At 47.0% G+C, this 232,495-nt stretch overlaps 4 protein-coding genes and 1 pseudogene across 9 annotated transcripts; 2 read left to right on the plus strand and 3 right to left on the minus strand.

Moving 5' to 3' along the window:
- Positions 1 to 8,245: 8,245 nt before the first annotated feature.
- KLF17 (KLF transcription factor 17) lies at positions 8,246 to 9,682 on the plus strand. The gene is made up of 2 exons (XM_060083006.1): positions 8,246 to 9,110; positions 9,438 to 9,682. The coding sequence occupies exons 1-2, from the start codon at positions 8,264 to 8,266 to the stop codon at positions 9,680 to 9,682; spliced, it is 1,092 nt and encodes a 363-aa protein (XP_059938989.1). The 5' UTR covers positions 8,246 to 8,263.
- A 28,090-nt stretch (positions 9,683 to 37,772) lies between these two features.
- Positions 37,773 to 50,085, minus strand: KLF18 (KLF transcription factor 18). Its single transcript, XM_060119043.1, is given in 6 exon segments — positions 37,773 to 37,948; positions 38,563 to 39,220; positions 39,367 to 39,579; positions 43,842 to 43,932; positions 43,967 to 44,268; positions 50,071 to 50,085. Coding segments are annotated over 6 exon segments (1,455 nt in total).
- A 31,865-nt stretch (positions 50,086 to 81,950) lies between these two features.
- LOC132479396 (transcription initiation factor TFIID subunit 9-like) lies at positions 81,951 to 82,951 on the minus strand (annotated as a pseudogene).
- Positions 82,952 to 91,420: 8,469 nt separating this feature from the next.
- Positions 91,421 to 100,000, plus strand: DMAP1 (DNA methyltransferase 1 associated protein 1). Its single transcript, XM_060083007.1, has 10 exons — positions 91,421 to 91,809; positions 92,356 to 92,447; positions 92,700 to 92,895; positions 97,737 to 97,895; positions 98,023 to 98,190; positions 98,481 to 98,666; positions 98,796 to 98,867; positions 99,150 to 99,222; positions 99,360 to 99,655; positions 99,894 to 100,000. Exons 1-10 carry the CDS (start codon positions 91,705 to 91,707, stop codon positions 99,951 to 99,953), a joined length of 1,407 nt encoding a protein of 468 aa, XP_059938990.1. The 5' UTR covers positions 91,421 to 91,704; the 3' UTR covers positions 99,954 to 100,000.
- Positions 100,001 to 100,418: 418 nt separating this feature from the next.
- ERI3 (ERI1 exoribonuclease family member 3) lies at positions 100,419 to 229,832 on the minus strand. 6 transcript variants are annotated; one of them, XM_060083011.1, is made up of 9 exons: positions 229,812 to 229,832; positions 226,954 to 227,029; positions 214,501 to 214,778; positions 196,252 to 196,368; positions 189,777 to 189,836; positions 185,402 to 185,493; positions 161,714 to 161,786; positions 125,810 to 125,909; positions 100,419 to 100,944 (listed from the first exon to the last, which is right to left on the minus strand). In XM_060083011.1, the coding sequence occupies exons 3-9, from the start codon at positions 214,753 to 214,755 to the stop codon at positions 100,862 to 100,864; spliced, it is 780 nt and encodes a 259-aa protein (XP_059938994.1). In that variant the 5' UTR covers positions 214,756 to 214,778; positions 226,954 to 227,029; positions 229,812 to 229,832; the 3' UTR covers positions 100,419 to 100,861. The 6 variants fall into 6 exon arrangements, with proteins under 6 accessions (XP_059938994.1, XP_059938996.1, XP_059938992.1 ...); XM_060083013.1 differs by lacking the exon at positions 229,812 to 229,832 and adding an exon at positions 229,444 to 229,764; XM_060083009.1 differs by lacking the exon at positions 229,812 to 229,832 and adding an exon at positions 229,444 to 229,668 and having other exon boundaries at positions 214,501 to 214,772.
- Between the last annotated feature and the right edge of the window lie 2,663 nt (positions 229,833 to 232,495).

The following is a 232,495-nucleotide window of genomic DNA, read 5'->3' on the forward strand; positions in this document are numbered from 1 at the left end:
GTCTTTGGAGAAAAGTCTATTTAAGTCCTTTGCCCATTTTTGAATTGGGTTTTTATGGTAAATTTTAGGAGTTCTCTATATAGTTTAGATATTAATCCCTTACCAGATATGCAATTTGCAAATGTTTTCTCCCATTCTGTGGGTTGCCTTTACACTCTGTTGGTAGTGTCTTTTGATGCACAAAAGTTTTAAATGTTGATGAACTCAATTCTGTCTATTTTTTCTTTTGTTACCTGTGCCTTATAGTAAGTTGAATCAGGAAGTGTGTATTTTCCAATTTTGTTCTTCCTTTTCAGGACTGCTTTTGACTATTTGGGATTCCATATGAATTTCAGGGTGGATTTTTCTAGTTTTGCAAAAAATGAATTTTGATAGGGATTGCATTGAAACTGGATATTGCTTTGGGCAGATTATTTCTTCCCATTTTTAAAAATGTCTTTAATTTCCTTCAGCAGTGTTTTATGGTTTTCAGTGATATAGTTTCAGTTAAACTCTGTTTATTTCTGAGTGATTATTTTTGATGCTATTGTAAATTGAATTGTTTTCCTAATTTCCTTTTTAGATTGTTCATTGCAGTGTATAGAAACACAATGGATTTTTGTGTCTTGAATTTGTATCCTGCTACTTTGCTTAGTTTGTTTATTAGTTTTAACAGGTCTGTGGGTCTGTGTATGTAATCTTTAGGATTTTCTACATGTGAGTGTATCATCTGGGAACAGAGACAGTTTTACTTCTTTTCCAATTTGGATGCCTTGTACTTGTTTTTCTTGCCTAGTTGCTCTGGCTAGAACTTCCAATGCAATGTGAATAGAAGTTGTGGAGGCAGGCATTCCTGTCTTTTTTCTGATCTTAGAGGAAAAGCATTCAGTCTTTCACCATTGAGTGTTATGTTAGCAGTGGGTTTTTCATAAATGTCCTTTATCATGTTGGAAATTTCTTTCCATTCCTGTGTTTTTTAGTGGTTTGTTTTAATCATGAAAAGGTATTGGATATTTCAAATGCTTTTTTCTGCATCAATTGAGATGATGTGTTTTTTCACCTTTATTTTTCTTATGTAGTATGTTACATTGATTGATTTTTGTATGTTGAATCAGCCTTGCATTCCTGGGATAAATCCTACTTGGTCATGTTGTATAATCTGCTTAATATGCTGGTGGATCTAGTTTGCTACTTTTTTTTTAAAGGATTTTTGTATCTATATTCATAAAAGATGTTGGTCTATAGTTTTCTTTACTTGTGATGTCCTTGTCTGGCTTTGGTATCAGGGCAATGCCCAGCTCATGGAATGGAATAGGGAGTGTTCCCTTCCCTTCGATTTTTTGTTAGAATTCAAGAAGTATTGACATTCTTCTTTTAAGAGTTTAGTAGGATTCAACATGAAGCCATTAAGTAAAGAAACTTTCTCTGTCCTGGAAGCTTTTGATTACTGATTCAGTCTCCTTACTAATTGTGGGTCTATTCAGATTTTCTATTTTTTCATGATTCAGTGTTGGTAGATATTGTTTTTCAGTGATTTTATCCATGTCATTTAGGTTACCCAATTTGTTGGCATGCAACTGTTCATAGTACTCTCTTATAATTCTTTTCATTTCTATAGAATTGGTAGTAATGTCTTCACTTGCATTTCTGCTATTAGTAATTTGAGTTCTCTTTTTCTTGGTCAGTCTAGCTAAAGGTTTGGCAATTTAGTTAATCTTTCCAAAGAATCAACTTTTGGTTTCATTAATATTTCTCTAATATTTCCTTCTGCTAACTTTGGGTTAGTTAGTTTGTTTTTTTTCCTAGTTCTTTAAGGTGTAAAGCTAGGTTGTTGGTTTGAGATCTTTTTAAATTATAAGCATTTACAGTTATAAATTCCCTCTAAACCCTGCTTTTGCTGTACCTGGTAAGTTTTTTAATGTTGTTTTCATTTTCATTTGTCTCAAGTATTTTCTAATTTCCCTTGTGATTTCTTTTTTGACCTACTGGTTGTTTTATTATTATTATTTTTTACCTATTGGTTGTTTAAGAGTATGTTGTTTAATTCCACAGATTTGGAGATTTTCCAGCTTTCCTGCCATTATTGCTTTTTAACTATCTTTCAAAATCTCTTAAGCCTTAATTTGTGACCTAACATATGATCTATTCTGGAGAAGAATGTACCATGTGCACTTGAGAAGAATGTGTATCCTGTTGTTGTTGAGTAGAGTGTTCTGTATGTTTGTTATATCTAGTTGGTTTATGTGTTATTCAAGTTCTCTGTTTCCCTACTTATCTTCTGTGTGGTTGTTCTAGTCTTTATTTAAAGTGGGGTATTGACATCTCCAACTCTTACTTAGAACTGTTTATTTGTCCCTTCAATTCTGTCAGTTTTGGCTTCAGATATTTTGATGGTCTATTATTATGTGTAAATGTTCATAATTGTTTATCTTTTTTGCTATATTGAAACTTTTTTTTTTTTTTTTTTGCGGTATGCAGGCCTCTCACTGCTGTGGCCTCTCCTGTTGCGGAGCACAGTCTCCGGATGCGCAGGCTCAACGGCCATGGCTCACAGGCCCAGCTGCTCCGTGGCATGTGGGATCTTCCCGGGCCGGGGCATGAGCCCATGTCCCCTGCATCGGCAGGCGGACTCTCAACCACTGCGCCACCAGGGAAGCCCTCTTGCAACTTTTTTGATTTAAAGTCTATTATGTTTGATAGCCACTACTATAACCACGCCCACTCTTTTGTTTACTATTTCCATGGAATATCTTTTCACTTTCAGCCTATTTTTGTCTCTGGATCTAAAGTAATCTCTTGTAAACAACATATAATTAGATAATGTTTCTTTTACTCCATTCTTCCAATCTCTGTCTTGATTGGAGAGTTTAAACCATTTATATTTAAAGTAATTAATGATAAAGAGAGACTTCTGTCATTTTGCTCTTTGTTTTCAATATGGCTTTTAGCTTTTCTTGTCCCTTGTTTCCTGTATTATATCTTTTGTGTTTAGTTGATTTTTTTTTTGTAGTGAAACTTTATTGCCCTTCCCATTTCCTTTTGTATATATTCTATAACTATTTTCTTCGTGTTTACTATGGGAATTACATTTAACATTGCCAAATTATAATATTCTAATTTGAATTTATGCCACTTTAATAGGATAAAAAAATTCCCCATCCAGTTCTGTCCCCACTCCATTTCAGTTATTAATGTCACAAAGTTACATCTTTATGCATTGAGTGTCCAAAAATATAGACTAATAATAGTTTTTTAAAATGCTTTAGTGTCTAAGAAAACTGTTTTCCTTCATTCTCACACTCACACACTTAGGACATCATATATGTGGGTTTTCTGCACCAAGAAACTGACACTAACTGCTTGGAATTAGTGCCCAATCCCACGGGTTAAGGGCTTAATCCCACAGACTGCCCCTTACCCCATGCCTCAGACGCCAATCATAAGTCCAGGTTGTCACCTGGGCTTCTGACCAACTGGCTGTAAATCGGGGCCAGTTTCTATGACTTCCTCCTCAGATTTGATAATTTTCTAGAGCAGCTCACAGAACCCAGGAAAAGTTTACTTACTATTGCTGATTTATTACAAATGATATTTTAAAGAATACAATTGAACAGCCTGATAAAGAGATACATAGGGGGTGAGGTATGGGAAAGGGGCACAGAGCCTCCATTCTTTCTCTGGGCACAGCACCCTCCTAGCACCTCCATGTGTTCAACAACCCAGAAGCTCTCTGAACTCTGTCCTTAGGGGATTTTTATGGGGGCTTTATCATGTAGACATGATCAATTATTAACTCATTTTCTAGCCCCTCTCCCCTCTCTGGAGAATGAGGGATAGGGCCAAAAATTCCAAGCTTCTAATCATGGCTTGCTCTTTCTGGTGACCATCCCCTATCCAGGAACTCACCAAGAGTCACCTCATTAGAACAAAAGATGCTCTTTTCATCCAGGAAATTCCAAGGGATTTAGGAGCTCTGTGTCAGGAACTGAGGCAAAGACCAATATACTGATTTCTTATTCCACCATTAGTCTCTCACATCATGTAGAAAACAAAAAGTGAAGTTACAAATCTAGTACAATAAGACCAGTTTTTATAGTTGTCCATATATTTCCCCTTACTAGAAATCTTTATTTCTTCAGATAGTTTTGAGTTAATGTCTAGTGTTCTTTCAGTTTGACCTGAAGGACCCCATTACCATTTCTTGCAGGGCAGTTCATGTCTAATGACATTAAACTCCTCCAGCGTTTGTTTATCTGGGAATGACTTAATTTCTCCTTCATATTTGAAGGACAGCTTTGCCAGATATAAGATTCTTGGTTAGACATTTTCTTTCAGCATTTTGAATATATCAGCCCACTGCCTTTTGGCATCTAAGGTTTCTGATGAGAAATCTGCTGATAATCTTATTTGGGATCCCATATATGTGATGAGTTACTTATTTCTTGCTGCTCTAAGATTCTTTTTGTTTTTGGACAGTTTTGAGTATAATGTGTCTCAGTGTGGATTTCTTTGATTTTATCCTATTTGAAGCTCATTGAGCTCCTTGGAGGTCTATATTCATGTCCTTCATCACATTTGAGATGTTTTCACCCACTATTTTTTCAAGCAATCTCTGACCCTTTCTCTCTCTCTTCTAGGACTCCCACAATGCATATGTTGGTCTGCTTGAAGTTGTCCCACAGGTCATTTAGGCACTCTGTTCAGTTTTCTTCAATCTTTTTTCTTCTTGTTCCTTAGCTTGACAAGTTGAATTGTCCTGTCTTCAAATTAGCTGATTCTTCTGTCTACTCAAATTGGCTTTTGAATCCCTCTAGTCAGTTTTTCATTTTAGTTATTATATTTTTCAGCTCCAGAATTTTTTTAAAATTAATTTATTAATTTATTTATTTTTGGCTGCATTGGGTCTTCATTGCTGCACATGGGCTTTCTCTAGTTGTGGCGAGCGGGGGGCTACTCTTCGTTGTGGTGTGCTGGCTTCTCATTGTGGTGGCTTCTCTTGCTGTGGAGCACAGGCTCTAGGTGTGCAGCCTTCAGTAGTTGTGGCACATGGGCTCAGTAGTTGTGGCTTGTGGGCTCTAGAGTGCAGGCTCAGCAGTTGTGGCGCATGGGTTTAGCTGCTCCGCGGCATGTGGGATCTTCCCAGACCAGGACTCGAACCCATGTCCCCTGCATTGGCAGGTGGATTCTTAACTACTGTGCCACCAGGGTGCACAGAATTTCTATTTAGTTTCTTTTTAGGTTTTCTATCTCTTTACCAAAATTTCCATTTGTTCATACATCATTTTTGTGACTTTGTCCACATCTTCTTTTAGCTGTTTGAGCATCTTTAAGACAGACAGTTGTTTTAAATTCTTTGTGAAGTAAGTTCATCATTTGGTCTTTCTTAGACATTTCTGTTTATTTTTTTTCCCTTGAATGGGCCATACATTCCTGTCTTTTTGTGACTTGCGATTTTTTTGTTGTTGTTGAAAACTGGACACTTGAATCTTAGAAACTCTGGAAATCCAATTCTTCCTCTTCCTCAGGGTTTGCTGTTTTTGTTTTTTTGTTTGTTTATAACTTATTTAAATTGATGTATGTTGTCTCTGTGCCAGCATCAGCCTGAGAGGTAAACTTAAGGTTTTCTTAGATCTTTTATGAGCCTGCATCTTTTCTTGGGTATGTGTGGTGACTTTCCACATTTTCTAGTATATGTGGTTACTTTTGAATACACTAGTTCTTGAATGTCTGGTTCCCAAAAGGTGAAAAAGGAAAAATGAAGGGGGAAAGAAACAGGCGCCAGGGAATTCCGTGGCAGTCCGGTGGTTAAGACTCCGCGCTTCCACTTCAGGGGGCATGGGTTCCATCCCTACTCAGGGGACTAAGATCCCACATGCCATGCAGCACAGCCAAAAAAAGAGAGAGAGAGAGAGAGAGAGAAACAGGTGCTAGTCCTTTTAAATACCCTGGAAGTCCTGTCATTTGGAGTAGGAGAGGTTTGTGACAATGGTAGTCGGAGTTGTGACAATGGTAGTCGGAGTTGTGACAATGGCTTCCCACCTCTGTCTGCTCGTCATGATCAGAAGCAGCAATTAGTGATAACACAGATTACTCAATATTTGGAGCACAAGGTTTTCATTGCCCACTCTGGCTCCCACAGGTCCAGAAATGTGTGCACAGCTTCCTGGTATGGGACCCGGGGTGTTTGGGGATAGCCACTACCTACCTAAGAGCTGAAACTGACTGAAGTTAACTGCAGTTTACCTTCCAAGCCTTCCCTTGGAAGTCACAAGCATTTAGTTGACTCCATTGTTCCAAAGTAATTACAAAAGGCAAATTCTGCAGGTGTAATTGTTATCTTGGTGGGGACATGGATTCCTGGTGCTTCCTACTCTATCATATTCCCCAGTGTCACTTCCTGTGTCCTTTTGACACAGTTCTAATAATCTTGGGAAGTTCCCTTATTTTCTGGCACAATAAGATGCACCAGGCTCACTTATTCATTCCTTCTTCCAGACTTGGAGTCAGGAAATACTCCAAGGATGATTCTTCCTTTTAGTAAGGAATGGAATTAAAGGCTAAAATCTGAGCATGAGGGGTTTGTGTTTGTATAAAATATTTCCTATTTAAATATAACATTTTTTAATAAGCATTATTTTTATTTCTGATTTTTATAATTTCAATTATGCTGAAAGTCCTGATTTCTCACAGTATTGTTTTAAAACCATTTTATTATGAAAAATAGCCCTCAAACAGGAAACTGAATATAAGTACACAGCTTAATGGGTTATTAGAAAATAAAGATCTTTGAAGCATTGCTAGCACTGCAGAAGCCCCTACAGTTTCCCTTATTGCCCCCTTCCCTCCCCTCTAATATTACTCATAGCCTATTTTCTGGACATAACTTCTTTGAATTCCTCTATTTCTGCCCTTTGGTGTTCCTGTAATTGGCAAAAGCCGCAACTGTTTTCTTAAGTTTTGCTTTCTTTTCTTTTTTTTTTTAAATTTGTGTTTGAACGTTGTTAAATTTTTCCTTGATCTTTTTAAAAAATAAATTTATTTATTTATTTATCCATTTATTTATTTTTGGCTGCGTAGGGTGTTTGTTGCTGTGCTGTCTCTAGTTGCGGTGAGCAGGGGCTACTCTTCGTTGCAGTGCACAGGCTTCTCATTGCTGTGGCTTCTCTTGTTGTGGAGCACAGGCTCTAGGCTCACGGGCTTCAGTAGTTGTGGCACGCAGGCTCAGTAGTTGTGGCTTCTGGGCTTTAGAGTGCAGGCTCAGTAGTTGTGGTGCACGGGCTTAGTTGCTCCGTGGCGTGTGGGATCTTTGATGTTTTAGTATCTTGTATGGATACTGTATTTTACTCATGTTTTGGTTTTCATATTTAAATGGATTGGTCTTTTCTGGATCCTCTCAGATGGGAAATTATAGGGTAGTGTTCCCAATTTCTCAGCTCAAGAGCTCTCTCTCTACTGCTACAGTAATTGACAACTTTAAAAAATATGATTCTTGGATCCTGTACTGTTTCAAGAAGTTCTACCACCAATCTCTTCTTTTTTCCCTTGACTTCCAAGACAATCCCCCACCCTTTTTAAAAGTGTTTTTAAAAGTCTGCCTCTTTTCTTTACCTCCTCCATTGCTTGATCTCACACCTACCCACAGCATTCCCACTCAGGTGAGAGCCTCTTCATAGGTAAATATTTGTGAATGGTTTCTAAGTTTTGCCAAAGCCAAGACTAACTGAACCCTCCATTCTTCTTACCTTTATGGCTTTCTGAACCTGTTCTGCTGGTTTGGGATGATCCCTCACACTTAAACATAACCTGGAATTTGAGGGTTTTCTCAGTTTTGCTGAAAGTACAGGTTGTAGAATATTTTATTTGCTCTTTGTGCTTTTTTTTGAAATAAAACCTAAAACATGCCCAGCAAGAAAAGTGGCATGAGTCACATCTAGATTTCCACCATGCTTCTATCAGCCAGACTTGCATTTTGTTTGTTTGTTTGTTTATTGGCTGCACTGCATGGCACATGGGATCTTAGTTTCCCAACCAGGGATGGAACCTGCCCCCCCTGCAGTGGAAGCACAGAGTCTTAACCACTGGACAGCCAGGGAAATCCCCCAGGCTTGCATTTTAGAAAGCCCAAACTGGAGAATGGCCTGGAGGTGGGATAATTTAGGCAAGAGATGATAGAGGCCTGGATTAAGGTGGGGTCTGGAAATGGGGAGAAGGGACATATGGAACTGGAATTTGAGCTATGGTGAATTTCACCTGACTTTCTTTTTCTAAGGATACTGAGAAGCCAATGTCCGTCTTGGATGTGTCTTCATCTCCCAGAAGCAGTGGAGTGCACACCTCTTGGAACCATGGCCCATCAGGCATTCAATGCGTCCCTCAGTACATAGAGCTGGAGACGACCTCCTTGGTCTCTGCTGAGGCACCCAGGCAGAATGCCAGTGAAATGGGGTCACACTGCAGTATGTTGCTGCCTGACCACGGTGTGAGCTACTGCCCCCAAGTGACTTTCACTCCTTCCCAGATGATTTACACTGAGGGAGTGTCTCCTTCCCAGACAGAAATGATGATTTTCAAGGGGCCCCAGGCGATGCCCTTAGGAGAGCCCAGTATTCCAGGGGTGGCCACAACCTTTGGTGGGAATCTAAGGATGTCCTCCAATGGGCCGCCAGTCTCACCTGCCAGTGGAATCCCAGTGATGTCCCACATCAGAATGCGAGCAATGCCTTATTCTGGCCTCCCAACAGTAACTTCTAATGGAGGCCCTTTAACACCTAAAACATTATTGGATCCAACCATGCCTTCCACTGAGGCCCTGGCAATGCTCCGTTCTTTGGATCAGATGTTGCCCCCTAGAAACCCCCACAACTATGGGATGCCCCCAGCTGGATCGCCATTATTGCTGGCTTTGGAATCCCAGGGCTCTTTTGTGAGCCAGCCAGTCTCCCAGGAAGACCCCTTCCTACCTAAGCAACTCTTACCTGCTCCATGGAGAGCAGAGCAGTACTCTGGGGCCCAGGAAAGGGCTCCCAGGAGGAGATCCCCAGTTTCAAGGCCTTACCGCTGCGACTATGAGAACTGTGAAAAAGCTTACACTAAGCGCTCCCACCTCGTGAGTCACCAACGCAAACACACAGGTAAATGAGGTGTCAGATGGGGGGGTGGATGGAGAGATCTCTGGGCTTTAGATTTGTGGGGGACCCCTGGTTTGTAATGGTTTGGGATTAGCCCATCATCCTTCAAGTTTGGGATCAAGCTCTTTTGGCCCCACCAGCTTGCTTTCCCACAGTCCAGGATGACTGTGCCAAGATGGAGACTGCTGATGGTGCTGTCCTCACTGCTGTCCTGAGTGTTTCCTTTTGATTCCTCAACGTTGACTGCTCTGCTTCATAAAGTCAGACCCCTTCCTTCCTACCTGCTGGCCTATTCCTCAAAATTTCTTCTCTCCCTTGTCATCCCCCCAGGTGAAAGGCCCTATAAATGCATGTGGGAAGCCTGTACTTGGTCCTTCTTCCGTTCTGATGAACTTAGAAGACATACTCGGATACACACCAGATACCGACCACATAAATGTAACCAGTGCGGCCGACAGTTCATGAGATCCGACCATCTCAGGCAACACCAAAGGACTCATATGCGGGTGCCAACATCCCCAGACCCACCGGCTGACAGTGGACATATGGCTGGCCCTCCTGCTCCTGGTCTTTAGGTCAATCTGCTCTTCCCCTCATTTTGGCTTCTCTGCCCAAATCCTGCCTGCCTCTGACCAGCTAGTCTCTTTGGTAGGTGTAGGTTTTGATGGAGATAGAAATATTATGAGGCAGTGTGGAAGCCCATATGAGCTCTGAACCTAGTCGGGGCTCCTCAAAAACTGTCTTGGGTGTCCTCACATCTCTGGGGCCACCTACTTTTGTTCCAAGTTCAGCCACATGGCAAGATGGAGCAAAGTAGCGATTGGGAGCTTTATAAAAAGCTCTTAATCTTATGTCACTCCCAGCTTGAAACCCTTTAGCGACTCTCCTTTGCCTGCTACATAAAATCTAAGTTCCTTATCTTGGTCTTTGACAGCTTCCAGAGACAGACTATGTTCAAATCCTGAATTTACCACTTACTAGCCATGTGACTTTGGGAAGGGTCTTTGATCATTGTGCCAGATTCCCTCTTCCGGTAAAAGAAAAACAGTATTGGACTGTTGTGAACACATCTTATGTACAAAATCAGATTCTGTCTGGCACTCACCAGCCTCCTGCCCAGAGTTTGTCTCCTCCCATCATTTCCAGACTTGGATGGAATGCCCCCACAAGACATGGGATCTGGCACCTCAAGTAGCCACTAGCAACCCAGGAATGTGGAAGAGTTAGTGCTCCTGGGGTAACATTTGACTAATGGGAGATGGGAGAAATCCAGGCCGATAAATTCCCTCTTCTTCCCTCCCTTCCCTGAACTGGTCTGGTGCAAGACACCATTTCTCCCAATGGGGAGACCTCCCAAGTAGCCAGTGGACACACCTTCTGTGCCTTTTCCAGTCTTGTCATGAAGCAGACTCAACCTGCTATCACCTGGCATTGCCTCCCATTCTCTTGCGTCGAGTCCCTTTTCTCACTCTCAATGCCCTGTATTTGCATCACCCAAATAAAACATCGGTACTTAGTTCTTGTTCTAGGCTCTGTTTTCTAGGTAACTTGGAGTTGGAAGACATTAGACTGGGGCAGAGAAGGATGAACCGCACTGTAACCTTCCCTCTTCCCCCCACCAGGCCAAGGTACCTGGACTACTAAATATCAGCTATTAAAAGGCCTGTTCTGCCCTGCCCCTCTCCTAGCATTGAGGGCATAATGACTCCTCTGGAAACTCAGCCACAGGTAGTTCAGAACCTCATTCCTGGATTTCTCAGCCAGCTGTTTTACTGACCAACAAACTAATAGAAAGGAACTTGCCTAAGTTCTCAAGTGGCAGAGCTGGGATCCTAACCAGGATCTGTCCACTTCAGAGGTAGATCTCTTATCTTAGAGATGATGTCTTCTACAGGTGTCTCCTGGGCCCAGTCTGGTGCCCAGCCACTATCAGGTGATGGCCACAGTGAAATGAATCACATCTGGTTCCTGTGGCCCAGGGACCATCTTGGTCTAGGGGCTGAGAGGTCCACCTTGGTGCAGTGGCCATGGAGAGGAGGATCACCTGAAGGGGAAGGTCAGAATTTCTGGAGGAGGTGACCCTTGAGCTCAGTAAGTGAGGGTATGTAACATCTAGTAATCCCTTAATGTTGAAATAAACTGAGCAGATGAATGAAGAGAAAAGAGAATTCCAGGCAGAGAGAAGCTGGTTCTGGCAATTGCTCCCAGGAGAGTCAGCCTGCAAACTTCCATTCATTCGACAAATGTTCTTCAACCCACAATACAGAGAGCACCATGGCTGTCGGGACAACTCATGGTGAGGGGCACGGAGACAACGAAAATATGTGTCAGGGAAGAAAGACTTCTCAAGGAGGTGCCTAAGTCAGACCTAACAGCTTTATGGGGGTTAGCTGGACCTCCTATTTCCTGGACATCTACCTTTAGTTATGCCTTGTGCTGGACACTAAGCACTCAGAGAGCATGACAGTGCCTTGCTGCAGGGAAGAAAGATCACAACAAAAATTCTGAAAGTGCTCAGTGCTGCCAAGGAGAAGAACCAAACCTCTGTGGACTCAAACTTATTTTGGGTGTCTGGGGGAGTCTCATGGCCTTGGTTGTGCCTGCCCCTCCCACCTCCACCCTGACCCTGTCCTGCAGGGCCACCTTGGTCCATTTCCTTAGTGGCCCCAGCATACCTGGGCCTGGCATCCCGGTGGCTTCCACCCAAATTGTGAGCCAGGGGAGTGGATATGATTAAAAAATGGGGTCAGGGGGCTCTCTTTTGTGACCCAATTACTGGCCCCAGGGACAGCAGTCTGAAGTATCTAAAGTCTCTTTCGTTCCCATCTGAGCACTAGGTCCCTTCTATGGAGCAGGGCATCTTAGGCTCAATGGGCCAGGGCTGGTCTCTGTCCGCCACCCATCTTGCTCACACGCAGCCCTGCTGGTAGGGTCAGCAGGCCAGGTTGCTTGTTGGGATGCAAGAGGGGTCTGTTGGTGACCCATCACTTTCACTGAGGAATGGAAGTGGGTAGGAACCAGAGTGGGCAAGGGTGCGCCATGTATGCTGCAGTGACAAGGCAAAACAGGCCCCCACCCCTTGGAGGTCACAAACTAGTGGAGGAGGGACATAGGAAATGTACCGCATCCTGTGAGGACAAATATATCTATCTGGAGTTTACTATAGTAGGCCAAAGCAGTTAGGAAGGCATTTCTTAGGAAGAGTAATTTGAGCTCAGAGTTAAGGATTAACTAGGAGTTAGGCAGATAAAGGAGGTGAGGAAAGTCAATCTATCCTTTATCCAGTGATTACCCTATGGCAGGCATGGCTAAACATTTCCCGTGTTATCTTTGTTTCAACACAAGGCAGGATAATGGGTGGGTAAGACACTGTGGGCTCTCAAGTAAGACTAGAAGATTTTAATTCTGCCTTTGCCATATGTGACTGTGTGGCCTTGGGCAAATTAGTTATCTCTGCTTCAGATAGCAGTGGGGCCAGATTAGTAGATTCAAGCTCAAGAGAGATAGGATTGGTCCCATTCAAAAATGGTTTCTTTGACTTGTTTAAGGGAGAAGGAGGTGTTTTGGTACTCCAGGTGGGAGTGGAAGGTGGCTTGGACCAGGTTGTGGAAGTAGAGGTGGAGGGTAGTAGATTTAGGAGAGACAATTAACCCTAATCCAATGAATTAATCCAGTTAATTCATTGGATTAGGTCTGTGAGGTAATAGGATGACACCCAGGTTTCTGGCTTGTGTGATAAATAAGGGGAACCAGATGAAATTCATTAACTTATTTATTTTTATTGTGATATCTAATGTGTGCAAAAAATATTTTGTATATGTACAACTTAATAATAAAAACACTTATTTGCCTTTTATGACACTTGAGAAGAACTTTGAGTTCCCCTCTCTTTTCATATTCCTTGTCCTCAGCAGAGGTAACCACTATCTCGAATTTTTAATCTTGTCTTTGCTTTTCTTTGTTGTTTTTTACCATATATGTATCTATTCTTAAGCATATAATGATTGGTTTTATGTGGTTTTGAATTTTGTGTTTATTCTATTTGGGGATTGTTGAACTCCTTCAATCTGAAGTTTTATAGTCTTAAAATTTGGAAAAATTTTGGCTATGTTTTGTCAATTTTTTGTCCCCACCCCTTCTCCTTCTGACACACAATCTGCACATATAAACAGAGCTCTTGATATTGTCCCATAGATCATTAAAACTCAATATTTTTCTATCATTTTTTCCCCTGCTTCATTTTATTTTATTTTATTTTTAATTGCCATTTATTTTTTATTTTTTTTATTTTTTTAATTAGTTTCTGCTTTATAACAAAGTGAATCAGTCATACATATACATCTGTTCCCACATCCCTTCCCTCATGCATCTCCCTCCCTCCCACCCTCCCCATCCCACCCCTCCAGGCGGTCACAAAGCACCGAGCTGATCTCCCTGTGCTCTGCGGCTGCTTCCCACTATCTATCTACCTTACGTTTGGTAGTGTATATATGTCCATGCCTCTATTTCGCTTTGTCACAACTTACTCTTCCCCCTCCCCATATCCTCAAGTCCATTCTCAAGTAGGTCGGTGTTTTTATTCCCGTTTTACCCCTAGGTTCTTCATGACATTTTTTTAAATTCCATATATATGTGTCAGCATATGGTATTTGTCTTTCTCTTTCTGACTTCACTCTGTATGACAGACTCTAGGTCTATCCACCTCATTACAAATAGCTCAGTTTCATTCCTTTTTATGGCTGAGTAATATTCCATTGTATATATGTGCCACATCTTTATCCATTCATCCGATGATGGACACTTAGGTTGTTTCCATCTCCGGGCTATTGTGAATAGAGCTGCAATGAACATTTTGGTACATGCCTCTTTTTGAATTATGGTTTTCTCAGGGTATATGCCTAGTAGTGGGATTGCTGGGTCATATGGTAGTTCTATTTGTAGTTTTTTAAGGAACCTCCATACTGTTCTCCATAGCGGCTGTACCAATTCACATTCCCACCAACAGTGCAAGAGTGTTCCCTTTTCTCCACACCCTCTCCAGCATTTATTGTTTCTAGATTTCTTGATGATGGCCATTCTGACTGGGGTGAGATGATATCTCATTATAGTTTTGATTTGCATTTCTCTAATGATTAATGATGTTGAGCATTCTTTCATGTGTTTGTTGGCAGTCTGTATATCTTCTTTGGAGAAATGCCTATTTAAGTCTTCTGCCCATTTTTGGATTGGGTTGTTTGTTTTTTTGCTATTGAGCTGCATGAGCTGCTTATAAATTTTGGAGATTAATCCTTTGTCAGTTGCTTCATTTGAAAATATTTTCTCCCATTCTGAGGGTTGTCTTTTGGTCTTGTTTATGGTTTCCTTTTCTGTGCAAAAGCTTTGAAGTTTCATTAAGTCCCATTTGTTTATCTTTGTTTTTATTTCCATTTCTCTAGGAGGTGGGTCCAAAAGGATCTTGCTGTGATTTATGTCATAGACTGTTTTGCCTATGTTTTCCTCTAGGAGTTTGATAGTTTCTGGCCTTACATTTAGGTCTTTAATCCATTTTGAGCTTATTTTTGTGTATGGTGTTAGGGAGTGATCTAATCTCATACTTTTACATGTCCCTGTCCAGTTTTCCCAGCACCACTTATTGAAGAGGCTGTCTTTTCTCCACTGTACATTCCTGCCTCCTTTATCAAAGATAAGTTGACCATATGTGCGTGGATTTATCTCTGGGCTTTCTATCCTGTTCCATTGATCTATCTTTCTGTTTTTGTGCCAGTACCACACTGTCTTGATTACTGTAGCTTTGTAGTATAGTGTGAAGTCAGGGAGCCTGATTCCTCCAGCTCCGTTTTTCATTCTCAAGATTGCTTTGGCTATTCAGAGTCTTTTGTTTTTCCAAACAAATTTTGAAATTTTTTGCTCTAGTTCTGTGAAAAATGCCAGTGGTAGTTTGATAGGGATTGTATTGAATCTGTAGATTGCTTTGGGTAGTAGAGTCATTTTCACAATATTGATTCTTCCAATCCAGGAGCATGGTATATCTCTCCATCTATTTGTATCATCTTTAATTTCTTTCATCAGTGTCTTATAATTTTCTGCATACAGGTCTTTTGTCTCCTTAGGTAGGTTTATTCCTAGATATTTTATTCTTTTTGTTGCAATGGTAAATGGGAGTGTTTTCTTGATTTCATTTTCAGATTTTTCATCATTAGTGTACAGGAATGCCAGAGATTTCTGTGCATTAATTTTGTATCCTGCTACTTTACCAAATTCATTGATTAGCTCTAGTAGTTTTCTGGTAGCATCTTTAGGATTCTCTATGTATAGTATCATGTCATCTGCAAACAGTGACAGCTTTACTTCTTCTTTTCCAATTTGGATTCCTTTTATTTCCTTTTCTTCTCTGATTGTCATGGCTAAAACTTCCAAAACTAGGTTGAATAAGAGTGGTGAGAGTGGGCAGCCTTGTCTTGTTCCTGATCTTAGTGGAAATGCTTTCAGTTTTTCACCATTGAGGACAATGTTGGCTGTGGGTTTGTCATATATGGCCTTCATTATGTTAAGGAAAGTTCCCTCTATGCCTACTTTCTGCAAGGTTTTTATCATAAATGGGTGTTGAATTTTGTTGAAAGCTTTCTCTGCATCTATTGAGATGATCATATGGTTTTTCACCTTCAATTTGTTAATATGGTGTATCACATTGATTGATTTGCGTATATTGAAGAATCCTTGCATTCCTGGAATAAACCCCACTTGATCATGGTGTATGATCCTTTTAATGTGCTGTTGGATTCTGTTTGCTAGTATTTTGTTGAGGATTTTTGCATCTATGTTCATCAGTGATATTGGCCTGTAGTTTTCTTTCTTTGTGACATCCTTGCCTGGTTTTGGTATCACGGTGATGGTGGCCTCGTAGAATGAATTTGGGAGTGTTCCTTCCTCTGAAATTGTTTGGAAGAGTTTGAGAAGGATGGGTGTTAGCTCTTCTCTAAATGTTTGATAGAATTCGCCTGTGAAGCCATCTGGTCCTGGGCTTTTGTTTGTTGGAAGATTTTTAATCACAGTTTCAATTTCAGTGCTTGTGATTGGTCTATTCATATTTTCTATTTCTTCCTGATTCAGTCTTGGCAGGTTGTGCATTTCTAAGAATTTGTCCATTTCTTCCAGGTTGTCCATTTTATTGGCATAGAGTTGCTTATAGTAATCTCTCATGATCTTTTGTATTTCTGCAGTGTCAGTTGTTACTTCTCCTTTTTCATTTCTAATTCTATTGATTTGAGTCTTCTCCCTTTTTTTCTTGATAAGTCTGGCTAATGGTTTATCAATTTTGTTTATCTTCTCAAAGAACCAGCTTTTAGTTTTATTGGTCTTTGCTATCGTTTCCTTCATTTCTTTTTCATTTATTTCTGATCTGATCTTTATGATTTCTTTCCTTCTGCTAACTTTGGGGGTTTTTTGTTCTTCTTTCTCTAATTGCTTTAGGTGCAGGGTCAGGTTGTTTACTCGAGATGTTTCCTGTTTCTTAAGGTGGGATTGTATTGCTATAAACTTCCCCCTTAGAACTGCTTTTGCTGCGTCCCATAGGTTTTGGGTCGTTGTGTCTCCACTGTCATTTGTTTCTAGGTATTTTTTAATTTCCTCTTTGATTTCTTCAGTGATCACTTCGTTATTGAGTAGTGTATTGTTTAGCCTCCATGTGTTTGTATTTTTTACAGATCTTTTCCTGTAATTGATGTCTAGTCTCATAGCATTGTGGTCGGAAAAGATACTTGATACAATTTCAATTTTCTTAAATTTACCAAGGCTTGATTTCTGACCCAAGATATGATCTATCCTGGAGAATGTTTCATGAGCACTTGAGAAAAATGTGTATTCTGTTGTTTTTGGATGGAATGTCCTATAAATATCAATTAAGTCCATCTTTTTTAATGTATCATTTAAAGCTTGTGTTTCCTTATTTATTTTCATTTTGGATGATCTGTCCATTGGTGAAAGTGGGGTGTTGAAGTCCCCTACTATGAGTGTGTTACTGTCGATTTCCCCTTTTATGGCTGTTAGTATTTGCCTTATGTATTGAGGTGCTCCTATGTGGGATGCATACATATTTACAATTGTTATATCTTCTTCTTGGATCGATCCCTTGATCATTATGTAGGGTCCTTCTTTGTCTCTTCTAATAGTCTTTATTTTAAAGTCTATTTTGTCTGATATAAGAATTGCTACTCCAGCTTTCTTTTGATTTCCATTTGCATGGAATATCTTTTTCCATCCCCTTACTTTCAATCTGTATGTGTCTCTAGGTCTGAAGTGGGTCTCTTGTAGATAGCATATATATGGGTCTTGTTTTTGTATCCATTCAGCCAATCTGTGTCTTTTGGTGGGAGCATTTAGTCCATTTACATTTAAGGTAATTATTGATATGTATGTTCCTATTCCCATTTCCTTAATTGCTTTGGGTTCGTTATTGTAGGTATATTCCTTCTGTTGTGTTTCTTGCCTAGAGAAGTTCCTTTAGCATTTGTTGTAAAGCTGGTTTGGTGGTGCTGAACTCTCTCTTGTCTGTAAAGGTTTTAATTTCTCCATCAAATCTGAATGAGATCCTTGCTGGGTAGAGTAATCTTGGTTGCAGGTTTTTCTCCTTCATCACTTTAATTATGTCCTGCCACTCCCTTCTGGCTTGCAGAGTTTCTGCTGAGAGATCAGCTGTTAACCTGATGGGGATTCCCTTATGTGTTATTTGTTGTTTTTCCCTTGCTGCTTTTAATATGATTTCTTTGTGTTTAATTTTTGACAGTTTTTTTTTTTTACCAGTCACTCTACTCATGTGTACTTTAATTCACAACAGAAACTATTTTAAAAGTCAAGTGATACATTCTGAGCGTTCATAAAACAAGAGGGCAGCAGACTACCCAGCCACGCCCTCCAGCCTGACGCAGCTTCACCCGGGCAAAGGGCCGGCTGCTATTTGGCAACAGTGCACTGTTATTGGAAGACAGGTCATATCTTCACTGAGATAACTGAGGGAGAAGAAGCGGGGTGCAGGAGGAGTTAAATGACACTAGAAACCACAGTGAAAGTTGGTCGTTCTCAGAGTGGTAATCCTTAGATGTCGCTGAAGTTACTTTGTAGCAAAGCTGAATAAGGAGCCGGCGTGTCTGGAATGAAAATGAGACGCACGCAGTTTTAGGGTTTTAGGGTGCCGCTTCCTATCCCTCTCAGTCTACGACCCTAACTACCAGCACGAATTGGCCAAAATTCAGCATTTCCAGACTTTCCTTCAGAGAAGGGGCCGCAGAAGTACGGGGCCGGCTCCCGAGTACATGGTGGTGCCGCCGAGGGGCTCCGGGGCCGAGGGGCGGCCGCGCGCGCGCCACGGGCCCGGACGCCGCGAGCCGCGAGGGAGCCGCCGGCCGCACGATCCGCCCCGGCGCGGCTGCCAAACAGGTTTTCTAATTTTTGACAGTTTGATTAACATGTGTCTTGGCGTATTTCCCCTTGGATTTATTCTGTATGGGACTCTCTGTGCCTCCTGGACTTGATTAACTATTTCCTTTCCCATATTAGGGAAGTTTTCAACTATAATCTCTTCAAATATTTTCTCAGTCCCTTTCTTTTTCTCTTCTTCTGGAACCCATATAATTCGAATGTTGGTGCATGTAATGTTGTCCCAGAGGTCTCTGAGACTGTCCTCTGTTCTTTTCATTCTTTTTTCTTTATTTTGCTCTGCATCAGTTATTTCCACTATTTTATCTTCCACGTCACTTATCCGTTCTTCTGCCTCAGTTATTCTGCTATTGATCCCATCTAGAGTATTTTTCATTTCATTTATTGTGTTTTTAATCGATGCTTGATTCATCTTTAGTTCTTCTAGGTCCTTGTTAACTGTTTCTTGCATTTTGTCTATTCTGTTTCCAAGATTTTGGATCTTGGAAATAGAATCTTGGATCATCTTTACTATCATTATTCTGAATTCTTTTTCAGGTAGACTGCCTATTACCTCTTCATTTGTTAGGTCTGGTAGGTTTTTATCTTGCTCCTTCACCTGCTGTGTGTTTTTCTGTCTTCTCATTTTGCTTATCTTCCTGTGTTTGGGGTCTCCTTTTTGCAGGCTGCAGATTCATAGTTCCCGTTGTTTTTGGTGTCTGTCCCCAGTGGCTAATGTTGTTTCAGTAGGTTGTGTAGGCTTCCTGGGGGGGGGGGGGACTAGTGCCTGTGTTCTGGTGGTTGAGGCTCGATCTTGTCTTTCTGGTGGACAGGTCCACATCTGGTGGTGTGTTTTGGGGTGCCTGTGGCCTTATTATGTTTTTAGGCAGCCTCTCTGCTAACGGGTGGGGTTGTGTTCCTGCCTTGCTAGTTGCTTGGCATAGGTTGACCAGCACTGTAGCTTGCTGGTCGTTGACTGACGCTGTGTGCTGGTGTTGAGATGGAGATCTCTGGGAGATTTTCACTGCTTGATATTATGTGGAGCTGGGAGGTCTCTTGTGGACCCGTGTCCTGAAGTTGGCTCTCCCACTTCAGAGGCACAGCACTGACTCCTGGCTGCAGCACCAAGAGCCTTTCATCTACCTGGCTCAGAATAAAGGGGAGAAAAAGTAGAAAGAAAGAGTTAGTAGAAGAAAGAAAGAGAGAAAGAAAGGAAGAAGGAAAGAAAGGAAGGAAGGAAGAAAGAAAGGAGGGAGGGAGGGAGGAAGGAAAGAAAAAGAAAGAGTGAATGGAAGAAGGAAGGCAGGGAGGGAGGAAGGAAAGAAAAAGAAAGAGTGAAAGGGAGAAGGGAGGGAGGGAGGAAAGAAAGGGAAAGAAGGAAAGGAGGGGCAGAGGGAGGGAGGAAGGGAAGGTAGGAAAAAAAGATAGAGCAGGTAAAGTAAAATAGAATAAAGTATAAAATATAGTAGCGTTATTAAAATTAAAAAGTAATTATTGAAAAAAAAACGGACAGATAGAACCCTGGGACATATGGTGGAAGCAAAGCTATACAGAGAAAATCTCACACGGAAGCATACACATACACATTCACAAAAAGAGAGCAGGGGGAAAAATCGAAAATCTTGCTCTCAAAGTCCACCTCCTCAATTTGGGATAATTCGTTGTAAAAAGAGGAAAAGGGGGAAAAGTCTGAAATCTTGCTCTCAAAGTCCACCTCCTTAAATTGGGATAATTCGTTGTAAAAAGAGGAAAAGGGGGAAAAGCCTTAAATCTTGTCCTCAAAGTCCACCTCCTCAATTTGGGATGATTCGCTGTCCATTCATGCACTCCATAGACGCAGGGCACATCAAGTGGACCGTGGAGCTTTAATCCGCTGCCTCTGAGGCTGCACAGAGAGATTTCCCTGTCTCTTCTCTGCTCTCACAGCTCCTGGGTCTCAGCCTTGGACCTGGCCCCGCCTCTGCGCGTAGGTCGCCGGAGGGCGTCCGTTCTTCGCTCAGACAGGACGGGTTTAAAGGGGCCGCTGATTCGGGGGCTCTGGCTCACTCAGGCAGAGGGGAGGGAGGGGCGCGCAGTGTGGGGCGGGCCTGCGGCGGCAGAGGCCAGCGTGACATTGCACCAGTCTGAGGCGCTCCGTGCGCTTTCCCGGGAAAGCCGTCCCTGGGTCCTGGGACCCCGGCAGTGGCGGGCTGCACAGGCTCCCTTGAACGGGGGGTGGACAGTGACCTGCGCTCGCACACAGGCCTTGTGGCGGTGGCAGCAGCAGCCCCAGCGTCCCACGCCCGTCTCCGGGGTCCGCGCCTTCAGCCGTGGCTCGCGCCCGTCTCTGGTGCTTCTTTAAGCAGCGCTCTTAATGCCCTCTCCTCGCGCACCAGGAAACAAAAGGGAAGAAAAAGTCTCTTGCCTCTTCGGCAGCTCCAGACATTTTCCCCGGACTCCCTCTGGGCTAGCCGCGGCGCACCAACCCCTTCAGGCTCTCTTCCTGCCGCCAGCCCCAGTCCTCTCCCTGCGCTCCGACCGAAACCCGATACCCGAGCCTCAGCTCCCAGCCCCGCCCGCCCCGGCGGCCGAGCAGACAAGCCTCTCGGGCTGGTGTGTGCCTGAGGGCACCGATCCTCTGTGCCAGAATCTCTCCGCTTTGCCCTCCACACCCCTGTTGCTGTGCTCTCCTCGGCTACTCCGAAGCTTTCCCCCTCCGCCACCTGCAGTCTCCGCCCGCGAAGGGGCTTCTAGTGTGTGGAAACCTTTCCTCCTTCACGGCTCCCTCCCACTGGTGCAGGTCCCTTCCCTATCCTTTTGTCTCTGTTTATTCTTTTTTTCTTTTGTCCTACCCAAGTATGTGGGGAGTTTCTTGCCTTTTGGGGGGTCTGAGGTCTTCTGTCAGCGTTCAGTAGGTGTTCTGTAGGAGTTGTTCCACGTGTAGATGAATTTCTGATGTATCTGTGGGGAGGAAGGTGATCTCCATGTCTTACTCTTCCGCCATCTTCCTCCGGGGGGCCCCCTGCTTCATTTTAGATGTCTTCAAGCTAACTGATCTTTTCTTCTGCGGATTAGAATCTGCTATCAGTTCCATCCAGTATGTTTTTCACATACTTTTTTTTTTCTTCTTCTTCTTTTGGCTGCACTGCACAGCTTGCAGGATCTTACTTCCCCCACCAGGGATTGAACCCACACCCTTGGCAGTGAAAGTACCGAGTCCTAACCACCGGACCTCTAGGGAATTCCCTCAAATACTGTATTTTTCATTTCTAGAAATTCGATCTGGATCTTTTAAAATATCTTCCATTTCTCTTCTTAACATTCTCGTGTTTGCCTCTACTTTTTTTTTTTTTTTTAAGATGTTGGGGGTAGGAGTTTATTAATTAATTAATTTATTTTTGCTGTGTTGGGTCTTCATTTCTGTGCGAGGGCTTTCTCTTGTGGCAACCGGGGGCCACTCTTCATCGCAGTGCGCAGGCCTCTCACTATCGCGGCCTCTCTTGTTGCGGAGCACAGGCTCCAGACGCACAGGCTCAGTAGCTGTGGCTCATGGGCCTAGTTGCTCCGCAGCATGTGGGATCCTCCCAGACCAGGGCTCGAACCCGTGTACCCTGCATTAGCAGGCAGATTCTCAACCACTGCGCCACCAGGGAAGCCCTGCCTCTACTTTCTTGAACATATGAAACATCGATATAGTAGCTGTTTTAATGCCTTCAGATGCTAATTTCCATTGTGTCTGTCATTTCCGAGTCTGTATCAGTAGATTGATGTTTTTCTGGTGACTGTCCTTATTTTTCTTCTTCTTTGAATGGCTGATAATTTTTTACTGGGTGCCAGACAATTGTGAATTTACATTGTTGGTTGCTGGATTTTGTTTTATTCCTTTAAGTGGCGTTGGCTTTTATTTCTGGCATGCATTCTACTTGGAATTAGTTGGATCTCTTTGAGGCTTACTTCCCCCCGCCCCCAACTTAGGGAATTTTTATTTGTATGAGGCCTACTGTTAAGCATTTCTAGGACAGGTCCCAGAGCTGCCTTTTTTTTCTAATTTGCCCCACTGCTAAGGCAATATCCCAAGGATTCTACCTTATCTGTATGTTATGTCTTTGCATTCTTACTAGTGGAAACAAACTATTTCCAGCCCTTTGTGGGCTACAGGAATTGTTCTGCCTACTTTTTTTTCAATGATCTTTTTCTTAGTCTTGGGTAATTTCTTCTCATGATTGATCAGTACTCAAAGACTCAAGGATACACCTTTCCAGATCTCAAGCACTCTGCAAAACTCTTATCCTTTCAGGTACTCTGCCTGACAAACTCTAGATATCTTGGCCTTCCTAAACTTTTGTTTCTGTCTCCTCAGCTCAGACTTCCACGCTCTGTTTCAGTTTCCCTCCCTTATCTCACGGGTCACAGTCCTGTGCTGTCTATTGTCCTTGGAGAAAACCACTGCTTCATATTTGGTCTGATCCTCTAGACAAAATCCAGTGTCTGTCACTCCATCTTTAAAATGCATTCAAGTGGAGTCATATTTTAATGAAGTCTGAATTTATTTTTTTCTCACATTTATGCTTTTGAGATTTATCTATGACCTGCATGCAGATGGAGTTTATTTTCACTGTTGTGCAGAATTCTATTATCTGAATATATAATCTGTTTATTCTACTGGGTCATTTCCAGTTTTTTTTTAATTTATTTATTTTTGGCTGTGTTGTGTCTTCATTTCTGTGCGAGGGTTTTCTCCAGTTGCGGCGAGCAGGGGCCACTCTTCATCGCGGTGCGCAGGCCTCTCACTGTCGCGGCATCTCGTTGCAGAGCACGGCTCCAGACACGCAGGCTCGGTAGTTGTGGCTCATGGGCCCAGTTGCTCCGTGGCATGTGGGATCCTCCCAGACCAGGGCTCGAACCCATGTCCCCTGCATCGGCAGGCAGACTCTCAACCACTGTGCCACCGGGGAAGCCCTGTTGTTGTTGTTTTTGTTGTTATTAAGAACAGTGCTGCCCTGAATATTCCTGCCTAAATGCTTGCATTTATGATAAATCTCTCTTTGAGGCATTTCCAAAGGGTGGTTGTTAACTCATTAGTGGGTTGTGAATGGACTAGAGAAACATAGTATGATTAAAGGGCAAGGTTGGCAAGGGCTGAGCTTGGTGACAGTTTATTGAAGAGTCAGTCTATCCTGTTATGGAACTTTCTCCTGTGGCATCGGTTGCTTGCATAGTTGAGAAGAGAAGGAGTTGGTTAGAGTCAGCAGCAGTTGGAGCTTTGTTCATTGAGTGCCACAGCAAGACAAAGGGACAAAGGAGTTTGGGAAAATGACAACAGAATCAAGGGGCCCTGGAAGCTAAGACAGGGTTGGGTAGGGGGAATGTCAAGTCTAGAGGAGTCTGAGGAACAGACACAGTAGAGCTACGAACAGGTTCTAATGAAGTCAGATAACTAGTAGACTAGCAATCGTTGAGTGAGGCTGGAAAGAGAAATTAGGATGGAGATTAGGATGTTGAATAGGTATTTTTGCTGTTAGAATGATGATGAGATCCAGGATGTGGCCAAAGAAGTGGATGGCTGAGGTGGACTAGAGGTTAAGGTTTTTGGAAATGTAGAGAATTCAGGGGGTTATCTGGGTCATCCTTGGATGGTGCCAAAGACTATAGCTAAACCTTGGGTAATGAAGGAGTACTCAAGGCAGGTGACAAATTCTAGGAGTGAGTGAAAGTGACCAGGGGGGTGAGTGGAAAATAGTGACCAGGAAAAGGATAAGGTATCCAAGGAAACAGGGTTTTGTTAGGGAAGTAGAATAATGATTTTTAAGTAGCACTGTGGTGAGAGATTCAAAGGTAGGTAGGATGGAGAGAATGAGAGGTCTCCATAAGACAGAGATGTAGCAGGATGTGAAGGCAAGCAGAAGAGGGAGCTTCTTGGCAGAGGTGGAGGAGGTAGTTGAGTTCTGGATTCTGGAGTAGGAGTTCCAGCATGTACAAGAGGTACACTACTACAGTGGGGTAGTTTGGGAGCGAGCTTGGAAGAAGGATGGAAAATAAGAGCTAGAAATGGGGAAGGCTTTCCAAAGATCTTTTGGACATTAACCCTGCACAGTGTTGGAACCCTCATTTTATTCATTCTCATTCATCATCAGAAATGTACTGGGTGTCTACTGGGTGCCCAGGGGTCTTACTGCTTTGGGATACAGTGGCCAATAGGTCAACTGGATCTTAGCTCCTCCTGGAGATCTAAGTGGAGGAAAGGCTGACCCAGAGAGAGATGATTACAATTGCATTTGGGAAGCCCATCTTGGTTGCCTTGTATGGAGGACGGATGGAAGATTCTGGGCTGAAGAGTAGACAACTACTTATGGGTAAGGCAGCAGACAGTGGTCTGCACAGTCAAGTAGATTGTTAGTAGCAGTATTTGGGATGAAGTAGTTGAGCTGAGAATTTCTCGTGTCTTCATTCTATAGGTCCCCTCCCAGCCCCCAGCCATAATCCCTGCTGGTGGGCTGTGCTGGCAACATGCCCAGTGCTCTGTGCATATGATGATGATTGTGTTTTTTCAAGAAAGTGCTGGAGGCGGCTGCCTGGCTTGGGGTTCTGGGGCTGCAGTAATGCCCTCTTGAAGGCACCTCCCCTGGCCCAGCTGGGGTCCAGAGGAGGACACCCCCTCCTATGTCTGGGCCAGTGTAGAATTCAGCCACCCTCTACAGACTGGAGAAACAGTTCTTAAAGAGAATCTTACATTCTGGAGAAACAGAGGCATGGAAGCTGCCTTTATTATTTTTAAAATTTTATTTATTTATTTATTTGGCTGCATTGGGTCTTCATTGCTGCATGTGGGCTTTCTCTAGTTGCGGCAAGTGGGGGCTACTCTTTGTTGCAGTGCACAGGCTTCTCATTATGGTGGCTTCTCTTGTTGTAGAGCACAGGCTCTAGGTGCACAGGCTTCAGTAGTTGTGGCACACGGGCTCAGTAGTTGTGGCTCGTGGGCTCTAGAGCGCAGGCTCAGTAGTTGTGGTGCACAGGCTTAGTTGCTCTGCGGCATGTGGGATCTTCCCGGACCAGGGATTGAACCTGTGCCCCCTGCATTGGCAGGTGGATTCTTAAACACTGCACCTCCAGGGAAGTCCCTGGAAGCTGCCTTTAGAATGAAGCCTTGGATGGTTGCAGAAAAGATGGGATGGGGAGGGATAGGAGGGATGGCATGTCAAAAGGCTCTTAGAAAATAAATACTGGTGCATCTATTCCACTCCTACATATAATATAGTAAGGAAATAATGTGCTTTTTCAATGTCTCTCCTCTGGCTTTCAGGTGTTCATTCGTTCATTCATTCATTCAGTTCTCACTTGGTGAGAACCTCAGGCTATGAATCTTACTTGTACTTGTGTTGAGTGTTGAGATAAAAGATAAGCCCTTTAACTTTCAGTTATTCTCTTCTCCCTTTCCTTTCCTTCCTCCTTTTCCTTTGCCTCCTTCATTAAAAGCATCTTAAATAGATAATATGTACATATAACACACAATCCAAAAGGTAGAACATATTGTTCAGTGACAAGTCCTCCTGCCACTCTTGAACTTCTCTCCTTGGAAGTGATGTTACTCTTTGTTATGTGCTTCCAGAACTATCTCTAATACGTAAATAGCACGGTATTCACACCATTGGGTCTCTTGCTGCTTTCACTTATCAGTACATCTTGAAGGCTGTTTTATGTCAGCAAATATAGAGCTACCAGAATCTTTTAAATTGATGCATATAACTCCGTCATATGGATGTACTGTATTTATTTCATCAACCTTCTATTGAAGGCCATTCAGTTCATTTGCTATTATCAAAGTTATAATCTTGAGAAAGTTGTTTTTCTTTTAATAGATGAGTTTATTTCCATTGCAGTTATAAATATTTAATCTTATTGATTTATTTTATTGCCTTTTGGAGGGCAGTTAAATAACTTTATTTTAGAGAAGTTTTGGAAAAATTAGGTTGATAGTACAGAGAGTTCTCATGTACTCCATACCCAATTCCCTTTATTATTAACATCTTACATTAGGATAATGTATTTGTTACAATTAATAAACCAATATTGATACATTTTTATTAACTTAAGTCTATATTTAGATTTCCTTAGTTTTTACCTAATGTCCTCTTTCTGTTCCAGGATTCCAACCAGGATAGTACCTTATATTTAGTAATCATGTTTTCTTACTGTCTTTAGAATGAAGGCTCCTCTTGGCTGTGATAATTTCTCACTTTCCTTTTTTTTTTTTTTTTTTTTGATGACTTTCACAGTTTTGAGGAGTACTGGTCAGATATTTTGTAGAAAGTCTCTCAGTGGATTTGTATGACATTTTTCTCATGATTTGGTTGGAGATATTTCCAGCAAATCATACCATAGATACTACATACTATTCACATGACTTATCATTGTTGATGTTAAGCTTGATTGCTTGGCTGTGGTTGTGTTTTTTAAGTTTCTCCACTGTAAAGTTGCTCCCCCCTCCCACCTTCTGTTTTTTTTTAATTTTAAAATTTATTTTATTTTTGGCTGTGTTGGGTCTTCATTGCGGTGCGTGAGCTTCTCATTGCGGTGGCTTCCCTTGTTACGGAGCACAGGCTCTAGGCATGCAGGCTTCAGTAGTTGTGGCACACAGGCTCAGTAGTTGTGGCTTGTGGGTTCTAGAACGCAGGCTCAGTAGTTGTGGTGCACAGGCTTAGTTGCTCCGTGGCATGTGGGATCTTCCCAGACCAGGGCTCATACCCGTGTCCCCTGCATTGACAGGCGGGTTCTTAACCACTGGGCCACCAGGGAAGGCCCCTCTCACCTTCTATACTGTACTCTTTGGAAGGAAGTCACTATGTGCAGCCCACAGTTAAGGAGTAGGGACTTGTGTTCCGCCTCCCTGAAGGTGCAGTTTCTATGTAAATTATTTGGAATTCTTCTGCTTGAGAGATTTGTCTATTATTCCCCCCTATTCATTTATTCATTGAATAATTAATTTGTATCTGAATAATATAATAATAATTCACATAACAAAATTCATCTTTTTAAAGCGTATATTCAGCATTTAAAAAATATATTCATGGGGCTTCCCTGGTGGCGCAGTGGTTGAGAGTCTGCCTGCCGATGCAGGGGACACAGGTTCGTGCCCCGGTCCGGGAAGATCCCACATGCCGCGGAGCGGCTGAGCCCGTGAGCCATGGCCGCTGAGCCTGCACGTCTGGAGCCTGTGCTCCACAACAGGAGAGACCACAACAGTGAGAGGCCCGCGTATCGCAAAAATAAACAAACAAACAAATAAATATATACATTCATGAAGTTGTGCAATCATTACCACTAATTCCATGACGTTTTCATCACCCCAGAAAGAAATCCCATACGCATTAATAGTCACCTCCACATTCCCCCCCTTTCTCTACCCCTGGGCAGCCACTCATCTACTCTTATGTCCTGGATTTGCCTATTCTGGGCCTTCCATGTTAATGAAATCATACTATTTGTTGTCTTTTGTGACTGCCTTCTTTCACTTAGCTAAATGTTTTCAAGTTTCATCCATGTTGTAGCATGAATTAGGACTTCATTCCTTTTATGGATGAAGAATATTCCATTGTATGGATATGGCACACTTTGTTTATCTATTCATCAGTTGATGGACACTTGGGTTCTTTCCACTTTTTATTATTATTAATAATGCTGCTGTGGACATTCATATACAGGTTTTTGTGTGGACATATGTTTTCAATTCTCTTAGTGTGAAAATGCTGAGTCACATGGTAACTAGTTTAACGTTTTGAGGAACTGCCAAACTATTTCTAAAGTGACCGTACCATTTTACACTCCCACTGGCAATGCATGAGGGTTCCAATTTCTCCATTTCATTAACACTTGTTATTTTCCATCTTTTTGATTATAGTCATCCTAGTGGGTGTGAAATCATATCTCACGGTGGTTTTAATTTGCCTTTCCCTAATGACTAATGAAGTTGAATGTCTTTTCATGCACTTATTGTCCATTTGTATATCTCTCTCGTATTTTTCTTACAAGTATAGCTAATTGGCCATTTGTATTCTCTCTTTGGAGAAATGTCTTTTCAAATTGCTTGTTCATTTTTAAATTGGGTTATTTGTCTTTTTATTGGTGAATTGTAAGAGTTTTTATGTTCTGGATACTAGACCCTTATCAGATATATGATTTGCAAATACTTTCTCCCACTGTGTGGGTGGAATTTTCATATTCTTGATGGGGTCCTTTGAAGTACAAAAGTTTTAAATTTTGATGAAGTTCAGTTCATTTATTTTTAATTTGGTTGCTTGTGCTTTTGGTGTCATATTTAAGAAACGACTGCCTAATTCATGGTCATAAATTTATACCCTTATGTTTTCTTCTAGAAGTTTTCTAGTTTTAGCTCTTATATTTAGGTCTTTGATCGTTTTGAGTTAATTTTTGTCTATGCTGTGACTTCTTCCTTTTGCATGTGGATATCCCACTGTTTTTGTATTATATTCTCCATTTGCTGAGACATCATTTTCATACTCTTTAAAGTTCTTTGGACATATTTAAATTAGCTGATTTGAATTTTTGTTCAGTAAATCCAATGTCTGGGGTTCCTTAAGGACAGTTTCTACTATTTTTTTCCCTGTGTATGGGCCATACTTTTTTGTTTCTTTGCATGTCTCATCATTTTTTGTGTTGTTGAAAACTTGACATTTTAAAAATAATGTGGCAGGGCTTCCCTGGTGGCGCAGTGGTTGAGAGTCCACCTGCCGATGCAGGGGATGTGAGTTCGTGCCCCAGTCCGGGAAGATCCCACATGCCACGGAGCGGCTGGGCCTGTGAGCCATGGCCGCTGAGCCTGCGCGTCCGGAGCCTGTGCTCCGCAATGGGAGAGGCCCCAACAGTGAGAGGCCCGCGTACCGCAAAAAAAAAAAAAAAAAAAAAAAAAGTGGCAACTCTAGAAATCCAATTCTCCCCCTCCCCAGGGTTGGTTGTTGTATTTGTGGTTGTTATCTGCTTAGTGACTTTCCTGAAATAATTCTACAGAGGTTGGATTTTTTGTTGTGTGTGACCAAAGTTTCTGCTTAGCTACTTTAATGGTCAGCTAATGATTGGACAGATATTTCTTTAGATGCCTGGAACCAATAAGTTTTACAGTCTTTGCCAAGTGGCTCTGTGTGCACACTGGGGTAGCACATCTTCAATATTCAGCCAGGCAATTGACAACTCCATATTAGCTTTCACTTCCCGCTTGCACAAAACCTCAAAGTTAACCAGAGATGAGAAACTAAGACCATCTCTTTCCTGAGCATGCATAGAGGCCTGGGCATGAGCCCAGCCCTATGTATGTGTGTGACCTTCTAGAATCCCAGTTATATGTTGGAGCTTTCCAGAGTCTCCTATGGATATCTTATTCCCCAGCTTTTCCATTTAACCTTTTTGGTTTGTTTGCTCCCATCTACTGCCTCAGGCAAGTGTGGTGTTCAACAATTACCTATGGTCATTTTGATAAACATACCTGGAGAAAAGGCTGTTTGCACTGGCAAGCTCTGAGGTTGGCCAAATATAGTCAGCCTTGCAAGTGGGTTATTTCAGGGAACCACCAGACAGGTCAAATAATGACATTTTTCTGGAAACAGTGCTTTACAGTAACTCCAGCCTTGTTCTGCCTCTGCAGTGGCTGCCAGGCTGCTAGTTTTCACCATGACTGCAGGCTGTTAGTTTTCAAGGCTACCATGGAGCTGAGGTGGATGGAAATAGGACAAGTTGAAATGCCACAGAGTTCGCTGTTCTTACTGGTATCCGCCATTTTTCTTGAATAAATTCTCCCCAGATAGCTGCAAGCCTTTAACTAATCTCCTGAATTATAAAATTGTTGAATTCTAACCATTTTTTCCAGGGTTCTCATTGCTTTTATGGAGGAGAGAATTTTTGGAGGTCTTTACTGCACCATTTTCACTGACTTCACTCTTTCATTGTAGTTTTATAATTTTTTAGAAAAATTTATTTATTTTAGGCTGCATTGCGTCTTCATTGTTGCGCACGGGGGCTTCTCATTGCAGTAGCTTCTCTTGCTGCAGAGCACAGGCCTCAGTAGTTGTAGCTCGAGGGCTCTAGAGCGCAGGCTCAGTAGTTGTGGCTCGCGGGCTTAGTTGCTCCGCAGCATGTGGGATCTTCCCAGACCAGGGCTCGAACCCGTGTCCCCTGCACTGGCAGGCGGATTCTTAACCACTGCACCACCAGGGAAGCCCCATTGTAGTTTTAATTTCTGCCTTTCAAATAATGAATGACAACTAGATTTCTTTTCATATATTTATGGGCAATTGAAGTATTTTTTAGTGTGAATTATCTGTTTATGATTTTGTCCATTTTTTCCTGTCAGTTTTGGTGTATTTTCCCCTCATTTTTAGAGTTTGCCAGTTGTCTTTTGATTTTATCTATCTATCTATCTATCATCTACCTATCTATCTATCATCTATCAATAATCTATCTTTCTATATTTTGCCATGTGAAAGATTTTTATTTTCATGCAATCAATTTTACGAACTCTCTTCTTTTATTGCATCTGGATTTGAGTCATACTTAGAGCCCTATGTCTAAATTCTGTTTATAGAGGAATTCACCTATTTCTTTTTCTAGTAGTTGTATGGTTGCATATTTTATTTTTAGATTCCTGATCTATTTGAGTTTACTTTTACCTATGGAATGAGCTATAGATCTAATTTCAACTTTTGCTAGTAGGTTAAGCAGCTATCCCGGCACAATTTCTTAAAGATCATCTTTCTTCCAGTGATTTGTCACTTTTATACTTATTTCCCATATGTCCTTCTGTCTATTTATGAGCTTTCTATTTTATCCCACTGATCTATCTGTGTCTTCATTCACCGCCTCCACATTATTATTTGTTGACCTTGCAGCCAGAGCACAGCCTGGTGATCATCCTCCCGCAGCCCTGTCAATGAAGACACTGCACACTGCAGGCCTCCCACCCACACCAGTGACCTCAGTCCCTCTGCTAACTCTCAAGGTTGTCTCCTCTAACCCTCCCAGCACCACAGCCCTCCCACCATGGGCACTGTGTGTTCTGTGCCTCGGGCCCACACTAGCACCTCCGTTCCCACTCATGCATCCAGCCCCCCTCTACAGCTCACCTGCACCCTGGAGGTTTCCTTCCTGCTTGAGCAGTGACTGTGGTCCAGCTCTGCTTCTGCAATGACTACAAACCTGCAAACTTCTCTGCCATCCACCTTCTGCAACTATACCTTCTTCAACGAGATCAGAACCCCAGCCTCAGAGAGAGGGCTCATCTTCCATGCTTGTCCTTACTCCTGAGCCTGTCTTCTTTCAGCCCTAGGGTCTCATATAATGTTCCCTTACATCTGAGAGTTACTCTTTTATCACAGTTTATTCATTCTGTTTAATGAATGTTTAAATCACTGTGTTTTCTGTCTCCTGATTTGACTCTGAATGATGCAATCACAGAGCATGTTTGCTGTGGTGCAAAAGGAGAATGTAATTAGTATCCCATACTGTACAGTATCATTGCCTACTGCACACTGCCGTGTTTACTAGTGAGTTTATTACATTATAACTAAATATGGAATTGAGGGTTTTAATTCTTTATATAATGTGAAATGCTTGGTGGATTAATATATGAGTGTTTTAGTGAAATTTGAGGAAATTGGCTAAGATTTTCGATGGGGTGGGAATGTGTTACTATTTTGCATATTTAAGTCAATGTCTAAAAATTCACTGTCCACCAGATTAAATTTGGATAATAAGGGACGGCTGTATTATCTTTTCTCTTTTGGTTGGTTGCACTTGACATAAGACCCAAGTGCACTCTCATATCTCTTTGGTCTCCTTCCCACCCCAGTGTGTTGTTAAGGCATTGAAATTTTCTTTGGCAGTTAAGGATTTCTTTTCCTTTCTTTCTTTTTTTTTTTTTTTTTGGTCCAAGCAATAACACAAATGAATCTTAGAAATATCATTTTGAGTTGAGAATAAATCAGGTTCAGAAGACCATGAGGAGCGTAATGTCATTTACATGAAGCACAAGATAAGAAAAACTGTACATTTTTTGAATACATACATTTGTGATAAATTGCTACAAGGAAAACCAAGGGACTTTATATATACAAAATTCAGAGTAGTTGTTAATTCTAGAGGCTAGACAGATGGTTGGATGGGGGAGAACACAAGTAGGTACAAAAGTATCAATAATATTCTAACTTTGAAATTGGGTGAGGACTCAGGTTCCAGGCTAAATCCTGTGTATGATTTTTCAGGTCTGACTATAAGGCTTTGCCTGACTGGTCTCCTGGGGGAAGCTGCCCTCTCCACACCAGGCAGCCAGGTGCAGCCAGGCCATTGCAGTTTCCTGAAGGGAGCTGCAAGGATCCCAGGGCCACTTGGACAAGATAAACTGATGCATATTTGTGTTTCTTGCCTGGTCACCTCCATCCAGAGGCCTCCTTACCAGGGGCGTTGGTGAGGAATTTTTCTTCACTATGACTCAGTACTTTTCCAGTCTTAGCCCTTCCTTCTCTTCCTCCCCCAGATCCCCCAAGTGCATGAAAAGACAGGAAGTGTTTGTTTGAGGATCCTTGGCAGTGAGATCATTCCTGTCTGCCTGCATTATCTGACCCTTGCCTTGTGCTGTTCCAAGCGGGTGTCAACCCAAACGATCAATAAACAATCTAAAATAAGAAATAGAAGAGAGTGTTATTCTAGCCATACTGAGGACTAGCCTTGGAGTGCAGTGTCCGCCAAGGAAGAAAGTGCTGCGGATGCATGACTTTCAGCACAGTTTCGTATCTTCTCAGGACAAGAACATACATCAAACATGACAAGGGTACATTCCTTCAAGTTTTCAGAAGAAACAGATTAGAGTGCATCAATACATGGCGAGTCAGTAGGAATCTTCCAAGGAGTACTAACATTGGTGTCATAGGAAGGGAAGCATTGATTCTTATCCTCAAAGTAGACATTCTTTTTACTTCTAGATAATGCATTCTTCTATAGTTAAAGCAGATGTACAATGGATGTTTGACAGGCCAAAAGCCAAGATGTTCTAGTTCACATAAAGTTTAGGCCAAACTTTGTATAAGCCAGAATGATTTCCCCATACCCCAACGTGTGAAAATCTTTTCTATTGTGGAAAACGGAGCATTAAGGAGCCAGCACCTCTTCATTTCACCTCTTGCTTGCAGTGACACCGTAAGTGAGGTTGGACTTTTACCTGCAATTTGGCTTGTTGTCTTAATTAACCATCTTGGCACCTGGCAACTCAACAAATTGATGCAGCCCGCAGGGTGGCCACTTGAGCCCTAAGCCTTTCTGGAAGAAGAAAAAGCCTGAGGGTCTCCTGGGCACTTCCACAGCCATGCAAATGGGCCTTGGGAGTGCTAGTGAATTATTTATGGAAACTTATAGTTCTGAGAGGAACCATTGGTCTTCAACTCCCTGGCTGAGTTTCCTCATGGGTCAAATTAGAAACCCAACAGAGGGACTCCAGGAAAGCTAGGGTAGCAGTTCCCTGGCCACTGCTCATGCTCCTGCAGCAACGGGACCAACAGCTGTCAGAGACACTGCGTTGCAAACAGTAACTCTTGTTGGATCCAAGCAGGTTCCTGGTGCCAACAGAGGCCCTGCAACCCAGTGCGTTACTGAGATTCATACTGTCTGCGAAAGAATATGGAGTCCTTCAGGATTGTTTTCTCCAGTAGCTCAAAGAGACCTGGAGACTTGGTTAGTTTGCCTCCACCATAACAAAGATCATCTTGTTAAACTTCATGATGGAGAGTCTGTTTGTGGGGTGCATTGTTACAGACCCTCTCTTTCAAAGTGCCCTGATGGTGTCCATTTTGGTTGGGGAGGAAGAGGAAGAGGGAAGGGAGAGGGCCCAACCATCTGAGACCTCCTTCCTCTACTGGGCACTCCCTCAGGTTTGGCTCACCCGTGACAGGTCCCTTGTTTAGACCACACCTGCAGAGGATATAACCTCCCTGCAAGCCATCCTTGTGGCCCCATGGGGACCTACAATGAGGGATTGAGGACAGTAGATGGTAAGACTTAGCCAGACTCAAATTTCCAGGTTTGTAGATGCTACTTGAGTTGGCCCTGGTCATTAGGCCATTACACCCTGTTGTGAAGTCAGGTCAATTGGTCCATGAAACAGTTCAAGTCTTAACTGATGAGTTTCTAGATATGGAAAACGTGGCCACTGGCAAAATACCAAAGACTGAGCGAGAGAGATAACGGATGTTAGAGTAATGACCTGGCGCCCTCTCCTGGGCAAACTGGGCTAAGGCCTTCCTAGAAAGTTCTCTGAACTTGATTCTTGGCTGGCAGTCTCAAAGGAGACTGATAGGCCAAGGAAATCAGGACCAAATTCTGGGCCATGGGACACCTGATGGGGCTCCTGGGGAGCCTGGAAATGAATAGCACTGCCACTTTTACCTGGACCTCTTGGCATTCAAAAATAAATAAGACTAAAATAGTTAACAAAACTACGGGCTGTACTAAGGTCCCTCTGTCCCCACAGGGGACTGGAGGCCCTAAGCCAAGGTCAAGTTTCAACAGGGATGTGAGGGAGAATTGCACTTCTTGGCCTTTTTTTAAAAACTGAAGTATAGTTGATTTACAATGTTGTGTTCGTTTCGGGTGAACAGCAAAGTTATTCAGATATCTATATGTGTATCTGTATCATCTATATTCTTTTTCAGATTCCTTTCTATTATAGGTTATTACAAGGTATTGAATATAGTTCCCTATGCTATACAGTAGGTCCTTGGTGTTTATTTGTTTTATATATAATAGTGAATATCTGCTAATCCCAAACTCCTAATTTATCCCTCCCCAACACTTTCCCCTTTGGTAACCATAGCTCTATGTCTGTGAGTCTGTCTCTGTTTTGTAAATAAGATCATTTGTATCATTTTTTAGATGCCACATATAAGTAATATCGTACAATATTTGTCTTTCTCTTTCTGACTTACTTCACTTAGTATGATAATCTCTAGTTCCATCCATGTAGCTGCAAATGGCATTATTTCATTCCTTTTTATGGCTGAGTAATATTCCGTTGTATACATATACCACATCTTCCTTATCCATTCATCTGTTAATGCACACTTAGATTACTTCCATGTCTTGGATATTGTAAATATGCACTTCTTGGCCTTTGACTGCTGGTACACAAGTGACTGTGATCCCTGAAATCCTTGCTCCAGGATGAGGGGGAACAGATAAAGCTCTCCAGTTTGGGGTTTGAGGTTTCTATCACTGGGAGTCTTGCCGAAACTGAGCTATGGGTAATTCCTTGTGGGTCCTTATAAACCTCCTTTGCCATGGCTCAGTACTGAACATATTATTGGTATAGATGGATTGTCTGTGTGTACTCCTACCTGCCTTTGCCCCAAATCCCTGATAAGAACTGCAGCATTTTAGTGGGCAGATGACTCATGAACCTACCCAATTTCCTCCCAGTGCTGAGTAGCATGGTTTATCCAAAGTAATATGGGCTGATTGGCCAAAAAAAGGAATAGCCACCCACGTTGCCAATCTCACGGAAGCCAAAGTTCTCCATGAGAGAACTCTTCATTCAGTAGCCCCACCTGGACTGTGCTCAAGGCCTTGGGTATCTGGAGACTCACCATTTCTTATAGAAGGCTCAATGCCATAGCTCCAGAGAGGTACCTGATATTGTGTCACAGAAGTTATTGCCCAAGCTGAGGGAACTTGGTATACTGCAATTGTTACTGAACATGCTTTTTTAAGCATCCCCTCTCTACCCAGATGATAAAAATCAATTTGCCTTCATAAGGAAAGGGTTGCAGTATACCTTTAATGTCTTACTTCCAGGCTACCTAATTCTCCAGCTATCGGTGATGAATGTGATTTGGAAAAAGTCCTGCTCCTGGAGGGAGCACTGGCCTTTGTTATATTGATGACATTCTCCTGGTGGACCTAGACAAGGGCACCACCTAACAAGAACTGGATCCCCAGTTGACTCACATGCAGCTACATAGCTAGGCCACTGACACAAGCAAGGCACAAAGACCTAGTATCCAGTGAAATTCCTCAGCATTATCTGGGAATGGGCATGATATCTCATTCCAGACATGATTGCCCTGACAAACATAGAAGAGGTCCAGTGACTGGTTGGAGTCCTTAGCTACTGATGCCCTCATAGAATCCATGTGGGGATCTTGAGGGATCTAACATCTGGGACCTGTGTGAGGTGAGAGTAGGTTGGTTAAGTAGATCTTCAAATGTTGCAGGGCAAACTGAAGTCCTGGGATTTGTAGTCTGCTTCTTTTTAAAGTCTTGGTCTGGAAAGTGCTTTTCAGAGGACCCACCTTGGAAATGAGCAGTGGGACAAATCACATTCTGAGTTTTACCCAGATACTTTTCCAGGGGGAATATTATACAAGCTGGCATTTGGATGGGAGCCCAAGCCACACCTAAGAGGACAAGGCCTGCAAGAGCTAGGAGAAGGACCTAGCAGCAGGCGAAGATGGCTAAACTCCTCAGGAGCAGGTGTCCAGCCATGCCCAGGCCAAGAGAAACAGACCCCAGGTCACTGCAGCTGCAGACATGTCAGCAGAAACCATGACGGAAAGACACTGAGGCCCCATGGAAAGGGAATACCCTTCCCCTGGCAGCCAGCACTTGACTTCTCCTCCTCCAATACCACCACCTCCTGTGTCCTGACGGCATATAGAGAAGGCAGAGGGGAAAGAGACACTTTGTCTGAGAGAAAAACAGCCAAGACAAAAGGTTCAACTTTTTAATAGATTAAGTTCATCCAAATGAGTTTCATTTAATCTGAGGCCACTTGACACTGGAAGTGACCAAGTGTCCCTCTCAACTCCATTGAAATGAACCTCCAAAGAAACATGAGCTCAGATATGAAATGCTACATTCTTTATACATCTGAACTATGCTATGCTTACATTGCAATCATCTACATATAAGCATCTTTACATGTACACATAGAAGTAAATACACAAGCAGCAATCTACAAGGATTCATACATAGCACACTGAAAACATTCACCACGTACAGGAAAGTGAATGAAGAGTAGTGCTGATTCTATTGAAATGCATACATGCATTCTTTATATGTTTCAGAAAAAAATAAATGAAAACCTTAAAAGTTTACAACTAATATTAAGCATCTACTATGTGCTGGCACACTGCTAGGTACTGAGCAATGAGCAAAGTTTTGCAGGGAGAATCTTTCAGCTCAACTCATTTTCTCAAAGGCTGATAGGTTTGTCATCACGGAAGAAATTTATCTGTGGACTCTTTGATGATGCTTTAAGTGATCGGATCGTGCAAAGTTCCTGTTGCATTTAGTACACAGGTAGGGCCGCTCCCTGGTGTGCTTCCTCATGTGTCTGTTGAGCTCATCTGAACGGGAGAATGCCCATGTGCATCCCTTCACGTTGCATTTGTAGGGCTTCTCTCCTGGACCCGAGAAAGAAAGGAAGACTTGTCATGCTTCAGGATAGCATGAGACATGGAAGTTGGAAATGAATGGAGAAGAAAAAGGAGTTGGACATGTTGCAGTGGGATAGGAAGAGACAGACAGAAGACTGGAGGGGGTGCATGGGAAAGGAAGAGAAGGAGGGCAGGATGGGCTAGAAGGCTGAGAAGAAAACTGTGAAGGAGGGAGAGGAAAAGAAAAAGAAAAACAGGAGGGGAAGACGAAGGTCAGTGGTGGGTAAAGAAGGTTGAGGGAGAGGGGTTATCTGTTGGACCTATAGGAGTCCATGAAGAGAAGTCCCAGGAGAGGTAAAGTCAAGACCATCCTAAGAGGTCAAACAAATCCCTCCACTTCTTGCATCATCCCAGACATTCAATACCACAAAAGGCTGCAGCCAGGTTTCTTCTGGCCCAGAACTAGAGTCTGTTCTTAGGACTGCTTTATATACCCTTTCAGATTTGCCAGCATTTTCTAGGGTCTTCGGGGTCCTAGACTTAGAGGGAGGTGGCAACAATCTCAAATGACCCCAAAGTCTTATAAAGGCAGAGATCTTTAGTCATTTTCCTGACACCCTTATACTTCAGTCTTCACTCACCAGTGTGTAGGCGCTCATGGATTCGCAGGTGGGAAGATTTTGAATATGATTTCCCACAGTCCTGGTATGTACAGATGTAGGGTTTCAAAATGTTAGAATTCTTCTGCAACGGACATCTCTGAATCTTGAGATTCCACTTCTGCTTTTCTAGGGGTTGTCCTTGGATCAAATGGGAACTAGAAATGTACAGAAATCCAGGATATAGCAATGATGATGAGGAATGTGGCACTATATGGACTTCATGGGGAGTGTTCTCATCATTGAGTATCTTCATCGGACACCTATAGAGGGTTTGATCCCCACTGAAGCTCATCTGGCCTCCATTGTGGGTCTGGTATACATGGATGGTTTTCATGTGACTTCCAGAGACAGCCTGGTCCCCAGGGAAGGTCATCTGGGCTCCACTGAGAATCTGGCTTTCACTGGGGCTCTTCATCTGACCCACATAGAGGGTCTGGTCCCCAGCGAAGGTCATCTGGTCTCCACTGAGGCTCTGGTCTTCATCGAGGATCTTCATCTGGCTACCCTTATTGGGGATTGACATCTTGTTTGCATTAAAGGTTGTCACTTTACAATCAGTGATGAACGCCTTTGTGGTGTCAGTGACATCCATCAACTGGGATGCTGCTGCAGGGTTTCTCTCATCAAAGGAGGTCACCTTGGGGTCAAAAAGAAAGGCACTTGAGGTTCCCAGGGGGCAAATCAAGGGATTTAACATGGGTTGTTGTTAGATATGGACAAGAACTGTCCCAGGGATGTTAGAACATGCATAATCATCCTTGTGGGCATCAAAGGATTCATCACCTGGTTCTGCATTGACTCCTTTTGGCCGTCCTCATCATGGGCGGTCAGAGGTACATAGAGCTCTGACTCTGGTGCAGCTGGGGTTCCTGCCTCATGTATCTCATTGATGTCCTGGAGAAACTCATCAATGTCCTCAAGTGTCAGAAAGAAAGAAGTCATGGAAGCCTCTTTGCTGTTGCCTGATAACTGAACTAGATCTTCAGCTGTGGGATTCTGCAAAAAAAGTTAGAAGTCAGATGTCTTACCCAGCTCAAATCCTAACTCCACACACCCTTCCTCTCCATCCCTGCTGACCCAGTCCTAGTCTAGCCCACCATCATTGCTTGCATAAAAGCCTGCAATTTCCTCTTAATTGACCTCTGTGAATCTGGAGTTGACTCCATCCGGTGTGCCCTCCATAAACAGTAATATTTCTAAAATGAAAAGTCTTCCTATGCTACTCCTACCTATCAGTGGAGGTGGGATTCTAGATGAATGGAAACACCACACTATCCCCTGCAGTGAGCTTGCCCCATAGACTTTTTAAAAATTGATGAACACTTGATGTACACAATTATATGTTATAGGTGTACTATATAGTGATTCACAATAGTTAAATGTTATACTCAATTTTTAGTTATTATAAAATATTGGCTATATTCCTTGTTTTGTTCAATATATCCTTGTAGCTTGTTGTATACATAAGAGTTTGTACCTCTTAATCCCTTGTCTCTATATTGCCCCCCCCAACAGAGACTTTTCCACAGATGCCCCATCTTCCAGAAATCCTACCAGAGATTTGGTTAATTTAATGAACTTCCAAACATATTATCTCATTTTATTCCAACCATGACCCCAGAAACAGGAGCCATGATAAAACCCTGTTAAATAAGCATTCACAGACGTCCAAAGAGGTGAAGTGACATGGCCCAAGTAGAAGATTCTTAACTTGACTTGGACCTGTCTTGCTTTTGGTGCTTACAGGCCTGATCCTCTGTGGATATTTCCCCCAGAGACCTCCTGGAGTTCCCCCTGGCATTCTAGCTTCCTGAGAACCATCCTGGAAAGCATCAGCCCCCAGGAACCATTCCAAGAAGCTTCATTACAGGCAGAGGCTAATGTGCACATGGCCAAAGTCTATACTTCTATTCTCATTGGCCATCCTTATGCTTCTAGGTTTCCTATACATCTGGTAGAAAGCTTCCAGTTAACTCCCCAAAGCCATCATGTCTGTAGCCTCACATCTTTTTCACCCTGTGTGCCTCCTTGCAGCTCTTATCCTACTCTAGCCAGACCAGTCTGCTCACTTTTGTCATATCCCTGTCCTGTCCCTTGCTCATAGCCTGTCTTATTAAATATGACATCCATTCTTATCCCTGCCACCAAAAACTGGTCTCTCCCACCCTGTCCTGACTCTCAGAGCAGAGAGACATCTAGGATAGTTCACCCAGGCTATGTTCGAAATGTGTGACTGTACAGCCATTGACTATGGTAGACTGAGGGCACTCCGAAGTCTTCTTCTTCTACAAAAAAATCCATAGAAGTGATAGATGCCCTTAAATTTAATTGTTATCTACATTCACGCTTGGAAATAAGTGGAATTTTCCAAGCCACAGTGTAGCAGAAGCCACTGTCACTTGGAGGTGTGGAAAAGGGTACCTCCATGAGGTCACTGTGGAGGCAATCCTCCAAGAAGGGCCATCAAAACCTAGGGATTCTCTGAGATGAAGCCTCACTGGAAGTCAACCTCTGATAACATCATACTAGGGCACTTCTTTTAGTATCATTCCCACTCTTGAAATAGTGTCATGCCTGTCTTCTCCCCTTCCCCTGCCACTGGACTGAAAACTCCTCAAGACTAGAGAACTCTACTTCCACCTTATCAGGGTCTGACAGATACAGTTGGGCAGACCTCAGAGAAAAGGGACCCAAAGAAAGACTTTTGATTTCTACTCCTCCAGCTCTAGGTCTGCATCCAGCCTCTAAAATCTCAGGATGTGTTTGGGGTGTCAGTGACATCTGTCAACTGGGATGTTACTTGGGTTTACTCTCATCAAAAGAGGTCACCTTGGGGTCAAAAAATGTCTCACTTAAGGTTTCCAGGGGGGCAAATCAAGGGCTTTAACATGGGGTGATCTTAGTTCTGGATAAGAACTGTCCCAGGGATGTTAGAACATGCAGAAATCACCACTGTGAGCCTCAAAAAATTCATCACCTGGTTCTGGATTGACTCCTTTTGGCTGTCCTCATTATGGGCAGTCAGAGGCACATAGAGCTCTGGCTCTGGTGCAGCTGGGCATCTTGCCTCATGTATCTCATTGATGTCCTGGAGAAATGCCTCAATTTCTTCAATTGTCTGAAGGTAAGAGTCCCTCGACACCCCTTTGCTGTTGCCTGATAACTGAATTAGATCTTCAGTTGGGGGATTCTGCAAAAAAAAGAAGTTCATGTGTCATAACCAGCTCAAATCCCAATTTTACACACCCTTCCTCACCATCCCTGCTGACCCAATCCTAGTCTAGCCCATCATCATTTCTTGCCCAAAGTTTGCAATTTCCTCTTAAGTGGCCTCTGTGAATCTGGAGTTGACTCCATATAGGGTAACCTCCAAAGACCGTCAGAGTAATATTTCTAAAAAGAAAAGTCGTCTTATGCAACTCCTATCTATAAGTGAAGGTGGGAATCTCAATGAATGAATTAAAGCCCCACCATCTCTTGTAGAGATCTTGCCCCACAGACCTTTTTTAAATTGATGTGTACTTTATAGTATTATATGTTACAGGTATACAATATAGTGAATCATAATAAAGGTTATACACAAATTTTAGTTATTATAAATAATTTTTATATTCCTTGTTTTATACAATATATACTTGTAGCTTGTTGTATACATAAAAGTTTGTACCTCTTAATCCCCTATCTCTGTATTGCCCGCCCCTTCCCAGAGACTTTTCCAAAGATGTCCCATCTCCCAGACATCCTACTGGAGATTTGGTTAAATTAATGAACTTCTAAACATATTATCTCATTTTATTCCCACCATGCCCCAGAAACAGGAGCCATGCTTAATCCCTATTAAAGAAGAGTAAATAGGGGTCCAAACAGGTGAAGTGACATGGCCTAAGTAGAAGACTCTTAACTTGAATTGGACCTATCTCACTCTGGGTGGTCACAGACCTGAACCACTGTGGATATTTCCCCCAGAAATGTACGGGGCTGTCCCTGGCATTCTAGCTTCCTGAGAACCATCCTGGAAAGCATCAGCCTCCAGGAACCATTCCAAGAAGAAGCCTCATTACAAGCAGCGGCCTAATGTGCACATGGCCAAAGTCCATACTTCTATTCGAAGTAGCTATCCCTATACTTCTAGGTTTCCTATACATCTGGTAGAAAGCTTCCAGTTAACTCCCCAAAGCCATCATGTCAGTAGCCTCACATCTTTTCACCCTGTGTGCCTCCTTGCAGCTCTTGTCCTGCTTTAGCCAGACCAGTCTGCTCAGTTTTGCCATATCCCTGTCCTGTCCTTTGCTCAGCCTGTCTCTCTCAGTAAAGTGTCTTAGTGACTATAGGCTGTCTTATCAAATATGACATCCATTCTTATCCCTGCCACCAAAGACTGGTCTCTCTGTCCTGTCCTGAATCTCAGAGCAGAGAGACAGCTAGGATAATTCCCCCAGGTTATATTAAAAGTTTATGACCGTACAGCCATTGACTATGGTAGACTGAGGGCACTCCGAAGTCATCTTCTTGTACAAAAAAATCCATAGAAGTGATAGATGCCCTTAAATTTAATTGTTATCTATAATCACACTTGGAAATAAGTGGAATTTTCCAAGCCACAGTGTAGCAGAAGCCACAGTCACTTGGAGGTGTGGAAATGGGTACCCTCATGAGGCCAATGTCACTGTGGAGACACTCCAACAAAAAAGACCATCAAAACCTAGGGATTCTTGGGACTTCCCTGATGGGGCAGTGGTTAAGACTCCTCACTCTCAATGCAGGGGGCCCAGGTTTGATCCCTGGTCAGGGAGCTAGATCCCACATGCATACAGCAACTAAGAGTTCACATGCCACAGCTAAGGAGCCTGTGAGCCACAACTAAGGAGTCTGCTGGCTGCAACTAAGACCCAGCACAAGCAAATAAATAAATAAATAAATATTAAAAAATAAAAAAGCGCCACTTCAAAAAAAAAAAAAAAAACAACCTAGGGATTCTCTAAGATGAAGCCTCATTGGAAGTCAACCTCTAATAACATCATATTAGGGCACTTCCTTTCCTCTCATTTCCACTCTTGAAATACTGTTATGCCTGTCTACTCCCCTTCCCTCACCACTGGACTGAAAGCTCCTCAAGACTAGAGAGCTCTACTTCATCCTTAGCAGGGTATGACAGATCCAGTTGGGAAGACCTCATAGAAAAAGGACCCAGTAAAGGACTTCTGATTTCCACTCCCCCAGTTCTAGGTCTGCAACCAGCCTTTAAAATCTCAGGATGTGTTTGGGGTGTCAGTAACATCTGTCATCTGGGATGTTACTGTGGGTTTGCTCTCATCAAAAGAGGTCACCTTGGGGTCAAAAAGGGTCTTACTTAGGTTTCCAAGGGCAAATCAAGGGCTCTAACATGGGGTGATCTTAGTTCTGGATAAGAACTGTCCCAGGGATGTTAGAACATGCAGAAATCATCATTGTGGGCTTCAAAGGATACATCACCTGGTTCTGGATTGACTCCTTTTGGCTGTTCTCATCATGGTTAGTCAGAGGTACATAGACCTCTGGCTCTGGTGCAGCTGGAGTTCCTGCCTTATATTTCTCATTGAGGTATTGATAAAATGCCTCAATTTCTTCAATTGCTTGAAGGTAAGAGTCCCCTGAAGCCTCTTTGCCACTGCCTGATAACTGAACTTGGTCTTCATTTGTGAGATCCTGCAAAAAAAATTAGAATTTCATGTGCCTTACCTAGCTCAAATCCCAATTCCACACACCATGCTTCTCCATACTTATTGACCCAGTCCTAGTCTAGCCCACCATCATTGCTTGCCTAAAAGCCTGCAACTGCCTCTTAATTGGCCTCTGTGAATCTGGGGTTGACTCCTTGTGTACCCTCCAAAGACAAGGTAATATTTCTAAAATATGAACTTTCCCTATGGTATTCTCATCCGTCAGTGGAGGTGGTACCTTGATAAATGCATGAATACCACACCATCCCCTGCAGAGATCTTGCCTCACAGACTTTTAAAAATTGTAATATAGTTGATATTTAAGGTTTCGGGACACATGTAGGATGAAAGTGAAAAGATGACAAAATACATTCCATGTAAATGGAAACCAAAAGAGAGCAGGGTAGCTATACTATATCAGAAAAGTTGATTAATCAAAAGCTGTTACATGAGAAAAAGAAGGTCATTATATAAGAAAAGGGAACAATTAATCAAAAGGATATAACAATTGTAAATTAATGGACTCAACGTAAGAACACATAAATATGTTAAACAAATACTAACAGTTCTGAAGCCAGAAATAGACAGCAGCACAACAGTAGTTGGGGGCTTCATTCCCCACTTTCAACAATAGATAGATCATCCAGACAGAAGATCAATATAGAAATATTGGACTTGAACTGCACCTTAGATCAAATGAACCTAACAGACATATATACTACATTCCATCCAACAGCACAAGAATATACATTCTTCTCAGGTACACATAGAACATCCTCCAGGATAAATCATGATCATATGTTACATCACAAAAACAGTTTTAAAAATTTAATAAGATTAAGGTCATATCCAGTATCTTTTCTTACCAAAATGGTGTGAACATAGAAATCAAAAAAGAGAAAGGTTGGAAAATTCACAAATATGTGGAAATTAAACAGCACACTGCTGAGCAATCAATTGGTCAAAGAAGAAATCAAAAGAAAAGAAAATATTTTGAGACAAATGAAAATGGAAACACAACATACCAAAACATATGAGAGGGAGCAATAGCAGTTCTAGAAAAGAAGTTTATAACAATTCTGTGCCCACATTAAGAAACAAGGAAGATCTCAAATAAGCAATCAAAGTTCACATCTCAGGGAACTAGAAAAGAGCAAATTACACCCAATGTTAGTGGAAGAAAAGAAGAAATGACAGAGACCATAGCAGAAATAAAAGAAATAGAGACTAGAAAAATAATAGAAAAGGTCAATGACACTAAGAGCTGGATTTTGAAAAGGCAAGCAAAATTGACAAAGCTTTAGCTAGACTATAGATGAAAGAAAGGGAACAGTCTAACAAATAAAATCAAATATGAAAGAGGAAGGAGTATAACAGAGACTGCAGAAATATAAAGATCATAAGAGATTACTATTAACAATTATATACCAAAAAATTGGATAGCCTAAAAGTAATGGGTTAATTCCTAGAAACATACAACCTACCAAGACTGAACCATAAGGAAATAGAAATCTGAATAGATGTATATCAGTCATCAAAAATCTTTCCAACAAGATTCCAACAGTGAAAGTAACTTCACTGATCAAGTCTACCAAACCTTTAAAGAATTAATGTCCATCTTTCTCACATTCTTCCCAATAATTGAAGAGGAAGGATTAGTTCCAAATTCATTATGAGGCCAGCGTTATCCTGCCACCAAAACTTATAAGGACACTACAAGAAAATAAAATTATAGGCCAGGGACTTCCTTGGTGGCACAGTGGTTAAGAACCCGCCTGTCAATGCAGGGGACATGAGTTTGAGCCCTGGTCTGGGAAGATCTCACTTGCCGTGGAGCAACTAAGCCTGTGTGCCACAACTACTGAGCCTGCACTCTAGAGCCCACGAGCCACAACTAATGAAGCCTGCACAGCTAGAGCCCATTCTCTGCAACAAGAGAAGCCACCGCAATGAGAAGCCTGTGCACCACAACGAAGAGTAGCCCCCGCTCACCGCAACTAGAGATAGCCAACGCACAGCAATGAAGACCCAACCAAAAAGAAGTATAAATAAATAAACAAACAAATAAATAAATAATAAAATAAAATTATAGGTCAGTATTCCTGATGAATATAGATGTAAAAATTTTCAACAATACTCTAGCAAACCAAATTCAGAGCACATTAAATGGATTATACACCATCCTTAAATGGGGTTTATCCCTGGGTTACAGGGATGTTCAATTCACACAAATCAATAAATGTGTCTAATGAATTAATAAATGAAGGATGAAACTTATATGGTTATTTTAGTAGCTGCAGACAAAACACTTGACCAAATTCAACACTTTTTCATGACAAAATCTACAAATTAGGTGTTGAAAAGCTGAAGATTTTTCTCTAAGTTCCAGAACAAGACAAAGGTGCCAGCTGTCACTTTTATTCAACATAATACTGGAATTCCTAGCCTGAGAAATTAATTAAGAAAAGGAAATAAAAGGCATCCTAATCAGAAAGGGAGAAGCAAAAATGTCTGTTTGCAGATGTCATGATCTTACATACAGAAAACTCTAAAGGCTCCACAAAAACATGCCTAGAATAAGTGAATTTAGCAAAGTTGCAGGATACAAGAATCAGTAGTGTTTCTATACATAAACAACTCTCAGTAAGAGAAATTAAAAAAACAATCCCACTTGCAATAGCATCAAAACAATAAGGTACTTAGGAACAAATTTAACCATAGAGGTGAAACACCTGAACAGTGAAAATTATATTGATGAAATTGAAGAAGATACAAACAGATGGAAAGATATCCCCTATTCTTAGATTGAAAGAATTAATATTGTTAAAATGAGCAATTACCCAAATTGATCTAAAGATTCAAAGGAATTCTTATCAAAATTCCAATGGCATTTTTCACAAAAATAGAAAAAACAATTCTAAAGTTCAACTCAGTCCACCAAAGACCCAAATTACAAAAGCAATCTGAGAAAGAAAAGAAAAAAGCTGGAGGCATAACACTTCCTGATTTCAAACTATATTATAAAGCTATAGTAATCAAAATAGTATGGTACTGGCTGAAAAACAGACACATAGACTAATGGAACAGAATAGAGAGCCAGAAATAAATCTATGCATCTTTGACCAGGGTGCCAAGAACACACAATGTAGAAAAGATAGCCGCTGCAATAAAGAGTGTTGGCAAAACTAGATACACACAGGTTTAAGAATGAAAGTGGATCCCCATCTTATAGAACTCACAAAAATTAACTTGAAATATACTAAAGAATTAAATATAAAACTTGAAATCATGAAGATTCTGGAAGAAAACATAGGGGAAAAATCTCCTTGACACTGGTCTTGGCATTGATTACTTTGTATTTGACACCAAAAGCATGTGCAACAAAAGCCAAAATAAACAAGTAGGACTCCATCAAACTGAAAGCTTCTGCACAGCAAAGGAAACAAGCAACAAAGTCAAAAAGCAACCTGTGGATGGGAGAAAATCTCTTCAAACCATCTATCTGATAAGGGGTTCATATCTAAATATATATGGAAGTCATACCACTCCATAGCAAAAAACAATCTGACTTAGAAATGGGCAAAGGACCTTCACAGACATTTTTGCAAAGACATACAGATGGCCAATAGGTACACAAAAAGGTGCTGATCATCACTAATCATCAGGGAAATGCAAACAGAAACCACAGTAAAATAGCACCTCATAACTGTTAGAATAGCTATTATCAAAAAGACAAGATATAAAATTGGGGGAGGATTTGGAGAAAAGGGAACCCTCATGCACTGCTGTTGGGAATGTAAATTGGTACAGCTGTTATGGAAAACAGTATGGAAGCTCCTGAAAAATTAAATACTAGAACTACCATATGATCCAGTTATTCCACTTCTGGGTGTTCAAAGGAAATGAAATCTGTATCTCGAAAAGAGATCCACACTCAGAGGTTCAATGTAGCCCTAGTCGCCATAGCCAAGATATGGAAACAACCCAAATGTCTGTCCATGGGATGAATGATAAAGAAAATGTGCTATTCAGGTATCCAGAGCTTTTTGGAAAGTTTGCATTATGCCAGTTTGCTTTTATGGAAGACCTACATTAATACCTGTTTTCAATAACCAAAAACAAAAACAAACAAAAAACCCAGAAGAGGGGCTTCCCTGGTGGCGCAGTAGTTGAGAGTCTGCCTGCTGATGCGGGGGACACGGGTTCATGCCCCGGTCCAGGAGGGTCCCACATGCCGCGGAGCGGCTGGGCCCGTGGGACATGGCCGCTGAGCCTGCGCGTCCGGAGCCTGTGCTCCGCAGTGGGAGAGGCCACAGCAGTGAGAGGCCCGCGTACCTCAAAAAAAAAAAAAAAAAACCAGAAGAGGATTTTCACTTTTACAAAAACAGGTGAAAGTGAAAATAGTGCTAATCATTTTTTTTTTTTTTTTTTTGGCCATGTCATGCAGCATGTAGAATCTTAGTTAACCGACCAGGGATCAAATCCGCACCCTCTGCACTGGAAACGAAGACTCTTAACCCCTGGACCACCAGGGAAGTCCCTCAATATTTGTTTTGCAGTGAATTTGAACAGAGGCAACGCACACCGAGAACAGGGAGAGTGGCAGCTCCTCCCTGGGGGACTACACTCAGCACCTCCTCAGCAAGCCGCCATACCCTTGAATTCTGTCTGTGAGCACCTGGGCTTTATCTCCATTTGTTTTGCCCATACTTTAGCAAGAGGCGTCCTGAGGTAATTGCCTCATTGCTTTATGCCATTTCAGCTTACAAAAAGTTTCATAGGAATGCTCTACTTTCTGAGAACAGAGAACATTATTCGGCCTTCAAAAAGAAGGAAATCCTGACATTTGTGACTACATGGATGAACCTAGAGGGCATGGCATTATTCTATGTGAAATAAGCCAGAAAAAAACAAACTTTATGTTATTATTTTTATGTAGAATGAGGAAAAACAGTTGAACTCATAGAATCAGAGAGAAGAGTGGAAGTTGCTAGGGGATGGGGGGTGGGGAAGTGGGAGCTCTTGGTCAAAGAGTACACAAGTCATAAGAGGAATAAGTTCTAAGGATCTAATGTACAGCATGATGATGATAGTTAATAACACTGTATTGGATACTAGAAATTTGCTAAGAGAGTAGATCTTAAGCATCGTCACCCAAAACAGAAACGTAACCACATCAGGTGATGATTGAGTTAACCACTTTGAGTGTGGTAATCATTTCACAACATAAACATACATCAAATCAACATGTACACTTTAAATTTATGCGAGTTTGCCAATTATACCTCAATAAAGCTGAGTAAATAAAAATAAAACGTTTTCAAGGAAGGGAGAAATCGGTGCCCCCTGCCACGGGCTATATAACTCATTCTCTTGATTGTCTAATCTCTACCAGAATCCACCCAGGCCCCTCCACACATGGCCACCCATTTTGCACATCCTTCCATCCTTTCCACACAGGTTGCAGCTGCCCAGTACCAGGTAGTGATCTGGGGACTGGGGGGGTGTACCATCTAGGCAGCAGCCTTGCCCTCAAGGGGCCTTCAGGGACAGCAGCCAACTGGACAGGTCCCAACACTGTCTCTTCTTCAGGCACTCGACTGTCTTCACAAGGGCACCCCCTGGACAGTGCAGACACGCAAGGGTGCTCAGTAAAGAAGGCTTCAAAGAAATTAATGTTTTGAATGTTTGGGTTCCTCTTCCACAAGAGTGTACCCCCTGCTAGGACTCACGACCTTTCACCTCAGTACCCAGACTTTGGCTGCTCTGTTTGAAGGTGCAGACTCACCATAGGTGGATCCATCGTGTGGCCAGGGACCTCAGCGTCGTGGGCCAAGAGTTGCCAAGACTGTGCTGCAGGCTGAAGTAGCTGACCTCTTATATTGTCTCAGGGGCCGGATGTACTGGGGTCCCAGACCGGCATTCTTTGGTTGGCCACACCCTCTGGGCGGATCCCAGCGCACCCAAATCAGACACTTGGGAATTCTCGACCTTTCAGGTTACCTACCTGATTGGGTTACCCACAAGGCACCTCGGGACATTTTTACAGCCATTTCCCAGGTGTTCAAACTGTGGCGGGGAGGTGGGGGAGGTGTGGGGGGGTGTGGGACGATTTACACAATTAGCCCATTTCATCCTCACCACAGTAGTATGAGGTGGAATTTATAACTGTCAGCGTAAGGTGCAGAAAATGAGGCTCAGAGAGCTTAAGCAATTTGTTGGAGATCACACAGAGAGTCAGTCATAGGTTCTAGATTTGAACTCAAAGGGCTTAGCATTCGTAATCTGGGTCCTTGAACACATCAGAGGTGTCAGCCCAGGATCCAATCACCACTGAGTTCTGCAGATTCCACCTCTTGGCTGTAAACATAATCAGTACTTCCAGGGTGAAATCCTGGATTTGATGAGATCACCTAGAAATGATTTCCACCTCCCCTCTCCCACCCCCAAGTCCCACGGAGACTGTTTCATCCCAGCAGAGTGATACTGGGGTCGCATGAGTGACTTCTGACCCGCTTCCAACTCTGCTCCAGGTTCGTGTCTGGTCCCCACGGCCTATGGCTCATCCATGACCAACAAGCCTCGGGGCTTTAACCATTTGTAGACCCGCCCGAGGGGAGCCCCGACAGCCTCCGGTCTCTAAAAATTTTAAAGCAAGGTGCTCACGCCCTTTCACCTGGGCCCCAACCTGGGTTGAGGGGTGAGGTGAGCGGGGCAGAAGGAGCCTGACGGGGTCCTTGGACAGACTACCAGATCCTGGCTTCTGCTCTTGGCCACTGGAAGGCCTGTCCTCATCGGCATCTCCAGTCATCTTGCCCTCTGCTCTCTCAGAGGCAGCTGCTCTCATTTATAATCCAGACCCTTTTCTCAATCAAACCCCTTCATCCCCAGGCAACCACTGTTGTGTTTTCTCTCACTATTCCACATATGTAAATGACAACGTATAGTGTTTCTATGTGCTTTTAGACTCATATACCTGGCATTACTCAGCACTTATTCTTTTTTTTAAAAATAAATTTATTTCTTTTATTTATTTTTGGTTGCATTGGGTCTTCATTGCTGTGGGCAGGCTTTCCTCTAGTTGCGGTGAGTGGGTGCTATTCTTCATTGCGGTGCGCGGGCTTCTCATTGCAGTGGCTTCTCTTGTTGCGGAGCATGGGCTCTAGGCACATGGGTCTCAGTAGTCGTGGCACACGGGCTTAGTAATTGTGGCTCACAGGCTCTAGGGCTCAGTAGTTGTGGCACATGGGCCCAGCCTCTCCGCGGCATGCGGGATCTTCGCGGACCAGGAATCAAACCCATGTCCCCTGCATTGGCAGGCGGGTTCCCAACCACTGGGCCACCAGGGAGGTCCAGCACTTATTCTTAAATTTGCCTTTTCTCACTGGACCTTATGTCTTCATATCTATTCCTGTGGATAGACAGTATAGTCTTTTTTTTTTTTTTTTGCGGTACTGGGGCCTCTCACTGTTTGGCCTCTCCCGTTGCGGAGCACAGGCTCCGGACGCGCAGGCTCAGCGGCCATGGCTCACGGGCCCAGCCGCTCCGTGGCATGTGGGATCCTCCCAGACCGGGGCACGAACCCATGTCCCCTGCATCGGCAGGCGGACTCTCAACCACTGCGCCACCAGGGAAGCCCCCAGTGTAGTCTTTTTAGAGCAGCTTTTTTTCCTTTGTGTGAGTAGAGGAATGAGACGCCATCCCAGAAAATTCGGGATCCTCAGGAGGGACTAGCTTTTCTGATTCTGAAGCAAGGCATGTGCAGGAAGCGCCTGGTGTGAGCACACCCCTAGGGCAAAGGAAAGCTGTTTCCTTTCCAGGTTACCTTTGGATAAGTTGGGAAATTCCCTTTGATTAAGGACTGAAGGCCTGTCCACTTTCATAGATAAAACAGAGGGCGAAACCCTCTCAAATCTACTTTTGCATTAAGACTTTTCACTGAGATTTAGAAGGTAAACTAAATCCAGGAAATTAAAATTTCACCAAAGTAATTTTATATACCTAATCATGGCATAATCTTTGATGAATTAAATTTTGGAGGGAGTCTGGGGCTTCAAAGATGGCTATATGCAAGAGGGAAGAGATATGGGAACATATGTATATGTATAACTGATTCACTTCGTTATAAAGCAGAAACTAACACACCATTGTAAAGCAATTATACTCCAATAAAGATGTTAAAAAAATTATGAGGATTTCCCCAACTTATTAAAATGTGTACAAAGCAAAAAAAAAAAAAAAGATGGCTATATGACTTCTTGATTTTACCACTGTGAGAAATAAACATGCAAATAGGTCATTTTAATTTATGTAGGATTTGGATTTGGTTTAAATAAATAAGCTAAATTAAAAGACTCACCTAAATTCTTAAATTGCCTATAAGCTGTATAGTTTATTATTATTTACACAAATATTTAAGGATTCTAAGTGTAAACATGGTTGTCCAATTAAATTGAATCATAATTTAAATAACTAACATCTTTATAAATTTTGTCTTTATAAATCTCAGGCAAAAATGAAAATTATGTGAGCCTATGGAATTAGGCTAACTAAACTAACTGGGAAATGTTTTCAGGGGTCTTGTTTCTCTGTCAGATTCTTATTATTAACAGAGATGGTATTATTCTTCAATGATAATTTAATTATGCCATGTGAAATTGCTAACTGACTTTAGGATCTTGGACTAATCCAATATTAAGATAATAGTAGTCATTGTTTACCTGGAAGCCTCCAAAGAAGTTAAAATTCAGAGAGGGAGAGAAAATAAAATTCTTATTTGCCATACGATCTTCAAATGAATTTTTAACCTATGTATTCTTGACCATATATGTCTTCTTCATAATGCTCAAACTAAGATGGAAAGTCACTCCACGTCTTTTAATCCTTCTTCCAAAATAGTGCGTCTTTTCATTAGATTTAGGGTTTATATTTAGGGTTTATACGAATCATCTGGGAAAGACCACAAATTACAAATGCTGGTGAGGATGTGGAGAAAAGGGAACCCTTGTACATTTTTTGTGGGGATATAAATTGGTATAGCCACTGTGGAAAACAGTATGGAGGTTCCTCAAAAACTAAAAATAGAACCACCATATGACCCAGCAATTCCACTTCTGGGTATATATCTGAAGAACATGAAAACTATAGTTTGAAAAGATACGGGCACCCCAATGTTCATAGCAGTATTATTTACAATAGCCTTGACTGTCTTGATATGGAAGGAACCCAAGTGTCCATCAACAGATGAAGAGGTAGAATATGTGGTATATAAATGTCTATATATCTATCTATATCTATATATCTCTCTATATATATATAATACACAATGGAACACTACTCAGCCATAAAAAAATGAAATTTTGCCTTTTGCAACAACATGATGGACTTAGAGGGTATTATGCTTAGTGAAAGAAGTCAGACAGAAAAAGTGAAATATTGTATGATATCACTTATTGTGGAATCTAAAAATGAAAACAAACTAGTGAATATAACAAAAAGAAACAGACTCATAGATATAGAGAACAAACTAGTGGTTACCAGTGGAGAGAGGGAAGGGGAAAGGGGCAAGAGAGGGATAGGGGTTAAGAGGTGCAAACTACTATGTGTAAAATAGCTACAAGGATATATACACAGAATAGAGCCAGTATCTTATAATAACTATAAATGGATATAACTTTTAAAAATTGTGAATCACTATGTTGTACATCTGAGCTTACATAGTATTGTAAATCAACTCTACCTCAATAAAAACAAAAACAACCAAGAAGAGTCACTTGCCGAGCTTGTTAAAATACAGATTTCTGGGCCCCACCTTTGGAGGTTCTGATTCATTCAGTCTGGAATAGGACTGGAGAATTGGAACTTAACAATCTCTGAGGTGATGCTGCTTCTGCAGGTCAATGGACTATTTCGTGGAACTCTGCCCCAGAACTAGAGTGATTAGATTAATTTTTTTTAAAGTAGAGTTTAAAGCTTTGAATAACACCATCAATTAAACATATTATATTGTTGGATGTAACTATATAAACACATGTAGATGTACATACTTAACTATCAATGTATCTATAATAAAGTTAGCAAAATGAGAAGCGTATAAAAGAGAGACACTGGTAGCTCAGAGAAAATGGAATTGGGCTTTGGGTACATGATCTGTGCTTAAAACTAGGTAGTTTTCTCTTATCTCTTCTGCCAAGGTGGTCCTACTCAAGCATGTATCTATCCTCCAGAGTCTGTTAGTCTTTGGACTGACTTGCATTGCATTTTTAGATAGTTCAACTGGAGACATTTGTGAAACAATATGGCTTCTCACACTTGAAGGAGTAGAAATTTCCAGTGATCCTTATGTTACTTTCTGTCAGGATGTAATAAAATATTGTCACTGATTAGTGATATAGGCAAGGATGTAGCCGTTTCTCATTCTCAGTCACCTTTGCTCTTATCATTGTGAACTGACCTGTTTTATTTCTGGCACATTTTTCTTATCTTGCATTTCTGTAGGATCCAGTTTTCTTTTGCACCTGGATTATTTTTGCCTGTGCACCTGGCCAGTGAGACACTGAATATCACCAAAGGTTTGCTCCTCATCTGCTTGGGCATCCTAAGGCAATGCAGCCTCCTCGGGGTTTTAGAAAAAAATTACTAGGCTCCTAATTCTTCCAGAGTGGTTCAACAGTTCAGTAAAAACTGTTTTTGTTTGTCATCCCCACAATGTGAAAAAAACTGTCAAGACAAAGAGAAAAACTTCAGGGCTGCCATTAGATTATTTCTATCCAGAAGTAGTAAGTCATGTTCATGTCATGTACCCTAATGGGACATTTCACTTCTGTGGTATTCTTCCCCAAAGTGCATAACTCCAATCTAATCATGAGAAAACTTCAGAAGAACCTTAAAACTTCAGAAGTTCCTTAATTGAGGAACATTCTATAAAATACCTGACAAGTACTCTTCAAAAATGTCCAGATGGGGAAACACAAGGAAATAGAGAAACTACCAGAGATTGGAGGAGATCAAAGAAACATGTGAATTAATGCAATGTGGGATCCTGGACTGGATTCTAAACAGACAAACAAAACAGGACAGTAGTGGAAAAACGGTCAAAATTCAAATATAGTTTTCTTAGTCAATATTGCTAAAAGTTTGTCCATTTTGTTAAACTTTTAGAAGAACCAACTTTTGGTTTCATTGCTGTCCTGTATTCTTTTCCTATTTTCTATTTCATTTATCTCTGCTCTAATCTTTATTATTTCTTCCTCCTGTTAGCTTTGGGTTTAGTTTGCTCTTCTTTTCTAATTTCTTAAGGTGTAAATTTAAGTGGTTTTTTTTTTGGCGGTACGTGGGCCTCTCACTGTTGTGGCCTCTCCCGTTGCGGAGCACAGGCTCCGGATGTGCAGGCCCATCGGCCATGGCTCACGGGCCTAGCTGCTCCGCTGCATGTGGGATCTTCCCGGACCGGGGCACAAACCCGTGTCCCCCCTGCATCGGCAGGCGGATTCTCGACCGCTGCGCCACCAGGGAAGCCCAATTTAGGTTGTTGATTTGAGATTTTTCTTCTTCTTTTAGGTGAGTGTTTAAATTTCCCCCTTAGCATTGTTTTCACTGCACTCCTCAAGTTTCATATTTTCATTATTATGCAAATGAAAGCAGTGTTTTTTCATTCCCATTTATTTCTAAATATTTTCTTATTTCTATTATGATGTCTTATTTGACCCATTGGTTCATTAAAAGTGTATTGTTTGGGCTTTCCTGGTGGCGCAGTGGTTGAGAGTCCGCCTGCCGATGCAGGGGACACGGGTTCGTGCCCTGGTCTGGGAGGATCCCACATGCCACGGAGCGGCTGGGCCCGTGAGCCATGGCCGCTGAGCCTGCGCGTCTGGAGCCTGTGCTCCGCAACGGGAGAGGTCAAACAGTGAGAGGTCCGCATACCGAAAAAAAAATGTATTTTTTAATTCACACAATTTTGTGAATTTTCCAGTTTTCCTTTTGTTATTGATTTTAGCTTCATTTTATTGTAATCAGAGAAAATACTTGTTATTCTTATATATCTTTTAAAAAGTCTATTGAGAATTGAATTGTGGTATAATATATCATCTGTATTAGAGAATGTCTCATTTGCAGGTGAGAAGAATGTCTATTCTGTTGTTGGGTAGAACGTTCTCTTGTTAAAACCAGTTGGTTTTTTGTGTTGTTCAAGTTCTCTTACTTATCTTCTATCTGGTTCTATCCATTATGGAGAGTGGGGTGTTGACATCTCCAAGTATTATTGTAGGACTGTTTCTTCCTTCACTTTCTTCAGTTTTTGCTTTATATACTTTGGTGGCTTGTTATTATGTCTGTAAACGTTTGTAATTGTATTATCTTCTTGCTGTATTGAACCTTTTATTAATATATAATATCGTTCTTTGTCTCTTGTAACCTGTTTTGATTTAAAGTCTATTTTATCTGTTACAGCTTAGCAACTCCTACTCTCTTTTGGCTACTATCTGCATGGACTATCTTTTCCATTTTTTCACTTTCAACCTATTTGTGTCCTTGGATCTAAACTGAGTCTTTTATAGACAGCATCTAGTTAGATCATGTTTTTTACTTCACTGTACTAATCTCTGTCTTTGGAGAGTTTAATCCCTGGCAAGGAGGGATTCACCTCTATTGTTTTGCTGTTTTCTTCTATATGCCTCATAGCTTTATTTGTCCCTCACTTCCTATATTACTATCTTCTTTTGCATTTAGTTGCTTTTTGCATGTTTTCATTTCTTTTTTGTTTCTTTTTGCATATATTGTATAGCCATTTACTTGTGCCTACCATGGGGACTATGTCTAACATCTTAAAGTTTTAACACCCTAATTTGAAATTATACCAGCTTAACTTCAAAAACATACAAAAACTTTGCTCCTCTGAATCTCTATCCCCACCCCCTTTCAGGAAAGGGTAATGGGAATGATATTCCCTGTATTCTGGCATGTTTAAAATTGCTTTCCTGCTGCCTCGATATTGCAGGTAAACTGTTCCACAATTTCTTTCCCTGTGTAGTTGCTATATTACTGTTTTCTTGTATTGAATGTTTATGTCACAAACATAATGCCAAACTGATTTTTCCTTTGTGAAATAACTTGGTCTTTCTGTTTGCAGTCCCTAAAATTTTTTTTATTTTTAAAGTCTAATAATTCTATGAGGATATGTCTCAGAGTTGATTGTACTGAGTCAATTTCTCTAGGTAAATGTGGTACCTTTTAAATATATACAGATGGATCCTATTTAACGTCAAAATATTTTCTTGAATTAGAATTTTAAAAATTAGTTGCTTTCCCCTGTTCGGATTTTCTTTCTCAGAGACTACAATTATACATTGGTTGACTCTTCCTTGTCTGTTTTCTGTATCTATCACTTTCTTCCTGATTTTTAAAAAATCTCTTTCTTTATTTTTGAAACACTTTCTTGGTTCTTTTCATTTATTTTCTCTATATCCTTTATTGTCTTTTCAGTTTATTTATTTTCTCTTGGACACCCTGTAATTTAGTCTTCCTGTCTGAGATCATTTTTTCTTTTTCAATCTCTTTCCTGAGTTAATAAGTAAGCTACAGTTTACATGATCCTCTGGTTTGGTCCATTTCTGTATTTTTGCATCTTTGTTTCTTGTGATCCCCTCCTCCCCATATTTACAATTGTTTAAGTATTTGAAATTCTGGTTGGATTCTTGTTTTGTAATTTTCCTCTGCTAAATGACAGGAAGTTTTCAGTGTGTTTTCATGTGATAAAAATAGCTGATTCTCACTTTTTTTTTTTTTGAGGTGCCTGTTTATTTATTTATTTATTTAAATTTTATTTATTTATTTATTTGGCTGCATTTGGTCTTCGTTGCTGCATGTGGACTTTCTCTAGTTGCGGCGAGTGGGGGCTACTCTTTGTTGCGGTGCGCGGGTTTCTCATTGCGGTGGCTTCTCTTGTTGCAGAGCAGGGCTCTAGGCACACCGGTTTCAGTAGCTGTGGCACAGGGGCTCAGTAGCTGTGGTTCGTGGGCTCTAGAGTGTAGGCTCGGTAGTTGTGGCACACAGGCTTAGTTGCTCAGCAGCATGTGGGATCTTCTTGGACCAGGGCTCGAACCCATGTCTCCTGCATTGGCAGGCAGATTCTTAACCACTGTGCCACCAGGGAAGTCCCTGATTCTTATTCTTAACAATCATTTTATCTTTGCATGTATGCTTTATTTTAATTTTTCTTGTTCATGTTTAGAATGTATTGGGTTTTTCTGGACCATATATTTGAAGAAGGAATTTCTGGAGGGCAAGGAGTGAAGGTGTAGACATTTTTACCAATTTTCGGTTCAAGGGCTCCCTTTCTGTTGCCAAAATGTAGAGCTGTTTCTTTAATACATAGTACCTTTATTTCTGGTGACGTTTTCTCTGATCCTTAGATCTTATCTATTTAAGTAGAATCTTTATTATAAGCTACTTCTTTCCTTCTCTTCACATCTACTGAGGCCTCTTCTAGACACTGCTGTCTTCTAGGGTGACTCTCTTTTTCTCCCTTAGAATTGGTACCTTTCAAACACTTTACAATTTTGGTCACAGGCACTTTTGAGCCACTTCCTTTTGAATCTTCTATTGTTAGTGCTTTGACACATCAGTCTCCGACCTGCTGTCAGTAGTTCCCTTCAGGACGGGTTCCTCTCTGTCTGAGGATGAACCCTTGTTCTGCCACTGCTAGGACCCATCCACAGTCTCACTCTTGCATGCAACTCCTTCTGCCCTCCCACACCTATGTGGGCTCAAGTACAAATTCTGCTAGTCCCTGGTGTTTCTCTCCCTCACTTTCTATTAAATTGGAATGTGTAGTCTCTTCTGTCTCGGAGTTACACTAGGACGATAAGTTCTGGGTATTTTTATTTATTCTCAATTCTCTGCTTGATTTTTAGGAGGAGGTGTGGGAGGTATCAGATCTAGGCAACATCCACTACCATACTATAAGATTCTACAGGTTATGGGCTTCAGAGTTTTCTTCCCTTGTGAGAACTGAAATTAAGCTGCCATGTCAGAGGGCTTTTCCAGACTTCAGACAAACCACCATGGACCTTTGATCTATGTTAGAGGGAAACCTGTTGGCAAGAAATACATTGCTTTTCCTCATCAATAGGAAACTACCTATTCTGGAGGAGAATCACATGTACAATATATCAGTTTTTTAAAAGTTCAGGATGGGATATATGATTATATTTCTATTCTGAATGTATCTTTTAAAATTGTGGGTGAACTGGGTCTGATTATTTGAAGCTTGTTCCAAATGTTTGAATCTCTCTTTTCTTCATTTTCTTTAGAAGAAATGTGGAAATCTATAAAAATATCAAATGATTTATATTAGTCAGCTATTATTTTAATAATAGCTCATTATAAACAACCCCCAAAATCTCAGTGGCTCACAACAACATACAGGCTTACCTTTGTTTCATTATTGTACTTCACAGATATTGTGCTTTTTACAAATTGAAGGTTTGTGGCAACCCTGTGTTGAGCAAATCTATCAGTGCCATTTTCCCAACAGTATTTGTTCACTTTGTGTCTCTGTGTCACATTTTGGTAATCCTTGCAATATTTCAAACAGTTTCATTATTATTATATTAGTTATGATGATCTGTGATCAGTGATTGATTGATTGATTGATTGATTTGCGGTACGCGGGCCTCTCACTGTTGTGGCCTCTCCTGTTGTGGAGCACAGGCTCTGGACGCGCAGGCTCAGTGGCCATGGCTCACGGGCCCAGCTGCTCCATGGCATGTGGGATCTTCCCAGACCAGGACACGAACCCGTGTCCCCTGCATTGGCAGGCGGACTCTCAACCACTGCGCCACCAGGGAAGCCCCATGATCAGTGATTTTTGATGTTACTGTTATGAAAAGATTACTTCTCATGGATGGCTCAGATGATGGTTAGCATTTTATAGCCATAAAATATTTTTTAATTAAACAAAGTACATTGCTTTTTTAGACATAATGCTATTGCACACTTAATAGACTCCAGTATAGTGTAAATATAACTTTTATATGCACTTGGAAACCAAAAAAATTTGTGTGACTTTCTTTATTACAATACTCGCTTTATTGTGGTGGTCTGGAATCGAGCCCAAAATATCTCTGAGGTATGCCTGTACATTTCTTTTTCTTGTTTATAAATCTGTAGGTCAGCTGGGGCATCTGCTTCACTTTGGATTGGCTGGGCTTGTCTGTAGGCCATGACCTTGGCTCAGGTCTACTCCTCATGTTTTCTTTCTGGGGCCCACCTTGAAGAGGCAGTGGCTACCTGGACGTTCTCTTCTTAGGTTGGATCATAGGAGTGTAAGAGTGGAGAGTGGGAAAACATGCACTGTTTCTCTGGGAGATTGGGATTGACATATATACACTAATACGTATAAAATAGATAACTAGTGAGAACCTGCTGTATAGCACAGGGAACTCCACTTTGCTGTACAGTAGGAACTAATACAACATTATAAAACAACTATACCCCAATTTTTAAAAATGCACTGTTTCTCAAATTCTCAGCTAAAAACTTCAGTTACTTTTGCTCATATGTCACTGGCCAAAGCAAACCACGTGGCCAGGCCCAACATCAGTGCGGAAGACAGTTATGGCTCTGCCTCCTTTAGTGGGAGGTACTGCAAAATACATGACAAACCTCATGCATGTATAACTTTTGTACAGGAAGAGAGTGAAGAACTGGAAGCATTGATCCAATCTATTACAGAAGCCAAATAAGGAAGTGGACAAAAACTTACGTGACAGAAAAAAGGCATTTTATCCGTGTATATTAGATACTGTGCTAAGCTTAAGCTAATCTCTCAACCCAGTTGGACAATGGAAGCAGCATATGTAATAAAATAGGAAGAAATATTCTCCAATAATAAAATCCTCACATGGGAGCTTCCTGGCTTAAAAACTCTATACCTTGACTGGGATACTCACCAGAGGTTGGCTCTGGGGAAAGGGGGCCTGTTGTCTTAGAGGAAGGTCTTCTTAAACTCTCTAGACTGCTTGAGAATTTAATGAAATCTTCAACTCCTTGAGTGCATGAGATCTTTTCTTTTCTTCCTGGAAGAAAGTATGAATTGGTTGAGAGATGGAGAGTGGAGATTTTAGGAGGATTCTGGAAACCCAAAACTGAATATCACTTTTTGAAAAAAAAAAGTTTTATTTTGAAATAATTTCAAACTTACAGAAAAGTTGCAGGAATAGTACAAAGGACTCATATATCCATCCAGATTCCCCAGTTGTTGATATTTTGCCACATCTGCCTTATAATCCTTATTGTTATTCTCTCTCTCTCTCTGTATGTATAGATATAGATATATTGATATTTGTTTTTTCCTGAACCATTTAAAAGTAAGTTGCACACAATGCTTCATTAATACATCCACACCACCCCTTAATACTTCAATGTTGATCTCCTCAGTGCAAGGGTACTCGCTTACATAACCACGCTATAACCAACCAACAGATCAGAAAATAAACATTGGAGCAATTTGACTGTGTAATCTATTTGCTCCACTCACATTTTGCCTATTACCCTGATGTCTTTTATAGGTCCAAGATCCAATCCAGAATCATGCATTTAGTTGTTACATCTCTTTATTCTCTTTCAGTATGCAACAGCTCTTTGGTCTTTTTTGCTTTTCATCATCTTGGCATCTGTTAAAGAGTGCAGACCTCGATTTGGGTTTGTATGATGTTTTAAATGATTAGATTCAGATCATATACTTTGGGCAGGAATACCTGAGAAGTGGTGCTTTGTTCTTCTCATATCAGGAGGCAAGTGATGTTGATTTGTCCCATTATTGTTGATGTAAACTTTTAATCACTTGGTTAAGATGATGTCTTCCAGATTTGTCCACTGTAAAAGTAATTAACAGGTATGTTTTCCTTATTAATTTAACTGACAAGTATCTTGTACTTATACATTTAATAAGTAATTAATAAATATTTTGTGAGGACACGATTTGAGATTATGTAAATACCTGTTTTCCCATCAAACTTTCTGCTATTAGTTTTATCATTCATTAATGATTTTTGCATAAATCAATTATTGTTTTGATGATGGATAAATGATAATTTTCTACTTCTACCCTTCCTTCTACATTTATTAGTTGACATTCTACTGTAAGAAAGAGCTTTCAATTCTCCCTCATTTATTTATTTATATGAGTATGGGCTCATGGATCTCTCTTTTTTTTTTTTTTTTTTTTTGTGGTACGCGGGCCTCTCACTGTTGTGGCCTCTCCCATTGCGGAGCACAGGCTCCGGACGTACAGGCCCAGTGGCCATGGCTCACGGGCCCAGCCGCTCTGTGGCACATGGGATCCTCCCGGACTGGGGCACGAACCCATGTTCCCTGCATCGGCAGGTGAACTCTCAACCACTGCGCCATCAGGGAAGCCCTGGATCTCTATTTTATTTGATGAGTTAAAATCCATTATTACTATTATATACTCTGATGCTCAAATTGTCCCTAATTTGACCAGTGGTAGTACCTGTATTCTTTGATCAAGTTCCTTTTGACATATTCCCATAGTTCTTTGACCATCTCCTTATTTTCTGACACTATAAGATATTCTAGGCTCTTATTTTTTTTTCCTTATCCAGTTCTGGAATCAGCCATTTCTGTAAGAAGCCCTGTTTCCTTTTATGGAAAAATAGTATTTAGATTTGGATGCTAGGTATCCTCGTTGCCATGGGATACCATTGCTACTAGACCTTCTCAATGGGCAGAGCTAGGACATATACATACACACTCACAAATACATCTATATTTGCTTTTTGTATCTATCTACTAAAAATCATGAGTTCTCACTGATACCTCCAATTCCAATACAATCCTACAGAATTATTCTAAATTATCCTCTTTCCATATTTGTAACTCTCTCAATACTGAGAAACCTGGTTCCCAATATTCTCAGTGTATTTACTTACTTGCCTATATGTAAGAAATCTTCTGGCCACACTGGTAGCCTGCTCAGCCCTGATTCCACTGACCTCTGGCTACTCTGGCTGAACCAGCCAATTCCTTGGTCCTGGTCCTGACAACCATGCATACTGCATTGCCTTACTCCTTGGCTTCAACCCCACAGACGATGCCAGCTGCACCAATCAGATCTTCAGCTCCTGCCTTGCTAACTGTGTTAGCCATACTGCCAAACATGTGACCTGCCCGCCAGATCTTGGGCTTGTTTTATACGGAGGGACAGAGCTAGCAGTAGCCTTTATTACTGCTTACTGCCAATGGTTGAATATAGATTCAAGTCAATCTCTTCTGTTAGTGCTCTGACAGTAGCAGAAAGCTGCCCATAGTTTTTAGAGCAAAAGAATAGAACCATAGCTTTACAAATTGAAAAAAACTGAAATGCTGGAAGGGGACAGAGGGATTACAAAGGAAAGGGGAGGAAGAGCTTTTAACAAAGATCCTGAGTGGGAAAGTTTTCATTTCTGCAGGCAAAGAGATCTCTGGAAAAAATAAGTACCTATACTGACTTCCGAACGGAAGTAATTCCTTGGGCCCACCTCCTCAGTGGGCTCAGAATCAAGTTGCATCCCCGAATCTGTACTCCTCTTTTGGGAGCCTAAGAATTAGAAGGTCATTTCCACTTGGTAGAACCCCTAGGTCACACGGAACTTTGTGTCTTCCACACACTAGGTGTCACCCAATTCAAGGGCTTGTCCCCACGTTCAGTTAGGATAAGTTGTGGCATATTCCTCTCTCTTCAAAAATGTTTAATGCTGTGGGGATTTCTAATCAAAGTGTGACTTCTTCTACCTCTCTCCCTGCAAATGTTACCTTAGGGCCATTCTGCCTTTTTAATTAAATCCTTCCTTTCCTGTCAGCCTGATGTAGACCCGATGGAGAGTTTCTGGAGGACACCCCACTCCCCCAGAAAAGGAGCAGGGAGTCAGGTGGACTTGTAAGACTCCCAGGCACTTCCAGCCCTCTGTATGGTGAGGCCAAGTTATAGGGTCCAATGCCCAAGGGCAATTCATGCTTTGCTGCAAGTGTAAGCTTTGAGCAGCAAAGCATGCAGAAGCTTGGGGAAGGGTGCACAGAGCAGATAAAGGGGAACTGAGAGCATCTGGGTAGGGCCCTGCAGTGATCACTTCTTGTACATAAATCTATTCTCAAAGTGAAATGGAGCAGGACCCTATGGTCTATGCCTCCCATGTCCTCTGCCTGTTTTTGTCTGTGGAAAAACTTTAGCCAAAGAATAAGTTTAATCAGAGAAGTGAGAAAATGCAGAAACAAAGGAAAAGAGTCAAAGGAGACCAAATAATAACACCTAGTCATTAAGCAAAGTCAAGGACCTTTAGTTCCTCCCCAAGGGCTATAGATAATCTTCTGAGCTGTATCCTGTGAGCTGTGTTATAGATACTGAAACCCACACCAGGTAGAAGAAGTTAACTACATGAAGACCAGACTGTAGCCATGACATAAGCTGCCACAATTCTGAGAACTGGCCTCAGGGAAATGGGAACAAACCGACCCTAGAACTGAAGACTAACTGTACTTAATCAAGATGACGCTGATCAGACCATTGGTCTTGATGACCAATTTCAAGATGACTGTCAGAGTTGCCTGTGCTGTTTCTGCAAGTAGCCCCCTCCCTCAGCCTATAAGAGCTCTTGTCCCCGATTGTCAGTGGGGGGAGTCGGCCTTTGGGCAGGCGTCTGCCCTCCCCACCGGTTGCCGGCATCCAAAATAAAGCAAGTTTTCCTTTCCACCAACCTTGCCTCTTCATTGGCTTTTCAGCAGCGAGCAGCCAGACCCCACTTTCGGTTATAGAAGTACCTGCTATGAGCTGAATTGTGTCCCCTTTAATTAATATATTGAATTCCTAATCCCCAGTTACTTCAGAATGTGACTGTGTTTGGAGATAGGATCTTTAAAGAGGTAAGTAAGTTAAAAAGGGGTGATTAGGGTGGGTCCTAATCTGGGTATTAGTTACTAATATGAGTGGTATCTTTATAAGAAGAGGAAATTTGGACACAGACCTGCAGAGGGAAGACACAAGGAGTAGACAGCCATCTATAGGCCAAGGAGAGCAGTCTCAGAAGAAACTAACCCTGCCAACATCTTGATCGCGGACTTCTAGCCTCCAGAACTGTGAGAAAATAAATTTCTGCTTTATAACCCACTCAGTCTGTAGTATTTTGTTACATCAGCCCAAGCAAACTAGTATAGTATCTTCTGCATCTGGAAGCAGGTCTCCTTTCTGTAATTATATCACTTTTAAAACAAACTATTTTTCAAACAAGAGTTTTTCTGTACCTGGATACCTGTAGGGAGGCCACAAAATTAGTAAAAATACCTATCTTTTAATTCAAGATCTCCGCTCCATTAATGAAGCATACTGCCTTTGTTTCCAATTGCCCCTAATCCAGCCACAACACTGTCTGCTAAATATTTCACACTCACAGCCTTGGGTTCTACCTTTTTCTCTGGTCCAGTCTACAAAGAAAACATTCCAAGGCCTATCCATTCTTCTAAATGATTTAGAAGGGTTTAAATAATATTATGTTTCCTGGGACTTCCCTGGCAGTCCAGTGGTTGGGACTCTTTGCTTCCACAGCGGGGGGCCCGGGCTTGATCCCTGGTCTGGGAACTAAAACCCCGCAAGCCACGCAGCACAGACAGAAAAAGAAAAAAAATATTATGTTTTCTGGTTGTTTAGTCTCATTTGACATAGTGATGATCGATTGCTATTCTGTCCTTCAGTAGATGCCTGCAAACAGAACAAGCATCTGTCCTGTGTGGCCTAAAAAAGCCACTATACTTTTGTGAAAAATGTTACAATTATGGTACTCTGGGTCCACTACCTAGAACATAATATCTCTGCAGGGGAACAGCATCTTTCCAACAACTGAGAAAAAGCTATTTTCAAGGACTCCAGACATACTGCAGTTTCACAGATGTATTCTTTATTGGGCATGATTGGAAGTTTTCTCTTTTCCTTTCATGCATAAGAATAAGATAAACCTAGGCTAATGGGATTCCATATTCAAAATGTGTCAGGTGTCTTTTTTTTGCATTTAAATGAACATGATTCCTACCTTTGAGATACCATAACAGCATAAGGCACTTAACAAGCCTTGGGCAGTAGTGCAGCTAGAGATGTGGTGATCAGGGGAAACAAATCCAAATCAGAATAAGTGTCTATTCCAATGGGGGTCAAATCACTACTATGTTGTGATGTAATCAATCTGCCTCCAGGTGCTTGACTGCCCCCAAGTTCAGGGGGCTAAGGGTTAGTGACTCTTGCTGGTAAATTGGGCCTCAGTAATGGCAATAAACATGTCAAAGTAAGGGGAAGTCCATGTCATTGAACCCATTTAATTTATGAATCCATCGAGCAAGTAGGGAGTGACTAGCGAGGGAGACTGACTGACACCCACAGAACAGGTCATCTTGTTTACCAGGTTATGGGGAGTCTCCTCCATTCTGAAGATGAATAAATACTCTCATAGTCTAGACACATTTTAAGAGGGTCTTAAATCCATCTACATACCTCTTCTCCAATCTTCCTTGTCATCAATTTTCTTATTTTGCTCCTTCCAAGTCCCTGACCATACAGTTAACAACTTGCCACTTTTTTATGTGTCCCTGTGAGGCCTTACCTCAGAACATCTTCCCTAACAAGGAAAGTGGACAAGAAGACGTGCTACTTAAGTTCTACCCACTAGAAGGATTCCCTTCTCTGCAGTCCATCAGGGACACTCCGAATGTAATACAGGACACAGTAGTATACTTCTGGCCACTGCAAGTGTCCTGTGCTGAGTATTCTGTAAAAAGGCTAAACGTTTTTTCTCTTGGCTCATTGATCATAGGAAATGCTCTGTGAGGTCATTGGCATTGGCTGAGGGATGGATGGCAGGTGATGAGAGTAGACATACTAGGAATGTAAGCAGTCAGCTCATGCAACTTATGTGTATATTCAGACTTAGGCCTGGTCTTATAAGACCACTTCCACTTGATGGATGACATGCCCTCTGTTTTATGGTTTGGGATCCGTTGGGGTTGTATAGTCACCAGGTATTTCATGGCTAAGTGTTTTTATATTCTCCTGGAGTCCAGGAGCAAGCCAGGTGCTAGTTCCCAAAAGAGCCATTTGCTGAAGATAACATGCTTTCTAAATGTGCTCTATTTATTAGGGTAAAGTTAGCTTCACCTGGTGATTTCAAATGATAGTCCTTTTAGACTTAATGTACTTTTGTTTCTATCACATCAGAGTATCTCAAACCAAAGGCCACCAGCCCCCATCTTTACTTTGCTCTAACTAGTCAAATAGGAGATTAATTCATGCCTCCATTTTCCCCCCATCTGCCCCTGCTGATTAAAAAAATAAAAAAACAAGAAGAAGAAATGGAAAGATGGAGTGTTAGAGAGTCCTTTGGGAAAATTTTCTATATTGGATCCTGGATCCCATAAAACTGCCATATAACTATTTATCCTTCTCATGGGAAGCATATGGGATTAACAGACTGTGACAATGGTCTTTTATTCTTCCATAATATTTTAACTTCTATCTGTTAAAAGGTTTTCAAGACCAAAGAAAGCAACTTAAAGAAAGTAATTTATGTTGTGAAACTTTATTTGATCTAACACTTGATCTTGCTCTTTTGAGTTCAATGGCTTCACCTGGGGAGACATATATGAGTGAGAGAATTCATACCTTTTTATTATGGAAAATTTCAAACATACATAAAGTAGAAAGAATGGTATAAGAAGCCTCCGAGCACCTATCATCCAGCTTCAACAATTATCAATATTCTATTCCTGTTATTTATACTCTATCCTACCCACCACTACTTTTTTTTTCTTTTGCTGGAGTATTTTAAAACAATCCAAGACATATCATTTCACTTTGTAAATTCTTCAGTAAAAATCTCTAACATAAACAGACTAATTTTATAACCATAACATAACCACAATTTCATTATCACACCCAACAAAATTAACTATTAATTCCTAATATCATCTAATAATCAGTCCATGTTCAGTTTTCCCCAGTTGTCTCAAAATGCCTTTTTATAGTTGCTTATTTAAATCAGGATCTAAACAAGAGCTACATATTGCATTTGGTTGGTAGGTCTTGTCTCTCTCTCTCTCTCTCTCTCTCTGTCTTTTTAAGTTAAATACAGTCTTTTCTATTGAAGCAATTTATGTTTTTTCTAGTTCCCAAAATAGACATCAGGTTTCTAAACAGAAGGAAAAAGCCTTAGCCAAAGAGCCACATATTAGATATTCAGACTGGTCTAAGAAAACTAAGAAATTGAGTAAATGAACTTGAATACATTAAGAGTGCACATTCAGAACAGAATTGTACCTTTTGGTCAGAAATATATGAACCAAAGGCAAAAATTTGCTAAGATTAAGGTCATTTAAAAAAAATATATATATATATAGGGCTTCCCTGGTGGTGCAGTGGTTGAGAATCTGCCTGCCAATGCAGGGGACACGGGTTCGAGCCCTAGCCCGGGAAGATCCCACATGCCGCGGAGCAACTGGGCCCGTGAGCCACAACTACTGAGCCTGCGCATCTGGAGCCTGTGCTCTGCAACAAGAGAGTCCATGGTAGTGAGAAGCCCGCGCACCGCGATGAAGAGTGGCCCCCGCTTGCCACAACTAGAGAAAGCCCTCGCACAGAAACGAAGACCCAACACAGCCAAAAATAAATATACATTAAAAAAAACTGTAAAAAAAAAATATATATATATATAAATAAGGTATTTTTTCCTTCATTTTGCATTCATCTTGATATCATATAAAGTGCATTGCCAAGCTAAAATATGAGCTTCCTAATTTTAAAAAAATGGCATAGAAATTTCCCTTTGTTTTAGGGTCTTCCTTATACCTATTAATGGCATTTTGTTTTTGCCCTCACATTCTTAGTGTAAGAGATTACTGCAAAAATCATAGGACCCTAAGGCAAAAGCTTGGGTACAAAGCATGACAACTGTGAGGGTGATGGTTGTAGTGAGGAATTGTTGCTTTTTTCTTTTGTAGTTAAGTTTGTTTTTTAACTGTGTGTATATTTTATGATATCAAAACTATAAAACAAGGTACATTGAGAGAGATACCTCCCTATCCTTTTCCTTATAGGTAATCATTTTTATTTATTAGGTTTTCGTTTATGCACTTTAAATTTTTGAAAATAGAAATATATATATATATATATACTTTTTTTCCATTCTTACACAGAAAGTATAATACTATACATACTCTTCTGCATGTTGCTTTTTTCACTTTTATCCTGGAGATCACTCTTTTTTTTTTTTTTTCTTTTTGCAGTATGTGGGCCTCTCACTGTTGTGGCCTCTCCCGTTGCGAAGCACAGGCTCCGGATGCGCAGGCCCAGCGGCCATGGCTCACGGGCCCAGCCGCTCCGCGGCATATGGGATCCTCCCAGACCGGGGCACGAACCCGTATCCCCTGCATCGGCAGGCGGACTCTTAACCACTGCGCCACCAGGGAGGCCCCTGGAGATCACTCTTTAGCAATATATAGAGATATTCTTCTTTTTACATTTGACTAATATTCCAGTGCCTGTATGTGCCATTGTTTATTCACCTGTCCTGTACAGATAGACATGTGGGCTGTTTATGGTCTTTTATTATTACAAAATGTGCTGCAATAAATAGCCTTGAGTATTCATCATTTCAAGTTTTTACCATTTAATCTTAGCTACATATACCTAGAAGGTAGGTTGCTTGGGCAAAGAATAAATGCACAAATAGTTTTGCTAGCTCTTGTCAAATCCCCCTCCACGGTTGTACCATTTTTCACCCCCATCAGCAGTACATGAAAGTACCTGTCTCTCCATAGTCTCACCAACTCAGTGTGTTGTCAAGTTTGAGATTTTTGCAAATCTGATAAATAAGTAATGGTATCTCATTTTAGTTTTAATATATTTTTCTTATTATACAAGTAGTATATCAAAGTTAAGCATCTTTTCATGTACTTAAGAGCTATTTGCATTTATTTTTCTATAACTTTCTCATTTACTACTGGGTTGTTAGACTAGGATTTGAATTTCTTTTCAATATTTAGAAAAATTTTATATATTAGGGATATTGACCTTTTGTGATATTAGTTACAATTTTGTCTTGGTTTTTATTTAACTTTTACATTGCTCATGGTATTTCAGGCATGCAGTTTTTAAATTTTTTAAAATTTTAGGTAGATAAATTTACCCATCTTTCCTTTATTAAATCCAGATATGGTATCATAGTTAGGAAAGTCCTCTTCATTCCCAAGTTGTAAAAAAAGTGTTTTCTTCTAGTATTTGTATGACTTTATATTTTTACATTAGATATGTGATCCACTTGGAATTTATCCAAGTGCAAAGTGTGAGGAATGGATCCGATTTTATCCTTTTTTTTTTTTTTTTGGTTGTGCCAGGTCTTAGTTGTGGCAGGTGGGCTCCTTAGTTACGGCGGGTGGGCTCCTTAGAAGTGGCATGTGAAATCATAGTTGTAGTATGCATGTAGGACCAATTTCCCTGACCAGGGATTGAACCCATGCCCCCCTGCATTGAGAGTGCAGAGTCTTAACCACTGCACCACCAGGGAAGTCCCAGGATTCAATTTTCTCTTTATCCACTTGGCTATCAGTTGTTCCAACACCATTTGTTTATCAAACACTAAATTTCCATATGCCTTTGGAGTCTATCTTTGAATTTTATATCCTGTTCAATTAGCCACATGTCTGTTTATGCACTAATACCATAATGTTTTAATAAGAGAGTTTTTTTAAATTGAAGTATAGTTGATTTACAATGTTGTGTTAGTTTCTGGTGTACAGCAAAGTGATTCAGATATATCTGAATGGTTTATTATGGTTTATTACAGGATATTGAATATAGTTTCCTGTGCTATACAGTGGGACCTTGTTGTTTACCTACTTTATATACAGTAGTTTGTATCTGCTAATCCCAAACTCCTAATTTAACCCTCCCCCACCTCCTTTCCCCTTTGGTCACCCTAAGTTTGTTTCCTATGTCTGTGAGTCTGTTTCTGTTTCATAAATAAGTTCATTTGTGTCATATTTTAGATTCCACATGTAAGTGATATCATACAGTATTTGTCTTTCTCTTTCTGACTTACTTCACTTAGTATGATAATCTCTAGATCCATCCAGGTTGCTGCAAATGGCATTATTTCATTCAATAGGAGAGTTTTTATAAATGTTTCAATGTGAGGTAGGGCTAGTCCACCATTTCTCTACTTTTTTAGGAGATTTCTGGCTAGTCTTGTATTTATTTTCCAAAATAACCTTATAATCAACTTGTCTGGCTCCAGAAAAAAAAAATAAATAACCTGAGGATATTTTTACTGGGATCACATAAAGTTTACAAACTTTAACTTGGCAAGTATTGATATCTTTCTGATATTGATTCTTCTGATCAACAACATGGTATGTTTTCCCATTTGTTCAAACCTACTTTTTGTCCTGTAAGAATGTTTTATAGTTTTCCTCATGTAAGTTTTACACAATTCTAAATTTGTGCCTGCATTTTGTTTTGGTTTGCTTTTGCTATTGTAAATGGAATCAGGGCTCTCCTCTTCCTTTATTTCTTCCAAGTGGTTATGATACCATGCACCTAAGATTGGGAATCGAACCCATGTGCTAGGACTCGAACCCGGCCAAAACCCTGATTGGGACTTGAACCCACGCAGCTGGGACTCGAACCCAGCCAAAACCCATGGTCTTCCAACTGAGATCACACACCTTGTTTCAGGACTTAATGAAGCTCAGGTTCTTGATGTCTCATTGCAGAAAGAATTCAGTGAGAGACAAAGTGATAGGTAAGAACTTATCTTACCTATTTATTAGGACTTATTTGGAGAGAACACACTCCACAGACAGAGTGTGGGCCATCTCAGAAGGCGAGAGCAGCCCCAGGGTATGGGTGGTCAGTTTTTATAGTGGTGGGTAATTTCATATGCTAATCATGGGAGGAGTATTCCAGCTATTTCAGGAAGGGACAGTGATTTCCAGGAATTGGGCCACTGCCCACTTCTTGATCCTTATAGTCGGCCTTGGAACTGTCATGGCGCCTGTGGGTGTATCATTTAGCTTGCTGATGTGTTACAATGATGTGTTACAATGATGTGTTATACTGAGGCTCAAGGTCTAGTGGAAGTCAACTTGTCTGCCATCTTGGACCCATTTGGTTCTAATCAGTTTATGTCATGTCCTCGGGCTACGTCATTCTTTCAGAGGTTCTGCCCTGCCCCCTTCCCTCCTGTTTCAGTTACAAAGCTCTTTATTTCTTTATGTTAATTTTATATCCTGCTACTTGACAAAATACATTTACTCTTCATAGGAGGTTTTCCATTTATTATGTTTCCTAGAACTATATTATTTGCACATGGATGTAACTTTATGTCTTCTTTCTCAATTCTTATGACTAATTGTTTTCTCTTGTATTAAAAAAGTGGACATCTTTGTCTTCTTTCTGATTTTTGCAATGAGTTCCAACACTAATTGTCTGATACCAGCTGTGTGTCCTACAATTCAATTCAATTCTGACACCAACTACCTGCAGTTAGTAAAGATCCCACAGGTTAAGGTTTTCAGTCCCACAAGGCTGCCTCCACATCAGGTCCTGGGTGTCCCCAAGCCACCCACACTTCTGCCTGGCTGGATACAAATTTGGGGCTTCCCACAACATCCTCAGGTGGAAAATTCACTAGAACCACCCACAGAACTCAGGAAAGCACTATATTTACAATTACCATTTTATTACAAAGGATACTAATGAACAGCCAGATGAAGAGATACTATCCCCTAAGCCTATTAAGGTGTTCACCAGCTGGGGAAGCTCCCTTAGCCTCCTGGCCAAGGGTTTTTAAACCATTGCCTTGGTGACTGAACTCAATCTCCAGTCCCTATCCCCTTCCCCGAGGTTGAGGGTGGGGCTGAGTCCCAGTGCTCTAATCACTGGTTTGGTTCCTCTGGCCCCAGCCCCCTTCCTGAAACTACCAAACCCCTCCCCCCATGAATCATCACCATGAAACTCCTTATTAGCCTAAACTTGAATTTATAAAGTATTAAATATATCAACTCAAGAGCTGAGTTTATAAACTCAAGTATCAAGGGTCTTGTTATAACAAGAGACTTTTATCACTCAGGAAATTCCAAGGGTTTTTGCAGGTCTGTGCCAGGAATCTGGGAGAAAAAAAAAATTTTTTTTTTTTTTACATTACATCACCGGGTTTCCCTGGTGGTGCAGTGGTTGAGAGTCCACCTACCGATGCAGGGGACACGGTTTCGTGCCCTGGTCCGGGAAGATCCGACATGCCGCAGAGTGGCTAGGCCCGTGAGCCATGGCCGCTGAGCCTGCACGTCCGGAGCCTGTGCTCCGCAACGGGAGAGGCCACAACATTGAGAGGCCCGCGTACCGCAAACAAACAAACAAACAAACAAACAAACAAACAAATAAATAATATCACCAGCAGGAAAGCCTCAGTGTTTGCCCACTAATTAATTAAGTTGCTGAATTTGGGGTCAAGCTATGTAAGGGAAGTATCCCTCAATTTATTTTTATTGAGTCTTTAATATGAATGGGCTTTGAATTATGTCAAATGCCTTTTCAGCATCTATGGAGATTATCAGATCATTTTCTCCTTAGGTGTATAAATTTGATACATTATGTGAACAGATATCCTAGTGTTAAATGATCTTTATATTCCTGAAATAAACCCCACTTGGTTATATATATTTATTTAATGTTCTATTGAGGTATGCTTACTAATATTTTACCTTTCTTATTCATTTACTCGTTATACTTACTCCACAAAAAATAAATTAGAAGTGTTTCTTCATCTTCTATGCTCTAGAATTGTTTAAGTAACATTCAGCTTTTTTCTTTAAAGATTTAGTGTAAATCACCCTTGAAGCCGTTTGGGCCTGATGCATTTTTTGTTGGGTTTCTATTTTACAAATTTGTATTTCTACAGAATTCTGTCTGTTTAGATTTTATATCTCTATGAGGGTCAATTTTGATAAATTATAATTTTCTAGAAAATTATTTATTTCATCAAGATTATCATATTTATTTGCATAAAACTGTACAAATTAATAAGCTCTGTTTTGATGGCCATGTTTGGCTTGTCATTTAGTTTGTATGTTTATACTTTATTTAAAAAATTAAGTTATTTAGTAGTTTGTGCATATTGTTAGTGTTTTCAAATAAGCCTTTTGATTTCTGTATTACTTTTACTGTCTCTATTTTTTTAATTCATTAATTTTTCACTCTTATCAATTCCTTCCTTATGCTTTCCTTTCGTTTTCTTTGATCTTTTTCTCTTTGTGACATCAATGTTTCATTTATTTACTTTCATATTCATTGATATAAGTATTTAGTGTATGAATTTTCCTCTGATAACTTTTGTTACTGTAGATCATTTATTCAGATGTAATATTTTTACTATTAGCAAGAGTTCTGAATTTTTTATTTTTCCTTCATTGCAGGAATCATTTAAAAGTATGTGCATTAAAATTTTTTCCAAGTGGCAGAAACTTTATTATTATCACTAATTTCTAGCATTGTAATCAGAGAGTGCTGTCTATTATTTGCATTTAAAAATTTTTTACATTATTTTATTTTATTATTTTTTAATTGAAGTATAGTTGATTTACAATTTTATATTAGTTTCAGGTGTATGGCATATTTATTCAGTATATTTACAGATTATACTCCATTAAAATTTATTACAAAATAATGGCTATAATTTCCTGTACTGTATAATATATCCTTGTTGCTTATCTATTTTATACATAGTAGTTTGTATCTCTTAATCTCATACCCCTATCTTGCCCCTCCTCCTTCCCTTCCCCACAGTGATAGCCACTGGTAGTTTGTTTTCTATATCCATGAGTCTGTTTCTGTTGCTATATACATTCATTTGTTTTATTTTTTTTTTAGATTCCACATATCATACAGTATTTATCTTTCTCTGTCTGACTTATTCCATTAAGCATAATATTCTCTAGGTCCATCCATGTTGCTGCAGATGGCAGAATTTCATTCTTTTTTATGGCTGAGTAGTAGTCCATTGTAAATATATACCACATCTTCTTTATCCATTTGTCTGTTGATGGGTACTGGGTTGCTTCCATATCTTCGCTATTGTAAATAGTGCTGCTATGAACATTGGGGTGCATGTATATTTTCGAATTAGTGTTTTTGTTTTTTCCAGATATATACCCAAGAGTGGAATTGCTGAATCATACAGTAGCTCTATTTTTAGTTTTTTGAGGAACCTCCATACTGTTTTCCATAGTGGCTGCACCAATTTACATTCCCACTAACAGTACACAAGTGTTCTTTTTTCTCCACATCCTCTCTGATATTTATTATTTGTAGACTTTTTGATGACAGGTATGAGGTGATATCTCACAGTTGTTTTGATTTTCATTTCTCTAATAATGATTGATGCTTATTGCCAGTTTTCTTTGTGCCCTAAGATATCCATGTGCACTTTGAAGTGAACATTCCATGTGCACTTCAAAAGGAAGTGTATTCTCTAATATTGATATTCAGAGTTTGACATATATTTGTAAGAGTTACCATACCGATTATGTTCTTTAGGTCAGTGCTACTCAAAGTAGCCAGTCTACTATATCACTAAGCACAAAATAGTTCAGCTGATTTTTTTTTTTTTTTGTAGCAAGACTTTCCAGATGACGGAAGAGGTTCATCGATTTATATTCTGGAGCAAGTTTCTTATCTCACTGCATCTGGTAACCACAGTTCATGAACTTGCACCAGTCTGTAACCACATTTTCAGTAGCACTGGATTAGGTTTCCTAAATCTTTATTCATATTTCATCCACTTGCTTTGTCTTGGAATGAAAGTAATGTATCAAACTTCTCTCTTGTTAATGTGTTTCTATTTTTTCTGCATCTACTGTATTTTTTACTTTGTGGAAGCTGACTGCTGTGTTATTGAGTATATATCTCCATTGTTAAAACCATTAACTTTTTTTGTGTGTGCGTGCGGGCCTCTCACTGTTGTGGCCTCTCCCGTTGCCGGAGCACAGGCTCCGGACCTGCAGGCTCAGTGGCCATGGCTCACGGGCCCAGCCGCTCCACGGCATGTGGGATCTTTCTGGACCCGGTCACGAAACTGTGTCTCCTGCATCGGCAGGCGGACTCTCAACCACTGTGCCACCAGGGAAGCTCTAAAATCATTAACATTTTTTAAAGTCCTCCTTTTTCTTTTTAAAGCTTTTTGGTCAGAATTCTACCTTGACAGACACCAACATCATGACCCTTGCTGTTTTTGTGTTTTACATCTTGCTTGGTATATATTTATCCATTCTTTTTTTTTTTAGATTAAAAAAATAAATTTATTTACTTTATTTATTTATTTTTGGCTGCGTTGGGTCTTCGATACTGCACACGGGCTTTCTCTAGTTGCAATGAGCGGGGGCTACTCTTCGTTGCTGTGCATGGGCTACTCATTGCGGTGGCTTCTCTTGGTTGAGAGCACAGGCTCTAGGCATATGGGCCTCAGTAGTTGTGGCATGTGGGTTTCAGTAGTTGTGGCTTGTGGGCTCTAGAATGCAGGCTCAGTAGCTGTGGTGCACGGGCTTAATTGCTCCGCAGCATGTGGGATTCTCCCAGACCAGGGATCGAAACCATGTCCCCTGCATAGGCAGGCGGATTCTTAACCACTGTGCCACCAGGGAAGCCCCCATTCTTTTATTTTTATGCTTTCTAATCTCTTTCTTTTAGTTGTGTTTATAGGTAACATAGGATTAGACTTTGCTTTGTCTGACAATTTGAAAATCTTTTCATTTAATATGTGAGTAAGCCTCATTTATATTATTGATAAAAACCTTTTTTTTTTTTTTTTTTTTTTTTTTTGCTGTACGCGGGCCTCTCACTGTTGTGGCCTCTCCCGTTGCAGAGCACAGGCTCCAGATGCGCAGGCTCAGCAGCCATGGCTCACGGGCCCAGCCGCTCTGCGGCATGTGGGATCTTCCCGGACCGGGGCACGAACCCATGTCCCCTGCATCGGCAGGCGGACTCTCAACCACTGCGCCACCAGGGAAGCCCTAAAAACCTTTTTTAAAATTATAAAATATTTCACCATATGGTCATCTCTCTTTCTCTCTCTTTCTCTGTCTCACTGTTTCTCTTTCTCTGTCTCTCTATCTCTCCTCTTTTAAAAAATATTTCTCTTGATTTGGAGAGGAGACAAGATGGCAAAGTAGAAGGACCCTGAGCTCACCTCCTCTCACAAGCACACCAAAATCACAACTAACTGCAGAACAACCATTGATTAAAGACTGGAACCTACCAAAAAGAAGACATTATACATTCAAAGACATAAAGAAGAAGCCCAACAAGATGGTAGAAGGGATGCACTCACTATATAATCAAATCCCCTACCTCCTGGGTGGGCAGCCCGCAAACTGGAGAATAATTATACTGCAGAAGTTCTCCCACAGGAGTGAGAGTTCTGAGCCCCATATCAGGCTCCCCAGCCTGGGGGTCTGACACTGGGAGGAGGACCCTCCCCCAGAGCATTTGTCTTTGAAGGTCAGTGGGGCTTGAGTACAGGAGCTCCACAGGACTGGGGGAAACAGAGACTCCACTTTTGGAGGCGCACACAAGATGTTGTACACACCGAGACCCAGGGCAAAAGCAGTGACTTCTGACCTGGAGGCAGAGGATGGCTATTGCTCTCTCTGGGGTCACAAAAGCTGGTGGCGGAAATATCAGGGAGTGTTCATATACTTGAACTCTTGTTGGAGTCAGACATTTTGCTTGGGTCATTAGCACCAAGACCTGGCCCCACCCAACAGCCTGTAGGCTCCAGTGCCTCAGACCAAACAACCAACAGGGTGGGAACACAACCAGACAGGCTGCCGAAAGACTTCCTGAGCCCACAGCCACCTCTAGACACATCCTTTGGTGTGGCCCTGCCAACCAGAGGGCCAAGACCCAGCTCCACCCACCAGTGGGCAGACACTGGCCTGTCCCACAAGGAAGCCTTCACAAGTCTCTAGACTGCCTCACCCACCAGGGGGCAGACACCAGAAGCAAGAAAACTATGATCCTGCAGCCTGTGCAACTCAGTCTGCAAATGCAGGTCAGAACCTACCCTGGGGCCAGCTGGTCCCTAGCCTTTGGGTGACAAGAAGAGACACATAGGACATCCCCTACAGAGGGCCACTTCTCCAAGGTTGAGAAACATAACTAACCTTCCACATACATAAAAATACAAATAGAAAATGAGACAAAATGAGATGGCAGAGAAATATGTTCCAGACAAAGGAACAAGATAAAACCCCAGAACAGCTAAGTGACATGGAAATAAGAAATCTACTCAAGAAAGAGTTCAGGGGTAGTGATTGTAAAAATAATCAAAGGACTTGGGAAAAGAGTAGAGGCACAGAGTGAGAAGTTACAAGAAGTTTTTAACAAAGAGTTAGAAAATGTAAAGAACAACCAAACAGAGTTGAAGAATACAGTAACTGAAATGAAAAATACACTAGAAGGAATCAATACAGAATAAATGAAGCAGAAGAACAGATAAGTGGGCTGGAAGACAGGGTGGTGGAAATCACTGCCATGGAACAGAACAAAAAACAAACAAACAAAAAGAATGAAAAGAAATGAGGACAGGGCTTCCCTGGTGGTGCAGTGGTTAAGAATCCACCTGCCAATGTAGGGGACATGGGTTTGAGCCCTGGTCCGGGAAGATCCCACATGCCATGGAGCAAATAAGTCCATGTGCCACAACTACTGAGCCTGTGCTCTAGAGCTCATGAGCCACAACTACTGAAGCCCACACACCACAACTACTGAAGCCCACGCACCTAGAGCCCATGATCTGCAACAAGAGAAGCCACCACAACGAGAAACCCATGCACCACAATGAAGAGTAGCCCCCGCTTGCCGCAACTAGAGAAAACCCACACGCAGAAATGAAGACCAAACACAGCCAAAAATAAAATAAATAAATTTATTTTAAAAAAAAGAAAAAGAAAAGAAGTGAGGACAGGGACTTCCCCAGCAGTCCAGTTGTGAAGACTCCTCCTTCCAATGCAGGGAGTGAGTGTTCGATCCCTTGTCAGGGAACTAAGATCCCACATGCTATGTACTATGGCCAAACATTTAAAAAGGAAAAAAAAAAAAGAAATGAGGACAGTTTAAGACTTCTGGGACAACGTCAAACTCACCAACATTCGCATTATATCAGTCCCAGAAGGAGAAGAGAGAGAGAAAGTGCCTGAGAAAATATTTGAAGAGACGATAGCTGAAAACGTCCTTAACATGGGAAAGGAAACAGTCACTCAAGTCCAGGAAGTGCAGAGAGTGCCATACAGGATTAATCCAAGGAGGAACACACTGAGACACATAGTAATCAAACTGACCAAAATTAAAGATAAAGAGAAAATATTAAAAGCAACAAGGGAAAAGCAACAAATAACATACAAGGGACTCCCCATAAGGTTATCAGCAGAAACTCTGCAGGCCAGAAGGGAGTGGCATGATATGTTTAAAGTGACAAAAGGCAAAAACCTACAACCAAGAATACTCTACCCATCAAAGCTTTCAGTTTTTTAATTAATTAATTAATTTGGTTGCGCCAGGTCTTAGTTGTGGCTCACAGGCTTCTTAGTTGTGGCACATGGGCTCCTTAGTTGTGATGTGAACTCTTAGTTGTGGCATGCGAACTCTTAGTTGTGGCATGTGAGATCTAGTTACCTGACCAGGGATCAAACCCAGGCCCCCTGCATTGGGAGAACAGAGTCTTAACCACTGTGCCACCAGAGAAGTCCCTCATTCAGATTTTGACAGGTCTTAGGACTGTTTGGACAATTTAAAAATCTTTCCTTCAAGCAGAGGGCAGGAACAGTATGAGTAATATCTGGATAGTACTTGGTAATGGCTTTGATAGGGAAAGAAGAAAATAACCTCTTTTGATCAGTTTCTGTCTTTGTGTAAGATTTCAATTTCCATTCTACTGTGTAATATAAAATCAAAGCATGTCCTCTTGTTTATGGCAGGGGGCATTCTCAGACTCTGGAATGGGGTCTGCTGTATGAAGTCATTACTCCCTTTTTCTAATCCTCTCTTTCATTTTTACATAAAACAATTTTGAGTGGTAGCAATGGTCCCTCCCTTGTTCCTGACTTTAATGGCAGTGCATTTAATGTTTAGCCATTTAATATGATGTTTGCTCTTTGTTTCTCAGAAAAAGAAAATAAACAACTCTTTATCATAGTTAGGAAATATCTTTTGTCTCTTGTTTTACTTAGTGTGTTTTACCAGAAACTGTTCTTGAATATTCTTAGCTGCTGTATAATTGTACAGTTTTCAACTTGATTTTATCAATGTGATTAATTAGGTTGATGGATTTCCTAATTTTGAACTATCTGTAAGGGCATGAGATAAATTCTATTTTTAGGTTTACTCTTAGGTGGTTAATAGTTTTTCTTGCTGTTGTGAATGGAATCTTATTTTCTATTACATTTTCTAATTGGTTATTGCTGGTATATAGGAAAGCTATTGATTTTTTTTAGGTTGCTCTTGTATATGGTCACCTTGCTGAATTCTCTTATTAATTCTAATAGCTTATCAATTGATTTTCTTAGGTTTTTATATGTAAACAATAGTGTCATTTGCAAATAATCACAATTTGCCTCTCCTTTTCTAATGTTTATACCTCTTAGTGTTTTCCATCTCATTTTGAATTAGAGAAAATAAGTGATACCATTTTAATAGTAGTGGTGATAAAGGTCATTCTTGTCTTGTTTCTGACTTCAATTGGAATGTGTCTATTGCTTCACCATTAAGTATGGCATTTGCTGTAGGTTTTTATCATTGTTTTATTAGAAACAAACAATGTGGGACTTCCCTGGTGGCACAGTGGTTAAGAATCCGCCTGCCAATGCAGGGGATGCGGGTTTGAGCCCTGGTCCGGGAAGATCCCACATGCCGTGGAGCAACAAAGCCCGTGCGCCACAACTACTGAGCCAGTGCTCTAGAGCCCGTGAGGCACAACTACTGAGCCCGTGTGCCACAACTACTGAGCCAGCGCACCTAGTGTTCCACAACAAGAGAAGCCACCGCAATGAAAAGCCCGTGCACCACAACGAAGAGTAGCCCTCGCTCGCCACAGCTAGTGAAAGCCCGCGCAACAATGAAGACCCAATGCAGCCATAAATAAATAAATAAATAAATAAATAAATTTAAAAAACAAAAAAAACAAACAATGTATCAAATTAAGGCTGTTCTTTTCCTAGATGCTAGGACATTTTTTTCTTTTATATCATTAATGGGTGTTGACTTTATCAAGACATTCATTTAAAATGTTTTTATTTATTAATATAATAGGTTAAATTGATATATAATCTAATGCTGAACCATTCTTCTTTCTTTCCTTCTTTCTTGCTTTCATGAATGACAACTTATTTTTTACACTGAAAGGCTGCTGAAAAACAATTACTAGTCCTATTAAAGAAAATCCAACATCTTAATTGAAAAGTATGGTGACTGTATTTACTCATTAACTACTACTGAAGTTTTCTAAAACAACTTGAAAACATCCTGTGTGTGTTTAATTTCAGTACAATGGATTCAAGATCGAGTATACCTGTTACATGTATTAAGGCTGATTACAAATGTTCATCGTCATCACCATCATCATCGTCATCACCTTCACATTTTCTTTTAATGTGTTTGATGATTCATGGGCAGTATTTTGTGATGGCACCGTGTTAGTGTTAGTAAGAATGTTTTGGGACCCTATTAATGATGGATTAATCCGACATTCTGAACTGCTGCTGTTGCAGGAACTGATACTTTTACAACTAGGACTATGAAGTGAGCATCTGTACTATAAACCTTTGCTCTGTGAGGGACATTGGAGTCCCTACCTTAGTTGAAACGGACATGATTTTGGGGGTTGGTGTGCCTGGAGTGGGGATTCTTGGTCTGCTACTAACTGAACCCACACTTAACTGTGGAACCATTACTCTTCCAGCAGAGCAGATGCCTTTTTTTGGTAAAGATTTAAGTTTATAGTTGGGACTGTCAAGCATTATCTATCAAGTGGCAATTTAGGTGCTGAATATGGCTTGACCAATGGCAAAAGAGTTTGATTTCTTTGCCTTCAATGTCTAATAAAAAATCTCGGGCTTCCCTGGTGGCGCAGTGGTTGAGAATCCGCCTGCCGATGCAAGGGATGTGGGTTCGTGCCCCGGTCCGGGAAGATCCCACATGCCGCAGAGCGGCTGGGCCCGTGAGCCATGGCCGCTGAGCCTGCGCGTCCGGAGCCTGTGCTCCGCAACGGGAGAGGTCACAGCAGTGAGAGGCCCACGTACCGCAAAAAAAAAAAAAAAAAAAAAAAAAAAAAAATCTCTTGGGGAGGAGAGGTAAAAGATTGGTTAGGGCAACACTGGATTGCCAATCGCACATCATCTGCATCAACAGTAGCTTTCTTAGCGTGGCTTGAATAAATTTTCACATCATCTAAAATTGTGGTCACAAATTGAAAGGCGACCTCCAACGTCTGATTTATAACTCTTGCTTCATAGTCTGTAATCTCCATGTCCTTCAGGATTTGTGCCATCATCTGTGCATCTTTCGGCATGCTCTTGGGAGAAGGCATCTTGCCAGAATCTGTGATATCTAGTGATCAGACTCCTCGAGCTATATCACCCACATGAATGTAGTTCAGTCCTGGTTTTGATGCAAGTCCTTTGTCTAGTGTGGTTTTTCCAATCCCTGGTTTACCTTGCCTGCTCCGCCCTCCAGCTCCACCCTGCCATACACCCTGACTGGTGAACAGCATGTTGGGCCTTTTCTTATTTTCTTAAATAGATCATATAAGGTGAAAATTATGTATCCTTCAAATGTGTTTCTCTCTTTGTTAGGCTCTGATATTGTGCTACTTTCATGAGCTGAGAAAAATTTCAACTTCTTATATGCTCTGAAGTCAACTTATTTAAATGAGGAATAATCTGTCCCTTGAAGTTCGACTAGAACCACCTATTTATAACTCTCAGCCTGTTACTTTTTAACAGTGTAGCTCAATGACAATATTTTTATTTTTGCTATGGTTATTGCTCCATTTGGTTTTCTAATTCTTTTTGGAACAATTTTGGCTACTTTTTTTTTTAACTGGAAAACATAACTCAGAACTATGAGCTTTAACTGATAAAGAAATTGGTATCAGAACAGGCATGAATTTGGTATTTATTTTGGGGCAGTGAAAATCCAGCTAATATCAAAAGTAGCCTTTGGGGCTTCCCTGGTGGCACAGTGGTTGAGAGTCCGCCTGCCGATGCAGGGGACGCGGGTTCGTGCCCCGGTCCGGGAAGATCCCACATGCCGTGGAGTGGTTGGGCCCGTGAGCCATGGCCGCTGAGCCTGCGCGTCCAGAGCCTGTGCTCCGCAACAGGAGAGGCCACAGCAGTGAGAGGCCAGCGTACCGCAAAAAAAAAAAAAAAAAAAAAAAGTAGCCTTTGGCCTGCTGCCAATAAGTTATCATCTGCAATCAATCATCACCTGAATGAAAGATGCATTGAAGGCAAAGCGTTGGGGAACCAAGTGGTCTCTGACACAGAACAGTATGGAGAGCAGATGGGATCTGGGAACTGCTATAAAGAGGGGTTTCCTTCTGGACAGAATGAAGAAAAAGAATATGAAGCTTAATACTCTAAAAGTTTGGCTCAAGACAAGTCCCCAAACCATTGGCTTTCTATGTCTATGATAAAAATAATTTATCTTTTGCAGTCGCGGGGCTGATAGTAACTGAAAATCAAATCCAAAGTGTTATATTGAGAATTACTGTAGTACAATATCAGTAAAATTCACAGCCTTGGGACTTCCCTGGTAGTCCAGTGGTTAAGACTCAGCGCTCCCAATGCAGGGGGCCTGGGTTCGATCCCTGGTCGGGGAAGTAGATCCTGCATGCCACAACTAAAGATCCTGAATGCTGCAATGAAGATCCCGCATGTGGGAATGAAGATCCAGCGTGCCACAGCTGAGACCCGGCAGCCAAATAAATAAATAAATATTAAAACAAAACAAAAAACTCATAGCCTTTTGCCAGGTCTCGTATTTGAAAGTCAGAGCGTTGGCCAGAAAAGAAAGCAGTCAGATGACTCAGAACATCCAAAATCCTACCCCCTTGAGCCTCCCTGGCCAGCAGAAGTGGCTCCTTAAGGCTAATGGGTGACTTCTGACAATCCTTGTCAGAGCAGGAAATAGTGACATAGTTCTGTGACAGCCTTCTGTTGATCCCTTCTGGTAAATCAAGGTAAATAAGGTAAACTCCATGAAAATACATGTGAGTGATATTTTTGGAGAGCCAGTGTTCTAGGGAGCATCACAATGTCCCTTCCTAAGTACAAGTTGCTTTGCCTTACAACCTCCTACCATATGAAAGAGACAGAATACCATATTTTACTGATTCACATTTAAGAAAATAATTTATTAAGGTAAAATTCACATAACATAAAATTAATCATTTTAAAATGAACAATTCAGTGGCATTTAGTACATTCACAATTCCAACATTCTAACATCTCTGAAATGGAATTCATCTTACAATCAATGGTATGCTATGGTTTAATTGACAGTGTTTTATAAAATTCTTCATAGTGGAATATAAATAAAGGTGCACCTTTCAGTTGATGGTGTCTTAGAGTAGTTGAATTTGGGTACTTGGTGGTTTTCTTGGATTTTTGAGGGAGCATACATCATATTTGGGTGTCTTGCAACCCATTCATTTACTGAGTGACCTGAAAGACTGTCAGCTTTGAGAGGAATCCAGAGCAAAGGAAATTGTCCAGGTGGTCTAGGCTGCAATGTAAGTAGATAGGCCACTTGGTCTCCATGACCCACCAGATCCCAATCATGTTTCGGTCATCTTGCTGAGGGAGTCTATAACAAGCTCAGGAGCAGCAGTGCAGAAGAAAGCCATGCCCTGTCTGATAAGTAACTGATCTCCTTTGAGAAACAGCTTTATCTTACTACTGGTTCCTGACAGAAACTGAATGCTTGTCCATGGGACAACCAGGACAAGTGACCTTGCAAACTGAACTGCCCAATATAACCTGCAAACTATTTGATCCACTCTAAAGTCTTTAGTGTCCAAAAGCATTCATCATCAGGTAGAAAGGATACAAATGAGACCAGGCTTAAGCATGTTTTCCTTTACCACCCATCGCTCAATGAATACTTATGGTCTCATCAGGCAGAGACTGTTTGAATGGATAAAGAAAAGCAAAACCCAAATATCTGCTGTATATAAGAGATGTACTCTAAAAGATGAAAGAAAATGGAAGGAAAAAGATATACCATGCAAAAAGTAAGCTTGTGAAGGCTGGAGTGGCTACAATATCAGATAAAGTATACTTCAAGACCAAGACTATTACTAGAGATAAAGATAGATATTTCATAATAATAAAATGATCAATTCACCAGGAAGAAATAATAATTAAAAATGTGTAATAACAGAGCTTATGACCTAATAACAGAGCTTCAAAATATGTGGAGCAAAAATTGACAGAATTAAAAGAAGAAATACACAATTCCACAATCATAGCTGGAGATGAAAAAAAATCCTTGGCAATAGACTAAGAGACATAAAAAATCAATAAAGACATAGATTATGTGAACAATACCATCAATCATCTTGCCCTAACTGAAATTTATAAAACTCTGTACCAGGACTGCAGGATAAACATTCTTTTCAAATACACACGATATGTTCACCAATGGACCACAGGCTGGGCCATAAAACAAACCTCAATAAATTTGAAAGGATTGACTAGAAAAATGGTACAGAAGAACCAGTTTGCAAGGCAGAAATAGAGACACAGATGTAGAGAACAAACATATGGACACCAAGGGGGGAAAGTGGGGGTGGGGAGTGGTGGTGGGATGAATTGGGAGATTGGGATTGACATATATACACTAATATGTATAAAATAAATAACTAATAAGAACCTGCTGTATAAAAAAATAAATTAAAAAAAAGAATTTGAAAGGATTGAAATCATACAGAATATGTTCTATGACCACAATAAAATTAAATTCGATATCAATAATCATAAGATACCTAGAAAACTCCCAAATACTTGGAAATTAAGCAACATAGTTCTAAACAATCCCTAGATCAAAGAAGCAATCGCAAGGGAAGTTAGAATGATAATGAAAACGTAAAATGATTAGTAGGATGCAGCTAAAGCAGTCATTAGGGTGAAAATTATAGCTCTAAGTATTTGTCATTGAAAATAAGAAAGGTCTAAATACCCCTTACATTTTATCGTGGAATGTTGACTTGCATCCCCAACTTTATGGTCCAGCGGATTAGATAATTCTCAGTTCGCATTGGGCGGTTTCATGGCCTCTCGTGGACAAATGTTCAGTTTCTACCAGGGTCGCTGTAAGCCAAAGACTGCTTTTCAAGTAGTGGCCAGTGGTTTGTGGGTGGGATCAGAGCCTTACTTCAGAATCCTAGGTGCCCATGCTGTAATTCTCCAACTGGGGTTGCCAGAAGGTATATGTAAGTTTTTTGTCACAAAATACTTCCAAAACCATTAGGTCTGTTGGATACTCAGGCCCGACTGGTAACACAGCTTGCATTGCAACCTGGCCCTACCTTTTGGAGAACCCCCTTTGGAGCCAGGTTCCTCTCTAAACCTATAGGTTACTGGTAAGTGAGACAGAGCAGCACGCCCCAAAATAGCACACATCGCCTGCAAACCCAAAGAGGGCCACCAAGCTTTGAACTCTTTCTCTGAGGTGAGTGGTATAAGCTGTGGCAGCTTGTTTCTTACTTTAATTTTTATTTATTTAGTTAGTTTAGGAAAGCAAAAGAACTGACTGGCAAAGAAGTCTGTAAGATCCTCCAAGACTTTGGGAGGACTGGCTCAAAGAAAAATACAACATGTATATAAAAGAAAAAAAAAGTTGTCTTAGTTTGAGCTGCTCTAACAAATACTATATAGCCTGAGTGACTTAAACAGTAGAAACTTATTTCTCAGAGTTCTGGCTGTTGGAAAGACTGAACTAAAAAAAAAAAAAAAAAAAAAAAAAAAAAGCCAAAGGGCATAAATAGACCACAGGTGAGAGCGAGCGTGAGGGAAGGGGCCAGGAGTCCACTCAGGAAAGCTGGTAATTGTCGATGTGGAACTGGCAGGGGAAGGAGAAGGGAGATGCCTGCAAGAACACGAATTCCAAAAAAGCTGAAATGGTGTGGGGAGAGGACTCCCACAAACCCTGGAATACATGGGCGGTGAGTTTGACAACGGCAATCTTTTCCTTTGCGGAGGATGGAGGTGGAGTCTCCACTCAGCCGCAAACTCTGGAGACTCAGCGCTGGGGCTGGGGATGGGGGCGGGGCTCCCGAGAGCACCAAGGGAGGCGCTCCCCTCCGGAAGGCACCTGGCACTGTCCCAGGACTGCTCCCTGTTGGTGCCACACGTGTCTTCCAGCCATTCCCAGAGGAGGTCTTCATCTTTCTTTGGCCCCCAGAACTGGCCGGGGACCACACAGGCCTTGTCGATGCCACTGTCCTCCAGCTCCTTGCCCTCGACTTTGCCAATCTCGCGCGCCCCACTGGCTTTCCCCCCAGGGGCGCAGGATGCTTTGGAGAGGTTGTCATCTTGATCAGGCCTCATTGGCAGCTCCAGTTCCCATCTACCTGTTTCTTTTTTTTTTCTTTTTCTTTTTTTTTTTTTTTTTTTTTTTTTTTTTTTGCGGTATGTGGGCCTCTCACTGTTGTGGCCTCTCCCGTTGCAGAGCACAGGCTCCGGACGCATAGGCCCAGCGGCCATGGCTCACGGGCCCAGCCGCTCCGCGGCATGTGGGATCCTCCCAGACCGGGGCACGAACCCGTTTCCCCTGCATTGGCAGGCGGACTCTCAACCACTGCGCCACCAGGGAAGCCCTACCTGTTTCTTTTTAATGAGGTACAACTTTCACACGATCAATTGCACAGTTCTTAATGTACCAGCTGAAGGCAGTGATCACTTTTCCTTCTGGACTGCTGAGGTCTCTATGGCACAGGGCCTGGCATGTAGTGGCATATCTAAGTGGCTTACAGTAAGTACTAAACAATTATTTGTTGAATGAACTAATGAACAAAATCAAATCAATGTACATTCCCACCAACAGTAGACTGGTGCCTATGTCATCCATATCCTTGTCAAAAATAGGTATCACAGTTATGTTCAAGTTTTACCTATCTGATAGGCATAGAATGATTTCTCATTATAGCTTTCAGTTTTTCAGCTCTTTCAATCCCAGTGAGGTGGAATGCTTATCTGTATGGTTACTGGCTGTTGCACTTCTTCTGTGACTTTCCTAATCATGTTCTTTGTGCATTTCAAAAAGTGGGAAATTTGTCTTATTAGTTGGAAAATGTCCTTCATAATTAACCTAAGCAAGACCAGATCAGACTGAGCGGTTCTGGATCTTGATCACACCACACACAGACCACCTTCCCTTTCCCACAGTTTCTAAGGAACCCCTGCAAATAGGGCACATGCTGGGAGAGACCAGAGGATGAGGAGACCCAGTGCCACGCTTAAGGAGCGCATAGTCTTGGTAGGAGAGGGGAGGAGGGGAGAGGGGAAGGGCAGAGGGGGAAAGGAAGGAGAGATCCAGGCCAGGCACTCAGGAGCTAGAGTGCACTCTTTCTGGGCACAGCTGTGAACAGTGATGCTGAGGAGGGAGGGGCTTCTGCGACTCTTTTTTATTCTGCATCCTACTGCCACGGCCAACCAGCCTCCAGTTCCAGCTGATTCTACCACTGCCTCTCACCAGGTTCTCCTGCCTCCAGCTTCATCCTCCCTGCTGGCAAGCCACCAGTCATCTTTCTAAAAGGTGAATCTGACTCTTTTCAGCCTTCTTCCTAACTCTCCTCCCCATGCCACCGCCACACACCCTTCAATGGCTTCACATTGCTCTCAGGATTGAATAAAAACTCTGTTAAAGTCAACTTTGCATCCCCAGAGCACCCCAGCCTGAAGTCCCTCTCCCAGGCCCCTCAATAGGACACTGCAATGCAAGAGTCTCTTCAGAAGTGATGCTGGGTTCCTGAAGAGGGTCAGCTGGGTGGGTACCACAGGATAAGCTCTTCTCGGGGCTGGCAGGGAGACCCGTTGTCACCTGCAGTCTGGTAAAGGAAGTGTAGCAGTGGCTCCCCAGAAGGGTCAAGAGAGAGGCATCCCTCTCTCGTCCTCTTTTCCCCAACCCCTGGACTCAGTTTCCCGAAGGAATGAGCAGCTCTGGCCCCGTCATTCTGGGGGATTTCTTAATGGCAGCAGCTAAGGTGGCACTCCAGGATGGGGACAGAACCAGGCCATGGCCAAGACAGAATTACAAATGATTAACCTTAGGGTAAACCCCTTATCATGGCCCTCAATGCCTACCTCTGATCTTAAGTCTCCCTATTCTCCCCTTCCTCACCCAACAGCCACCACACTGGCCTTTATTCTTTATGTCCTTTCAACCCATAGTTCCTTCCATTTTAGAGACTTTGCACGTGTTATTCCTCATGTCTGAAACTCTCCTTCCCCAGGTATTCTGTGGCTATTTCCATCATTTAAACCTCAGCTCTGATTTCAGCTCCCCGGAGAAAAGTTCCCTGGGATTCCATATAGTCCCCCATCCTACTACCCTATTTTATTTCACAGCACTTGTCACCATCAAACTTACACTATCTATTTTATAGTTCATATGCTAGTTACAAGCCCCATTGGGAAATATTTGTATCTCATTCATCCACTGCATCCCCAGAGCCTAGAATAATGCCTTACACATACACACATTTATGTACCATGATCCTTGCCCTCACAGAAATGATTCTATCAAGAGAGACATATCTTAAACAAATAATTATGCAACACAATAACTACAAGCAGAGTCAAGGGTTTTGAGGCAGAGGTGCAGGACCCTCTCCCACTTCTCGCTCCAAGGACCATTCTCTTACCCTGTGGGCAATTTCTGCTGCAAGACCCTGGCTTCCCCTGGAAACTGTTTAGAGCTCAGAGGATTCACCCAGGAATCAGGCCTCAGGAACAGGGCAAGGTTTGTACCTCTAGGCCCAGTTCTTCCAACTTTTGGGGTCTAGCTAGGCTTGTGGGCTGCAGCAACTATGTCCCCATATGCCCCCAAGCCAGAATAAGTTACAACATTGATAGCTCACTTGTGTGGGCTGTCTGCTCCTCCAGGCCCCGCTTGAATTTTTGACAGACCCCTGGCTTGGGGCCTGGTCTCCTTAATACCTTACAAGCTCCACTCCATCCCCCATGCTCAATGCCCAGTGTCCTCCATGTCTACAGGCTAGTTTGCCGAGGCTGAAGTTGGGAGCTGCTTCTCCTGTCCCTTCTGTGCTTCCTCAGGACCGCCTGTTCTAGAAGTCTCTCTCTCTCCAGGGAGATCAGCAAGTTTCTTCCTTTGAGGGATACTTCTTCCAGGTGCTACCTGTTTGGGGTTGTGTTCTTGGACTTCTTTGGAACTCACACTAGTGCAGTTAGCTCCCAGACTAGTGAAGTTCCAGGAAGCTGGGCTCCAGGAAAGCCCCATGAGGCCCCGACCCACACCGCCCCCATCAGAGGAGGTGTAAGTGAGGCTCCAGACCTCACTCCATCTTGGCAGCCACCCTGGGAAGCTCTGCCTTGTCCAGTTGATCTCTTCATCTCGAACGCGTAGCACAGTATCTCGTACGTACTTAGCACTGAATGAACAGGGGCAATTAATACCACTAATTTATGTAATGAAAAAAGGCACCGTGCAAATGTTTTACATGGATTATTGGCACTTCACTTACGCAGGTACCATGACAATTTCCACTTTAAAGTGAAGAAACGAGTTCAGAGAAATTAAGCGACTTCCAAGGTCACAAAGCTGTGCACTCTCTCTTCATTGCGCGACGGAGCAACGCAGAGGGAAAATGCCAGAAAGCAGGCAGCCCAGGAAACGGGCGGGCTCCTGGGAGCCAAAGAGTGCAGCAGTTCCTGCGCGGTCAGTAGTTTTCACACTGGGTTACCAGCCGGCTCGGTTTCCGCTAAGCACAGACCGGAAGTGTTCCTGACGGCCACATTTCTAACGCGCACGACCGGAAGTTTCTGTTTGCGGCTTTGCGAGGATAGGGGAGTCGCTGGGCCGCAGCCCGGAGGTCTAGGTGCGGAGGCGCTTGGGCTTAGGAGACAGCTGGGGCCGTTAGGGAGACCCAGGCGGCGGGACACTGGCGGGGCCCCGATCTGACCCTGAGCCACTCTCGTCCTCGCGGCCCGCCTCTTCACCCCGCCCCCACTTGGGGCTGAAGTGGCTCCGCCCCCCGATCTGAGCCTGGTAGTTCCTCAGGCACTGACTATTGACCTCGGGGCGCTCCCCCATCTCTCGGGCGCGATGGCTACGGGCGCGGATGTGCGGGACATTCTAGAACTCGGGGGTCCAGAGGGGGATGCAGCCTCCGGGACCATCAGCAAGAAGGACATTATCAATCCGGACAAGGTAGCAGTGGTGCCTGAGAGCGCTGGGTAGCGGTAGTGAAGTGGTGGGTAGGAGTGACAACGGAAGACGGCTCGGGGAGAGATGAGGTGCCACACTTCTTGTGAGATGGGCGGTAAAAGATGTGAACTAACGGGATAGAGAATATGTGTCACCTTGGTGAGATGGGATGGAGGAGGCGGGACCCCGTGGAAAATGGTGGGGACCAAGAGGGTGTGACATTTGTAAGACAGGAACTAGAGAGTGTGACACTTGTGGGATATTGGGGGACATCAACTCGGTGTGACATGCTGAGAGATGCTGGAAAAGTATCTTCTGCTCCGACAGGTAGGGCTCTGAGGTACGGGTGTGGAGGGGAATGACCCGCTCAGACCCAGGTGCCCCTTGAGTGGGTTTCTGTGCCTTCATAGTGTGTCATTATGTGTCACAGTGTGTATGTGTGTCATTGTACCTGTAGATGCTGGTTTGTTCAGGGATTGAGCTGGGCTAAAGAATTTTCAGGGAAGGGAGTCTAGCCTGTGGTTCCTCTCCTGTGGTTTCCCTCCCCAGAAAAAGTCCAAGAAGTCCTCTGAGACACTGACCTTCAAGAGGCCCGAGGGCATGCACCGGGAGGTCTATGCACTGCTCTACTCTGACAAGAAGCAAGTATTAGAATCCCAGATCCCCCAGGCTTTGGTCCCTGACCAACCTGCATGTCCCTAACTCCTAATTTTCCCAGCCAGTTTTCTCCCCACCTCCCCTCTCCACACAGGGCTTGCTTAGGATGTTGGAGCTCGGATGTCTCACTCCAGGACGTGACTTCCTTGCTCTATGGTAGATCAGCAGCCTGGGTCCAAAGGCTCTCTACACACCTTCTGACTGTAATCTCTCACCTCCTTAAACCCTGCTGCCAGGGATGCACCCCCACTGCTACCCAGTGACACTGGTCAAGGCTACCGCACAGTGAAGGCCAAGTTGGGCTCCAAGAAGGTGCGGCCGTGGAAGTGGATGCCATTCACCAACCCAGCCCGCAAGGATGGAGCCATGTTCTTCCACTGGCGACGGGCAGCAGAGGAGGGCAAGGACTACCCCTTCGCCAGGTTCAATAAGGTGAGCCACCACCATTGGGACGTAGGCCAAAGTTGCCCACCTACTCTGAGCCACTTGCCTGAGCACTCCAGTCTCCTAGTTGGCTCCAGAGGCCCCCTCAGGCCAGGTCATTAACAGTGGTCACCCACTCAGTTATTGGTGCAAGTACCTCTGTGGGTCTTCACTGCCCGAGGGATCCTGTCCTTTCCTGGACCTGCTCTGGTTTTCGGTGTGTTGCCTTAGCCTTTCGTTTCTCACTCTTCTTCGGAGCTGTGTCCTAGGCGCTCTACTCTTTGCACTCTCTACTTTCTCCCTAGGGTGTCTCATTTACCCTGTGACCTCCGTTACCCTCCGTATGCCATTAACCCCATTCAGTATCTCACGTCCAGAGCAGCAGTCCACATATATCCAGTCATTTGCTTACCTCTCTCCCTGAAGGCCCCACGGGTACTTCAGATCAAGTGGATACCCTTGAGCAGAACTCATAATCTTCCCTCTGTTCCCCACCCCCAAACCTGTTCCTCACATAAGTGAATGACGCCACTATCCACCCAATTGCCCAAACCAGAAATTTGGGAATCATCCTTGACTTAGCTCTCATATTATTTCAATCAACAACGGGACAAAGAAGGTAGGGGAAGACAGATAACAAACATGTAAGCAAATAAATTGGATTCTTTCAGATAAGAGCCATCAATAACATAAAACCAGGATATGAAATGAGATAAAGAGTGAACTTGTAGGTGTAGGGGAGGCCTAATAGATAGGGTGGTCAGGGAGGGCCTCTCTGAGAAGCTGGCATTTGAGTTAGACTTCAGTGATACATCTAGTCATTGAGTCCTGCTGACTCTGTTTCTATAATAAATCACATCTGCCTGTGTTCTTCATTCTCTGTACCCTAATCCAAGCTGAATTATCTCTGGTCTGGATTACTGAGGCTCAGATGGAGCCGGGCCTTTTACAGACTCACCCAGCCAGTGAGAAGCAGAGCTGGGCTGGGCTAGGATTCCCTAGGCTGTTGTTTAAGCCACTCACGATACGGCCCCACAGTCCCTGCAGCTTGGAGCAGCCTAGACTTCGAGTCTGCAAGCACTGGGGTCTTGAACCCAGGACTCCCAAGTCCTGACTTCTTTCCCCTCAGCCGGTATACCCACCTGCACCTGGACACCTCCCCATGGGTGGCTCACAGGCCTCTCAGACTCAGTACGTCCAGGTGCGACCCATCATTCTCCCCCATGCCCCCAAACTGATTTTCCTCCTTAGGCCCCTCACCACCATCCTTAGGCCCCTCAGGTCCAGTGGAGGGAGAGGCTGGAGATGTAAGACTGAGAAGGGATAACCAAGAGGTAAGAGATTTGAGGTGGGGGTGGGAAGGTTGGATGAGACAATTTGAGATGAAGACAAAAGAGTGTTCATTTTGTATTTAGTAAATACTACTCCATGCCAAGTCAAGCCCAAGGCAGTGGGGACACAAACATGAATCAGACACAGTATCTGCCCTCTAGAAACTCTGCATGTTGTTGGGGAGCTGGGGGGAGGCACAGGCAAATACAGATCGGTGGGATACATGCCATATTGGGAGGAACTGAAGGTCATGGAAACTTCCTGGAGAAGTTAGAGCTTGAGTTGAGTTTTTTTTTTAATTGAAGTATAGTTGATTTATAATGTTGTGTTACTGGTGTACAGCAAAGTGATTTAGTTATACCTGTGTGTGTGTGTGTGTGTGTGTGTGTGTATGTGTATTCTTTTTCTTACTCTTTTCCATTATAGTTAATACAAGATATTGAATATAGTTCCCTGTGCTATACAGTAGGACCTTGTTTATCTGTTTTATATATTGTAGTTTGTATCTGCTAATCCCAAACTCCTAATTTATCCCTCTCCCCCTCCCCCTTTGGTAACCGTAAGTTTGTTTTCTATGTCTGTGAGTCTGTTTCTGTTTTGTAAATAAGTTCATTTGTATTATATTTTAGATTCCTCATATAAGTGATATCGTATGATATTTGTCTTCTCTGTCTGACTTACTTCACTTAGTATGATAATCTCTAGGTCCATGTTGCTGCAAATGGCATTATTTCATTATTTTTTTATGGCTGAGTAATATTCCATTGTATATATGTACCACATCTTCTTTATCCATTCATCTGTCAATGGGCATTTAGGTTGCTTCCGTGTCTTGGCTACTGTGAATAGTGCCGCTATAAACATAGGGGTGCATGTATTTTTGCAAATTAGAGTTTTCTCCGGATATATGCCCAGGAGTGGGATTGCTGGGTCATACGGTATTGATCTGAGTCTCGAAGGATGTTACCAGGTGATAGCAGAAAAGGAGTGCAGTGACTTGTTCAGGCAGAGGGGACATCACGAGCAAAGGCATAAGTGAAAAATCAGCCACGTGTGGGATGCTGTGGGCATTTCCCTGTTGATGGAGCCTAAGGTCCAAGGTAGGATATGGTGGGAGACGAGACCTGAGAGGGCAGCAGGGCCGCGTCAGGCAGGGCTTGGCAGCCAGGCTCAGGAATTTGGGCTTTGCTCTGATGTCTTTAGGGAGCCACTGACAAATTTTAAGTAGAGAGGTGTCGGGATCAGATTTGAGTTTTAGAAAGATCGTGGTGACTGGGTGGAGAATGAAGTCGAAGTAAAGGGAACTAACATCTTCCCTCCAATACTGCTCTCTCCTGGGGTCCCGCTTTTAGTCTGTGGCTCCCCAGCCGCTTTCCTGCTCAAGCCAGAAACATAGGAGTTACCTATGACAGCATCTTCTCTCACCCCTCACAGCCACTTGTCACATCCTATGATGTTTAATCTAAAGCCTCTCAAGTCCATGCCCTTTTCTCTGCCTTCCACTGGTGCTGCTTTATTTCAGGCCTCTTCACTTCCCATCTGGATTATTTCTTAAACCCGCCAGCTGGTCTCCCAGGCTCATGTTTCACCCCATCTTCACTGTTGCCAGGGTGGTCTTTGTAAAAGAGAATCATGACCATCTCACTCCTCTCTTTAAAACTAACCTTACTGACTCCCGTCACCCACAGGATGAATTCCAGACTCCTTAGCAGTCACACAAGGCTTGCAGCAGCTTGCCTCTGTCAACTCTCCAGGCTCTCTTCAGGCCTCTCCCTGTCTCACCCTTTTCTTGTTTCCCTTAGTGTCCCTGACTGCCAAGCCCGCACACATCAGGCCATTTCTCTCTCATCGCTGTTTATGTGGCCCCCCTGCTTAGGAGTCTCTCCAGCGCCTTCCCTCACTGGTTCAGTTCTACTTAACCTTAAGACTGAACCAGGCTCCATTTACCTCTTCCCTGACAACCCTTGTCCCAGGCTGCATCAGGTGTCACTCATTACACCCTAGGCATACCTTTGTCATCAAATTCGCTGCACTTTACTAAATTTTCAGCTGGACTGTGAGCTCTGAGAAGGCAAGGCCTCTGTCTGTCTAATTCAGCATTGTGTCCCCAGCATAGGGCTAGCAGGCCTGTGATAAATATTTGCTGAATGAGACCATCTCCCTTGCTTGACGGTGAGCTTCTTTTTAAGTAGCAGTGTTCAGAGAGGTTACATCTTGGCTGCAGATGGAGAATTGTTTAGAAGAGGATTAAATGGAGGCAGAGAGGCCAGTGGGGAGGCTGTTTCTCTGTCCAGGCAAAGGGGTAGAGGTCACATCTTGGCTGCAGATGGAGAATTGTTTAGAAGAGGATTAAATGGAGGCAGAGAGGCCAGTGGGGAGGCTGTTTCTCTGTCCAGGCAAAGGGGTAGTGGTGGTCTGGACAGGGTTGTGGCAGAGGAGATACAGAATTGGGAGGTAAAATCCACAGATGCAGGAAAGGGGAGGGGTCAAGGGTAAAGGTAGGATTTAAAGATGCCTGCTAGGTTTCCGCTTGGGTGATGGTGACATTGACTGAGATCCAGACTGGGGGAGATAGGAGTTTGAGGGAGGGCGATGAGCTCAGTACTGAACATATTAGGATTTGTTTTTTTTTAATTGAGGTATAGTTATTATATATCATACATATATTAGCTTCAGGTTACAACATAATGATCCAGTATTGGTATATGTTGTGAAATGACCACCCCAGCAAGCCTAGTTAACACGTATCACCTGAACATATTCAGTTTGAGATGTATATAGGATCTCCAGTAGGAGATGTCCAAGAGGCAGCTGGACATAAGGGTTTTGAGAGCAGGTTCAGAGCCAATGTGGTCTTTGATGGAGAAACTTCCCTGGTCCAGCCTAGCATTGTCTCTTTCCTGGGGTCTCTGACTGATAGACGCAGCTGGTGGTGGTGCTGTTTGTCCCTGAGGGAGGTCTGGGGGACGGGACATGGGTGTTGGGGTGGGGGGTGTATGTTGCGAGTAGGATTCAGGTGCCTTTTCCTTAGAGATGTGACCTTGGCCAGCTCTGGGGGAGCTGCAAGTCTCACTGTCACCACTGGGTGGCAGGAGTACTTCAATCAAGTGTGCCATGACTAGGGCTCCTGGGCCTTTCTCCAGAATTTAGCCATCTGCCTTACTCCAAAGTTGACCTTTGGACTCCACAGAAGCACTCACACGTGGTCCCCTCACCTTAACCATCGGGTCAGGAGCATGTGTCCTGTTACCGAGGCTCTGGAGCCAAAGGCATGATGAAGTTGGTCCTGGAGTGGATTCAGAGGCAGGCAACAGTTCTAGAGCCTGCCAGGGCCTTTGGTCAAGCAGAGAGTTTCTTTTCTTGCTCTGGAAACATAATCTCCAGGTGCCCTGTGCAGGGTCCCAGGCAGAGGATTTGCTTTTGTCCAGCCCAGGGATTGACAATAAACAGGAGGGGCTGCTGGAGCCTGCGGGATGTGCTGTGACGTGGGTGTGCCCCCTGTCCCTCCATGCCTGTAGATGGTGCAGGTGCCCGTGTATTCAGAGCAGGAGTACCAGCTCTATCTTCATGACGACGCTTGGACAAAGGCAGAAACCGACCACCTCTTTGACCTTAGCCGCCGCTTTGACCTACGTTTTGTTGTTATCCACGACCGGTATGACCACCAGCAGTTCAAGGTGAGCTGGTATCCTGCATTTGCATGTGGGCCCAACCCCCGGGCGTGGCAGGCCCACTACCTTCATGATCTCCCCTCCACATGCCTCTGAGTTTTCATCCTCCCTCTCTCTGTATCTTTATCCTCAGAAGCGTTCTGTGGAGGACTTGAAGGAGCGCTACTACCACATCTGTGCTAAGCTTGCCAACGTGCGGGCCGTGCCAGGCACAGACCTCAAGATACCAGTGTTTGATGCTGGGCACGAGCGACGGCGGAAGGAACAGCTGGAGCGTCTCTATAACCGGACCCCAGAGCAGGTCAGACCGAGGCCCACAGACTCTGCTCCGTGCCGTGAAACCCCTTGACCGTTGCCTCCCTCCTGCACACCCTCAACTCCCTCACCCCAGCTCCCCTTCTTCCCCCTCTTCCCGCCCCCATCCAGCCCTGCCTCTCGCCGGCCATCCTCCCTGCTCTCTGTAGCCCTCACCTCCCTCACGATCCCCTGCTGCTCAGGTTCCCTCACAGACAGCCCGGCACCCCTCCGTCTCCCCGTCTCCTCTCACCGCCCCATGACCCTCACGGGCGTCTCAGCGTCTCTCTTTCCCAGGTGGCGGAGGAGGAGTACCTGCTGCAGGAGCTGCGCAAGATCGAGGCCCGGAAGAAGGAGCGGGAGAAGCGCAGCCAGGACCTGCAGAAGCTGATAACGGCGGCGGACACCACTGCAGAGCAGCGGCGCACGGAACGCAAGGCCCCCAAGAAGAAGCTCCCCCAGAAAAAGGAGGCTGAGAAGCCGGTGTGGAGACCAAGTCAGCCCAGCTCAGGGTGGAGGGCTCTGAGAGCACGCGGAGCCGGCAGGGGGCTGGGACTAACACTGGGCCCTCTCCCCATGACAGCCTGGTCTCCGTAACTCCTTCTCCCCCAGGCCGTTCCTGAGACTGCAGGCATCAAGTTCCCAGACTTCAAGTCCGCAGGCGTCACGCTGCGGAGCCAGCGGGTACGTGAGTCACCTCCTTCACTGTGTCTGGGCCCTGGGCTCTGCGGCCTGGATGCTGCAGGCCATGGGGCCGGAGCAGGTGGAGGCGGACGTACTGGGATCTCAGGGGGACGCCAGGCTGAGCTCACAGCTTTCACTATTCCGCTTACTGGCTGTTTTCTTCTGTGACCCAGAGCTGCCTCTAGGGGGTAACTTCTCTTCCACTCCCCCCACTGCCTTTAGTCTCCTTCATTCTAAACTGCTTGTGGTGGGGAGAGGGCTTAGCTGCCTGGGTCATTGCAGATGAAGCTGCCAAGCTCTGTGGGACAGAAGAAGATCAAGGCCTTGGAACAGATGCTGCTGGAGCTGGGTGTGGGTGAGTGCGGGGGCCAGCCCCTCAGGACGTCCCCACCGAGGCTGCGGATGAAGGCTGGGTGTGGGGGGCAGTTCTGGCTGCCGGCCTCCCACTGCACCCCAGCTCTGTCCCTGTGCCTTCCACCCACCTGCCCACAGAACTGAGCCCGACGCCCACGGAGGAGCTGGTGCACATGTTCAACGAGCTGCGGAGTGACCTGGTGCTGCTCTACGAGCTCAAGCAGGCATGTGCCAACTGCGAGTACGAGCTGCAGATGCTGCGGCACCGGCACGAGGCGCTGGCCCGGGCCGGTGTGCTGGGGGGCCCCGCCACACCGGCATCGGGCCCGGCCCCGGCCCCGGCGGAGCCGGCGGTGCCTGAACCCGGTCTCGGCCCGGACCCCAGCAAGGACGCCATCATTGATGTGGTGGGCGCACCCCTCACACCCAATTCGGTAAGAGGCCGGGGGAGCGCAAACTGGCCCTGCTAGTGAGCACATGCACGTGCGTACGCAGGCCCCACCCCCTCTAGTGCCTGCAACAGGAGTCGTCACTCTGAGGGGTTCTGAGAATGAGGGAATGGGTGGTCGGTCAGTAGGCATCACCTTCCTGACTCAGAGAGTGAAACACGTGCACCCAGCCTGAATCTGGCCCTGGGGGCCACTGACCTCAGCACCTTCTGTGTCTCCTCAGAGGAAGCGACGGGAATCGGCCTCCAGCTCCTCTTCTGTGAAGAAAGCCAAGAAGCCCTGAGGGGCCACACGGGGTGCGGGATGGTGCTGTGTAAATAGAGCTGCTGAGTTGGACTGGGCTGCTTCCTTTTCCTTCCCACCACTTCTCATGCCCCTGGCTGGGAGGGTGGGCAGGAGGGGGGGTCACCATACCCACTCCATGGGGATGGCGCTGGGGCTTGCCTGCACTGAGGCCCTTAGCAGCCCTTTAACCACTGACCAGCTTTGCCCAAACACCTGTATCCAGGAACACCCGCGGTTCTACACTCAGGTTGGTTCACACACAGCAATGACCATAGATACCGGCTGCTTTGAACACAGCCTTGTGCTCAGACAGTCCAGGGCCCTGTGCATATTCGGTGTGGGTCCCCTAGGTGCTTCAGAGACTGCCAGCTCTACTGGTGGCCTTGAGCACAGGGCAGCCTGGCATATGCTCTAACCCCTGCACATCCAGACAGTGTTAGGCTGGCACACACACACCCAGGGCCTCGTTTCCCCGACTTTATTCAGTGGCACGTTCACAGCGGGGATGGGGGTAGACACAAGGTGGGGCCTGATCTGTCCTGGAGCCCTGGGGGCACCACACACCATGCACTACAGATTGGAGGGGGCACAGGGGGGCTTGGTGGCCCCAGCAAGAAGCCTGTACTGGGAGGAGACAGTGAGGATGAGGTCCCCCAGCCCAGGCCCACAATGGGAGGGCCTGATACTGGGCTGAGGTTGAGGGGAGGGGGTAGGGGGCACAAAGTGTCTGTTCCAGAGGGGCCAAGTGGCCAAGCCTTACCCAGGACACAAGCCCACAGGGCGGGCTGGGGGACACTCTGGACGTAGAGCTGTGCCACTCTCCCTTTGCCCCTCTGGTGAGGGAGAGGAGGGTTTTGGGCTGGGCCAAGCAGCTACCCTGTCCTGCCCCATCCCATCCTCGGCCAGTCAGAACGGCTTTGATGTCTGCTTGAAGATGAAGCCTCGGTATGCGAGTGTCTTCATGATGTTGGCGATGTTCTTGCAGTCATCTAAAAAGAGGAAGAGAAGACATTTAGATGGGCCCCAGAGCCTTCCCCTGTGGGCCCAGAGGTACACGGGTGGGGGTGGGAGGCAGGTTCAGATTCAGGAGCCATAGGCTCTAAACCAGTGGGTCCTATCCCCAGGTGGCAGTAACTCCAGCTTCAGGTTGGGCCAGGTGATGCTGGGCCTGCAAGAAGCCTGGTCTCAATGCTTCTGAGTCCCATAATTCATGCTGGAAATTGGCCGGCGTGTCCCTCCCTGGCCCCAGCGGTGATGTATGGGCACCGTCGCAGTAAGAAAAAGGCAGAGTAAATGTGTAATTTCTCCCTTGACGGCCCCCGGCCGCTGGGCGATCCTTCTTGTTGCCGCCGCGTGGGGACGGCCCGTCCGCCACACTCCGTCTTCCCGCCACCCGTCTTGATGTCTCCATTTCATTACTGTGCGGCCATTCATCACGCCCACGGCCAGGGTGACTTTGCCGGCACTTGCATGTGTGTGGGAGACGTGGCCCAGGCCATAATCACTGGTGACAAGGCACAAGCCTCGGCACTTCTGGGCCGGGGTCCCAGGCTCACGTGCTCCAGCAGCTACTGCCTGGGCGCCTGCTCCTGTGCAGCCCAGGCCAGTGGAGAGGGGCCGGGTCTGTGGTCCTCTTAACACCCTGGCCAGCAGCCTTCTACCAGACACGCCTGTGTAGCTCAGCCCAAGCCCCGCCTCTCCCACCCTGGCAGGCTTCAGCCCTGTCTCTGGCCATATCTCAGATTAAAGACATCCGTGCCTGCCAGACCCTGTCACAGCAGTTTCCTCAGTATTGACTGCCGTAAGAAACTCCACGGTGAAAACTGTCCTACACAGGAACAGGTACTCCTGGAGCCTCAGTATCATGGTCATGGCCCCGACGCCCTCACCTGCTTCCTCTTCCATCCCCCTCCCCCTCCCACAGGTGCTCTGCTCCTGTGCCGTAACCAGGACCTCAGCTGCCACCACCCTCGTGGGGTCGATGTCATGGTGGCAGAAGTATCGTACGTCGGTGTCATAATCAGGTGTGGGGGTGGTAAGGTCAAGGTGGGGTCAGGAGGCCCCTGCGTCTGTCAAGGACCAACCCCTTGCACTGAGCTCCCAGCCTGCCCTTGCCAGGACCTTAGACCAGGAAAGGGGACCCACCAGAGCTAGAAAAAGACTGTGGGAGTGGGAGGAGTCTGGTCAGGCCAGGCCCTGTATCATCCGCCAGACACTAGCTCTGCAGACCCGGCGCACAGCAGGCGAGCTCTCTGGGTCAGGCCAGACAAGTCACACGGGGTCCTGTCTCTCAGAGCTCAATATGAATGTAGCTACAGTGGATGTGGGCATGGACAGGTGACCCAGGCACAGGGACACCTTGTTCCTCTAGGCGCTCGGGAAGCCATGAAGGCTGATCTGAGGCAGAACAGTGAGAAGACAGATGGGTGGGTAGTGGCGGCCATGGCAACTCCAGACGTGACCCATCCGCATGGTTTATGGGCCGGACACGCGCCCGCTCAGCTGAGGCCCCGTCATTTGTCTCCCTTAGTGTGCACGCCTGTGCGGTGGGGGCAGAGGGTGGAGGGAGGGGGCTGTGACAGGAGGAGCTAGGCAGTGGACAGCAAGGGGAATGGGGCAGGAATGGCTGTGCAGGAGGGGCGGGCCCCAGGAGTGGGGAGGGTTTATGACAGGGACCAGGGGCTGTCGCGGCACCGTTGAAAGGGCTACGATAGGTGATTTTCTTCCCAAATAAATCTGGCCTTGTCAGGGCCCCTCCGATCCTTGCTGTCTCCGGCACTCTGGGGACCATGGCCGCTGTGCATATTAAGAATAAGTCCCCTCGTTATCTGCAATTACCCAGCGGCCACACACCTCATTTCTTCCAGCAGAAAAGAAAATTAGTTTTCTATTGACTTCATCTGGCTCCTCCCTCATTGCTGGACAAATTGCTCAATCTACCTCCCCTGGCCCAAGTGAATGTGCCCAGCTCCTCCCCCCAGGCCACCAGCCATCCAGTGGGGGAGCACTGACTTCCCACCTGTGCCTCGTCTGGAGCTGGGCAAAGGTCCATGTGCCCCAGTCTCACCCCTGACCTCTCCCCACTCTACACACCAGATGGCTTCATCCGCCTCCTGAACTTCTGAAAATTGCTGTCTCCAGTCTGGGCCTCTCTCCTGAGCTCCAGACCACAGATCCAAATGCCTCTGGAACATCTCTTCCTAGGTATCTATACAAACTCAAAACGTCCAGCAGTGAACTAATTTTCTCCCCCAAGCTCCTTCTCTCCCCTGTGTTCTCCATCCCAGTGAATGGCACTCCCAAATGTCCCAGAAGAAACCTGATTCAAGCTTGACATCCTGCCTGCCCCCCAAATCCAATCAAGCGTGAACTGCAGGCTTTATCTTCTTCTCTGTCTCATCATCTACTTCCCCTCATTCTGGCACCACTTCCCAGTCCAGACCCCATCATCTCCTGCTCTTACAACAGCAGCTGGTCCTCTTTCTTTTCCCTTTAATCCATTCTCTTACAGCCAAAGTGATCTTTCTCACACAAATCTGATCACATTCTTTTCTCTTAAGTCCCTTCAGTGGCTCCCCTGCCCTCACTTTCAAGTCTACACACTCCTTATTATGACTTCAAGTTAAAGGCCCTGAAAAAACAGATCCCTGCTATCTCTGGTCTCACCCCCGTCACTCTCTACCCCCAATGCCCGGATTCCAACCTCAAGGAAGCACTTATGTTTTCTGAAAATGACAAAGTGGGTTTTGGAGTCAGACCTGTTTGTAGTCTTAACTTCGCCCACTGGCTGTGTGCCCTGCGGCAAGTGCCGAGTTTCTCCAAACTTCAGGTTCACTAGGGGTGACAACAGATACCACCTCAGTGTTACTGGGAGGACTGAACGGGTGATACACCCACATGTCTGCACATGCTGTGTTTGGAATACCTCCTCTCTTCTTGAAGGGAAGGCAAGGATGCTAGTTTTCTGGGTGACCCAATGGTGAGAAGGTGTATACTGTACAATCTGTGGCATAGATGACACAGGGGCCAGCACACTTGGGGAAACCACTTGTCACTCGCGCCACAAACTCTGACTGCTGACCCTGTCCACTGGGGATTCTGGAGTCTTCACTTGTTGCAACTGGTCCACCACAATGAAGAGAGACCCAGACTGGGGAAGACAGCCCTGAAAGCCGACCTAAGAGTCAGTGCAACCCACTGATCAGCACAGAGACAAATCTGGGCTTTTAACAGACCATAAGTTCAGAGAGAGCACCGGGTAAGCCTCCCAGAAAGTCCTCTGCTCGAAGCTCTGGGGCCACCTGGGTCAGCAGCCCCACCTTGTGGCACGTCATTGAGCTACTGAGGCCAGCCTGAGGCTGTTCTGGGGTCGGGGGCAGGGAGCCTTGTGCCCACAATGGAGGCCTCCAGGAGTAGGTCTTCCTCACCTCCAAATTCTAGAAGACTAACCTGTTTTTATGTTCCTGCAGGAACATCAACTTGTGACAAGACTGCCCTCTTCTTTGCGGGGGCATTAATATTTTTAATGTTGGAATTAATTCTTAATGTTTTTATATTGCCAAGGCTGTAATGGGGGGGGGGTCGGCTGCATAAACCCCTCAGAGAGGTAAGTGGGGCCAGCACCTAACAAAGGATGAGCTTGCTGGCTGGCTCCAAGGGTAGTCAAATATCTGCTTGGCAAAATAGCTGCTAGTGGAAGGGTGGCTCAGATCGCTTAGGACAGCCGGTGAGAACACACACAGGGCAACCACCTGAGGCTGACATGCTCCAGTTGGCTGCACTTGTCTGGGAATTGAATGGTAGAGGACAGGATGCAGAGCCTGGGCCAGGGCCACCCTCAGGAGGGAAGGGACCCAAGGAAGCTCTTGGAAGGCCATCTATTTCATGCACTCATTCATTCAGCAAATACACACTGACACCTTCTGTGTGCCGGCTGCGCAGGGCCCTGCTGGGCCACAGGGCTGCAGACTCTGCAGCTCCCTGTCCTCGAGGAGCTCAGAGACTGCATCTATAAGTGGTGCAGTGTGAACAGTGCTATGAGAGAAGGAGGCACAAAAAAGGGCACTTTGTTCAGTCCAAGGATCAGGAAAGGGTTCCTGGGAGGACGAAGTTAAACATGCAGAGAGGGCCGGCCAGCAAGTTGGGGTTGAGGTGGGGAGGTGTTCTCAGCATATGGAACAGCACAGGCACATTTCTGGAGGGGAAATGTGGAGTGTCCCCCACAAATTTAAGTTGAGCAGGTGGGGGATGATGAAGAGTAAGAGGCAGAGGAGTGGCGAGATGAAGGCGGCGAGGTCAGCAGTGGCCATCTAGAAGGAACCCTGCAGAGGCCCGAATGCCAGACTAAGGAGCTTATAATTTCACTCTTCTGGGAATGATGGGGAGACTCACATGTTTGAGGAGGTGCATGACAGGACCCGATTTGTGTTTCAGAATTATCTTTCAAGGATTAGAGGTGCTAACGCGGAAGGCCGAGACAGCAACTAGCAGACTCTACAATGTATTTCTGGTCCAGGCCAGAAATGGTAGCCCAGAACTAGGCCAGTGGTGGTGGAAATGGAGGTGGAGATATACTGGTGTTGTGGAGAAGCAGATGGAGGCAAGAGATTTTTAGGAAATAGAATGAGCAAGACTTAATGAGGGGACTGGGAGGGCTGGAGGGATGCGTCTAGGATCTGAGTGCCACTCACTGAGATGAGGCAAACCAGAGAAGGTGCAGGTTTGGGGCAGTGATGAACGTACCTTCGGATGTATTAAGTCTTGAGATTTCTACGAGACAGCTAAACTTATCAGGCATTTCTTTTATGGCTTCTGGGCTTTATATCTTGCTTAAACAGGCCTTCTCTATCCCAGTGTTATTAGAAAACTATCATGTACTTTCTTTGAATACTTTTTGTATTTAATTTTTTAATCTGTCTGGAATTTACTTTTGTATGTGGTGAGAAGTAGAAGATCTAACTATTTTTACCCTAGTGGATAGCCAGTTGTCCTGTCACCAATTGATCAAACTGTCCACACCTGCCCCGTGCTTTTGAAACAATGCCTCCATCTTACAGACCATCCCCACACATGGATCTGTGGGAGCCAGGAAAGAGAATGAACGTGAAATGATCAAAGAGGCAAACCAGATTGAGAGGACACCTGGAGCAGCAGGGTGACAAGCCACTGACCTTACAGGGCTGTGAGGCAGTGTGCCCTAAAGGAAGACTTAGACACAACCTGAGGCCTCCTGCCTAAAAAGCTCAGCCAGGCAACACATTTTATGAGTGATCTCCAGGTGCTGGTGAGGAACGGGGCCGGAGCCCACGGAGCAAAGATGGGTGGAGAGAACAGCACAAGGAGCAGGAACCATGACAAGGAAAAGAGAGCAAGAACCTGGCGCGTGTCGACATTCTAGAACCTCATCTTGTTTCCACCTCTTTCTGTCTGTCTGTTAGGACACCTTGGCAGCAGCGTGCCTGAGCGCAAAGTGTCAGTGGGACTGCCGGATCAAATATGCTCCCAGCCCCACGTGGAACACACTTATACTAAAAAACTTATTTGCTGTTTATCTGTTTAAATTCTAATTTAACTGATGTTCCTATATTTTTATTGCTAAATTGGCAACTTGGTGCTGGGGGCCAGCATCTCAAGCCATGGTTGGGTGCAATTCAGAGCACAACAGCAAATAGGAACTCAGGAGAAAGGAAGCCAAGGCAGGGAATTTAGGACTAAACCAGCAGAGGGCCCCTGTATATCCTTAGATTCTGGGTTCGAATCCAACCTCCATCACTTAGTAACTGTGTGAACTTGAGCAAATTACTGTACTTTATTTAACCTCTGTTTTTGGATTCTTCTCCTCTAAAATGGGAATAATAATGATAATTATAGCAACTACTTCCCTCACAGGGTTGTTAAAAAGATGAAATGAGTTTTTATTTGTGAAGTGCTTAAAACAGTGGCTGGGTTAGTTATTATTAGTAGTATTGGTGTCGTTATTCCAATAATATCCAATAATAATATTGTTATTCCAACAGAAATACACTGATATCCCCCAACCCCTGTTCCTTGTCCCAGATGTGGCCCACAGAGTCCCCTGGGCCCCCAGACAGGGTGACCTTGGCCCACCCAACACGCCCTCCAGACATAGATTCCCTTCTCCCCACTGACACGGCTCCCACGGCTCCCTCCCGCTTCCCCCCAGACTGGCCGTTATAGCCTCAACTCCAAAGTGACCCTTTCTTCCAGCCCTCCCCGCATCCCCCCTCCACCCCACCGAGGTGCCTGGAGGTGCCACAGGGCTGATGGTGAAGGATGACGGTGGTTCCACAATAAGGGGAAAAGGCAATTTCATCTTGATTAGCAGGCGATTTCTCTCTCCGTAATAAGCGCGCTCCAAATAATTAGCGTGTTTTACGTAATAATGAAATTACAGAAATGCAGTCCACTTATTCAAACAACTCACCATTACCATATTTTTAAATATTAGACTTAATTAGAGTTTATCACTTCGGAGAAGTATGCGGACCGAAGATGTTTTTTAAAAAATCCTCATAAAGTGTTTATTAAGCGCTGGTAAAGCTGGGATAATGATGTGTTTGGAAATTAAGGCAATCAAACACTTACCGCCGCTTCTGGAGGCCGGGCATGAAAATGAGGCCATTACACGCCCATTACCCGCCAGCTCACAGCCACTTGGGGGGCGGGGAGTGGATGCGCCTGGCCGAGAGGGCACAGTGCCCAGAAACGCCTGTGCCAACAGCCCACAACAGCCTGACCAGTAAGCACAGCATCACTTACAGGACATCTGGCCACCAGGAGCCCAACTCAAACCTGGCCAGGCAAATGACTGGACAGGTCCCAAATGCCAAAGAAGACACCCAAGACTAACCCAGGTCCAGACTCCCAGGCCTGGCAGGACATATCAACTTCATTTAAACCCCAGTGCAGAGTGGGGACAGGAGCCAGATTGGGCAGTCAGAGAGGTCAATGAGAAGAGGCGGAGGCTGAGGAAGCTACAGACCCGAGTGTCCACTCCCAATTCTGGGCCACACAGGAAGGGGCAGCTAGAGTGGTGGAGAAGGGTCTAAGAGGAAGCTGGGGAACTGAGCTGGGAGCCAAAGACGCAGAGGAGCCAGGGGCCAGGCTCAGCAACACACCTGGGGACAGACTCAGACTGGGGAAAGTAGGCAAGAAGGGTGGTGGGAGAGGGGCTGGTGGCTCCAGGCCCCATTTATCCCGGTGAATAACTAATTCCAGAATTTATAGTGCTGGGTTTTTGTTCTGTGGCCATTTATATCTGCGAGGGGAGGAAATGAAGAGGCAGCGCGGATGCCACATCTTTCTGTGTTATTGCTTGTCTGCCATTTGCAAATCATTATTAATTGTGGGCCCTGGTGGCGGGCTGGGCGGGGGCCGGGCTGGGTACATCCACATAGCTCTTCATCAAGGACCCCAGCCGCTGCCCCAGAGAGCCAATTACCCCGCCCTGATTGGGATCAGATAAAGAGGGAATTTTTACAAATTAGGGAATAAATAGAATTTCCACACAGGGCGCGGGCAGGACCTGAGAGGCTGTAATGAAAAACCATCCGTCACCATCAGCGCGGGCTGGGCACATAGCCCCGGCACTCCCTCCCTTTGTGGGCCCACCCTCATGCTCAGGGGCCTGGACGTACAGGTCTAAGGACACCCCAACCCCTCCAAGTCCGGAAGCAGGGAGAGGAGTTCCCAGTGGGGCGCGTGTATGCCCTCTGGGCCCCAGCTCTGACACTGTCCCTAGTGCTTCTCCCTCAGGGTCTTGACGAGGAGGAGACTGAGGCAGTCCTGAGAACGACCAGAGCTGGGGACCACGGGGCAAAGACCACATCCACGCCCCTCCAGCTATGGCAGCCCTAGGGCAGAGCCCCGGCCCGTGGACCACTCACTCTGGGTTCCCATTAGCGCTCCTCCCCTTGGATCATTAAATATGTATATCTTATTACACGCCTTGTTAGAGTATCGAGCTCTATTGACTGATGATAAATCCTGAGCCTCGTCCTGGCCATAAATTTATCTGGAGATGATGAAGACTCAATAATCTAGTCAGGCAGATAATATCATCGGGCCTTAAAAAAGATCATTACATTATATGTCAGAATTAAAAGTGAAATACGCCGTAGTAACAGGGCGGCTGCTCTGGCCATTACAACGGGTGCCCGCCTCCCCTCACTCATCCCCAGCCAAGGCCCCATCCAGGTAGAGGGGCCAAGAAGCCTCGCCCTCCTCTTGGCTCTGGATGCCACAGATAAAAGTGCCTGATAACCTAAGGCAAAGTGAAGGGGACCTGGCCTGGGAGGGGACAGGGGAAGAGGTGGCTACTGAGAACAGCTGAGCACCTCTGCCATACTTGGCAGCCACTTCTGCCCCAACCGAGCTCCCAGCTGACCCTGTCCCTAGGGGTTTCCTGTGGGACTGTCTTCTGGGGGTCCTTGAGTGGCTCCAACAGGAAGGAAGGTGACAGGGCTTCACACCCTTCCAGAGTGGCCTGACCAATCAGGGCAGATTCTTTCCAAAATGGAGACACGGGGATAGGGAGAGGTTAGGCTACTTGTGTGTATGCCCTAGGCACCTGTGACCTGGCCCCAGACCCATGTGCCAGCAGCACATCTGAGGCCTCTCCTGTGAGCATGTGCTATCAATCCAGACCACGGCCACCTCCTTCCCGAGAGCCCTGCCTGTCACAGCCTCTACATCCTGTCCTTTGAGAAACTTGCCGCCAGCCTCTTGTTCTTTGAACTCAGCACTAACAACCATCTCCATTATATCTTATTTTCACCCATTTCCACAGTCACACCCTCCACCTTGTTAACATCCTCCACTGTGCTACCTTTTTTTTTTTTTGCGGTACGCGGGCCTCTCACTGTTGTGGCCTCTCCCGTTGCGAAGCACAGGCTCTGGACGCGCAGGCTCAGCGGCCATGGCTCACGGGCCCAGCCGCTCCACAGCATGTGGGATCCTCCCGGACCGGGGCATGAACCCGTGTCCCCTGCATCGGCAGGCAGACTCTCAACTGCTGCGCTACCAGGGAAGCCCCACTGTGCTACCTTTGAAATGTTAAATTCAAATATTCCCAGTTACTGACGATAATATGCTTTTCATTTCATCTCACTGGAACCTCGAAACTGTTTATATCCCTAATATCTCCAGATACATTCCCCTCCTGTGTTCACCTTTTTCCCCGTCCACTTTTGACTGCTTACCCAACAGCCACTCCCCTTCGGCGAAGCTGGCAGAGCCCACTCCTCCCTCCCTGACCAAGGGAAACCTCTGTGGTCTGAGCCATTTGTGGGGATCCTACCCCCTTGCCAGCCATGGGTTTAGGAGTGGCCAAGTGTTCTGGCTACTGGGATATGATGGTAAGCTTGCTGAAAGACCTTCAAGGAAAATTGCTTCACTCTTACGAAGAGAACCATGAGGGGAAAATAGTCCAGTATATTCTGCTGGATGTTTTCATGTCTGCACATAATGTCTGGGACTGCAGAAGCCATATTCCAACCTCGAGGGGACTTAGCCTGTGAAGAACATGCTGAAGATAAAAGAACAGAACCATGGAAAAAAATCTGGGTCCTTGATGACATTGCTGAGATGCTGAATTAACCAACCCTAGGATCACCTTACCTCTTTTGTGAGGGAATAAACCCTCTTATTATTTAAGATTTAAATTGGGTTTTCTTTTTCTGTAGCCAAAAGCTTATTAACACACAGAATGTAAAGGCAGGAAAGAGAATGACAAAACAAATGAAGGGAGGCAAAGGGCAATGAGGACACTATTTCAGGCTAGGAAGCTGGTAACCCTTGTTATGCTCTCTTAAAACATTTGCTCAGGGCTTCCCTGGTGACACAGTGGTTAAGAATCCACCTGCTAATGCAGGGGACATGCTTTCGAGCCCTGGTCCAGGAAGATCCCACATGTCGCGGAGCAACTAAGCCCATGCACCACAACTACTGAGCCCGCATGCCACAACTACTGAAGCCTGCGCGCCTAGAGCCCGTGCTCCACAACAAGAGAAGCCACCGCAATGAGAAGCCTGTGCACCGCAACGAGGAGTAGCCCCCGCTCACCACAACTAGAGAAAGCCTGCACGCAGCAACAAAGACTCAACGCAGCCAAAAATAAACAAATTTATAAAACAAACAAACAAACAAAAATTTGCTCAAATTGTCTCCTGCTGTATCTCAGGACACAGGCCATGTTACCATAAAGGCTAAAAGAGTCAAGTTTAGGTGGGAACCCAGGTGAAAACAGAGGGAAGAAAATACAACTTTACAGAGAAACGATTTTTACGTCTCTGACTTGCAATTTAAGTTGACTTTTTCAAAGTCCCACGGCAACACAAAATCATGAGACTCAAGGCTTCTTTCTCCCCTGCCCTTCTTAGCATGTCGTTTCCAATTTCCAGGTTATCTTATGGCCCAAAATGGCTGCTGAAGCTCCAATCATCACGTCCACATTTTAGGAAAGAGGAAGAAGGAAAAAGCAAGAATAATGTACTTTCCAGCTAAGTCATTTCCCTTTCAGTATTGTTCCTGGAGGACCCACACACTTTTCCTTTTCTCTCACTAGCCAGAACTCAGAGACATAACCATATCCAGCTGTATGAGAAACTAAAAAAAAAAAAAGTAGTCTTTTAACTGGGTACACCCTGCTGCCCCTAATTATCCAGGGGCTCTATTTAGTGAGGAAGAAGGTCAATGGCTATTGGGTACATACCAAGCAGTTTCTGTCCTAGCAACATAACTGGTACACCTCGCTTTGGAGCTTGGATTCTATGGTCCATCATCTTAGTCCTTTCTTGCCAATCGTCTCAACTCTCTTGCTCCCCTATTCTCCCATCACCCTTGCCTGGAAAAACCCAAACACTGCCTTCTCTATGCTTACCTCTGGGCTGAGTGTGACTAGAGAAAACTGAAACCTTACAGATTCATGCAAGTCATAAAATCATAGTCATCAACCTCAACTGGGTGTATAAAACCGCCCCATTTCCTATGTGCCTGATCAGTGTGCATGCTCTCTCTCCCTTTCTCGCTAGTTCAATTTCCAACTTTCTCTACTTTCCACAACTCTCAAACTCCCTACCCCCAACATCACCCTGACCCTCTCACCCACACAACCTCATCTCCGACTTCACAGGAAACACAGAAGCCACACCCCTGCACCTGTGCCAGTCCTCTCCTTTCACCCTGATACAAGAGAGGAACTGTCCTGATGTCACTTCTGAAGCCCATCCCCCCACTCCACCTGGTTTCTGGAGTCCAACCCAATTGCCTTTTCAGGGGTCTTACTTTGTGAGTAACCCCCTTTCTCTCTGATGTAGCTTCAGTTGCTTCTTCTGCACTGGTTCCTTCATGTAAACATGTAAATATATTAAATCTCTCCCATCTTTAAAAACAAGCTCCCTTTAATTCCTTTTCCCTTTTCCCATGTGGCTAAGACCCAATCTTTCCTCCCTTTCGTAGCCAAAGGTCTCATTTCCTCCTCTCCCACCCTGTGATCTGATTTACCCCAGCAGCACCTTACCAAACTGCTTTCTCTAACAATCCTTATGGCCTCATGGGGCTGAAGTCCAATGGAAGCTTTTCAGGTTTAGATCAACTCAGTGGACTGACTCATGCCTTGAAACTCTTCCCTCGGTTTCAGTGACACCACGTTTTCTCCACTACCCTCCTCCAGCTCCCCTGTCTGCGCCTGCCTTTTCTCTTGACTCCCCCTAAGAGGTGGGTGTTGCTCAGAGTGGTCGTTGGCCTTCTTCCCTTTTTACTGTCTGCACTCTCCGTGGGCAAACTTATCCACCCCTAAGCTTTATTTATCATATATTTTCCCATAGTTTCTAAACCTGTATGCCTACTACCACCATCCTGGTCCAGGGCACCACCCTCCCTCCCAGCCAATCTCCTCTATAGCGTCCTTCTAAGCCACAAATCTGGTCATTTCACTGCCTGGCTTAAACCCCTTCAGTGATCCTGGAACTGAAAAAGGACATCGGTAGAAATGCTGGTGAAACTGAAGTAAGGCCTTTCGGTTAGTTAACAGTAAAGTCATACCAATGTTAATGGCCTGGTGCTGATAGTTGTACTATGATTGGGTAAGATGTTAACACTAGGTAAAGATGGGTAAGAAAGGTTTCTGCAAATGTAAAATGAGTTCCAAGTAAAAAGTTTAAGAGTTAATAATTAAAACAACAACCATCACCACCACTTCCAACGGTGCCTCACTGCTCGCAGGAGAGCATCCAAACTTCTACATTAAGTTCTGGAGATCTGCCCAGGTGTCCCCCTCGGGCCTCATCTTTCCCACTCTCCTGTTGGACCGTGGAGTTCTGGCTCTTCTCCCTCATGTGTTTTTTCACGTGCTCTTCCTTCTGCCTGGGAAGCTCCTCCCCCACTTCTCAGCTGGAGTGCCCCCTCGTCTATCCTGAAGGATGGAGGCTTGCTGTGGTTTCCTGAGGTGACTTACCTGCGCCCCCATGTAGGCGTTAGGAACCTCTTCTGTGTGTTCCCACAGCACCCATGTTCCTCCATGTGACTGCCTCTGTCACTCCCTGCTGGACCACAAACCCTTTGGGGGCACTAAGGTTACCTCAACAGACACCCTCGGTAAATATGTATTAAGTGTAGGGAAGGAAGGACTGGAGGAAAAGAAAGAGGGAAGGGTGGAGGGACAAGATCACAGGTGAGCCTACTCCAGCCCTGACATCTGCCACCTGAAGCCCAGACAGGCCCAGGCCCTGAAAATCAGTCACAGTCCTTCCTCAGATTCCAACGTGCCGGTGGCTTCGGCCCCTTCCCCACCTCCACTCCTTCCTAGTACCTTCATTTCCTCAGGACCTGCTGTGCCAGGAGACTGGCTGGGACCTGAGCTCTCAATTGACCTGGCCAGCCTGTCCTGAACCAAGACATCTGGGGGCAGAAGCTGTGGTGCTGGGCCTCCGTACTCCCCGCCAATGATGCCCTGGAAAAGGGCCCGGCGATGCCTAGGGACTCTGGGAGGGGGGCTGCCCTCCCTAAGCCCAGTCCCACCTGGTAAATATTTCATCCTCAAGCTGCTCAGCTAATCCCTATTAATTTCAATACCGCTGCCTTGCCTGGCTCAGCTCCCAATGCATTATTTATCCCCTTTGTTTGTTTGTCACTAACAGGTGGGCCCCAGCGGAGGCGCTGACTGGGGACAAGCCCACTCCATCACAGTGTGGCTGTGAATTAATCATGAGGACTAATGGGAACCACCTCAGCTCCAGGCACTTCCCTAGCCCCCTCCCCCTGCCCTGGCACCCAGGGGTGGGCCGGGCCACCTCAGCTCAATTTAACTCAATTCAAAATGACACATCTTACTCACTATCTACCCACAAGAGTCAGACACTATGTTATGCTTTGGGGATACAAGCTGAACAAAACAGACACAGATTCCTGCCCTCAAGGAACTTACAATCTAGTGGGGGAGAGAGGCAGTAAACAACTTCTTAATGAGGACTGTGACGGGATGCTCCAAAGGGGGAGTGCACAGAGGAGGGGCGCTGACCAAGGCTACGAGTCAGGGAAGCTTCCTTGAAAAGCAAACTGAGCTGTGCTCTGCAGGAGGAGCGGGACTTGATTAGGCCAAGCGTGGGAATGGGGGCTCCCAAGGAAAATAAAGCCACGTGGGAAGGCCCTGAGGTGAGCGAAGGCATGGCAGGTTCCAGAAAATGAGGGAGGGCATTGTGCATGGGGCACGAGGAGAGAGGCTTGAGAAGGGAGCACTCTTCTCCCTGAATGACCAGCATCTGTCCCGGCGGATTAGCACAGAGTCCTCCTGAACACCCGGACACACACTCACACCGCCTCTGCCGACTTGAACAACATACGATTGCTTGACCTTGCGCCTGCGACACCGGAGAGGCGGTCAAGATTATGAACCTTCAACTGCACAGATCAGGAAACTCAGGCGAGCATCTGGCCTAGAGGCTTCTGAGGGGGCCAGCGTGGGCCTTAGCACCCTGGGGCTTAGGTGTGCCCGTGGCAGGCCAGGGCTGGGGACACCGACCGGCCTCGGCCACAGTGCTCACATCACCCCCCAGGAAGGAACCTGCCTCACCTCTGTAAACCCAGCACTGGACGGGGCACCCACAAGACGCCAGCAAACACCTGCTGAGTGAATGACCCCACAAGAGTGAATCTCTCTCTGGGGAAATCCTTCCCCAGAGGATCTAAATAGACGGAATGAGCTAACCTGTACGCAGGGTGTTACAGTACTTTCATAGTAAGCCTCACAGTAAGCCTGAGAGGTAGGAGCCATCATCAGCCCCATTTTAAAGAGGAAGAAACAGAGGCCCTGGATGGTGAATGACTTACCCAGGACCACACAACCTGAAGTGATGGGCCGTAACCAGGATGAGGTCAGCCTGGCTCCAGGCTCCTGGCTCCCGCATATCCATAGATCTAACCCCTCTGTGGGGGCTTTTCCTCAGGGATCTCCCTTGGTGACTCCAGGTACCCTAGTTCTTGAGGACAATCCTAAAAGGCACCTTGTTTATGCACCAAGTGTAGCTCTGCCAGGGCAGAGACCTCATTGTGCACACGATCAGGGGTGTGTAATTCTATCCAAAGTGGCCACTTTGAAAATCCATGTGTCTCCAGGCTCTCCGTCCATCATGGTGTCAAGTCCTGGAGCAGAGGCATCCGTCAGCGCCTCCCAACGCCATGGTCTGTGTGCCCGCATGCCTGATCCCGCCCATGCACCTGTCCTTGGCTCGGGGGCTCCTCTGGCAGCACTGCCCCGCCCTGTGAGAAGGCTCAGGCTAGCCTGCCTGCTTGTCCCAGCCTTACCCCTGCCTTCAGGCTAGCCTGACTGCCGGGCCCCACCCCTGCCCCAAATGCCTCCTCTGCCCTACCGGGTCTCTGTTCTCTTGGAGCTAGGCAGCCAGCGTGGAGGCAGCCTCGATAACTCGCTAACGTGCTGCCCATGCTGTTCTTAAAAATTTATGACTGTGCAACATGAAAAATCCGGCTGAGGAGCCGTCATTAGCGGCGCTGCCTCCCTCCCCCACCAGGGCCGCCCTCGTAAATTGAGATTTATGGCTGCAGCAGGCGGGGCGGGGGCGAGTGCAGACGGCGAGGATGCTGTGGCGGAGACAGGCAGAGGCCGATGAGGCCGCGATGGGGCCGGGGGCTCCCCCCTGCGGCAGCTCCGGTTCATCGCAGTCTGCGGAGATACCTACCGAGAGTAACGTCTGGCCTGGGGTGCCGGCCTAGCGCGGATGCTGATTACGTTTAGCAGTCGGACTGCAGAAGGAGGAGCCAGTCCTGTGCCAATCACTGGCTCCTTGAGGTGTAAGGCCAGATCCTGAAGTCCAGGGGCAAGCAAGCAAGGGCCTCTTAGTAGGATGACTTGGGGAGGGGGAAGGTTGGACCTAGGGAGGAAGGATCATCCTTGCTGGGGTCACAGGGCCTGGGCCCCCCAGAGTCAGCTTCTCCAACCAGAAGCATCTAGTTTGGGCTGTGACTGTGATATCCCAACCAGAGAATTGAAGGGGAGGGAGGGAGGAAGGAGGATGCCAGGACCCTTCCCTTCCCTCTCCTTTCTCTGGTAAGAAGGGCCAGTGGAGAGGATGTTAAAGGCAGGAGGGCAAGGACTGGACCAGTCACAGAGCCTCCCCTGACAGAGGCCAGGCTGGGTCTGAAGAGGAGAGGAGGTGAGCCCATGAGCCTGCTGCCCACTCCCCCGCAGGCCCTCCCGATTACCTCCCCTCTGCCTCCCCCCCTGCTCACTTAGCCCTGTCAGCCAGGCCATTATGAAATTGGGGTTTCATTTACAGACTAATTAAACATTACAGCTTGTTCACAATTACAACGCGGGGATGAGGGAGTAACTAATTACGGAAGAAATGAGCTAACATTTATCTCTGCTCCCACCCTGCCTCTACCCACTTCCCCCAACCCCCGCCCCAATCTGGCTTCCTCCCACTCTCTGGTCAGTACCAGCTCTCAAGGCTTATTACCTAGGATGGGGGACTGGAAGGGTACCCACCCAGACACCAGGTTGGGCTGCGGTTCCCAGCTACCCCAGGGGAGGGGCTTAGCTCCCAGAGCCCTGCCACCAGAGATAGTCAGGGTTTTTGTGCAAGACCCCGTGGATGTAAGGACCCTGTGATGGTACGTGTGGCCCTCATATGGGGGGTGGGGACCTGCTCTGGTGTACAACTGTGACAGCACTGTGGAGCCATGTGGCCCTATGTATCTTTATCTTGTGGGGCAAGGTTTTGCTGTGACTGCTGCAGACAAAGATTTGTGTGACAGGCTATGAGCCCCCAAACCCCCAGGGCAGAATACAAAAGAACCAGGCAGCTGCAGGTGATGGTCTAAGCGGGCCTGGGATGTGGCCCCGGCAGCTCCAGGACCAAATCCCCACCGGGCAACCTTATTCACTCCCTCAGAAGCAAGAGAGGCAAGCAGGGTTACCCTGCCCTAGGGCTCATCTCGTCCCTGTCCTCGGGCTGGCCTTGGCTTCTGGCCAGATGCCCTCCTGGGGCCCAAGGAGCCTCCTGGGGGCCTGGGGTGCCCCCTGTGGGCAGGAGTCCTGGGGTCTGGCTGGCCTGCTGCAGAGTTTAATAATAGTAACAGTGAGAGTAAGCGTTTCCATCCCTCCTGCCTTTGGGCAGAAGAAGAAAGGAAAGAGGAGGGAGAGGAGGGAGTGGAGGGAGCGGGCTGAAGGGAGGCTTTGAGGCCTCAGAACTCACATCAAACGGCCGGATCTGGGCCTAATTGTCTGACCCCTGCCCCTGCCTTCAATCAGCTCCGCGGCTCCCCGCCCGCCCCTCGCCTAACTAGCAGCCATGTTCTCCTCATTAGGACAAGCTCCCCTTGCACACATGTCCCCGGACATGTCCCCAGCACTCGCAGCTCCCAACCCTGCCTGGTGGGAGGGTACAGCGGGGACCCAGTTTTGGCGGGGCTCCTGGGACAGCTCTTCCCTCAGCCACAGCTGGCTGGCCTGAGCGGCTCAGCACCTCTCCCTGAGCTGCAGGGTCCTGGATGCCACGTGCTGTGACATATCCCTGGGCTGGCTCAGCCGCTGGGTGCGTTCTGTCCTCTGTGTGTCCTTCGTGCTACAGCCCAACTGTCTCAGACACACAGCTCCTGAGGGCAAGATACATATGAATCCTGCCCCCTTCGGGCTGGTTCAGCTGTTTCAGCCCGGCTGGGGGTCTGGTCTGGGTCAGGGTCTGTGTTCAGAGGCTAGGAGCTGAAGGAACTTGTCTGCCTACTGTGCAAGGGTGGTTCCCTTAAACAGATCCAGGCGTGGCGATGTGTGAGTGTCTGCGGCTGGTGGCATGGCAGTGAGGCAGGAGAGCTTGGTGGTTAAGAGCTCTGACCCTAGAGAGATGTGTGTTTAAATTCTAGCTCTCCCGCTTCCTGGCCCTGCTGCTTTGGCTGCATGACAACCTTCTTGAGCCTCAGTTTCCTTATATACAGTAGAGGTGACAGCCCCAATCTCACAGGGTTTGGGAATTCAATGAGATTACAGACATAAAGTCCTCTGTACTACATCCGGCACTCAGCAAGTCTTGTGGAAGGATACAGGTGTGGATGGCGGATTCAGACCAGACCAAACAAATTCCCTTCTCCACAGGCCACAGGCCTCGCTTCGTCCAGCTGGGTCAATAGTGTCAGGGACAGAAGGAGCTGTGAAGAAGGGTCCAGAGCCCTGCAGAAAAAAAGAGCAGCTCCCAGGGGACCCAGCTGATACCAGGGGCAGAAGCACCAATGCTGGAACCAAAGCTTGGGGGCAGGAATGTCACACAGCAGTTTCAGGTGGGAGGGGCAGGGGCCCAGCTTAAGGACTGTCAGGTGGCTTGAGGTCAGATAAGGTAGGTTAGTAGGGCTGGTCCATGAGGTATGGATCGTCCCTTGAGTACTGTGGGCTTGGAAGGAGGGGATGCTGTGAACACCACTGGAGTGAAGGCTGACTGGACTGCTCTAGGTATTAATTCTCAGGGTACCAGACCTGTACAGGATTGGGGGAAGGGCTGGCCTGGTCTGGGCCCTGACATTGTCTCTCACCTTAAACCAGTGGTAATGACTTGCAAATATTGATGAAAACACAAACTACAGAGACTGTGTTTTTCGGGGAGTGAAGGTGGGGAGAGGGGATAAGGAGGAAAATAAACTGAAATGAAGTCCGGTTATCTCCCATCTGCGGCTGCTCCTAATCCCCCAGCCCAAAGGAATCCAATGCAGCCCCTTATCTGCCCTGTCAATCACTCCATCACCGCCCACTGCTTGGTGGGCACCACACGCCCTCGCACACACTCAAGCGCATGCTCACACATGCACACACACGCACACACTCACTCCAACTCTTGCTCCAACACTCCTGCCCACCCCCCAGCCCATTACTCCTCTGAGTAGGAGCGGCCAGCACGCAGGTCCTGCCAGATGGATGCAATTTGCATAATATCAGCAGCAGAGGCTGCAAGATCACCAGGGGTCAGGGCGCTGACATCCCCGCTCAGTCTATCTGCAAGTGCTAATTTGGCCAGCATTGATCTGTCTTTCTGATTTCTTTGTCATTTACGTCTGCGATGGTTTGACAGGAGATACAGAGAGAGACAAGGGGAGGCCAAGCCAGGCCTGGGGCTAGGAAGGTAGGGAAACAAAGATTGCACTTCCCAGTGCATCTCACACACACAGAACACACAGAGACATACACCAGAACCTCCTCCATCTATCTGTCACTACACTCATCCATCCGTCCATCCATTTTTCCATCTGTAGTTGCTCCTGAAGACTAGAGCCTGGTATCTGGCAAGGACCAGTTCCTCAGATGTCCCTGGACTCCAAGGGTGCCAGCTCAGCGGGGAAGGCGTGAGCAGCCCTGAGCACTAATGCAGGCAGGCCAGTGGAGGCCCTGTCAATGCCTGGAGACTTATCCCTCCTCGTGGCTGGCCATCCCCTGGCTCCTCACTTTCTCTGGGACACACTAGAAAGAACCGGACGGGGCAGAGAGGAAGGAGGTGGTGTAGGGGAGTGGTAGTGCTGGGGAAACAAGCACACTCCAGCTGTCTCTGAGCCTCCTCATAAGGCAGCTGTGCTGACTCCTCCCCTCCCAGCCCTGAAGATGGCCAAAGCAGGGGGGAGGGGGCGAGGCACCCCTCTGCCTCTCTGGGACAGGGCTATCATGTCTGCAGAAGCCTCATATCAACTCTTCACCACCCTCAGGTCATCCAAAGCCCAGACTGGGCTCTGGCTGATTCTGAAGCCCCCTAGCTCAGCCAGGAAGCCCAAGATCAGATCGGGTCTACATCCTACCTGCTGGACCCTTGGCCAGAGTCCCCACATTCTCCCCTTGGTAGGAAGGTTCACCACAGGGATGGGAACGCTGCCTGGGCAGGAGATGTCATGGGGAAGGGGAGGGGAGGAGAAGATGGGAATTCTGGGAAGGAAGAGCCCACTGCAGAGAGGTGGGCATGGTCACTCTGTCAAGGGAGGCAGAGGGGCTTGAGCCTTCCAAGGGTGCCCCCCAGTGGCTCTGTCTTCACCCCACCTCTTTCCCTCGCCCACGGCAGCAGGAGCAGGTGATCAGAAGGAACTCCCTGCTGGGCAAGAGGGGGGCTGGCGTTTGGTGTGTGCTAATCCCGGGCGGAGGTCTTCAGAGGGACCGGGGAACTTCAAGGAGGGAAAGGCAGAGCTGTACTGCAGACGAGCTCATTAGCCAGCACCCCACCCCCCCACGAGGAGGAGGGCGGGCAGCCCAGGGAGCGCGGCAGCGGAGGCGGCAGAGAAAAGGCTGTCACTGTCCTTTCTTCCTTTTGGTACAAGCATCTCCCTGAACCGACGATTCTCCTGCAGTGACACCTCTCACGGGCGCTAATGAGATCCGTGTCACAGAGCTAATGTGCTCTGACTGGACTCTGATAGACACCCCACTCCTTCAGGGGAGCCCACAGGCCAGCACTGCCCCCCAGGGCCAGGCCCCACCTGCCGGCCTGCTCTCTTGCCAAACTGTGCTGGGCAGCAAACTCCTGAGAGAGCCCACCTGGTGTCGGGCCATCCCGTCTCACCTGGAGCCTTTGGGACCCCCAGTCCCTGAGCAGAGAGGGTAAGCAGCCAGGGCAGGACCACCCAGCTGGGCACCAGGGAAGGTTCCGACTGTTCTCCCCGCCTGTGACACCAGCAGTCTGTGGGGCCTCTGTGTCCCAACAACGGGGGAAATCTGACATTTCCCGGGCAGACTTCCAAAAAGAAAGAAGGGAAGGAGGCCCAGGCCCCGCCCTTAGAGAGGTCAAGTACGTAGGGCCTGATCATTACCTATAACTGGGGTCCAGGGATGTATTCTGCGTGCTCACAGTGGGAGGGTCAGGCAAGATCCCCAGAGGAGGGGGCCCCTGGAATATGGGCAGGATTTTCCTGGGCCACGAGGTGGAGAGCAAACAGAAATCACAGTGCAGAACTAACTGTCGGGGTCAGGAGGAGGCCGGGAGCCAAGTGTTAGGGCCCCGGCTCCAAGGGCGACTGTAGCAGGGTTAAGGGTGGAGATGCCCCCGCCCCTTTCTTCCTCAGCTGCTGCTACCGAAGATTGTCAAGACCTGTGTGTGTTACACGACACTGAGGGAAAGGCAGAACGTGAGCTTGTTTTCTTCCTCACCATCTCTGTTGGCAGCACAAAGCCCAAGACCAAAAAGGTGCTCCTACGTTCAGCACGGCGGTGAGAACACAGGCTTTGTGCTCAGGTGGACCTGGGTTTGAATCCTGGCTCCTCAGTTCAACTGCCTCTGTGACCTCAAGCAAGTCACTTAACTAAGCCTGAGCCTCCCAATCTGTAAAATGGGAACGATAATGCCTGCCTTCATGAGAGTGTGAAAATTAAATTAGCGCCCCCAGATAATGTGAGTGCCGTGCTGACCACTTGCTGAAATGAAAGAAGGCCCACTCAGCAGTCCCCTCTGGAGGCCACCCTGCCTCGGAAGCCGCCCGAGCCAAGAGTGCTGACGGAGCCCGCTGACCCAGCCAGTCAGCAGTCCTACAAATGTGCAGTCCCCTCACCTACAACCTGCTCCATGCCACCCTGCTCACCAGGCTCCCAAGGGCAAATCCACCCCCCAGGAGGAGGCGTCCCTCCCCGACCACGAGCCCACTTGGACAGCCCCCGAGCCCCCTCTCTGCCCGGAGCTCCATCCTGGAACCCTACCTCTTCCTCAGTCCCCAGGGCCAGGCCCTCACCCCATCCTGGCGACTGTACCTGTGAGCTGGGTGGGGGCAGTGTCCTGTGGCTGTCATCTCCCAACGCACGTTCAGCACCTACCACAGCTCCTGACACACAGTAGGTGCAAGGCAGACATCCACCACCTCCCTCCCCATGGCCACTGCCGGCCCTGAACTAACCACCACCTCCCGCATGACTTATTACACACACACCCCGACGCCCGTGGCCTCCCCTTCTGCGATTTCTCCTCACTAGTCCTCTCTATACAAAGTCAGATGGCGCTGACTGGAACCCAACTCTGACCAGGTCACTCCTCTACCCAAACACCCTATGGCTCCCCCTCAAACAGCTCAGCCGGGCGCACCGATCCCAGTGGGCCCCTCCCTTCCACAGCCTAGGCCCCTGCCCTGCCCGGCAGCCCAAGCCTCCAGCACGCCTGCCCCCTTACTCTGTCAGCACCTCCTCCACCCCAGTGCTCAGCAGGAGTCCCTGCCAGGTAGGCCCCACAGGCTCCCCCTGCCACACATACCTTAGAAGGAGACTCAGAAGATCCCTCCAGGGCCCAGGGTCATCGGTGATCTGCCCACCCCGCCACTGCCCTCCACGGCATGTGGGAGAAGCCAGCAGCTCCCGGAGGGGCCAGGCTGTGGGATCTGCAGGGCCCTTACCCAGCGTCACTGGTGCTGCCTCACCTCCCGGCAAGATACACACCACACTCCCCACTTCGGGCTGGCAGCTCCTCACACAGTTAATTAGCACCATGTCACTGAGGACCAGCCTGAGTGGCCAGTGACAGGAGCTGACCCCTGACCCCAGGGCTGGGAAACAGTCCACATCAAACTCTTACAGCGCGACCCTTTTAGCACGCACAGTAACTCGGGGCACCGCTAGCTGAAGCTCATTAAAGCTGTCTCTTTGGCGCGAGGGCCATTAACCTCACCGCTCAACACCCGCACCTCCCCTCCCCGCCTCTCCCAGCCCAATTAATGCCCTGCATCCTCCCCCGCTTCCAAGCACCCTCACCCACACCTCAGAGCCAGCCAGGAGCTGGCAGGGCAGCCCTCTTCATTCACAGATACAAGGACCAAGTGCCAGGAGCCCCCAGTGCCCTGGGGAGACCGTGGCATGGGCAGAGCGACAGAGGAGGCAGCTCCTTGAGCGGCCACTGTGTGCTCAGACCGCACAGGCCCTTCACACACGGGACCTCGCTGAGCTTTCCCAACAGCCCCGAGAGGCAGGTGGCATCGGCCCTTGTCTAAGGTCACAGGGCCTGAACTGCTTCTGGCTCCAAAGCCCTGACTTCATTGCCACCCACAGCCTTGGGCTGTCCCCTGGGGCCCACCCAGATGGAAAAACCTTCTTCTCTGAAGAAAGAGGGAATACTTCAGGGGTCCCAACCCAGAGTCAACATGGGAGAACCAACAAGAACGACATCACTGAGTCCCAGGAGGCAGCAGAAAGTGGGAACAAGGAACCCCTTCCTCTCATGAACACCCCCAGGACAGATACACAGAAGCAGGGCACCCAACTCAAGGCTGCGTGGGGTACATTAACCCAGTCCTGCCAGCCCCTCCCACCAGGCAGACTCAGTTTCTGGTAGCTCCTCCTTCCCTGGGCCAATGCAAGTATTCTCAGTGGCCTTGGTTCTCTGGTCCCTCCCTTTCCCGTCACGCTTGCACTGATTCATCCACTCACTCACTCACTAACTGTCCATTCATCTACCATAGCATTTGTTGAGCACCTACTTAGAACTAGTGTGTACGGCACCAACTGCCTCACTGATTCTGGATCAGAGCTCTGATTCTGTCCTCATCTCACTCACGAACTTCCTGTCTCCTCAAAACCTCACAAAAAGCCATACCCTCTAACCTGGCATTCAAGGCTGGCTTGTTCCCTGTTTAATTTCTAGCCGTTTCCTAACCCAAATGTCCCACTCCAGTCACGGCAAACTACTTGCAGACGTCCAAAATTATCCTCTCAGCATGTCAGCCTTCCTCCTGCCCTTGGGCTTTTGTACACACAGTTTCCCCAAAGTGGAAAACCCTTCCCCCATCTGCCTGCCTAGCAAACTCCTATTCGTCCTTCAGGCATCCCCTGACTCAAGTCTCATCTTCTCTAGGAAACTTCCTGCTGACCTCCAAGGCCTATCAGCTTGCTAGGTTTGGGGTCTCCTCTAGGCTGTACGAAATAACTCCTGTGGGAGGGAACAGCAGTGGTTGTGGGGTACTCCCAATTCCCCAGGCCCGTTGACCACTTTCTCTTTCCCCCTGGACCCCAGGAGAGCCTTGGGGGCCAATAAGAATGATATGGGGTGTCCCTGAAGTCAGTGAAATGTAAATGAAGAAGTAGAAGCCACCTGGCAACTGAGGACAGGGGAAACCTCCCTTGGGGCAGCCCAGGTATTTCTATCACGACCCTGAGTACCCTGGGTGGCAACTGCCCTGAGTACCCTGGGTGGCAACTGCCCTGTCTCCTCCCAGGATGTGAGCTCCCCGAGGACAGGAACATCCACTCAGCATGCCCAGCCCCACTAGGCACCTGTGATGTCTGTGGACAGAATTAGGGGCCAGTCTGTAGCAGGTGACTGGACCCTTTCGGTGTTATCTTGCCAGGCCCCTCCCCCTCATACCTCCCCAAAGGTACACAGGTTATGATGATGTCGTAGCACCACCCAGGGTCACCCCTGCTCCTTCCCACTTGGAACAAAGCCTATGCCTGTCAAGTACCCTGCTTGAAAGCATTTGTATGCACATGTGTGCAGATGCACACACAAAATAAGATACACAGAAATGAACAAACACACTTTCTGATGGATACACATACAGGCTGATGGTTGCTTCCATACATAGACCGGTGCCCCCAGGAAAATGTATATAGATACACTGTTACACATACACGCATCCCTCAAAAAGATACACATACATGGACACATATAAACCCCTAGACAAACACACAGAGACATGCAGCTGAAGGTGCCATTCACACACACATACACTCACAGACACATAGCCACAATGATATATAAGAAGCTAGCAGAGCCTCCAATGCCTAGAACCAGCCCCCTCCCATGCAGGAATCCCCCCTGAGGGTGCACCCCCATCTGGTACCCCAAGTGGCTCCTCCCAACCCAGGCACCGCTCAATGGAGGCTGCTGCTCCTACGGGGGAGTTCAATACCCTGTGGACAGAGCCATCGGTCAGAAGGACCCTGACTAATTAAAAGCTGGTGAGGTTTAAATAATTCATCTCCTTAACTCCCATTGATCGCCCAGTTTAGTGGCCACAGACTTGAAACAATATTAAACAGCCTTCTCTAGCTCCACGGGGGGTGGGTAAGCTGACATGTGCCCACCCCCCTGAGGACATCACCCACCAGAGATGCAGCCAAGGGCAGGATCCCTTGGCCTGAATCCAAGGCCACCTGTGACCCACCCAAAGCCCAGACCCCAGCCTCCTCTTGAATGTCGTTTTGAGAGATCCTTTCCAATGGTCAGATTCCACTCTCCCCTCACTCCACCCCCCTTCCCTGCTCCCCCCAGCTACGGAGAGCACCCTGCTGGAGCACTGAATGAGCCACGGAACCCCTCTGTGTGCCAGGGGACTGGGGCATGTGGGCAGGGGATGGACCGAGTTGCCAGGGGGATATATGGAGGGACTGACCGATGCCGCTGTGGGGCCGGCCTATGTGCTGCAGGCTGAGGCCCTTGTTCATGTCTAGAAGTCCATTCTTGGGCCAGCAGCCCATGGCGAAGCTGTAAGCCTGGAAGACAGGAGGCAAGAGTGGTTACCAGAGGCCCTGACCCCTGACCCAATCCCATCACTCACCAACACCCCCAGCCCCCCATATCTTCCCAGCAAGGGCTTACTCTCATCATGCCACTTCATGGGAGTCCCCTTGCTGGGCCCCCTTTCCACCAGGGCCCCCTCCAGAAAACCCCTTCCTTCTCCACAGCTCCCTTTCTCCTGGGCATCTCCCCATCAGAGGCCCCCAGCTCCCACAGGGTGCCCCTCACCAGGCTCCTTCCTGGAGCTCCCATTTACTAAGATTCTCCTGATCAGGACCCCTCCTCTCACAGGGCATCCGCTTCAACCCATGCCCCCCCTTTCCAGAGTCCCTGGCCCTCTGCTGGGGCCCCTCCCCACAGCATTACTGGTCACAAAGACTGCTGTCGGAAGGGACTTGGAGACCAATATATCCAGACTTCACTCCACAGACAGGAAAACTGAAGCCAGAGACGAGGGGGCCAACTACCTGCCTGTGGTCAAGTTGCTTTTGACCTGGAGGCAGGCCAGACTGCAGAGCTAGTGCCACATGGGGGCTCAGCTGAGGAGGGGTAAGGTCACCTGGCCGACTCAGGCAGCTGTGAGGGGAGCACGTGAAGAGAGTGTGTGTGTGTGTGTGTGTGTGTGTGTGTGTGTGTGGTGGGGAGCAGATCTTGCTGAAGGTCAAGTGCTCACTTATGCATATTCAAAGCAGCCACCCATCGATCTGTACTTAATTGTTTTCCTGGGGTTGGGGAAGGAAGTGCTGGGGGTATCGATCTGCTCAGGCCCCCAGCACTCCATTGTCCCGCTCTGTCCCCTGGCCGCCACCCACCTCCATGGTCGGGGGGCAGGGCACACGTCAGGCCAGGGACAGCACCTTCTCTTATATCCCTTACAGGCTCGATGACTAGATGTCACAGATGAGGAAACTGAGGCCAAGAAGAGACTTATAAGGGTTAGAATGCTATTAAGTGGCCCAACAGGGATTTAATTCCTGTTCAGCCTGCTAGCAAGTCCCAGGCTTCTACCAGTGGGCTTGCGAGGCTAGCTGACTCTTCAAACATTGCCCATCTCCTCACCTTAGAAGTCCCCAAACACCAGGCTGTCCTCCCAGTGGCAGGAAGGTGACAGCGTGTGGGACAGTGGTCAGTGGGAATGAAGCTTGGGTGAGTTTCCAGAAGTTGGATGGTGAGTCCACTGGTGGAACAAAGGTGACTGCTAGCCATGGTCAGGCAGGCACTGCAGAGCCCCCGCCCACCACTGGGCCCAGGAGGTCTCCATCCCACTGTAGACTGCCTCCCAGTGGAAGAGTGCCCAGCACGGGGTCAAAAACGGAGGACGGGAGGCTGGACACACAGGCTGTGCCAGGACCAAGGGGCTGGGCAGAGGTCTAGTACCCTTCCTTCCCAGCTGCAGGAACCAAGCCTCAGCCCCTTGGGCACTGGGAGGCTAGGAGCCAGTGTACTTCAACCTCAGCCCCCTCCAAAGCCACTTTCCTTGACCACAGAGGTACCAGCCACAGCCCAACTTCCCAGCCAACCCTCCCACCCTTCCCCAGGCCACAGCTGTACCCAGAAATCGGGGGCTGAGCATGAGGCTCAAGGACAGGGGAGAGGACGCTGGCTTGGAGCCAGGGCAGAGCTGGGACACAGGCAGCAAGGAGAACAGCCAGTGGGCGGTGCACAGCTGGAGGAGCTGCTGAGCGTGGTCAGGGCCGCGGCTGGAGCGCAGTGGGCCAGAGAGCAGTGGCGGGCTGGCTTTCAAGTACTTTAAAATCACTTACAAAGGGCGGATTAAACGATCAAAAATTCCATTTAATAGGACAAATAAAGAAATAACAATCTACTCTATCAGCCTGGAGAAGGCGAGCTGGATGGGTTTTTTTCCCCTCTAAAAAGGAAAAAGGGAAGGAAGGGGGAAAAAAAGAAGGATAATGTGTGTTTACTCAAGCAAAGAAAAAAATATTTAAGTGATGTCGGGGAGAAGATTGCAGTAACTAGTGAAGAATAACATCGTCTACTTTGCTGTCAAATCACACCCGAATTTCAGTAATAGATTCTCGGCTGACACTCAATTCAATTCGAAGGTGATCCTGCTTTATCCCAGCCCATCAAATATTAAACACTTGCATTAGCAGGTGCTGCCGCTTCCCGGCTTAAAGCGGCGGGCGGGCGGCAGGGCTGCGGAGGCCCCTCTGCTCCGCTTGCGGCTCGGGGACAGGGCAGCTCAGCGTTATCTGCACGTCATCCTGAGTCTTATCGCAGCTAAGCGGGAAGACCACTTCAGATAACATTAGGCGCCTGCCCCGACGCGTCACCATGATTAGATTATTATTATAATTATGACCCCCCAAGATCTTCTGCAGATGGGGATGTGCAGAAGCGGGGTGGAGGGCAGCAGAGCCCAGGAGGGCCAGACTGGGCCTGGCTGGTCCAGGGCAAGCCGGGACCCACGGGGGGAAAACAGGGGTACCAGGCAAGGCGGTAGCCCGGTCCCGCCTGACGAATGCCTTTCAGGAAGGGCAGTCTAGCTTGTCAGAGCCGGGGCGAGATGAATTGGCGTCTCCACCGTGGCCACACAGTTTCGTATTCCCAGATAAGGCGTGATAACCAATTGCTGCCGTGACATGGCCTCATCCAGCACTTCCTCAGGGGGGCATGGGCGGGGGGAGGGGAAGGCACGTGCACATGGGTCTGCCAAGCTCCTAATAAGACGGATTTAATTTTTACAAATGCTGCTTCCAGCGGGGCCTTCACATACCAGCCAAAGTCCAAAATGATATTAAAAACGGTTAATTAAAACTGCTCTCCTTCAGCCTGGGCTCCCCCGGCTGCTGCCCCTGCTGAGAACCCTGGCATATCTCCTCCAGGTGCTGCCATGCACCTCTGCAGAGCGGAACCTTCAGAAGTGACCACCTGTCTCGTGGAAACCCCCCCTAGGCACAGTACCAGGGCACAGCCCCACAAGCTCCCCTCAACTCCTGCTATCCTAGGTACCCCTCAGGCACAGCCAGCAGAGAGCCACCCAGAGAACACAGGGTCCTTTCACAATCTGTGCTCCTATCAATGTGTGGTCTGGATCTTGCACCTGCTGCCCCTGTGAGCCTGTACCCACATGCCCACCACCCCCAGCACTCACTTCTAAAGTCCTTCCCCACCACCCCAGATATATACACCATCAAGCACGAGTACACACACCCACCAAACTCTCCCTCAGGTGACTCAGCCCATCCTTCCATTCCCTACTCCCTTCAGGCATCCTCCCTAAGAGATTATATCCATCTGTGAATCTTAGCAGAGCCTTCCCAGGAGTCCAGCTCAGGGCAAGGTGATGTGGGCTATATCTCAGAGATTCTGGCTGAGAAGTCAAGGCTGGGACCAGAGAGCCATCAGAGCAGGAGGACTGGGGAGGCTATCCCTTGTGGGTTGCCCACAAGCACAATGGAGAAAGACAGGCCCATGCGGGGTTGGAGATGGCTAGGAGAGCTTCCTGGAGGAGGTGGTACTGGAGGCACCAGGAAGAAGACACAACAAGGACAAAGGAGAATGACAGGAGCAAGCTTGATGAGAACAGGCAAAGGCTGGGGTATGGCTAGGGCAGCCAACATGGGTGGAAGGAGAAAATATTTTGAGGGCTGCCTCCCAGCTCTGTGCAACACTGGCCACTGTCATCAGTCAAGGGGCCCTAATATTGTCTACCCCCTTTCTCCCACCTACTTCCTATCCCCATTCCCTCCCTCTCTTCTGCCAGCCTTTGGGGTGTGGGGTAAGGCACCCAAAAGCTTTTTGACCCTGATCAGTGCTGGGCAGAAATTTAAGAGCCAAAGCCTGTGCCTGGGCCCCTTTCCCATGATGGTTCCAAATTCTCTGGGTGTCACTTCTCTAGCTGCACCTTTCCCAGCTACCAGGGCCCAACCTGCCCATCTGTGGCTTCCCGGCCAGAGGGTGGGGCAGGTGGAAGGATGACGGAGAAGTCCTATCCAGGGCAGGTAGAGTCAGGGTGAAAGATGCTGGGCCTCCCAAACCACCCACCCCAGCCCTGTGCCAGGCAGGCACGCACACTTTCCTTCCCCTGGGCTGCTGTAATTTCCATGCGCAGGGAAGCAGGTGCCGAGCTGTTCCCGGCTGGCTCTCCCCTCTCGCGGCTCTGCCCGCCTTGGCTGCTGCCCCATTAGCTTAGTGGCCAGCCATCTGCGACGGGCCTGCCGCGCAGCCCTGCTGTAGGCGCGGCGGGTGGCCCCCTGTGTAACAGGGAGCTTTGCCATTAGCGCCTTTAATATTCTGACACCTCAGCACAGCCTGCTATTACATGCAAACGCTGATCGCCCTGTGAAATTACATTGCTGGGCCCGCGAAATGGAATCGTGTATAATCAGCCTCCTCCATGCACTGTCAGTCCCATCACAAACACTGCGCCCGGCGGCTTACGGGGGCTTAGCAGCTGCGACAAGTGTATTGGGTTTAATAGATGAAGTAGCCCTCATCGGCAGCAGCATCAGATCCTTCAAAGAGGAAAGAAGAGGCATCGACAGCTGCTAGGGTGTCTCTGCCCACCCATTTGCTACCTTACCAGGGCCCTGAGAGTCGGGTGGACACAGAGTGGGCAGGGCAGTGGCTGGGTCTAGAACCCAGCTCAGACCGCAAAGAGAAGCACAAACTGCTCTGCAACTTCCAGAAAACCCACAGCCTACAAGCTGGCAGCAGCACATCTGACCCATCCATCCTCCCCACGAGGTCACCCTGTGGGCCTAAGGCTGAAGGGTCATTTCCCAAGAGGAGGAACCAAATCAAATCACCTGCCTTTCCCATAAACACCCAACGGGCAAAGATATAGAGGTGATACTCTGGAGGATGGGGGGAGAGAGAGTCTGACAGACATAACTACTACCTAACCTTTTCTTTAACTGGCCAACACATCTACAGTTGGTGAACCAAGTACCAAGGCAACAAATATACATGAGGATGGCATTCCCAGCAGCCCAGGCCTCATGGAAAGGCAGTGTGTTCAGGCTCAGGCGTTGGTTCCCAATTCTGCCAATTATTAGCACCATAACTTTGGATGAGTTATTAAACCTCTCTGAGCCTCAACTTCCTGTACTGTAAGATGGGATGATAGTTCTTTCTCCCCGGTATACCTGAGGTCACTCAGGAACACCCACTCCCACTGCCACCTCCAAATATTCTTGGTGCCATCACCCAAAATGCAGATTGCCTTTGAGAATGCTGGCCCCTCTCCCTTTTCCAGGTTCAGTTTAACACCGATCATGGCAGACTGTATTTTCCAGTGACTGTCATAACATTATCTTCCATCTCACATATGCTCTTCTTGCAATATGACTCTGATAGACCTGCCATCAAGAGGGGGAGTCTAGGGCTTCCTTAGTGGCGCAGTGGTTAAGAATCCGCCTGCCAATGCAGGGGACATGGGTTCGAGCCCTGGTCTGGGAAGATCCCACATGCCGTGGAGCAATTAAGCCCGTGTGCCACAACTACTGAGCCTGCGCTCTAGAGCCAACAAGCCACAACTACTGAGTCCATGTGCCACAACTACTGAAGCCTGCGCACCTAGAGCCTGTGCTCCACAACAAGAGAAGCCACCGCAATGAGAAGCCCGTGCACCACAACGAAGAGTAGCTCCCGCTCGCCGCAACTAGAGAAAGCCCGCGCACAGCAACAAAGACCCAATGCAACCAAAATTAATTAATTAATTAATTAATTAATTTTTAAAAAATCATAAAAAGAAAGGGGGGAGTCTATACCTCTCCCTTTGAAACGGGGTGGGCTTTTTTTTTTTAAAAAAAAACTATTTCAACTAAATAGTAACGCAGAAGTAATGCTATGTGATTTCAAGGCTATTTCAGAAATGCTGAGGAAGCTTCCTCCTCGCTCGCTGGGACATTTTCCCTGGAGCCCTGAGCTGCTTGTAAGTGGTAAGACTGCTCCAAGGCAGCCATGCTGTGAGGAAGCCCAAACTAGCCCACAAGCAGAGACCACATGGAGAAGCCATGAGACTAGGTGAAGAAAGAGAGATGCCCAGCCAGCCCCCAGCTGCTCCACCCACACACTGTGCCAGCTCCAGTCAGTGACCACAAATACATGAGAGAACCTGGGCCAGAACAACCTAACTGAGACTTTCCTGAATTCCCGACTCATAGAAACCATGAGAGATAATAAAACAGCTGTCGTTGTTTTAAGTCACTAAGTTTTGGTGATAAGTTATGCAGCAGTTCTGGAAAACTAATGCCTACTCACTTCTGGATAAACTGTGTCAATACTTTCAACTTCCTCTTTCTGGCTGCTTCTAGACAATTCTTCCTCTCCTTCTGGGACCTCATTCTAAATCATCATCACTCTGGGTAACTTCAGTATCTACGGGATAAACTCACGTTTGAATCTAGCCTCTTGATTTCTCAGCTCCCTGTGCTCTAATGACCTTCTCCTCTACCAATTTCATCCACCTCTCCCTGGGGCCACACCCGGGGCCTTATTACCCAGCATTGCTCTCCTTCTGGAATCATACAATGACAGATTCCACTCTGATCACAGCCTCTGTCCTTCCAGCTTTTGAACCCTCTCTCCCTCTACTCTTGCTTTTTTTCCTCATCTGTCAATCCCCTTCTAGCCCTTTTCTACCAAACCTGGACCTCTTGAATCTATGACTTCAACCAGCCCAATCTTGAACTTCCCTAAGAAACCCCAACATGACTCTGTTTCACCACACTTGCACTTGAGCTCAGTGATGCTGGAAAGAAGTCACTGTTCTGTATAGAAAGTGGCCACTATAGATCCAAGATCACTATCTTAGCAACCCTCAATGGTATCCAACCACCCTACTCCCCTCCTACTTTCACAAAGAAAATAAAAGCTGCTAGGCAGAACTCTTCCAACTGCATGCCCTTCATATACAAATGCATCTGTATCCTTCCCCACCTGCTCGTGCACCAATGCTGTTCTAATGGAAGAGACACCTCACTTCCAGTCTAAGGGCAAGCCCACGCTTGTGCTGTACATCTCACTCTTTTTCCACCTCCTCAGGCCCTGTTTCATCTAGTATCCCCTTTCTAAATTCTGAACCTCCCCATTTCTGCTGGCTCCTTTCCATTAGCATTCAAGCATATGCTTGAATCTCTATCATCTTTACATAACTTTTTGTGTCTTCGTTTCCTTTTTGTAAAATGGGGGTAAAAACAGTTCCTATCCCATAGAGTTGATGTGAATGAGTTATTGCATGCACGGTGCTTAAAACAATGCCTGGCTCTTTGAAAGTTATATAAGTATTAGATAATTATTTTTAAAGTCTTCCATTTATTCCACATCCTGATCCAGCTACTGCCTGTTCTCCTGTTAACAACCAAACTTCTCAAGGCTGTCTCCACTCACCTCCCCAACACCCCTTAACCCCTGCAGTCTGGTTGCCAGCCTTATCATGTCACTTAGCTCCGGCGAAGGTCAACAGTCCTCACCATGCTGCCCACGTCTATGGACAGTTTCAGGCTCTTGCTGCCTTTGCCACCCTGCAGCCTGCTTCACATCTTTGAAATCCTTCTCCTTTGATTTTTCTCAACACCCTACTCTTTGAGTTTTCCCCTCTCTCTGACGTCCTCCTCACAGTCTCCTGTAGAGTCTCATTCATCTGGTCATGTGTGGGCTTATGCATGTTCCCTTCCTGTTTCTGTCTGTGCTCTACCACCCTCCCTGGGTGATTTCTTCAACTCCCTGGTCTTCGACCTCTCCAACTTGCAAATTGATATTTTTTGCCACTACTTGAGTGTCAAACATATATATTCTATTGCCTACCTGGCATTTCCACCCAGGCACTTCATTCTCAGTAGGTTTAAAACCAATTTCAACATCTCCTCTCCAAAGTGCTCCTTCTCCTGGGCTCCCAAATCCCAGTGAAAACCCTTACCATCTACCTGCTCTACCAGAAATGTGGGGGCCAGCCTTGCTTCCTTCTTCTTCCTTACCTCTCACCAAGGCCTGAGATTGCTGTTTCATGCCCCCAAGACTCTACTCGAGCAATTCCTTCAGCCTACCCAGGATGCCCTCTGCATTCTCCCACTTTTTTCCCTTAATGAACACATACTCTTCTTTCAACACTCAATTCAAAAGTATCTTCCATCACCAGGCCTTTCCTGACTTGTCCCTTCCCTAAACCCACCCAGACTCTGACTAGCATCTGTATTATTAGATCTGTTTACAAATCGGTTGCCCCATGATGCTGGGAGACTCTCGGGGTGGGGCTGTATCTGCTCTCTCTGAACGGCCTCCTTTGAGGGAAGGGCGAGAAAGCACCTCTCTGGATATAATCCCACCAGGCAGAAAGGCCTGGTTTTCAGAGTTGCTGCTCCTGCCAGTCCTATTCAGTCTCCTTCAGGAACCACTGTTGATCCTGTCCAGCGGAACAACAATCCCACCCGACCCCCAGCCATCCTTGGAACTGGGGGCTCAGCTGCCTGGGTTAGGAAAGAAGGGGAGACTGTCCCTGTCTCCCTTCTCCTTTTCTGAACTCTTCGGTCTTATGGGTGGTCTTGACTCCATTCCTCGGGCCAGCAGAGACCTGGCCAGCACGGGTATAGCAGCAAAAGGACGGACACTCCCATCAGGTGACACAAACACATCCTTTCTACCTCCAGCTGGTCGTGCTCCATGTTCACAGTGTTCCCTGGCTTCCAACATACTTCAGGGGCACCAGAGCTGCTGCCGCCTCTGTCCATCAACAGCACTTGAGTGGAATCATTATTTTCTCTGTGTAGCTAACCTTCCTGCTCACTGCCCACAACAGGACAGCTGCCTCTAGTGCGTGGGACCATCACCACAGCAAAGGCGGGGGCTGTGCCACAGGTCCAGGACCCTCAACACTTGGAAGACAGCTGCCAGCGCAGTTTGATCCCTGGGGTCCTGAGTCTATGTTTGGATAGAGCCATCTTCCTCATGTTCCCAGAGCCCTTGCTTCACTGCTGAGTCACAGTGGACTTGGGGACACTGAGGTTTCTGGGGAGAAAACCAGATAAGGAGCAGGATCCTGAGCCGTGCCGCCTGAGCCTCCACAGAGGAGGCTGGCCTGGCTGGGGCTCCACATGCACCGCCACAGAGTCGAGGCAGCTGCCCAGAGTGAGGGCTACATTGGGGGTTTTCTTTGTTTTCGTTACAGTTTCTTCTCCCATTGCTTCTTTTGAGCCAGCCCTTTCCTCCCCGGGGTGCTGGGGATTGAATGAAACACCACCCCCGGCTCCAATAAGTGTATTTCAATTACATCTGTCACTGCATAACGATATAATGATATATCATGTGATATTAAATCCATGGTAATCATATCAGGGATTTTTTTTAATCGTGCACTAATCGCATTATTACATCTCTATAATTAACAACAGGAGGTATGGAAATTCAGTTAAGGCCGAAGGCTCAAGGTACTCCCCCCACCCCACCCCCGCCCTAGCTCCCCCAGATTAGGGCCCGATTAGGAGATGGGAACTGCAGGACACGAGCAAAACGGGCCAAAGCTCCCACCTCCCAGTACCTCAGCCATGGGCACAGCCTTCAGCATCCGGGGCTGGCAGACATAGGCCAGACTGAGACCAGGGTGCTTGCTGTCTGTCTTGTGGCTGCTCAGGAAAGAGCCTGGGGCAGAGGCCACACAGAGAGGGCCAGCAACAAGGCAGCTGGGCCTGCCAGACCTCCTGTCATTGCAGCGCCAAATCTTCTCCATGGGGAGGGGTGTTTGTTACCTTTCCTTCAAACCAGCCAGGCCCTCAAAGGTGCTTGTAGGGCACAAGGCAAGTTCCTGCCTCATGGCCTCCTAGACCAGAATTCCTCCTACTGCTGCTACACATACTCCCTCCCTTGACCTAGCCCTTTGTGTTGGCAGCTCTTAACATCACCAAGTCCAGCAGCTGTGATGTCTCTGCCTCTCAATCCTATCATCCCTGAGCTGAACAGACCCAATTCTTCTTGGGGCCATTCCTCCCCAGTTCTCCCTCTGAAGTTTGGCCCTGACTACTGCATGACAAGTAGATTTCTGATAACCACTGGAGCTGTTCTCCCATCCCCCCAGATGGTCCAAGTTCTTATGTCCTCCCACCCAGGCCTATATGGAGAAGGGAGGGGCTTGGGACTGCAGCCTGAACTATGTCAAATGACCCTGTCTCTCCCACCCCCTTCCTGATACTGAGCTGTCAGGACTAATCCCCTCAGGGGTGTCAGAAACCAGTCTGCAAAGCAGAATTTTGTGTTTCAAGTCCAAAGCTTTGAACTTAGCATGTAACTAGTCCTCAGTGAGGGGCAGGCATTTTGCTAAGTTTGACTCTCAGAAGTTGGACAGGCCTGAAGATGAAAGAGAAAAATCATGTCCTTTTTCCTAATAAAAAGGAGACACTAATAGCAGTCAGCACCTAGGCAAAGCACTTTAAGTTTCTAAAGTCCTTTTTCCAAATTAAAACATAAGCCTTTACCGAGCACGTGACACCACCACCACGGCCACCCAGCCCTCACAAACGAAGGCAGGTACGTGCAGGCACCCAGCACACACACCTTCACTTCTTTCTCCCTAGGAAAATGGAAAGGGTGCTCAAACCTTCATCCCAGACCTCCCTCCCTCTTTGTTGGCTTGCTCATGTAACACACACGTAATGAGCAAATCCATGTGCCAAGCTCTGTGCCCGGTGCTGGGGATAAAGCACACTAGGCCGCTCGCTGCCTTCCAAGCTAGGGACGTCCCTGGCGGTCCAGTGCTGAAGCCTTCGCCTTCCAATGCAGGAGGTGCTGGTCCGATCCCTGGCTGGGGAGCTAAGATCCCACATGCCACGCAGCCAAAACACCAAAACAAAACAGAAGCAATATTGTAACAAATTCAATAAAGACTTAAAAAAAAAAGAAAAAAGGAGCTTCCAAACTAGAAGGAGAGACATGTCAACTCACACATGGTGGGGGACTGAGATCCTACAAGAGCCCCAAGGGAGAAACCAGCCTTAGAAGGGGAATAACTGAGAAGGACCAACATGGCTTTCAATGGAACATCCAAGGTGGGGTGGCTGTGAAAGGTGGATATGCAGGCCAGGAGCTCAGTTCCAGGGGTCTGAGCTGAGACAAGAAAGTCCTAGGAAAGCACATGGGTGGCGCAGGACACTGCAGGAGTGGATAAGCTCACCCAGGAAGAGAATAAGCCTTTAGGGTCAACGAGGCCCTTCTCTTCTCTGATGTTTGGACGGAAACAAGGAAGGCTGAGAGACGGGACGGCTGAACACTAGAGCCTCCAGAGCTAAGGCCCAAAGAGACTTCTCCCTGGGCACACCCAACATCCTGGCCTCTGTCCCTCCCATTGTCATCTCCACCTTCACTTTACCCGGATGTGACAGGATGAAACAGTGTGGACTTCAGGCTCACACTGACTTAGTCACAACAAACATTACTATGAGAGCCTATTATATGCGAGGCCATGTGTGTACTTGTAGCAATACAGACACAGTACTGTCCTCAGAGAGCTTCCAGTCTATTAGAAAAAGCCCATGTTAAATAAATAGCAACATAAATAATCATTAAGTTATCATAAGGGCTCAAAGAAGAAAGGTGGGCTGTTTATAGGATGGAAGAGGGGAATCTGACCTAGCTGGGGAACTCTGAGGACAGGTCAGCAGAAACTGACTGACAGAAAGGCAACAGGGGAATGACATGTGCTAAGGCCTTTAGGCAAACAGCACTTGGAAGGAATCAAGTCAATGCTAGTGTCCCTGGAGCACAGAAAGCCAGCAAGAGATGAGGCTAATGAGGAAGTCAGGAAAATCCAGGGCCTCATAGGACACGATGAGGGTTTTGTACTGTTTCCTAAGGCAATGGGAAGCCATCCAAGTACCTACCACTGCCATGCTATGCAATCTTGGGTGCTCCACCAGCATCAAAAGTTAGTTCCTTTGCACACCTACCCATCCCTATTCCCAAGGGTAGACAGGCCTGGGAACCGGGGACCATTTTTTTTTTTTTTTTTTTTATCTAGAAGGAGAGAAAGAAACTGCAAGAGAGCAACTGACCTCATTGGTTCATTGTAAGATCCACACATTTACTGAAGGCCTGCCCGACCCTGGAAACTCAACTGAATCACACGTAGACCCTGTCCTCATGGAACTCACAGTCCTTTGCAAGGAAAGAGATGTCAGTAAGTGCCTGATCACTGCGATAGAGAGTGATTAGAGAGGACTGCAGTAGAGACAGAAAGGAGGACAGTGCTCAGGCCCGAGGCATCTGGAGCCCAGCATGGGGAGTGCTGCCCCTAGTCCTCTCCTCAGCGCACAATCCGCAGCAGGCTGGGACAGACAGCACTGCCCACATAGACTGCAGATTGGGCGGGGGGCAGGAGTGTGAGGAGGACCCTGAGCAGCAGTGAACCTAAGCCAGGATCTTCCGGTTGCAAAGATGAAGGTTGAAAGGCTGTGACTAAAGCCACTAAGGAGAGAAGAGGGAGAGGTTCACTGTATCGTCCAAGGATAAGGGATGGGGCACCTTTAGAACACGGAACAGGACTGGAATAGAAAATTATTTCAGGAAATGGCAACTCCAGTCTCCAGGCCTGTTTCCTCTTTGGAAGACACGGGATTGGGGGGTGGGGGAGAGGGATAAATTAGGAGTTTGGGATTAACAGATACACACTACTATATATAAAATAGATAAACAACAAGGACCTACTGTTTAGCACAGGGAACTATATTCACTATCTTGTAATAACCTAAAAAGGAAAAGAATCTGAAAAAGAATACATATATATATATATATATATATATATATATATATATATATATATATATATATATAAAACTGAATCACCTTGCTGAATACCTGAAACAAACACAACACTGTAAATAAACTATACTTTAAAAACTTAAAGGGGGGGTTGCTTAAGTACTTGATTTCTTAGGTCCCTGCCTGGTCTGAAATTCACCAGTTCTGAGGCTCCTCAGCCTCCCATAAGAGTCAGGCTTATTGCTGTCCCCCAGTCTTTGCTTATGCTATTTTCCCACCTGGAACACTAGCCTTCCTCTACCCTCTCCAAATCCTGTCTGCCAGGACACCACCTTCAGGAAGTCCTTCCTGATTTTTCTTCCTCCCTCCTCCACGTCCCACCCTGACCTCCACAGTTAATACCACAGTTCTCCCAACAGCACTTTGCTTAATAACCTATTACATACGGTCTGGTACTCTTACTTGACTAGTCTAGATACTGTCTCATCACTTCCAACCTCTGACATCCATTTCAGGGGCAGGAGAGAAGTTCCACCCGTACAGGTCCTAGAAGCAGACAGAAGTCTGGGTCCCCACTCCCTCTGCCCACAGTCCTTTGAGAACTCAACAGGCCTCCACTTGAAAAGGGTGCTGAAAGCAATGATGTCTCCAAGTGCGATGGGAGATATTTGTGTCTGCTTTACCCTTGGCTTTTTGCTCTGGTTCAGGTAGGAGCGGGGTGGGCTGGCTGGCAGATCTGAGAGCGCGGCACGCCCCAGCGGGCAGGGCGCACAGCGCGGAGGAAGGCGCGAGTCAGTCTGGAGTGCTCCCCATTTATCAAGCTCACGCAGGCCGCCAGCCGAGCGAGTCTTTCTATCATTACACCTCTCAAAATCCGATTCATACCACTAATCCTGCCTTCATTCTCCCAGATTAATAACATCTCTTTCAACCTTCACAGTGTGATAAATAGACAAAGAGAGAACAAAAGGAGAGACAGAAGAGAGAGAAAGAGCTGGAGCAAGTCCCCATAATAGAGAGAGCCGAGAAAGAGGAGAGGGAAAAAAGGAGAGCGAGCGAGAGCAGGCAGCGGCCAGAGACTGCAGCGGTCTCAGAGAGCCACGAGGAGAGCGGCGGCTGCGCCCCGCTAGGCACTGTGCTCCGTCCCCAAGAGAAAGAAAGGCTCGTTAACAGCTCCTTCCTGCCTGCACTTTTGTTCAAATTCTTTTCTTCCCTTCCAATCCTGCTTTAGGTCAAATTCCAGTGAAAATGAGTCTCTTGGCTTCCCGGTCTCCTCCCAGCCTCCCTGCCAGGCCCAGGGAACCAATCGGGCCCCTGGCGGCAGGGCTGGGTCTGGGCACGAGACAGGGCTGAGCAGGGGCTTAGAAAGGGGCGGAGCGAGCTGGCCTAAAGCTTTGCCAGAACTGTTCCCTTAGCACAAACCCCTGCCCCTTCCCTGCTCTTCAGGCAGAAGAGGAGAGGGAACAGAGCAGAGAGGGGGCTTGAGGCCTGTCCCCGAAGGCTCTGTCCTGCACATCTTTCCAACCTAAGGCTCTAGCTAGTCCAATCCAAGGCCCCCAGCTGCTAGCAGCTCAGCTAGATGGTGAAAGTAGGCACCTCTCAAGCTTGCTAAAACCAAGGTGTGGGCCATACCTCCAAATTCTGATGGAGAAGTGTGCCAGGGACAATAAACCCCACTGGGCCCCAGCCCTAGCCCTAACACAACTGACCTGTGATGCTTCTTGTTCTCCCTGCCCACATGCTTGCCCAGACTTGTCTCCACAGCATACTTCCCCTCCTCCTCTCAGACTCAGTTCAAGGGGCCCCCTCTGGATGCCCGGCTGAGCTCTTCCAGGAGGATTCAGGCACTCCCTCTTCGGGGCTCTGAAAGGCAACAGCATTCACATTACCCTGTAGCGACTATCTGTCTCCCTCACTCCACTGGGAGTCTGTCTTCTGAGTTCTCTAGTCCCAGGTCCAAGCTGCCCATGGCGCTTCCATTCTTTCTCGACTTTGCCCGAACTAGCGCTGGCAGAAGACTAAGCCAAACAAGACTCGACCCTCCCTCTGGACTGCAAAGTAGTCCTAGGCAACTGGCAAGCCTAGCTCAGAGGCAGAGGCAGAAGCACTCTGCATGGGGAAGCTCCCTCGGCCCTGTGCACCCACTCCCTTCACAGTCCATCAGAGTGGAGGGAGGCGGGGCTGCACCAAGCTCCCTGGACCACTCTCTTCTTCAGCAGACCCTCATGGCGGGAGGTGGGGTGCACGTATGCAGAAGGAACGCCTGCCCTGCCCAATCCAGCCTAGTAGGAAGGGCCTTCCAAGAAAGTCAAGGCTTCTCCAAGGACAGAGTCTGGTAGTGGGCAGGAAAGACCCAAAGCAGACCCTCAGTAGAAAGCTGGTGGCCTTGTGATCTGTTGAGAGGCAGATCCCTCCTAGGGAATATCTTGCAGACACCTGCCAGATACTTTCCTCCAAAAAGCCTCCCTCTACCCTCTGCCCCAAAACACAGCCCTCCTTTTGGATCAAAATGGCTGCTACCTACTCCCACCACTCACTCCTGGGGGCCCCATCACCTCCAGCCCCAACTCTCAGGTTTGCCCAGTTTTACCTCTGCCTGGGGAAAGTCCAGAGAAAAGGAGGCTTCATAGGGCCAAGTCAAAGAGCAAAGTAGGGATCATATCTCATCCACCCAAAATCCAGAAGTTCTGTTAACCTTCCCTCAGCCCCATATCAGAAGAACTGTCCACACTATCACCTGCTCTACCAGGGCTCCAGGATCAGACACTTACAATAGGGAAGGCTGAAATAGTGACAGTGACTGACATTTGTCCACGGGTCCAAGTGACCCAAGGAGGTGGGGGGCTGAAGAGGGAGGGCAAGAAGGAGAGAGAACGATACAGTCTCACTGAAGGAGAATGGTCCTCCCTACAACCAACCTAGCCCACCGGTACCCTGGGCTCTAGGACAGGCTAGGTCCAGCTGGCACACAGGCCCACACTGCCTCCGAGGCCAAGGCCACAGCAGAGCTCCAGAAGCATGGAGCCCAGAGGCCCTTCCTTCCCTAAGAGCCCACACTGCTGGCAGATCAGAGAGCCTCAGCCAGTCAAGCCTGCAGCCTTCTAGACACAGGCAGCCAGCAGGCCCAGACACCCCTAAACTTGCTCTTAATCAGCTTCCCCAGGGGCTCAGAAAGATGCCCTACCCCTGACAGTGGGACAGTCCCAGGCCCTAGGAAGAGAAGTCATGGTGGCCCCTCTATCCTCTGCCTTTACCCAATACACAGTCTCAGGGCCTCCCCCAAGGTATGCCTCCACCAGGCCATCCAACTCAGGGGTGAACCTCATCCCCTCAGGAGGCTTGGCCCCTGCCGCAGGGAGTCAACCTAGACCTCAGTAAGGGACCTGTCGGAGGTCACATAGAAGAAAGTCAGCCAGACACAACAGGATCTCTGGCAGGTCGAGAAGCCAGACCCGAGTGATGCTCTCCCCCCAAACCAGACTTTAAAAGCTCACTCTCTGAGTGCCTGGTTCTAGAGCCCACTCTTCGAGGCAGCCGGTGGCACAGAGCAGGGAAGAAGTTGGGTCCTAATGTGTAAAAAGCTCCAGCAAAGCAAAATCATTTACTCTTCAGTGCGACTGCTCAGCAGAGCTAATAAATCTTGCATGAGCAGGGCCGATTCTAATTTCCTAATATGAAAAGGCATTTGGATTGAGAGAGAGGGGGAGATAAAAGTGATTGAATCTCCAATAGTCCAGGTTACTGACAAGAAACATCCTGCTCAGCCCTGAGAGAAGGATGGCAGCGCCCAGACGCCTGCACACACCCATCCGTTCTGCCCCCCCTCTTGGCGCGATACATCTCAGTCTCTTCTATTGACAGGACGTGGCTTTAAACACAGTTACACAAGTTATCATTTCTGCCTTCTGATCAATCTGAATTTTCAGGACAATTACCCTCTTAATCAATGATTGCTATCAGCAGCCCAGCGCCTGGACGGATTTCTCAGCAAGGTAATCATGCCGCCAGGCTGGACGGCGCGTGCATAGGCAATGAAGCTCCGGGTGGGGTCTCCTCCCTCCCTCCGGAGCCCCCATATCCCAGTGCCACTGCCAGCATCGAGGACAAGGACGGCAAAGTGTGAAGGCCACTTCAAGGAGTGATGAGAGTAGAAGGGAGGGAGGGGAGGGGCCCAGCCACCCTGCAGCCTTCCCGACCACCTGATTACGGAAGAAACCTGTTAAAACCCTAGATTTACTGCCCACCACGCTGAGGCATCTCCACATGCCCTCCTGCCATCATTCCTACCTCCTAATTAGCCTAATAAAGCCCAATTCTAATTATGGGCTCAAACTATTAGGGTGATCACCAAGTGCAAAGAAAAGAGAAATCTTGGTTTTACTAATCTCTTAGAGGCGGTTGGTTCTAGAAATTCCTTTTCTTCCAAAGACTTGGTTCATAAGGGCTACTAACTGGAAGGGCAGGGGCAGCCTCTCCTCCTCCTCCTCAGAGGTCCAGGCATCTGGAGCTTTCACAAAGCCAGCCTGACCTAGAGCCAGGAGGCCACCCAGTCCCACACTCCCTCCAGGGTCCTCCCACAGATTCAGCCCTCTGTGCATAAAACAAGGCAGGGCCCCTCCTCAGGAGAAGAGGGGAGGGTGGATTTGGTCTCTGCCTCAGCGTCAAGTTAGCCAGAGGTTGTATCTGCCATCATGGGGGCAACTCAGTTTCTCAGATCACCTGTTGTTGGGTGAAGGACTTACACGAGAAAGGCCAACAGTGGAATGAAAAGGACATGGTCCAGGACACTGACGCATCAACTTATGCTTCAGCATGGGTGGCAGATATGTGTATACAGTTACACCCAAGCAGAGTGGGTTATGGGATTAAAACAGGTCCCCACAATTTGCTATTATATCCTGAGGGGGAAAGAGAATTAGAAAGCACGGATGTATTCACTTACTGACATTTACTGGGTGCTAACCATAGGCTAAGTGTTGGGGATACAGCAGGGAACAGTATAGAAATGACCCTTACTCTCAGGAGCTCACAATCTACTAGGAGACAGACAAGCGTCTTTCTGTCTGCAAAACAAAAACAATAAAACAAACTTGTAACACGAATGTTCATAGCAGCATTATTTAATAGCCATGAAGTGGAAACAGCTTAAATGTCCATCAACTGATGAGCACATAAATAAAATGTGGGGACCTCCCTGGTGGTGCAGGGGTTAAGAACCCGCCTGCCAATGCAGGGACACGGGTTCGAGCCCTGGTCTGGGAAGATCCCACATGCCGCAGAGCAACTAAGCCCACGAGTCACAACTACTGAGCCTGTGCTCTAGAGCCCATGAGCCACAACTACTGAGCCCGCACACAACTACTGAAGCCCGTGAGCCTAGAGCCCGTGCTCTGCACCAAGAGAAGCCACCGCAATGAGAAGCCCGCGAACCGCAACAAAGAGTAGCCCCCGCTCGCCGCAACTAGAGAAAGCCCGCACACAGCAACGAAGACCCAACGCAGCCAAAAATAAAATTTAAAAAAATGCGGTATATCCATACAGTGGAATATTATTCACAATAACGAGAAATGAAGTGCTGATTCATGGTACAATGTGGATGAACCCTGAAAATTATGCTAAGTGAAAGAAGCCAGAAACAGAAGGCCACATATAAGAAATTCCCAGAATTGCAAGAACAGGCAAATTTATAGAGATGAAAGTAGATTAGTGGTTGTTTAGGGCTGGGGTGTTTGAGGGGAAATGGGAAGTGACTGCTGTGTTTTAGGGGTGACAAAAATGTTCTAAACTTAGATGGTGAAGATGGTTGCACAACCCTGTGAAGATACCAAGAAACAATGAATTGAAACTTTAAATGGGTGAATTGTATGGTATGTGAATTATATCTCAATAAAGCTTTTTTTACACGTACAGTATGATAGAAGGAGTGCAGGCTCACCAGCGGTGAACAGAGCCAGGGAAAGCTCTAGCACAGTGCCCGCATGCTCTGCAGGCACTTGATACAGGTGTCTGAGGAGAAAGGAAGTTCCCAATGGGAAAGGGGGAAAGTCTTCACAGGGGACATAAAGGAGTTAGGTCTTGAAGGACAAGCAGGAGCTCACTGGGCAGGAATAAAGCAAAGGACATTCATGCAAATGGAACCAATGTGAATAAGGTCTGGAAGTGGACGGTCACACAGGCTATCTTGGTGTAGCTGGAGAGGTACTTTGGAGGTCTCAAAGGACAGGCCAGAGAGCTTGTACTTCATTCAGTGACATCAAGATTTTTCAAGCAGAGAAGTTAGATGATCAGTACAGGATAGCTTGGGGTTTGATGGTTCAGGTATGGGAAGTAACACGTCACAGTTGCAAGGACATGGTTTTGGAGTCAGATATCCAGGATTTAAAATTCTTAAATTCCTCTCCCAATAAACTCAAATAACCAGCAAGGGCTGGGATTTTGCTCACTATTTTATCCCCATTGCTTGGCAGAGTGCCTGGCCCAGTAGGTGCTCAATAGCCATTTACTGAATGAAAATAAAATGAATGAACGAATGGCTATGTTGAATTCAATCCCATTTGACAAATGTCTATTGAACACCTACTGTGAAGCTGGCACTCTGGTTACATAGTGTGAGCTCTTCAACCGTAGGGCCCCTGTCTGATCTCTGATCTCTGCCTCAGCGCCTTACACAGGTTCTGTTTGGCACAGGGCAGGTGCTGAAATCAATATTAATTCCCTTCCTTCTCCTGGTCTAGGAGGTTTCCCTAAGAGCCGGTGAATCTTGGAGAGGAGTAGCCTGAACACTTCACTGTGGTTGGCGAGAAAAGGGAAGCTGAAGCTGTAGGGGTGGAAGGCTTCAGGAGCAGGGGGTGGTGCCCACGGTGTTTGTCCCAAAGCCAGCCATGGTGCGCCAGGAGGCAATCCGAGTCATCAAAGCCAGTAAAGAACTGAGCAGGGATGAGACTGTTCGCACAGCGCATTCTCAGAACCCTCTGCAGACTGCCCTGGACCAGGCCTCCACGCAGGGAACCTAGCACAGGTATGGTGGAAACAGAAACTTAGGACTTGCAGGTGGACGAGGAGGGGAAGATCTGGGCCTTATCTCCTGAGCACCCTGTCTGGACCCTGGACAGCTGCCATTTCCACATCTCCCCACTGGTCGGGAGGGCCCTTCAGCTCATGGCTGACCACAGTAAGAAGGGGGCTCCTCAGTCTCCCAGCCCCCAATTCCTGTGGCCTCCCCTCCCCTCCCTTTCCTTCCCTCCCTCTCCTTCCTGCAGAGCTTCCCTCGAGCCATAAATATAAAATAAAACACAAACACCCACAGTCCAGGAGGAGGGCGTCAGACAGATAATGGGCATTTTGTATCTTTTTATGACACTCCCCATAGGCAGCTCGGCAATCACAGCGCAATAAAGGCAGGCATGCAGCTTGCATAGTTAAACAACTGCCGGGTAATTAGGCACGGCAAACACACCACTGGGGAGGCCTCAGGGCTGCCCTGGGATCTGCCTGCAGCCTGCCCTCCTGCTTGCAGCCAAGTAGGGGCCAAGCCCAAGCCTAGCAGAGTTAAGACCTGGTTGTGGGGCTGAGGGCAGACCACTGGCTGCTGCCATATGCACACTTGGGCTCATGCCTGTGCACGCTCACAAGCACACCTGCCCACACCCACACACAAGCACTTCCTGAGCAGCTAGCCTGGACCTCATCTCCCCAGGAAGGCCACTCCTCTTTTCCAAGTAGGGTAGCCGAGGGTCTCTCAAGGGCCCTGCTTTAATGCCCTTGAAGAGGTCACAGGCCTGGCTGCAGCAGGGGCTCACTCATCCAGGTAGCCCTGAGCTTACCGAGTTGCACAGGCAAGGGGACACATGAGCATATGGTCATGATTACACTGACTCTTTCTCTTGTAAATTCCAACTCAGTACAGAGGCGAATTCGAAATAAATTATTTTTTAAAAATACACCCACACATACCGTACACATATTCCTATCATCGCACTTATTACCTCTACTGTATTTTTCCCCATCTACCTTAACGCACCCATCTTCCTTGCTAGATGGGGAGTTCTGTACAGGTGGAGACCAGACCCGATTCATCTCCAAGTCTACATGCCCTGATGCACAGGCCTTCGTTGAGGAATGGTGTTAAGTGAGATGTTAATTGAGATGTGCTGGCCCAGGCAGAGCACAGGTCACTTGCTACCCGGGGCCTAGGTCCAGGCTGACCTAAGCCCAACCAACAGAGAGAGAAGCGCTCACCAGCGCTGAGGCAGCTGCACTGTGAGTCCACACAATGCCCACTCCTCCTCTAGTGACCCAGCCAAATTCAAAATTTCAGGCAACTGATGGCTAATTAATGAAACAGAATAGACAAAACCCTGCTCCAATTCCACTTGAAGACTGAGACAAAAGATCCCATCTCTAGGAGCCACCAGGTCAGCTCTGAGGAGTCAGCCAGGGAAAATTAAAGCACTCAACCCTAAAACCCTCTTCCCTCAGGAGAGCTGACAGCAGGCCAGGTGAGCTCACAGAAAGACCCTGATGGACCCAGCACAGTCCCAGATGAATGTGAACACACATCCAGCTACTTCTCCTGGTCTCTATCTGGCTGTCACTCCACGTCTGCCAAGACAATCAACAAAGGGGTCAAAGGCCAGAGGAAAGGCCTGGGCTGCACCCCACATTTAGGGTACTGAGAGGCTCCCCTTCACCCCCTGTAGAAGCAGGGAGACAAGCTTCTCCTCACCCCATATTCTTATGGAAAAGCCCAAAGCCTCAATGGCATTCAGCTCCAGTCCAGGTCACCCCAAACTGTGACAGATGCCATCTGTCCAAACTCCTCCCCAACACCTGAGCCCCCAGCTCTCCTGACTTGATGCCAGGCAATGCCTTGCCTTCCCTGGACCCGCAACTTTTCCCAGTGGGGTAAAGGAGTAGCCCCAAGGTTAGAGATCAAAATAAGTAAGGGTCAAAGAAGGACTTCTCTTTCCTTCCTTGCATGCATCACATTTTTTGCTGGGAGCAGAAAGAGGAAACCTCAGGTACAATGAATGATCTCCTAATGGCAAAGGCAGAAGAGACCACAAGAAAGATCACCTCACTCAGCTTCCTTATTTGTGAGATGAGGAAACTGAGGCCTTAGAAACGGCAAGTGACCCAACACCAGAGCCCATGCCTTTATCTTCCAGCTTCGAGTTCAGTCCAGGGTTCTTGGTATTGTACCATGCTGTCCTCTAGAGACAAGGCCTGCATCTGCACACCTCCAGGTGGAGTCAGACCACAGAGCCCACACCTACACCCTCCCCATATTCCCATGTGTGGGCACATGCCCACACCTGAGTATGCACAGACACAAGCCTCCCCACAGGGAGAGATACGAGATACACATCTTTAAACATATACAGACATGCATGTTCACATGGGCGCACTCTCTTACACACAGACAGATTCCCATTAAATAGATGTCACTCCCAAGAGAACTGGAGCATGAGGCCAATCCCTGTCCTTCCCCAGCCACTGCCTCACTGGCCATACAAGTAGTAATGGCCAGTGTGTGTTTGCCCAGGCCTCCAGCCCAGGCCAGACCAGAGGAACTGCCTTCAGGTAGTATCTGCTATGGGACAAGTGACAAGAAGGAAGCCATGGAAGGCGAGAACCTGGATTTACATCCTGGTCATGTGGCCTTGGGCAAGCTTCTTAATGCCTCTGAGTCTCTATTTCAGCACCCATAAAATAGGGACAATAGCCCTTGCCTTGCTGAGTAGCTGCGAGGACTAAACGTGGTAATAATGTGTGGAAAGCACCTAGCACAGAAGTTGACTCCAGCTGGGGCTCAATATGTTGGTGCTGTATTGCTGATACAGCAGGTTTGACCTACAGACATGGTCAAACCTGCCTTTACAGAGTGGTCTGCATGGAATGTGGGAGATAGGAGGCAGGGCTATACCTCCTCCCTTCAAGGAAGTCTCTTTGCCCTTTTCTCTCCTTTTCTGTAACTCCTCCCAGGTTCCAGGGTCCAGAGTAGCAACAACAACAATTTAAAGAAAAAAAAAAAAAAAGGGAGAAAGAAAAAAACAAAACAAAACAGAACCTGGGAGAAGGCAGAGTAACTAAGGGTTCCCTTGGCTCTCTCAGACTTCACACTGAACGCTGATAAGTCCACCTCTTCCCCACACGGCCCTCAGCTCTTCTACAGGATCTATGCCTCTAAGAGCCTCTTGAGGTCCCCTCTGTTTGCCTCGTTCTGTGGATTCAGAGAAGCAGCAAATCTGGTCCCTTGCCTCAAGTGGCTTATGGTCCTGCACAGGGAGAGACCAGGCCACAAAATAACCAAAAGGCACGGACCGTGAGCCACTGGGCCCTAGCCCCTGGCCCGAGGGTGAGAGTATGGGCTCTGCAGTCTGGATGCTGAGGTTTAAATCCAGGCTCCAAACACACCCAGGACAGAAGATGCACTCTCCCCTGCTCCAGAGCGAGCTCAGAATTCACTTCCTCAAGGACAAAAGAGAAAGACAGAGGCAGCTCATGGTGGGACCAGGACGAAAAGGTTGTGTCATTTGACAGGACATAGACTGAGCAGAAGCCAGTGAGGGGCACACAGACCCAGGGCGGGCCTCGTTGTAAAGACCTGCCACGGAGGGCACTGCAGGCAACGCCAGGGTAGAGGTCGATTTTGTAGCAGCTGCAAGGAAACTCACCGAGGAAGCAAGAATCCCAGCTGCCTTAAGCCGATTCCTTACCCGCTCCCCTCCCCCTTGTGGCCACACTCACCAGGGACACAGAGCAAGGCAGCATCTCTCCCGGCTGAGGCCACGCCAGGCAGCCCCCCCCACCACACACACACCAAGTACCAGCACTCTTCTACAAGCGTGGCAACCAGGACCTAACTGATTCTTCACTCTGTAATTTCCTACATGTTACTGTAAGGATACTGAGGTCTTCTGGCCAAGTATTCTCAGACTGTCCACAGACAATAATGCTACAGGTCATGGTGGCCTTTCCCTCCCTGCTATCCACCAGGCCCACAGGCTCTTCCTTCCCTCCCCTGGACATAAACATGGCAGTTTTCTGGAGCCACTGCCCCATTCTTAGAAGGCAGCTGAGGTTGGCTCCACTCTAGACATCAGGAAATGGCTCCTTACTGGCTCACTTGCTTTTGCCTTCTCTGCTTTTCCTCCGCTAAAAGGCATAAACACGGCTGGACCACATGAGTAGCTTACAAAACCTGAAAACTACTGTTTGTAGTTTCCCAATGCAGCAAGCTCCTTCCCCTCCAGGCCTTTGTTCACACGGCTCCCTCTGCCTGGAATGCCCTTTCCATTTGACTCCTAAAAACTCACTCATCTTTCAAGGCTCACCTCAACAGTTTCCTCAGTGAAACTTTGTTGACTGCCTCTCCCACACCCCAGGTGAAATGACTCCTCCCTCCTTTGCCCTGGAGGCAACAGGGCAAATCAGTTACAGGCGGGGTCCCTAGATTCAGGTGCATAACTCCATCACTCACTAGCTCTTGAACCTTGTGGAAGGTACTTAACCTCTGTACCCTCATCTGTAAGTTGGCTAATAATAGTACTTATCTCAGAGTTGTTTAGGATTGAGCTAATTTATAAAAAGGCATTTAGAGCAGCACCTGTTTATTATTATTAATTATCTCTACTTTACAAACGAGGAAACTGAGGTTCCGAGAAGGTAAGTGGCTTCTCCAAGGTCAAAACGCAGCGAGGTGGCAGAGCCAGGAATTGCCCGAAGGTGAGTGTGACTCCATACTCTGCTGGACAGCCAGGCACGCTGATGGCGGCTGCAATCTAGGACGTGAGATGATGGGCTCTGTTCCTCAGTGTCAGCTGAGGGTAAGCTAGTCCAGGGGTGGCATCTGGCTCCTCCTCCCTGGTGCTCACTTGCATTCTGCTGGAGGAACCCCCTTTTCCTAGCTCCTGCCCACAAAGGCTTATATGTCTATCTTGAGCTCCTGTCTCCTTTCCCCTTGTAGCCTAGTCGTCTTGTCTCCAGTGGTCAGCGCAAGGACAAGGGAGCAGCAGAGGCACAGTGCTGTCACTTCAGGCCCAGGACAACTCTCGGAGTGGGTATTCGTTTTCCTGTTTTACAGAGGTTGATACTGAGGCTGAAAGAAGTTAAGTGAATTTCCTAAAACCTCACAGCTAGTAAGTGCAGAATCAAGATTCTAAATCAAGCCTACTGGACTTCAGAGTCTGTGTGTCAGATATTGGCACCTTTTATAGGTTCAGAGAGGTTAAGGAACTTGCCCCAGATCACACAGCGAGTTGGTAGCAGTGTCATAAATTTGAGCCAGACTCATCTGGCTCCAAAACTCTTTCTCTTGCACCAATGGTCTCTAGCCTGTGAGCCACATACCCAGGGCCACATCACATCAAGCATCATCTGAAGACTAAGTGAAGGGGAAGTGTCACATACAGCCATACCATTTGTCTAGGATTATGCAGCTAGTATTGTAATTAAGAAAATACAAGTTCATTTAAAAGCCAATCAAATTCATTGTAGCTTTTTTTATTATGTACTTTTATCACTATACACCCAAAATATAAGGTCCATCAAGTGCTCAAGGGGGAAGGGAATGTCTGATAAGTTTTCTGATATTAGTAAGAGCCCCATGTGCTCTGTCTGCCTACCTCCCTAAGAGCTCTCCAAAACCACACTTAGTACCTTTCTCAAGGTACCTTCCTGATCCTTAGTCACAAACTCACAACAGAGAAGTGCCTTCTGTGTGGATTAACTGTCTAAAGGTCATTAGCAGGAACAGGAGGCACAATCCTTTCCAGGTCTTGAATCCCATGAATGTTAAGAAGTAATGCCATCTCCAGCAAAGAGGACCCAAGTCCTAAGCTGTGGAAGGAAGGAAGGAAGGAAGGAAGGAAGGAAGGAAGGAAGGAAGGAAGGAAGGAAGGGGTCAGGGAAGTGAGTTTCTGTCTTTCCTATCCTGGCCTCCAACTCCTTCCCTGTCCACCTGCCTAGGATACATGGTCTGGGGAAAAGAACAACACCTATGTGGATTCAAATCCTAGCTTTACCTCTTCCTGGCTATGTGCCCTTAGACAGATTACTTGCCTTCTCTAAGTCTATTTGTCTGGGAAATCTGGTAGGGGAATAGGCATCTGGACTCTGGAGCTCATTAGTCCAGCCTTATACTCAGCATGGGTTCAGTGAATGCTTGTTGATACCCGGTGTGTGCCAGGCCCAGTGCTGAGCACGGGACATACAGAGATGGGTGGTAAGCAGGCCTCAAGGAGCTCACAGTCTAGTAGGAAGCACAAACATGTAAGCAGATGATTACAAGACCACATGATATACTCATTACAAAGTACTGAAGCCATACTAAGGAAGTGATTAACTATGTCTACCAGAAGTGGGGGAACACCAGAGAAGGCTTCACAGAAGAGGGTTTTGAAGGATGAACAGGAGTTTTTCCAACACATTAAAAGGGGAAAGGCGAGGTAAGCAAAGGGAACAGAATGAGCAAAGGGAAGTGAACGTGCGCTGTCTATTTGAAGAGCAGCGAGAAGTTTGATATGGCTGGAATGTTAGAGAGACAGGAGATATGAAGATAGGGATGCTGTAATGAGCTAGATCCTCCAGGCCTTGGGTACCCTGCTCAAGAGGAAGGATGGGCCACAGTCTCCCACATCTACCCTCTTGGCTCCAGTGCTGTTCCTGTCAAAACAAGCACACTGAATCACACCCTTTCCCGTGCCTTTGATTTAAGAGTTCCTCTCCTGGCCCTGACAGTAAGGCATTTCTGTCCCACAGATTATAACTCACTCTGGGCTATTATTCAGCTCCCCAGCCCTGGCCCTGCTGCAGTTAGTCCAAACATAATATCCTTCATGCATATATTATCTGTCTCCCTATTATCTGGAATCATTTCGGAATTAAATTTCAGTCCTGCAATATTGGCTTCAGGAGCGGCACGCTTTATGGGCTAGTCAAAGGTTAGAATACCAATCAAAATAACAGTGCCGATGCAGCGAGACATTTTAATATTCCAAAACCCGGTAATTGTAAAAGGACATAATATTTTTTCCCTGATTACCCCAAAGGCAACACATGTTAACAAGGCGAGGGAAGGAGTGAAAGAAATTTCAGAGTTCAGACAGCTGTAAGACATATTTAAAGGAAAAGCCCAGGCAGGGCACTACACCATGGGGGCAGGGAGATGAGAAGAAAGAAGACAGTCTCTCTAGCTCCAGCTGCCCCGACTCCAAATATAGCACTGGTCCCTCTGCTACCTCTGGACTACGTCCCAAGAGCTCATTCCCAAGGGCAGATGTTACAGAGGATGGGATGAAAGGAGAAAGAGCTCAGGATGTGGAGTCTTGAGGCCCAGGTTCTAGTTTCAGCTCTTCAATCCAAAGCCTCCAGCCCCCAAGCTGGCCCCTCCCAGGGCTTCAGCATCAAATCCAGTGGCAAACCCTCAGGGCTACTCTCCCACTCGGCCTCTCCTTGTCCCGTGCCTGTGCCCCCGCCGCTCCCACATTTATACCTGGTGCTTTTGTGTCCTGTTCTCTTTGCACATATTTCTTCCCAAAGACAGTTAGAGGCCCTCATCTACCTGGCCTCAGAGCTGGCTCCCCTCAAGATGGCAGCCCATGTGCCCACTGCCCCACGGACAACGCTCTGTACTTTGGCTGATGCCAAAGACCTGCGCCACAGCCCCAGTCTCGTCCTGACCACTGAGTGGTCCAGAAGCATTTGTCTCAGTGCAAGCCCTCCTCCATCCAAAATAAACAAAACAAACACCTGGCAGGGCCCCTACATCTTCAAACCTCTCTTGGTTTTCAGTTTTGTTTTGTTCTTGTTTTTTCCAAATAGCCCCAATCAAGGGGCTCTGCGGCAGGCACCATGCAGTCACCACTGTATGAAGAGTCCCAGCCTCTGTCAGGTTGCCTATCACTTGAGCAGCTCTATCCCCACAGCTACAAAATAGTGACTTGACCAGCAGAGTTCCAGACCCTTTCAGTCCACACGGCTTCCCAGCTAGCTCAGCCCACTCGCTGGAGCCTCCAATCTGCACCATCCCGACCTGCTGACCTGCCTATGGCCCCCAGCAAAGAACTTCATTAAGGCCGAGAATTTATTCCTCCATAAGCCCTTAATTTATTACTGCGCTGATTGGGACTCTGAACGCTCCAAGGTCAGGAAAAGTCGTACTCAGTCGTAGACACCAACCCTCCCTTCAGCAGTTTCTCCTGCTGTCCGCTCCCAGGGGAGGGGGAGACAGAAATGCTTCTTGGAGGGACCCAAGGTCTCCTCTCCCTCTTTCACAGCTGGTCCCAACCCCATCATCCCCTTCAGGGCATGCAGATATTGTAGCAGGGTGTATAGCACAGATGGCAGAGGAAAAGTGGAGCAGCAATCTTCACACCCTGGTTCATCTGGGTCTGTCAAATTCTAGGTGACCTCCAACCCTACAACTTCTGAGCATGACTGGCTGAGCCCTGTCTGCCAGGACTGACTCAGAATCCTCCGAAGGCTTCTGCCTGCCTGCTTCCTCAAAAGCCCATCCAAACAGGCCCAGGCACCAGAGGGAATTCCAGGCCATTTGTGAGTGTATGTGCACGTAACTTGCATGGCTTGGTCCGACTGTCCGTGAATCGTGTATGTGGAGGCATGCATTTATACATACATTTATACCTACGTGTCCTGCGTATGCAGTGAATATATACATACTATGTGTGCATGTGTATATCCATATACTCACATCCTTTTGGACCTACCCATTTCCTGACCTCTTATTTACACTAACATTCTCCTCCACCTAATCTTGGCTACCCACCCCCATGGGCACACCTTGGAGCCTGCCAACACTTAGAACTGCCCCATCTCTGAAATCACTAATTCAGACATGCTACTTTCCAACCATAATCTCTTATCCTTTCATCTGGCATGCTCAACTATAGCCGGTATACCCGTTCCCCATCTTACTGGGACCTATCCACTTTTTCCATATCCGTCAGGACCCCTGCTTTCTTCATTTCCCTCAACATCCAGCTTAAATCCCACAGTCCATCTTGGCAACCACTGTCTCGACAATATCTTCAACTCCTTTGTTCCTTTCATCACACCCCTTGGGAAAATCTCTTCTGTGTATGAATCTAAACGTCTGCTTTCTGCATGCCCACAGCCAGGCAGCTGAGCTTTGCTAAAGGAAAGCCACACAACTGAACAGAGAGGTTCCACTGTGAAGTAATGTCACCAACATCAACTGGACCCGCACCACTGCCTAGAAATCCGACTATACTTCTCAAGTAAGCTCATATTGCTATTCTTTACTAAAACTACAGCAATCCTTTTCCACTTTCTGCAAACCTTCGCAGCCTTCCCCTATTAGTTATCAGCAAATGACTGATCTACTTCACAAAGAAAAACAAAAGCCTCGGATGGGAACTACTACTTGTCATCACCAAATGCACAAGCCTACCTGCATCTGTCTGCACCCATCTTCCTCTCCTTACCCCATAATGATGGAAGAGGGGACCATCCTCCTGAAGACAGCCAGTGTCAAGAACCTGGGTTCTCCATACCATCTCCTGTCACCTTCTCAGAGACCTCTCTCACTCCTATATTTTGACCCTTGCTTCTCTAATATACAAACGAGCATGTGTCTTTTACCTTAAAACACAAAACCTGCCTCAACTCCACAGCTGCCCCACCACAGCCCTTACCCTTTCTCTCTCCTTCAAAACCACATTTCTGAAAACGTTAAAATTTGTCTCCTCATTTACTCCCCAATTCACTCCAACTTGGCTCCTATCCCTATCATGCCATCAAGAGGTTTTACCAGAGTCACCAAGGTCCCTGAGCCCAGGTCTGGCACTCATATTTCAGTCTTTACGTTATGTGGCTCCCTCTGAGCAGACCAGTCCTTTTCTTTGGAAGACACTCTTGGTGTCTATGGCATCACACTCTCCTGGTCTACCTCTTCTTCTACCATTCTTTTACCCTCTCTTTTTAACTGTTTGCTCTCTTGAGCACAGAGTCAGGCAAAACTAAATTTAAGTTCTAGCTCTGCCACGTACCAAAGTAAGACACTGGGCAAATTTCATCATCACGCTGTGCCTCAGTTTTCTCAACCTTAAAATGCAAAAAATAATAGTAACTACTGTGCAGGGCTGTGAAGATTGGATAATGGGTTAGATAATGAGTGCAGTGTCTGGCACAGCACTGTCCAACGCAAACATAACGTGAGCCACATAAGCAATTTATGAATTGAATGCCCAGCTCAAGTAATAAGAAACAGGTTAAATTAATTTTAAGAATATGTTTTAGGGGCTTCCCTGGTGGCGCAGTGGTTGGGAGTCCGCCTGCCGATGCAGGGGACACGGGTTCATGCCCCGGTCCGGGAAGATCCCACATGCCGCGGAGCAGCTAGGCCCGTGAGCCATGGCTGCTAAGCCTGCGTGTCCGGAGCCTGTGTTCTGCAACGGGAGAGGCCACAACAGTGAGAGGCCCGCGTACCGCAAAAAAAAAAAAAAAAAAAAAAAAAAAAAAGAGAATATGTTTTATTTAATTTGGTATATCCAAAGATTACCATCTCAATAGGGACTCAGTATAAAAAAATTATTAATGAGGTATTTTTTATTTTTTCATACTTAAGTGTGTAATTTACACTTATGACACATCTCAATTGAGATGCTAAATCTTCATCAGAGATACCTGATCTGTATTGAGACTTTAAACAATTAACAGTTGAAAATGCAGATTTACCAATCCAGTGTGTTCTAAATACACTGAAAAGCTCTTCTTGAAAGTTTTTAACTTACATTTAAATTAATTAAAATTAAATAAAATTTAGAATTTGTTCGTCAGTCATATCAGCTACATTTCAACTGCTCTATTGCTACAGGTGGCTAGTGGCAACTATATTGGACACAATGGATCTAGCACACGAAATGCAATCATTAAATAAGAAATATTACTATTACTACTAGTGACCACTCCTGCTCCTTCTCTAGTTCTGACTCTTCCTCCTCTATGTATCAAACATTGGTATTTCCCAGTGTTCTGTCCTAGGCTCTCTTTTCTTCTCATCTTATTCACTCCATTCCCAGGGCTTCAATTATCATTCACATACCAATAATGCCCCCAAATCTGTATCTCTTATCCTGACCTTATCCCTGAGCCCCAGACCTACATATTCAAATACCTTCTCAACAGCTTCACAAGAATGTCTCAAAGGCATCTAAACTCAACATGTCCCACACAGAATTCACCTTCTCTTCCAATCCCCAAACTTCTCCTCCTTCCATTATCTCAGTAAATGCATTCCAACTCTCCCAGCTGCTTACATCATAAACCTTGGGAGTCATGATGGTCTTCTCCTTCATCCTCAACCCTCACAGCCAGTCAGTCACCATTTCCTATCTATTGTACAGTCAATTCTGCTGTAACACTTGTTTTGAAAGAGCAAATTTGTTCCAGTGCAACTGAAGTCCTAGGGAACGATTTAGCATAACGCACATTGTACATTTGTGTGAGACTCTGTCCTTAAGCAATACAAGATAAACACAGGAAGTTACACCCAGCTGAACAGAGCTGTGTAAGAACAAACAAAATGACACGTGCGTACACCTCAAACATATACCAGCTACTTGGATCACCACATGTGCTACAAGCCACAACCGTCTGAGTAAAATCTCTGATTTCAGAGAATTCTCTTTCTGCCACTTCACAATAACTCACAAGCTACAACCCTTCTCATGCCCATTTCCACAAGCAAACTTCACGTTTTTTTTCAAGGTAAAATGCCATATTTATCATAGTATTTATGTATTTCTTAACCATTTAATACGTGTAAAATCACGCTACCCATAATTTTTATTTTATTAGATTCCCATCTTTTTTCATGTGTCGCTGATGAAGTTTGTGAGTACTGTGCACCTAACCCCATTTTTATTGCACAACTTTCCACAGCAATGGTGGTTTGGGGGGAGGTATATGTTGCATCACAGCAGAACTGACTGTACCATTTAACACTCCAGATTCAGTCCATTTCTCTGCATTTCCACTGCTAACAATTTAATCCCAGTAGCTATCATCTTTCACTTGGAATGGCCCAATTCTCTGGTTCTCAACCAGGGACGGTACCTCCCCACTCCCACACCATCCAGGCCACCGGAAAAGTATGTGTCTGTCGAGGGGAGGTGGCATTTTTAGTTGTCACAGTGACTTGGAGAGGTGCACTACTGGTTTCAATGAACAGGGACTGGGGATGCTGCGAGTTCAGCAATGTTGCCCACATGATGATGTGCCCCATCCCAACACGCCAACTATAGCCCCATTAAGAAAAACCCGTACTGGTCCCCTATACACTCTCTCTACACTGCAGCCAGAGAGACTCTTTTCAAAATGCAAATCAGATGATGCCTCTCCTATGTTCAGTACCCTGTAATTGCTTCCCCTCGCCCTAAGGATAAAGATCAAAATCTAAAGTCTGGTCTACAGACTCCCCTCCAGTTTCATCTTATGTCAGCCTTCTCTCTTCCCCACTTTCACTGTGCTGCAGGCAGTCACTCATTCAACAAATAATGATTAAACATCTACTGTGTGCCAGGAACTATCCAAAGTGATGAAGACAGAAGAGTAAACAGAAGAGACAAAAGTTCTTTGGCCCCCATAGAACTTACATTCTAGTTTCATGAAGCTGCCAGGCTTCTCTTCACCCCAGGGCCTTGCCACGTGTGGTTCTCTGCTTAGCCAATTCCTGCTCATCCCCCAGGTCTCAGCTTAGACTCCCTTCCTCCCTCCACCCCAATAAGTCAGGTCCCCTTGTGATGTGATTCCATGACTCTGAACTTTTTAGTGTTATAACACAATTGAAATTGTTTAACATCCATCTCTTCTGTTATATTCCCAGGGCCCAGCACAGTACCTGGAACACAGAAGGCGCTCAAAAATATTTTGCTTATTGATGCAGATGTGTATGTTTATATATGTGCAAGTGCCCTTACATTTTATGAATATGTATATATAAACACATTCGTGTCTGTGTATATTTTCAGATATTTCTGCAGGTGAATATGTGTATACACATGTATCCAAGTATGGATACATACATACAATTTTGGGTAGGCTCGCTTGAGTGTATTCATTCACGTGAGTACGTGTGTGTGTGTGTGTGTGTGTGTGTGTGTGTGTGCACTCTTCTGGCCCCTCTGTGACAGCTCTGACCTCCTGGAGGCGGCTGGAAGCAGGGCCCCAAGTCCTCTCTAAGCTGACAGTTCAATGAGAGTATAGATCATTCAATGACATTCCAAATGTCAGCAAACACTGGCTCGCTCCTCTCTGCTACAAGGAAAGTAGGTGGAGACAGGAGATGTGGAAACCTGGCCCTAGAAAAGTTGTCCTTCCCTGACGCAGCCCACACCGCCTCTGGACAGGAGAGGGCAGCTGAAAGATAACGTTCTGCCTCTTCTCAGACTGGAGGCCTTAGTCAGTCAGTGCAGACCGTTACCTCAGTCCCAGGTGCTCACTCAGCACGTCTAGGTGGCCAAGCAGACCAGGACCCTCCCCATTCTTTTCATGGGGCAAAGCCCTGCTGGGGGGTTGAGGAGAGGAGAGGAAGGGAAGTGGGTAGGACAAAGTAAGATCAAGGATGGGAGAGGAGCCTGTAGACAGCCAGGGCCTGGGTCCCACATGGGGACAGAAGGCAGGAGTGAGGCTTTTACATGGTACTCCCACAACCCTGGCAATGGCCTCTCCGGCTTAGCTTTCAGCATTGCTCTTTTTAAGGGTGCAGGAATCTTTGTGCAACCTGCACTAAGTCATGCAGTACAGAGGTCAGAACGATTGCCATGTGCCTGGACCTCTGGGGCCCTGCAGCCTCCCTGTCTTGCATGGCTGCTGGCAAGGACTGGAGTTCGGTCATCTTTCCTACTGGGCCCTTAAGCACAGCTGGAACACGATGTGGCTGTAGGGCAGAGAGGAAGGGGTGAGACCCCTGGTTTTTCTTAGACCTGCTCAGTCTACCTTCCAAGAGGCGATCACAGAGTCCTCAGTTTCCCCTGGTACCCACTCCCCGCTCCATGGCTCAGCACAGTCTGGCAGACGAGCAAGCTGAGCAGGCTCAGCACAGCCGCCTCCACTGCCAGCAGCACCGAGGTAGTCCCGAGTGGCAATGTCATCGCACGGGTCGGCTGCTTTCCTGCTTCTCTGCCGAGGAAGCTAGAGGCAGGGAGTTATCCATACACCAAAAAGTCTAGTGAACTTCACAGAGCAATTGTTCATGGTCAGCGCCTGCCTCGCTTGGTGGGGCCTTCACATTGCATTTGCCGAGGCCAGCAAGCAGCCTCAGATGCACTCTGACAGCTGGCACGCCGTCTTCCAGGAGCACAGGCCTGGCCACACCCGCACGCGTAGCCCTGCCAAGGCCCGCGTGAAAGGGCCTCTCTGGAGCCAGCTCTCAGAGATCAGTCAGCCAGCCAGCAATTGTTCACTGAGCACACACTCTGCACCTAGCCTTGATCTGGCCACCGGGGACACAGAGAGGAACCAGACTCAGTCTTTGTGCTTCGGATGAACACGTCTGCAAGGAAACACACAGACTCAGTTTCAACCCTCGAAGATCACTGATATCCAGAGTGGCAAGGAGCCTCAAGGCAAGAGTTCGACTGCAAAGCTTCTCAGTGGAGGTGAGACCTGAGCTGAATCGTCAAGGAGAGGGAATAAGCCCGATGAAGATGACTGGGGGTGCTTCAGAGGGAAGGCCATAGACCAAGGCCTGAAGGCAGGACAGAGCCTGGCCTCCTCAGCCAAAGCTGGGAGGTAGTAAGCAGCTGTTGTTCAGCTGCAAGGGAGATCATCGGGAGAGGTGGGGAGGGGTCGAAGCACAGACAAGCCAGAGGGCAAAGGACCTGTACACCAGGGAAAAGCAAAGGAGTTCACAAACACTGCCACAGAGAGCGGCTGCCCTAAGACGTACGGAACAAAGTCCAAGGTCATTGTCTTCCAGTGCTCCTCCAAATGCTCACTTAGCTCCAGCCCTCACACACACCAAAGGCATGCTGCTCCCCCTGCCCCGAAGCCCCCTCTCCTCCTCAGATCCAAATCCCACCTCCCTTGAATGCCCAGTTCAAGACCCAAATCCCCATGATACCAGCCTGAGCCTCCAACGACCTCTCCCTTCTCTGGGGCCCCCGGGAGCCACTACTCTGACCTCTGGTGTGTGTTCTCCCTTTTCTGAGCTTCCTGGGAGTCACTGAACGGCATGGGGTTCCTGGGACTGCCCCAGGTCTGTTGCCCTTACATCACAGGGATTAATGGGAGTCAGTCTCCCTAGTGGCCTGGGCCTCCTAGAGCCAGGATCCTATCAGAGCAGGGGTCTGCAGCGTCTATTCCTACACCTCCCTTCTTGTGCTTACCTAGGAAGGACAGCACACACTAGGAGAGTACAGTTTTCTGGGTGATTCATTCTCTGCCAGGCCCACTTTCCTAGCTACACGGGGTCCCTCCCAGCCCACAGCCTCAGTGCCCACTCCCCAGGTGCTCAGTGCTACATGAGTGCCAGTCTCTTCCCCCATGCTCACAGGGAAGCGGGCTCTAGTGTCCACAGCCCTTCTCACATGAGCAAGCTCGACTGGGGCTAGACAGGACCAAAGCCCGCCTGAACCAACTCTGCCTCCCAACCCGAAGGAGATACCAGGGCCAGTCAGGTGGCTCAGAGGCCACACTCATGATCACTCATGATACTTTCCCAGAGGCTAAGCTAGGACCACCTCCCTCCCAGAGGCAATGCAGCTCAGCCCAGAGGTGGAGCTCCAAGCAAGAACCTGGAAACTACCCTTAATCGGGACTTCTCTGCACATCTGGGTTAACACCAAGGAGGGCAGTGTCAAATTCCACCCAGCAGCCTGGTCCCCCAAGCAGCTCCCCTCTCCCAGAAATAACCACAACCTTCCAGCGCACATTAGCTAGGGAAGGGTATTGAGAAAAGAGAAGAAAAGAAAAGAGATGAGAACAACAAGATGAAAACAGCAATGAGAAAAGAAAGCAAGAGAGGGGGGTGGTCTGAGGCAAAGGAGAACCAGAGGAAGCATGGAGTGGGACTCAGACACAGTACCTTTTTCAGATTAATCCACTGCTTGAAGTAATCTGCCACTGGCAAGCCCAAGTACTGGCACTGGCCCGGGAGCCTGAAGAAAGGGAGGAGAGAACAAGTTGAGCACCCATGTACCAGGTACGGAGTCTTAAAACAGGAAATCCAATAGAGTCTATAAGACAAAGTGATCTCAAGGCTAACCCACTAGCCATGGGTCCTACCCCACCCAAGAAAGGCACCCCATCTCCAACACTCTGGACACTGGGCTCCAGATGCAGCCCTCAGATCCAACTGTGAGAACCTGGAGACTCTATTCAAAATGATACCAGCCGCACTGCTTTCTGACGGCCTACAACACGCTAAGTGTCTTACTTACATTCTCACGTTAATTCAGAGAGATGCTGTGAGGTGGGTAGATCTGTATATATTATAGACGAGGAGGGGTTACCTAAGATTCCACAGCCAAAACATGATAGTGCCAAGAAGTGAACCCAGGTCTGTCTCACTCCAAAGCCTATGTTCTTGCCAGTGCACCAGGATGTTGTCGTCATCTTGTTACACAGAGAGGCAGAGATGTAAGATAGGAGGAGAGAGAGGAAGAGCATGTGATTTAGAGATAGTTGGGCAGGGGCTTCGGCTCACATTTAAGTCTCAAGCAATAGGCTTTCTGTGATAGAGAAGAGACCACACAGAGGGCTAAAAAGAAGTCAGAATCTAAACCAAGAACCTGTTCTTGTTTTCTCTTTAAATTATAATTTATAAATTATCTCCCCTTCCAGCTCATGATGCCGTTTTGCCCACACAAATCCATTCAGCCAAACACTTACTGATGTTTTACAATAACAGTCAGTCACTTAAGCCTCAAAAAGTAAGACTTAACTCCTGCACATAAGGGGCTCACAATTTGTTCAATGGAATGGATAATAAAAGAAATAGATAAAAAGCCTTAAGTTGGGACTTCCCTGGTGGCGCAGTGGTTAAGAATCCACCTGACAATGCAGGGGACACGGGTTCAAGCCCTGGTTCGGGAAGATCCCACATGCCGCGGAGCAGCTAAGCCCACACACCACAACTACTGAGTCTGCGCTCTAGAGCCCGTGAGCCACAACTACTGAAGCTTGTGCGCCTTGAGCCCGTGCTCTGCAATAAGAGAAGCCACTGCAGTAAGAAGCCCGCACACCACAACGAAGAGTAGCCCCCGCTCGCCACAACTAGAGAAAGCCCATGCGCAGCAACGAAGACCCAAGGCAGCCAAAAATAAATAAACTTTTAAAAAAAGCCTTAAGTTGAAGCATTGGGGTACATGGAAGGATGGTGGAGGAGACTAGAAATATCAGCTGGGGAAGATCATGGAGTTTTCTTGCTAAGAGGAGCTTGGCCACAGGCAATAGAGAGCCTCAGAAGAGCTGTGATTTACAAAGATTGTTCTGGGGGCAACAAAAACAATACACTAAAAAAGCCAAGTAGTAGCCAGGAGACTAGACAGTAGCCGTAGAGACAGCGAGCCCGCAACAGGAAAAGATATAAAGGAAGCCTTGGTGACCGAATGGGACGTGGGGCCCAATGAGAGAAAGCAGTAGAACCCAATTCAGAGGTGTGTGGCTTGGCTCGCTTCATGCTACTCACTGAGACAGATACAAAGACAAAGTTAGGGGCGCAGAGAGCATATCTAATAGATGAAGCGGCATTTAATCAATTTCATTATTGTTTTAAAATTTTCTTCATACAGTGTCTCCCTAAACCAGGGTACACTGCTCCCACTGCCTCGCCCCTACCACCCCACCAAATGAAGGCATGAGTTTGGGAATGCAGTTTTAGATATACACCTGATGTGTGCTAAGCACTCAACAGCTGTTGAGTCTGAGGTGCCTAGGAGACATTTGGCAGTGGGGACGATGTCTAAGAGGCAGATGGATGTCCAGTTTTAAAGACAGGTCGGGACTGGAGATATAAATTGTTAAGTCATTAACGTAATTTAAGTAAAATTAAAGCCATGAGAGTAGACGAGATCACCTGGGAAGAGTGTGGAATGAGATGAGCAGAGGGCCCAGGCTAATGCCTCAGGCTAAAATGAAACCAGGCCACCCCTACCAGACCACCACCACAGACAAGGAACTCACTACTACACACAGCAGTCGGCTCTAATTTTGGACTCCTTCAATTCTCAGAACAGCCTTCCTTTATACTAAACTAAAATCTGTCTCTTGTAACTTCTACCCATGTGTCTGAGAAATGTCTTTAGAAACTACAGAGAATGAGACTTCTATCTCTTCCTTGCAGAACCCTCCCAAGATCTGAGAGCCTAGGGAGCTTCCTCAGAGTTCCCTTCTCCAGGTCGCATAGCCTCAGCTCCTTCGAGAATTCTGTAGGAGATAACGTACCATGGGTCGGGACTCACCCAACCCACCTCCATGTCCAGAGGGCAAGGCTCCTGGACCTTTTTCAGGGTATCAGATTGCCAAGGTCACACATGCTCTTTGGACCTCACTTCACATCACCTGTGGTCAACCTAAATGATGATGAAAGCAGGCTTACCCCTTCTGGAATATTTATAACTGATTTTTGAACTTAAAAAGCAGGTCATTAGGGGCTTCCCTGGTGGCGCAGTGGTTGAGAGTCCGCCTGCCGATGCAGGGGACGCAGGTTCGTGCCCCGGTCCGGGAAGATCCCACATGCCGTGGAGCGGCTGGGCCCGTGAGCCATGGCCGCTAAGCCTGCACGTCCGGAGCCTGTGCTCCGCAACGGGAGAGGCCACAGCAGTGAGAGGCCCGCGTACCACAAAAAAAAAAAAAAAAAAAAAAAGCACGTCATTAGTGTCAAATGCCAGAGTGGTCAAGCAAGACGGAGCTGAGAAAAACCCAGTGAATTTGGCATCGGTGGGTTGGTGGGAACAGAAGGCAGCAGGCAATGTGTTGAAGAGTGAGAAGAGATAAGAAAGTGGAGATCACAAGTACAAACTCCTTTTTTAGGAGGCTTGGCAAAAAGAATCCAGTCGAAATGACTTGTTTCTACCCTAGAAAGTGTTAGGACAGTCAGCCTTCCATCCATTATTCTTCAGTTATTTGACAGACACTAGTTGGAAGTCAGTGCCCATGTTTCAGGTGGTAGAGTTAAGGATTTACTTTTCTAAGACCTGAGACACCTTTCCAAGGGAAGGTTCCTCTCAACACCCAGGTGGCACAGTGACATCAACTACAACCAGTCAGTTTCCTAGGAGGGAAATTCTGGCTGAGGCCAAGATGATGAAGAGGTATCCAGGTAGGATGTCCCCATGTGGGAACCAAGGACCAAGATTATAAGGAAATGAGGCAAGATTTTGAAAGATGAAAGGTAGCTTTAGGAACTAGAATGTGGTTGCCTAAGAAGCAGAACTGTAATGTCTGGATAATTTTCTTGTTCCCTGCTATTTTCCTTTCATGTTCTTTATCCTTGGTATTTGTGAAATGCTTGCTCAGGTCAGCTATTTTTGAAGAATCATATTAAGACCTGTGAGTGAAGGGGGCCACCAGAAGCACCAGAATCTGCAAAGGAGCAGGTTAGGGGACTGGCCAGCAAAAGGCAAGGGTCCTGGGTCACCTATCATACTCTCCCTTAGCCAAGCCCAGCACCCTCTGATTCTTTTAGTTGACACAGGCCAGGAGTGCTTTTGGCTGGCTGGTCCTGGGAGAGGGAAGGGCTCCCTCTTCAGCAGGATTTCAAAGGCAGATATCAGCTGCAGGCTTCTCTACCCAGGTAGGAAGGGTCTAGCTCAGTAGGATCCTGCCTGTTTCTCTTGGTGGAGGACCTATACCAGAGTGGCCGCACTGAGGACAGGCTAGACAGATGGTCAGGCTGGAGACTCAGCTTCTGATATGGCTCAGCCGCATCCAGAGTGCTGCCTGGGCCCCCTGGCTGACTGAAGCAGAGGGAGGCGGGACCATCATTCTCACTCGGGGCCCTGGTCACTTGCAGGTACACATGCTGTTTGCAGACTCACAGGCATTCAGGTTGTTGAGTCCTCCAGCTAATGGGAGGTCCTAGCTATGTGACTTCAAGATACAAGCAGTACAGTTATAGCAGGACGCAGGCCTATCTTCACAAGAGACACAGAGCCATATGCCAGAGCTTGAACTCCCAGGTGCCTCGTGGGAAGAGAGCTACACATTTCTATGACAGAACCCTAGCCCAGCTTAGAGAGCACCAAGAGAAACCCTGTGAGGAAGGTAGGTTAGAGTAGTTGTCACCCCTTCATAAAAGAGGAAACTGATGCCCAGAGCAGAAAAAGGATTTGCTTAATCAGACAACAAGCCAAGGGCAGAACTAGAAATGGGATCTAAGTCTTCTGACTACACAAGGCATCAGTCATTTGGATGAAGTCTCTACAGTCCCTGGGAAGGCAAGGTCTGGGGCTTTAGAGGGTTAGGTAGCACGGTGGTCAGTGCTCAAGGTCACACCTGGGTCCACGGTTCTTAGGAGCCTAAGGCTAGGGTCAGTGGGTACCAGTGGGTATATGGTTCCACCAATTTGGAAAAGAAAAAGGCAAAGTCACCCTGGCACAAAGGGCCTGAATGCTGTGAGTTCCTACCAGATACTGATCCCAGGAAAAGAGCCATTGGCAGTGGGCCCTGGACTAGCCTACGGGCATGAACGTGCAGGCAGGTTTATGGTGCCCAGGTCTCCAGGCAGCTGGGATCACTGGGCACAGAGCTCCTCAACTGCCCAAACATCATCTGGCCATGCTTATTACTGCTGCCCAATGAAATTTTATGCACCAAGTCCACAGGTGTGATTTCCCCTTCTTTATGAGGGTCGGAATGACATCACTGATGGCCAATAGAAAAGAGCCAATTATGTCCAGGCCATAAAAAGGAATGGGATTTTTTTTTCAACCCAATCAAAACTTCCTTCAGCTTCGTGAATGCAAGGGGCCCTCTTTAAGGAAGCCCCCCCCCCACACCAACCCCAGTCCTGCCTGTGGGCTCTAAACCAAGGGATATGATTGCTTTCCAAATACTATGGGGCCTAGGGCCAGAGAGGGGCTCTGCCTTTGGCGTTTACCATGTGGCCCTGCTCTTATCACACTGGCCCCTTAGGGTCATCAGAACCCACTGTGAAACCCTCTTGCTGATGCTTGACTGGCTCCCTGCTGCTCCATCCAGGGGGGCATTAGAAAAGATATGGTACTCCTCAAGTTCCTTTATCACTCCTGCTAAATAACAAAAAGAAAGCAAAGAAAGCCCTCTCCTACTTAGAAAGAACACTACGGGAGGAACAGGGGTGTAAGAAACAGCACCTTGCCCATACAGCACAGAGCAAAAGGAGCCCCTCATCCAGCCCTACCACCTGCAGCCCAGCACTTGGGCTAAGTCCAGACAGCCCTGATGGCAAACAGCTCAGTGCCAGCCAAGGCAGGGGACTAGCTCATTAAGGGAACGTCACCCTTGCTAATGGGTATGGGCGGGATGAAGCCACTGTTAGCAAGAGCTCAGCTTTGAAGACTGGGTGAAGCAGAGCTGGGGACTCTGCTAGACCTACTAGGCTTGAGTCGATGGGGCCAGCAGCATGCATGGAGGTCTGACAAACAGACTGGCAGACACCAAGAGCCAGGACCAGCAGGAGAGCAGGCACAAGTTCTGGCAGAGGTCATGGACACTCTTCCTTCTGTGCTTCTCTCTCTGCAAGTCTTAGGGACAACTCTAAATTGGGGAGATGCAGGTCACTCTCAAGCCCTTAAAGAGGAGGAAGTCAGCTGAATTGGAGGCCATATTTGATGCCCCTCTGCCTCTCTGGAAAAGCTGTGGGACCCAGATCTCGGAGTGATGTAGGCTTTCAGTCCTGGTACCCAAAAGCACATACTGCTGTCCTGCAAAGGGCAAACTATTTTGTGCCACCTGATATGCAGAAAAAGGGGAGTGTTGAGGTGCAGAGGCCAAGAGCAGGGAGAAAGGCCCTGTCTTCTTCAAAGTCACCTTGGAGCACGGAGGCATGGAAGGCCCAGCCTGGGGAAGGCAGAAGCAGCAGACCCAGCCGACCAGTCAGATGGGAGCTCCTGCCGAGGGGTCACCTATGAGGGGGGTTGGACTTGTTTCCATGAGGGGCTCCACACTTGCTCATTCTGACACAAACCTTCCCAAAGAATGCTGTCACTGGCTGTCCTGCATCTCAGAACCACCACATCTCCTAGGCTTGTCTCCAACTCCCAGGGCTGAGCTTCAGGAAAGGTCCCCTTCCCCTGGGTCCCAGTCTGGGAGTCCTACTAGTCAGAGCCTCCCCAGTCAGCATGACGTGACTCTGCATCCAGCTCCGGCAGGCTACCCCAGCCAAGGCAGCACTTAGCTGGGGACGCAGCTCTTTGTCTCTCCTATTTCTGTTCCCCTACCCAGAGGAGATAAACAGACCCTGGGTGATGAACGGCCCGCCTTTCACGATCACTTTTCCTCAAGTTGAGGAGAGTAGCTGGTGATGGATGGGCTGGAATTTGGTTATCAGGAAGGGCTGTCAGCCAGAGGTGCCTATCTCCTCCCCCACTACGCAGGGCATCATTACGCTATGGCATCGAGGTAAAATATGAGCAAGGGGAGGGAAGGAAGGAAGAGGGGAAGGCTGGGCTTCTACACGGAGCCAACTGAGCTACAATGAGAGCAGGCACGGGGCTGGGACGTTAGTTATCTGCCTGTGACACCTTTTATCTCTGCACAAATTGGTCCTTCCACCCCCACTGCATCCTCTTATACAAACACAGGCAGGCACCATGTGTCACCATTGCAATCGCGTAGCAATTTAACCCGAATTAGTGAGGGGGTCAAACAAGGAAATAGGGGTTTCTCATTTCAACAGGTTCCTTAGTCTCTGCTCTGAACCACCACACTGCGGGGAGGAGGGTGGAGAGAGGCAGACTCGTAATTGAATTCACTCACTTGGCCACTGCTGATGTATAAAAAATTAATGCTTAAGTCTCGTACTTATCAAAGCCAGTCAGCTTCCATCTCACCTGCAAGACACACCGTGGCAGGAGATACAGCCTGGCTGCCCCCGGTGGGCCGAACGCTCAGTGCTTTCCACCAGGGCAGGACTGGCAAGGACAGGAAGGGAGAGAAAGGCGCTGCCCTGCGGCAGCAACCCCTACTAGAAGCCTACAGGATAGTGTGTAGGGTGTGGGGGAAGGATGAGGGCAATGGGGGTTAGAGGAGGTGAGCACATCAAAGATGATCCTAGACAGTTCAAGAATACACTTCAGTCTACAGAGAGAAAAGGCATTCTGGCTCCACCCTCCACCAGGAGATGGCCAGTAACCCCTCTCTGTCCCACAGACACACACACACACACACAGACACACAGCCGTGCTGAAACTGAAGAAGCCAATGGGAGCACTGACAGCACTGACAAGGCTAAAAGAGCAGGGAGTGGAGGAGTCAGGTCTGTTCCCAGATCACTTCCCCCATATGCAGACCCTGGAGCCAGAAGAGCCCCCGATGGGGGCGGGGGGAAGGAGAGCACAGTAGAAGCCCCACCAGGCACATGGCTCTGCCGCACTAAGAGACAACTTGGTCAAGTGAACGTGTGTCCTTGGGCAAGTTACATCACCTCCATGCCCTGCTCTGGGAAGGTTAAACGAGCCGGCCAAGGGAAACATATTTTATAAATAAGCACTTATAGAAGGGATTCTGGCTGTAAGGAGGTCAGCTGAGACCAAACCTGCCTTTGGAGATGCTTCCAGGCCACCTGCATTGAGAAGACAGTGCCTCGGTCAGGAAAAGGATTCTAGAGAAGTTTTCTGGGGATGACAGAGTAGGGAAGTCCCAGAACCATTCAACAGTTGCCAAAATGAATTCCAAGAAGCTTGGGGGTGAGGGGAGGAGCTGTGGATAGAGAAGCACCTTGGTACTCATTCTCCAAATCCAAAAAATCAGCACGCAAATAGGAGGGAACAAAAGCCAAGGCCCCAGTCTGAGACACAAAGTGGGAGAACTTTCTACCTGAATTGATACCACATATTTATGGGTATCACTGAGACCCAGGACCCTCAAGGAGCAGAGGCCAATCAAACCTGATTCCTATACTCAGGACCACCTAGAAGATAAACACAGCATGAACTATAATGATCACTCCAGGAGAGACCACAGCAAAAGGGTCATCTCATTCCTGGGGATGGGAGGGCAATGCTGAGGAGCACTTACAGAGACTGAGCTTCAATCCCCTTCTCTCTCTCTCTCTCTCTCTCTCTCTCTCTCTCTCTCTCCCCCCTCTCTCTCTCTCTCACACACACACACACTCTCTCTCTCTCTCTCTCTCTCTCTCTCTCTCTCTCTCTCTCTCTCTCTCCCTCCCTCCCTCCCTCCTTCTCTGTCCCTGCACTCTCCTCCTGCCCATAGCCTTGGGAGAACGCACTGCCGACTTCTCAGCCCACTTTGCCCCCACACTTGCCCCTATCCTCTGGGACGGCTGCAGGTTACAATTCCAACTACCAGCTTCAGAAAGATGATACACTTGCTGGAGCCTGCAAAGGGTCAGGAGAGAGTACTGTTTGAAATACCAGCGTGACAGCTGGCTCCTTGTCTGTCTCTTCCTCCCCCATCCCCCTCCCCAAACTTGTCATGGTACAAGAAGTCTATAAGCAGCCCATCAGCTTTAAATATCAGTGTGCGTGAAGCAGGAGCACGAGAGCGAGGGAGCGGGAAGCAGACAGCGAGCGCCTCTGTCGCCACTGCCTGTCAGGGAACACTAATGAATTTCACCACCAGCAGCCATGCCTCAGATGGGGGTGAGGTGGGGGTGGGGAGTTTTCTAGGGAGAACATTCACAGTATTAAAACATCTCTTCCCAAAGCCCTGTTAATAAATGTCACTGCAGAGCCAAGAACTACGCCCCGCCACTAGGACTCAAGGCAAGGGAGGGGTTGGGACGAGCCCTGAGGTCCACCCAAACAGGAAGGGGAGTGCAAGTGTGAGGCTGGAGGGAGCCAGCTGAGCCCCCCAATTAAGAGGGTGACCACTATCACCCGTGCTCATCTCATAAAGGACTTGGGATGCTTGGTTGAGAGGACTAGGAGGACAAGAAGGAAAGGCCTCACGCTGGAAGAGAGTACCAGCAGTGGGGCCCCAGCCAGACTCACTCCCCGCCCCACTTCCCATCAACTTCAGCCAACTCACTACACTTGAGGCCCCAGGAGGTACAAGGGGCTCCGGGCCATCTTTCCAGATCTAGGGGAGGTGGGGTGAGGAAACTCAGGCACCAGTCCCAACAGGAAGCTACTTCCCCAACAGCTGTCAGAAGCCAGAGCTTATTATTCTCTCCCTTTCACAGATGAGGAAATGGAAGTTGAGAGTGGTAATGTGACTTTCCCAAGGTCCTACAACTAGTAGGTAGTGGAGCCAGGACTCAAACCCAGGTCTCCTTCAATCCTAAAGGTCCTGTTCTTTCCACAATACCACACAGCTTCTCTGAGGAGGGGCTGATCACCTCACTGGCTCCTGTGTGTCCTCTATCGCCAGGCCCTGCCCTGCCCCTCCACCCCCTCCCACTGGTACACATGCACCTCTGGCCTGGCATGGGCCACAGCTGCCATGTAGCACAGGGCTGGGCCTCAGGCCAGGGTGAACCCAGCTTGGCAGAGAAAGCCCTGGGCCTGAGCCAGGCCATCACCTGGGAGTCTCCACAGCCCAGAGGGCATGGCTGCAGGCACGAGACTTCCCTCGGGTGCTCTCCGCACAGCTCTGATCAGCACTGTCTGATCTGGCAGTGACCTGCTGTGCAGGGGGCAAATGACATTTAATTTCCTCTTGGTTTCCCTATGGTACAGACGAAAGGCCGTCACCTGCGTCTGGGTCTGGCAGCACAGCTGGAAGTGTTCGCAGACATGCTGCTCTGGAGAGTTCCCAAACAGAAACCAGAACACAGGCGGGTGCAGAGGGACGCCCCGTAGGCCAAGCTGCCCGTACTCCCAGAGAAAACCAACCTCAAATCCCCATCGGCAAGCAGATGCTTGAAGCCTCCAAAAGGCACCGTATATGTACAGAGCACCTCCCTGCTCCACCGCTTTGTGGCCCACCTGTCACCTGTCTCTACTCCCATTTCTCCCACACGGAGCCCACAGAAATAACCACACAAAGCACACAAGAGCCACAAACACCCTGGGGAACAGTCTAACATGCACCTCCCCAGTGCCACAAAACCAAATACTGTGTATCTCGCCAGCCCCTCTCTGGTGAAACAATAAGACAAGCACCTCTTCGGAGTCCTTCCCGCTGCAATTCTTCCAGGGAAAGTGCCCCACCACCTGCTGTGGCTGCGAAAAGTGCTGGAGCGGCCACCAGGACCGGCCAGCCCTCTTTCCCAGGTGGAATGGCAGAGGCCTCAGCAGGCAGCAGGGAGTAGGGTCCGGGGAGGAGAGTGAGCAGGTGACAGGAGGTTTCCAGGGTACTCTGGTCACTGTTTTGGCTGGTGAGCTATTCTCTTTTTGGCTCAGGCACTCCGTTGCAGTTTGAGTGGTCTCCAAGATACCTCATTCATCCCCCACCAGAGTCTCCACCTGGCCTGTGGCCATCTTGACCCTTTGCCTGGGCTGCCTTTGTGTGGCCTACAATGCCCTCTGGAGGCTCTGAGGAGAGCATCCGGCAAGCATTCAGGATCTGGGATGCAGTCTGATGTCTGTTTCCAGGACACAGCTGTTCCCCTTACCCCTGGCTGATCTCCTCTGCCCTGATCCCAGCTCCCCTGACCCCTTCAGGATGTGTAACACCTAGCCTACACAGTCACACTTCTGGTGGGCATTTTAAACCATGCTCCATGGAGCTCTAGGGTGCTAGGAGGGACAGCGGGCTACTCTGTGGACTGGGGGAGGAGGAGGAAGAATGGGCAGGGCCTTGCCCCAGCTTCAACCAGAAGAGCTCAACTTTTATGGTTTGTAATATTGGGCTTTCTTTAACATTTTATTTTTTAAAAGTTTCCTGCTAAAAATACTACCCACTCAGTCTCTCTACTATGCTGCTCTGGGTTCTCATGGCATTTGTTTTGTACCTTCTTTGTAGTGTTCTCATGCTCTACCGTACTTATTACTTAGCCTGCAATTAGTTTTGCACGTGCTGCTCCTTCTGCCCTGATCACCTGGCAGTTCCCACAGTCCCCAGCACAGTACTTACTGGGCTCCGAGTAACTCTCAACAGGGGCTAACTTTAGGCTCCTGCTGGAATATTCTTCCAGGATACACAGTGCTTAGTGCCTTCGATGGCAGTTTCCAATGGTATTTCTTGGAAGAGAAGAGCTGAAGTGGGTGGTAACTGACACTTACAGGGAGGTCCTAGTGAAGATGTGTGGCACGTGCCACTCTTAAATCACCAAATGCAGCACACCTGCTACCATCATCAATCATCTAAATCAACCTCCGGGGGACCAAGAAGACTTTTGCATCTGGCCAATCTCTGAGCAAAATGCAGTATATTCCAACAGGAAATACCACTCACTAGACGTTTCTAAACCATGAATGTGGGACCATGGGAACATAGGATGATGCTCCTCAGCCAAATACTCAAGGGTCTGTCCCCTTGTAGAGGAGTCACGGGTCCCACAGCTCTGCTTATCCGACTGGAGATGGGGGAAGCCCCTTGGCCCGTCAACCCGACCCGCCGCCTGGGCCTCCTTCTCCAGCCGGCTTTGGGGAGGTGGCAGCAGGGGCGCAGGGGACTGTGCTCCTCCTAGCTAAAGCCGCTTGTTAATAGGCCCTAGATTCCCTTTTCCCCGGGGAAAGGGAGGTAGCAATGAGCCCTCTCCCTCCCTCCACACACCCCCACCCCACAGATGCCTCCCAGCAGGGCCAGGGAGGAGAGCCATTAGTGTGTGCCTCAGCAGACAATGGGGAGGAGAAGCCTCCAGAGCAAAGGACAACTGCAGCAATTAGAATGCAGGGAGGTTCAGAAGCTATTTAACTGGGTGACCCTGAGGTCGCTGCATCTGACTCCCATCCCTGGATAAATATTGTATGAGAGGGGAGGGGGGCAAGCGAGGGAGCTATCGCAGCGCTGCCCCTCCTTCCACTCCTTTCCCCACCCAACCCGGCTGCCTCCAGACACACACACCAAGAACCTTATTTACAGCCCTGGCAGTCAGAGCACTCCCTCTGCTAACCAAGAGGGAATGGACAGAGCCGACTCACCCAAAACTGACTGTGGCAATCGAGGAAGAACTCAGCGCTGCTGGGGAAGGGAGCTGAGCCAACACTGAAACGCAAGGCTTCCCCCAGATTCTGGGTCCAGCTAGCACAAATACTCTCTATCACCCCAAAACCACCAGCAGGCGAAGCTGGTCCCAACTGGCAGCGAGTAAGTAAAAATGGAGCATCCTTCCACCTTTTGGGGGCCCCGTAACGGAAAAACTCCTGGATCTTACCACTACCCAGGTGTTCCTTAGCAAAGACGGGAGTCCTAGCTACCTGCCCAGAGGAAGCGGGAATAGCCACATGCCACTTATCCAGCGGGTCCCTTAGCTGACCTAGTGGGGAAAGGCCACGAGCAGGAAAGTCAGACAGAGCAGCAAGGGGTCAGGGTGGGGGAAGAAGAGGAGAGCGTCTGAGCACAGGCTGCTCCTCAGCCCCCTCGAGCCGCTCCTCCAGTCCTGCTCTAATGCACCCTGACATGCCTCTGAAGACAGAGAGCTGTTTGCAGTCAGCACCGTGATTTGTTAGTAATTATTTCCATGGTGTCACATTGCTGTCACTCTGTTAACAAAGAGACAGGCTGCCTCGGGCTGCCTGCAAGAAAGAATCGCAGAGAAAAAGGCCTGTCAGGCTCCCGGGATTCTCTGGGCTGGCTGGCTTTCTTCCCCAAACCAACATCCTTGCAGGCTTTGGAAGAAACAGTTTTACAGAACTATCAAGTCTGAGGCGTGTCACCCATTAGCCAGGGACACTGAGAATTTATCCCACCCGCTCACAGGCGCCCTTCCCAAAAGGCGACAGAACTAAGCCCCCAGAGTCCACAGATCATTCGGGCACGGGCCACTATGCCAGCTGCAGCCTTGAGTTCCCTGGCCTTCACCTTCCAAGATCCCTGTTTCCTGACCCTTCCTCCTCACTGGGGTGTTCACAGCCTCTCATGTGCTCTTAGGAGCCTGAGGATAGAAAACTATTTCAGAAGCAGCCGCCCCACTGGCATGGATGGTGGTTAGGGAGTATACGATGGTAGGGCATCTTCCCTCCTTGAATCTGCCAATCACCGTTCAAGACCAAAGCTGCTCAGGTACCAACACCTCTGTAGCCCCCAGAAGCCTGAGCACCTGTGAGGAGATCCTCTCTGAGCTGCCTGGATCGGGACAGAATCCGCACTAGGAGAGCTGGTGGTTTGCTTTAGCACAAAGTCATGTCTCCATTACCCTGGCTGGGAATTAGAGGACAGATTGGCAAGCGCTGACAAAACAGAGGTCACTCACCTTACAGGCATGGAAAGTTGGAGATTAATTCTCTCCTCTCACAGAGGGAATCAGACTCCTGGATAGTGGAAGGAAGCACCAATCTTGAAAAACCCTTTCACTGCCAAGCAGCAGCAGCAGCAGAGAAGGGAGACGAAAGCCCACGAAAGCCCTGGAGAGGCCCTGTCAAGGTGGCAAGAGCCACTGCCACCAAGCTCCCACAAAATCCCAGGAGACAGAGGAGCCTAGGCAAGACTAAGATTCTTCTGGTATCAGGGTCCAAAAGACAGAGGGCAGGGCTGGCTGCATGCACTGAAATGTAAACCCCATGAAGACAGGATATTTAGGAAGTTTTATCTCTGTTCACGGCTAAATCCTCAATACCTGGAACAGTGTAAAACATATAACGGGCATTCAATAAACATCTGCTGAAAGAATAAATAAAATGGGTCACTAGAGCTCAAAGGCCACTTCCACAGGCCTGGGGTCAGCCTCTCTCTATCACAGGGGTTCAGAAAAGAGGGAGGCCAGTGCAGATTCCACAAGAGACAGGGAAGACCGCATGTCTGAAGGACTGGAATTAGGTTTTAAAGGATGAGGGAAATTAGGACAAGCTGATAGGTCTAGGGAGATGCTTGTATCAGACTCAACATTCACATACTTATTCGACAAACATAAAATGAAAGACTAAAGAAGGTATGTAGTCCAACAGAAAGGGAACAGATAAACTGCAGTACAGTAATACAATGGAATCCTACCCAGCAATAAAAAGGCTGAACTACCGATACATACAACAACACGGATGAATCTCTCATATGCTATGTTGAGCAAAGGAAGTCCGACTCAAAAGAGTACATCTTCTTTGATTCCATTTATACGAAAGTCAGTAAGAGGCAAATGATCCAAAAGTAACAGAAGTCAGAGTAGTGGTTACCTGGCAGAAGGAGGGCATTACTGACTGGGAAAGGGCACAAAGGAACTTTCTGGGATGACGGAAAAGGTTCTTCGTCTTGATCTGGGTGGTGATTACACAGGTGTATACTTGTATAACAATATATTGAGCTGTCCATTTCTCATTTGTATACTGTATGCACCCTGCTGTACCTATTTCATACCTCCATTTCTAAAAAGATAAAATTTTTTGAAAAAGCTGGGTCTCAAGAGTCACACAAAGGATGTTCAAAAGAAACACAAAAATATCTCACCCAAAGGAAAACATCTTCCAGCATCAACAGTGGCTCTTTCTCCCTGGAGTTCAGGACACAAACCCTCCAGCCTTCACTCTCTATTTGCCAGAGGAAAGAGAAGCCCAAACGAATGGCCAAGGCCTGGGAAGGTCCAAAAATGTTCAAAACACAAATCAGTGCAGCCCGAGTCTTAGGTGGAGGACATCATGACCTGGCGGGAGGCCGCATGCGGCCACTACTCCAGACCACGTGAACTCCAGGGAAGCAGAGCTGGCGCCCCCGGTCAGGCCGTGCCCTGCTGGTTCTGAGGCTCTCTGAAGCAGCCTGTCAGATTCTCCCATGCAGCGTAGAACCAGACTTCCAGACACTGCCCAGAAGAGCCACAAACATAAAACCAATTTGTCTTCCTGACAAGCCAGGCGGAGACTGGCTGAGCTACCCCAACTCTGGGCGATGGTCAAGGTCCGAGCGCCTACAGCCCCTCCTGCCAGCAAGGAAGAGGCAGTAAGAGCCTCGTGGATGGTCAAGGGGCACTCCACCTATCAGACCGGGGACCAGAAGCCAGGCGGCAACACTCACCTCAGGACCAATTAAGCAGTAAAGAGCCATCTAGTCAGCAGCTCTGCAGCAGGCCGAAACAGGAAGCTCCCACCACCATAAACATCTCAACGCCTGGTCAGTCACTACATAAACATCTCCATCTTTTATCAGGGTTTTAACTGAGCAAAACTTCCATTCCAGGGATTCCTATAATCACTGAAGTGCTTTAGACCCTCTGACACCTTCCAGGGGGGTGAGGAGATGAGGCTGCCACTGGGGCCCCACCCTTCAGCCTAGAAATGTCCAGAAAGTGGAACACCAGAGGCTCTGTCGGCCTGTGACGGGCCGTGCTCGCAGACCCGACGACAGGACTTCTCTCTCCCCAAGTGCCCCTGCAGGCCCAAGGTCCTTCCAGGGCACACCAGCTTCCCCAGACTCAGGCTTTGAAGGAAGGCCTCAGGCTGCGCCACCCACTGACCTGCAGCTCCAGGACCACATGGAGAAGAGTGGGAAGGGAGCGCAGACCGGGAGCCGGGAGCCAGGAGCCTGCTCGGGCTCCAAAGAAGCCTGCTCCTGCCCTGAGGCCTGCCCAAAGGAAATGGATAATCCCCAGCCAAGCCTGCCATCAGGCGCCCCTTTACTGCCAGGTCCAGGCCCCAGGAAAGGTGCAGGAGGGGGCCCTCCTGCATCTGCGAGGAGGCTGGCCCCAGAGGCCGTGAGCTCTCAGGTGGAGGCGGGGCACCCCTCGCTCCTCCACGCCCAGGAACTCGGGGGCCCAAGGAGCTGTCAGGCTAACGAGGCTACCCCACCACCGCTCCATCTGAGCGTGGCAGGCTGTGCCGCACCACTGGCTTCAGGTGGCTCTCCTTTAATTAATGGCATCCCAGGCTCTGCAGGGAGCTTCACCCCACAATGAATGGCCCTCTCTCATTAGAGGCAGGCCTGCCATGATGTATTCAGGGCGAGGGCCAGGACTCATTTCCCTGTCTGTGGGTTGGGGATGGGAGGGAGGGGAGAGGCAGCAGGGAGAGATTTATATCGAGTGACTTGGATTAGCTGCAGCTGAAACATGACCCCATCAACGCAAGCCGCCTTCTTGGGGCTAACCCCATGTACCTCTGCTGACGAGAGGGCTCTAGGGAAGCTGAAGGGAGGGCAGAAGGTCTGGTTCTCGTTCTCTCTGGGCTTAGGCTGCAGCTCAAAGGCCCAGAATTCCTATACAACCTCCAGAACCCTCTCCCCACCCCGCCCGCACACACTTTGTGTGCACTGGGAGCCTGCCCTGACTCTGAGCTGATCTCGTCCACGGAGAGCCTCTTCATGGCCAGGAAGCTGACCCACTGGCCTCACAGCTATGGGACCGAGGCCCTGACCATGGCAGACAGCTGTTTCTCCTGCTTTTTGTAGGAAATACCCTCACTCCCTACCTCAGAGGAGGACTCCATGACATGGTAAGGCCCCGTGCCTGCTGCTGTGTGGGCAGGGTGCCACGGGACATCTCAGACCTCAGGCTACCCAGCGCTAGGTAAAAGGCAGGTATCAGTCTGACATGGAAACGTGCTGGCAGCCATCACCTCACCGCGGTGATCCATTAGGCTGAACCCTACGTCCAGGGTGGGGAGATCCTGGGCAATATGACTCTCCTTCCCTCCCCCTGGTGCCACTTCACAGGGATCATCAGACTGTGCAGGGTGGTCTGGGGTCTTCAAGGCAAAAAGGAAAGTGCGGCCTTCAGTGGTCCACGTTTCCAATGTACTTCTCACAGACCTGGAAAGAAGGCCACCCTGCACTCCGCTAGCCACACAAGTGGTTTTAGGCCACAGAGCTGGGTAGGTTCAGGCTGGCAGCAAAAAGCACACAGGCCTACAAACTCCCCCTGCAAACCCCACTAAACTTATGTTCAGATTTGCCTGTGCTTGGGAGAAGAATCCTACTCAGAGCCTGCCCTCTTTCCATCCTCAGCCCTCTTAGAACGCCAATTCACTAAGAGAGCTGGAGGGTGGCCCTCACCTGCTGCTGCCAGCTCATCAGAAGGTTGCTTTGAAGGCCTGCTGTGTCCCGAGGAGGCCAGGGCAGAATGCTTATCATCTGTACACACCGGCTCCATGTCACCCACACTTCTCCCGGTCCTCGTGGTGGAGCATTCATGTACCCTTCCTTCCCTACTCAGAAAGAGATGTAGCTCAGTTCTGCTTTGCTAAGCCCTATTTGGCAATGTGTCTAAACACATGCAAACTTAATTAGTTCAGGAGGGGAGCCCAAGCGCTTGCAGTGACAGATAAAAGTATCAGGAAATGAGACAAGTCAGGACTGCCAGGGAGTTCTTACTCAAGCCCCTTCCCCCAGCAGGCTGCTAATCAAAGGTGATACAGCTCAGTGCTGAGACCAACTGGCAAATCCATGGACAAGAGACATGTTTTCATGAGCTTAAAGACACGACGAGATGCCCCCCGTGCTTTCAAACATACTACAGGACAGAGGTGTCCAAAGTGATATTGGCAGTGGTTTCCTTAAAACAGATCTGAGGATTCATTCATCTGTAGCTCAGCAAAGAGGCTCTCAGACAGCCCCAAGTCATCCCCCACCACACCTCCTGGCCAACCACATCCCCACAGCAAAATGATCCTAACAGTCCAGACCTCTGCCAACACCAGACCAGGTACCAGAAGCCGAGGGTGTCAGAGAACATCCTGAGGCTCTGCCACTCAGTTGCGAACAAAGGAGAGGAGGAAGGGCGTTCCCACCAACCACAAAGCCATGGGCCACGAAGGAAGACAGAAGCAGACGGTCAGATGGCAGAGCGGTCAAACGCATGGCTTCTAGAGTTCAAATCCCTGCCACAAATTGGTTGTGTGCCCTCGACAAATTACTTACCTCTCTGGGCCCCAGTTTCCTCATTTGTTAAAAAAAAAAAATTACAAAAATAATTAGTTTCCTTGGATTGTAGTAAGGTTTAAATGAGATTAATGTATAAATAGCACAGCAGGACTCCTGGGATGTAGTAAGTGCTCAATAAGGGCTCGCTATCTTTATTACCTGATGTAACTTTCCCAGAGCAGTCCCAGCCCTCAGTCCTGGGGGCACAAATGTCTCAGAGAAAGCCCTTCACACTGCGCCTAGGACCAAACTCCTCCTCCCTCGCCCAGGCCCCCCTACGCCATCTCACCCGGTACCCACCGTGGAGGGCCCAACACCCAGTGCTGGCAGGGGCAACCCAGGAGCTCCTTGGCACTAGCAGAACGGTCCTCTAACCCGTCACACTCAGGCTGGTGCAGCAGGGCCCCAGGTTTCCTCCCCCATTCCATTCTCCCTGGACCTACCCACTATGACCCTCTGCCATTCTTCCTGAGCAGGGTATTCCACAGGCCCACTCCATCACTTAGTTTTCATTCATTCAACACACATTTACTGAACGACTACTAAATGTCAAGCGTTGTCCTAGGGTTGTAATGGTGCCCGCAGTCTAGGGAGAGAGGTGGACAAGTTGAGGCAGCTACAGCACACTTTCATGTATCCACAAGCACATGTGCTCCAAGAACACACGGGAAGGCACCTGGAGAAAGATGTTAGGAGGGACCCTTAGGAATTGGCCAGTTAGAGCATCTGGCTGGGGTGCGGACTGAACACATAGAGAGCATCAAGAGATGAGGCTAGAGAAATAAACAAGAGCCTTGAAAGCTCCAGTAAACAGTGTGACTTTGCCTGGAGGGCAAGGGGAAGCCTTGAAGGCTGCTAAGCGGGTGTGATATAATCTGCTACAATTAGGAGAAAGGAACAGAAGCAAGACAGTCAGAGAGACCAGTGAGAAAGAAGACTTTCGTAGGAATCCAAGAAGAATATGGTGACCTGAACTAGGGCAGTGGTAGTGGGTTTGGAAAGAAGGCAAAGACTCTGAGAAACCTCTGGGACAAAGGATCAATAGGATTTGGCAATTAAATTTGTTATGGCTAAAGGGAGGAACCAAGGGTGATTCTCAGGTTTCTGTCAGAACTACTGAGTAGATGGTACCAGTCAGTCATTATTGAAGAGAATGGTGGAGGACAAGGTGTCGGGAGAAAAGTAACACCTGAGCTTTAAGGGGTCTGTGTATATCTAGGTAAGAGAGAGAACAGGGGCTGGATATGAAGGCTTGGAGTTCAGATGGCAGATGGAGCCGATTCCTTTTCTCCAGTGGGATCACTGCTGCTGTGTCAGTTCCCACTTCTCAGATGGAGGAAAAGATGAGAAGACAGCCTACGGAGAATAACTGAAGCTGGGGAATAGATTAGATCACCCTGGTAAGTGTGAGTGTGTCGGATAAAAAGAAAAGACAACTAGGAGACAGGTCGAAGAAATACCAGTATTTAAGAAACACCAAATTTAAGAAAAAAGGAAAGAAGAATCTGCCGAAAGGACTGTGAAGGGAAAGTCAGAGAAACAGGAGACATAAGTAGAAATGAAGAGTGCTTCAAGAAGGATGAAGTGGTCAGCTCTGCTGAATGATGCCAAGAGGGCCCAGACTGACCGCCATCAAGCATGTCACCGGCTCAGCATTTCAGCCTTCATCTACACGCCCCACGAGACAGTCCCTGCCCCACAGTGCTCCCCAGGCGGGTGGGGACTTCACTCCAGGTGACAGCAGTGTCTGCTCTTCCACAGTCTTGGCCGCATGACCCTCAGTAGTCCCCACTGACTGCATGCCCCCAGATCAAGCCGTGAGTAGGGTAATATGAGCAAGTGTCTTTTTTTTTTTTTTTTTCAATCAGAGACATCATGTTTGTTTGTACTTGAAACAACAAGGGAGACCTATGTAGTCTGGAAAGGGTTCAGTCATCTGGAAAAAAAAAGAGTGTGAATTCAGGTGTGACTTTCGCACAGACGCTTCCACCTGCCTCCTGACTGGTCTTCTTCATGATGAATAAAGAACAAAATAACACAAAAAAACTTCATGTCAGAGTACTGAAGTAATTGGAATAGATCTCATTTCCTTTGGCTGGACAGCGTAGTATTAAGTGCTTTCCCCCAGTTGGCACTCCTATAAATTATCATTCTTTTTTCAGAAAGCTTTCTACCCAGGTGGCTGAGTTTTTTGTTGCAAAATTAGTTCAGATGGTCTCACACAAAATAATGTTAAATGTTGAGCAAGTATCTCTTGATCTCCAGACTTTCACCAACAGAGGGGTGTGGCATGCACACCTCACGAGGAAAGCAAGGAAAACACTCAAGTCAAATGCCAGGCCCGCATTCACACAGTCGACCTCCAATGGTCGCTATTCCAAAGCTGAGGGGGAGGGGGAGGAGGACCCTCTCAGAAGACCTTGAGCAGACCCCGGGGCCCTGCCTCCCCACAGCGGTGTCTGCTGATCCTGCCCCTCTCCTCCAAAGGGCTCCTTCCCAGACGGCACCGTGGACCAGGTCCACCCTCATATCAGCTCTTCCTTGTCCCCTACTCCCAGCCCACACCCCCGTCCTCCTGATCTCAGACCCACAGGCCACTGGAAAAGCCTTTGGTCTAGCTTCTCAGCTACCTGTGCTATTCAGCTGGTAAACACAGGTCTCCAAGCTACAGGTGAAAAGCTGAGTTCCTCAAGGGCAGCACCTCTGCCGGTGTCACTCCTCACTCCGCATCCGCCCTATCCTCCCACCATGCTGAAGGTGGGAGCCCTTCACAGAGACAATACAGAGAGCCTGGGTAAGTGGAAAGAGAGAAAATTGGTGAAAGAACACTAAACTCTACAGGGAGCTTCAAGAAATACCAGGTAAGGCAAAGGAAAGGTAGGTCAGGTAGGAAAGGCAAGCTGACCAAGAGCCAAAACCACGAGTGTCATTTCTTAAACAGGTTTAGAAGGAAAATTAAATCTGCACCCCCTAAATTAAAACCCACCGTAGCAGGATCTGTGATGATAGCATCAAAGCCCATGTAAACCTGAGTGTCAACCCATTCAGACTGACCAAAGATGGACACAAAATGATTTTGTCAGGATGGGAGCAGATTTCTTTTCTCCAGTGGGATTTCCGCTGCCACTTCAGTCCCCATTTCTCAGTGCCTCACTAATCAGGCCCTTTCCAACAAAAGTGATGTGAAGCTGGTTGGAGGGAGAGGGGGGTTGGGAGAGAGGGGAAGGACAGCAACGAGAGGGAACCATGGCTCTGAGAGACTAGAGTGGGAAATGAAAATATTTGCCGAGTTCCTTAGACTTAGTTAAATCTGAAAATGGATGTCAAAATAAGAAGTGAGCCACATACTAACAAGTTGTGGGTGTCAGTTTAACACCACCCTTGTCAGGCTCATCAGCAGGCTTTACCAGGCGTGTGAGAAAGTGGCTGTTCTGACGACAGCCATCTGACGAGAGGCTCCAGGAACGTGGAAAAGCTGTGCACCGTCACGCAGCACTACTTAGATTTCCTCTCTGGCTGTTTTTATTTTGTTACACATTTAATTAAGAGCCTTCCCAGCACTTATGTGGGGTCCTGCTTCTAAAAGGCAGACACAGAGGTCTCCTGCCCCAGCCACCTGCCACCTGCCACCTCCCTGCTCACTGGCTTTCAGAGCTTCACTGGCCTTCCCGAGCCAGACCCAAACCAGCCACCAAAGTCCGCCGGAATCATCTCTTTCGGAAGCTATGTGGCCTTAAGAATTCAATTCTGCCTACCTCTGAGTCTGCCAATTTGAGCCTCAGTTTTTAATTGTGCTTTGTTTTTTTCATCTATAAAAGGGAGACACCACCTCCTACCCGAGAAGGCAGTTAGGAGGACTGAGTGAAATGTAGTATGTGTTCATTAACATCTGATTTCCTTTTATGTGTGATTTGATTCCCCAACCCTATCTCTCTTCTTGATTTCACCAGTTCTCGTGAAGATGCAAAGCAGCCTCCTGAGTCACCAAAATCTGTCCAGGGCCTACCATGCCAAGGCCTGAACTGGTGCTGCAGGCCAGCACAGGCCAGACCCAAGGAAGATGGCATCTCCTCTCCTTCTCATGCAGAAACCAACCAGACGGTCCCCAACATCACGCACAGGAAAGCTTTCATATACACATATAAGTACACACCACTCACAGCTATCACAGAAGATGCTGAAACTGGGTGTTTGGGACATGAACACACCAAAGAGAGAAAGCCACTGGGAGAGTGGGAGTCTCAGAAGGCTACCTGGAGAAACTGGGCCTCTGGTCTGGGCCACACGAGCCCCAGAACTCTGGGTGTCAGCCTGAACCCCACCCCACCCCAGACAGCTTCTCCTGTGCCGGAGCTCCTCGTAAGCCCCTTCCCACTTCGAGCGCTCAAAGCTGCCCAGGATGCCGTAACAGAGCAACAACAGCCTTCCTCCTCCTCACCTTCTCTGTGGAACCCTCCCCCAACTCAGCTCTGCCTCCAGGCCCAGCCACTGTAATTTCCCTGACAACGAGCATCAACAGGAGCTCTGAAGCCTGTGGTGTGCAGTCAGCGTGCGCACGACCTAAGGGCTGAGGGAGACAGGTGCACAGGCGCTTATGTGATCCAGGCCTGCCCTTCCTCCCACCTCACCTAGAGGGTTGGGTCCAATAGCAGGCTGGACAGCCACCTGGGTGCAGAACTTCACCACAATGCCCAGCATCCAAAAGGCATAAAAAGGATCTTGGTGAGAAAGTAATGCCTGAATTTGTAGGAAATGTCACTCTAGAGCCACGACTCCCCACCCCGGCCAATACCCTACCCTGTGTTCAAAAGCTCACACACACACACACACACACACACACACACACACACACACACACACACAGAGTGCTTGCTGCCACCTTCAGTCACAAAGAACACAGAGGTATCGATTCTATCAATCCTCAGCAAACAGTGCCCCACCACCTCCACCCCGCTTTAGTTCCCTGGGGGGTCTCTGAAGCCAGGTATCCAGGAGGATAGCCAAGAGGCAGAAGTGTCAACCCAGCAGAGGAACCAGTTCTGTCTTCCATAACTGGGGTAGGATCAGGAGACAAAGGAGAAAAAGCAGTGGCGACAAAGGAGGAAAGAGGAGGCTGGTAACCTGGGCAGCTTCCTAGAAGCTTCCCTCTCTCATCCCCACACTGGGCTCTCCGTGGGACTGTCAGGGCCTTGTATCCCAGATAAAAGCCTAGCCTAGTATAATGGTTAAGAGAATAGACCCTGGAGCCAGGTTGCCTGTGTTTGAATTCTGGCTCTGTGTGTTCTTGGGCAAGTTACTTAACCTCTCTGTGCCTTAAGGTCTTCATCTATAAAGTAAGAATAACAAGAATCCCTAGGGTTAGTAAATGACTTACTATTTCCAAAGCATTTAGAACAGTAAATACTATGTATTTGGTTTAGAAAAAAATTTAAGACCCTCTTTTACCTCCTTCTTTTCAGGGCAATAACATGTAGCTCCACAACAGGAAGGGCTGCCCTGGCAAAGGCAAGAAGGCAACAGCAGTACTAGCAGGGTACTTAGCCTGTCCACTCCTGGTTCTAGAGGCAGAAGGCAGGGCTCCCAGCCCTCGTCTTGCCCTGCTGACCCCAAAATCCAGGGACTCCCTGACCCAGGTGCCCTGAGGCTTGGACATCTGAGCCTGAGAAAGGCAAAACCTGGCCCCGCAGATTCCAAGCCCTGCCAGCAAAGGAGTCCTACTCATACTCACATGACTTTTAAGTCCCAGTCTCCACAGGTGACAAAAATTGACTTGACGTTTGGATCTAAGAGGCCTTCCTTCGCCATCCACTCATCGACCCTCTGAAAAGTACACAACAAGAACAGATGAGATTTTCCTTTTTTTTTTTCCCTGAGTCTGTGAAGAGCCACACAGTGAAACGCAGATAAGCTGCTTGTAATCAGACCAGGAGAAAATTGTAATCTTATCCCTCCACTCTGGGTTCTCAGTCTTGGCTCAGAACTTTGGAGGCCCTTGCAGGACAATCCCTGCAGGCAGATCCCACAAGCCCAAGTGGTGGGGGGCAGGGAGCCCCTCCACTCCCCCAGTGCCTGGCAGCCCACCCTGGACAGGATAAGGACAGATCCCAGTAGGTCAGTCCACATACCTTTGGTCCTCAAACAAAGGCACAGCCTAGCACAGACACAGGCTGTCCTGGGCCACGAGAACAGGCTGGGAGGAGGCCCCATGCAGGGAACTCCAATTCACAGGTTCATTCGCTCATTTATTCATTCCACCCTCCCACCAAATGTCTACTAACCAAATTTATTAATTTGGTTATTCCCCAAATGAAGGTGAAGTTAATTTTCACCATGAGTCTAGCAGAAGAGGCTCCTCTGCCGGGCTGTAGGCCCATCTTGACAACAGGGATAGCACTGCCTGCTCCAGTCGCTAGAAGCTCATAAACTGGCCCCAGACTTTGTATTTCTCCTCTCCTGGTTGGGGATTCAAATTCAGCGGAATCTTTTGAAGGCTGAGCTCAATTCCTAGACAGGGAAAGAAACTACTCCTAAACACACTTTAAGTCTTTCTTCCCCTTCATCCCTTTGATCCATTTTATTATTTGCCTCACACTGGAAGTACAAATACTAAAATCAGTATATACCGAGAAAATTATCATAAAGAATTCATGAAGCATTGCCTATTTTTCAGAAGATCCCAGGCATGGGGCAAGAGTGCAGCAGATCACACTGCTGCTCCACTCACACAGGAGGATTATTTTTAAAGGCTATATTGCATAGTCGTTAGAAACGTGGGATTGAAAGTCAGACACATCTGGGTTCTAACCTTGGCTCTTCCATATCCTGGCTGTGTCACTGATGGGAAGTCATTTAAAAGTCACATAACCCCTCTGAACTTCAGTTTCCGTCATCTATAAAACGAGGTAGGATGACTAACCTTACAGGATTGTTTTGAGAATTATATGTGATAATGTATTAAGTGTCTACCTAAAAATAGACAGTAGGCTGGGAAGGGGAGAAAGACAGATCATCTTAATACAATATAATAGAGGCAGCAATGGAGAAGTACCCAGGATGCCATCAGACCAAGAAGAGGCAGAGGCTAGCCTTACCTTTTACAGGGAAAGGAGTCAGAAAGGCTTCATAAAGATGACTGAACTAAGGGCTTGATGACAGAACTAAGAGTTTGCTTGACAGCATGGAACACAGGAAAGGACACTCCAGGCAGAGGCAAAGGCTTAGGCACAGACATTTTGTATCTGATTAGCAACTGTCTGTTTAATGTCTGCCTTCCCCACCAGACTATCAGCATCACAAAGGCAGGGACTCTTAGCTGTCTTATTCACCGTCTTAATCCCTAACCCAGCACAGTGTCTTCTTGATTAAAATGTGAGTAAGAAATAACGTGACTGGAGTCCGCTGTGATTGAAAGGAAGGGCAGGAACTGAGGCTGGGGGACTAGGTTAGGCCAGACTGTGGAGGGCCTTGTGTGCCCAGCAGGTAATGGAGAGCCCATGGTAATCCTGGGCTCCCTGGAACCGCAGAGATTCTGGAGGCCTGGCCCATGCTGAAGCAGTCCTGGAACAGGGCCAAGGATCCCATCGAGGTCCACGACTACAGCAGCCCTATCTCCTGGGACATCAGGGCCACTCCTCAGTACCAGACTCTGCAGACCCTCTTCACAGTCTGCACACCAGAGAATCCTCCTCAGCCCAAGGGTCTCCCCAGCAGCTAAATTCTGGACCTTCCACTGCTGAATGGTTTGTCTCCCCAGTCACTCTGGCCCAAACCCTTGCACGACACACACACACATGCAAGCACACATGCATCCTTTCCCCAGGATCACCTAAAGAAAATAAGGCAGACTTTACGTAAGAAAAGAGGTAAGGCAAACCTGGAGGTCCCTAAGTCAGCTAATCTCGCTCCAGTTCACTGGCCTTAAATCCCCAAGGTAAGTGCCCCACCTGCTAGGGGGCTCCCCAACGCCCCAATTCCTGCACAGTGGTCCTGGAAAAGAGAGCAGGACAGGACAGGACAGGACTGTCAGGAGGCAATGCCCAGCAAGACCAGGGCTTCACCATGAGAAGCACTTACTGCTCCTTGGAAGCTTAGGGCCAAGGCCATTCACTCATGCAGCAGATATTTAGTGAGCAGCTTCTGCTACGAGCCTGTCCAGGAAAGTGTTACTTTTGGAATCAGGCCTGTCCTTTTCCTTCCCTTCCTGTTTGAATGGATAAAGGGTTGGAGGGTCCACCAAGACAAGCCCCAATCAGCCAGCCCTCCTGGCTATTGAAGGTCTAGAGGAATGCAGACTGAGCCCTGCTTAGAACAAATGTGTCAGGCAAACATCTAACTGGCCATCTGCTCAGGGCCTTGCTTAGGACAAGAACTAGCTCTTCAGCTCTATAACCAACTCAGGGCTAATGGGAAAGAGTAGAGCCCGGTCTGGTCTCCTTGTCGTCCCGGAGATTTCCTATCTAGGCCAGTGCCAGGAATCTCCCCCTCTTCACCCCCAAAATATGTTGAAATAGCAGAAAGTAGCTTCCTGGGTGAGACTCAGAATCCTCTGAGCATCCTGCTCCAGAGCTGGCCTGGGGTCAGCAGGAGGAAGCCTTCTGAAGAACAATCTCCCCCTCAACCAGCGCTGCTGTGGAGAAAACTCCATAACCTCGACAGCGCTGGTTTGGTGCTGGCCCAGAATAAGCATCTTCTTCCCGGGATCCCAGCCAGAAACACTCCAGGGAAAAGCTGCCTGCCCCCCCGGCCTTGCTCTGGGATGCTGGCTGGAGATAGGGAAGGAAGGGTCCCCTCTTTCTCCTTGAGTCTGGGCTTGGAGGGAGCAGTCCAGGCTGAGGACCCCCCTTAGTCATAGGGTGAATCTCCCCACCCAAAAAAGAGGGTCAGTGGGGCTGGGAGACACCTCAGAGCCCATCTTCTCCCAACCCCACAAGAGCCTGACCAGCCACAGAGCCTGGGCCTGCACACTCCCTGGGACAGGGAACACACTCGGCCACTGGGTGAGCCTAGACCTCTCTCTCTGGCCCTAGTTCCATCCTGAGGAGCCCCAGGAAATTCAGTCTGCATTTCTCTCTCCCATGGGACAGGCCTCTAGGCTCAAGAAAGAGATCTTCCTCCCTCTCCACCACCCTGCTCCCTCCAGGTGGACTACCTCCGAGGCAGATGTGCTCTGCTATCCTCCCAGACACTCTGCTCTCTCCTGTGATATAGGGGCTGAGCTTTGGGTTTATTGCTCTTAAAGATAAATAAAGCACCTAAGGAGATCCACAGGCTTTTTCTCTTCTCTCCTCCCGCTAGAGAAGGGAGTGGAAGGGGGACCTTTCTCCCTCTCTGAAAATCCCAGGCCCGCAGGGGTGGGAGACGAGCTGAGGCCAAGCACCGCTTCCTGACTCCCTCAGGCTGGAGCACAGGGAGCAGCATCTTAACCTTTTCCAGCTCCCGGAGGAGAACATCCCACAAGTGTGGTCTCTGCCAAGGGTTCTAAAGCCTTTAATTTGATTTTCCTCACATAGGCAATTGTTGTAATTATTCTGATTAGGAATCATTACCCAGCGCAGCCTCTGCACCCCTGACAGGCACGATGCATCCAGCGGCAAGCTGCAGTGGGGCAGGCGGGCCGGCCGCACCTCCTGGAGGAGCTGACAGCAAACAAAAGCCATCGATGGGGAGTTCTGCGTGAGTTAATGAAGTGCTCACATGCCACAGGAAGCCAACACTAAAGCTAAACAAAAACACCTCCAGTCCCTGGGGCCAGCCCGCAGTGCTGCAGCTTGGCTCCCCTACTCCCAGCCGCCCAGCGCGGGCTGCCCGAGCCGCTGGAGCCGCCAGCCAGCACAGCCACGGGCCGGGAGCTGGCGGGGCCTCCACCAACCCCCGGTGGCACTCGGACATCTCGTCAGTAACCCTGACGGGAACAGCTGGAGATGACAGATCAATGGTTCAATACTCTCAACAGCATGTCACTGATGTGACAGCAAATGTTATTCTAATCAAGCCATAATCATAGTCAAATTACACGGCTACGTTCTCACGAGGGGAGGGAGAGGAAGGCGAGGAAGCCAGCAGGAAGGGGTCAGAGGTCAGGAATTAAAGGTCACTCAACCTACCTCCAGCACTTGCTGCAGGCTTGGCTGACCATCCACCATGGCTTGAATAATCCCGGTGAGCTGAAAGAAAAGAGAAATAGCCGATGGGTGGAAAACCAGGGCGCAGGGACTCAAAGCTGGACTGGATCCTTTCCTTTCTGTTTTTCTCCTTCTACCGTAAAAGACTGACCTGAACAGCTGTAGGCTCCGAACCTGACAGAAGCCTTGGGAATCAAGTTTCCCCACAACTTCCTGCCCCAAGATGGGGGTACACATCCATATACCAACCACGGGGTGGGTCTCAGACCTGTTTCAGCTTTCATTTCGCAGAAAATTTGATTTTATGTGTCTTCTGAATTCAATAGGCTCAATAACTCCCCCCGAATTACAGTGAATTCACCTCCAAGCTTCTCAGAAGTTCCTGCAGAACTCGGGGAATGCTCACACGGGACCAGCACACATGGTTCCAAGTCCACCCCTTCTCTGAGTGCCGGTGTCCAGCACTTCCCCCTGTGAAACCAGCAATGGGCCGGGGGAGCCCCCCAGGCATCCACCCTTCACCCTGCATACCTGGGCCCTCAATACCGGCTAGCCAAACAGGAAACAGGCACCTTTAGCAGACAAAAAAGCCTACTAACCTAGTCTAGAGAATTTCTGACTCAAGGGCCTCCGCTCCACCCAGGTCAGGCCTAGGTTTAAACCAGCTTGTTGCGTTTTGAAGCGGAAAATATCCCTCAAGCACAGACTAGATAGGCTGCCTGGAAGGCTTGCGGCAGGAGGCCCCCTGCACAGACGTGGGCCCAGCTGGAAATCACGGTGACCAACATGCCCCCAGCCACTTCCAGACAGGGTAGCATCTCAGGCTTGCTTGGAAACTTTCTTTTTTTTTTTAAGTGCGGGGGGGGGGGGGTGTGGATTAAACTCCAATTAAACTATAATTACATTTAATGAATACCAAATAAATACCCAACTCACAGAAACCGCTGGCTCTAAGAGGGAAGGTTATTTTCTCATAGCGACTTACATGGAATGGTAATACACACCTTTTAGGGAAGAAATTTTCATTTTAAGAACGCTGAGTTCCTCTAGGTGGGTTTCTGTAGTTCATCAAGTCATTATTAGGTGGTATTTTAAGGAAGTGTAAGGACACAGCCACTCTATTTTATATTCCAGAAACTGTTTTTATATTAATCTGTATTTTAATTGGGTAACAGCTGCTGCCTACAGACTTCCCATGGTCTAAAAGGAAAATAAATTAGAAAGATTAACTACACTGTTGTTTTGCGAGGCTTTAACCCACAGCATGCCCACCCGGCTGGCACCTCCACACCCTTTCCTTGCTTGGGAGACCAAAGAACTGCCCAGCAGAGGGAGGGCCTGAGCCAAAGAGAAGAAAAGGTGGTCGGTCCCCTGAGGGCTGGGGGTGGGGATGGGGAAGAGCCCAGGGTCTGCAGCTTTCATCCTGGAGTGCTAAGACTCCTCCTTTTATTTAGTCAACATCTACTCCTGGAGAGGCTGAGCCCCATTCTAGGAAGCGGGGATCCAACAGTGAAGAAAAGCGTGGAAACCCTGCCCTTGTGGAATCTGCGTTCTTCTTGGCAGCCCCGTCCTGGCCCAGTCCAGCCAGTACCCAGAGCCTGTCGGCCTTCCCGACCCACACACTGAGCAGGAAGGGCCCGGTGTTTTGTCTCCTGTAGGGGCCGGAGTCCAGAGTAGGCCTGGTGCCAACTCCAGGTCCAATAGCCAGATGACTGGCTGGCACCCATACACCTACCACTGCCCTTTCTCGCCCAGCTTCTATCCTGCTCAGTTCTCCCAGGGCCGAGTCACATCCCCAAGCCTGGAGCTGGGGCTTTGGGTCAGGACTATCCTGGAAAAGAGGGCCCACAGCCATTCTTCTCAGAAAGCCCCAGGGTCTGTGTACAGTCTCACATCCAGTCTGAGTTTCCTGGGGCAAGGTTAGGTCTACTCCTTCTCTTGGCTCCCACCAAGGGTCACTCAGATGAACACTGAAGGGCTTCCAGAAAGTCTCGCTTACACAGGAAACCAATGGCACCCTTGCCAAGAACCCTCCCTCCGTGGAGATGGGACTTAGGTCAGCACTTGTGTACAAGGTGCACAAGCACCTTCCCTGGGCCCCAGGAAAAGGACTACACCGAAAAGAAAAACCGGGGCGCTGCTCTGCAGGGTCTCTCACCACAGACTAGGCCCAGCTCTTCCCACCCTGGGGTGTGGTGAGGGTGGGAGCCTCCCGGATCCTGGGGCTCTCTCACACTCCTCTCCAGGGCTCAGCAATCCCAGAATCATCAGCCTGGGAGGGAGCCTAGTGAGCTCAGCTCCCTCCCTCTCCATGCTTCCCAGACCGTCATGTCCAGCAGGACATGGCTTACGGCTTACAGTTGAAGGACTTGAACTCAACCCCCAGAGACACAGGGGCTTGAGATCCTTTCAGGAGCAGGCCTCACTCCCCTGCATTAATGCCTCCAACAATGGACCACATCTTATCAGCTCTGCCAAGGCACTGGATGAAGAGGGGTTGAAATCTTAAAAGTCAGTCCCTGTACCTGATACTGACAACCTATAAGACTTGTACCACAAACTGTGAGGAAGAGAGACAATATAATAAAATAAATACTGGGAAGTTATACCTTATGCCTAACCTAAATCTTTCATGCTGCTGTTTAAGCCCATTCCCACTTGGGTTAATATATGTTTGTAAAAAGCTTTCACAGCCTCACAATGAAAGGTACTAGAGCAAAGCCAAGTATTTATTAAGCTGAGAACGAGGGCTCACAGGCTAAACAGAGCTCAGAGACCTTAACCACTTAAAGCAGGAGAGGTGAGAGGAAGAATTAATGTGTGCTCTGTGGCTCCTTTCACTGAGGGATTACAGATTAACTCCCGCTTCTCCAGACTCAGAAACCACAAGGCGAGGGGCTTTTGACCCTGACTGATAACATGGCTGGTTACTGAGATCCCCTCCCGCACAAGGGCTTTGTCCAGGAACGAGCTGGCTTCCTCATAAACACTGGTAACTACACGAAGCAGCCCAGGACACTCGGTGCCAATAGCACGTCAGCATCCAGTGCTTTCTCCCTTCACAGTTTATCTTCAGCACAATCGTATTCTGACACCAAGACAGTTTGTTGATTACATAAGCACTTGTCTCTGGTGTGCAATCTGATAATCAGCCCCACTCTTTCTCCTCAGACAAAGAGACCAATAAATCTCACCCTTTATAAGTACAGGTGCAAGACAAAGCCCTTTACTGGCAGTTAGCAAAATGGGTATTTTTCCTCGGTTTTTTTTTTCACAATGACAACAACAACAAAAAAGACTGCACATGGTCAGCCCAGCTGCTAGAGACAGAGATCTGATGAGTTGGAGCAGATTCTAGAGGTGGTAGGGAAAGGAAAGAAACACATCCCATCCTATCTCTGTCAGAACCATGTCTCCAGACCAACTATCAACTGGAACTAAGAAAGGACCTCAAGAAGGCTAACAACATGTCCATTACACAGAGCAGTAAGAGTGTCTACACGTGGGCTGCAGACTCACTCAAGGCAGAATCCCTCTTCCTGCTGCCCAGCACTGAGCCTGTCTCTCTCCCAACACAAGCATGTGCTTGTGCGTGTACACATACGGTCAGGGTTCTTAAAACACTTCTTGTGCAAGAGAGAAAATCCTACCAGAGGAGCTGCTTAGAAAAATCTGGAGGTTTTTGTTCCTCACACTTACTAATGAAAGATTCCTTCTGGCCATAATGACCTCCCTCCCGACCCGCAAAGGCAACTACCGCCAGATTGGACGAGGTCTCAGAATGACAGCCCCATCCCGTGTCCATGCCTCTCTTTGCATTACAGTCCATCTAGTATGAAGATGGGGCAATATTTAGATGACCTGAGGTTTTACAAAGAAGACTTTACTTACTCAAAAGAGCAAGTCAGCAGCACGGCTACTCCGAGGGGAGGCAAGGTGTGGTTGAAAAACTCCTTGACAATATTCACTCAAGGAACATGTTATTTTTACTTGGTGCCAGGCCCTAAGGATGGGACCGAGATGGATCAGATCTAGTTTCTGCCCTCAAGGAGCTCACAATCTAGTGGGGAGATGGATAAATGACTGCAGTATAATGTATCTGATTGGTGCTACGCTGGGGTGAGCACAGCCCAGCTCAAGGGAGGCTTCCCAGAGAAGGTGACCCTGAGCAGGGTGCTGGAGGACAAGTAGGAGGGTGGGCGCAACACAGAGGCAGGAAGACCATCGCGTGCAGAGGCAGACCGAGGGAAGCGAGGGGGAGATGAAGCAGGGAGATCTGAGGCTGGATGCAAAGGCAGGGACCAGGCCAGGGAGAGTTCTGAGCTCCGGAAGCCTGAGACAAAATGGCAGAATCCATACCTACAGCACGGCCACAACCTCACTTCAGAGGCTTCGTAATGAGAATCCCACACCACCAAGGCTACTACCCTCCAAATTATGTATGTGTGTCCTTGGGTGAAACTTTCTACAAAAAAGAAACATCTTTCATCAAAGTCTCACAATCAGGACTACCTTGGTGGCGCAGTGGTTAAGAATCCGCCTGCCAATGCAGGAGACTCAGGTTCGAGCCCTGGTCCGGGAATATCCCACATGCCGCAGAGCAACTAAGCCTGTGCACCACAACTACTGAGCCTGCGAGCCACAACTACTGAGCCCACGTGCCACAACTACTGAAGCCCGCGCGCCTAGAGCCCGTGCTCTGCAACAAAAGAAGCCACCGCAACGAAGAGTAGCCCCTGCTTGCTGCAACTAAAGAAAGCTCGCACACAGCAACAAAGACCCAATGCAGCCAAAAATTAAAAAAAAAAAAAAAAAAGTCTCACAATCCCCCCTCCCCTTCCCCAAAAGAGAAGCAGCAGCCGCCCTGCTCTGAAAAAAAACCCTTTTCCCAATATTCTCAATCATCCATTCCTGCCCAGGGCTGAGTTCCAGCAGTGCGCTGTTCCACTCCTAAACAAGTAGCAACTTCCACTTTAGGCCTGCCTGTCTATGCCAGGCAGCAAGCTGGAACTGGAGCCCCCGAGGGGGAGGCCACACATACGAAGGAGGAAGAAAAGGATAAGAGGACATTACACTTTCAGGCCAGTGGAGGGCTCAGGTATCTGGCTGGTTTAAGGAAAGTCTTCCCTTCCCTTCCCATAAGGAAGGGGATTTTCATCGTCATTAAAATGATGATTTTTTTCAAAAGGGGCCAACAGGACAGATTAACACCCCCTAGTGGTATAGGTAATTCCCAGGGTAAAGAGGGGGAAAAACAGTGGACCCCAGAGGAAGCAAGAGCCTCCACATCATTGGTAGGAACAATAAAAGGCTTGAGAGACTAGACACCTTGGCAGATGGATGCCTACAACAAAAGGCCCACCTGGGTCCCTGGCATCCATCCCTGGAGAGACCCTTAAGACTCATATTTGGGCTAAGTCAGTCTCAGAGCCCACTGAGCACCCCCAGCAGTGCAGGCAGGCCCTTCCCCAGCCCCTTCCACACCAAAGGGGTTGTTTTGGGATTACTCAAGAACTTCTTTCCTCCTGTTTCATTCATATGAAGAAAGTAGCTCTCTAAATGAAGGCACAAAGTCTCTAATGTACTCTCACCCCAAATGCTTAAGATTCCAAAAACGCTCATGTTTTCCCATCACCTCTACCACACACACTTGACCGGTGATTCCACCACACACAGCCTGTGGCTATCACAGAGTAAATAACATGATGCACCACAGGGAAAAGCAGCCATAGAAGGCCTCTCCATACAGTCCTGGGGGTCAAACTCTTCAGGGGCACCTCCTCTCTGCCGATGGCTCTTTGAGCCTCCAGCAAGCATCAAGATCTCAGTTAGTCCCAGTTTCACAATCTGTGAAATGGGGCCATACTAACCTGTTGGCAAGGTGGCCGAGTACAGAACCAGCCTAGGATAAGGACATTTCAGCCTCAGCCAGGCTGTCCTCATACCCCACTTGGACTGCTCTTGTCTTTCCTCAGTGATAGCGCTGTGCTTCCCACAAATTCAGCCAGTGCTTCACACAGGACCGCTTTGCTCAAGCACAGAAAAACATCACCAGAAAGCTAAGAAAGCCTGAACATAACCTCTGCTTCCAAGAAGCTGAAATCTTCACCTCTTGCCAAGGGCCCTAAGGGAAATGGAACTGAAAAGAAGCTGAACCCCAGAGGCACCACCCTGCTCCTAAACTCCAAGTGCCTGGTCACCAAGAAGGGGAGGGATGACAAGGAAGGGAAAATGTTGGGGAAGCTGGGACAGATTGTGCCACTGCTCTCCCTGGGTCCCCCAGTGACCACACTGGTCCAAGGGGAGTGGCAGGCTTTGTAAAAAGCTGACTGGGTCCAATGCACACCTGCCTCAACCACTGAAAAGACCTAAGCTTTCCCTAAGCAGCCCGTATAGAGCACCAGTAATCCCCAAGCTCCTGTCCCAGCAACCCTTGCTGCCCAGCCAGGGCCCTTACCTCTGTACAGAAAGGAGTAAGCTGTGGATGGACTACGGGCTGGACATACATGTGAAAGGTAGACTCAATCTCCATGGTCCGGCCATTTAGCTTCAGGATGGGGAACTCGATGATTTCCTGGAATGGCAAAGGCACAGAAAAGGAGGAATGAGTTTTTTTTTAACTAACCATTTCAAATAACTCAGAGTCAAGAATGGGGGAGTGTTTTGGACTCATTAGCTCCTGCCAGGCCAAACCCAAGATTGGGTGAGATGGTGCCAGCTCAGTTATAATCCTAACCCTCCCGCTGTTAACATCCTCACAGGTTCCAGCGACTCGACACATATACCATTCCCACTGTCTCTGGAAAGGGGAGGGAAGACAGTGGGAACATCTGCCCTGATTTCCCCAACTGGTTCTCTAGCAGAGGCCTGTTCACTCGAGCCCCTAAAAATAGGACCCCCTTCCTCTTGCCCAGGTCCCTGCCCTGGAATGGGCCTGGGTCTCCAGTCACATAAATAACCAGCCATCAGACTAATGTACAGACCTCCATATATGAAGTTTAAACAGAGCCGATGAGTTTCATTAGTTTTTACAAAAGGAAAAAAAAAAGATAAATAATAAATAAAGCCAAAGGGGTCAAAGGGGATACTGAAGAGAAGGAGAAAACTGAATAAGAGTAATAAGAGTTAGTGCCCTCCCACCTTTCTTTCAGGCAGTACGCCCACCCCTCAGCTTCTCCCCCTGCCCCCCACCAACCCAATCACTTAGCTAGCCCTTCCCAGTCCACTGGAACGTAATGGAAGAGAAGGAGGAGTGACAATTTGTTTGGTGTCTCTAAGATTAATTTGTCTCCATTATTTAATAGAGATGCACAGCACCAAGGTCCTGGTGTGCAAACAGGCTTGCAGCACGCTGGCTGTGCAGCCCGCCTCATACATCGCTCCTGGGAAGGGAGGAACACGCCAGAGGAGGGAGAGGGCTGGAGAGAGCACGCACATGCTGGAGAGAAGAGGGAAAGCCAGGAGAGAGAATAAAAAAAATGAGTGCTTTTTAATATTCAAAAACAGTTTGCAAAATTTAATCAAAGCAGAGGAAAAGCTAACATTTTTACCACTTTGACATTTTTATTAGCGCTTTCATAAATTTTTAAAACATGAATGGAATTAGTTTACAACACAAAAAAACTGCCCTGAAAACATCTGGAAGAGACAAATAGGAAATAATAAAAATAAATAAATAAAAACAAAATCCTCCGAGTAAAATTAGCATGTGAAAAAGGCCTCCACTGCAGAGAGAGGAGGGGGGCTTTGCCCACTCAGTGGCCACCACAGTCAGCCCCAGCAGCATCCCTACCCCAGGTTCCCCGTTCTGGTGCGGACCTTTCCAGTATCACTAAAATCAAGGCAAATTGGTTCTCTCCAGGGACAGCCTGAAGGGGCAACACAGAAGCCGTTGACACCCGACTGCACTCAGGAAATGGATGAGCGGGGAGACAGAAGGAGAAACAGCCCATCTCCCTGATATTCCACGGCAGCCTGGCGTCTCCCCACCAAACATACCTGCTCTGTTGGCCTCATTTTTAAAGCATCTTTATCCAACACATCACAGCAGGACTGAAGAACAAATCAAGGCAGCCAGATTTCATGACTGAGAAATTCAAAGGTTCTGGTTGACTGGTCTCCCCGGAGTACCCCCAAAGATGGGGAAGCTGACAGGAGCCCCCAGAGATAGGAAGGGTGGAAAGACTGCAAGACTGAGGCAGAAGGGAACAGAGAGGAAGCCCAGGCTGCTGCTTAAACTAGGTGATGCCTCTCCTCCCACCGCACTAGGAAGTAGGCCAGAGAGGAGAGTTTGGCTCTGAAAAACAGAACTGAGGCACACACACACACAAAATACACACTGGTTCCCCAATGTGTATTTTGAAATCAGATACCCAAGATTTCCAAGTGCTAACTCTGAGGTGGGGCTCATCTGAGTCAGGCTCATTTCTGATATATCCTTCCTCTGCCGCTAAGTAGGAGAAACACTTCCCCAACAGAAAGACCTCCATAGCCTGGTGAGTTTGGCTGCCCTGGCATCTAAGGAAACAAATACAGCCAGCTCCGCGCTAACAATGTTAGCTGGGCCCACAATGAAATTTAACCTGTGACACAACTGTACTTTTCATTTAAACTTTCATTTGGAGAGAAGCAGTGTTTGGAGACCTGCAGTTTGTCCTGCTAATAAAGACAAGTGTTGGGACCTTTAAGGATGCCATTCATCTCTGGCTTTTATTAAATTCAATTTTCTTAAGCCCATGATACATTATGAAATTAGGAGTTGACATTCCTCTGGAAACAAAAATATCTATCAAACATAAATAGAAAAAAACCCCTCTATTACCAAGAATTTATGGCTTAAAGTTGATCTCTTTCCACTTTTTTACAAGCACATGGTTTGTTTTAGAGATCTGAAATGTTATTATAGATCTAGAATTTTATTAGTATTTATTGTAAAATAGTAAGCGCTTCAGCTCCCACTCTGACCAACACCGAGTCAGCATCCCCAACAGATACTCTTAAAACTTGGCCTTTGGGTTTCCCTGCTGCAGCTCAATCTTTCCTGCTGCTGGCTTCCTCACCCCAGGGGAAATGGAGCCAACCTAAATGCTCACACTAAGTTTGATCCTCCCAGAGAGGGGGAACAAGCCAGCCTCGGCTCCATGTGAAGAGGAGTGACCCCTGAAATGCCCGGGGGCCAGAACACAGCAAATTGGACCTGTTCTGAACACCTCTCCAATGTTGCATGCCCATCAGCCAAGCCTTCCCTCCAAGACCAAGAACAGGGCCCATCTCAGAACATGACTTTGCAGGGGCCCTTCCTCAGCACCACCATCAGCTGTTGTAACAATGACCTTACACACTGGCATATTCTTTTGAGCCACTGAGGATGCAAAAGAGGAACTTTTGACAGATGACCCTTTGGGGAGTCAGAAGAGTAAGGACCTCACTTAGATACTTCTAACCTTCCCATATTGCACAGACAAGCCCAGAGCCTCAAAACACTGGCCCCAACAGCCCATTCATAGGAGAGGAGCCCCAATCTGTACCAGTTGACAAAACTCCGCAGCTAATACACCTTGGGTATGCCAAACACTTCAACAGTTTTCAGCTGATAATGAATCAGGGCGGGAACCCCAAAGCTCTAAGCTGATCACATTAATTCCACCCAAGAGCTTGTGCAGATGTGCCCTAAGTGCCAGCTTCTAGGGGCAGGTGCTCGGATCATGAAACTGTTATTTCTGCCCTTCCTCCTTTGCCCTCCTTCTATTTCCTCATTCCCCTGGGAACAAGTTTTTTAAAACATTTTTTTTTTAACATTCGAGTGTCTGCTTGTGTAAAGGTAGCACCATGAAGGAAAGAAGAACTGGTCTGTATTTACCAGCCCTCTTTCCCAACCCTAATAATAATTTCTCAATTCCTTACTCTTGTATGACATTTGCATTCAATTAAACTACCTGAGCATCTACTCTGTGTAGGACACTGGACAGGTGTTGGAGTGGGATTCAGAGATAAGATGTAGTCTGCATTGGAGAAGTACACAAACTAGAGGGCAGAAAAGATACGTGAGCAAGTGATGAACAATGCCCTGATAAACATCTTAGTGGAACCGACAAACCCAGTGTTATGCTTTTTATTACAGTTTGCTTTCAAATGTATTTTCTTATCTTACCCTTTTTAACCCTGGAAGATAAGTCATATCGTCATCACCATCAGCTCATAAACCAATACTATTAAGCACCTACTATCTACCAGGCAGGGGCTTGGTGTGGACACAGAGGCAAATACAATGAGATGTGGCTCCTCTGTCTGAGGTGCTCGGAGTCTGGGCAAGGGGTAGAGAGGAGCTGGCCCCAAGACCCTCAGAGACACACACAAAATGGAATCGTTTCATTCTTTCCAGTTATTGTTAACTGCGGCAGACACTCTGCTAAACGCTCAATAGGAATGACCGCATTGAATCTACCTAACAACTCATGAGATGGGAATCACTATTATCCCTATTTTACAGAACAACTAAGGCCCGAAAAGCAGTTGTCACTTGCTCAAGGTTACACTGCTAGTAAGGGACAGAGTTGGGACTCCAAATAGGGAAAATGAGACTTAAAGAGAGTAGGACTAACAGCTTTCAAAATCTGAAGGGTCAAGAAGGATCTGATTCTTTTAGTCTGAAAGGCTGTCTTTAAGGAGCTCAGACTCCTATCTCCCAGGAAGAAAGGCTGTTCTCGCGTTACAAGAGGGATGAATGTGGACCATCCAGGCAGAAAGTCCTGCAGGATTGCTACTGAAAAGCCTCCACTATGGCTGCAGGGACACAGATGGCGCTGAGCTCTGGGCTCAGAGAGGGCAGAACTGTGAGCCTTCAGTTTGCATCTCTAGCACCCAGGTCTGTTCCAGCACACAGACCTCATTCTCTGCTTTTGGTGAGTAAACCCATGAAGGGGCTGATAAATAGCAAGACAGAAGCCAAGCGCATGGCTCTAACAGAAAATTCTCCATTTTCCCAGAGTTCTCCACAGGACCAGAGAGGTGAAGTGATGGTTGGTGGTAGAGCCAGAATTCAAATGCAGATATACATCGCTCCAAAGTATTGATACTTTCTACTTTCTACCTCTCATCTCTAAGTGGTCTCCCATCCTCCCTCAACTGCTACAAACCACCAACCTCCCAGTTTTCTGTTGGCCTGGGACCACAGTTTCCTGGAGCAGGAATTTGCTAAAATTGGGATAGCTTGGTCACCCTACACCATCCACCGCTTCCTGCACTACTAGGTTGTCCAAGGGTAGAGCACCATAACCACAAAAAGCTGGTCTGCTGATGGTTGATGGGAAGTGGCCACAACTTGACAACTAAGCACAAAAGCCTTGGAACTTGGATTTTTCAAAGTATCCATGGTTCTAAACCTATTGTATCTGCTGTCTCAATCAATAAAATGCTGGCTGCAAATTTTTTTTAAAAGGGATGGGAAGACAGAGAGATTAAAAGGAAGCACCAAGCAAATATTCTTTTACCTTTTTAAGTGAGTAGAAGTTTCTGTTGGAGCAGAGATTTCAAATGCAGCTACTTTCTACAATTGCTTAAGTAGGAACCCCGGTGATTCTCTTGATAAACTGAGGACAAAACTGCAACAGCATTTCAAATGAATTTCACACGCACCATCAAGAAATAAATGTGTAGGTCGCTTTCCGTGTATTCAGACTCCCTTAAGCTAAAGTGTCTGCAGTGATAAGATTATATTCAAAGATACAACAACAACAACAAAAGGATTTTAAGCAGAAGGGACTTGGGTTAGGCATTTCTTGACAATGGGCCAGAGGGTTTAACAGTGTAGCATTCTTACAGACCTTTTCTCCAAAGCACAGATTCTTCTTTGCCTGAGCCGATGTTTCTACGGTCCTGTCTAAAATGGGCAGATCATTCTTCATGGCTCCCCCCCTCAACCTAGGAACTGGCATTCCCTCAATTTAGAGACGGCAACAACTAATCTATCCCTTCTCTACAACCACTGACTCTTTAGTCCAAAAACTGTGCACCCCTGCAGAGAAAGGTTTGATAAAATCCAAAAGCAACATCATCACATGGCAAGGCAGAAAAAGCAGTACCTGGTGAAAACATGGGTTTTATCCAGACAATGATTTTTGAATAAAAGTTCCATGCAGGCCCTTTCTCCAAGGGATCAAAGAGGCTCTTGGCCACAGGGAAGAGGGGAAGTTGAGAGGGAGAAGTGAGGGCTGCACTGGGCAATGGAGGGAACATGGTTTGCTTAACAGTTTCTCCTTTGGAAAAAAAAAAAGACATTTATGCACAAGGAGCTTATTTCTTAAACAAACACTCGTGGTTTTGATTTACACCACAGTCTGCTCCTAAATAATTTATGGCGGGTTAAATTTATTGCCGAGCCCTGGCTGGCTGCAAATTCGAATTGCCAAATAATTAGATTTTAGGGCAAAGCTTATAAATTACCCGTCGATTTGTCCGGACTTGTTTGTCAGTTGCTTTGTGCTTCGGGTCATCTTTGGCATTTGGCTGTTTGGGTTTTAATTGCTGATTTACACTTTGACAGATGAGAGCTGATGCTCGAAGTTTCAGGACGAGGAAGGGTAAAAAATTGGAGCTTTAAAAGGCTGATTTTTCACCTACATGTCCGTCTTCACTCATTCCCATAGACCCCAGAGCAATTAAAATGTAGAAAAGAGGCTGAAAATAGACACTGCTATTCTTTATGGGGGGGGGGTGCAGAGTGAATTATAATTTACTTTTACTGAAATCTGAATTTTTAAAAAATATATAATACCAATGAATGAAGGAGACCAAAAGTCTTAGAAACTGCATCCTCACCCAGGGGTGTACGAGCCTGCGTCTACCTCTACACGCACCTGACTCTGAATCAGCCTCAGTTCAAACACTTCTAGATACTCAACTGTAAATAACTTCCAATATTAGTGGCCTCTGTGAAGTTGACCCTTCAGGGCAGCAAACAACCAAATGATTTCTTTGTAGCTATGTGTTTACATACATTTGTCATGGAATTTATTTAAACAAATCTCAGGTTCTGTGCAGGAGAGGTTCCCCAGAGGCAGCACTATAGGAGGGCAGGGAAGTTGAAGGGTGCGAAGTCCAACTTACCATCCCAGTGGAAGGAAAAAATCTCTTTGGATAGTGCTGCGTTCCCATCTACATGCTGATAGAGGGCCTGCAGGCTCCCTTTATGCTCCCCAGAGAAGCAGGGCCTGCCTCCCAGCCACCTGCTGTATCCCAAAAGCTCACCATAAGGCCATGAGTCAAAATAATACTAGTATTAATTCTACTAACAAGAGCTGATACATATAGCTATTACATGCCAGGCCCTGTTCTAAGTTCTTACATTTTATCCTCCCAACAGTCCTATAAGATTGATACTATTATTAATCCCATTTTGCCAATAAGGCAACTGAGGCATAAAGAGTACCAGTAACTTGCTCAAGGCGAGTCATACTGCTAGTAGGTGGTATTGACCAGACTCAGGTCCAGAGGGTCCAGTCCAGTGGTTAGGAGTCCATGCTCCTAACCACTCTGCTATATTGCTTCTCATTAGAACAGCCTCTACCTGAGCTCCCCCTCACTTTGGAGGTTGAGAGTCCACATTCTGGGACCAGGGCACATGCAGCCAAAGCCTGTTCAGTTAATCACCCAATAGGGTGGGGAAAGTTATGTACCATGCTCAGGATCACAAGATGAATCAGAGGCTTGGTTTGACACAGACCATTTTTCCAATCAGTGCAAATACCGCACTGAAGATCCACTAGCCGGGGGTGAAGAGGTGGGGGTGAGTAACAGGTGATCAAGACACACCAGGCCCACTCAGGCAGACAGCGGGTTCTGGTCAGGCAACCTGGAGAGGAGCCCAGAGAGGCTGGCTGGGCTTCAGGAAGCCTTGCTCAGTAGTCCCCATCCACAGCCCCAGGGGCTGCTGGTCTCTTCACAGAAGACTGAATCCCACTGGGGTGCTTCACAGATTCCCTCCTCTCTGTGTGTACCTGACGGCTAGAAGCCAGGACAGGGAAACAATTGTGCTGCCATGACGGCAGATGTTCAAAATCACTGACCAGTAAGTGAGCAACAAAGACTGACATCTTGCCCACACTGCCCGAACACTTCTCTCACACACTGGCTCATCGGAACCCACATCTCTGTAAGGGAGGCAGGTATCACTGCCCTATTTTATAGACGAGAAAGCTAAGGTGGTCAGTGGTTTAAAGCATGGTCCCTTACGGGCAGCATCCCATCTCCTGGGAACTTATGAGAAATGCAGATTCCTGGCCTCCACCCCAGACTTTCTGAATCAGAAACCCTGAGGGTGGGCACAGCAGTGTGTTTTAAAAGGCTTCCAGCAGATACTGATACTTGCTGAAGTTTGAGAACCACTGGTCTAGAGTAGAGCAGTGCTTCTCAGACTTCAAATCACCTGAAGATCTTGTCAAATTACAGATTCTATTTAGCGCTGGAGTAGGGCCTGATATTCTGCATTTCTAACAAGCTCCCAGGGATGAATCCCAGGGGATGCTGTTGGTTCTCGGACCACACTCTGAATAGCAAAGGTGTAATCTAGAACATCTGTGTGACTAAATCCTTATCACAGAGATACTGACGAGTGAGAATCAGAGCCAGAGCGCAAGGTTCTCAGCTCTTCTCTCAGAACAAACCCTTGCTTGGCCCACTTTCAAGCCCCTTGAGTGAGCCCTTTAGATCTGCCAACCACTCCCAGCTCCTGCCATCAGACATTTCATTCTCCTGGCCGCCAAGATCCAGGGGAGGAAAAGCTGGCATCTCACATCCCAGAACTTTGTAGAGCAAGTTGACACATCTCTGTTAGGAAGCCAGCAAGAGGTCTTCCTGCCACGGCAATGCCTGCTCCCTTTAAGAATGCGGTCAAGACCCAGGGCATCAGCTACCCAACAGAGCACTCATCATACTGTTCTCTCCAAAAAAACACCTTTCTTCTGTACAAATGAACCAAAAAGCAGGATTGGATACCTAGGTCTCCTAGGAAGACCTCTTATTACAGACATAAGCCAGGAGCTATTTTTCTGCCCCTGGTCCTGAGAAAGGCCTAACACTGGCCACGGAGGTAGAGCGGGATCACAGCACTTCCTACGATATCCTGAGACCCCAAGCTGGAGATGCCTCACCACACTCCACACCATCGCCATGAACTTCCTTTAAGGCCTTCCCCTAGCACCGTCCCTCTAGTCATGTTACCTCTCTAGTGAAAGCAGACCTTATCAAAATGGCATGTTTCCTCCCACTCATCAGTCCCAGCCCCCTCCATCCCCAACTAACTACCAATCCCTTTCAGCTGAGCAGTTGGCCTTTCATTCAAATCTGCGAGTGCTGGGGGTGGGGTGGGGGTGGACAGTGAACAATACAGAGTCCCTGGACTCCATTTCAGACATTGCAATCTCAAACCATGGCCCTCAGTTTGTATCACACTTGTGGAGAGCGAGATTCCAAGCTTTTCAGCCAGTTATCGTCCTATCTACCCAACCATCACTACCTACCTCTCAACGGCCAATGGCCAAATAGTTCATCAAACAGACCCTAGAGGAGTAATGGCCTACATCACCACTAAGAAGCTGACCTATGTCAGGTGTACCCGACATGGACCTTCAACACAGAGCACTCCACTTACGACAACCATAGGTTTCACTCTCCACTCCTTACCAAACCTCTTAGCACCACTGACTACCAGAGCCCACAAGTACCCAAAAAAGCTATGAGCTACTTAAGAGCACAGTTCTCAAGCTTGTTTCTTTCCCAGCACATCTAAGGGCTACAACACGTAACTCCTCTCCATCCCCACCATCACCACCTTAGTCCAACCCCCTAACCCACTTTCAAGTAATGCCTCCTAACCATTTCCCTCTGCCCATGTTTAACCCCTTGAACACTTTTCCCTCCATTCCCATGAACTCTGGCTTATGATATCTATTTCTGTTTCCTCTCTTCCGCTCAACAATACATTCACACTTCCTTTTCTGGGTCGCCAATTTTGCCCCCAACCTTACTGTGGACTCTGCACTTCCTCCCCTTTCAGCAACATCGGCATCTTCCAGTGAGAGCCTCTGCCAGCATTTAGCCTTCAGAACAGCCCTTAGCTGGGAGGGCCTCCCCAGGACTAGACCATAGCACTGGAACAGAAGTGGAGCCCATACAACAGATGTTTGCTAACACAGACCAAGATCTCCCACTGGCCAGCTACAGGCAGGTGCAGGGCCTAAACAGCAGCCCGTTCCAAGGCACCTTCACTTCAGCTTAGGAGCTTCCCTGATGTTTGACTCTCCCTTCCCTCCAGAGTGTACCTCCCTCCTTTCTGATTCTCCCAGCACCTAATCGGGCTTTGCCTGTGGTAGCACTCAACACACACAAACCTTCTCTGCCTGTCCTAGCCTGCTCACCCTTCTGCTGCAGACCTGCCAGCCTGTGGGGCTAGTGTCAATCTGGGAACACTCTTGTTTCAGGCTTTTAGGCAATAACTCAGTTTTCACAGCTAGAGCTCAAACCTCATCACATAAACGCATGACTGTGGGGGCTTTTTAAGTATTGTGAACACCCAGGATAAGGGAATAAAAAATAATCATTCCAATGACATCTTAATCAAAATGATGCAGAACCCTTTTTCCCAACAAGACATAGAGATGGAGGAAGCATCTCCTAGTATCAGTCTCCTCATGTCAGACAACTGATTTCAGTCTACAAAGTAAGAAATGTAATCAACAGAGGGGAGAGGAAAAACAAAACAGGATGGGGGCAGAAGTGAAGCCATGGACCAACCCTAAACGCTCCTCTGGATTGCACTCCCCCTCCTCCCTTCTCGACCTAACTGGTTTTCTTTCTGTGGCTGTGTTACCTGTTGCTGCTGCTCCAAGGGAGAGCTCGTCCCCACCTCCCACCCCCTCCGGTCACCTCCACTGTAGCAAATCTCTTCTCATCCAGGCTCTCCTGCCTCTTCATTAATCCTTCCCTCCTTCCTTCTGTTTCTCAATGTTAGTCAGCAGGCCGTTTATCTGTTTGAAGGGTATAAACCTCCCTGATCTAGGGAAGGAGGTCTTCCCAAGGGATGCCTAGCAGATCTAGATCCAAACTGCCAGTACTTGGCGGGCTGAGTGGCTGTCAGGTCATTCCCTAGCCCTTGCCTCTCTCCCTGGAGACCTGGCAGCCCAGCCCAGTGCTACCCTCAGGGGCAGCTCCCTGACAACGCCTCAGGGCCTCAGCTCACATATTTCTATCTTGATCCTCACCCTTTTGGCCCACATGTTACTAGCTAAAATTCTCTTAAACCTCTTGTAGCCTCTGTACTCTCACTTGCAGCATTCCAATAAGATGTTCTGCTTGAACGTGAGAAATACCATATCACCGATATGGACAATCCTACTAGCCAAACAGTGAAATAATTTGCCGGGTTCTGAGAATTCCCTGGTGGTCCAGGGGTTGGATTTGGCGCTTTCACTGCTGGGGCCTGGGTTCGATCCCTGGTCGGGGAACTAAGATCCTGCAAGACACACACACAAAAAAATTGCCGGGTTCAAAGTCTTCATTCTCCCTCTTCCTCATTTTCAACGTTCACGCACAAACAAGCTCGCAATGCAGGTCAGGTTTTTCAGACTTCATTCAGTTGGTCCTGGCTTACTCTGTGAGTGCCTTCTTTCATTCCTGCTGCAGCAATTCTGAGAGCCCTCCAGCTCACTTGGCCCTCTCGGCCTCCTGACTTTCCCTTAACAGGAAGCTGTGCAACCCCTCCCCCACCCGTGAGCAGGGCTGACCAGTCCCCTCCTCTATGCACCCACTGTACTGAGTACTCACCCAGGCCACGGTACTTATCACGCTGCTTCACAGCAGTTACGCGGCTGTCTACCCTCCTCGACTACGAGCTCCTTGAGGGTAGGGATCATTTCTTGTCTTTATGCCCCAGCATCTAACATAGAGCTTGAAGTTGTCATCCAAAGAGTAAAAGGAGGCCTTTTCGTTGCCTCTAAGGTGGCTACCATGAAGTCCTCCCCATTCCTTTACTGACCTGGTTGGTTTTGTCATGTCCTACAAAAACCTTAAAGGGCAGCTCAGTGTCACTGTTAGTTTAACAGTCCCTCATTTCATTCACCATTTATCAATGGCCCTATTCTTTAGAGTTCTTCCCCACCACCAACCTCAGCTCCGTGTCTAACAAAATCTGCATTCCAACAGCTGTCACAGCCCTGGAGAGGCCACCGGATAATAAGAGGCTGGGGGAAATGTCTTCTGATTTGCACTAAGTTACTCGGTGACTCTGTTACCGGTGACGCAGCGCTCCCCAAGGAAAGTTCCTTGGTCCCAGCCCAAGGCAACTCCATAGCCTAACTACACACTATGGCAGCTTAAAGGTGTAAACCCTGGGGAAGGGAGAGAAGCAGACTGAATAGAGCAAATAAACCCACTTCGATCGCACCCCTGCTATGCCGAACACACGTGCCAGCACCACCATGCACCAGTGCTCCGCTCCCCGAGATGTCTCTTTCACTTTTACATTGCTGTGTCTGCTCCAAATAAAGAAGGGCCGCTCGGCTTTCACATGAAGTTACAACAGGGTCAAGTTCCGGACACGGCAAATGGGGCAAATGCTTGTCCCACTCAGGGAGCGCTAGTGAGGAGGCACAGTGAGAGCCAGGGGAGGCCCATCCCTATGAGGGACCACCAGGAAACTGCAGCCTGTGGAGGGGGGCTCAGGAAGGGGGGGGGAGGCACCACATTTATGGAAGCAGCAACAAAACGGACAAAAGGGCCTAGTGGGCTGCCCCATGCCCACCCATCCCTGCCACCAATAGAGGAATTCACTTACAGTGACCCTGAAAGAAGAGATGTGTTAAAGCAGATATAAGAAAGGCAATAATTGGTCTGATGGGCAGGGGAAAAATTATTCCAGGAGTCGAGAGCCTATGCAAGAACACTTACGGCTCACACAGTCATCATAACTCAGCCCCCTCAAGCATTTTGTGCTCTGCTTATGGTGTTAACTTTAATGTCTTAACATATAACACCATCCACACTAACACAAAATACTACACACGCCAGATGAGGCTGAGTTATAGTTGCTGTGGGAAGCATAACTTTGAATTTCCTGATTTTGGTGCATTTAATCTCAACCATAATGTTACATTAACGTCGGTTTTGCATTTCATTTCCCAGTTTAGAAGAATAGCGTCAGCGCCTTCGCCTGTCTGTACAGAAGAAGGGGCGGGGCTGACTGACCACAGGCAGACGGACCACCACCCAACAACTGGGTCCTCCGCTAAAAAGCCTGACCCTGGGCCTCCCCTGGTGGCGCAGTGGTTGGGAGTCCGCCTGCCGATGCAGGGGACCCAGGTTCGTGCCCCGGTCCGGGAAGATCCCATGTGCCGCGGAGCGGCTGGGCCCGTGAGCCATGGCCGCTGAGCCTGCGCGTCCGGAGCCTGTGCTCCGCAACGGGAGAGGCCACAACAGTGAGAGGCCCGCGTACCGCAAAAAAAAAAAAAAAAGCCTGACCCGACCCCTCCCCCTTGGAGGAACCTGGACCAGGACAAGTGAATGGGGAGGGAAGGGTGAGTTCTTTCTCTAGGGAATGGCCTTTCCATCCACTTGCAAAGTACAGGAACCAAGAGCAGAGGGGTAGAAGCCAAATATGGAGCAAAGAGCAATGTGTGTGTATCAGGTGGGGGACAGTAGGGGGTAGGGGGCTCCTGCCTCTCAGCCTTGAAGGGAGGAGAAGGGAATCAATATAGTGTGATTTGTAGGGATCTTAACCAATTTCCTGTGAAGTTTTCCAAAATGCCTCTCTCACAAAAGACTAATAATGAAGAGCCAGCTTCAAGTCATACTGAAATCCTCCAAATGCCTCTCTTCTATTTTATCCCTTCTCCTGTCACCATCAACCCTCCCCCAACCCTGCCCTCCCAAAATAACCCGGCATCTGGACAATTTTCTATAAAAAAGAAACGCCTTTACTCATAGTTCTAACTCAAAATGCAGATGGAGTCTCTTCAAGGTTTCCTTAAAAAAAAAAAAAGCCCCTGTGGACAAAGACCAAACACTTAGAAAACCTCAACCCCAAAGGTCATTTTTCTCCAAAGCTATGGGCACTTAAATACAGATGAGAAGGAAAACAGTCACCGGGGCTGCTGCAGAGCAGTGAGAAAAAGGCTGTACCTCGGAGCCTGATGGAGTCTGATGGACGAACTCAGGGAGGGAGGGGAGGCGGCAGCCAGGACATGTGCTCCCAGACAGGAGCGCCAGGCCGCCCCTCCCTGGCCATCTGGACAGCTGAGGTTACTTCCTCCTCCCCGCATGCTGTGGCCTACACCTCATTTTCCTCACTTACATTTGCTTTGGTCTTTTCTGAACACTGAGGTGGTGAGAGAACTTGCCCCCAGGTTAAAGCTGCACAATTAAAGTTCCCACCAAAGCTTTCAGGCTGCTCCCTGGGCTTCGGGGTCACAGCCACCAGCATTCGATGCACATCCACACCAAAATGAGCAACATGAACTCCTGCTGGCGAGGACAAAGCAGCCACAATTCTCCGAACCAGATAAAAACCTACTTCCATATCAAGAAACAATTCCTAAAGCAAGAAAGGAACTGTATTCCTCAAATTTTGAGTCTCTAAAACATTTTAATCCACCTAAGTTAATTAACATTTAAGTGAAAAAATATTTTCAAATGAAAAACAGTCTCATATTCAACCAATACCTATCATGTTAATCTGAATCAAAATGTGTAAAACAAAATGAGTGCAAATACCAGAAAGGTGAAAGCCTGTTACTGGCAAACCAACCACTCCAGTTTCAGTGAGCTGAACAGAGTACAAAAATAAACAGCAAAAATTATGACAAATGGGAAATACCAGATGTTTTACCATGTTTACAACCAATATTGTTACTCAAGTACAACAGAGCTTGCACCTGTCAGTTTGCATGGTGGCATTCCTTTTGGATAGTCCCAACAAGCTGACTCAGGGATTTCTGAATACCAGACACAGATGAGAGAAATGAACCCCATGCCGAGCCTCCAGAGAGGCCCTGGCCCAAAACTTGTTCCTGCCTCCTATGCAACTGAGGAGTATGACACACTCCCAAAAGAATCAGAAGTGCACTGTGTTCAAGTGTTCAACTCTTGGGAGCCAGGCAGCAGGGGAGCCGGGGTGGTTCTGATTCACAGTCCAAGCACATCCCCAGGAGGCACACAGACCTTGTCCACAAAGTATCTCTGTCAAGTGGACAGCCATCAGGAGGTTCTGAGAGAGCTAGGCAGGGCTGATCTAACCTGCACACCATATTCTAGTCCTTTTACTGTCTCTTCTAGAAGTTCATTCTCATCCCAAATCTCAATCTTTCCTGCTTCCACTTATATTCTTTTTTTGTCCTTATTAAAATGAAGAGCAAGTTATTATCATACTCCTTGGAACAACTCCTTCCAAGTCTGGACAAGAAATCAGTCACTAAAACCATATTCAATTTCTCTTCTTTCTAAGTCTTATTTTTGTGCCTCTAATAATTTTTGTTCCTCTTTTTAAATTTTTTATTGGAGTAAAATTGCTTTACAATGTTGTGTTAGCTTCTACTGTACAATGAAGTGAATCAGCTATATGTATACCTATATTCCCTCCCTTTTGGACCTCCCTCCCCACCCTTCCCCCCCGATCTAGGTCATCACAGAGCACCAAGCTGAGCTCCCTCATTTTTGTTCCTCTTATCCTGAGCTTTTCCAATATCTCCACTGCCCTTGTTGACCAAAAGATCTAAACAATACAGAGGCTATAATGAGAACCTGACCTATGAGGACCTCAGTGGAAGGACACTATCCTATCTGGGATGGACTACTTCTCCAATCCATCCTCCCACCTTTCTCTGAATCCTTTCAGGACCCTGCTACATGCAAACTTTAGGGAAGGTTTTTTTTTTTTTAAAGAAAAGTGGGGTTGGCGGGGGGAGCTTTAAGCTGCCAATAAGTCTCAAGTCACTTCTAAGCTGCCCATCCCTTTCCTGAGAGTGGTCCAGTGAGTAGTTCAACAACAGAGCTGTCTGGCCCCAAACTCACCTTCTTACCTGTTGATCACAGCATTGTAGAGGCTTAATGAAGTAGAGATGCATTACATTTATCACTTGCCCTAGATCCACTCAAATCCATCACTATGTCACAGCAAGGAGTTAGATTGATCTGACAGGATTTGCTCTTCTTCACAAACCCATGTAAGTTATTACTCAGTACCCTATGCTCTTCTAGCTGTTTGCTGATTGATTATCTGACGATCAGGTCAAGTATCTTCTTTGGAATCACAGTAAACTAACGGGTCTATAATTTCCAAGATCATTCGTATTTGCCTTTTAAAGATAAGCAAGACAGCAAATGCTTCTTCCTGAGTTCTCTAAAGTAACAGCTAATGCTTTGCTAATAATGAACCAGGACAGCCAATTCCTTAAGTGCCCTTGGAATCGCATCATCAGGGTTCATTGATTCTGGAGATAAACTTTAATCAGGCTCAGACCCTGGTAAAAAGCAGGAAGCCCAACCTCAGGCTAGGTCTAAAAGGCCCTGGTGCCTAAGTCTAGGAAGGAAGTTGGTGATACAAGTGATTTAAATCTGTACTGCATTATATCTTCAGCATTGCAATAGATAAATTTAAAAAAACAAAAAATTAAAAGAACAATGCCCTTGAAAGAGAGATGAAAGGTGATACTAACAGACCAAACTGAGACATGAATCAAGTTTCACCTTCAGTAACATTGGTAGGACCCTCTGTAGGACAAGAGAACAGAGCTACATAATTATCTCAGCTTATAATCTAACTGAAAAGTTCAGAAACAAATATACATAGGCATGTGCCAGGAAGCAGAAAGCAGGAAATGTCATCAAGAAAGTGCCAAGCAATCATGAGGCTTCAGAAGAGGGATGAATCCTATGCAGTAGCAACGTGTTAGGTTTTAGACTCAGGTCCTGCTAAGGCTTGCTCAGCAACTGAAATCATCAGCAAGGTAAATAACATGGCATATTGGGGTATGGCCCCCTGATTCTCAACCCAAGAGAATCTACATAACCAAAACTCCCACCCACCACCCAGGTACACCCACCACAGAATCTCCAGTTGTTTGGGGAGGTGGAGAAGACAATCCTACAGCACAGGTAGGAGCAAGAGGCTGAGAAAGAAAGTGTGGCTCAGGCTGCCCCCAAGCCGTCTTCCCTTTCATGCGAAGTTCCTTCCCCTAGGAAGCTCTCCTCATCCAGCGCCTGTCTTCCCAAGCCTCAGCAGGCCTGATTCCAATCCTCCCCCAAAGGCAGACCACTACTTTGAGAATAGGAAACAAACAGGCAAGGAGAAACGGAAAGGTAAAAGGGTTGTGTTATCTGCTTTATGGAAAATAATCTAACATCCTAAAGATAGAACCCGTCCCTGGAAAAGAAACCAATTATGAGAAATGAACCCAGTTTACCTCTGAATGGACCTCCCTGTCTCCCAAGTGCCTGCTGCTATAATCCTCTTCTCCTCCTCTTACTACTGAAAGCTACTCCCAGACCCACATGTCTACACACTCCCAAATTACCCACCTGATAATCCAGTCCTACAGGGAAGAGTTCCAGTCCTAGAGTCAGGCATACCCAAGGCCCCCACACTACAATTCACTGCCACATCGGCCCCCAATCAGGCCCCCAAAGCAAACATCAAGCAATCCAATATCACCTAGCACACGTGTCTCTCTGCTGCTGATCCAAGCTTCTTAGCAGCAATACCTCAAAAGGTAAAAGATCTCCAAACACAGTTGGTAACTAAGAAAAAAATGCAAGCAAAGAAATTTTCCTTTCCAACAGACCAGAAATGGTTGTTCAGGTTATCTAATGCTGCATAACAAATCATCCCAAAACTTAGTGGCTTAAAACATCAATAATCATTTATTATCTCCCATAGCTTTGATGAGCCAGGAATTCAGGAGTGGCTCGGCTGGTCAGTCTGGCTCAGGGTCTCTCCTGAGGTTGACGTCTGATGTCCACTGGCGCTGTAGTTATCTGAAGGCTTGACTGGAGGTAGCAGAGTCACCTCCAAGACAGTGCCAAGAAACATGACCAGCAAGTTGGTACTGGCTTTTAGCTAAGAGCCTCAGTTCCGGTACACATGTGCCTCTCGCCAGGGCTGCTTGAGTGTCCTCAAAGCATGGTGGCTGGCTTCTTCCATAGCAACTGATCCAAAAGAGCAAGATGGACTGTGATGCTTTTTATGACTTAGCCTCAGAAGTCATGCAGTGTCTCTTCCACTATACTCTGTTGGTTATACAGGGCTAGTTCTCATTCATTGTAGGAGAGGGGAACTACCAAAGGTGGTAATATCAGGACGTAAGGATCGTTGGGGGCCATTTTGGAGGCTAACACAGTATTCCTTAAAAGAACATGCAGCAGTAGCAGGAGAAGGAAGGAGGGAAGGGAAAGGAGAGAGGAAGGATGGGACAGAAGGAAACATTTTGATTCCCAAAGGCTGAGACCAGAGAGAAACAGTGTGCCCAGTTCTCTACAAAGACCTCTCAGGTCTACCTTACCCTAGGATGCCTGAGTCAAGTCCTGCTTCTTAGGCAGGAACTCCAGATGAGTAGCTAAAAGCCAAGAAGACATGAGAAAGTTCCTCTGGGTCCCAGAAAGCAAGTCTATCCTCCCTCCCTCCTTGCCCACCCCATCTTTGCTGAAGCAATGATGCAACAGTTACCTGAGGATGAATCTGCGGCTTGTCACACGTGGCCTCAAAGTCCAGCACTAAAAAGTAGTGATACCTCTGGGGAGGGAAGGACATCATTGCCGCCATGGATGCGCCAAAGTTGTGGGCCGCCAGCTTTCTGGTGGATATGGAGCAGAACTCCGGAACACCACAGGGAGAAAATAAGTGGGAGCCCAGCACTTTTCTTGCTCTTGAAAGTAAATATGAAGAAAATCGAGCTGCTCCAGTCTGTAAAGGTGCTAGCATTGAACATCCAGAAGCATCTAAAACTTAGGGGAGGAAAGTTTAAAAGAAAAAAAAAGAAAGAAAGAAAAAGAAAAAAAAAAAAAAAAAAGAACAGAGAGTCTGGGTTACTCCCTCCCCACCGTGGCCCTGTTCCACCTAGTCTTCAGGAATATTCACAGAACATGAACCACTCCCCAGTGTTTCTGTGCCCCTTCTCTAAATCCCAGTATTCGTTACTGAAGTTCAAGACCCTTAATACTGGCCCCCACAACATTATGACAGCTCTGAGTCTCCCAGACCATTCTCAAAACAAGATGCAGCACTGGCCTTGATCTTTAAGTGGAGCTCTAAAGTTCAAAAGAGAGAGAGAAAAATTCTGTGGTCACTTCTCAGGTGGCAACAGTTAACATTAAAGCTAAGTTTCCCAAAGTAACCCGGGGTGCCCCGGTTGCACAATCAGTCCTGGGAGCTAAGTAGACTCAGACAGCAGGAAATGCCCAGGATTCCCTCCTCAGCTCCATTCCCAGCCATTGTCCCTGGCTTTCCTGTCTGTATCTTGATGTCTCCACATGCCCTCCTCCCTTCTCCCAGCGGGAAAGGAGCAGAACCCACCACAGGGAGCTTGCTCACCACACTCTGGTGATTCCCCAGCCCCCAGCCAGTAAGTGGCACCTGGGGGAATGAACGAAGCCTGCAGAGCACAGCTGCCAACAGCCTCGGGCCTTCCTCCGCTGCCTTTAGACCAACTCTCCACTAGAGGCCTTGAATGACTGCAGGACTTTTTTTAAATAGGGAAGAAAAAGAGAAAACCCAGATGTGGTGGTAATGGGAGCATTGCTAAAAGTCTAGTAAAGTTTTCTGAGTGTACATGTGCAAAAAAAAAAAAAAAAAAAATCCAAATCACTTTTCAAGTTTTCCCTTTAAATTTGCAGAATGTCTGCTCCTTAGAGGACTAACGAAATATAAAAATCAAAACCTAAGTTTTACTCACGAATAACTCAAGCTTCCTTAAAATAAAAAAAAAAAAAGAAACAGGAATAAAGCAGAAATTTTGTGTTTTTCCCATTTCATACCCAACACTCAAATTCCCTCAACTTTAATCCTCAAAGTCAAACAAGAAATCATGCTGCTCAATACGGAAATGGCCATAGTTTAAGCTTTCTGAAGCTCCAGTCTGACGGAGCCAAAAGCTTGCCTCTGAAAGACTGCAATGGGCACTCGCTCCCTCCTGTAGCGTGGAGGAGGCTAGCAGCCTGGGAAGTCCAGAGCACACTAGAGGCAACAAGGTCACTACCACCTGAGCGGACATGGATCATGCCAAGTATCACTTCTCACCCCGGCTCTCCCGGGACTCAAGGAGTGACCTACAGTAACTTGCCTGCATATTTATTAGGATATGTGCTGGTGTGGGTCCTCAATTCCCCTATTCCTATAGTGAGGTTCCATATGGAACAAAGACCAAGAAGTATTTTAAGTTCTTCATGATTCTAGCACAAGCGTTAGTGCTTGTTTTCACCGTGGCCTACAGCCTCTCCAAAAACGCAGCCAAACTCCGTAGCCTGGGATAGACAAAGGCTGGCTTGAGTTTCATTATGGAATCTCTTGGAAAGGCAAACGGGCCAACATCATTTTGAAAGCCGGAATCCAAAATAACTCTTCACGTCACCCACTCCTGAAAAGTACTGGAAGCCTTGCTGAGATTGGGAGACACCAGTCTGCTCAGATTACACATTCTAGTTTGAATCCAAAGTCCCTCAGGGCCTTAGAACTCTTCTCTAACCTCTCAAAGTCAGGTCATGCATAAGGACTTTTGAAAGTCTTAATGTTTTCCAATGTGTATATATAGTGTATAAAGCGTTTTTAGTCAATCAGACTTCATCTGCCAAATACTACAGGCAATTAAGCATCATGATTAAGGAGGGCTTCTGGGTTTGAATCCTGGTTTTACCACTTATTTGCCATGGCACCTTGGGCAAGCTCTGTTCTTCAATTTCTCACCTGTAAAATGACAACAGCAGCTCCTACTCCTTAAGCGAGAGTGAAATGAGAGGACATATGTAAAGCACTAAGAGCAGGGACTGGCACATAGGGCTCAATGAATATAAGCTTACTATTATTACTACTACTACCCTATTGAGCTATGCCCACCTGGCCAAGCCTGGACCCCCATACTTTGGGCCTATAAATCCAATGCATAAGGCAACCTCAGAGAGTAACATCAATGTCTCCTGCACCCCCAGATTGCTCTAGACCCCCCATACTACATACTATATATGCCCTATTCCCTCCCATGGACAACACACTGATGGCCAGAGGTCCTCACGCCTGCAGGCCTTGCTTTCTCATCTGATTTCACCCACATAAAAAAGCTTCTCTCTTGTAAAAAGTCTTGAGAGCAGACATTAGGAGACCAGGCCTCCACATATCAGCAGTCACTGGGTTCCATACTTCCCTTACATTTAAAAAAACCAAGTTCAACTCAAGTCAAGAAACAGAGGGCAACTCTTCTCCCCTTCCTGAAAAATTCAATCTAATGGCTTTAGAGCCATCAGTTGTGGCAGAGGAAAGTAGGGTCTACATCAGTTGAAGTGGGAGGAGCAGAAGGGTCTGGGAGGGAGTATCAGAGCCCAAGCTGGGTGAGGAGGCATCCATACAGAGGCAGGAAGGTGTGATGCAGCATGCCACAGCCCTAGTGGGGTATGAAGGGCATCCGTTGGCGGAGAAGGAGCAGCAGCCTGATGTGGGGACTCACAGGCAGGGTAAAAGAGTACCCAAGAGGGGGAAAGGGCAGTGGCAACAACGGGAGATTAGTTACATACAGAGGGATTGATCAAAAAAGGGCATATATTAAGGGTAATGGGACCAGGTTTCTCACTGTTAGAGGATGGAATTAAAACATGGAAAGGGAAAAACATCTGTGGTGTTGAATTGGAATTGGAGTGTGAACTCATGGTTTCTGATATATATATATAATATATAAAAATAAAGCTAGGGCTTCCCTGGTGGCGCAGCGGTTAAGAATCCACCTGCCTGGGGACATGGGTTTGAGCCCTGGTCCGGGAAGATCCCACATGCCGCGGAGCAACTAAGCCCGTGCGCCACAAACTACTGAGCCTGTGCTCTAGAGCCTGTGAGCCACAACTACTGAGCCTGCGCTCTAGAGCCTGCAAGCCACAACTACTGAGCCCGCATGCCACAAGTGCTGAGGCCTGCACGCCTAGAGCCCGCGCTCCGCAACAAGAGAAGCCACCGTAATGAGAAGCCTGCGCACCGCAATGAAGAGTAGCCCCTGCTCGCCACAACTAGAGAAAGCCTGTACTCAGCAAGAAAGACCCAATGCAGCCAAAAATAAATAAATAAATAAATTTAAATAAATAAAGCTAGATGTACATATGAAGATGAGTATATATCTATACACAAATATATAGACACATGTATATATAATTTCTAGCTCTGTTTACTGAAGGGCCAGGGAGCAGCAACACTCTGATAGCAATGTGCACATCTAGCATCTAGCCGCCTTCTAAACAACATTCTCCACTGAAAGAACAAGAGCTCTTTGGAGAACTGGCTGATTCCAGGGCTGTGGCAGAGAAAGTACAAGATGAGCCTAGAACCTCCTGTTGTGCCAGAAAGCAAGGAAATGCTCAAAAGGATGCGGAAACCAGCTTGAAGGGGCTCCCCCTGGCAAGTAAATAATGATATTAATGCGTTATAATGCACTGAATAAAAAAGGAAACCATGAGGCCATAAAGATAAAAATAAATACATAAATAAGTAAATAAATTTTAAAAACTAAAGTTTGGTAAGGGATTTCACATAGTTTCAAAGTATCTCCCCACAGATTGCTTATTAATTATAACAGGGAATACGTTTACAATGGAGAAGCCTGGCAGACATCACCTTAATCAAGTGAGCAAAATGAACATCATCAATAATGGGATTAATCAAAATCTTGCATCACATGATAGGATGCAATGAGAAAAACAAAGCATCATTTCTGTGATACTCCTGTTGAAGATGCATAACCTGAATCTAATCATGAGAAAATATCAGACAAACCCTGAATGAGGGACAGTCTACACAATAACCAGCCTGTAATCTTCAAAAGTATCAAGATCATGTATCTCAAGGAACGTTTAGTGAGAAAAGTCTATAGGAGATGAGAGACTTGGTAACTAAATGCAATGCACGATTCTGAACTGGATCATTTTGCTGCAAAGAACATTACTGGGACAACTGGCAAAACTTGAATGGGGTTTGAGGATTAGATGGAGGTAACATATGAATGTTAATTTTGATGGTTGTGTTATGGTTAGGTAGGAAAATGTCCTTGCACATAGGAAATGCACGCAAAGTATTTAGGGTGATGGGGTGTTAGGTCGGCAACTTAACTCACAAATGGTTCAGGAAAAAAATTCTTTGTACCCTACTTCCAACTTTTATGTAAATTTGGCCTAATTCAAACTTAAAAAAAAATGTTTTTTTTAACCACATGCGATGTTGTTTTTTTTTTTTTTTTTTTTTTTTTTGCGGTATGTGGGCCTCTCACTGTTGTGGCCTCTCCCGTTGTGGAGCACAGGCTCCGGACGCGCAGGCTCAGCGGCCATGGCACATGGGCCTAGCCGCTCCGGAGCATGTGGGATCTTCCCGGACTGGGGCACGAACCCATGTCCCCTGCATCGGCAGGCGGACTCTCAACCACTGCGCCACCAGGGAAGCCCCGCGATGTTGTTTTAAAAAAAAAAGAAACAGAGAACAGTATGTGAGGGAGCCATCTCCCCGTACTGCCACAGAGGGTAGGCTGCAAGCTCTCCTCTGGCAGCCCTCAAAGCATGGAGTCTCCATCCTAAGTGCCCCTGCCCAGTGCCCCCTCACTGGGTATCCCTGCCACCTCTAGAGCCTGCTCGGGAAATATCCCTGCACTCCTTGCAGAGGCACTCCACTTGCCTGTCTACCCTCTGACATCTTAGAGATTGTCCCTTTCTATTGATGTCTTTATATTTTAGTCACAAGTTTGCAGAATATAAGTCTACATGTTATATCATCAGCCAGGACTTTGAGAATCTAGTTGAGGGGCAGAACTCAAAAGGAACAGTTTATGATTCTGTGTATATCTATCTCCTCACCAGCTTTCACCAGAGACGAAGACTTACACACATTTATTCTGACACCCATTTCCTTCTCCTAGCAAATTAAAGGTAGTAAGTAGCCTATGGCAAAGAGGAAAACGAATGATTCTCTCCTCAAAATAAAGGGACCAGTCCCCCAGTGAGGCAGGGGAGGGGAAAACAGGGATTGCCACAGGGCCAGCCGGATTTGGAGGAGCAGGCCTGCACCACAGCCCCTGGAGGATGTGCAGAGTATTTACACAACAGACACAATGGCTCCTCTGCAGCCATTACTGTCGGTCAGGTAAATAACGCATGTGCCAAAACACACATTTAATGAGGGAAATAATATGCCTTTATAAAAAGCCTCAATTTCTATTTACCTGAGAGACCAGGGAAGCACCAAATCACCAGATTAGTGGAACCACAGAGGAGTCATTCTGGCGTCTTGGGTAAATAGACATTTTATAGCCTTCCATTACTGGAGGGGGGAAGGAAGGGCGAAGGGAGGGGGCCATCCTTTAATATCCACATACAGGCCAGGGGAGCCTGGGGGAGAGAAAAGAAGAGAAGCCCATCATGAAATATGGGGTCCTCTCCCACCCCATCTCCCCATCCACATATACTTGGGATCTCTGGGAAGGGTATGGGTTTATACCATCCCTGGGTTCAATCCACTCCATAAAAAGCCAGACTGGGGAGTTCCCTGGAGGCCCAGTGGTTCGGACTCGGTGCTTTCACTGCCGCGGGCCTGGGTTCAATCCCTGGTCAGGGAACTAAGATCCTGCAAGCCTCGTTGTGCGGCCAAAGAGAAAACAAAAAAAAAAGCCAGACTAGGAGGCAGGGGTGCATTCCAGAGAAACTTCAAGGCACTGAGGCAGGTTCTGGGTCCAGACTAGAAGCACATGGGACAGCCACAGAGTACCCAGTTCCCAGTCTCGGGGAAGTTCCTGTTCCAATCTGACCTGCAGTAGCACAAGTGCTCAGACACCTAAGCCACAGAGGCATCCACAGAGAACACGGTAACACCTGTCTGCAACTCCTTCAGTCACAGGCCCTGTCTCAGGTGGCTAAAAATAACCTGGGAAAAATATAAGTAAACTGCATGCCTTCAAAAGTCATAATTTTCGATCTAATGAATGCATTCTTAACAGCCAGAGCACTTTCTGTGAAAATCACAGACTGTCAAAGGTGAAAGAAAACCTAAGAGAAGACGCAGTCCAGCAAGCCAGGGAAAATGAGCCCTAGAAAGAGAAAAGGACAGTCCAAGGTTCACAGAGCAAGTAAGGGTAAGAAGAGAACCCACGGCTCCCGACCCCCAGTTCAGAGCCTCCAGCCACTGCCCTAACACAAGGAGCAGACACCAGCATTTGTCCCCCAAGCTTTTCTGTAGCCTCACAAGTGGAGGCCAGGGGCCTGAGGGCTCAGCCTAAGGCAGAACAAAGCTTGAGACCCCTACAAAAGCTTAGAACCTCTACACAACTTCCTGATGGCCCCAAAGTGGAATGCAAGCAGGAACTCTAAAGCTGGGTCCTCACCTCAACAAAACACTCTCCTCCTCTCTACAACCCATCACCCCCTAGACCTGTAGCTTCAGCTGCTTCTGCTCCAAGACAGGGCTAGGGAGAACTTGTCCAACATCAGAAGCAGCTGCTAATCCCAAACTATCAGAAGAGCTAAAGTCACTAAAGACCTACAGGAATACCAAATTCTGATGGCAACATCACAGGCCACAGGAGCCTCGCTCTCCCCTTCAATTAGCCTCAATTAGTCTCAGCAACTCAAGGCAGCACAGAAAAAGAAGTACCTGTTTGTGATTTGCCTGCTGTTTACTAACCCATCAGCCACATTCAGTAGCTTGGGCAAACTCCTTCAAGGGGCCAAGGATGGGAAACATCTCTTTGCAAAGACCTGCACGTCAGTTGTGACCCCACACACGAGAGGGAGCAAAGGCTAGTTTCCTAACACATGGTAAATAGGATAGAAATGGAAGAAGGGCAGTGTATGGTATGGTACTCTCATCCCTGTAAGCTCCTCCCACACTTGTAGACAGCATCTGACCCCAGAGGGGAGGTACGCAGAACCTGCTATACCCCTGCTTCTGAAACGGAGAGCTGGAGCAGAAACAAGGAGTCATACAGCTAGTTGTTAAAATGCCGTATTAGACAAGCACAGGTTCAAATCCTGCCTCCACCACAGGCTCTTTGTAATAATAGCTGTAACAAAAATACCTATCTCTTAGGGGTTCAATTAGACCATACAATATGTACAAAGTGCTTTGCACAATAGTAAGTTCTCAGCAAAAGGGAGCTATTGCTAATACATGAGAAAGAGGAAAGTGAAACACTATTTTGTGAAAATCTACTACAAGCCAGGCACTGTAGTTGTGACTTACATATTTCATCTCATTTAAGCCTCCCAACCGTCAAGCAAAATAGGTAACAGTATTCCCATTTTACACATGAGAACACTAAGGCTCAGAGGCACTCAGCTCTTCAGGGCCCTGTTCTCCTCTCCCACATTTAAGGTCCCACTTTCTCCACTTGGCTGATTCTCCCATCAGGCATAGGGCTAACAATGCATATCAACTTTAGTTTTTCTTTTGAGCTAAGGTATGACTTTAACTAAAAGGAACTCAACCATAGCAATAATTAAGTCTGTCCAAATCACTCAAATTTGTTTCTAATAAGAAAAACAAATTGCAGCCTGGGGACAAAAGCGGAAACAGGGGGACTTCCCTGGTGGCGCAGTGGTTAAGACTCTGCACTCCCAATGCAGGGGGCCCAAGTTCCATCCCTGGTCAGGGAACTAGATCCCACATGCATGCTGCAACTAAGAGTTCGCATGCCACAACTAAGGAGCCCACATGCAGCAACTAAGGAGCCCATGTGCCACAACTAAGGAGCCGGCGAGCCACAACTAAGGAGCCTGCAAGCCACAACTAAGACCCGGTGCAACCAAATAAATAAACAAATAGTTTTTTAAAAAAAAGCGGAAACAGGAAGCGGTGTCTTGGATTAAAGCAATTGCAGCAGAAGGAACTCAAAGCCTCTTCCCAAACCCAGTTCCAGGGGAGCAAATCTTCCCATCTCACAAAGCGGAGAAACTGGCAGGAAGCAGGGTGACAACCAGCTCTTGCTCAGGCCCCTAAATGTGATGTTTCCTTTGACAAATCTGTGCCTTGGCAAATGCTGCTCCCACTGTTTTGAAATGTACTTCCATTTTCACCAGGCAAACTATTGTTCCTTCTTCAAAATCCAGCTCAAATCTTCCCCTTTTAGTAGCTTTCTCTGACACCTCATCAGAAAGTTAATTGCTTAAGTGATCCCGTAGCACAGTTTAACTTTTATCTCACTATAGTGTAAGATTTTAGTTATCTGTTTCTCCTCTTAGCAGTAATTTTCAGCAAGTCAGGTGAGAAGGATGGAAGATAGCAGGTGTAGGGGTGTATGTGTGTGTAAAAAGGCATATTTGAAGAGATCATTTCTTTTTTTCTTTGACCACACAGCATGCGGGACCTTAGTTCCCCAACCGGGGATCAAACCCATGCCCGCTGCAGTGGACACAGGGAGCCTCAACCACTGGACCGCCGGGGAAGTCCCTGAAGAGATCATTTCTTGTACTTGTTTTTTGTCAGACCCTTGAATCCAGTTTAAAATTTCAAGCAGCATTAAAGAAAAGTATAAGATTAGCTTTTCCCATCTAAGGAGTATATGAGTTTAAAAAGTCTGAGGACACTGAGCTAAACATAGATGCTTAAGGGCAAGGACCACATTTTACTCATTTCTGTATCCCCAGCACAAGGCCAGGCACAACGTAAGGGTGAGGCAATGTCTGCTGAATGAATTATGATGTCAACTGCTCTGGCAGAACAGAGCAGGGCCTAAGAAGCAGGAAAAGCTTCTTTTCTTTCTTTCTCTCTCCTTCTTCCTACCCCCCTCCCCCCAATTCTGTCCTCCCCAGTTAGAGACAGAGAGTGAGCGAGCATCGCCTTCGTGCCAGAATACTATTAAAAGGATTAATTTAGGGACCGGTGTTTGGACTGTCACATCCAATCACTACCCACAGATCTACAGCTTCCCAAATCAGGCTCATGCAAAGAGGAATCAATTGCAAGGACACAGAGGGTCTGAACAGGCATACTAATGGCTTCCTGAGGTGCCAGCGGCCAGCTCTGACACTCCCATAAATTATCCGCCTTTTGATTTTACCTGTAGCTGTGGGGCACAAGGCACAATTCTGAACATATCAAAGCAATCTCTTGTCACCCAAGGCTCCCCAAGAATGTCCCCAAAGGAGGATGGACTAAAAACAATGACCCAAAGGGAATCTGCTTCCCAGCAGGACTGTTCCTAGCAGTCATCAATTAAAACCCAACAGGACCAAGTGGATAAAGGGACCCAGATCAAGACTAGGACATATGGATAAGACATGCATCAGATTGCAGTTCTGCAATGACTATACATCTCTCACTCAAAAGAAGAGAAATCACAGCAATAAACTCACACAATTTCATCTGGGAGCAACTCTGCACCAGCTCTAACAGTACCTCGCAGCATGACCTGACAACACACTTAACCTTCCTGGGCCTCAGTTTCCTCACACGCGTAGCAGGGACAATAATGCTGACCATCTGACCCGCTTCCCAGAGTGGTGATGAAAAGTAATAAAAAGCATTCAAGAGGCACTTTACAAAGCCACAAGGGTGGCAACATTAATATACGACCCCGACAGACCAGGAAAATGACTGGTCACACTTCGGTGAATTTCTTTCGGGTAGCTGCTCACTCAGTTCACTTCACTGATGGTGCTGGGGCTAAGGTCCACCCTGAAGAAAGTCCTGGAATTCCGAATGGGACTCCTGCTGTCTGAAGATTGTCCATTATGAAGAGTAGCATCTTGCTTTAGTTATAATTTCCTCCTGTTTGCTGGCTGCCTCTGCCAGGGGCTAGGTTTCTATCACATGGCCACAGTGACAATTGGGAGCACCCCAAATGTACTAAGCCAAAGGCCCAGTCGCCCAATTGCTACCTGCTTTTTAAAAAATTGTGTAAAATATTGTTAATAACAAAAGTTAAGGACACCTTGCTAAGAGTTTTACATCTCATTAAATCCTTTAGCCAACTTATTAAGTTCCATTTTACAGATAGAAAAGCTAAACTCAGAGAGGTAAGTCATGTGCCCAAGGTCACATAAGCACTGTTATCAGAAACCTCTAGCAATGCACACCAGAGCTTGCAGGAAGAGGAAGACAATTCATCAGACACTCAACAAATACTTTATTTGATCCCTGTACCTGACACAGACCATCATACTCAACTAGGAGACACTCTCAAAACCAGAAAAAGATCATCAGTTTCTTAGAAGCAAGCAAAGAAGAAGACTAAGTAGGACATATGGAGAATGAGGCAATTCCCTGGGAAGCTTAGGAAAATGGGTCCCCCTCCGTGTGTACAGTTCAAGAAATTCAAAGCAACTAACATTAAGCTACGAGACCAAAGACCAAAATCTCTCCCTAGCTACATTTATTCACTACTACTTTCAATAGAAAAGCGTTCCCCCAAACTTCTCCTTCATTCCACACCAACTTGTCCTTCCCACATCTTTTCTAGTCCGTGAAATAGGAGCTGGTATCGCCAACAATTTCTCTGGTAGACATCCTGTAAGCTCAAGTAGATGGCCAGGAAATTAGCAAAGAGAACCAGTATACACAAAGATGCAAAGATTTAGGTATACTCAATTTTTAATTGTCAAAACACTGCCTCAAAGGTGAAAATGTTACCCATGTAACTGCCACAGCCTCCTTACTGGTCTCTCTGCCTCAGGTACTATCCCCTTCAATCCATTCTTAACACTGAACATTAAAATTAAAACAAACTTTCTAAAACACAAATCTAGTATCAGTCCACTTCTTAAAACCTTTCAATGGCTTCTCACGGCTTTTATGATGGTCTGATCGAGTGGTTGGTCCACAGGCCAAATCCAGCTGCCACCTGTTTTTATAAAGTTTACTGGAACACAGCCATGCTCACTCATTTTCCTACTATGGCTGCTTTCGTGCTATAGCAGCAGAGTAAACTGTTGTGACACAAACCCATAAAGACTAAATATTTACTATCTGGTCCTTTACAGTAAAAGTTTGCTGACCTAGTCTAATCTTTTTTTCTACCCACCATTTAATCCTAAGAGTTTATAAGGCCCTGGCTTCTGCTTACCTTTCCTCCTTAATTTCTCACTGTACTCTCCTGTCTTCTCCCCACTGACTACTGTATGTTTCAGTCACACTGAACTTCAGTTTCTCAAGCTCAACAAAGCTCTGACCTTCACACTTGGTTCTTCACATCTTCGTCTAATTCTAGCTGAGTAGGTTACTTCCTCTGAAAAGCCTTCCCTGAACCCACCAGTCTGGGCTGGAGATCCTTCTAAGTACTCTCAAGCACATATACTTACCTCGTTACAGCACTCTCAGAGGTCTTGTGACTGCTTCAATACTATCTGTCTCGCCCATGAACTTGTAAGCTCTTTGGTGTCAGGGATAGCAGCGGTCTTGTTCACCACAATCCCACCACCAAGCAAAATGCCTGGACCTCAGTTATTCAACAAACAGCCTCTGACATCCTGGATATCAATCATCAGAGTCTACCTTTTTAGCCAGCCCCGATCCTCGTAAAACGGAGACAGACTGGGATTAACCATCCACCCAAAGGTGACCCACAACCCAAATTTGATAAATGCATGTGACCAAGATCCCAAAGGCCTTGGTCAAATGCATTTATCAGAAGCCAAATAAATGTGATCCTTCCTATTGTCTTAAGATGTGTATTTCTCAGGATAAAGGATTATTCCGGCTCTATTCAACCTTCCTGAACTTCAAGTAGGTGCTCATGTAATGCCCACTGAGAAATCATGGCAGAACTTGAAAGTATGGATATCCCACCTTCAACTCTCACCACTTTATAGACTTTGGGTAAGTTTCAGTAGTCTTTTAGCATATGGTATCTTTACAGAAAAGTACAGTCTGCACCAGTCCCCACTCCCAACCCTCCAAGCCCAAATACTCATAAGGAAGAAGTCAAGCCAAACCTTGACCATGCAACAGGATTCTCACCTCTCCTTACTTCGAAGATGCCAAGACTGGCCGCTGGGGATGCTGAAGGTTCTGTGAGAGCTGGAAAGCCCCAATGCTGTGGATAAATACAGATCTCTGCAACAACTCTATTTCAGTACTGTTTGAAACAACTTAAAGATCACACAATACTTCAAACTCCTAAACTCAAACTACTTTGGGATAACAGTTATCTATGTGGAAGCACAGTGCCAGTACAGAGCTTTCAGAAGCTACTAGTACTACAGTTGACCTTTGAACAACACAGGTTTGAACTGCGCAGGTCCACTTCTTATGTGCAGATGTTTCTCAATAAATAAATATATTGGGAGTTTTTTTGGAGATTTGTGACAATTTGAAAAAATCCGCAGATAAACCACATAGCCTAGAAATACCAAAAAAATTAAGATGTCATGAATGCATTAAATATAAGTAGGTATACACATAACATACAAAATATGTGTTAATCAACTGCTTATGTTATCAGTAAGGCTTCTGGTCAATGCTATTAGTAGTTAAGTTTTGGGGGAGTCAAAAGTTATAAGCAGATTTTCAACTGTGTGGGGAGTCGGTTACCCTAACCTCTGCATTTTTTCAATGGTCAACAATATACATTTTTGCAATGATGAATTTCATCTTCTCTAGTGGCATACTTTTCTTCCTAAGGAGGTTTATCTCCTAGAAATACTAAACATTTACAATATCCGAGCTTGGACGGAGAGAGATGGCCATGAAGTCGTGGCTCTCTGGATAATCCCGAATCCTAGTCTAGCCAAGGAGGGGATACTAGTAAAGGCTGACAGTATTCAGAACTCAGGCACTGAAGCAGGGACTGGGGGAAACACTGGTTGCCACAAAGCCACAGGCCATACTGCAAATGGCCACACAGACCAGGAAACACTTGCAGGATATATCTAGGTCTGCCTCAAGTTCTAAAAAAGTCAAGGTAATCAAACCCCAAATCAAATCATCAATGGACACCTATCATATTTATCACTTAATTCAGATTTTCCATACTCCAGTTTCTCTTCAGATCACTTAAACCTTGCACCTTTTACTCATCAAACCTTCAAAAGGATTAGAAGTTGCAGAGGTGCCCTTGTAAGCTAGCAACGCCCTTGCACAAAGAAACACCTAGGTTTGGAACCAATCTATTCCTGTCTACCACTCTACACATTTAACACTTTAGTCTACTCAGATCCCCTGGGAAAATGCCACTCACCAACCTACCCCACCGCAAAGAAAACACTTTTCAAAATGAAAGGGAATAAAAGCACTTTTATTTGGAAATTTCAAGTTGCAAGGAGAGCTCTCAGCCAAGCTCTGTGACCTAGCTAGCCGATTATTTACAGGATCTTTGCGCAGGAATTGTTAATGAGCTTTTAATTTGGAGTGCTTAAGTTGCCAAAGTGCTCTGAGCTCCAGTGAAGCACCACAGAATCCATAAAGGAAACCTTATCAATCACTTCCCGGCAGCTACCTCCCCCAACTCCCCCCACGAAAGGCAGCCAAGTGGGTTTCTAACCAAGATCACAGACACACACATTAGTGGAGTCACACTCCAAGTCCCTGTTTATAAATTGGCTTTCAAATGCTAGGGGATTCAGGTATAATATACTTAAGCTCCAGGCATGAACCCACCAAAACAAGGCATGCTGTGTATGATAAAGTCAGAATAAAGCAGAATTTGATGAAGCCAATTTCTAGTAGAAACTCTACAATCAAAAACCATTCAGCCAATCACAACCTACTATATCGTTCAAATAGTGTACGGTCTTTAGCCAATGGGATTCCTGGTTTTTTGCCCTTCGCCTGGGAGACTGATAAAATGTCTGACAAGAACTAATACCAGAGAAGTGGCCAGAGACCTATAGCAGAGGGAATGATGGGTACTTATCAGTTTACAAAATCCAGCTCTAAGGACAGAATCCAAACCCCCAATGAGAAGCCACGTTCAGCATCTTCCAAGTCAACAAGGAGCAGTTATATTTTGCAAGAACTCGCAATCAAGCCCCAATCCAAGTTCATGCCTTTTTAAGAAAACACCTGTTGCTGGAGCATTTGCAGGAACAGCAGACAGAAAGCTAGCCAAGTTAGGCCCCTTAGTCAATCCTTCCACCATAACTACGACCACCGCTACAGATTTACAAAAAGAAGTAAACTGCTACGCTTGTGTGTCTGTGTGTGTGTTGGGAGAGGGTAAAGGGAATGTTCTCTCTACCATCTCCTTGCTAGTTTTCTAACCTTTGGTCAAAGCTCTCTTCCTCCTCCTAAGTAATCCCAGATAGGAAGTCAGCATGCTTAATCACCTCACCCAGCCTGTCTTTCAAAGCCCTGCCCCTCTCCTTCTCCGCCTAAACGTTTCTCAGTAGACCATGCATCCAGGGTGAGCACATGGGCCAGCACCCCAGGCTGCACAAACTGCGCGCCGCGACCCTCACCCCGCATGCATTACCAGGGCCCAATCTGGGGGGGCCTCGCCGCATCACCCACCCCGGGGTGTTGCCCCCAACTCGGGCCCATCCAAGTCCAGGGGATTGTAAGGGGAGGAGCAGGGGGCCAGGAGACCAGCCCTCCTTCCCAGGGCCGCCCCCGCCCCCCGTCAGCAGCGGGAGAGGCTGTCGCCATGGCAACGCCCCCTCCTCGGGGCCAGCGCGGCAGGCTCCCTCCAGGTGCAGGCCCCGACTTCTCCCTCGGCCTGAGCAGGCGCTCAGGGCAGTTTACGGCGGCGGGCGCGGCCCGCGCCGACTGCGGCGCCGGCCAGGCAGAGGCAGGGCCAGCTCCGCCCGCTCCCCACCGCCCGTTCCCGGCCGCCTCAACAGCGGCAGCCAGCACCACGAGTCCACAACACACCGACTCACCTCCGCGCACTCTGACCCCGGCCGACGCGGCGGACGGGCGGGCGCGATGGCCAACCGCTGAGCCCGCCGCCGGCTCCTCCGACCAATGGGCTGCACGGGGGCGGGGCTTCTTCTCCCCAAAGGCTCGCTCTCCCGCCGACATGCGCGCGAAGGTGCGCCAAGATGGTGACTCCCCACCGCGGGCCTTATGGGACTTGTAGTGTCGAGGTTGCACGTATTTAGAAGAAAGTGAAGGGGGGCCTCACTTCTGAGCTGTGAAAGAAATTTTTTACAAAAGGAAACTTTCTAAGGCCTAGAGAAACCCAGGTCCCCCACTTCCGTTTTCCCACCTTCCAATATACTCATGAGGTGAATATAGGCTCATAAGGTGACATGTTGTATTTAGATGTCACCTTCTCATGATTAGTTCATTCAGCAAGCCATTACTATCATTTACTCTCTGAGGTCGGCCTGGGGGAAGACCTGAGAGGAGGGGGATTTTAGGCGAAGAAAAAAATGCTTAGATTTCTGAAGGGCCTTCCCAAGGAAGAGGGAACTAAGTTGTTAAGATCAGCTCCACAGGGAACTTCAGAGTTAAAAAGGATTCTGGCCTCAGCTGTGGAGAGTTTCCACAGTCAGTCAACTGGAGAGAACCTTGGCCAAAGCCAGAGATGTATTTCTACATCTTGGTTGTGCCTCTCTGGTAAGTCATGGGTACTAGGTTCTGAGCTGGGAAACCGCAGCCTTGGCCAAGCCAGTGATGGTTTTGACAGCCTCCCAGTCAGCCAGGAACCATCTGTGACCAGCTTCGGTCACCAAGCCCTCTGTCTGACATCTACATATTTTCACTTAAGAAAATGTCATATGTATATGTATAACTGATTCACTTTGTTATAAAGCAGAACCTAACCACCATTGTAAAGCAATTATACTCCAATAAAGATGTAAAAAAAAAAAAAAAGAAAAGAAAATGTCGTCAGTTCTGGCCCCTACCACCTCCGTGAAATCTGACCTTAACATAATGAATGATTCCCACCTGAGCTGGGAAAGCCTGGTAATCCCCCCTTTAAGGAATGCCTTCCTTAATCCCACATGATGGGTTAGGTGATTCTACTCTGCACCTACGGAATTTATTGCATTGTTTTATAATTGTCTGTTTCTTTGTTGTCTCTCCCCCAGGACTGTAAACTCCTGTAAGGTAGGCATTATTTCTATATTGTTCATGCTGTAAAGTAATACCCAGCACAGTGCCAGGCCTAAAGCAGGCACACAATAAATGTTTGTGAACAAATGAGGGAATAAACACCAGCAGGGATAGGTGTCACTTAACCAAAGGTCAGTAAAGTGGAGGCACATCTGCCTATCGCCTGATTCTTGGAGCTGGAATTGGGTCTTCCTCTTTCCATTAATGTTATCTAGATGTTAATCCCAGTGGATCATATCAGTCAACATATTTTATAGCGCCTCTGCTAAGTGTCAGGCACTGTTTCTGTTGCTGAGGATTCACTGGTGAATAAGACACACAAAATCTGTGTCCTCAAGGAGCTTTTACATTGAGGAGGAGGAGGGGAGAGGAGGAACAGACAATAAACAAGTAAGTAAATAGATAAATAAAATTAGACTAGTATAAAATAGATAGCTAGTGGGAAGCAGCCGCATAGCACAAGGAGATCAGCTCGGTGCTTGTGACCACCTAGAGGGGTGGGATAGGGAGGGAGGGATGGAGACGCAAGAGGGAGGAGATATGGGGACATATGTATATGTATAACTGATTCACTTTTTTATAAAGCAGAAACTAACACACCATTGTAAAGCAATTATATTCCAATAAAGACATTTAAAAAAAATTAGACCAATAAGAGGCCTTAGTATGGCCTCTCTTGTCTCTGGCTTTGTTATATCCTGAAGCTGGCCTGAGAATATGGCATAGCCAGCCTTCTTGGCTGTAAGAATGAAGTAAACGCACACTATGAGAATTGGAGGCTTTCCTTAAGGCCCAGCCCCAGTATCCTCCATGGAACCCTTGACTTCCCCAAAATGTGTTCTTTCCCCTTTGGTGCTCTAGAGCTCATCTGAACAACTTCCAGGGCCTCACCACATTGTAAGATCTTTTTGGACAAAGACCAGGCAAAATGCACTCAAATAATAGGACAGTTTAAGTACACTTGGTACCTTACACTGCTGCCTAACCCAGCATTTGGCTCCCTCAAGCCTTTGGCTGTGTTCTGGTTCCCTAGAAAACAGAGCCTGAGGCAAAGCTTATGTAGTAAGATTTCATTGGGAAATGTAATCCCAGGACAGCAAGAGTGAGGGGGAAAAGAGAAGTGAGGCAGGGAAGGAGGGAATGAAAATATAAAGTATGTATGACCAAAGCTTAACAGAAAGCACAGCTAGTTGCTCTGTCCTACAGACCATGTAGAACCATCACTTCTCAGGCAGGAAGAAAGGGAGGGTTGTGTTACCCCACCACTCCCGTAGCCACAGGGGGCGCCAGATCCCACACCCTAAAGCACAGTGGTTCATCTGAGACTAGAAAGGATGAGAGGAGCCTCTGGCTTGGTCAAAATAGGCCCCTGCAGTCCCATCACAATGCACACATTGGAAGCTCTTTCAGAACCTAACCCTCCTCCCAGAGGGCGCTGAGACAACCAGATGTCTTAGTAAAGGACGTGATAGTAGTGGCAGCTGGGTTGTCCATAAAACAG

The sequence above is a fragment of the Mesoplodon densirostris genome, chromosome 2 (genome assembly GCF_025265405.1).
Source record: "Mesoplodon densirostris isolate mMesDen1 chromosome 2, mMesDen1 primary haplotype, whole genome shotgun sequence".
NCBI classification, from domain to species: Eukaryota; Metazoa; Chordata; class Mammalia; order Artiodactyla; family Ziphiidae; genus Mesoplodon; species Mesoplodon densirostris.

Bases quoted from the DNA above. Each gene is read 5' to 3' on its own strand.
- KLF17 (XM_060083006.1), top strand. From the start codon at position 8,264: ATGTCCGTCTTGGATGTGTCTTCATCTCCCAGAAGCAGTGGAGTGCAC. The intron at 9,111-9,437 runs GTAAATGAGGTG...TCATCCCCCCAG, and splicing joins TCACCAACGCAAACACACAG to GTGAAAGGCCCTATAAATGC.
- ERI3 (XM_060083013.1), bottom strand. From the start codon at position 229,578: ATGGCGACAGCCTCTCCCGCTGCTGACGGGGGGCGGGGGCGGCCCTGG. The intron at 196,369-214,500 runs GTAACTGTTGCA...TTGCCATTCCAG, and splicing joins AGCCGCAGATTCATCCTCAG to GAAATCATCGAGTTCCCCAT. The intron at 161,787-185,401 runs GTGAGTATGAGT...CCCTTTCTTCAG, and splicing joins GACTGGGACTTAAAAGTCAT to GCTCCCGGGCCAGTGCCAGT.
- DMAP1 (XM_060083007.1), top strand. From the start codon at position 91,705: ATGGCTACGGGCGCGGATGTGCGGGACATTCTAGAACTCGGGGGTCCA. The intron at 92,896-97,736 runs GTGAGCCACCAC...CCATGCCTGTAG, and splicing joins CCTTCGCCAGGTTCAATAAG to ATGGTGCAGGTGCCCGTGTA. The intron at 99,223-99,359 runs GTGAGTGCGGGG...ACCTGCCCACAG, and splicing joins GCTGCTGGAGCTGGGTGTGG to AACTGAGCCCGACGCCCACG.